The sequence below is a fragment of the Peromyscus eremicus genome, chromosome 4, assembly GCF_949786415.1.
Source record: "Peromyscus eremicus chromosome 4, PerEre_H2_v1, whole genome shotgun sequence".
NCBI lineage: Eukaryota > Metazoa > Chordata > Mammalia > Rodentia > Cricetidae > Peromyscus > Peromyscus eremicus.
The window spans coordinates 136,408,884-136,652,710 of NC_081419.1; the positions used below are offsets into that span (position 1 = coordinate 136,408,884).

At 47.7% G+C, this 243,827-nt stretch overlaps 1 protein-coding gene and 1 long non-coding RNA gene across 3 annotated transcripts; one reads left to right on the plus strand and one right to left on the minus strand.

The window, feature by feature from the left end:
* Positions 1-35,500: 35,500 nt before the first annotated feature.
* On the minus strand, positions 35,501-48,652 carry LOC131908698 (uncharacterized). The gene is made up of 3 exons (XR_009378651.1): positions 48,330-48,652; positions 41,733-41,965; positions 35,501-36,402 (listed from the first exon to the last, which is right to left on the minus strand). It is a non-coding gene; the product is annotated as an uncharacterized LOC131908698 (long non-coding RNA).
* A 52,006-nt stretch (positions 48,653-100,658) lies between these two features.
* Positions 100,659-227,961, plus strand: Tox2 (TOX high mobility group box family member 2). Of its 2 annotated transcripts, none has more exons than XM_059261855.1 (9): positions 100,659-100,781; positions 146,681-146,746; positions 178,183-178,428; positions 217,750-217,989; positions 220,952-221,179; positions 223,459-223,539; positions 224,303-224,695; positions 225,431-225,558; positions 226,849-227,961. In XM_059261855.1, the coding sequence occupies exons 1-9, from the start codon at positions 100,683-100,685 to the stop codon at positions 226,883-226,885; spliced, it is 1,518 nt and encodes a 505-aa protein (XP_059117838.1). In that variant the 5' UTR covers positions 100,659-100,682; the 3' UTR covers positions 226,886-227,961. The 2 variants fall into 2 exon arrangements, with proteins under 2 accessions (XP_059117838.1, XP_059117837.1); XM_059261854.1 differs by having other exon boundaries at positions 227,049-227,961.
* Positions 227,962-243,827: the final 15,866 nt, after the last annotated feature.

Below are 243,827 nucleotides of genomic sequence, written 5' to 3' on the forward strand. Positions count from 1 at the left end.
GTATGTAGCGGTCAGAAGACAACTTTTGAGATTCAGTTTTCTCCTTCCATCATGTAGGTTCCAGGGATCAAACTCAGGTCATCAGGCTTCGCAGCAAGTGCCTTCATCTGCTGAGCAATCTTTTTTATTTTTAAAGATTTATTGTATTTTTATTTTATGTGCATTGGTGTTTTGCCTACATGTATGTCTGTGTGAGGGCGCCAGATTCCCTGGAACAGGAGTTACAGACAGTTGCGAGCTGCCATGTGGGTGCTGGGAATTGAAATCAGGTCCTCTGGAAGAACAGCCAGTGCTCTTAACCACTGAGCCAATCTCCAGCCCCTGCTGAGCAACCAACCTTACCAGCCCAGAGAAACATAGGAGTTTTAATTTTAGATTTTTGAGACAGGTTTGGCTATGTAGCCTAGGCTAGCCTCACAAGTCTCCTGCCTCAGCCTCCTTCCTTTCTTTTCTTGTTGCTGTGATAAAATACTCTGACAATTAAGGGAGAAAGGTTAATTCTGGCTCACACTTTAAAGTTCAAGTCTGTCATGGCAATCACACCCACACCAGGAAGCAGAGAACAAAGCAAAGCATGCTTGTCACTCAGCTCCTATCTCCGTTCCTGTAGTCCAGGGTCCGAGCCAGGGAAAGGTGCTGCCCACAGTCGGCTAGTCTCCCCACCCAAATAAACACAATCAAAACAGTTCTGCACAGGCGTTCCCTAGCCCCTTCTCCAGGGTGGCTCTTGTCAAGCTGCCAGCTAACACCCGCCATTACAGTGGTACGCCCAATTCCTGCTACAGCAGCGTCTTCCGCTCTCATCCGCGTCGGAGCTTCCTCCAATCATGGGCCTGTCTTTCTGTCTCAGCAGCTGTGATTTCTCTAAACATATTCCACTTCCAGTAGTTCCATTCCACGCTTACATTCACAGGTAATGTTCTTGTCTGTTTGTTTTCTTTTGTGGAGGCTGGGCTCATGCAAACTATGTAAGGAGAATGATCTAGAATTCTGATCTTGCTGCTTACACCCCTCCAACCCTGAGTATTGGGATTATAGACATTTACCACTGTGCCAATTTACCATTTGCTGCTGGGGCTTAAACCCAAGGCTTTGTTCACGCCAAGGAAGCAACTCCAGCAACCGAGTGACGTTTCTAGCACACATTTGTGGTTAGTATGCAATGCTGTCTCCATCTCGGCAACTTTTTCTGGCTATGCGATGGTCCAGCCTCAACCCTCACCCCAGCCTCAACCCTCACCCCAGCGTGTGTGCCTTTTGAACACTTTCTTAGTGTATCTGAGACAGGTGTGGTGATAGTTTGAGAGTTCTGGACATTTTCCCTTCAGCTCAGGGTCATAGTGGGACGAAGACCATGGGGGGGGGCAGGGTGGGGGGAGCTACTGGGATCGTGTCTGCGGCTTTTCCCCTTTGCTGTGATAAAATACTCCAACAAAAGCAATCCAAGGGAAAGTGTTTATCTGAGCTCACAGTTCAAGGGTGCAGTCCATCACGGTGAGAAGTCGAAGCGACGGGAGCCTGAAGTATTCACATTTGGGAAGCAGCCAGCATGCATGCTTGTACTCAGCTAGCTTTCTCTTCGAGCCCAGGGGATGGCACACACCTTCCTCCTGCCTCAGTTAACCTAATCAAGGTAATTCCTCACAGCTGTGCCTGGAAGCTTGCTGTCCAAGTGATTGCAGCTCCCGTGGCATGGATAGCCGCACCGATCGCCACAGACCCTTCACGGTCTCCGGAGGGATTGCAGTTTCTTCCTTCTCACCTCTAAGATCTGGTAAACGTGTTACATCGGGGTTCTGTTTCCCCGGTCAGAGGAAAGCGTCTCTCTAGAGTGTGGGTCGTTAGGACCCTTTGCCCCAGCATTCTCAGGCATTGCACCCAACAAGAAAAGCCCTGCCTTACATCCCCAAACCAATCAATATAGGTGCTAGGTGTTGCCCATGGGGCGGCTGATGGCCGAGCCAGGCTGGTGTGATGGAGGAACAGGATAAGGACCAAATAGCCTGGAGCTTGCCTGGCGTCCTTAGTATTGCATGAGGGGAGCAGGAGGGGCCAGAGTGGGCAGCCTAGCCTGCAGATGGGAATGCTGGCAGTGGACAAGTGCCCCTGTGGCCGGTAACTCCCAACTCTCATCAGGATGGCTTCAAAATCTGTGTGTAGCTGAGGGTGACCTTGAACTCCTCGGTTTTCCTGCATGCTCCACCACTCTGTTGTACTAAATTCTGGTTTTGGAGATCCAGCCCAGAGTCTGGTGCATGCTAGGCAAATACTCTACCAACTGAACTACATCAGTAGTGCCCTCACATCCCCATCTGCCTTGGGGATGTGTGCCAGGATCCAAACAAAGCTTGTAGTTGAGGATGTGGAAGGGTCTGGCCAGTGGGTTAAAAGTCTGCCTCCATAAAAAGGTCATGTGGCCAGGGACCATCTCTGGATGTTTCAAGAGAGAGAGAGATGGCAAGGCATATGATTGACTAATATGATGTACATTTATTGCATCCATGCTGCCTGTCAAGGCTTGAGAGATGCTCTCTTTTGTCTAATTAGCCACTGTGGCTATGTCTCCATGGTGACTTTTATGTCAGTCCTCACAATAGACACGTGTGCATCCATTAGAGGGACATAGTCCCCAAATGTAAGCAGTGGGCCCAGGCTGAAGTGGCTCTTTACAGCACAGGCATTGAACTGCATTGGAAAGTACCAGAAAACAGCAGAAGGATGGTTGTTCTGAGCCATAATCAGGGGTGTGAAACCTGGGAAGATGGGGTGCTCACCGCCCGATGGTAGGAACTTCAGTGGGAAAGAGTCATTCATTATTTTCTGAACAGATACCAAATATATTTTTAATGAAGGAGCTGGGAAGGTGTTAAAAACTGGTTTGGAAGAAAAGCCAGGCAGCAGACCTTGAGTGTAGATATCTGAGAGTGGGGAAAACAGGGTGCAGGGGTGCACCCCTATAATCACAACACTCAGGAGATGATCAAAAATTCAAAGCCAGCCTTGGTTATATGCAAGTTCCAGGCTAGCCCAGCCTACAAGAAGCCCTTAAAAAAATACAGAAGTTGGCTAACAGAGTGAAGACTCAGCTTCTCCTGAGAGAACAGTAGAGAGCTGACAAGATTTGGCCTTTGATTTTGGTTTTCTTCAGGGTTGGGGAACGAACTCAGGAGGACATCGTGCTTGACAGAGATCAGTTCTACCTCTGAGCTGGAAGTTGTGCCCGAGGTTTTTGTCGTTCATTAAAAAACAAAGCAAGAATGTGGAGAGCAAGGGATGTCTAGTTCGTTCTGTGAATCTTCTGATGGAGAGGTGGCTGCCCAGGACTGAGGACTTGATGGGACTGGACCACCAGACCCGCGCCTCTTGGGGGACTGTGCATGGTGGGGGGCAGGGACTTCTGGGGTCTGTCTCACTCTTGCCCAGTGTTTTCGGGATCTGCAGAAGGCCCAGCTTGTGGTCAGTATGGCACATGCTGTGGGACTTGGGAGGTGAAAGGGGATTTCCCAGGAGGGTGGAGACCGACACCAAAGCTGGCCACAGGCCGCCAGCTCTGCTGTGGGCAGAGAGTCCAGCCCCTTGTGAGCGACACTTGAGCAGTCCTTTCTGCTGAAGGACAAGCTGCCAGGGCCTTTTGTGTTTCTCCTGCTCGCTTTGTCTGCTGGCCTCACAGGAACGATCAGACCCCAGCTGGCTTGCCAGACTCAGGTCTTCAACACGAGCTGGAGAAATCCTCCAAACCCGAGTTCTCGGGCCCACAGCCTGGCGGTCAGAACAGGGGGACTCTAGTTACATGACACCTACCTGGAAACGGCTCGACCCGGGCTCAGGAAGCAAGCCACAGAGGGGGCGCTGTTTTGAAACACACGAACTGACTACCCCTCACTTGTAGCCATTTTCTCTTGTTTTGCGTGTGAGGGGGAATTAAAATTAAAAGACGATCTGGGGTGGCTGTTGGCAGGAAGGCACAGCTGAGAGCCTGAGGATGAGGTTGGGAATGTAAGATAGTTAAGAGGCAAACAGCCTGCTGGGAGCATTCACTGTTGGATCTCGGAGCTCTCTATCCCCCTTCGGCCTAGTTCAGCGATTGGCTGTCTAGTGAGCCTATAGTCATCTGGGAGAGGTTCCCAACAATGGTAGGAGTTTGGGGACCCTAAGATTCTGGGTTCAATTCCCATTCAATGTCTGTAGCGCCCCAGGCAAATCACTTAGAGCAATAATTGCATTTTAGGGCACTGGCAGGGCCCTAGGAGTTTACAGGTCACATGATAATTTCTCATGAAAAACTAGCTGCCTTGGGGCTGGGGAGATGGCATGAACACCTAAGTTTGTCCCCAGGACCCACATGAGAAAGCCAAGTGCAGCAGTGGACAGCTGTAATCCTAGTGCGAGGAAACAGAGACAGGGGAAGCTTGGGGGCCCCTGGCCTTGTGTATTTTTTTTTAAAGATTTATTCATCTTTTCATTTTATGTGTATGGGTGTTTTACCTGCTTGTATGTATATGCACAAATATGCATGCAGTACCAGTAGAGGCCAGAAGAGGGCATTGGAACTGGAGCTACAGACAGTTGTCCACTGCCACGTGGATGCTGGGAGCAGAACCTGGGTCCTCCGCAAGAAAATGCAGTGCTCTTAACCCCTGAGCCATCTCAGCAGTCCCCTTCTGCATTTTAAATAACTATATCATACTTAATAAGAAGCTGAAGATGTTAATGAGGATTTTACAGTTCTGGGAAGCCCTGTCCCCAGATCTGTTACCATGACCAACCTTCGTGTCATTTAAGTTCTTTGCACCATGGGATCCTTGTCTATAATGAATGACGGCGACAGTCCCTTCTTGAAGAATGCTTGCAGCGCCCTCACCGTCCACTCAACAAGGACTGGGGGGACACAGGGTGAGAGATGAATGAGGTAGGTAGGGCATCTCTTAGAGGCAACTGCGAGACTCGGGCCACCCTCTCCTTCATAAGACAAAGTCCCGGACCTGTCTCCATCCCCCCCATGGTTATGTTCGCTCGCCGGGTTGACTTAAATCTGGCTCCTTCAGTCATTAGCTGCACTGGTTTTGAAAGCTTGCCTTGGACAGTGCCAGGCCGGTGAAGGCTGATGGATGCAAAACTGCCAAGGCCTATCTTTTCTAGAATTTCTGGGCGTAGCAAATTGTGAATTAGAGCGGACTGCTTTCCACAAGCTGCAGCATGGAGGGCCGAGGGATGGTAGGCCCTGCAAAGAAATGCTTTCTCCCTCCTGCTCTGAGAAGAGGGGATTCCAGGCCCTGAGCCCTGCAGGCAGGAAAGCGTTAAGAGAGAAATGTGCATTTCCACTGAACAAGAAAATCAACTTAGAAAAGAAATGTGTATTGGAAAATATCTATTTGCCTGCAAAATAATGTAAAAATAATGAGCTCCCATTCCCCTTTGATGTGCAGCGCACGCTTTTAAGGAAAGATTCTGCATTTCTGAGATACTGGGCCTGCAGTGTAATGAAGTGGTTGTTATGGCAACAACTTTCAAAAGCAAGTATTTTTCTGAGAGATGTGCTCCACACAGCCAGCGTGAGAGAGGAAAACATGAAAACAGAGACAGGGGGATGAGCTAAACAGAAGATATCAGCTGCAGAGAGCATCCGCTCTGGTTCAAATGTACCCACTCCAGCCCCCACCACCCTGGCCTAGCTTGCAGACCCGCGGAGAAAGCCACTCCTGCACCCGCTCCCCTGAAAGGGGCCCTGGGAGGATGGGGGAGGGAGTCCATCACTGGGCCCACTCAGTGGTCCTCTCCTTCCCTGCTGGCCCCAGCCTCAGCTTCTACCCCCTCCACCCACTCCCCAGGCTCTCTCCTGCCTGCTTTGCTCAAGAGCATTAGAGGCAGCTCCCAACCCCCATTCTCTCTGGAGCCCTGATTCCTCACATTCAGGCCTCCTGCTCCCTGGAGATCCTGAAGGTTCCGCTAAGCAGGCATGACATGGAGAGCTGGGGTCAGGCACCTCTTTTAACCTATATGACAATCCTGCCTGCCTCGCCAGTGCCTGGCCAATGGAAGCCATTGGCCCCATTTTGCAGATGCTACTGAAGTTAAGTGAGCAGCCCACATTTGTCAGCCGGCGGGAGCAAGCCCTGCTTCCCTGTTCCTGTTTATACCAAGTCTCCACCAGGGATTGTAAGGACTCATCCACAGACACCTGGACCACGATGTCACGAACATGTTCTTACTACCTTCTAGAGAGTCTGAGCTGAGCAGACCTGTCTGGGGCAGGGGACTGCCCGGAATGAAAGTGTCAGGACAGTGTCCACCTGGTTCTCTATGCTCCCTCCTATGGAGCCCAGGATAGGGATGCACTTGGGAACCCTAGGTACATGAGAGGACCTTCAGGACACAGACGGTCCTGGTGGTTCCTGGACAGGTTGCTGGAGGTACTCAAGGCCACCTAGCTAGTCCTTTCCCAAGACTGGGAAATTTTCTGGGATCAGGCATATATGACAGCAGAGGAGAGAGGTCCCGGAATGTGAGCATAGATTATGTACATATGTGTGTGATGCCTCATGGGAGGCAGTCAGGAGCCACAGAGTGAGGGGACAGGTGTGCCCACAGCTTTAGAGCACCTGCTCTCTCCCTGGGCACATGTCCGTGCGTGTGTGTGTGTGTGTGTGTGTGTGTGTGTGTGTGTGTGTGTATGTGTGTGTGTGTGTGTGTATTTCAGGAGGATGTATATGAGGGACTTTCTATGAGGGCGTGTGCATTTCGTGTGCATGTATGAGGGTATGTGTCAAAGCATGTGCACCTGGGTGCGGTGCAGAGTGTACATGTGGGGCCAAGTGAGCATGAGGGGACGTGCAGCTGTGAGCTCCTGTGAATGTGTGCATGGAATGTGCCCAGGGAATGTGGGGTGTGATCCTGCAGCAGCATCTTCAATTCAGGCTGCATGGGAAATCAGGCATGTGCTGGCTGGAGCGGGAGTCACAGAGACCACACTGTCGCCCTGGCCTCTGGATCGTAAACGTAGAGAGCTAGAAGCAGCCTTTGAAGCCTTCCTCTTACGTTATAGCTAGAACAAACAAGCATCAAGCAAATAAACAAACTAGAGTTAAGATGCTTCCCAGCCTGACACAGCAAACTCAGGGTAAAGTTGGAACTTGCCTTGAATTTAGGTCAGATGGATCCCCATTGGCTCCCACTGGCTCCCACGTACCCTGAGGAAGAGAGGGGGTTAAGCATGGACTGATGAGCACCAGGCACAAGCATCATAAAATTTAATTCTTAATGTTATTGAGGGAACTTAAAAAAAAAAAAAAAAAGAATCCTTCCCTGTGTCAATTAGTTGATTGACTATCATTGGTTTCTGGGGTAGAGAAACTTGATCTTGGGGTGAATGAACCTGTTTCTCAGGGAAAAGGAGCCGTGCAATGGAAAAAGAAATTCAATTAAGTGTCAGGCTCCTGAGTGACAGGCTGCATTTGATAGGACTTTTAGCTTAATTGCTTGTATTTCATCAAGAGATCTGTTTGTCCAGTTCATTCTTCACTCTCCGGTCCGGGGAGTGTCTGGGTGGCTGCTGGCTATTTTCTGCATTGACCAAGAACTCAGAAGGTGGTTCTTGAAGAATTGCCTGAAACCTTAGTGACAGGTGTGGTCCTGGCTCTTAGGCTCACGACCCCGCCCTCCCATTATAGCAGAAGCAGCGGAGTGTCATTTTTCTCCAGGGAGAAAACTCTGATTTTGAGTTTTATCTTCTTAAAGGGATTGGAGCCCCAGAGAAACAGTCAGCCAGGTGCATGGCTTGCTTTCGTTTTTCTTCCCCACAAGAGTGGGTTTAAATGCGTGTACGTTGGTAAAATTGGATATGATGATGCTCCAGGAGCTAACATCACTGCATTAAAAACAAAAACAAACAAACAACAATAACAACAACAACAGCTTTCAGAATGAGTGCCCTTTTAAAATAAAGCCATTCCTGTAAGATTCAAACTAATACAAGAAATGATTAGAATCTCATAGAATGTCAAAAACAGATGCGCTTGGTCTTCTAGAAGTCATTAGAAACTATATAACATGGTGTCTTGAGCTGATTGATTTCCAAAGACCTCCTGCCTACTGCCTACACAGGTGACTTAAAGATGAGCAAAATATGGTTGAGAGTGGGCAAGAGGTTTCCTAGGCATGCACAGCCAGCCTGGGACAGAACCAGGGTCAGACCCATAGCCCCCTCTCTTTTCTGAGCTCCAGGCCTGTAGGGGCAAGTGTGCAACAGCTCTTACTTTGGATATTTTAGGTTGGGGAAGCAGAGTGAAAATCACTTCCTGTGGAAGGATGCTGTAAGCCCATTGTCCAGCTGGGCATGGCGAGTGTCTGTGGAGGGGTGCTGTGAGCCCATTGTCCAGCTGGGCATGGCGAGTGTCTGTGGAGGGGTCCTGTAAGCCCATTGTCCAGCTGGGCAGGGTGGATGTCTGTGTTACAAGGTGGCTGGGAGGGTTTTAGGGTGTTCCATGCAGTTCACCTGGGTTGTGCCCAGCAGTCTAGGCTCAGAGGCGTCAGCAGACATGGTCATTGTGCTTCCAAGTGTGATTTCCTGTAAAGAAGAGGGTCTCATGCTTCAAGCTGATGGAGGATCATTGTCCAGCAGAAGGGAGCTTCTCCCAGCCCGGTCCTTAAAAGATGGTCTGCTCCAGCGGGCAGGATCTGGACAGGGTCTAGTCCACAGTGATGCTGGGGGCTCCCTGTACCCGCGGAGGACTTCATGTTCTCTGGTACTTTCATTCCCCTCTCTAGTAGACCATCGCTCATGGTGCTCCTTCCTTCTGCTTTCTTCTCTCCTCCTCTGGCTTGTTTTTCTCTTGCCTTCCTTCTGTCCCCCACCTGGTACAGAGCCTCTAGACTCTTTATGGTAGAAGTTTGAAATGAACCTCGGTGCAAATATTAACTCTTTGGAAATCGGAGGACACTACAGACCGGGGCTGCTCAGCTGTTTACTTCTGGTCATTTGCTTTCTTTCTTTCTTTTTTTTTTCTTTCTGCACATGGTTGCCTCCATCCATCTTATACCATGCAGCCATCTGCCTGAATATCCAGACATCCATCCACCCATCCATCTGTCCATCCACCCACCAATCCCATCTATGATGGCTAATCTTGATAGTCAACTTGACCCACCTGGAAAGAGGGACCCTCAAATGAAGAACTTCCTCCATCAGACTGGCCTGTGTGCACGTATGTGGGACATTTTATTGATTGTTAACTGATAGAGGAGGGCTCAGCCCACTATGGGTAATACTATCTCTAGGCTACCGGGCCTGGGCAGAGCCACTAAGCAGCACTCCTCCATGGTCCCTGCTTCAGATTCTGCTCCAGGTCTCTGCCTTAGTTTCCCTTGGCGATAGACTGTAACCTATAAGATGAAACAAACTACTTTTTTACCCCAAGTTGCTTTTGGTCATGGTGTTTATCACAGCAACAGAAAGCACACCAGGACACCAGCCATTCATTTCACCTGCTCACCCATCTATCCATCATCTATCCATTCATCCATCCATCCATCTTACCTACTCACCCATCTATCCATCATCTATCCATCTGTCCATTCATCTTTCCATCCATCCATCCACCTCTCCTATTCACCCATCTATCCATCTGTTCATCCATTTATCTATCATCTCATCTACTCACCCATCTATCCACCATCTACCCATCTGTCCATCTGTCCATTCATCCAGGCATGTATGTGTGTATTCATCCATCCAATATGTACCAATACTAAGCATTTCTTGTGTTCTAGGTCTGGTATGCAGTGCCTCCCACCCCACCCCCCAGGGACAAAACTGGTCAGAGCTTCTCCTTGCCCTTAAGGAATTGAAAGCTGAGTGGAACAGACACCTTGCACCTGTCTCATGTTCAAGGACTGTCCTGGACATCATCTCATTTGATGACTATGGTCAGTATTGTTATCGAAGGTTAACAATTGATATTAAGACTCAAAGAGGTTAAATGAATTGCCCGAGGTCACACAGCTGCCTGTCCATTCACTTGTCTATCCAAATGATAAGGGCTGATATTCAGCTTACATGCTCAAATCCAGCCAGAATGTCAAGGTGAAAATGAATTTTCAAATCTGTCCTTCAGAAATAAGCTTTCTTTAAAAAAAAAAATGAAAAGAAAGGGAAGGGAAGAATAGGGAAAGTTATTTTTCCATCTTGCTTAGATGGGGACAGTTTTGAATTTATTTTTTCAGATTGAACAATCGTTCCTCAAATGGATAGTGATAGGTGATCTAAAAAATAATCTTTAAAAACGTTGCTGGGTTGGGCATTTCCTCCAGGTGACATAACTCAGTGTGACAGACTGCATTTAAATTCACAGAATAGAAACAGCCAGGAGTGTGGGTTGCTGGCTCGGCTCCTTAACCCTCTCCACTCAGCAGCCTCACCCTTTCTAAAGGCCCACTGTGGGGGTGGCAGGGACTTCCACTCTCTTCCCCTCACCTGCCTGTGCAGGCACTGATGGAGCCTTGGGTGTTTCTGTTAGCTGGCGATGGAACCCAAAGTGTCATGCATGCTAGGCAGGTGCTCTATCTCCAGCCCATCCCCCCCCCAGTATTCTTTATTAGGCTTCAGCCTTAACAGTGGGCAGTTGGTGGGTCGGACCAGAGGACATGGACTCCTTGAAGAGCCAAAGCAAGAAGCAATGGGACCTTTCTGAAGCTGGTGCTAGCTGCTCCTCTGGGCTCCTGTCTATTCCTGTGGTCACCGGGAGTGCAGAGGGGAGGGGGCTCATCAAGGTGAGGCCAGATGAACACCAGGAGAATTATCTGCTGTGGACTCAGTGAACAATGGGTGTGTAATTTCTGTCATTTCGCTCCCTGGCTGCCCCACAGCTAGTGCAGAGTGGGGCATTTGAGGTCTTGTAGTTTCTTTTGTGGGATGTGTAGTCCTGTTTCCTATTGTGTGTACAGTTTTCTGCACTTTGTGTGCATGTGGTGTGCGTGTGTATGGTATATATGTATGTGTGCACATATGTGTGCAGGTAGAGGCCGGAGGCAGATATCGGTACCTTCCTCAGTTGCTTTATCTGCCTGTTTTCTTTCGACAGGGTCTCTCACCGAACCTGGAACTCACTGTTTTTCAGCTAGACTGGCTGGTCAGTGGGTCCCCAACAACTCCAGTGCTGGAGTTACAGGTGTGCATGGCTACGCCTGGCTTTTTTCTTTTTCTTAGTGTGAATGTGTGGGATATGAACTTGGGTCCTTGAGCCTGAGGAGCAAGTGTTCTTACCCACAGAGCCATCTCCACAATCCTTCCCAAACCACTTGATGGGAGTACTCAGGAGGCAGAGGCAGGAGCAACAGAAGTTCAACGTCATTCTCAATTATGTAGTGAATTCCAGGCCAGCCTGGGGTACATGAGAACCTCTCTTAAAAAAAAAAAAAAAAGCACTGGGTGGTAGTGGCCTTTAATCCCAGCACTCGGGAGGCAGAGCCAGGAGGATCTCTGTGAGTTCGAGGCCAGCTTGGTCTACAGAGAGAGATCCAGGACAGGAACCAAAACTACACAGAGAGACCCTGTCTTGAAAAACAAAACCAAAACCAAAACAAACAAACAAACAAACAAAAAGCTTCAGTCTTCATTCTGGACTTAAGGGCCAAGTTTGTGAGGGAAGATAGGGCGGGTGAGAGCAGGAGTGCGATGGGACCCCAGCGAGCCTTGTAGTACAGGGTTGAGGCATTGTTCCAAATGGAAGGGACCGTGGAGATGCTGGCTTGGAGTTCTTGTTCTTAGCTTTCTAGCTCCTGTAGATGTAACCAACCGTCTTATTAAATAAGAAACACAGAACCAATGCAAAGAAGAAAGCCAAGAGATCAGAGCTAAGAGCCTTACCCGTCTGCTGCAGCTAGCCTCTTCAGCCAAGAGAGAGACCTACTTCCTGTGTGTTTGTCTTTATATAGACTTTCTGTTCTGCTCATTGGTTGTAAACCCAACCACATGACCGCCTCGTCACTGCCTGTTTGTACAGAGTAGTGGGTAGCCATTCCAGCTTTGATCTGGAAGTTCCAACCCCCATTGAGACTTCGGCAACTGTCACGCCTATAAGGCGGGGCCAAGGGAGGCACCTGGAGACCCGAGATCTGGATGGGCCAGCGCTCTCTCTGGTCCAGGACCCTGGATGGTGGAGGTGGGCCAAGCAGGGCTCCAGAGAACACCGCTGGACTGCAATACACCTTCTCTAGACCCCCGCGACCTACCTATCCCTTAATTTGTAAATTACACCATTAAATAAATCTCCTTTTAACTACATGGAGTGGCCTTAATAATTTCACCAATAGTACAGACCTCCAGATCTTCTATGGTTGGTATTGAGATTAAAGGCATGTGTCTCCAATGCTGGCTGTATCCTTGACCACACAGAGATCTACCTAGCTCTGCCTACCAAGTGCTGGGATTAAAGGCATGCGCCACGAATGCCCAGCTCTGCTATGGCTTGCTATTAGGTCTGACCCCCAGGCAACTTTATTTATTAACATACAAATAAAATCACATTTCAGTACAAATAAAATCTCACCATAAGCTCCTCTTTTTTTTTCTTTAGAAAATTATTAATTTATTATTGTTATTGGTGTGTGTGTGTGTGTGTGTGTGTGTGTGTGTGTGTGTGTGTGTGTAGGGATATGTGTGTGCATGCAAAGGTATGCATATCGAGGTCAGAGGTCACTTCACAGAGGTGGTGCTCTCCTTCATCTTCATGGGGGTTCTGGGGATCGAACTCAGATCATCAGGCTTGCACCGTGTCTTTACCTACCGAGCCATCTTGCTGATTCCTGGCACCCCAATTTTCTCTGTAGGACAGGAAGTGCCTGACACATACCTCACAGGGAGTTTAAAGATGCCGTGAGCTGATGGAGAGAGGCTTGCATCAAGGAACAGCACTGAGCGTTTGCAGTCGCTGTCCAAGAGTCTTAAGGAGGACAATGTGGTGAGCCTTGTGCCTCAGGAACTCTCCCTCATGGCATGAAGGGAAGTCCAGCTGCAGGCAGGAGAGAAGGAGAGCAGATTCAGCAGCCAACAGACCACAGGCACCCAGGGGAGAGATGACAGCCCTTAGAACCAGAGGGAACAGGGCAGGGGTCAAGGGGGGCGGGGTATAAAGAGCATTTGTTTCCAGGGTGGCCATCTTAAGACAGTGTCAGGTCCTGGGTCCTCAAGGGAAAGTGATGAGTTCAATTAGGGACACGCTGAATTGCCGACCGGTGTGACACATTAAAGCACAGATATTGACCTGGGAGGTGAGACATGGCTGCAGGTAAGTGTAGCGTTCAGATGGCAGCAGAGGCACAGGAAGGGACAGGAGGCCAGGAGGAGCGCAATGAGAAGGGTCAGGAGCTTCAGAGGCCCGGGTCTGAGTGGCCAGCGCAGGCCAGTCCTGTAGACTAGGGGGAGTTAGCTGACTTCTCAGAGGCTTTGTTTCTGAACTGGAAGATGAGGTTAATTACTCCTGCACTGAGGGGTTGTTGTGGATATAAATGAGACAGTGTGTCTGGATTTAAGTACAGAATGCAATCAATACCCATTGCTTTCCTGTTATCTGGTGTCCTCACTCATCATGCATGCTTTTCCTGGTTCTGATCCCCCTCTTCCCTTCCCATCTGGAGCACACCACAGGCCTGCATGTGCCTGCTGCCCAGGTGCAGCTGAGCAGCCCAGGACCAGGTGGAGCGCAGCTGCCACACGCAGGAGTTGACTTGTGTTATGAACATGCTCCCAGAGTCTCCTGTGTTACTGGAGATGCTAGGCTCAGAGCCTGGGCCCAGACAGTCCTAAGGAATCACACTCAGTCACATGTCTCCTCAGTAGGTCAATTAAACGAATGAGTAGTGGTGAAAAGCAGGAGAGAGAGAGAGAGAGAGAGAGAGAGAGAGAGAGAGAGAGAGAGAGATTCAATATGGCCATATGGGGAAGAGGAACAGAGAGGTTCAGCTACCCCCAAGTCTATTTAAGGGTCTTAACATGAGGTTCAGGTTTAAGTAGAAGACAAGTGGTATGCCTAGCTAAGCAGTCTTGGTCAAAGCATGGTCTTGCCCGTCTCCTGTCTGTAAGGTGGTCATCCCGACAAGCTGCCAGAACCGTGTGAGATCTCTCCTGACAACAAGCTCCATGTCTGGCAGGCACCAGGCTTCAGCCTTTTCCTCTTCCGCAGAAGGAGATTCCCAGGAGGAAATCCAATGTCTTAAGGTTTGTCTCAATAATCTGGTAGCCAAAGGTAGGAGCACACCACCTCTGGAATACCTCCGTTCCTGCTGGGATGTTACATTTGATGTAACACCCCAGATGTCTCAGCTCTGCCTCCTATTTGTCTGGGATCCCTGGGGGAGTCTCTGTCCCTGCCAGGGCCCCTTTATTTCCTCTGTACAGCACAAGTGAGGTGGCTCTGGCCATGCTAGTGCACGAGAGCTGATGTCTTAAAGTGCCACCAGCTGGGTGGCTGAAGAGAACAGACGTATAAAGTCAAGTTACAGAGAGGAATGCCACCCCGGCTTCTGTTCCTTAACACGTCTCAGTCACTCCAGTCTGACTCTGTTGTCACGTGGTGTTCCACCCTGTCTACGGTCTGTTCTTCAAAGGGTGAGTTCATAGCCCACAGGACTCCACTCTGAGCCCAGCCAGACTAAGCAGCACATCGTCTCAGTGACCCTGTTTCCAGAAGACATGACATTCTCAGTTCCCACTGTGACAGCTCTTTTCTGAGGGCACTATTCAACCCAGAACACACTTCTAATAGATTTTCCTTTATAATTTGTAGAGGGCCAGGGAAAAATCTCCCCAGAGGAGGAGAGAGTGTTAATCACATTTTCGTGTGTTGTTAGCCAACAGTTCTCTGACTTTAGGAAATATGTGTTCTCTTGGTTAACTGCAATCTCCTGGGACAGGTCCTTCAGGGAGGCACCCTCCCATCGTAACAGCAGGCACAAAGAGGAGAGCAGGACCCTGCCTTAGCTGGGAAGCAGAGATGGTGCTCAGGACATTACTGGTGGTGGGGCCTTTGCCCTTGGTGGTGGGGCCGTTGTTAGTGGTGGTGGGGCTGTTGTTAGTGGTGGTGGGGCTGTTGTTAGTGGTGGTGGGGCTATTGTTAGTGGTGGTGGGGCTGTTGTTAGTGGTGGTGGGGCTTTTGTTAGTGGTGGTGGGGCTGTTGCTATTGGTGGTGGGGCTATTGTTAGTGTGGGGGGGCTGTTGCCCTTGATGGTGGGGCTGTTGCTATTGGTGGTGGGGCTGTTGCTATTGGTGGGGGGGCTGTTGCCCTTGGTGGTAGGGTTATTGTTAGTGGTGATGGGGCTGTTGCCCTTGGTGGTGGGGTTATTGTTGGTAGTTGGGGGATTTTGTTCTTGGTGGTGGGGCTATTGTTAGTGGTGGGGGGATTTTGTCCTTGGTGGTGGGGCTGTTGCTATTGGTGGCACATGCACAATTATAAACAAACACATAAATGAGGCCAACTGCAAAGGCACCCACATACTTTGGAACTCTTTTTTTTCCTCTGTGTGTGTGTGTGTGTGTGTGTGTGCGCGCGCGCGCGCGCATGTATAAACATGCATGCAGAAGCCAGAGTACAAGCTGAGGTGTCATCCTTAGGAATGCTGTCTCTCTCCTTTGAGACAGGGTCTCTCATTGACCCAGAGCTCACCTATTAGGCTGATTTGTCTGGCTAGCAAGTCTGGGATCTCTACCTGTCACCCTATTTCTGGGATTACAAGCACACATCACATACCTGGCTTTTATGTGGCTTCTGGAGATCAAACTCAGGCCCTCCTGTTTGTGAGGCAGGTACCTTATAGACCTAGCCACTTAGGAACTCACTCTTAGGTTTGGCTTTGGAGAATGGAAATGGTGGATTAGATGCAGTGGTTCTCAACTTGTGGGTCATGACCCCCACGGGGCTGAATGGCCCTTTCACAGGGGTTACCTAAGACCACCAGAAAACACAGATATTTAATTATGATTCATAATAGTAGCAAAATTACAGTTATGAAGTAGTGAAGAAAATAATTTATAGTTAAGGGTCGCCACAACACGAGGAACTGTATTAAGGCATTAGGAAGGTTGAGAACCACTGCTTTAGAGTCTCAGGGGTTCCAGAGAAGTAGTCTGTCCAGATCAGAGCTGCTGCTGAGCTCAGGTGAGAAAAGGACAAGGGCCCTAGGGTCTTGTAGGTCCTCACATGTATTTAGTTCTTCTCTAGGCAAACAGTGGCAATCTTTGGAGTCTACTACCTTGAGAAAGTTCTGGAAGGAAACAGAGGTATGGAGAGTACAGATAAGGTTGCCACAGTGGGTGGGTGAGGACTGATGGTAGTTGTGGCTAGAGTGTTAGTGGTAGAGGTGGTGGGAAAGATTGGATCCTGAGTCTGTCTTAAAGCTCAGCACCTTAGGTTTTGGTGTCAATTTTGGAAAGAAGCCAGAGGCGGCCAGGTTCTTAGTCTGAGCAGTGGAAGGGTAGAGTGAGCACCTCCTTTGATGGTAGTGTTCACCCAGCCCCACCATTGCATGTTGGAAGTGTGTAGCTGGCTCTTCGAATTTTTGCAGGGCTCACACTGAGTTGCCTTGGGTCTCAGAGGAGACTTTGGATGCGGATGTTTGAGCAATGCTTGCTCCTTTGGGAGCCAGTAGCAGAGTGTTATGGCTTGGATGTGAAGTGTCCCCCAAATGTTCACGTGTTGAAGGCTTGGTCCCTGGCTGGTGTCACTACCTGGAAGTGACTGGATCACAGGGATTCTGACTCTATCAATGAATCCATTGACCGGAGCACAGCTGACTGGGATGTTAGGGGCCGCATCCAGCTGGAGGAAGTCACTGGGGACAAGCCTTGGAAGGGTATGGCTTGTCTGTGAATCCTTCCTGTCATACTCTGTCATCTGCTTCCTTTCCGTCATAGAGTGGTGTAGCTAGAGTTTTCCTGCCTGGCCCACAGTCAGGACAAATCTCTCTCACCTGCCAGTCCCACAGCCGCTCAAACCCGACCAAGTAAACACAGAGACTTATATTGCTTACAAACTATATGGCCGTAGCAGGCTTCTTGCTAACTGTGCTTATATCTTAAATTAATCCATTTCCATTAATCTATACCTTGCCACTTGGCTCGTGGCTTACCGGCATCTTCACATGCTGTTTGTCATCATGGCGGCTGGCAGTGTCGCTCTGACTCAGCCTTCCACTTCCCAGCTTTATTCTCCTCCTTGTCCCGCCTACACTTCCTGCCTAGCCAATGGCCAATCAGTATTTTATTTATTGACTAATTAGCAACACATTTGCCATACAGAACATCCCTTGGTCCCTGGCTGGTGTCACTACCTGGAAGTGACTGGATCACAGGGATTCTGACTCTATCAATGAATCCATTGACCGGAGCACAGCTGACTGGGATGTTAGGGGCCGCATCCAGCTGGAGGAAGTCACTGGGGACAAGCCTTGGAAGGGTATGCCTTGTCTGTGAATCCTTCCTGTCATACTCCGTCATCTGCTTCCTTTCCGTCATAGAATGGCTTTACTGCATGTCCCCACCATGACATTTTTTTTTTTTTTGGCCTTTCCTTGGTCATGTGACTAACACAGGTATCATTGTAGGAAGAACAGCCTTAGGGCATTGTGGGCAGGAGGATTCAGGCGCTTACTGCAGGTGCATTGTCTGTGGTACTCACTACACCTTCAAATGGTGATCTGGGTGGGGGGTAGTTGGATATCTTGCTGTGACAAAATACTCCGACAAAGGCAGTTTAGAGATGAAAAGGTTTTGATTTTGTTGTGTGAGTTTTAGGGTAATGGAATCCATAATGGCAGGGAGGGCACGCAGCAGGAGCGGGCAGCAGAGATATCACATTTCCTTGACACACAGGAAGCCCATACAGATCATGCTGTCAGGTGACACTATACACCCTCAAATCTTGCCCTCAGTGTTCTACTTCCTCCTGCAAAACTCACCTCCTGAATGTTCCATAACGTCCCCAACAGCACCACCAACATACATTTGAGTATGGGACCCTACGGGAGATATTTCTCATTCAAACTACAACAGTGCCTTGGTCAAAAGTCAGATGGTAATTTATTCCAGGTCGTCTGTTGATCTATGTGTCTGTTTCAGTCAGTGCTGTGTTGTTTTGTTTCTATGTCTCTGTGATATAAACTGAGGTCAGGCATTAGGATATCTCCATTGCTGCTTTTTTGATCAGGATTGCTTTAGCTACTCAGAGTGTTTTGTTTTTCCATGTGGATTTTAGGATTCTTATTTCTTTTCTCTCTCTTTCTCCCCAACCCCCTTCTCTTTGAAACAGGGTTTCTCTGTGTATCCCTGGCTGTCCTGGAACTAGCTCTGTAGACCAGGCTGGCCTCAAACTCACAAAGATCTGCCTGCCTCTGCCTCCTGAGTGTTGAGATTAAAGGTGGGAGCCACCACCACTCAGCAGGATTCTTATTTCTGTTTCTGTGAGGACTATCATTGTGTATTTGATGGGGATGCACTGACTCTGTGCATCACTTTTGGCAACATTTTCACAACATTAATTCTGCTAATCCATGAGCACAGGAGGTCTCTCCACCTAATGTGTCTTCAATTTCTTATTTTGTTGGACCTCAAAGTTTAGGGTCTTAAGTGGGCACCCCAAGAACCCAGACTCCAGTCCAGTTGATGCAACAGCACGAGGATTTATTAAGCTTCTATATAGAAGGGCTCCTCCGCTCCCAAGAGCCAGAGTCGCATCTTACTGTAGTCACATAGGTGCTTTTAAAGGAAAAACCCACAAAAGCCATAAGATTACAATTCCCATACAATTTCGTTTCACAAGAACATGGTCTGGTCACAGAGTGATCACAGAGGGGGTACAGTTACGTCAGTGTGCACATTTTTCCCGAAACCTCAAGGGGGGTACCAGGGCAGGAGTGGAGTTTACACACAGGTCACAGTGGTCCTTCCTGGAACACTTGCAAATATCCCAGTCACAGTTGAGCACATCTCTTAACAGAAATCTTTTTACATTGTTATATTGTTACAGGGGTGATTAAGTAGTGGCTGAGTCAGGTGGCCCTTGGAACTAGTTTTCTTTTTAGTTCCTTATTTCCTGGGGGTTGGGGGTGTAAGCCTGAAGGGCTAGGGTCTTTCAATTTAATGTTGTAACTTTTTCACTGTAGAGCTCTTCCACTTCCTCCAGTTTGTTCCTAAGTTTTCTTTTTATGTTGTGAACTGACTTGTTTTCTTGACTTCTTTATTAACGTATTCACTTTGATATATAGGAAAGTTATTGATTTTCATGTGTTGGCTTTGTGTCTTTCTACTTTGCTGAATGTATTGATCAGATCTAAGAGCTTTTCCAGTTTTTTTTTTTAAGTATAGGATCGCACTCTCTGTAAAAAGGAATCATTTGACTTCTTCCTCTTCTATTTATGTCCTTTTTATTTCTTTCTCTTGTCTTATTTGTCTGGCTGAGACTTCTAGTACTTTTTTTTTTTTTTTTTTTTGGTTTTTCGAGACAGGGTTTCTCTGTGTAGCTTTGCGCCTTTCCTGGAACTCACTTGGTAGCCCAGTCTGGCCTCGAACTCACAGAGATCCGCCTGGCTCTGCCTCCCGAGTGCTGGGATTAAAGGCGTGCGCCACCACCGCCCAGCCTCTAGTACTGTTTTGAGTAAGAGTGGAGAGACCCTCGTCACGTTCTTGAATTCAGGGGAAATGTTTCATGCTTTCCCTTTTTAGTCGATGTTGGCCATAGGATATTGTCACATACAGCCTTCACTTTGTTGATGTGTATTCCTTCTGTTTCTAGTTTCTTCAGGGCTTTTATTTTGAAAGGATGTTGAATTTGGTCAACTGCCCCCTCTGCATCTATGGAAATGATCACATGATTCCTGTCTCCGAGTCTATTTATGTATTACATTATATTTATTGATTTATACATGTTGAATTAATCTGGTCATAGTGTATGATTTAATTTTAATTTTTTTCCTATTTTTTGAGACAGGGTTTCTCTGTGTGTAGCCCTGGCAGTTCTGGAAACTAGGCTAGCCTCAAACTCAGAGATTCACATGCCTCTGCCTCCCAAATGCTGGTATTAAAGGCGTGCACGACCACCTGGCTAATTTTTTTAATCTTGTGTGTATTGGTGTTTTTCCTGTGTGTATGTCTTTGTACCATGTATATGTCTAATGCCTGTAGAAGGCCAGAAGAGGGCATTGTGTTTCCTGGAACTGGAGTGGCAGGCAATTGTGAGCCCCTCATGTGGGTAGTGGGAATTGAACCCAGGTCCTCTGGAAGAGCAGCCAGTGCTCTTAGTTGCTGGCTCATCTCTCCATCCCCAGTGTATGATTTTTTTTTAATTTAACAAAACTGTGTTGTTGGCTTGAGTTTGCAAGAATTCTATCAGTGATTTTTGCATCTATGTTCATCAGTGAAACTGTTCTGTAATTGTCTTTTTGTTGGTGTGTCCTTATCTCATTTGGTAACAGCAACAGTGACGTCACAGAATGACTTGATAGCATTGCCTTCCCTTTTTGTCTTGTAATTTTCGGAGCATCATTATCAATTAATCTCTAAAAGTCTGATAGAGTTCAGCAGTGAATCCATCTGGTCCCAGACTCTTTGCTGTTGTTGGCAGGTTGATTTTTGCTTTTTTAATTCTCTTACTTCATATACATTTACTTAAGTTATTTACGTCTTTTTGGTTTCATCTTGGGGGTTGTATATGTCTAGAAATTTATCCATTTCCTCCAGACTTCTAACTCATTGGAATAAGTTTTCAAGGTATTCTATAATGATCCTCTGAAATCTGTTGGCATCTGTTGTAATATCTTCTCTTTTACTTTTAATGATGTTTATCCACTCATTCAGTTTGGTGCTTTGAGACAGAGTCTCATGTGGTGTCAGCTGACTTCTAACTCAGTAAAGATACTTTGGACTTGTAATACTCCCACCCCTACCTTCCAACTGCTGGGCTGTAACAGATGTACTCCAACATGTCCAGCTTCAGAGCTTATTAGTTTGGCTTTCCTCCTCTCTTTCATTTGGTTAATTTGGCCAAGAGTTTGTCAGTTTTCCTTATCTTTTCAAAAAACAACTCTCTGTTCTTTTGGTTTCCATCTCATTCATTTCTGTTCTGTATTATTTCTGTCTACTAGTTTTAGGTTTGGTTGTTTACATTTTATTTCCAAAAATATGAGTTGTATTATTAGGTTGCTTATGTGATTTCCTGCTGATTTTTAAAATCTTTTATTACCATGTATTAATTATATACAATAATGGATTTCCTTGTGGCATTCTCTTACAGGTACATAATGTATTCTATCATATCCACTCCCTGTTAGCCCCTCCAACTCCTGCTAATCCTCTTCTTCTTTGTGATTAGTCCTCTTCTATTCTCATTTCTCTCTCCCCCCTTCCCCCCCCCCCTCTCTCTCTCTCTCTCTCTCTCTCTCTCTCTGTGTACATTTGTGTGCATTCATGAGTGAGCAAGTGAGCAAGCGAGAGAGAGCCAGCATTTTTTATAAGGTTGTTTGCAGGAGCATGGATGAGGATTTGTTTACAGAAGCATGGGCATTTTGCTGGTGTCTACACCACTGAAAAAAATGTCTCTGCCATCTCCATTAGCCTGTAACTGCATATAAATCCTCAGGGAGCAGTTGGCCCCCATGAATCCTTCTTCTTTTTATGAATCCTTCTTCTTTTCATGAGAGAGTGTTGACAGGTCCACCTTCTGAAAACATTTTGCAGGTAATTTCAAATGCTAGGTTTAAGAGTGCAATAGCTGTGTCATGCCCAGAGTCACATTCCACACCACTCCCACCCTTTTCCTCTGGCCTTGCATTGTTTCTGCCCCCTTTTCTGTGTTCCTTGAGCCATGGAGGAGGGAATAGAGATGTGTCATTTGTGGCTGGGCATTCAACAGTTACTTAGTAGTTTGACCAATTATGAATTTCTTGCATTCACTACTGACCACTGCAAAAAGAAATTTTTCTGACAGAAGATGATAAAAGCTTTAACCAATGGGCATAATATAGTTGTTTAAAAGGCAATTTGACAGGTACATCATGTCTATTTATCAAAACAATAGCAGTAGCTTTCCTGCTAGTGCTTATGACTGCCTTAGATAGAGGCTTTAGACCATGTGTACAGAACCAGACAATGAATTCCTTCCTGGAGAATAGGTATTTGAACCAAACAGAAAGTGGTTGGTTGTTGTTGTTTGTTTCTGCTCTTTTGGGGAGCCCGACACCCAGCTCCCAAATAAATCATGCACAGAGGCTTATTCTTCTTATAAATGCCCAGCTTTAGCTTAGCTTGTTTCTTGCCAGCTTTCCTTAACTTTAAATTATCCTGTCTACCTTTTGCCTCTGGGATTTTCCTGTTCTCTTACTTCTATAAATCTTACTCTTACTCCGTGGCTTGCTGTGTAGCTGGGTGGCTGGCCTCTGAAGTCCTCCTCCTTCTCTTGTGCTCTTCTTCTTCTTCTTCTTCTTCTTCTTCTTCTTCTTCTTCTTCTTCTTCTTCTCCTCCTTCTTCTCAGATCTCTCCTTCTATTTCTACTCTCTACCTGCCAGCCCCACCTATCCTTTCTGTTGCTTTGCTATTGGCCATCCAGCTCTTTATTACATCATCAGGTATTTTAGACAGTCACAGTAACACAGCTTCACAGAGTTAAACAAATGCAGCATAAACAAAAGTAACACACCTTAAAATAATAGTCCACAACAGTTGGTTACGTCTGTAACAGATTTGCCACTATTGCACAAGTGTGCTCATCTTGCCTGGCCATTGTGAAGTTGTACACAAGCTTCACAGCCGAGTGAGATTGTTGATAATTCCTCCCAACAGCCTGTACAGCATCCTCAGTACCATGAGCACTAGTCATCAGGGAAGAGGCTTCCAGAACAGGTCCAGCTTGCTTTCTCTGTATCTGGTGACTCTAGTGTGTATCATCTTCAACAGTCTTGTTGACTATTTCATGTAGGTCCTCATAGATATAGACGCCCCTCTCAGAATTGCTTCTGTTATATCCTAAAGGTTCTGTGTTAATTTTCATTTGATTTGAGGGATTTTAAACTTTTCTGATTTCTTCAGTGTTCCACCAATTATTCTGGCATGTGCTGTTCATTCTCTGTATTTATGTATTTTTTTTTTTAGTTTCCCTTATTATTAAATTCTGGTTTATTATGTTATGATCTGATAAGATACAAGGAATGATCTTTATATTTATCAAGACTTACTTTATGACCTAAAATGTGATCTATTTCAGACCATGGACTGCTGGGAAGGATGTGCATTGTGCAGTTGTTGGATAGAATACTCTGTAGATGTCTTTTAACTCTATCTCATTTGCCTGTGAAACTTTTTAAGCTCTTTGAAAATGATTTTAAAAATTATTTTTCAGAGCCAGGCATATGATGCAAGCCTTTAATGTCAGCCCTTGGGAAGCAGAGGCAGGCAAATCCCTGTGAGTTTGAGGCCAGCCTGGTTACACAGAGAGTTTAAGGATAGTCAGGGATATATAGAGAGACCCTGCCTCAAAAAATTCTTTTTCAAAAACGTCTATGAATTAACACTTTCTAGAGCACTCAGAAACTCCTAAATGCTGAATATTAACTTCAAAAAAAAATCCCTGCCAATTTGATAAGCAAAAGAAGGTGTCTCCATATTTTAAATTGTATTTCTGATATTAACTTCTTAAAAATTTTATGTCATGTGCTAGTTTTATTTTTGATTTTTAATTTATTATTATTATATGTGTGTGTTTAATACATGTGGGATGTATACATGGCATGACACATGTGTGGAAACCAAAGGGCTTCATGGAATTGGTTCTCAGATTCCACCTTCACATGGGTTCCAAGTTAAGGCTCTCAGGTTTTCCCTGCAAGTGCCTTTACCCAGAGTCAGCTTGCTGGCCCCCAGTTTTTATTATCACTAACTGTTAATAACAAAATGTATTTATGAGCTACTGTGTTATGTTTCTGGTACATTCCTACCTTACACACTGATCTCTTATACATTTATTTTCCTTTGTGATGAGAACATTCAAAATCTTCTTCCCTAGCGCTTTTGAATTAATGACACAAAAAGCTCACTGTTTCTCCCCTTGTGTGGCAGAACATCAGGACTCGTACCTCCTAGCTGGCTGTGAATTTGTACTCATTGACAAATTTCTTCATGTCTGTTAGTTACTTTTATTTTCTTCCTGCAGACTGAATGTCCTGTCCTCTGTTCACTGGGCACATTGACAGTGGGATGTTGTCTTCATTCATTTTGGTAGAGAAGAAATGTTAGATATTATGTCTTTGTTACATGGCAATAATGTTTTTGAATTGAAGTGTTGCTCCCGGTGGCTCTGCTCTACAGAAGGTTGGCATAGCCGTATGGAGCGTGTTCCTTTCCCCTCCGGGAGCATCTCCCGTGCTTTCTTCTCCTCTTGCCTGTGGCGCCTTTCTCTGCCTGATCGCAGAAAAAGATTACTCTGTATTTTATTCTAGTTTCCGTGTCTTAATTAAAATAATAACTCTTTGATTCTTTGGGGGTTTATTTTGATATGTGGTGGGAGGCCTTGGATTTTTTTTCCTGCCCCAAACTGCGAATGAATTGTTCCTACATCATTAATTGAGCATCTCACAAAACTTCCCATTAATTTAAATGCCACTTTAATCGATACTAAATTCTAACATGCACTGGGGTGTGTCTGCAGGCTTTTTACTCTTTCATAGCAATGTCTCTTCTTCTATATTGTTTTCAGTAATTATTATTTTACAGCCCATTTCATATCTGGTAGATGAAATGCATTATTTATATTTGTGAAAAATTTATTATTCACTATATTTATTTCTCCATTCATTGTTTGGACTCAGATTTTTATAAGTTCCAGTAAGTTGCTAGTTGAGTTTTAATTGCGATTCCATTAAGCTCACGTATGACTTGGAGAAGAATCAATAGTTTGTAGCCTTTTCCCATCCTTGTGTAGGTGTGTGCTGTTACTGCTCAGGGCTCCCTTAAAACTTGGCAAAGTCCCACATTGTTGCAAATGTTTCTGCATGAGTCTCAGAGACTGTACTCCTAGGGAGAAAAATCAGGCAGTCTGTCTGTCTGTCTGCCCATCCATTCATTTATTTATCATCTATCTATCTATCTATCTATCTATCTATCTATCTATCTATCATCTTTTTTTTTTTGGTTTTTCAAAACAGGGTTTCTCTGTGTGCCTGACTGTCCCGAAACTAGCTGGCCTTGAACTCACAGAGATCTGCCAGCCTCTGCCTCTGCCAGGATTAAAGGCATGAGCCACCACTGCCAAGCTTCATATATCTATTTTTAATCTATCATCTACTTATGTATCAATAATCAATCATCTGTCATCAGCTCATCATCTATTGATCATGTACTTATGCATTCATCAATCTATCAATCCATTATCATTTATCTATGAAATCATCTAGCATCTATCTACTTATAATCTATCAATATCTACTATCACTGATCTATTATCTATAATTTGCATATATATCAACTATCTATCTATGTGTAGGTCAATCACCTATCTGTCATCTACCTAGCTGTTATTTATCATCTATCTATCTATCTATCCATCTATCTATCTACCTATCCATCATCTAGCAATCATCACAGCTGTTTCCAGCTGGGAGCAATTCTGTCCTGGGGATGCTTGGCAAGGAAATAACTTTATCTGTCACAGCTGGAGACCATCAACTGGTATCTGGTGGGCAGAGGCCTGTGATGTCACTGAACATGTTAAGTGACCAGGACAACAGTTACATGAGAGAATTGTCTGTCCCAGATATAAGCAGTATAGAAATGGAGACTCCCTGGTCTCCATGGTGAGTGGGTGCTTGCCTAGGACGTGTGACACCCTAGGCTCAATTCCAGTACTGCAAAACAAACAAAAAACAAACAAACCAAAGCAAAGTAAAATAAAACAAAAACAAAAATGCTGTGTATATTATCTTGCACTTTCCTTTCATCAACTTTCTTATTCTTCATTTTACCTGCTGTGTGGTGCTCTGTAATGTGTACACAATGCCGCTATCGGACACTTGGAGGGTTTCACTGTGACAGAGCTTCAGTGAGCATCCCTGCTTGGTTCTATGGATCAGTTTCTCTCTTTCTTTTATTCCTCCCCCAGACAGGGTTTTTCTGTATAACAGCCCTGACTGTCTTGGAACTTGCTTTGTAGACCAGACTGGCCTCGAACTCAGAGATCCACCTGCCTCTGCCTCCTGAGTGATGGGATTAAAGGCGTGTGCCACCACACCTGGCAAATGATTTTTGGTTTAACATTTTATTTATTATTATTATTTATTTATTTTACGGGTGTGAGTGTTTTACCTGCATGTATGCCGGGTGCCCATGGAAACCAGAATAGAGTACTGGCTCCCCTAAGACTGGAGTTAATAGTGCGAGCTGCCTGTGGGTGTGGGAATTGAACCCAGGTCCTCTGGAAGAGCAGCCAGTAGTCAACCTCTGAGCTAACTCTCCAGCTGTGGATCTATTGTTAAGTAGTCATAATTTTCGTAGCCATTTATGAGTCCTCTAGAAAAATAACTTATCAAGGACTTCAAACAATCCTTTGTTGTTTTCTCAGATTTGCAATTCCAATCTCTTTCTGGCCTTTCAGTTTGCTTAGAAATTTTAGGATGATGCATACAGCAGTGGGGACAGTGACCATCCTTGTTTTGTCCTTGACTTTGATGAGCTGGCCTCCTGCATTTCTGTTAGGGGTGGATGGTTTAGCCTTTTGGGTTGAGATAAGTGTTATTTTTCATTTTAAGGTATGGTCTCTTTGTGTTTAATTAGTTAATTAATTCATTTTATTTTATTTTATTTATTTTTTTGAGACAGGATTTCTCTGTGTAACAGCTCTGGCTGTCCTGGAACTCACAGAGGTCTACCTGCCTCTGTCTCCTGAGTGTTGGGATCAAAGGCATGCGCCATCATGACCCAGCTATTCAAATTATTTTTATAGATTAACTTCATCATATGGTTTTCTTTTTCTAAATTATTATAGTAGCAACTTTATATTATTTATTTTGGAGATGAGCGTGTTGATATCTAGCTCTGCTTAGCTTTGTCACTAGGTAGAGCCGGCTTACCTTGAACTTTTGGTGACCCTCCTGCCTTCCCTGTCAGGCTTGGGATTACAAGTATGTGCCACCCACCTGCAGAAATTAACTTTTTACTACAGTAGCAGCCTTGCAGTTTTGAATATATTCGGCTAATTAGCTGCAAAGTTACATTTACCCATGTTTTTGTTTTTGTTTTGTTTTGTTTTTTTGAGACAGGGTTTCTCTGTGTAGCTTTGGAGCCTGTCCTGGAACTCACTCTGTAGTCCAGGCTGGCCTCGAACCCACAGAGATCCGCCTGCCTCTGCCTCTTGAGTGCTGGGATTAAAGGCATGCGCCACCACCACCTGGCCTGCCTGTGTTTTGTTTAATGAGTTTTATACATGTGAGACATTAATGATGATTGACTTTTATGAGTCATCTTTGTTTAACTCAGAGTGACAAGATTTCCTCCTTTCTTATGAGGACATTACTGAGATTATTTGCATTTAGTGAAATGCACAACCTTGAGTTTATGGCTTGATGAATTTTGACAAATAGGCACACCACAGTATCTACCATTAAAATCAAGACATGGTACAGGTTTACAGCCCAGGAAGCTCCCTTCTTGTTCGTCCGTTCAACCATTTCTCTGTGGGGTGAGGAGATGGCTCAGTGGTTAAAGTACTCGAATAAGTGTGAGGTCCAGCGTTTGGATCCTCAGAAACCATGTAAAGCTGGGTGGGTGTGATGGCCCACCTGTAATCCCAGCTCTTGGGAGGCAGAGAAGGGGGATCCCTGGGAAAAGCTTGCTATCAGGACTAGCAGACACCGGGCACCCACACATTTGAACCCGTGTACACACGTGCACACATAGCATGCATGTATTCCTGAGAAAAGAAACCACTTCTCTGATTTCTATCAACAGAGATTCATTTTGCGCAAGAGCATCATGTAAATGGCATCCGTTTGTTCTGTGTGATTGGCTTCTTCCATTCCACAAGGCTTTGAGATTTATCCCGAGCATCATGTCAATAGTCGGTTTAGCTTTGTGAAATGAGCTGATAAGATTTTTCACCTTTTTTAATGCCCTGCAGGGTTTTGCCACATGGAAATGATTTGCTGTGTGGCAGGCTGAGGTAACTCATCTAAGAAAATTACAGGAGGCAGGAGCCATCAGTGAAGACATCTTTTGGCAGTCTCCTTTACATTTTCCCCTGGGACTGGTCTATCCAGGTAGACATTGTCTTTAAGACAATTTTTGGTATGTGGTGTCTTTCCGGAAAATTATCCATCCCTTTGAGGCTTGGAAAATATGAGCACACAACTATGCTGAATCCTTTCAGAGTGTTTGAATCTATGGTTTCCCGTTTGACACTGATAACAGTTTTGCTTCCATTAATGAGAGATGCAGGTTATTTTGTGAATGCTGAAATTTACTTAATTCTACCTTTTATACTGTGACTGATCAATGGCTAGTATCAGTGATGTCTGTTGCATGCCCCCATCTGGAACCTAAAGTTTATATTTTATCTTTATGTGTGCTTGTGTGTGTGTGTATGTGTGTGTGTGTGTATGAGTGTGTGTGTGCATGTTCACGTGTGAGTGTGAGCATGTGCATGCCTCATTGTACAGGTTGAAGTCACAGGTCAACCTTGGGTGTTGGTCCTTGCCTTTTACCTTGTTTGAGACAGGATTTCTTGTTATTTGCCACTGTATACTGCAAGCTAGCTGGATTCTGGGTGTCCCCCTGTCTCTGTCTCCAATCCTGCTATATAGGAGCACTGGGATTATAGATTCGTGCTAGTGTCTCCAGTTTTACATGGATTCTGGGGATCCAAATTCAGGGTCCTAATACTTCACCCACCAAATCATTTCATCAGGCCCTGATGTTACTTTTACTGATTTAAAGCAGAAATAAAGATGTCAGCAGGCTGCCACTCCTTCTGGAAGCTCTGCTGGAGAATCTTTCTGCTGTGTTTGTGCACGCTCACGTGTGTGTATCCATGTGTGAGCAGGCATGTGGAGGCCAGAGGTCCACCTCGGGTTCATTCCTCTGGAGGCTTCTCCCTTTGTTTTGAAGCAGGGCGACGCCTGTGGGACCTGAGAACACCCGACTAGGTTAAATTGGCCAGGGAGCCCCAGGGACCCTCCTCCCTTCACTCCCCCGGACTCTGGGACTACAAGGACATGCCACCACCCTCAGCTTTTTATGAGCACACTGGGGTGGAACTCAGACATCCGTGCCTCTGTGGCACTTACTGTGAGATTTCTCCCAGCCCCCACTCGCTGCATCTTGGCTCCCAGAACACTCCTCTGTGCTCTGGGCCTCAATTCAGGTCCCCAGAACCTTTCTCTTTGCTTTCAGCTGTCTTTTTCAGCTTCTTTATTCTGGATGGTTCCATTTTTTATAAACTGCTAGTTTCTTTTTACTGTTAGTTTTTAAAATTGGGATCCAAGGCAATGGGTTCCACAATTGCATTTCATTCATGTTTTGTTTCTTTGGTCCTCTTGCCCCACCCTCTTCCACCCCCCTCACTCCCCTCCCCGTCTGGATCTTTCTTCTCCTTCCTCCAGCCTCTTGCGAGCTTTCAAGTCATGTGGATTCTGTTTCCCTCCTGTCCCACCCCCTCCCTTAAGACCTATTTCCACCCACCCCTGAATAGTCTCACAATTCACACCCCCCCAATATACACATACATAAAAATTAAAGTCTAGACTCCACATACGGGAGGAAGCATGTGACATTTGCCTTTCTGGGCCCAGGGTACTTCACTGAAGACAGTAATTTCCAGGCCCATCCATTTCCCTGTAAATGTCACAGTTTCATTTTTCTTTACAGCTAAATAAAATTCTATCAAATATATGTACCATGTTTTTTTTTTTTTCCTCATCCATTTATCTGTTGATGGGCATCTAGGCTGGCTCCACTTCTTGGCTAATGTGAATACTGAAACATGCTTATTACTATTATCATATCTGGTGTATTTTGAAACAGGGTCTTGTTATGTCGCCTAGGCTGGCCTTGAACTAGAGATCTTCTAGCCTCCATTTCCAAAATGCTGGGATTAGATGTGTGTATTACCATACCTCACTACTTTGATATTTTATTTAAAAAATTATTTAAAAAAACAATTATTTAAAAATATTTAAATTATCTTATTTTTATTATAAAAGCTTATGAATTAAAAACCCATAATAATCATACTAATCAAATTAAGCCAGCCTCAGAAAGACAGATATTGCATGCTTTCTTTTGTGTGATCCCTAGACTTTACATAGCTACATAAAATCATGTGTATGTCTGTGACATGAAAGTAGAAGTGACGTCATCTAGGGGACAAAGAGACATGGTGGGAAGATGGGGGAGATATGGTCAGTGTACAGTGTATTACAGAAAAGGGTCCTGCAGCAGAACCCAGTACAGTGAATGTACACAGCAGAAAGTAGGAAAAAAAAGACAAAGTTGTATTTCTAGTTGTTTTGTCTGAGTTAGAATTCAAAGAAAGATCCCACATTGATTGGATTATATCTTGTAACTCTTTCATTGCTTTGGATCATTGGGGGAACCACACCTTCTGATCCAATGTGTCTTCTATTTAAAAATAAGTTAAATAGGGCTGCGGAGATGGCTCATTACGAAAGTTCTTACTGCACAAGAGAGAGGTCTGGGGTTTGAATCTCAAGAGCCCACGCACGTGCCGAGTGGATGTGGTAGACTGCTTAAGGTGGATTCCAGCTCTGGAAGGCTGGGACAGGTCATCTTTGGAGCAGGCTAGCTGTTGACAGTAGCCGTGTTGACAAGCTCTGGGTTTGGCTGAGTGATCCTGCTTCAAAGAACGGGGAAGAATGACTGAGGAGGATCCCTGACGTCAGTGACCCTTGGGCCTACACACACACACACACACACACACACACACACACACACACTTAGAAACAGTGAAATATACACAAAAAGGCAGAAAACAGGAGAGCAAAAGATAAGAAAATGAGTGGAACACACTGAGAGTTCCCACGTGCAGAGAAGAGGAGTTGGAGAATGAGAGGATGTGGAAAACCAAATGGGAAACACCAAGGAAATTGTTTCGGAAGAATGTGGACCCAGCAAATGTTTAGTAAACTAGAACCACACTTGTGTTACCGGTGTGTGTGTGTGTGTGTGTGTGTGTGTGTGTGTGTGTGTAATGCACGTATGTGTACATGCATATATGCATGTGTGTGCCTGTGTGTGTTCAGTGTAGGACATTGAGTATCCTGCCCTATCTCTGTCTGCCACATTTTTCCAAGACAGGGTATCTCACCAAACCTGGGGTTTGCTCCTTTTTTCTGGCAAGGCTGGCTGGTCAGCAAACCATGGAGGTCTGCATGTCTCCAGTGCTGGGATTACAGGTGCACACTGTTGTGCCTGGCTTCCTACATGGGTGCTGGGGATTTGAACTTGAGCTTTGCTTCTTATGTAGCAAGATCAGTTAGCTTAGTTAGACGAGCTGTCTCCCTCATCTCCCGTGCCTTTGAAAAGAGGTTTTGTTTGTTTGTTTGTTTGTTTGTTTTACAATGGGATCATACATCTGAGATTTCTGGCTTACTTAGAGGAAACTTGATGTCAAGGTTGTAGAACAAAAGTTAACTTGCGATTTGCATATGACAAGGCTGCAAACCAAAAGACCCCCTACCCTGTGTGCTTACAGAACAGGACAGATGTGCCCCTACTGAAAGCTTACCAGTAGAAACCCAGAAGCCTGCTTTGGAAAGTATGTAGAAGAAGGAAAGCATGTAACGTATTGTATTAGTTACTCTCTACGGCTGTGATATAACACTGTGACTAAGGCAACTTACAGAAGGAAGAGTTTATTTGGGCTCATGGTTCCAGTGGGAGAGAGTCCATCACTATCATCACAAGAAGGCATGGTGACAGGCAGGCACAGCTGTAGGAGCAGACACTGAGAGCTCACATCTGGAATGGGAAGCACAAATCAGAGGAGACAAACTGGAAATGACATGGGTTCTTAAACTCTCAAAGCCCACCTCCAGTAACATACTTCCTCCAACAAGGCCAGACTTCCTAACCTCAAAAAGCACCACCAACTGGGGCCCAATGCTCAAATGCCCAAGATTATGGGGACATTTCTCATTCAAACCACTATACTTATGAAACCAGAAAGGAGAGTAAACTATCATTTTTTTTTAAAGACATGGCTTCTCTGTGTAATAGCCATGGCTGTCCTAGAACTCACTCTGTAGACCAGGCTGGCCTTGAATTCATAGAGATCCACCTGCCTCTGCCTCCCAAGTACTGGGATTAAAGACGTGCACCACCACCACACAGCATCTTTCAGCAAACCCTACCAGCATGCACCACCATAACCAGTGCAGAGTTATTACTTACTATGTTAGTTTTTTTTTGGAGACAGGTTTCACAGTGTGGCCCAGGCTGGCTGGAACTCATTACCTTCCCATCTCAGCTTCATAATTACTGTACTAAATTGTTTTGTGAGCCATGTAATTTATAAAACACTATTCTTTAAGGTGATGAAGTCTTTCAGTTAATTTGTGTGTGTCTGTATGTGTGTGTGTGTGTGTGTACTTGTGTGTACAGGTGTTTATGCACACGTGTGCATACATGAAGGCACAGAGGTCAATGTTGAGTGTCTTTTTCAATCACTTTCCACTTTTGTTTTGTTTTGAGACAAAGTTTCTCTGTGTAACAGCTCTGGCTGTCCTAGAATTGGATTTGTAGACCAGGCTGGCCTCCAACTCACAGAGATCCACCTGTCTCTCTCTGCCTCTTGAGTGCTGGGATTAAAGACATGCACCATCACTGCCTGGCAATTCTCTACTTTTCTGAGACAAAGTCTTTTACTGAACCTGGAGTTCACCTATTCAGCTAGACTGTCTGGCCAGCAAATCCCAGAAACCCTCCTGTCTCCACCACCTCAGAGCTGGGACCACTGGAGCGCCCAGCCACATCCAACCACACTCAGCCTCTTTACACGAGTACTGGGAATTGAAGTGAGGTCCGTGTGCTCATACAGAAACCATCTCCCCAACCCCTCAGTTAATCTCCACAACACAATATGTAAGGCAGTGAGGCTCAGAGATCTTAAATGACCTGTCCAAGTTCACAGAGTTTTCCAAAGCTGGAATTTAGATGTAAGTCTCTGATTCTTTCTGCCTGTCCCTTGTGGTCACCTCAAGGTCACAGAATGGTTGAAGAATGAGATGAAGGTCATGAGGTGTTAAAAGACAAGGACAAAAGATGACCCATGCCAGCCAAGTCGTCACCACGTTGGGTGGCACTTTCCAGACAGCAGCCATCAGCAGCCTCTCCACACCAGTCACTCGCCAGACTTGGTTATGTCACCCGCCCTCTTGGCAGAGCAGCTAGGAAATGTAACATTTTAAATAGGTGTGTTGCTTCCTTGAGTGGTATCCGTGCTCTGCTGGGAAGGCAGATTGGAGTAGACACCCGGGTCTCTGCAGAAGTTGGGAACCAAGGCAGGCAGCACATGCTTTTTCCTTGGTTAACCAGACACTGTTCACATAGATGGCCAAGTCTCCTTCTTCTTGGCTTTGGATGCTGTGAATTATTTTCCTGGAATGGAATCAAGCTTTTAATACAATGTACATATTTAATATTTAAATACCATAAGTTAGCTGCCCTTTTCTCTCCCCAAGTCAAGATCATAAGGATGAGACCAAATCTTGTGAAGATCTACTCCGAGTTGTTCTGCTAATAAAAATAAGTAGGGGTCCGGGGAGATGGCTGAGCTGCTAAAGTGCTCGATGCATAAGCATGACGGCCTGAGTTTGGTTCTCTGTGAAAAGCGCGTATGGTGGTGTGCAGCTACACCAGTGCCAGGAACGTGGAGACCAGAGGATCATGGGGCTCACTGGTCAGCTGAATCAGTGAGTTCCAGGTTAGGGAAGAGACTCTGAATCAAAAAAGAAGGTGGAGGCTGGGAAGATGGCTAACTAGGTAAAGTGTTGGCTGTACAAGGGTGGGAACCTGAGTTTGGATCCACGTTATAGGTGGTAGTGCACACCTCTAATCTCTGGGAGGTGGAGACAAGAGGATGATGGGGACTTGCCCGCCAGCTAGTCTAGCCAATCAGCGAGTCATCCAGTGAAAGAATGTCTTAAAAACACAAGCAGGAGATGGAGGAAGACACTCAACATTGTCCTCTGCTGTGCACATGTATATGCATATGCACCTACACACATACAAAGGTGATGACATTTAGTATTCATTCATTCATTCATTCATTCATTCATTTATTTTCCAGACAGGGTCTCTCTGTGTAGTCCTGGCTGTCCTAGAACTTGCTCTGTAGACCAAGCTGGCTTTGAACTCAGAATCCGCCTACCTCTACCTCCAGAGTGCTGGTATTAAAGGAGTGTGCCACCAGTGCCCGGCAACATTTAGTTTTTTAAATACCCTACAAATGATTACATGTCATCTTCCAGACTTTTCTTCCCATGCTGCCTGTCCTTGCTTCTCATTCTCAGCTCATCATTTCAGCTGCTGTCACTTCTGATTCAGACTTTAGCCCATAGGATGCTAGAGAGGACCTCTAGTTGAAACAACTCAGGTTGCAGAAGGGGAAACTGAGGCCCAGGAAGTCAGGGAACTCTCTAATAAATACTGAGTCCCTCCTGGCTTTGCCAAAGCTGGGATTAGATAGAAATCTCTGATTCTTTTGGCCTATCCCTCATGGTCACCTCAAGGTCACAGGATGGTTGCAATATGAGATGAAAGTCACCAGGTGTGAAGAGTCAAAGTCAAAAGATGATGCACGCTAGCCAAGTCTGCACTGTGTTTAGTGACACTTTCCTGAAGCTCACCCAGCAGCTCTGATGTGGTCATCTCAGAAGGCCTGTGTCTCCTTAGAGTCACCACTCAAACTCAAGGAGAAACGTTAGGGAAGTCACCAGCCAGAGGACACCTTGGACATCCCCTGTAGGAGATGCTATATCAACTCTTAGCTTGTGCTTTCTGACCCCCTTGCTTCAGGGAAGAAAAAAAGAAAGAATAGGGCCTGTAATTCCAGCACTCAGGAGGCAGAGGCAGGCAGATCTCTGTGAGTTCGAGGCCAGCCTGGGTTACAGAGTGAGTTCCAGAACAGCCAGAGCTACACAGAGAAACCCTGTCTCAAAAACCAAAAGAAAGAAAGAAAGAAAGAAAGAAAGAAAGAAAGAAAGAAAGAAAGAAAGAAAGAAAGAAAAAGACCTCCCTCTTTTCCATGTTGTCAGGCATCCCTGGGGAAGGGTACCCATTGGATTGTTATTGGTCCATCATCACTAGTCACCTCTATTTGAGGCAGATGTCAAATCATCCATCTATGACTTAGGAGACCTTGGAGGATAAATCTGGAACCTGTCTTGCCCTGAGGCCTCATGGTCTAGGCAGGCTGAGGCCCTCTTGGGGAGTGCCTAGAGTTTTGGAAAAAATATAACACACCTTGTTGGAGCCAGAACTTTCTTTCTTTTAAAACCTGTTTTTAAATCAATTAATTGTATACGTGCCGATGCCACGGTGCAAGTGTGGACATGAGAGGACAGCATTTGGGAGTTGGTTCCCTCCTTCCACCACATGTTCTGGGTGTCAAACTCAAGCCACCAGATTTCTGGCCCTGGACTTAGACCCTTCAGCAGGTAGGTTCAACTGTGGAAGGAAGCGTGACAATTTTCAAGCTGTGGGGACTCCCAAACTCTCACTGAGATTCCTCTGTGTGTCAACTTGCCACAAGTCATCTGAGAGGAAGCAACCTCAACTGAGAAAATGCCACCATAAGATCCTGCTGTAGGCAAGCCTGCGGGACATTTCCTTAAATAGTGATTAATGTGACAAGACCAAGCTCGCTTTAGGTGGTGCCACCCTTGGTTGGTAGTTTCAGGTGCTGTAAGAAATCAGGCCGAGCAAGACACGAGGAGCAAGCAAATAAGCAGCATGCCTTCATGGTTTCTTTGGCTTCAGTTCCTGCCTCTAGGTTCCTGCCTTGATTTCCTGCTCTGACTTCCCTCCGTGATGGACTGTTACCTACAAGTACGAACTAAAACCAAAAATCAAAAACCAACCAACCAAAACACTCCTTGCTTCCTGAGTTGCTTTTGGTCATGGTGTTTTGTCACAGCAGGAAAAGCCTACCCAAGACAGCCAGCTTATCTGTGTCATCAGTGTTAGCCACATTTCCACATGTGCCCTGCGTTGTCTGCATTGTCAGACCGGGCCAGGGCTGGGGCCAGGCACAGTGACTGCTCTGCCTCACTCAGCAACAGCACACTGCAACAGTTTGTGGCAAAGCGTGTTGGTTGAGTTGAAACCCAGGTGATCCTCCTGCCTCAGCTCCTCAGCTCAAGCACCTGCTTCCAGAGAAAGATGGAAAAAACTCAGGTCATTTTGCAGGGCCAAGAGGTTTTGAGAAACTCAAATACCCGCCCCCCACCACCACATCCTCCACCCCTGCGCCATAGTATACAGGATTGGTTGAAGCATTCCATCAGCCAGCCTGTACTTGCTGAAGCTTGGGGGCTGGGGCGAGGGGAGAGCAATGTTGTCACTTTAATTGCATTGGCATAAATATTTGATATTCAATAAATTAGATCTGGAGCAAGGAAAACATTCTTGCAAATGGATTTTTTACCTGGAGCCCAGCCCCATTAGCAGAGGAGTGGAGGGCAGCCTGCCCCAGGGCCGGTAATTAACTCAAGTGGAGCAGAACTAAGCATTTTTGACAGCCTTCCTGGTCTAGAATTAACTGTCATCTCAGAGGGAAAAAGAAACTGTATTGTCACATTAAGGTTTTTGCAAGGCTCCGCCGCCACTGCCGGGCTGGGCTCCGTCTCCCCTTGATGCCCCAAGATGTGTTTTCATCATTAGAGACAAGTTTAAAAGCGACTAATGATGTATTTTATATCCACGTACCTGAATCACAGATTTCACCCAAAGAGAAGACATTAGCATGGTAATTCAATTTTTTTTCTCCCTTTTGGCAGATGTAATGAAACAAGATTCGGTGGATGCCGTTAGAAGTCACAACACTGTGATATTTGAAGATAGCACCGTCTGGGTTTTTTTTTCCCCACCTCTCCATATCAGGACTTGCCTATAATGAGCAATGGCTCAGCCCCTGTCTGTCTTCGCTATCTTCCTCTTACTCCTGCCCCCACCCAGCGTTTATGAAAGTAGCAATTGCTCCTGAGAAAAGGAGAACCACTGGAGCTTGAAGCTCCTTCTAGACGCTCCTGCTTGCCTTAGCTTGTGGGAACCCAATACAGTAGAAATTGGAGTTTGGCTGGGCTTTGCCTTGCCAGCTCGGGTGCAGGCAGTTTGATTTTAATAAGGTCGGAGACTCTCTGCGAGATGCTAGGTGTGTGCTGTGCAGGTGCTGGCTGGAGAGGGAAGGCTGCATGCCTCGGTGTGTGTGTGTGTGTGTGTGTGTGTGTGTGTGTGTGTGTGTGTGTGTGTGTGTGGTGTGAACTGTACAGCTGTTTACACAAGCCACACACACCTGAGTCTCTTGGGTTCTGCCTCTTTCATTACTCAGCCTTGGCACCATTTCCCTGCTGAGTCCCTGGACTTTCTTCTTTCTGGGTGGCTCTCACCCTGACCTGGATTCTGCCTTCTCTCTTCCTTACTCCCTGTGCCATGAAAAGTGTGAAGCTGTGATCCTGCCTCCCATGAGTTTTCTTCCTGGTACCCCAGAAGTGGCCCCCTGACCTTGGCTGTTCATTGCAATCTTGGGATCCTGTGCTGAATGGACCAAAACCCACATCATGAGGTCTAGTCAGCTTGGATGCTCTTTTGGGTGACTTCCCCTTTGAGTCTGAGAAAACACCAAGCTTGGCCACACTCCTTAGTTTCCCTCTCCACCCCCAGCTCTTCTTGTGGTTAACTTCCAGATATCCTCTAAGACCCACTGACATTTCACATCCTCTGTGAACCCTTTCCTAACTCCTTTAGCCTGAATTATGTATATTTACCCATCCATCCATCCATCCATCCATCCATCTATCCATCCATCTATCGATCCATCCATCTATCCATCCATCCATTCAACCATCTATCCATCCAATCAACCATCCATCCAACCAACATCCAGTCAGCCAATCATCCATCCAACCTTCTACCCATCCATCCATCCATCCATCCATCTATCCATCCATCCATCCATCCAACCCATCCTTCCCTTCAGCAAGTATTGCGTGCTTGTTGGTGTCTGATTTTGTGTTGGATCATGGAGACAACTTAGCAAGAAGAGATTTGAGGAATCCCTGCATGGCTCAGGGAGTCAAGAAAGGCTCTCTAGAAAATGTAAAATTTGGGGATGAGCTGAAGGCTGTGCAAGAGGTAGTCATTGAAGGGGTGAACTCAAGGAAATGAATGACTTGGGCATGGGGAAAGTGTTAGAGGACAGGAAGGAGTATGATTCTGCTGGCTCCTTGCAGCATGGTGTATCTGCAAACAGAAGTTACTGGGTAAGTGTTTATTGGTGCAGTGAAAGGCCAAGACTATAGTGCTGGTGTGTGTGGGGGGGTATGTAGCTAGAGTTTTCCTGCCTGGCCCACAGTCAGGGCAAATCTCTTTCACCTGCCAGTCCCACAGCCTCTCAGACCCGACCAAGTAAACACAGAGACTTATGTTGCTTTCAAACTGTATGGCCGTGGCAGGCTTCTTGCTAACTGTTCTTATAGCTTAAATTAATCCATTTCCTTTAATCTATACCTTGCCACATGGCTCGTGGCTTACCGGCATCTTCACAAGCTGTTTCTCATCGTGGCGGCTGGCAGTGTCTCTCTGACTCAGCCTTCCACTTCCCAGCTTTATTCTCCTCCTTGCCCCGCCTACACTTCCTGCCTAGCCAATGGCCAATCAGTGTTTTATTTATTGACTAATTAGCAACACATTTGCCATACATCCCACAGCAGGGGTAGGTCTGTGGAACATAGGTAAATTGGTGGCCCAAGAGAAAGTATTTCCATTTTCCAGATGCAGAAAATAGGGCTCCAAGTAGCTAACTAGTACATTCAGCAGGAGGGTAGCAGGGCTGGGATGAACCCAGGCAGGTGACTTTGGGTTGGATGGATGGATGGATGGATGGATGGATGGATGGATGGATGGGTGGGTGAGTGGATGGTTGGATGGTTGGATGATAGATGGTTGGTTGGATGGATGGTTGATTAGATGGATGTTTGGATGGTTGGATGATGGATGGTTGGTTGGATGGATGGGTAAATATACATAATTCAGGCTAAAGGAGTTAGGAAAGGGTTCACAGAGGATGTGAAATGTCAGTGGGTCTTAGAGGATATCTGGAAGTTAACCACAAGAAGAGCTGGGGGTGGAGAGGGAAACTAAGGAGTGTGGCCAAGCTTGGTGTTTTCTCAGACTCAAAGGGGAAGTCACCCAAAAGAGCATCCAAGCTGACTAGACCTCATGATGTGGGTTTTGGTCCATTCAGCACAGGATCCCAAGATTGCAATGAACAGCCAAGGTCAGGGGGCCACTTCTGGGGTACCAGGAAGAAAACTCGTGGGAAGCAGAATCACAGCTTCATACTTTTCATGGCTTTACAACTTTTTTTTTTATTTAACAATAAATATTTTACATAGCTTGGTTTGTTTGAGGGGCCCTGGCAGTGGGATCAGGATCTATCCCTGGTGCAGGAACTGGCATTCCGAAGCCCATTACCTATGGTGGGATGCCTTGCTCAGCCTTGATGCAGGGGGAGAGACTTGGTCCTGCCTCATATGAATGTACCAGGCTTTGATGACTCCCCATGGGAGGCCTTACCCTTTTGGAGGACAGTATGAGGGTTGGGTCAGGGTGGGGGAGGCTGGGGGAGAGAAGGAGGAGGAGAAGGAGGAGAGGGGGATCTGTGCTTGGTATGTAAAATGAATAAAAACATTTCTTAAATAAGAAAAAGAGAGAGAAATGTTGCAAATGTAGTCCTGAGTTCCCACGTTCTCTCCAGCTGTTTTCCCCTGATGTTAATGTCTTGCATTACCATAATACAGTTGTCAAAAGTAAGGCACCAGCATGGGTGCGTGGTGAGGAACGAGTTCCATAGTGTACTTGGATTTCACATGCATGGCTCTTTCTGTTCCAGGGTTCCAGAGTGCGTTCGGCTGTCACGACTTCTTAGGTTCATCTGCTCTGACAGTTCTCAGTCCCCTCCTATTTGTCATGATCTTGACAGCAATTTTTGCTGAGTGTCTCTCCATTGGGGGTTTGCTGGTGTTTTGTTTGAGATTAGGCTGGGGTTGCGGATTGTGGGGAGGAGACACAGACATCAGGAGCATATGATGTGCACACAGCTTCCACTGGTGATCAGTAACACTTCTTATTTTTTGTATGCATTCATGTGTGTGACAGATATACATGTATAATGGTTAGTTGTTATTATCAACTTGAAAGGAGTCACTTGGGAAGAGGTGGTCTCAGCTGAGGAGTTGCCTCCATCAGATTGGCCTATAGACATGTCTATGAGGCATTTTCTTGACTGCCAATTAATATACAATAATAAGGGTCCAGTGCAGTATGGGTGGTGCTACCCCTGGGCAGGTGGTAAAACTTATTAAGAAGACTGAGCATGCGCTGAGTGTGAGTCAGTGAGCAATGGGTTCCCGATTTAAGCTCTTGCCCTTAGTTCTTGCCCTGACTGACCTAGAAGCATAAGATGAAATAAATGCTTTACTCCCCAAGTTATATTTGGCCATGTGTTTATCCCAGCAGCAGCAACCTAACAAGCTATGCCAGGATATGTGAGCATTGTGTGTAGTGACCAGAGGACAACCTTGGGTGTTGTTCCTCAGTCACCATTCACCTTTTTTTTTTAAGTTTTTTTTGGGGGATTTTATTTTTATTTCATGTTTCGCCTGCATGAATATCTCATGCACCATGTATATGCAGTGCCTGAGGAGGCCAGAAGGAGGTGTTGGATCATCTGGAACTGGAGTTACAAATGGCTGTGAGCTGCCCTGTGGGCACTGGGAATTGAACCCGGGTCCTCTGGAAGAACAACCAGTGCTCGTAACCACTGAGCCCTCTCTCCAGCCCCTTGTTTTGCAGGGTCTCACTACACAGCATAAGCAGCACTCTCTTGCTTCTGCCTCTGAGTGCTGGGATTAAAGGTGTGCACTACCATGTCTGGCTCATCTTGTTTTTTGAGACAAGTAGGCCAGGCTGTCTGGCTAGTGAGCCCTAGGGGTCCATCTCTCTGTCTCCCCGGTGCTGACTGCAGGGGAGCGCCACCATATTCAACCTTTCACCTGTGTTTGGAGATAAAACTTGAGTCTTATGCTTGCAAGGCAAGTGCTTTACTGGTTGGAACCCTCCTTAGCCCCAGCTTTGTTTCTTCAGATGGTCTTGCTAGGTAGCCCAGCCTGCCCTCAACCCTGCCATCGTCCTGCTTCCCCCTCCCCCACTGTGCCCAGTCGGATGACATTGTTAAAACCGCATACACCTGCATACCATCACTCAAATCTAGATACAGCAGATTTCCAGCTTTATCCAGAAAGGTTATAGAATCTTCCTAGATCTCCATGTGTCCCTCCCCATCCGGTTTCTGCCCCTGCTGCAGAAAGCTGCTGTGACATTTATCCTGCTGTGAGTGGCCTTGACTGTGGATGAGCAGTGTGTGTGAGAAATCACGCACATGCCCTCTCGCTCACTGATCCTTCTGTTGTCTCACCTTTGGAACAGCAGAGTGCTTTTGAGACACACCCCAGTGCCGATGGACGTTTGGGGAGGCACAGCCCTGTCAGGGCTGTTATGGATGGAGCTGTCGGATACATTCTGGTGCCGCCTTCTCTGTAGACGTTCTGAGCTTTGGTTTGGAGAGCTCAAGAGGTGGGGGGAACTTTCACCTCCTCTCTTCAGCTCTCGCTCCTGAAGACTTTCTAAAAATACCTGCGTTCGCTCTCCCTGCAAATGGATGAGGAAAGAATAAAAGCCTTTAAGAGGAGCAGAGGAAAAAGCTCTTGCTTGGAGCTGAACATTTTGTGCATCAGCAAATCTTGGCTCAGGCCCCTGGATAGTTCTCCAAGTGCCCACTTGCCTCTGTCTAGCTCCCTGTGTCCATTTCATCCCTCCTCACCAGTCTGATGAGCCCCTCCATTCTGTACCTGTGACCACCCCCAGCCCCTTCACCATGCTGTGGCAAGAGAGGCCTTGGAGAAACAGTAGCTGAGCCCCAACTGGTCATCCACCATTAAGGCCCTGCAAATCTTGCTTCTCTCTTAGGAGAAACCTCTAAACCCTCACTGTGGATCTGCCCAACTGCCTGCCTCATCCTCCACACCCCCAAAACCCTCACTGTGGGTCTGCTCACCTGCCCACCTCATCCTCCACACCCCCAAATCCTCACTGTGGGTCTGCTCACCTCATCCTCCACACCCCTAAACCCTCACTGTGGATATGCCCACCTGCTCACCTCATCCTCAACACCCCTAAACCCTCACTGTGGATCTGCTCACCTCATCCTCCACACCCCCAAACCCTCACTGTGGGTCTGCCCACCTGCTCACCTCATCCTCCACACCCCCAAACCCTCACTGTGGATCTGCCCACCTGCTCACCTCATCCTCCACACCCCCAAACCCTCACTGTGGATCTGCCCACCTGCTCACCTCATCCTCCACAGCCCCCAAACCCTCACTGAGGGTCTGCTCACTTGCTCACCTCATTTTCTACACCCCAAACCCTCACTGCGGGTCTGCTCACCTGCTCACCTCATTCTCCACACCCTAAACCCTCACTGTGGATATGCCCACCTGCTCACCTCATCCTCCACACCCCCAAACCCTCACTGTGGGTCTGCTCACCTGCTCACCTCATTCTCCACACCCCAAACCCTCACTGCGGGTCTGCTCACCTGCTCACCTCATCCTCCACACCCCCAAACCCTCACTGTGGATATGCCCACCTGCTCACCTCATCCTCCACACCCCAGGCTCTTCCCAGCTCTAGTCTCTGAGCCAACTTTACTCTGCCAGGAAGGTCTGTGTGGCACACCCTGGTTCTTTAGGACTATTCAGTTGTCCCTCTGTGGAGGCCTTCCCCAACCACAGTCCAAGCATCAGAACCCCTCTACCTCCTCTTCTTTCTCCCTCCCCCCCAGGCTGCCTCCGTCCTTATAGGTATGGCTTTTCTGAACATTTCAGATAAGTGGTATTATAAAATATGTGGATTTGTCTCTGACTTGCTCCTCTGCCTCCTTCCATCCTTTATTTATCCTTTATTCCATCTATCTATCTATCTATCTATCTATCTATCTATCTATCTATCTATCTATCTTATGTCTGTCTGTCTATTTATCCTATCCTTTCTAGGGGGCAGGGCTAGGACTGGAACCCATGGCTTTGCACATGCTATGCAAGGGCCCCACCACCAAACTCCATCCTCGGTGCTCTGCCTGGCTACCTTCGTGTACCAAAATGCTTTCCGAGTCCACCCAAGGCACAGTACAATAGTACCCATTCCTTTCTGTGGTTGGCAGTATTCTGTCATGCAGCTGCAACACACTCCGCTCAGTAACAAACAGCCCTACTCTTTGACTCTCATGAGCTTGCTGCTTTGGGTATTTTCATGTTTGTTTTCAATCCTCTTGGCTATGTATACAGGATGAAACTACTTAGGCACACAGCAGTTCTATGTTTAGCTTTTTGAGTAACTGCCAAAGTGCCTTCCAAAGCAGCTGCACGATTCCACATTCTGACCACCGGTTTATGTGTTTCCATTGCCACGTCCTTGTCAACACTTATTATTCTCCCTGTTGTTTTTAGCCACTTCAGTAGGTGAAGCCATTTCTCACTGAGGTATTGGTTTGTGTTTCCATAGTGACTAATGGTGCTGAGAATCTTTTTAAATGTGCTTCCTGGCCATTGGAGAAATGCTCGTTCAAATCCTGTGTTCATTTTAAAATTGGACTCCTGATCTTATTATTTTTTAATTATTAAGCATTCAAGTATTCTGCATATCTGTCTCTATCAGATATAAGACTTACAGATACCGTCTCCTATTCTGCAGGGTTGTATTGTTCTGTTTCTTTTAGATGGCAGCCCTAAAGTGCAGGTTTTAAATCTTTCTGAACTCTAATTTTCATTCATATACTTATTTTAATTGACACTTTTTTCATACAATATATTCTGATCTCACCTTTCCTCTCCCCCAGCTACTCCCAGGTCTTCCCCACCTCCCTACCGTCTAACTCCACACCCTTCTCTTCTCTCTCTTTCTTAAAACAACAGGCACAAACAAAACAAAACCAGGAACCACACAGCATGTTCCCAGAAGAGAAAAACAGGAAACAAAATACACAAGAAAAAGACCAATAAGGAAAAAAAATGCCCAAACAAAGCAATAAATGAAGTCTAACTTTTTGTTTGTTTGTTTTTTTGAGACAGGGTAGTTTTGGTGCCTGTCCTGAAACTCACTCTGTAGCCCAGGCTGGCCTTGAACTCACAGAGATCCACCTGTCTCTGCCTCCCTAGTGCTGGGATTAAAGGCGTGTACCACCACCGCCCTGCTGAAGTCTAATTTTTTTTAAATTATTGCTTGTGCATTTGATGCTCTTTCTTTTTTGAAAGCTTTATTTGTTTGTTTGTTTGTTTGTTTGTTTATTTGGTTCCTTAAGACAAGGTTTCTCTGTGTAGCTCTGTCTGTGCTAGAACTCACAGAGATCCACCTGCCTCTGCCTCCTCAGTGCTGGGATTAAAGGCATGTGCCACCACTGACCCCCTAAAGATTTATTTTTTTAAAACCCTATTTCTATATATGTGTATATGACTGTATGGCATTGTATGTGCCCATAGAGGCTGGAGGAAGGCTTCGTTCCTCTATAGCTGGAGTTACAGGTGGTTGTGAACTCCTGGTGTGGAACTTAGGTCTTCTAGAAGATCAGTACCTGCTTCTAACTGCTTTGATGTTGTTTTTAAGAAACTGTTGTATAGTTCAAAGTCACACAGACTTATGCCTAACTTTCTTCTAAGAGCTTTAATCCACAGCTTGCATGTGTTTCAAATTAGTTTTGTCCACATAGAAAAGTAAGGGTGTAGCATCATCCTTTTGTTGGTGGGTACCAAATGACCCTAGCTTCTTTGGTTAGAAAAGATGATTTTCAGGCCAGTGGGATGGCTCAGGACAGGAAGGCTCTTGCTACCAAGCCTGAGGACCTGAGTTCGATACCCAGGACCCATGTGATGAAAGAATCGACTCCTACTAGTTAGTTGTCCTTTGACCTCCAAATGTGCACTGTGACCTCCCTCCTTCCCTCCCCCCTCTCATACACACATGCACACACACACACACACACACACACACACACACACACACAAATACATGCATACATACATACATACATACATACATACATACACAATACATACATACAATAAGCATCCCAGCACTGATACTGGGTGGCTCATAACCATCTATAACTACAGTTCCAGGGGATCTGATGCCCTCTTCAGGTGTATACACACAAACACACACACACACACACACACACACACACACACACACACACTTGTAAATAAACAAATGAAGACATCTTAAAGGTTGGTCTTGTGGTAACTTTCCAGGGGTCGGCAGATAGGTCAGGTCATGACAGTTCTCTAAGAACGGAACCTCATGAACATGCCAGCCTGCTCCAGCTCTTCCAGTGCCCTGCTCTCCTCGAAACTCAGCTTTTTAAAAGATAAAAAGGACTGGGGAGGTGGCTCAGTTTCAAGCAGGAGGACCTGAGTTCAAATCCCCCAGCATCCACATAAAAAGCCAGACATGGAGGCATGCACTTGGAACTCCAGCTCTCAGTGTCAGAGAGGGTGACAGAGACAGGGAATCCGTGGAGTGCCGTGGCCAGCCAAACTTGCTGAGTCAGCAAGCTTCGGGTTCAGTGAGAGACCCTGTCTCAAACAAGCGAACAAACAAACAACACAGAGGAACAATTGAGGGAGAAACTCATTGTTGACCTCTGGACTCCATATCCACATATGCATACATACCTGCACAGTCATGTACACTGTACACAAGCATGCACACATGAACATGTACACACACACAGGCTCACACATGTACACACATACCTGCACAGACATGAACATGTATACACACAGACACACACACACACACACAGACACACACACACACACACACACACACACACACACACACGTGTTGGCACATGCATGCCACAGCAAGTCTGTGGAGGTCAGAGGACAATTCTCAGGTGTTGATTGTCTCTTTTCACCATGTGGCTTCTGTAGACTGAACTCGGGTCACTCACTAGGCCAAAAAGACGGCCCCAACTCACTGTCTCTAGTTCCTTTCAAGCTGGTGTGTGTGCACAGGATTTTGGGAGCATGTCCTCTCTCCCCCTCACTGTTTCTGATGAAGAGAAAGCGCTGACCCTTCAGTGCCAACCCTCCATGTATACCCTTTATAGATGGAGTTGGGACAGTGAATAGGAGTGCAACAGGAAGTGTCCTGAGCTGTGCAGCCAGCCTCTGCCCGGCCTGTTTGGGTAAGAGCAGCGTGGGATCAATTATGGATGAGGCACTGTGGGGGAGGAGGAAGTGGGCTGTTGTCTACTTTGAAAAATTAATGGGAGCTGATTAATACGGAGCACGGACCTTCTTCTTCAGCACAGAGAAGCTGCTGTCTCTTCAGGAGCTCCGGGTGGGGAGAGCACCCCGCGTGTCTGTGTGCTGTGGGGTTCCACTCCAGACCCCTCTGGAAGAATCTGCCACATAGGATGCTGAAGCCTATCAAATCTGAGCAGTTTGCCCAAACAGGGATAAAAGGGAGAATGGCCACTTATTACTATTTTTAATTTAAAACATTTAATATGGAAAATTGAATCATTTATACAAGTTGATATATAAATGTAATGTAACATCATTGAAAATCTTTTTTTTGAGACAAAGTCTCATGCAACCCAGGCTGGCCTCAAATTTGCTATGTATCCAAGTCTAGCCTTGACTGCCTCATCCCCCCGAGTGCTGAGACTATAGGCATGCACTATCACATCCAACTTTGGATCATTTCTTTGTGTAAGAGTTGAGAACGTTCCAGTCTGGGCCCAGCCCTGGCTATGGAGATCTAGCTGAGAGGCCCAGGTGTCTGGGGATCTGCACGTTGTGACCTGAGATGAGGTGGTGACATCTCCGGTCGCTGCAGGATCATGACATTCATCCAAGAGCCAGTTCCAAGCCCATCTAGTTCTGACTTCCTGTCAAGAAACCCTCAGAAGCACTTCATCGAGTCACCTGGCCTTTCTTGTGTGTTTCCAGGGACGGAGAACTCACTACCACAGCAACAGCCGATCCACAGCGGGAGCCTCCTTGGCTTGGAAGCTCTGTTACACTGAGTAACACTGAGGAGGCTCCTGCTGGGAAGGGTTTGGGCTGCAGTGAGATCGCTGCGTCCAGGTTGCTGTGGTTAAGCCCAGTCGCTCCATCCGCAGTAGGAAGGGCTGTTCCAGCTTTCTCTGTGTATATGTGTATGTGGTGTATGTTTGTGGTTGTGTGTGCTTATGTGCAAGCAGATGCTCCCCCCCCCATGTGCCTGTGGAGGTCATAGGTCAGCATCAGGTGTCTCCTTCAGTTGCTCTCCACTTTGGTTTCTATGGTAGGGTCTCACACTGATCCCGGGACTCACTAATTTGATTAGAATGGCCAGCCCGTGATCTCCAGGGACGCTCCTGTCTCCTCTTTGTCAATGCTGGCTTTTTACACGGAGTGCTGGGGAACCAAACTCAGGTCTTCATGTTTGTGTGGCAGGCATTTTACCGCCTGAGCCGTCTCCCCAGAACTGCTTCCTTTTGACCTACCATTCTAAGTTCTTTACCCTTCTGGGTATCAAATCTATGGCCTTGCCCATGTTAGGCAAGTACTTTACTGCTGAGTCCATACTACACAAGTACTCTACTACTGAGCTCATACTATACAAGTACTCTACTACTGAGCTCATACTATACAAGTACTCTACTACTGAGCTCATACTATACAAGTACTCTACTACTGAGCTCATACTATACAAGTGCTCTACTGAGCCAATGCTCGGTAACTAACTACTACTGATCCACATGCCAATTTTCAGATTTTTTTTTTAACATGGCCCCCTCCTCTCTAGGAACATGCTTCAAGGCCTTGGAGAAACTGAGGTCTTTGCTCAAGTGTGAACATCACTATCCCTTGTGGAGCTCATTTCAGCTTCCCAGCTGGCTGGCTCCCTCTGAAGTGCCCCTTTGGGTCTGGCTTTTTCCACAGAGCCTGACCCCAGCACCCACCTCCAAAGCAGTCCTGGGTCCGCAGGCTGTTGCAGCCGGGTAATTACGCTGGATCCTCCCATTCTGTGATATCAACCTATCTGACACAGGCTGCTGTCCTCTGACTTTATGAAGAATTTGAAACTGTGCAATCCATTAGGCTTTGTCTCATGTCTCAGTCAACTTTCAAATAGTGGGACCTCAGGACAGGAAGCACATGGAAGGAAGAGGTAGGACCCTTCCCCTCAACCTCAGCTGGGTGACTGGGGGCAGCTGGGGCTCAGGCAGTCTTTTTGGTTTGGAGATGACTAATCTGGCTCTGGCCTGAGAATAATTCCAGGCTGGCTGGCTGGACGGCCTGTTTCCATGGCAACGGTTGTTATTGGTAACTGAATAAGCATCTCGGAGAACAGCTCTGGAGTTGATGGTTTTCCCTTCTCGTTGGAATTGAGTGGAGCCAGGCTTGTGCTGCCGATCCTCAGCATGGACTCGCTGCTGCAGTGTGATGTCTGGCAAGCTGAAGGCACCTCCGTTTCCCCTCTGAATTCTGCCTCCACTGAAGGAGGCACAGACTAATTGCTCTCTACTTTCTGGTGTCTTCAGAGATGCCGAGGGACACGGTCAGGGACACCCAGCTAGGGAGTCCCAGAACTTGAACCCTGACTTGTCTGATCCTGGATTGCTTGCTGTATTGCAGTCCTGCCTCTGTCCTTTCCCCCTGAGCACACACAGGAGCCTTATCAGACCCTCCCTGGTGACACTATCAGCATGCTTCATTATGTGTGGGGACAGCATCCCACAGTGACTCCCAGGATGGAGGCAATGCTAGAAACGGTCAGTCAGGGAGACTCCCCCAGATGCTGTGGCCCCATAATCATCAGGAAAGCAGGGACTCAGAGAGCTTCAGAGGTACTGTTTCAAACTCCTTGTGGTCCCTCTGCACTGCTCTCTGCCGGGGGATTGACCTGTGTGCTAGAGTGGAATCCAGACTATGCCTGCAGAATGCCTCTGGCCATGGTACTTACTTCCCTCCCTCTGTCTCCCCATCCAACCTCCCTCCCTCCCTTTCTCCCTCCCTCCCTCCCTTCCTTCCTCCCCCTCTCTCTCCCTCCCTCCCTTCCTCCCTCTTTCCCTTTCTCCCTCCTTGTCTCCCTCCCTCACTCTCTTCTTCCTTTCCTATCTCCCTACGTCCCTTTATCTCTCCCTCCCTCCCTCCCTCCCTCCCTCCCTCCCTCCCTCCCTCCCTCATCTTCCTTTTCTTCTTCCCTCTTCTCTTGCTCTTCAAAATCACCTCGGGCCATTTCCCTGGTTGCTTTCCCTGTCTCAGGCCCGTTCCCTTGTTAAGCTTTCCTTGGTTGAACTTTGCTGAATGCTGATGCTTCTCCCAAGTTCAGAAGCCATGCTGCTGGCTTTGGAGTGTCACTGCAGAAAGATGACACTTCAGCCCTTGAAGGTCCTGTGACAGAAACAAAGAAGCTGGTGTGGTGGTGGCTGGCCACCTGCATTCAACTTGTGGTGTCCTTCTTAGGATGGGCGGTCATCTAAACCTCTCTCAATGGTCTCTAGTGGGCCTGTGATGGTGAAGCTGTGGACCTCCACTGTGAAACTGCCTGTCCTGGGCTCAGGGACGCCATGGGATTCTCGTCTCTTGGCTGCTCCTTCATGTCTCCATTATGCCTCCTCCTCTCCTTGGCTGTGATTGTTGGGATGGCTCAAAGTTTGATCCCAAGTGACAGCGTCCACTGCACCTTGCTTCAGTTCCCACCTACTCTGTAGCAACTCAGGGAGCTTGTCAGCGCATGCCTCTGCTCCCAGCTGTGGACCTGTATCACCAGGGACCATGCCTTTGCTCCTAGATGACCCCAAGGTGTCTAGAGCCCATTTATAATTAAACATCGCTCTTCCTCATGACCCCACAGACTCCTGTGTTCAAGCATTGCTCCTCAGTGTAGTGCTAGTAGGTGTGAAGGGACCTTTACAAGCCTGGCCTGCTGGGAGGTCTTTAAGTCATTGGAGGCATTAACTTGAAGGGGATCATGGGACTCTGGCCCTGCTCTTTTGTCACTCATATTGGCCCTGGGTTGACTGGTTTTGTGCCACTAATGTTTTGGTGTTTTGCTTTACTGTAGACCACAGGGCAATGGGACCAACTGATCATGGCCTGGAGCTCCCAAAACTGAGAGTGGAAATTACCTGGTGTTTGGTTATAATGACAGAAAGCTGACTCACCAAACCTTCTCTCCCTGTTCTCCTCTCTCCTTTCCACCTCAGGGGCAGAGCAGCCTTCACAGTGGTCAAGGCAGAAATGAGGGCTCTTCTTCACACTTCCTCTTACTCATCCCTACATCCGATTCCTTGCCAATACCTGCCAGTTCTCTCCTGAACGGCCTTAGAATCTTCCCAAACGTGCACCTCTTCACACCCATTGCCTTAGTGTGCACACAATTAGGTGTTGGCCTGAAATGGTCATGCGCCCTTTGCGGTCTCCTTGCTTCTATTCTGCCCCTGACCGTCGCTACTGTAGTTGGAATGTCTTTAAAATCCAAATGAAACCCATCTGCTCTTCTGCTTGCCACCTCTCACATCCCCCTGCTCCCACGGGAAAGGACTGTGGTGGTTTTCAGATACATCCATTGCTTTGAATTTAGACAGTAACTATTTCAATTCAGGTAGCAGGGCAGCAGTGACCCCATGTGACACCTGGGTGACACCTGGGGCTGAGTCAGCCAAGCCTTCCCTTGGTTTCAATTCTCACAGGGCTTTCCTGACTAAACTCCCTCTTGTTCCTGCTGATCACATGTAAGGGAAGGCCCTGGCTGTGTGGGTTTCCGGTGGGGTAGTATCTAGATAGAACCAGAGTCTTTTTGGGTAAGGGGTGTGGTGTGAGGGTAGGCAAAGCCCTTGGTGGGTAGGGATCACCAGTCCTCTCTGATTTTATACAGGTGCTGAATAGGTGCCCCATTAAAGTCTGCCTACCTCTGTGGGTCTGTATGTAGCAGCAGCTGAAGGTCAGCAGGGGCCTCACAGATGTAAAACAGGGGGCTCTGTAATTCAGAGAAACACTGGAGAAAGGGATGTGATTGAAAAGTTAAAGAAAATTAACAGATGACAGCCTCCGCACATTCAATCCCTAACCCCCTTGAAAGGATCTTTAGGCATCTAATTGACACATTTCAAGAGACACACTGACTAGTTAGACATCAATTGACACCCTTATTAAATATCAATTAACACATTCCCTAACTTGATATTTAATTAGCTTGCCGGAGCTGTTCTTTTAAGAGCCAATTAAACGCCTGGAATATTCTTACATGCTGATTCCTCTGCTAAGCAGTCACCCATGAATCTTTGTCACAAGTCATTCTGAGCAGGCTTCCAAACACACGCCAGGACCGACAGAAGTTTAAGATCAATCACGACACACATAACAAAGCCATCTTCTCACCTGTGGTTACAAATAAAAGGTACAAACAGTTCTTGGACTGTGGCTAACTCTATTTTCTGACTATACAAACTGTTAAGTCAAACAATCCAGACCTCCTTCCAAGCAGAGTTGTGATTCACTAATTGTGCTAAAATGCATATAAACTGAAATTCACAGTAGAGGACACCATGGGGTCACTGGGACAGAGCCACAGAAACTGATTATGATAGCCCATGGGTCATGGCTAAATGAAGTGGGGTAATTCATCAAAGAGGAACCTTACATCAGAGTACATTGTTTTCTGCTGTCCAAGGTGTCTTGTGGACTAGCCTAGATGAACTTCAGACCATTGGTGAGGCTATTCTGTGGATATTACAGGGTTCATAATGATAAATTGTCTTGACTTCCCAAAGCCTCAGGCATGGGGAGCAGTTACTGGGGGTGGAAAGTTCCTTGTCACCAAAAGGATGAAAACTAAAAGACTGGGCCACTCCACTGGGGAGCAGACTCAGGCTCCCAGAAGATTCATGCCTAAGGGCTTGTGTTGTAGAATATTTGTACACTGTGTGAAGATATATTGCTGTGATTGGTGTAATAAAGAGCTAAAAGGCCAATAGCTAGGCATGAGAGACGGGTAGGACTTCCAGGCATAGAGAGGAAACTCGAGGTGAATCTAGGCACTAGTGAAGATGCCATTGAGATGCAGAATGAGTCAGACATGCAGAACGGGAAAGAAGTAAAAAGCCATGTGGTAAAACAGAGATTAATAAAAAATATGGGTTAATTGAAGTTATAAGAGCTAGTGGGACAAGCCTAAGCGAATGGCCAAGCTTTCATAACTAATAAATCTCCATGTTGTTATTTGTGAGCTGGCGGCTAATGAAAAAATTTGCTACAGGCTTTCACTCACTCTTCCTTCTGACTGGAAGGTTTTGCTATGTCCTCATCCACTGTAGGGTTTCACCATTGCCATCACACCTCAGAGAAGACTCCCCCAGTCACTCACTCCTCGGGGTAAGGTCCATTATACCCCACCCACTAGGCTCAGATTTGGAGAGCCAGTGAAGTCCTCCCTAGGATTAGTCTCCATGACTTGGAATTACTTAGTTACTTTTTTGATGCCTGTATTCCTCAAAAGACTGTAGACAGAGGAGGGTAGAGGGCAAGCTCCATGCTCTATGTCTGTAGCTCTAGTTCATAGCATAGTGTGTCTTGGATTAATGGATGAATGGATAGAACAGATGAATGAGAGACTAGATAGATGGATGAATGGATGGATGAGAGACTAGATTAATGGATGCAGAGATAGAAGGATGGAAACATGGGTTGATGAATCAGAGATGTTAGATGAATGGATATGTGGGTGGGTGGGTGGGTGGGTGGATGAAAGAGAAGATGGATTGATGGATAGATAATTGAATGGTGGATGAATGAGTAAATGGATGAATTGGATGGTTGAAGGACTGATGGTGTGTTAGATTCTCAGGAGAAACAGGACCAATAGAGTGAATATATGTTAAAGAGGGTTTATGAGACTGGCTGACATGCTGTGCTCTGGGTAGTCCAACAATGACTGCTTCACATTTAAGAGGCCAAGAACCACATATACACAATGGAATACTACTCAGCAGAGAAAAACAATGACAGCATGAAATTTGCAGGCAAATGGATGGAACTAAAAAAGATCATCCTGAGTGAGGTAACCCAAACCCAGAAGGACAAACATGGTATGTACTCTCTCATAAGTGGATTCTAGATATAAAGCAAAGAACAATCAGACTGCAACCCACAGAACCAGGGAGGCTACATAGCAGGGGGGACCCTAGGATGACTGTGGCTTATAATAAGTTTTGGTTTTACTCAATTACTGGGCAAGCCTCAATGAAACATTTCACTATCAGGAGAAGAATTTATACTGTATCAAGCTGATAATAGAAAAATAAATAAATTAATTAATTAAAAAAAAAGAGGCCGAGAACCAGATAAACTGCTTAGTGCACAGACTGGGTTCTAAGCTGTATGAATCTTCCCCTGAAGGCTTGGAGGATTCCTGGAGAACCCTGGTCTTCAATCCTTGTTGGAAACCTGAAGAAGCTGGGTTCTGATATCTGTGAAGTGGTCCAGCAGTGGTGGTAATGACAGGGCAGATGAATTTGCCAACAACAGTGAAGGCAAGCAGGAAAACTTCCTTCTTTTCCAGACTGTTACCTGGGCTGCCCACAACTGGTGTAGATTTTCCCACTTTTGTTTGTTTGATTTGTTTTGAGACAGGTCTCACCTTGTACCCCTGGCTGGTCTAGAACTTGCTATGTAGAATAGGCTGGCCTCAAACCCACAGAGGCCTGCCTGCCTCTACCTCTCGAGTGTTGGAATTGAAAGCATGAACCACCAGGCCTGACTCTTCCCACTTTTCAACCTGGTCAAGGAATTCCTCCCAGGTGTGTCCAGCAGATCGCCCTTCAGTCGATTCCAGATCCAGCCAAGTTGGAAACCATTAATGATTAACCATTGCAGATGGACAGACAGACAGACAGATGGAGATATGTGATGATGGATGGATGGAGAGATGACAGATGAGAGAGATGATGGGCTAGATGGCTCACATGCAGATTCTGGGCAGAGCACGGAGCTGCGTTTCTTCTCCGGTGTCTGAGGACAGGACTATGAATGCTCCTCAGGGAGTCACCGTCCTAAATGATTAGCAGCTAAACATGAGAGCAGCACTTTATGATTTAACACCAGAATCAGCTGTATAAACTCTGACGAAGAGGAAGTGAGAGAAGTTCACTTGAATGTAGTTTAATGTACCCTTTCAGCACATAATTAGCCAATGGAAAGGGACTTTTGTGTACAAATGTACTCTGAAGGGTCCTTAGTGGATGTCATAGGGTCATAGCCAGCGTTCTTTGGACGAAGGTTGAGAGGCCTCTGAGACAGACTTCCAAACTTTATTAACATGTGGATTCTGGCTCCCATACCAGACCCCCTGCTTAAGAACCTGAGAATTGGAACCCAGGATGGGACATTTCTGAATTCTCTTGTGTTGAAAACCATCTAACAGACACTAAGGGACGATAAACCGAGGCCAGGCAAATAGCAACACCACAGCAGAGCTGACTGGAGTGCAGTCTGCTTTCTGCTGGGCCAGCAGCCTAGCCCTGAGGACATGTGCTGGAGAATAGGCTTTGGGGTTAAAATACCCACAGTGCTCCCAATCCTAACCTATATTTAACAGTCCTAATTTTGTATGAATAGTGTCCATTAAATAATTAATGTTCCTGAAAATAGTAAGGGCTCTTTTATGCCTTTTTATTCCTGGAACATCAAACCCTTTCAGATCATAATTAATTAAGACTCTTGATGTCCCCAAGAGGTAAACCAGACACCTGCAGGAACTTGGTAATTGGTTCTGAATCCTGATATGGTCTGCATTTCAGAGTCTGCATGGTTCCAGGGCTGCTGAGGCCGTGGGAAGGGGGCACAGCGGGAGAGATCACAGGCATGGGTCCCCACGGTTGCTGGCACCAGCCACATGCCACCCACGTGCACACCATTCTTTCCATTGTCACACCTCTGCCACCTGACCTTGGGAGGGATGGAATTTTCTCCCTGTACATGTGGGAAACATTGGTAGCTCAGACCCCCAGCTGTCCCTTCAGACCTGAGCCAACTGTGGCAGATCCATGACATAAAATTCCTCATGTTCCCATCCACCGAGGTCAGGATGGATTCCTAGGCTTATTTTTTATTTTTATTTTATGAGAAAGAGTCTCACTATATAACCTAGGCCGCCCTGAAACTGGTGATCACCTTCCCTCACCTCCCAAGGGCTGGGGTTCTAGGTGTGTGCCACACTTATAGCTCTGGATTGCTTTAAAAACACATTTTTCTTGTGCTTTGTTCGGTCCTTAACCAGCGTGGCTGACGTGTTGGAGCCAGTTTAGCTGGGGTGTGCCAGGAAGGGAATCGGGGGTCTGCTGACCCGGCATCTGAGGTATGACTGAGGCCAAACTCCAGAGAACTTTCCTCAAGGTCTCCAATTGCTGTAGGGTTTTTTTGTTTTTGGGTTTTTATTTTTGCTGTTGTTTTTATTTTGAATTATGTTTTATTCTCTCTCTCTCTCTCTCTCTCTCTCTCTCTCTCTCTCTCTCTCTCTCTGTGTGTGTGTGTGTGTGTGTGTGTGTGCGCGCGCGCGCGCGCGCGCGCGCGCGCGCGCACGCGCGTGCACATGTAGAGGTCAGAGGACAATTTTCACAGTCCTCTCCTTCTACCACGTGGGTCCCAGAGTTCAAACTCAGGGCATCAGACTTGGTGGCAATTTCCTTTACCCATTGAGACATCTTTCTGGCTCCTATTATTCTGCTTTGTCTTGATATGGTGCCTGGCTACTCTAGTCCTGTGATCCTCCTGCCTCAGCATGCTGAGCACTGGGACTACATTGTGTGCTGTGCACCACCACACCTGGCAGTGAGCCTATTTAATGCTATTTAGAAGTAAATACCCTTCATATCCCTCAAGGCCTTCAGGACAACCCTCTCAACTACCCCTGTCATTCGTTAACTCAACAAATATTCACTGAGCACCTACTATGTGCATGTGGGGTCTAAGACACTGGAACCTTGGCAGTGACAAAGACAATCAGAAACAGGTTCCTCAGTGAGTCCTGTCACTCCTGTGATGTGACCCCAAGGTTTTTTGGGGGGACTCTTTAGGCAAGGGTGGCCAGGTAAGGCCTCTCTGGGGGTGGGGTGACATCTAGGCTGTTTGAACGTGAGAAAGGCACATACTAAGGTTTGGAGGGGAGAAAGGCTTGCTGTGCACATGGAACTGAAGTCCTGTGTTCACGGTTGAGTGTGGAGAGAGTGGGGTACTTGAGCCAAAGGGAGGCCCAGCTAGCTGGAGCTAGGAGATCATAGCCTGAGGAAAAGACATGAGTTCCACTGGCAGGGGAGAAAGGCAGGGTTGGGGGTGAGGCAGCTCCAGGGCCTGAGGTGAGTGTGTATTCATTACCAACATGTTAGCTACTTTTGTATGTCTGTGACAGAATGTCCCAATAAAACTCGGAAGGAAGGAAACGTTTCTTTTGGCTCACAGTTTCAGAGGGCTCCATCTGTCATGGGAGGGAGGGTTTGGTAGACCCGCTGACATGGTGGCAGGAAGTAGACAGGGAGACAGGAAATAGCTAGAGCTAGTTCACCCCAGCAGCCCACTCCAATTACCCCCTTTCTCAAGCTGGGCCCCACCTTCTAAGTTTACGGGGCCTCTGCACTGAGCTGGTATATGTCTTCAGATCAACAGACTCTTAAAGGTTACATTTCAAAGTTTGCAAATCACAGGGATGCTTTTTATTGTGTGCCTTAAAAAGGAGCTATGTGATTAATTTATTTTGAATTAATCATCTAACACATCAGAGAGTTTGTTGACAAACAGCAGTGAAAGACTCCGATTTGGAGAAGGAAACACATAGGGAAATGTGGATTGGCATTCAGTGTTCATCACGGAAGCCGAGAAAGCCTGCATCTGGTGCTCGACATCAGGGACTTACGTGAGTTTTATGCCTAAAATAGAGTCTTTGGTTTATTGATTAATTGTGAGGGCTTGCTCCAAGTCAACCTTAGATAGGAGCCAACTGGCTGGCGTTAGGATGAAGGATTTGTTTAAGGAGCGCACCGTGAGGCAAGTGGCCCTCGGACGTGAAATGCCAGGCTGCGTCATGCCGCTTGCCATCTCTTCTCTTGCAGTCAGGTTTTGAGGGGCTGAGGAATCTGGACTGCTTTCTAAGGACTCTGATCAGAGGGCTTCAACAAAAGGCAGGCACAGTGAGTCACCCTTTCGGCTGGGCTCATTAGCACGCGCTCCTACGTCCTGTCCCCAACCAGCACTGTGCCGTGGGTGTAAATGAAGCAGGGAACAGGTACAGATGTGAGCACTGTGAACTGTCACAGTCACTGCCTTACAAACAACGGCAGAATCACAACCGCGACAAGGGCTGTTCTGTGTTCTAGAGAGAGCCAGTGTCAGCTGTGGTGACAGTGACGATGAATGCCACGGAGAAGCGCTAGTGCTGGGTGTGTATGAGAGTTGGCCCAGGGTGAGGGCTTTGCATGTAAACTGCTGTGTGGCCACGAGCAAATTGCTTACCCTTTCTGTGCTTCCTTCTCTTCATCCTCTTCATCAGTCTCACACATCTGCTGTGGGGTTGAGCTGCAGGTGTGTCGCTCTCAAAATGTTAAGTGTGCACGCGCGCGCACGCGCGCGCGCACACACACACACACACACACACACACACACACACACACACACACACGAGTTTATCACCACCACCACCATCACTATTGTCATGGCAAGTTGTGGAAACCGAGGAAACAGCTTTGTGGTGAACTATGAGGGAAGACCATGACAGTTAGGAAGAGCAGCCATCACATGGCTTCCTCTAGGCTTGGCTGTGGCAGCTGCCCCTCTGCTGTTGAGTGCGTTGGTGGAGCGGAAAGCAGTCTTCACCCATGCACACATCTCCGCGCCTCGTTTTCCTTATCTATTAAGTAAGACCAGAACCCGCAGGCCCCAGGTTCTTGTGATCTAGCAAGATGACAAAGTAAGGAGCTTTATGGGGGATCAGGCAGACCTGAGTGTAGGGCCATTTCCTCTTCTCACTTTGTCCTGTCTGCAACATGCCCTAACATGTACATCCATGTGTGTGCAACATACATGTACACATTCCTGTCGATTTCATGCCCCAACACATATGTACTCACAAAGATTCATGGTTTTTCGATAAGCACTCTTAATTTAATGTTTACTTTTACTTCAAGTAAGCTAAGCTGTTGGGGACCTAGCCAGTTTGGCTCTTGGACTGATAGCTGTCAGATCTCTCACTAGTACCTGGCTGCCTTGAGCAAGAAGCTGTCGCCCACCTAGCCGTGCTTCTGCTGATGGCTGAGTAGGCGGTGATGCTTTGAATGAACGCTTAATGGACACATTGAGAAGATGCCTCCTCGGTACCCCGTGGGACACAGCTGCCTCAGCTGCCGGTGAAATCCTAACAGCTGCTTCAGGAGACTTGGCTCTCTTCGGTCATGACTGCTCTAGGCAACTCGCACTGGCTTTGGAAGACTCCACTCTGGGCAAGTCTAGCCTGGAGCTCTAGATAACACTGGCTGGCCCATCATGTTACGGTGGCAGTATGGAAGCAGGGAGAGAATAGGAAATAGAGCCAGGATATAAGACTTTAAAGCCTGCCTATGAGTGACATATTTCCTCTGGCAAAGCTCTGCTTTATAATTTTTAAAAGAGAGTTATTTTACTTTTAATTGTGTGTAAATATGTGGGGGGGTGTGAGTATATCCACATGTGAGTGCAGGTGCCTGACAGAGGCCAGAGGTGGGCATCAGATCCCCTGGAGCTGGAGTCCCAGGCGGTTGTGAGCAGTTCAGCATGGGTGCTGGAAACCAAACTTGGGTCCTCTGCAGGAGCAGTGCCTGCTCTTCACTGCGGAAGGCTCCTCTCTCTAAAGTTTCCACACTCTTCTGGAACAGAGCCATGGCTAGGGACTGGATGTTCACATGTGGGAGCCTCTGAGGGATACTTCACCTTTAAACCACAATGTTAAGGACTTGATGAATGCACACGTAAGGCTGGTGATTGGTAGAACCAGAAGCTGTGTGCATGTCGGCTGTGATCAGTGGGATTAGAACCTATGCCCCAGCATGCCTCATTCCTCTTCTGGCTATAGAGGTAGACTGGGGTTAGTCTGGAAGCATCTTTCCTGTGTAGAACCCCCATGCTGTAACATTAGGTCCAATAAACTTGAAGAATCTAGAATCATCAGGAGATGAATGGGTACACCTGTGAAGGTTATCTAGAATGGCCTCTGGGTACACCTGTGAAGGTTATCTGGATTAAGGTTACAGGCTGAGAATGTCTGTGAGGGATTATCTTGATTACTTTAATTGCTGTGGAAAGGCCCATCTTAATACTGGGTGGGGCCATTCCCTGGACAGGGGATCCTGGACTGTATAAAGTAGAGAAAGCAAGCTGAGCACACTTTCTTCTCTTTCTGCTTTCTGACTGTGGACACAATAAGGGCAGATGTCTCAAGCTCCCTGTGTGACCTCCTCACCATGAGGGACTACGATCTCAAAGTGTAAACCAAAATAAACCCTGCCTGCCTTCAGTCGCTTTCCTCAGGGTGTTTCATCACAGGGACAGGAAAGTTCCGGAGACAGTCTCTGCCTACTGTGGTGTGTATCTGGGTACAACAGGCTTGGCTAGTCACATAAAGACAGCTGCTGAGTGGCAGCAGTGGACAGCAGGTGCTTAAAAGTCCCAGAGAGTCACCGGAGCTACGTTAAAAAAAGACCCAATTATCTTAGTTACTTTTCTCTGGCTGTGATAAAACACCCCAACCAAGGCAACACATAAAAGAAAGTGTTGAATTTTGGACTTACAGTTTCAGAGGGTCTGAGACCAAGCCCATCAGAGGAAACACCTCCTAATCCTTCCCAAACATCTCTGTGGGCCATTCTACCTCAAACCACCACGGCAGCCCTTAGGTCTACACAAGGAGACAGCTGAAGAATCCCAAAGAGAAGACAGAACAATGGCGGAATGAGGATTGCAAGCCCTAGTCACTGGGGGAGTCTAAAGAGTCCCCATGGGCTAAAGCACCACGGGTCCTGACACCAACACTCCTAACCCTAACCCTCTGAAGCCCTAAGTGGAGCTGCCAGGGGTTGGCACTCAGCCCAGAAGAATAAACCCCTGCCTGAGCAGCCAGGGCAGAAACGTCAGCTGTGAACGCTGGAGTCACCAGTCTCTAGTTCTCAAGGCTTAGAGCCAGAAGCATCTGGGTCTGGAAGCTTAGCTTGTCAGTCACTGGAACTCAGGGCCATCAACATGAAGGGACTTCCCCTTTGCCCACCTGTGATTCCTATCTGGGCAGAATGGAAAGACCCTCCAGCTAGCCATCTGTGAGACACGAGAAACTCCAGCTCGGACAGTCTCCAGGGCAGAGCTTGGTGTTTATTGAAGCCAGATGCTAACCACAAGCAGGACTTTACAACTTCAGTAGCTCTATTAAAAAAAAATACAAGGAAATGTGAAATGAATTTTAGCACCACATTCTATTTATTGCAACACATTAAAAATATTCTCATTTCAGCATGCAATCCAAGTAGAAATTTATTAATGAGATCTTTTCTGCTCTTGTATTTTGAGCGTCTTAGAAATGTCCTGGGGGTTTTATCCTGGTGCTACCCACAGTTCAAGTGTTTAAACATGAGTGGTCATCACATTTGATGAATGTGCGGTCCAATGGGGTTTAATGGGGAACTAAGACCCAGTGACATGATCGGGGGTGTGGGGGGGTGCATCCTATTGACAATGGTTGGCCTCTCCTCCATCACTTAGATGTGTGAGATGTGTAGGTCCTTGTGAGCTGCAGAGCGGCCCCAGCTAGTCTCCTGGAAGAGGTCCAGCTCAATCAGTCAGGTAGGGATGGCTGCACAGCTTCTAACCTGGTCTAAGAGTATCCATGAGCATCACCAGGCTCATAGCAGGGAGTGTTGACAATCGGTCCCTTTTCTTCCATCCCACATAGTTGGCTGAAATCACTCAGAAGCCAGGGCAGGCTGAGATGGGGGCAACATTCCGTTTCCCTAGGGAATACAGGAGAGGCAGACATGGTAATGGGGTCAGTGAATTCTTTCTGCCTGATTCTGGCATCAGTTGCTGAGGTCGGAGTTTGCTGGCAGTGGGCAGATGACTCAGATCCCACCCCCGCCTCAGCTGTGACAGCTTCCTGCTAATCAGCTGCCACCATCTTCTCTTCAAGGCTAATGATGAGGTAATGAGTCTGCTAGAAAAATGGGTCAGAGGCCCATTATCTCGCGCTCACCTGTGGCTGAAAGCCTGCTTCACCAGAATAGGGAAGAGCTGGAAGGTGGGACCCTATGAGAAATGGGTTGGAAGACCCAGCCATACAACTCTGAGAGTCTGGGGTTTAGGGATGAATCCTGAGTGCCCCCCCCCAACTTCCTGGAGCCCTGTTTCTCGCTCTGCTGGCAGGCCCTTGGATAGGAAACCAGATGTTGCTTGTATAGTTGTTGGTGCTCTAGATATGACTTCACTTAATCTTCTCAGCATGGTGGAGGCTGTGCTGCCCCATTTTACAGATAAGGACACTGAGGCTCAGCAAGGACAAGGAGCCCACTCAGAGGGCTTCTAACATTTGCACCTTGCAGACTGTAGCCCCTTTGTAAAGGTGGTTGTCACTACCCCCCTCCAGCTTTTATCTGCATGGGTAGGAGTCAGGTTGAGGGGTTAGAGGTCAAGGTCATTTCAAATGTCATACACATTGCTAGGCAGTCACTTCTCTGATGGTGGCAAACCCCTTCCCCTCTCTTCATAGATAGACACAACTGTGGTCCAGGGCTGGACACGAGGTAAAGGATACTTAGGAGGCGTTGAGGGTTCTGTTTTGCACACAAGAATTCTGGGGCTGAAGACATACATAAAAACAGCACATCTGAGTGACAGAGTAGGTGACATTCTTTCTCACACAACCCAGCTTGGTTCCCATCCTGCTCCCTGGCCTCACTGCATCTCTAGCCAGGAGGGGACGTTCAGGTAAGACCAGTCAGTGTCCCCGTAAGTTGTTAACCTTGATCCAGGCCTGTAACATCGTTCCCATTTTACAGACAGGGGAACTAAAACTCAGGGTCGTGCCAGGATCATCTGAACTCCACAGAGGTGGACAGAGATCTGGAGGTCCATTATCTCCGAGGTCTCCTGGGGGGTGTAATTCAGGCAGGCTATGTGCTCAGAGGAGAGCAACTGGCCAGGAAGCTTGGGATTCTGGGATGCTGCTAACTGACTCCCTGGCTCCCGGCCCATCAGGCCTGTTCTGGCATCTGTGAAATCTACGTTGGTCAGAGGTTGCAAAGCAAATGCCCACAAGGGATCCAGGAAGCAAAATATAGACGTGGCCTGTTCCTAGAGACAACATGTTGTGAGCGGCAGCCCTGGCTAAGGGTCGGCTGATGTCAGGCGGAGTGGTTATGTCTGGTGTCATCGTGAGCACAGCCCTACACATAACTTCAGGGAGGAGTGTCTGTTTGGGCTCCTGTTTTCAGAGGGTGCAGTCCATCATGACAGAGCAAGTACGGTGGTGGTGAAGCTCACTTCATGGCAGCAGGAGTGTGTGCAGGAGCCAGGGGAGGGAGAGATGGGTGGAGGGAGGAGGAAGAAGAAGAAAAGGGAGGAGAGGAGGAGGGGAAGAGGGAAAAGAAAGAAAAGAGAGATCCAGAGAAAGAGGCGGAAAGATGCAGGCGTGCGATGATGTATTGTGTACCCTAATAAAGCTTGCCTGAGGACCAGAGGACAGAGCAGCCACTAGATCAAACATAGAGGCCAGGCAGTGGGGGCACACACCTTTAATCCTAGCACTTGGGAGGCAGGGATCTGTCTGGATCTCTGTAAGTTCAAGGCCACACTGAGCTACATGAGATTGACTCAGTCTAGGAGAGTAAACAGAGCCAGGCAGGGGTGGCACACACCTTTAATCCCAGCACTTGAGATCTCATGCCTTTGCTTGGGAATCATACACAATTTTAATCCCAGGAAGTAATATGGCAGGGTGGAGAAAGGTATATAAGGTGTGAGGAGATGGGAACTAAAGGCTCTTTTTGTCTGAGGCCTTTCGGGTGAGGACTCAGAGGCTTTCAGTGTAAGGATTCATGGAAACAGGATCGGCTGAGGAGTTGGCGAGATGAGGTTGGCTGTGGCTTGCTCTGCTTCTCTGATCTTTCAGCTTTTACCCCAATATCTGGGACAGGTTTGTTTTTTTTTTAATTAATAAGACCACTGAGCATTCAAAAAACACACACATGTACACACACACACACACACACACACACACACACACACACACACAGATAGACCAAGAGAGACAGAATGAGACAGACACACAGACAGACAGACACACAGACAGACAGAAGGGGCTGTGTATCACTCTCCGAGGGCCACCCCTAGTGATCTGCTTCCACCAGCCAAGGCCATGCTTTCTAAAGCCCCCAGCCCCCACAGCTAGTGCCTCCAGCTGGGAACAAGCATTCAAAACATGAGCAAGCATTCGGGCTGATCTTAGATCCAAACCCGACATCAGAGCCGGATCCCAGGAGCAGAGGCAGAGGCAGCATTAGCAGTAGTTCCCAGGAGAACGTGGACATTCAGATTTCCACGTAGAAGGTGTCAGATGGTAGAGGTTGGGGTGAAGAGTTTTTAGGCCTCCCTGGACTCTGGATCTTTTGCAGTCTTCAAGGTCAAAGATTCCTGTCTGAGCTCAGGACTTCTTTGAGAAAAATCTGTTGAATTCTTTCTCTTTTCCTTTTCTTTATTATAATTTATAATATGTGAGGTATGTGTGTGATTGTGGAAATGTGTTCAACAACACATGTGGAGGTCACAGGATAGTTTTGGGAATCGATTCTCTCCTTCCACTTTGTTTGGTACACAGACTTACATGTTGACAAAACACCCATACACATAAAACAAGCAAATAAATAAATGAAAGTTAAAAAATCTGTGCTGAGTGGCTTGTACCTGTTATCCCAGTGCTGGGAAGATCTAGACAGGAGGATCCCAGGGCATGATGGCCGTCAGCCTGGCCAATCAGTGAGCTCCAGGCTCAGTGAGACACTCTGTCCCAGAAGATAAGGTGAAGAGTGACTGAGGAAGATGAGGTAGGTCATTACTTAGGTTTACACACACACACAAACACACACATGCATGAATACACACATGCGTGAATACACACATGCATGAATACACTCTTGCATGAAAACACATATACATATACAAACATGTACATATACATATATGCATATACAAACACAAACACACAGATATTAAAAACGATTTGACTGAGTAATTGATCTTCTTGCTTATTAACATACCAAGCAACAGGCTAGGAGCAGGTCTGATTCATCTCAGAGTTCTGAGGCAGTGATGAGTGTGCGCAATCTCTTTGGAGTGCCAGGGGTGACCGTTCTGTCCTGTTCTGTGGTGTGAAAACATCTGGTCTCCTGCGGTGTTGAAATCAAGGGCATTGCTGGTGGGAACACTGCTGATATCACAGCAAAGGGTGTGATTGGCAGACAGACACTGGTGAAGGGACAGTGGCATTCTCTCCTCCTTCAAGTTCACCAGCCCCTCCTGTAAGATCTCTTGCCATGGATGAAGTTAGGGGTGAGCCAGGAAGCGGGTAACCCCTGGGGTTTTGGAGCAGAGAGAGGCACTGATGACCTGCCATCCTCCATGATTAGGACGGGGCATTCCTAGCTGATCCTTAACCCAGGCCTTGGCCATAGAACATGAAAATTGTGAGGACTGCCCTCTCTCCAACGCACTGGCGAGTCACAAAACATCCTTTCTCAGGGAGACCAAATATAAACAGTGGGGGATTATCTTGAGAACAAGATGTTTGTTTGCTTTTTAAAATTGCAGACATGGCAAAGTGCTGAGGCCCACAACAGCAATTAATAATAATTTTGGTCCATTTCTCGGGGGATGAAACTACAGCTCAGTATTAAAAACCTATCTTTTCCTTGTTTCGTGTGTTTGGGTAACATCATGTCATTATTTATTTCACCTTGAGTCATAGGAATTTGTATGACTTTATCCTCTAGGATCTAGGAGCAATATATGCTTAATGTAAAAAATTGCAAATTGTCCAGAAAGAACCGTCGGTAAGGAAAGAGGACATAGAGGCTGAGTCCGTTGTTCCCAAGTACACACTGACATGCACGGTCACCCACATTCTTGTTCTCTAAAGGACATTTGGTGAAAACCATTCTACAGGGTCTAGGCGTGTGGCTCAGTCGATAGAGCACTTGCCTAGCAGGCATGAGGTCCCGGGTTCAGTTCCCAGCACTGCAAAAACCAGGTGTGGTGGTGCATGCTGGTAATCCCAGGAGGATCCAGCATTCAAGGTCATTGTCACTATATAGCGAGTTTAAGGACAGCCTGGGAAACAGGAGACCCTGTCTCAAAAAAAGAAAATCATTCCTCTGCTTTCACCTTTCACTTAAGATGGCAAAATTATTGTGCACATGTCTGCATCATCTGCCACTAAGATTTGCATTTCAGGAGGAGCGGTGCTGGGCTACATTAATCTTCATGCACCTAATACCTTGCAATAATTTATACATAATCAGATATTGGTGATCAAATAAATGCATATCTGAATTTGTTCTCAAAACTATGCCATGAGCACCCTTGTACAGTCGCTGAACAACACACCCTGTTTCTGGGTGGCTGAGAGCAGAACTGTGACGAGGTTTTTCAATGGACATTTGGTTGTTTCCAGTGTTCCAATCTCATTTTTGTTTTAGACCAAGCAGCTTTATTTTTTTTTTGTCTCACACATTTTAAGCCCTGAATATGATGTATTTTGAATGGCAATTGTCACACTGTCCTTTATATCAAATTTAACCTCTCAGCAAAAAAGATCTTCTCCGTTCTTTCACTAACAGTGAATATTTTATTCATTCATTCGGCAGTCTTAAGCACACTTTAGTCAACAAAAATCAAATCCATTTGAAATACGTCAATGGTACTTCCACAATTCTTTCTACCAACATTTCTGACAAGATGTATACCTTTGGGATATTTTATTATTTTATTTATTTGTATGTGTTGCGTGTTTTTTGGGGGGCTAATGTATGCCTGTGAACATGCAGGTGCACCCTCCCATGCACACATGTGAACGTGCAGGTGCACCCCCCCATGCACACATGTGAACACACAGATGCACCCTCCCATGCACACATGTGAACATGCACATGCACCCTCCCATGTATATGCAGAGGCCAGAATGTGACGTCAAGTGTCTTCCTCTACCCCTCTCTGCCTTAGTGCCTTGAAGCAGGATCTCTCGCTGAACTGGAAGCTTGCCATTTTGGGTAGGCTGACTGGCCAGCGAGCTCTTGGGATCTGCCTGTCTCTGCTAATCGCCCTACTGCGTGCTCCTCAATGGGGATTTGAACTCAGGGTCTTAAGTTTGCAGAATAAGCATTTTTGTCAACCGAGCCACCTCTCCAGCCTTGTGGGGGGGATATTTTAAAAGATAGTGTGCCCTAAAATAATTTCAATCTTACAGAAAAGTTTCCAGAATAAAAAGAACCTCCATATACATCATATTTCCAATTGTTAACCTTCCTCATCCCTCCACCCCATTCTGTGATTCTCTTTCTGAATTTTTTGAGGGCCAGCTGCAGACGTAAGACACCATCCCCATCAGCTCTACACACTGCTCTGTGCATTTCCTCAAACAAAGCCCATTCTCCACAGAAACACCACACCGCCCTCCAAAGCAGACCAACATCCACACAGGCAGCACAGGCACCGGTCAACGGTCTCAACTGGGCATTTTCTCCCTTCACGTACAGAAAAGTCCTGGAGGGTGTACATGGTGTGACTTGCACGTTCTCACATCGGGAATTTCCTCCATCCTGCCTGTCTTGTGAATCCTCCACTGTCTTGACAGTGTGGGTCTCCCATTCTCAAGCGTGGCCCTCTGCCGGGTCTCTCTGATGCTTCCTTCCACCCAGCTCCAAGCTGCGCTTCCTGGATTCAATGGCCAGCTTTTACTTGTGTGTGTGTGTGTGTGTGTGTGTGTGTGTACGTACACGCAGGTGTGTATGTATGTCAGCGGGAGTTCATGCAGCATGCCTACTTTATAATCCATTCTCCTCATCTGTTTGATGCACACATATCCCAGATTTGACCGTTCCAGAACACAGTGGCCCCTGTGTCCTGACAGGACTTCGTCATTCGTCAGATATTTTCCAGGGTCATCCTCTCATCTTGTGTTTTCTGCCTTAGCCTTGGAATCAGCCGTTCCTTTGAGGAAACTTAGTTTATTTTCATAATATTTAAAACTAAGATCTGGGCACCTAGTCTGCTCATCGGAGCTGAGGGATTAGTGCATCTAGGCTTATGTGTGCCCACAGACATGTGCTTATACATAGCCATCCATAAACTAGCTCTGTGTCTCCTATACCGATCCAGAAGCTCAAACTACTAATCAGTTAACCTCATTTTTACTGGTAGATCTCTTCTCAGGCCCATGGACCTGCAAGTATGAATAGTTTACTTTTTGAATCTTCCATTTAATATTTTTGGATGATGGTAGATTGATGGAAACTAAAAGTACAGCAAATAAACCTCAGATGAGGAGAAATATTGTGAGATGAATTTGTTCATTGTTTTGGAGATATAGTCTCACTCTGTAGTTGAGGTTGTCATTGAGCTTGTGGCAATCCTCCTGCCTCAGCCCCCTAAGTGCTGAGATTACAAACGTGAGACACCACACTCCACTGAGATTCTTTAGTAATTGGTGGCAAACTTGTGTCTCTTCATGTGGGCTCTTATTTCAGTGGCCTATTCACTTATTTCATCCACTGTTTTCTAAGTAGTTTAGCCATTTCCTTATTGTATGGAAACAATCTTGGTTGTATGCTATCATGTCTTTAATTTTGGTTATAGTATTTGTTACCACTTTAGTATCTGCTTAGCATGTCCAAGGCCCTGGGTTCAACTTCCAGCGATGCCTCCCCAAACTCATACAATAAAATAAAACCTTTTTAGAGTTTTATAACTCTAACTTTTAAAAGATTTATTTTTATTTTATATGTATGAGCATTTTGTCTGCATACGTGTCTGTGCAGCACATGGGTGCCTGCCGCCTGTAGAGCTCAGAAGAGGAAGTCGGCTCCCCTGGAACTGGAGTTACAGATGGTTTGGGGCTGCTCTGTGAGTCCTGGGACTTGAACCTGGGTCCTCTGAAAGAGCACTCTGTCCTTAACTGTGTATCCATCTCTCTAATTCCATTCCAGGTAATTTAAAAAAGAAGCTCTCAGAATAATTTGCTCATTTGATTTCATATTTCAGAAGTGGCTGTAATGAATATTTGGGGTGCACTTGTGAATCGCGCCTTCCTGGGCATTGTCTCATTTAATTCCCTGACAGCTACTGAAACAGGGTTATTATGCCCACTTGCTCACGGCTGTCACTCTTCTGTGGCGGGTGAGACGCTGTGGACCAGATCTGTTGACTCTGAATTCTGTGTCCTTTCCCACTGTACCACACTCCCTTTCAACAAATGAAATAATAATCTCCTTGTATGCCAGAGAGTGTATTTGTCAAGGAAATTGGATTCTACAAGACACTTCTTGCCATATCTACTCTACCTAAGGGCATAGTTAATTGAACTTAATTGTAACAACTACCCAGGGTCTTTAAATTTTATGATTATTTTTTCTCATCTCACTGTTAAAGAACTGAAAAAAACTCACCAGCATTAAAAGCAGGTGCTATTAGAAGTGTGATTATGAACAAACAGGGCTCCCTCCCCTGCTTGCTGCAAATGGAAAAAAAAATCTAACGAAACTGTCACCTGCTTATGGTTTGAGTTTTCAGTCTGTTTTCACCCTTTCCTTTCCCACTGTGGGGCGAGACCGCTCCATTCGAGATAGACAGAGGAAATAATGCAAAGATTCTAGCTCAGCTATGTGACCAATAGCAAGGTGACCAACTTCTCTGGGCTTCCCCTCCCTTGGCAGAGAATGAAAAGAATAGAGCTGTATACTTTCCTTGCCTTTCAGCTTTCAAGTTCAGGAAATCAAGATCTGGGAACGGATCCCAGACTGTAGCTCAAGCCTAGGTTTTGTTCTATCGTTAGGTGGCAGTGGGCAAGTTACTTCCTTTCTCAGTTTATCCAAAGAACTTTGCTAAGTAAACTTAGGTTTTATCCCTATGCTGGGAACTGTGAGAGGGAAGTTGAAATGCCAAGCTGAGCCTTCCATGGTGGAACTCTGGGGAAAGGTTAGGTTTGTAGAAATTGTTTCATTGTCAATAATTTTCTGAGATATTCCTTCCCATACAGCTTCTAGGAGATTCCCAGTGAACATTGTTAGAAACAGAAATGTATGCCTTTTAGCATCTTTTAGGCTTGATATAAAATGGAAATCACACACATCAACAGCACGTCTCATTTAATGTACAGTACTGGGTAACTTTAGTCCAAAGGAGTTGTTACTATGAATACCAGTGTGACCCAGCGGTGTTGTAAGAACACTGTGGGGTGGGGACATCCATTGGCCCCTTCGCTGATAATCCCCATGTGAGCATGGCTCTTCAGGCTGAACATTTGCCTTCTGTGACCCCTTGCCATAGTTCTCATGGCCAGCGTCCTTGCTTCCCTTGCATTGAGGGCCCATACAAGACTCTGAGAAAAGTCTAAAGCACGGTGAGACTCATCTTCAGAGAGGGTCCTAATTTGCTTTCTGTCACTGTGAGAAAAGCCACGACCAAAAGCAGCTTGTGGAAGAAAGGGTTTATTCCATATCACACTTCTAGGTCACACTCCACTACTGAGGGAAGTCAGAGCAGAGAATCAAGGAGGAAAAGCAGAAATCACAAAGGAGTGATGCTTAGTAGCTCTCTCTCTCTCTCTCTCTCTCTCTCTCTCTCTCTCTCTCTCTCTCTCTCCCTCTCTCATCTATCTATCTATCTATCTATCTATCTATCTATCTATCTATCTATCTATATCTGTCTGTCTGTCTGTCTGTCTCTGTCTCTCTCTCAGCTTTCTTACACATTCCAGACAAACATACCTGGAGATGGTATTCCTTGCAGTGAGCTGGACTCTTCTTGCATCAATTAGCAATCAGGATGAGCCCCACAGACAATCTGATCTAAGCAATTCTTCAATTGAGATTTCTTCTTCTCAAGTGACTCTTGGTTGTGTCAAGTTGACAGTCACCATTAAGCAGGAAAATGTACCCTTTTCAACTTGACATACAAACACATCACTATTAAACCTGAGCCTTTCCTTTCTTGTTTGTCCCCAAGATATTACATTAATATCATGATACAAAATACAGTGCGACTTTAAAAGTTCCACACTCTTTAAAAATTCCGACATCTAAAAGCTTCAATGTATCTTTAAAAGTCCAGCTCACTCAACTATGAGTTTATGTCAGAGCAAAAACAAGCTATGGACTTCTTATTCCAAAAGGGAAGAACCAGGGCACAGGAGCAATCGCATAAAAGTAAACTCCCAAATCTAGCAGTGTATAAACCTCAATGTCTTACATCTGGGACTCACTCTTCTTGCTCCCAAAGGCTTAGCATTTCCACTTCCTCAGATCTACCATCCACACACAGTATGTCTTGTAGGCTCAGGCTAGTTCCACTCCACACCTGCTGCTGCCCTTGGTGGACATAACAGGGTCCTGGCGTCCCCAAATAACCTGAGATCCCCCCCCGGAAATGAGGCTGCACCTTCACTAATGGCCTCTCTTCAGGGACTCCAACCCTGCCACGTGATACCAAGCCTCAGGTTCTCTCCACACAGCTTTCACGCACTAAAAGAAGTGCCACATAGAAGATGCTCACACATTATCAAGTTAGGCTGTCAGCTTGAGAGGCAGCTTTGTCCAGCTCCTGGACCACAGCTTCTATGTGCTGAGAAACTATTTCCCAGACTATTTCACTTCAACGATGCTGATCTCTTTTTAATCACAGCTGGTTCTTCAGCCCCAGATGACCAGTATCCATTGCTCTAGTGATACATGGGTCTCATTTTCACAGTTCTTAACCCGAAATACCACACAAATGACCCTGACTGAGTCTTTGCTTTCTCTGAAACTTCACAAACCAAGCTTCCATTTTCTGTGTTTTTCTCTGTATTTTATCTTTCAAGCTCCTCCTAGAACAGCCCACTGAAGTGCTGAGCACCAAACTGCTTTTTCAGCCCAAAGTCTCAAGAGACTTTCATGATCCTCCCACCAAAACGACTTGGTCAGGCTCGTCCCAGCTGGGACCCCACTCCTGGGTCCAGTTTCTCCTCTAGTTTGCATACTGTCGCTGTCATCAACACCACAACCGAGAGCAAGTGGGAGTAAAAAGTGTTTCCTTCAGCTTACACTTCCAGGGCATAGTATATCACCAAAGGAAAGCAGAGAGTAAGCCTGTAAGTGGTTCCTTCATGGTTCTCCTTCAGTGCCTGCTTGAGCTCCTGCCCTGACTTCTCTTAGTGATGGACAGTGCCCCAGAAGGATAAGCTGAAATAAACCCTTTCCTTCCCCAAGCTGCTTTGGATTGTTGTGCTTATGGCAGCAACAGAAAGCAGGTGCTAACCCTCCAGCAGTAACTCCGTTTCCCATGATGCTCCTTGTCTCCACAATGGCACCCAGGACACCAACACTCCACAAATTCTGATCCACCCATCTTCCTCAGCTTCTCCATTCCATCCTGCCTGGTCCTGGCTCTACCCCACAAATGGTCCAACACACTTTAGCATGTCCCTGAATCTCTCCTGGACTCAGTTTCCCCAGGAAGGAAGAAATAGAAGGGTCAGAACGTTAAAATGAAGCAAATATTGTCTGGGCTTCTTCTCTTGGATTTAAGGACATGTCAGGATCATGAATTCCACATCAGCCACTTGGGGTTAGCTCCAATTCTGTTTCTCAACAATAATTCTCAGTGTTTTTGGTAGAGGGGCATATCCCCTTTCTGAGTGTTTCTTCATCTCTGAAATAGGTGACACTCTTCAGAGGGTGGAGGGAGTCCATAGCCTCATTCTTACAGAGCAAGTGACCCATGTTAGCCAGCGAGCTTTCCTCCCTTCCTTCCTCCTTCCCTCCTCACCTTGTGCTCCCCACCCAGCTGTATTTTTCCACCCTGGCAGCTGCTCCTCCTCCACGCATGCACATTGTTTGGGAATCCAGGCTGCGAGCTGATGGCTGCAAACCCATCAGCTCCCCCAGCTTCCCTCACTGGCCTACAAATGTCACGTTCATCCAAATAACAATTTTAGGGCAAGCTTCTTCTCTGATTTGTTGGTGCCTCTGAAAAATTAAATGGAGAGAACATTGAGGTGCCAAAGAACACAATGAACTCATCATAGAAGCAGTCAGCTCTTTCCCATCCCCCAGCTCCCTTAAATGAGATTCTGCACAATCCTGTGTTTTTTCTCCCACAGCAGAGGTGGTCCCTCCTGCTCTGAGTACTTGGGAAACCTGCAGCCACCAGATCTAGGGAAAGATTCTCAAGTGTGGCCCAGAGTCTATGGTCTCTGTCTGGTCTTCACTTCCATCTGGAACCAGGTGCCACAGGACAGGCTGAGGGCTGACCAGGCAGCGTCTTGATTGCTCTCTTTCGAGATCAACCTGAGGGCCTAAAGTGATAGCTCAGCCAGCAAAGCATCTGGTGGGCAAGTGTGAGGACCAGGGTTCATTACCCGGCCTTCATATAAAAAGCTGGGTGTGGTAGTGCACACCAGCAGTCCCAGGGCTAGGGAGACAGAGATGGGAGGATCCCTGAGGCTCACTGGCTAGCCAGTCTAGCCTAACAAATGAGAGACTCTGTTTCAAAATATAGGTGGACACCTCCAGATGGATACTCAAGGTTGACCTCAAGCCTCCACATACATATGCATGCATGCACACATACCTGCACACCCACTGTCACACATGAGCACACACTCACAATCGACTGGACTATAATTTATAAGTGGCAGTTCAACAAACCTTAACCAAGTCCACATTCGGAGAATGACCGCCACAAAAAAGATGAGAAGCATTTCCAGGTGCCTCTCCCTGGGTGATTTGTCTTTTCATTCAGAAATATTACAGCCACCCTGAAAAACAGAAAGTGACATTAGAAAATAACACTGACAAGATTGAGCAAACGTCACAATTTGGCCGTCTTTGCTTTGGTCGGTCTGCACCACTCCACTCCCGCTCACTTCTTTCTCATTCTGAGGAAGCAGAGTAAGAGTCCTTTGAAGGGATGAAACGTAATGGGTACAGTTGGAGCAGCCCTCATCCCAGTTCCCGATAGCCACCATCAGCCCCATGCATGAAAGGAAGCATGTCCCCCCCCCCCCCCGCCCCCATATTTGAAGACTTACTGCATTTGGTATGACTGGGACTAGAGTGCAGTGATGCTGGGCAGGCTCTGGACATTTGCATAAAATAATGCAAAATAGCTTTGCTCAATGTGCACTTTTAAGATTGATTCACCTTCTTACAAGTGGATACAGTTCATTTACCTTCAGATACCATCCTAAGGTAAGAATGTTTTAACATGTTCTTATCCACTCTCTTGCTGAGAAGTATTTCCATTGTTTCCTTTCCTTGCTATGGCCTGAACACAAACTGCCCCCACCCAAGTGGTGGTGCTATTTTTGGAGAGTCTGGAAACTTTAGGAAGTGAGGTCTTAACAGGTCACTAGGAGTGCTCCTTTAAAGGGGATACCAGAGACTGGAGAGATGACTCAGCAGTTAAGAGCATTTACACTCTTCAGAGGACCCTAGTTCAGTTCCCAGCATCCACATTGGTGCCTCACAACTTCCTGTAACTCCAGCTCCAGGGAGACCTGACTCTTCGCATGCCTGCATGTACATGCACATACTTGCGCGCACACACACACGCGCGCGCGCGCGCGCGCGCACACACACACACACACACACATATGTATGTAGGTAAAAATTCTAACTCTTTTTTGAAAATAATGCAAAGGTGATACATATCCCTGGTTCCTTCCTTCTTCTCTGCTTCACGTTTACTGTGAAGTGAGGAAGCTCCCTGGCCCCTGCTCCCTGCTCCCACCACCATGACGTTTTGACCGAGTGCAGGGGACAAAGCATACATAGGCTGGACCCTCTGAACCCATGAACAACACAAAGCATCCTTCCTGAAGTTCCTCTTTCTAGTAGGTCAGTCACAGTGATGAACACGCTAGCTAGTGCATGTCTAATGCTGAATAGCCTTGAATTTCCACAAAGTACAGCAGAGGACAAACTGCTCCAGGACAGTAACTGACAGCGAGGCCACAGAACCATGGGACGTGCACATCCCCATCTTCACTAGGTGGTGATATTAGTTCTAGGATTTCATCTTTTCCCGTCTTTTTGCTTATGTCTCTCTTTTTTGTTTTTACATCTTTGGATGGGATTTTTATTTGCCTCTGACTAGCATGGCACAATGTTCAGCTTTAGTTGCCAGCTTGACTCCACCTAGAATCTGCTGGAAAGAGAGCCCGAGGGACTGTCCCCACTGGGTTGGCCTGTGGGTGTGTCTGTAAGGGATTGCCTTACTTAAGTTAATTTATACGGGAAGCCCACAGTGGGTGGCACCACTCCCTACGAAGGGATGGGGTGGAGTGATGGTGTCCTGAACTGTATAAGAATAGAGAAACAGAGCTGAGCAAGTGAGCATGCAAGCATTCTTTCTGCTCTTGACTGCAGGTGTGACGTAACCAGCTACCTCAAGCTTTTGCCCCGTGCCCTCCACGAGGTGATGGATTGTAGTGTGACATTGCAGCAAAAATAGCTTCTTTCTCCTCTAAGTTGCCCTTGCCACCCCCTCAGGCTATTTTACAGCAACAGAAATGAAACCCCAACGTGTGAAGAGACCTCCTTGGGGATTCCCCACACTTCTGCCATGAGTCTTGTAGCTTTGCAACCTTCATACTAGAATTTACTAGAACCCAGAAAGTGTACACGTGTTCAGACGACTTAGAGAAGGACTTAGAAACCTACAAAACTGGTAGAACTGTTGGGCAAGAGACTTTAACTTTTTAATAAAATCCTCTTTTTAAAAATGTGCAAACATTGGGGCTGGAGAGATGATGGCTCAGTGGTTGAGAGCTCTGGCTGCTCTTCCAGAGGACTCAAGTTCAAGTCCCAGGACCCACATGGCAGCTCACAACTGTAACTATTCCAGGGCTCACACAGACATACATGCAGGCAAGACACCAATGAACACAAAATAAAAATAAATTATATATTTTTTAAAAATGGGCAAGCATGATTCATCACTTGAATTGGTTTAATAGAATACTGATTGACAAGTAGCCAGGCAGGAAGTTTAGGTGGAGCAACCAAACTAAGTGTGATGGGAAGGAGAAGGGCAGAGTCAGGAGTCACCAGCCAGATGGAGAATGAGTCGGACACACAAAATGGGATAGAGGTAATATTAATATTACAATATTAATATTGTAAGTGACTAAATTACCACATAAAAAGATACTTGACCTTGGCAAATCCAATGAATGCAAATTAAAACAACACTCAGACATTATCCTTTGTGTATCACACTAGAAAAATAATTACAATTTTATAATATCTATTAAGTAAAGGTGTCAGGAAAGATGCACTATTTCAAGAAACACTTTACAAAGAAAACTCAAAGGCATGCTTACATGCCTTAAATGCTAATTCAATGGCTATTTTCAACCCAGACTGAAATAGACTGAGTGATATTTGTTAGTCTGTGTTTTGTTTTCATAGCAGAAATAGTTTGTACACCTTTTAGAATATTTACAGGCAAATTCAAGGTCAGGGTTTGTTTTGCACTAGGATTATCTTCAGTATTTTCATACTGTTATGTATTGCCCAAAATTCTGATTTCTTTACCACTTTATCAGAAGCTAGATTCAACTGCTGTGAAACAATTCTCTTGTACACTGTAAGGATTCATCACTTGAATTGGTTTAATAAAATACTGATTGACAAGTAGCCAGGCAGGAAGTTTAGGTGGGGCAACCAAACTAAGTGTGATGGGAAGGAGAAGGGCAGAGTCAGGAGTCACCAGCCAGATGGAGAATGAGTCAGACACACAAAATGGGATAGAGGTAAAGCCATGAGCCTTGGGGCAGTACATGGATTAAAAGAAACGGGTTAAGTTGTAAGAGCTAGTTAGTAACAAGCCTGAGCTATTGGCTGAGCATTTATAATTCCTATTCAGCCTCTGTGTTGGTTATTTGGGATAGGGCAGTTGGGACAGGAAATGTCTGTTTACACCCAACCAAATATATCAACACTTTAAAATAAGTATGCAGTGCTCAAGAGCTTTAAGGTGCTGCTGAAGAGACCTTGCAGTCTGTGTTGATGGCTCTAGTCCTCAGAATCCACTCTGGAGAAACAACAGAAATGGGAGGAACTGGGGATTTCAGGGACCCAAAGCTTTTATGACCCTCTGAGGAGTCTGAGAGCAGTTGGGAGTTGGAGTGTGTGTTTGTCTATCTGTCTATGTGTCTGTCTGTGTGCACCTGTATATGAGCACTCATGTAAGCTAGGGGATAAAGGCTAGGGAAACTCAAGGCATTGGTAGGAAGATAAGAGAGATGATTTTCAACCCTGCTGTACATTAAATGTCACCTTTAGAAGTTTTAAAAAAATATTTGTAGCCAATGACATGAGGGAGAAAGTCCTCCCTTCTGGAACATTCGTGCTGAAACGCTAGGTGCTTGCAACATACTCTTTTGTTTGTTTGCTCTACTTTGAGACAGTTTCACGGTGTAGTCCAGGTTGGATGGAAACTCATTATGTAGCTCAGCCTGGCCCATTGTCCCAAACGGGGCTAGAGGTGTGTGCTGTCATACCTGGCTGCAATTTACTTTCAAATGTTTCAGTGAAAGAACACACACACACACACACACACACACACACACACACACACATCATAATTACCATTGTAATTTATAATTTACACAATGGGGTGTGTGTGTGCTAACAAATACAATTTTTGATGAATCCAGGGAGAGCTCATTGCACTATTTCAAATCGTGCTCGTGGATTCATCTCTTTCTTTTCTCCCCAAATCCATAACTGAGTAGATCAGCACCCACCCTTAGGCCTCCCAGGCAATCTGATTTATTTCAGTGATGGGAGTTTTACACATGATTGTAGCAGAATCAGGTGGAAACCCACTGGGTTGATGGGAAGGCTTTGAAAGTTTTGCCCTTACCACTTCTTCTAACATGCCTTGGTGTGGTGCGGTCTCTGGCTCCCACTTGACCACAGAACTTGGTACAGTAGCCCAGATCTCCCCTGTCACTAGGCTGTCCAAATGCTGTGATGAAATGGAAGTCAGAGACCACAGCAAGGCATTTCTAAAGGGGCAGCATGAGAGAGGAGCTGACTGTTGTTCTGTGGCATGCCAGCTCCTCTACCTCTGTGCCCATTCCTCTACTTAACTGACATCCAGCTGAAGGGGATTCAGGCAGAGCCTGGACCCTGGAGTCCTTCACCAGACCATCTGATGACATGAACTCACAGGTCAAAATGCCTAGACACCAGAACAGAATGCCACTTATGTAGAAAGACAATAAGTAGAAGACATCCCTTCAGAGGCAAAATTGTTAAGAAATGGATCTAGAATTTGAGACAGACATAAAAATAATGAGTGAAATAAGAACAATTTTAAACATATAAAGAAAAATGGGAAGTCATTGAAAAGGCCAAGTGGAAATATTAGTTATGAGAGGTGTAATAGTTAAAGTATGTAAGACATGGATTGCTAACAGAATGAAAACAGCTGAAGGACAGGTTAATTAAATGGAAGATCAGGTTAAGGAATTCTCCCGAGAGGCCACAGGAAATGATGAAAAGGAAGAAAAATTCATTAATGCTGAAATACAAAAGATAGAAATTAAAGTGGCAATATTTAAAAAATAAGATCAAGATGGACAAAGTAGTGCTCAAATGTAATCCCAGGAGACTGAGACAGGAGGATTGCTAGTCTGAGACCAATTTGGACCACACACTGAGACTGTCTCCAAATCAGAATAAAACATAAGAAACAGATAAAGAAACAGTGTGGTGGTATTATGTTCCCCAAAATATTGTGTACCTTAATAAACTTATCTGGGGTCAGAGAACAGAAAAGCTACAAGATACTTAAGCTAGAAAATGTTAGCATTCCAGAGACAGAAATCCATCTGGGTCTCTGTGAGTTCAAGGCCGCATTGGAAACAGCCAGGCATGCTGACTCACGCCTTTAATCCCAGAAAGCAGCCTTTAATCCCAGGGAGTGGTGATAGAAAGCAGAAAGGTATATAAGGCATGAGGACCAGAAACTAGAAGCATTTGGCTGGTTAAGCTTTTAGGTTTCGAGCAGCACAGTTCAGCTGAGAGAGATTGGGATGAGGACACAGAAGCTTCCAGTCTGAGGAAACAAGATCAGCTGAGAAATTGGCCAGGTGAGGTTAGCTGTGGCTTGTTCTGTCTCTCTGACCTTCCAGTGTTCACCCCATTACCTGGCTCGGGTTTGATTTTATTAATAAGAACTTTTAAGATTCATGCTACAAAACAGTGAAGATTTAACTTTCAACAGTTAAAGGCTGGAGTCCCTGCTTTGAAAAGGAATGCCACCTACAAGTTAAGGGAGACCTACGCCAACATTAAGGGCAAAAAAGACAAATTCTAAGTGGTTTTTGGATAGGAAGTAGGTTGCCAACAACAATAACCACAGTATTAAGATGTCTCTACAAGTAACATGGAAAATAGAGGAGACCTATATGGATATTGTCAAGTAATATAGGTAAATAAAGGTAAATAAACTTGAGTATGGATCAGTTTAAAACATTATTATTATTGTTGTTGTTGTTGTTGTTATGTGTGCCCACTTGCCACAGTGCATGTGTAGAGGTCAGAGGACAACTTTGCAGAGTCAGTTCTCTCCTATTTTTTATAGGTTCTGAAGGGCAAACTGTTATAAGTATAAAAGATGAGACATATTCTAAATCAACATTAATTACAACATATACAAATGAGTTGAAGTCACTAGTAAAAGACACAAATGTCTCAGTTTAAAATTTTTGTTTGCCTTGCTTTTAGTTTGAGATAACCCCTCACAACAGTAAATTGCTTTGTGGCCTTGGCCATCTTCAAATTCTTGATCTTCCTGCCTCAGTTTGCTGGACGTTGGTAGTACAGGTATGTGCCTCCATGCCTAGCTTCAGATTAAATTTTTAGAGGCAGACAGTATCACAGTTTTAAGGTAAGATACAGAAAGGCAGAGGACCTTGTAAAAATCAAAGACTAGATTCCAGGCAAATATCAAAAGAGATCTAAGCTGGGTAGTTGTGGTGATACATTGTGTATCAAATAAAGCTTGCCTGAAGATCAGAGAACAGAACAAGACACTAGATTAAACATAGAGGCCAGGCATTCCTGATCTTGTCACCCCTTATCTCTGTCACAAAGGCCAACGGTGCATCTCTGTCTCTTCTCTGGTTGTTCTAAAGGTGTGGCGGCACACACCTTTAATCCTAGCACTCAGGAGGCAGAGATCTGTCTGGATCTCTGTGAATTCAAAGCCACCCTGGACTATATGAGATTGACTCAGTCTAGGAGAGAAACAGAGCCAGGCAGTGGTGGCACACACCTTTAATCCCAGTACTTGGGAATCACACACCTTTAATCCCAGCATTTGAGATCTCATGCCTTTGCTTGGTAAGCACACACGCCTTTAATCCCAGGAAGTGATGCCTGGGTGAAGAAAGGTATATAAGGTGTGAGGACACAGGAACTAAAAGCGTTAAGGCTTTTTCAGCTAAAGGCCTATCGGCTGGAGCTCTTTCAGGCTGAGGAGTTGGTGAGGTCAGAGGTGGTGGCTGTGGTTTGCTCTGCTTCTCTGATCTTTCAGCTCTCACAACAATGTCAGGCTCCAGGCTTTTTTACTAAGGACTGGTTAGCAATTCGTGTTACATCATACAGCAAGGTGACATTTAGTGTGAAACTCAGCAAACACATTAGTACAGTGACAAAAGGGACAGTCGGAGAAAATTTCATCAACATAGACACGTGTGCATTTAAAAACACACTAAATACATATGAAGCAGTAATAGGGATACAGAGGGAGCGTCATAATTCCTCAGTTGTGCTTGAATCTTGGTTACATTCCTCTGTTATTATATCGATGAGGTAGTCTAAAAAGATCCGAAATATTTTTAAACATATTATTGCTCCAATGTCCTCAAATTTTATACTTCAGCCTGGGCCTGTGTGTATCACGGGTACCTGCTTTGTTGGTTCCTGTCCTTTGGTACAGGTTTTAGCATTGTTTTATGGCTGGTAGACTATTCTCTCTGGAACTCCTTTTCTTTGGGTAGCTTCTAATGGATGGTTTTTCTGCTTATCTTCTCGTGCCTGGCTTCTAGATCCTTGTCTTTTTAATCCACTTTCTGGGAGATTTCCTCTTCTATATTTTCCAAGCCAGCTGCCAACTTTTAAAAAATTCCTCCTATCATATTTTTAACTTGAAGAGTACTTTCTTTTCAGATCTCAGAATATTGCTTTTCTTAAAATAGAACCCTGTTCTTATTCAGTGTTTGCAATACTTCATCCCTCTGAGGAAACTAATACGTTAAAAAAAGAGAGCTCCTTCTCTAAGCATATCTGTTCTCTGAACATGCCTGGGTCAGCCCAAAATGCCAGTGTAAAACATTAACACTGCACAGATGTATCACTCCACAGTTGTATAGATTAGAAATTCAGTGATTACAGTTACGGATGAACTGTAATCGCTGAGTTGGAAGGACATTTGCTTCTGGAATTTCTAGAGATTTCATTTCTTACTTTTTCTAGCTTTTAGAGGCTGCCCACATTCCTGATCTCGTCACCCCTTATCTCTGTCACAAAGGCCAACGGTGCATCTCTGTCTCTTCTCTGGTTGTCCCACCTCTCCAGAGCATAGCAAAGGGAGGGGTCACAGGTAGATTGGGTCATATTGTGCAATTCATCTCAAAGTCAACTCATGAATGACTTGTGTTTGTAGGGATAAGTCCATGAAAGTGCCGCGTGTCATTACACACTGGATTTTGGGGTTAGGGCACAGACAGTTGTGAAGGGGCACTGTTCCGTCTGCCATACACACCTTTGTTTTGTTCTGCTGTTCTCTAGTCTTCATGTGAGAGGTTTTCCTCAAATCCCAGGTCGTTTTGAGTCAGCTGCATGTATCAGAGAAGGATCTCGGAAGCCCTGCACACAAGTGGGAAGGCAGTCACCCGTGTTATTGGAGGGGCAAGGACTGACCTTTTTTTTTCCGTTCACCCCACCCCACATCTGAAGCTTAGGATTTTGCCTGGGAATGAGAGATCCCCTGAAGACTTTCATAACCTTTTCTGCCCAGAGGAAGAAGATCTGACTGCTAAAGAGGTACAAACTGGATGGGAAAGAAATAGGGACATCTCAAGACCCAATATGTTTACCCAGCATTCTCAGGTCTATCGACTATGCTTGCTGTCCTTTGTGCAGAGACCAAACATTCTGTCTTCTACCAGGATGTGAAGACTTGGAGTGGAAGTGAGGGGACAACTGTTTCTTAAACAGTCAATCCTTGAATGTTTAGTCAAATCTTCACGATTCCCAGAGATACTGGACTGCAATGAGCTGAGGATCTTCAGTGCAAAGTATCCTCCTTTGGGTTAAAACTCAACTCCCTTAGTTCTCCCTAATCCTTACTTGTCTCCATTTCCGTTTGAGGAACTTGAGATGTGCTCCTGTTTGAATCTATATTTTGACTCTCAGACATTTTAATCTCAATAAGCCATTATGTCAGGCCATGTTTTTGGTTGTTTAATTTGTCCTGATAGTGAATGTGCTCGGTTTCCACAGACAACCATTTCCTGTATTGATTTTAAAGTGAGCTTTAACAGGCTTGTTTACAAAGGCACCTGACACTTGCAATTGAGAAGTGATACCTTCAGCAATAATTACTAAATCTATGTCAAATGTCTTCGCCTTCCTCCTTCACTGGCTCTGTCAGCTGGCATCTCTAATCACCGCAAACCAGCATCGATTGAGGCCACTTTGGGCTGATGTTTATTTGTCAAAGAAGACTTTTGTTTGAAATAAAGAAACTGAGTGTATTTCCATAATATGAAAGATTATTTCAAGGATATTCTTTCTGAAATTTTTGGAAATATGTAATGTTTGGAGTGAATTCCATAATAGTTAATTTTAATTGTCCATTTTGTCCATTTTCTCTGTGATCATCTGAACTCTGGATACCACACTTAAGTCTGACAGCCATGTAAGTGCTATGATTTATTTATTTATTATTTATTATTTTTGCATATGTGTATGGTGTGTACGTTTGTATGAGTGTGTTTTTGCATGTGTGAAGGTGCACATGCATGTGTTTATACGTGTGGATCTGAAGATGACTCGGGAGTTTTTCTTGATCACTCCCCACTTTGTTTATTGAGGCAGGGTCTCTCTCTGGACCCAGAGCTAGCCAACTCCAGTCAATCTAGCTAGCCCACTTGCCCTGAGGATCTTCAGCCTCTGCCTTCTGAGCCCTAGGATTGCACACCTGCCCAGTTTTTACATGGCTCTGGGGATATGAACCCCAGTTCTCTTGTTTTCGTGGCAAGCACTCTATCAAACAAGCCATCTTGTTGTGGAATAATCTTTTGTACACAGTGAAGATTTGTCACTCGATTGGTTTAATAAGCTGAGCAGCCAATAGCTAGGCAGGATTTTGGGGGCAGAGAAGATGCTGGGAAGAAGAATGGTGGAGACGACAGGAGTTACCAGCAAGACAGAGAGGAAGCTGCATAGCAGTAGAGTAATGGTAACCAAGCAATGTAAAAGAACGTAGATTAAAGATACGGGTTAATTTAAGTTGTAAGAGCTAGCTAGTGACAAGCCTAAGCCACTGGCTGAGCTTTCATAAATAATAAGTCTCCTGTGGTTATTTGAGAGCTGACTGGTGGGACAAAAAGATCCTTCTACACCATCTCTCCAGCCCAGCTGAAGTTTTAAACAACAATTATATGGATGCCTGTCTGTGTTCTGCCTCCAGTATTGATATTCCCCACGATCTTTATACATTCACCTGGTAAATCAGCACCACCCACTGATATGTAATGGGAACCCCAAACTTAATGCTATCCCACACAGAGTGCACTGTGCTGGCTGGCACCTTCCTCTTCCCAGAAGAGATTCCTTCTGCTGTCTTCCCCACCTCAATTACTGGTTTGGTCAGCCACCTTGCTGCTCAGGTCCAAACATCTAGGTATTATTCTGATTACTCTCTCTCTCTCTCCCTTGGCAACTTCTTACCTCATCATCCCCCATTCTGTCAGTCTCTCTTCAAAATTCTCTGTCGACTTGGCCACTCTAACTTCTTCTACCACTCTTACCATGAATAAGGTACTAACCTACTAATCTCTCTCTCTCTCTCTCTCTCTCTCTCTCTCTCTCTCTCTCTCTCTCTCTCTCTCCATCCCTCTCCCCCCTCTTGCTCTGTTGCTCTGTTGCTCTCTCAAAAGCCTTAAAACTAATCTCCCTTCCTTCACCCTTGATCCTATACAGCCCATTCTCTTCACAACTTTAGCTATAACGATCCTTTTAAAACCTAAATTCTACACTCAAATCCTTCCAACGGTTCTCTTCCCATGTAGGATAAAATCTGAAGTCCTCATGTGGCCTGCCTGCAACATTGTCCTTCAGTCTTTAGTGGGTATTCCAGTCATCAAGGGATTTGTTAAACATGTATCCCAAACCCACAAGTGTAGGTGGAGTTTTCCTGTCCTGACTACCTGCTCCCAAATAACCAGCAGCCACTTCCCAAATAACTGTCTCAGAACTTAATATGAATTATAAATGCTTGGTCAATAGTTCAGGCTTACTACTACCTAATTTTTATATTTAAATTAACCCATACTTCTTATCTATGCTTTGCCACATGGCTCATGGCTTGTTACCTCATTTTCTACACGTCCTGCTTCCTGGGCAGCTGGCTGGCGTCTCCAGACTCTGCCTTTCTTCCTCCCAGCATTCTCCTAGTCTGGGTCTCCTGCCTAACCTTATTCTGTTCAGCCATTGGCCAGTCAGCTTGTTTATTAAACCAATCATAGAGACAAATCTTCACAGTGTACAGAGGGATTATTCCACAGCACACAAGTCAGGCCAGGTGACTCCCAATGCTGCTGGCCCCAACTGACTTCCAGTAGCAGCGACATTAGAACTAGTCACCATCTGACGCTGCCTCTTGCCTCTGTGCCTCTTGCCCAGCTCATGCCACCCATTCTGGCTTCTCTTTCCTTGGAAAGGCTGAGCACACTCTCTTCACAGAGCACTGCCATGTGTGACTTTCTTTCCCTTTGGCTGTCCTCAGGACTGTCTCCATCATTTCATTTACATGTCTCCTCAGATATCATAGTTCCAACCTTAATCTCCCACCACGCACAGCCATCTCATGAGGGTGTGTTTGGTGTAACTTACACATTTTATTTTTATCTTATTCTTGCTTTTCTGTTTGTACTCCCACTGGAATATAGGCTTCATGAAGGCCGAAACCCTTCTGTCCACACTTCCTCCTCAGCACTCTATGATCCATCATACTTTGTTAAATGAATGGATGAACATGTGCTCTTTTGGAATCCCCCATTCCCCGTAGGGTGGACGGTGTTTGACTCTCTGCCTCTTCTCTTGTAATCCTCGTTTCTTTTCCCACTGCCTCCTTGACATCTTCTCAACACTGACATTTGGATGTACTCGTACTTCACTTCAGTGCTTTGTTAATTCCGCTCAGTTGAAAATTCTGCAACTACTTTGTTCTTTTTTTTTTTTTTTTTTTTTTCTCTCTCGAGACAGGGTTTCTCTGTGTGGCTTTGGTGCCTGTCCTGGATCTCGCTCTGTAGACCAGGCCAGCCTGGTCCTCACAGAGATCCACCTGGCTCTGCCTCCCGAGTGCTGGGATTAAAGGCATGCACCACCACCGACCAGCTACTTTATTCATTTTTAATATTAGTTTTTTGCAATAAAATTTCAGTAATTATCATTTCTTCTTTAATCTCATGTTTCATAGGTTTCAAATTTTTTTTCAGATTTAAAACTTAAAGTATTCTTTCAGTAAATTGGGTTTTTTTCCAGATGATGATGATGATGATGATGATGATGATGATGATGATGTTGTGGGAGTGGGGTGGGGGGTGAGGCAGAAGTGTTGAAATTGTGCCAATAGCTACACAGGGCCCCAAGGCAAAGGATGGGAGGATTATTGGTCAGGAGCAATATTATTATTCTTTTAATAGGAAATCTCTGCCCAGTCATTACTGGCTAAGGTAACCAAGCAGAGATTTCAGAGATGACACGGAACAAAGATTACAAACCCTATGACATACTGTGGCTCCCATGTGCCATCCACATGTCACGTGTGGGGAACTTAATCCCCAAGTTTATGTGCTAATGGCATTTAAAGGAATTGATTAGAGTCAGATGAGACCATGATGGAGCCCTGGTAGAATCAGAAAAGGGGCAGGGACCTGGACTATCATGAGGACACAGCATGAAGCTGTCCCCAGATGCCACAATGTGCTCATGGTGTCCAACTCCAGAACTGGAAGAGAGAAACCTTTGTTTTTTATAAACTACCCAATTTCCCTTCTGTTGCCGTGATAAACACTTTGACCAAAAGCAATTAAGTGAGAAAAGGCTTTGTTTGGCTTCGGCTTCCAGTACACAGTCTTTCATCAAAGGACAAGAAGCATGACCCAAGTTCATTTCCTGGGACCATATGGAAGAAGAAGAGAACAGTCACCTGCAAGTTGACCACTGACCTCCACACATGCTCTGTGGCATCCATTCCCCCAGTAAATAAATGCAAGAAGAATAATTTAAAACTGAAACGTTCATGTTCAGGTCACAGATGCCACCATGAGGGTGGACCGTAGGAGCGAGAGGACCGGATCAGCTGATACAGCGCTTTCTAGGCCAGCAGGAGACCTGAGTTCAGAACCCTAGCAACCATGTAAAAACGCAGTGCACCTTTGTCACCCAAGTGCTGAGGGTGGAGGGGGACAGGTGACCCAGGGGTCTCCTGGCTGACCCAACCGGCTGATACAGGCAGCGAGTTCCAGGTCCAGTAAGAGAAAAAAGATGAATGCGACAAAAGAAGAGATCAACGTTGACCTCTGGCCTTGTATGTGCATGCATGGGGGCACATATGCATACACACACACACACACACACACACAAATACAGCTAAAAGATAAGGTGGAAATGTATAGAGTGGGAGAAAATATATCTGATAAGGAACTTGTAACTAGAATATATAACGAGGCCTCAGTCCAGCTTCAGGTGATGGATATTGATACTCATTTTAATACGGAGGTAGGTGTTGATATAGGTTTACAGAGAGGTAGAAATGTCAGCCCCCAACCCTCCCTGTCACTCTGTGTGTCCTTTGAGAGTTCAGATTTTACCCTTTCCACTCCAGATTTCTCTTCCTGCTTTCTCGTTTCCCATCAGATCTGAGACTTGGTGTGGCCAGGGATGTGCTCCTGCAGGTGAATGGCTATGGGGTCAAGTTAATGTCAGAGGATGTACTGATTAACCTGCAAGGTTCAGGCAACATGAGCAGGGCATTGAGAACCTTCCGAACAGAGTGAGGACTTAGGAAATGTCCCTTGCAGCTGCTGGACTTCGCTGGCTTCCACGCGGCAGTCTCTGACTCAACAGCTAAACACAGCTTCATTGTTTTCACACACACTGGCCAAATAAATCCAAGAGCCCAGATTTACATTTTTCAAGCATCTGGGTAATTCCAGTGTGACCCACACACAAATCTCTGGGCTGCCTTTTATGAGTTAACAGTTTTTCCTCCTCACACTCTCCAGCAGTTCAGCCTGGGGAAAGTTAGAACCAAAACAGGCAGATGAACCCTGTAGGTTCTCATGCTAACAGTCACAAAGACCTCACAATCAGAGAAGACACAGTGTCCTATAATTAGAGTCCCCGGCCTGTTCCTCGGACTCACTTGTTCTGTAACAATGGCCTTGCTCAGCCCTGGACCACCAGCCCAACTCAGCTCAGCCCCTCCACATTCCAATCTCCTGAGAGAAGACTCTCCAGTTCTCAGGGCTTTAACCCTTTCCTGCCAAGACCCCAAGGGCTGGTGCTGAGGCTAGGAGGTTCCCTCTCAGGGGCTGGGGAGCCAGAAAGAAGTGGGAACAGACTCTGGGAGTGACTGGCTATTTGGGGCAGCCGGCACTTTGCACTTGAGCTACGTTCCTTCAATTTGCTAGGACCTAACGAAGCATAATTGATGGGGTGGGGGCACAGCCATCCCCCAGGGGATCCTGGGTGGACCAAGGTTTGAGAGGCACTGACAATCCTTCCTTCCTTCACAGAGTTGGCTGGAAGGGCAGAGGGCTTCTTCCTGAGCATTCCTATCCCTCAGCCCACCCACCACAGTAGCTTCCTGCCTCATGAGTGATCCAGTCCCAGGAGGTGGTGACAAGAACTTACCTGGTGTTCTAAAGCTCGTGTCAGATCCCTGCTGACCACCCCACCCCCCTTTCTAAATCTCAATGGCAGCTTCCTCAATGGGAACTCAGTTCTGAATATTCCTAGGGTTCTTTGGAGATACCCTTCTCCTGCTCTCACACTCGGTGACTACCTTTGTCACTGTGACCTGCCACCCTGATACCTGCCGCAGCACCTGAGTGAGGCACCTGGGCCTGGGGCTGGCCTGCTACAGCCAAATGTCACTGTAACAGAATCTTTCTTGGCCCACTCCTCATGGACTATTCCATTTCCTGCCTTATTTTCCTAAGCAGTTTTCCTCAGCACTTGTAATGTTGCTCACATGTAAAGCATGGTTTCTGTTTTGTCAGTGCTGGGCCTTCTGTCTAAAATAGTGCTAAATGTGGGAACACACCATACACACACACACATACACACACACACACACACACACACACACACAAGCACATGCAAGCACATGAACAGACACACCTGTGCACACACATTCACACACTTTCACATTACTGCCTGAGTGAAGGAAATCTCCCCAACATCTGAGCATTATTTTTGCATTTTGCAGACCTGGAAATGAAGACCCCAAGGTCACAATTCAAGAGAAGAGAGAAAGTGAGTGTTGAACCCAGGACTGAAATGCTTCTGGGATCGCTCTGCCAAGGGTAGGAGAGGCCACTTTCTGAAGTCTACCGAGTTCCTGCTGCTTTTGTGTTACAGATTGTCACAGGTCGACATGGAGGCTCCACTTTTCCACTTGCTTTTTGAAACAGAGTCTTACTGTGCTACCCAAGCTGGCTTCAAATTTCCAGGCTTAAGTGATCCCCCTGTTTCTGTCTCCTGAGTAACTGCAGATGTGTTCAGCCTGATTTTAAGGCCAGAGGTCATCTTAACCAAGAAGTCAGGAGGAGGAAATGGGAAATTGGTGCAGGAGTGGCCTGAGGAGAGAGAAGAAACAGGAATGCATGGTGTCCTGAGGGTCAAGAGCTCTTCAATGACATTTCCAGAAATAAGACCACAGAATGGTCTTTATGAAGAAATAAGGAATCTCCACACAAAATGTCTTAGTCAGGGTTTCTATTGTTGTGATAAAATGCTGTGACCAAAAGCAACTTGGGGAGGAAAAGGTTTATTTGAGCTTACACTTTCATGTCAGAGTCCATCATTGAAGGAAGTCAGGGCAGGAACTTGGAGGATGAAATTAAAACATACATACTACTTTGGAAGAAAAAAAGATTTCAAATATATATGAGCAAGTTAAATTGAAGCAGAGACCATGGAGGGGTGCTGCTTGCTAGCTTGCTCCACATTGCTTGCTCAGCCTGCTTTCTTATACAACTCAGGACCGCTTGCCAAGAGGTGGCCCCACCTACCTCCCACATCAATCATTAATCAAGAAAATGGCAGACAGGTTTACCTATAGGCCAGTCTTAGGGAGACATTTTCTTAGTTGAGAGCTCCTCTTCCCAAATAACTCTAGCTTGTGTCAAGCTGAAAACACACACACACACACACACACACACACACAAAGAGAGAGAGAGAGAGAGAGAGAGAGAGAGAGAGAGAGAGAGAGAGAGATAAAGTCGGATTTTGCCAAACAGCCACATCTTAAATGGGAAGATGTAGTGTAGTGGGGGTACACAGTCCCCCTAGTCTTGAGATCAAATCCTCCCATGCCGGGGCCTCTGTCCATGCTAAGCAATGCTCTCCCACTGAGCTACAGCACGGCCCGAAGTGAGAACAGTCTGTGTGGATCTGTGGGAACTGAACAACCTGATTATGAATCTGAAAGAATGGGGAAGAAAGAACAGAACAGAGTTGCCTGAAACATGACCTTGAGTGACATTTGCCTGACCTACTTAGACAGTTATGTGGTGTAGGAAGAGTAAACAAAAGAAAGGGGGAGGGGGAGGGGCGCTAGGCGTGGTCTGTCCTGGGTCCTGACTCAGCACTGGTGAAAGTGGGCCGCACATCTGGGGAGGAGACAAAAGTTGTTCACTAATCTGTATTCAGAATTTAAATTGGCTCTCCATTTGAATTTTTTAAAAAAAGGGGGAGCTACTTTATCTCCCCCCCCCCAAATAAACTTCAAATAGATCAAAGATGAAAAGAAAACAGAAGCAATCCATACGGTGTAGAAGAAACAAAGGAGAATATTTCAACAATCTCCAGAAAAACAAAAGAAAAAGATTGACAGATCAAATTGCATAAAAAGGAAAACTTCTATAGGGAAAAGAAGCCATGGAGTTAAAAGATCCATACTACTTTGGAAGAAAAAAGGATTTCAAATACATATGAGCGGGCTAATGGCACTGACATTAATTTTGGATTTGGAGGTTGGAATAAAAGTCGAGGGCTAAGTAAAAGACACAGATGTCCTTTGACCTCCACATGCATGCCATGACAACCCCTGACACACAAAATAAATCAATGTGGTATAATTAAAAAAAAAGGAAAAGAAAGAACCTAGATTCTGTCCTCCTCTCCAGCCATCCACCCTGCAGGTGTTAGCCTCCTTCTAACCCTCCCCTGACTAGGTCAGTCTTGCTTCCTAAGTACTAAGCATGGAGCCCCCCATATATGCCCCCCACACTCACACCCCCCAACACACACACACACCACAATACCCATCTATTCAGATGGTCTTCCTTGGACAGCAGCACACACACACACACACACACACACACACACACACACACACACCCCACAATACCCATCTATTCAGATGGTCTTCCTTGGATAGCAGCAGCGAACACACACACACACACACACACACACACACACACACACACACACGCACATCACAATATCGGTCTATTCAGATAGTCGTCCTTGGACTCGCTTTCCCGTTCTGGCACAAGCAGGAATAACCAGACAGAAGCCACTGGAACCCCTCCCTTCCACCCACACTGGGCTTCTGATCTGGAAGGAAGGGCCAGGACTAGTGAAGGGGAGGAGGAAGTGGGGAGTCCAGTCAGGGGGTGCAGTTGAGAGCAGCAACAGGTGTGTAGGGACTGGAGGAAATGGCGGTGGCAGCCACAGAGAGTTAGAGTACAGAGTGGGAGGGGCAGCTAAGCAGAGCTGGGGTACCCAGAGGGCTACTTCCTTCCAGATGCTCCCAATTGCCAATGCGGGATGAGTTCTCTTTGCTACAAGGAAGTATGCCTCAGGCCGTGGAGACAGCTCAGTGGATAAAGGTCCTTGCTACCAAACCTGATGACCTTACTCCAACCCCAGCACGCAGATTAGAGAACTGGCCTCAGCAAGTTATCCTCGGGTCTCCATACGTTGACACACACACACGCTTATGTGTATTCACAATGGAAAACGTGCCAGAAAAAGGAAGTGCCCCTCATGTCTTTATTTTCAAGATATCATGTGACACACAAAGCCCATCTTGAGACATCATTTCTTGTCCATTTCGTTCATTTATTAATAACAGTGACTTTCTTGCAATTCATTCTGAGCCTCACCACTTGCTCTCGGCACCGGGGATCCTGTCCTAGCCACGTGTGTTCGTGGGTTTTACCACAATGGGAGAAAAGCTTGGATTTAGAACAGAAAACCACAAATAACAGGCTTCTCTGCCAACTCTAATCTGCTGCCTTTCAAAGAGGTCACAGAAACCCAGGGTGTGGGTTTCTTAGATTTATGGAGCCCCATGTGGGCCAGGCACTGTGCCAGACATCAGTAACAGGAGCCTGATCACGGCCATGCCTTTATTAATTTAATATAAGACCCAAACATGGGGCCACACAGCATCCAAAATGAAACTGCCTTTGGATCAACCTAGCCTATTTCAAAGCTGTTGAAATCTACTGCCGTTTTGGAATTTTATTTTTGGTACTCAGCAAAACAACAACAAAAAACCACAAAGGGGGCAGGGTAGAATCTTATTATAAATGCAGCTATTTAATCTAGTGTGTGTGTGTGTGTGTGTGTGTGTGTGTGTGTGTGTGTGTGTGTGTGTGTGTGTGTATGTGTAGAGGGTGGGGGGAGGGAGGGAGATAGAGAGTTTTTCTGGTCCTAGCTTCTGGACAAATGAAAATGTAAGCAGCAGAGATGATAAACATTTAAAACAATGTTAACAAATCTACACTTAGTTACAGAATTGCTGAGCAATAAACCAAGCATTCTTGACCCAGCCTGGCCAACTTGGTCGAGCCCCAAGCCTAGAGAATAATGGTCCCTCCTCCAAGAAGTCATTGAAAGAAATCCAAAAGTCTAGCCTGATGCCCACATCATGTGCTCTCTCTGTGTACTTGAGAACAAGCTTGTGCTGTGCCACGCTGTCGGTCTTCACAGAGGGTACAGAAGTCTCCGTGCGTTCTGGAGAACTAGTTTCCACGTCCAGGACTAGACGAGCTAGCTCTGGACTAAGGAACAAACATGCCTTGAGGGCTAGGCCTGAGTGCACCCTTTGAAGGAAATTAGACGAAATGAAGAGAATGGTTTCAGTCAGAGTGCTTGATAAGATAAACTGAATCCATTCCTGGAGACTCATTCATTCATGATGCCAAGGCTCAACAGACAGATTCTGAGTACTCAGGTGTGCCAGGCGCTGGGCTGGCCCTTAGCTGCGGTGCATGGGTTCAGCATTATTTCTGAAGATGGCCGGAGATGGCCGTCCTAGCTTCTGCTACCTCACTAGATCCAAGAGGGAAATTTGCAGTAACTCTGATGAGCGTGATGATGGAGCAAAGGGCAAAGGGCTCCTCTTGCCTTATTCTGCAAGCAGTAGGCACGAAAACCCATGGTTCTGGGAGTGGAACAGAGGGTGCAGGCTGTAGCTAAGACCTGGGGCTATTCTTCACCTGTTAACTTAAAGAACCTAAGACCAGAAGTCGATGCTGGTCTCCCAAACTTGTGTTCATGGGGCTATATATACCTGCTTGCCCTGGGTTTCGACCGTGAAGATGGGGGTGGGGACTGGTCCAAGGCTAGATGAAACATGAGCTCTCAGATCTTGTTTGGGAAGCCTGTCTTTAGCAGAATCCCTTTGCTGTTGGGTCCTGAGGCTACCGAGATCCAGTGGCAGCCGAGACCCATTTCCACAGTAGGGCCAGTCTGCTTGTTAAAACTGAAACTGTTTTCTCACTCATGACTGCTAGACCGTCCATTTTTAATAAGAACCTTTAGGAGATTTGATTAAGATTGGGATCCTCATGCCTCTTACAGGGAGACCCCACAATGGGTGTTTTTCTTTGCAAAAGCACGAGTGGGCCCTTTGAGGGGGCGGGGAGTTGTACGGCAAGTAACACAAAGAGAAAGAGAGAGGGGAAAAAAAGAAAGAAAAAGAAAACCAACTTTGGTTCAAAGAGGCCAATCATAGGGGAAAGTCTCCCCACGGAAGGCTGTCAACAGCTGAGGCACCACCAGGCCAGTGGCCGGCCTGTTCAGACAGGGGGGACGTGAGCTCCTTTGTTAGAATGGGCTGAATAGGATGTCCCTGCACCCAGACCTGGCCTCCCGGCTAACAAAGGGCCTCTTTGTCACCCTGGGCAAAGAGTGCGGCTGAGGTTGCCACAGCAACTCAGGGACACAGACTTAATGTGTGAGTGACATTTCAGATGGGAAGTGGGCATTCAAAAATTCAAATTTCTTTATGTGGAGTGGCCTCCTTCTCCGGGTGTTTTAAAGGGGCTACTGAGCAAACAAGAGCAGAAATAAGGCAACACATAATACACCAGCCAAGACGAAAACAGAACATTGCATTTTCTTGCTGTGTCCTCCTTTCTGAACAAGCTGAGTGAATGTTTTGTTGCAGACATCGTTGGGGGCCTCGGTGACCTGTTGGTTTCCTTATCCAGAGGGTAACCGGACACCATTAAAGTGAGTTTGAAAAGCACATCGTGTAGAGTTCCAGCCTGTGCACAGAGGATATGCTCTCACTGTCTCACTGCCAGACTACCAGTTAGGATCCTCCTCAATGGCTAAGAGGTGGAATGTAAGATGGTGTGTTCATCCAAGCAGCGACTAGACAAGGGTACCCGATGTTACTAGCTCTAGTTAACTAGACTCTAGAGGTGCTGGACAATGCAATAAGAAAAGATAAAGACTAATAACAACGTGTGGCTTGCTTGGAAGTTGCTAAGATTAGATCTGAAATGTTCTCACTGAAAAAAATGTGCTCCAAAGGTAAGATAGATATAACATATATATCCTGTTCATTACAAATATGTACAAACATATATGTATATATCTGTTTTAGAGGGGGAAGAAACAAAGACAAAGGGAAGAAATAATCAGAAAAGAGAGAAGAGCCTCTATCTTCTTCCTTTCTTCTTTCTTTCTGGGGTTACCATGATATTCCATATAGAAAATAAGAGAGAAATGGCAGGAAAGAAGGACTAGAATGCATAGAGCTTGGAAAGTTTCCTGGATACGAGGCAATCACCCAACACTTCAATAATGTTCTTCTATATTAATATAGATAGACAAATTAAAAGATATTTGTGTTTTGAACATTTCAAGCCCCGAGTTCATTTAATAATGAGACATAGTTTTGTCTGAAACACGGACAATTTTCTTTCTCTCTTGAGCTGAAATGTATAAGATTAGATACACAGTGAGTCCTAAGGCTCCATGAGGAAGCCTCAAAGTCAACTCAACTAGTTGCATTTCCTAGGACACCATGAACTAGATAAGTTGGAGAGTCTGTGCTTCAGTTCTGCGTTTAAAGATGTAACAGAAATAGCACTTACTTCCTGGAGTGATTGACAAGATTGACAGAGGAAGTGGGCCCACAGTGCTCCTCAGAGTGCCTGGCACAGTACTTCTTAGCTGTTAATACTGCCTTGTATTTCCCTATACTATGTGATTTTTTCTTTAGTGTGATTCATTTACATTTAGCTTTGCTGATTTCTCTCCCACATGCAAACACATAGTCAGGTATTAACACCTGATGTTGCAGGACTGAAAGCCGAGGCTCCCAGAGGCTCAGAGGCTTGGCCAAAGTCCAACAGGAAGCTGAGATGACATAAGGATTTGAACCCAGCACTCCAGTGTCTTTGTCTTGTGGTCATCGGCGTTCTGAGCCAAGGAAGTGACCTTGTGCTGAAGTCTCTGCCAATCATTCGATCTTTTGCCTAGTAGACATAGTTGGCAGGAGCTGCGGGCTGGCTTGGCCACTTGTCAGAAATAAGGAACAGACTGAAGTGTTATTGGCCCACAGAGGAGAGTACAGCAGCCAGGGCTCTAGCAATGCTCAACTGCTGTCCTCAGACAATAAGTACCCGCTTCTAGTAAGTTCCTGAGGGGATGTGTTTTTGTGCACAGGCACAGAGTGAAGTGTGGAAGGAAGGCAGAGTTCCACTTCCTGGTTGCACAGACCCAAGCTCTGTGGTAGACCCTGCTGATCCTAACCCTGTCTCCATGACCACTACCTCAGCATTCCAGTGTGCCACCCAACCTCTGCCTGTTGAGTCCTGCATCCATTTACCCACAGGATATCTCTGCTGCAGGTTCTTCACATCTAATTGCCAGGACAAACTGCCTGGGAAGGAATTTTGTCTCAGCATGGCTTAATCCTAGCTGTTAGGACTTGCTAAGTGAAGACCCCAGCTCCTTGACCCTTGGATGGGATAACTCTGTGGTATATTTGTGCCGCCCTGTATTCCAGAATCCCTGGATGGGGCTCAGTCCCAATTACCCACAGTAATGCACCTTCTCTTGACAGTTACTCTTTCCTGGCTCGCCTCTTCGTTCCTCCCCCAGTGTGCCCTGGGATCACTACAGTCAACTCCTGGCACTGGAATCTGTGGCTCAGATGATTCTTATCTCTTAGCCTTTGGAAGACTTCCCATAGGACAGGTGAACCTTTCTGACGGATCCCCATTTTCTGATGCCCAGGTCGGTATATGTCCCACCATACTTACGTCGGGGTTAGACTTTATGTATGTTATGTTTGCTCCTGGGAAGAAAGATGGAGACAAGTGCTCACATGTGACTCCTTTCACTGCTCTCTGTCTCCTGGAATTTGTACAAAGCAGGAGCTGTGTGCGTGTGCGTGTGCGTGTGTGTGTGTGTGTGTGTGTGTGTGTGTGTGTGTGTGTCCTCAAAGGCTCTATCCCAAGGTAGGAACCAAGCATCTCTGCTATATCAGCCCCTGTATTAATCACAATTACCAAAATGGGGGAACCATTGTCTCTTTGCCAGAGAAACTCATAAGGCACAAGGCTTGTCATGTTTTGGCAAAGTGGGCACTGTTGGCTCTGTGTGAAAACAGTTCCTAGAACAGTTGAAGCCTTGAGTTAGCGCCTCCGAGTCTTCACCCAGCAAGCAAGTTAAACTGGGTCGTAAAAAATGAGTGAAGTTTTGCTACTGTTTTTATGGACGAAGGAAGAGAGAACAGGGTTAAATATACACCCCCTCCCACCTCCACCACATGCCGCCTTTTTAAGATAGGCTCTCAATATGCAGCTCTGGCTGTCCTAGAACTCACTGTGTAGACCAGGCTGGTTTCAAATCCACAGAGATCCATCTGCCTGCCTCTGTCTCCTGAGTGCTGGGATTAAAGGTGTGTGCCACCAAGTCCAGCTAAGTAACCAGTCTCTTCAAGCTCCCAGAAGTAACACATATCACTTTGGTTTATGTCCCCTTAGGTATAGTGAGTTGCATGGTCATACTCAAATTCAAAAGGGAAGGAGGGTGCAATCCTACCACGTGCCTGAAAGGAGGAAGGTTCTGTGGCGTACCTTAAGCCTTCCACAGTTGAGTGACTGGTTCTCCTGCCACTGTTGCGTTTTCAGATGCCGGCCGTTTTGAGGGAAAGTCCTAACATCCCCTGGGTGAAGGAGCTGCAGGTGGAGTAGGACTCATTGCCGTCTGGGATCCCGTGGCTGTTAGCCATGTCTGTTGTTTTCTGTAATCTGATGCTTTGACAACTGGGTTCTCGCAAACCCTGAAGGGATAGTCTCTTTCTAGGATTAGCCAATCCCTACCCCCAACAGAATGGGATTTGCCCGTGAGCATACTTTTCAAAAGAAAACTGACAATCTGGAATCTTTGCTTCCAACCTTCCCTTTTACTGGATACCTGCACTCTGGGTCATTACTTACCTGCTCAAGTTACCCAGGGGCCAGGTACCAGCCAACTAGGAACCATCCCTTTTCCCAGATCCACTGACAGTACTCGAACCAGCCAACCTTTAGAAACTATGGTAGAAGTCCTCATGTAAAGCTCTACTCTCTTCTTCTGCCCCAACTGACACTCCTGCTTCCCTGAAGGTCCGCCATGTATCCCCCAACACAGTGTGCCCCCTCCTCTCAGGAACTACTTTAGGCTCTCCTTTTTTAATAACAGTCCCCTCCTATTGTCACAACCATGTCTAAATCGTAATAAAAACATACTCAAGCACATCTGCATGTTGACTGTTAGCTACTTATGGCAAAAGAAGCCAAACGCTGGAAGATTCATAAGCAGACTCCCCCAGCCCGGAGCTGTTGCAGGCGAGGAAGAGCCAAGCAGCTCTGCTCTGAACCAGCAGGCCCGTTCTCTCTCAGCTTCCCATTGAGGAAGAGAGGAGGGCTCAAGGCCCACTTCTGTCCTGAAGCCAACAGACATGGCTGTGGTGTTCCTTCAGGGGAGTGTCCTATCTGATGAGGCAACAGAATAAGACAAAGCCAAGCTCTGGGATCTGTATGTCTTCCCTGGTGGCCATCACAGCAGACTTCTATACGTGCTCCTGGTGTCCTTCTTCTCAGGGAAGGGCTGACAGGTGGCAGCGGCTGCAGGCAGGTTCCAGAGAACCCCATGGCAGTTTTGCTCACGTGAGTCTGCAAACTGTGGTGGGCTTTGTTGACAGTTTTGGCTGGAGTTGGTGAGACCAAGACTGCAGAAGTATGGGCAGTGGGAAATGCGACAGGAGGGACTTGGACTCTATGATCAGCACTGGGGTGTTACGCATTCCTTGATGACCTCATGTAGTGCTTTTCACTCCTGAACTCAAAGGGCTTTGTCAAGATTCTCTCTCTCTCTCTCTCTCTCTCTCTCTCTCTCTCTCTCTCTCTCTCTCTCTCTCTCTCTCTCTCCCCTCTCTTCTCTCTGTGTCTGTCTGTCTGTCTCTCTCTTCTCTCTTTCTGTCTCTCTGGCTCTGGCTCTGGCTCTGTCTCTGTCTCTGTCTCTCTCTCTCTCACACACACACACACACACACTCACTCACTCACTCTAGAGGTATCCATAAAACACAAAGCAAAGAAAAATGAGAAGACACAAGCCCAGCAGGCACACAGTTCATGAGTATTGACATTCCTTCTGTGCTCAGAAGGGAGGCAAGGCTGGCTGCTGGCGGCTCCTCTCAAATGTTCTGTTACTGATACTGGCCAGTAAGACAAGGCAAGAAAAAGCAACAAAATGTACGGGGGTTGAAAGTTAAGAGCAAACTTTCATTTTTACAGATGAGACAGGAAATAGCTCTATGGTTTTTAAAAGCCAAAGAATCTGTGAACAAATGATTAGAAAATAAATGAGTTTAGCAATGTTGGGTATAAGGACATTATGTAAAACTTTATTTCTAGTATATTCCAGGTCTGTATGGTTGAGAAACAACCTCAAAGTTTTGTAGCTTAAAACAATAACAAGCATTTATTACCTGTCATGGCAACTGAACATTTTATTTATTTATTTTTGAGACAAGGTCTTCCAATATAGCCTTGGTGGGCCTAGAACTCACCATGTAGATGAGGCTGGCCTTGAACTCACGAAGATCCCACCTGTCTCTTTGTCCCAAGTAGCTGACATTTTAGATTAGAGGAAAACTCAACCGTGACTTCTCTTGTGGTTCCAGACTTCTTACTCAATGGCTTACAGCTCCAGGCACTGAAGCCCCCTAAGAAGCCACGCCGGAGGGGCTGGGTCAGCTTTTATGCACTAGCCTCAGAAGGCACTCTCTTTACTAAGAACCATTCAATAAGACCAGGCTTTTTCAAGAGGGAGGGTATTAGACTACTCCTCCTCCTTGGGAGGAGTGTCAAAGGATTTATGGAGTTGTTAGAAAGCCTTGACCATCCTATTAGCAACAAACAAAATAAATAATAATAGCATAAAACAACAACAACAACAAAAACCCAGTTGTAAATATAATAAAAGATGCACCAGGTTTTTACATACAAGATGTTGCTGAGAGAACTTTAAAGAAACCTTCAATAAGTGGATATACCATGTTCATGGATAAAAATAATTCACATAGAAAATACCCACTTCATCCAAATTGACATAAAGATTCAATGTGGGAACAATGAAAATCCCAGCTGATTTTGTATTAAATTCCAAAGGTCGATAGCCAAGGAAGTCTTAAAGAACATGAAGAGTGAGTGGGCTTATTCTGTGGGATATTAAGATGTGTTACAGAGTTGGAATAATCCAGTGAGCTATTGGCACAAGGAGAGAAAAGTAAGCAGAACAGAGACCACAGAAGCAAAACATGTGCATGTGAAATACTTGTTTATAATAAAGTAACGCAGAGAAGTGGAGTGTGTGTGTGTGTGTGTGTGTGTGTGTGTGTGTTTCAGTGAATATTGCCAGGCTAGTTGGGTATCCAGATCTGGGGGAGGAAAGAAAAAAAAAAAAAAAAGAGGGAAAGAGGCCTGTGGGAAATTCCTTTTTGATAAGACTGAGCCTGGTATTTTGGGAAACAATGACTGCAGTTTGTTTAGAAGCGCCTTCCTTTCTGGGCTGTGATTTCCTCCTTTGTTCTCGCACCTTCACTGAGAGACCAGTTCCCACACTCATCTCGCCATGTCTGGATTCCGTGGTTACAGAGGTTCTTGCTCCTGGCCAGGACCAGCCGAGTCCACGCCGCGGTTGAGAGCTGTTAGTTCCAAGCCATCCTCTGTGTGGGCAAGAGGCTCAAGCCGTTTTCTCCAGTTGTCCTTCCCGGACAGACCCAGGAACTGGATGGGGGTTGGGGGCGAATGGAAGTAAATGAGAACACCCTGACCGTTCTGGGAGCCAGCAAGTGTCTGAGGAATTTTGGTGCTTTGACAGAGAGCAAAGGAGGCAGATACACACTGCTTCTCTGGTGTCCAGAAGGCCTTGGATGATGGCCAACTGTACTAGGCTTTTGAGCCTTCCGGTCCTTACACTAAAGGGGGTGGGACTTTCCAGAGTCTCTATCCAAGTGCTTTCAATTCTGGATGCTCTCGTTTACTGATGCTGCAAGTCCCTGCCTCGGTTTCCCCCATATATAAAATTAACATTTATGCACTTTGGTCCCCTGTCTCTTTCTGAGTAACTCAGATCAGCTTGAGGTGTGTGTGTGTGTGTGTGTGTGTGTGTGTGTGTGTGTGTGTGTGTTGGGGGCGGGCAGGGAGACTATTCCAAGATCCGTGTGAGTCAAGGGGCCCAGTTCCTCAGGTAAGACAGCATCCATCTCCAGTTGAGTGTTGCTACCACCACTTCCTACGGCCAGCCTTGCCGGGTAGGGAACTGACACTGCCCCCAATATTTAGGGCGGGGGAATGTCCCGTTTCTGGACAGGTGTGGCCTAGGGGCTTTTCTCTTTCCTCTCGCTCTTGGTGACAAAAGGCGGGACAGGAAAGGTCCACTCGGAACGGCAAGTCACATTAGGGGCGGAGGGCTGGGCGGGGATCCGGGCGACTGCCCAACTCAGACGAGTTCCAGGGCCCCCTTGCCCTCGGCGGCGCCCGAGGCCGGAACAATAGCGCTCGCGGGCGGGGCGGGGGAGGGCGTGGCGGGAGGGCGTAGCTCCCCTCCGGGCGCCGCCCCCGGCCCGCCCCCCGCGCTTGCACACCGGCTCGCCTAGTGCTCCCACCGCCGCCCGCCCAGGCACTGCCCGCGGGAGCCGCCGCCGCCGCCGCCGCGCCCGCCATGGACGTCCGCCTGTATCCCTCGGCGCCCGCGGTAGGTGCGCGGCCCGGGGCCGAGCCGGCCGGCCTGGCGCACCTGGACTACTACCACTGCGGCAAGGTAGGCGGCAAGGTAGGCAGGGGCCGAGTGTCCCGGGCTCGAGTGTGGGGCAGGAGTCACCTCGCGGCTGCGGACGCGGCCACTTTGGGGGCCTCACACGGGGGACACGCACACCACAGCCCCGTCGACGGGCACGTGCCGCTCACACCGCTACCCTCGCGGTCACACACACGCCCCGAGTTGTAGATCACAGGCAGAAGTCAGCCCGACAGCCACCCGCACGACGACACGGTGACACACTCACCCACACTTCGCATTCATTCACAAGCCGACGCGCAGCGACGCTCTGTCACCCAGCCAGGCGGCACCACACACAGCCTTCACCGTCCCACATAAGTCACCGTGCCAGTCATCTGTCGTCAACCACACTCAGCCTCTCGCCCACGTACACGGCTACACTAACACACACACAAGTCACTTCACCTATCCGCACACACAACGCTGCTTGCACATGTTCCTATCCGCTGTCACAGCCAGTGACAACCGGGGACAGTCACACAAAGAAGTAGCTCCGACAGTTCCAGCTCACACTCACAATGACCCACGAGTGCACACGGTCGGTCACACAGATCCATCCCCTGGACGAGAAGCCTCAGCTACAAATCGCCCTGACGGGCACGCAGTCGTACCCGGGCACACCCAGGGACAGTCACAGGCTCCAGTACCCTGCACTCCCCGCCCCCACCCTTCGGTCGTCCATACTCGCGCGTCGGGGTTTTAACTTGTCGGTGCAGTGCACTAATTGGGCCGTTTACTAATTGGCCGTCACTGCCCCACGGCGCCTCGGATTCTATGATGGTGGCGTCCAATCAAGACCTGTCCCTTCCCCGATCGGGGAGCTAGCGTCCCTTCAGGCTTGGGCTGCAGCAAGGAGGCACCTCTAGTCCCCCATTTTTCCGGGATCTCTGTCCCCAACGCCAGGCAAGTCCCCGTACCGCGGCGCCGTCCGGAGGCTGTGCGGGGATCCTGGGACCTAAGGCGTCGGACCCCAGCTCCTCTTCGAGCCCAGCGGACAGGGGCAGGGGCAGGGTCAGCAGAGTTGCCCGAGTCCTCTTCCCTCGCAGGGAAGGGAACTTTAAAACTTAGTTGGAAAGCCAGACGGTCGGTCGGTGCGTCCCCAGGTCTGTGCGTCGGTCCGGGTCAGGTTGGAGCCGAGCGCGGCTTTTCGTCACTCGGAGCCCGGATTGAGCAGCGCGCGTGGGTCTCCGGGCGGTCGGGGCGCAGACGCGCGGACTCTGCGGTGCTGCGTGGTGAGTGCGCGTCGGATGGCTCGATCCGCGACCCTCTGGGGGCTGTCCCCTTCCCCACAGGCTATCCGCCCAGCTCCTGGCTGAGGGGGTGCTCCCGGGATACTAGGGGAGCAGAGCGTCCGGCCCGATCGCTGGGCCTCCCGGGCTGGGCCTCTGCAAGTGCGTCCTCAGGCCCTAAGGGAGCGGCTGCCGCCAGGAGCCCACTGCAGTTCACCCTGGCCCGGGCGGCGCGGGCCGCGCAGGCGGGGGGGGGGGGGGGGGGGGCGTCCCGGGGCGGAGGTGGGCGGCACGCATCTCTCGGAGGGGAGAGCAGATTATCTTTTGTGCGCTGATCCGCAAAGTTGGAAGCCTGAGAGGGGGGATGGTGCCTCAGAGAGAAGGCGGGTTCTGGAGCCGCTTCCACTGTGGTGGTGGGAAAATAGATTAAAAACAGCAAGTGGAGTTTTACAAGGAGCTGAAGGATGGGCAGAGGGTCATCTGCCCTTGGCTTTGTTACGTTTAAAATACCAAATGGGCAAGACAGGGTTCGCCTTCTGGTTTGGAGGCCGTGGTGGAGACTAGGCATTTGTGTCTTAAAGTCCCGGTACCCAGGCTGGGGAGGAGGTAGAGATTAGCTGGAAGAGGTCTTTTGGAGGTGAGGTATCTGCAAACCCCACCAAAGTGGGGCCAGACTCTCCCACTGCCGCCTTTGGGAAGCAGGACTCTGCTGAGCCCCCCATCCTACCCCACCCCCACCCCGCATATTTTTTTTTTTTTTTTTTTAAATTTGGAAGCTCTAGAAACCTCTGACTCAGCACCAGAACCTCCGAGGTCGCAACCCGCAGGGGAGGACTCAGAAGTGGAGGGTGGAGATTTTGGTTTCTATCTGTGCTCTAGGACCCTGACCCATAGCTGGAGAAGTTTTGAGCTTATTGGCGTGGGACGAGGCACCAGAATGCTTGAAAGGAAGGTGTGCCCATGTGCTTAGATGTGAGATCTGCTGTTCAGTCCTTCATGCTGGGGTGATGGAGCACCTGGCTCAGCTTGAACCAGAGCCTTGTTGGCAGATTCCCCAGTGGGCTGTGGCCTTCTGTGGTGGTTCAATGGGGCCAGGAACCCCATTTTTTTCAGACTCCAGAAACTGATGGTGAAAGGTTGTGGAAAAGAAAATGTCCAAGCTTCAGGCTTCCTCACAGCGGCTCACTATCAGAGTGGAAGGGTAAACTGAGACTTAAGGTGTGGTAATAGCCACACTGGGGCGGTGTGTCTGTGTTACGAGGTGGTGTAAAATGGGTTACGGAGCCAGGACACAGCCCACACTCTGGGGCTCTGTTGTTGGGGCCAGGACAAGAGGCTTGTCTCTCAAGCATTTGCCCAAACGATGTCAGACAACCGTGGGGCAGTTGACCTGGAAGGGCCCTTGGCGACGGTCCCCTTGGCGACCATCCCCTTGGTGACTGTCCCCTTAGCAATCCTCTGCATAGAGATTCCAAGCCCCTTTAAATTTAAAGTCATGAGCACTAGCTGTTCTTTTGGTGGTTTTTGTTTGAGAAAATACACAATAATGAAAAGCCGCGGTGGCTTCATTTTAGCTTCGAAATACTTGTGCAATTTATTAATCATGGTAATATTAGCATGTATTAGAAAAATCACTTACCAGATATAAAGCAAGCGTGTTACTTTTTAAAATGTAGTAACAGTGCTTGGTAAGCACAGGGACTCCTGGCCTCTGGCATGGAGGATCTGGGATCTCATAAAGGGAAGTATTGATCTCCTCTTTGCTTCATATAGGAGAAACTGAGTCATGGAGCAGTATACCCTTGGGTTACTGAGCAGGTGAAAGGCACAATTGATGTTGAATCTAAGTTTCTTAATTCACAACAGGACAGTTATCTGGCCTCCGTGTGAGACTCTATCATGGTTTGGGGGCTAGGGACCTGTGATTTCCATTCACAGAGAATTGAATCCCTTCCATTCAGATTTGGGAAGGCATTAACCAGGCAGGGAGCTCCTCGCTCAGCCAGGCAGACTAGTGTCAATTAGCCACTGGGACAGGGTAAGCCTAGCTTTGTAGCTCCATATGTGGCTTTGTGAACTAGAGGAAATGATTTCTAGCTCCTTAAAAAAGTTTAAAATACATGTATTTATGTATGTGAGTGGGTATGCGTGGGAGTCAGAGGAGACTCTCTCCTTCCACTGTGTGTGTCCCAGCAGTCAAAGTTAAGTTATTAGGTATGGCAACAGGTGCCTTTACCAACTAAGCCACCTATGGGCTCTCTAGATCTTTGTTGTTACTGAGTATGACTTAATTTAATAAAATGTAAATGAGATTGACAGATATAAACACCCAGGTACCCGCTAATCGGGTCTAGGTAGAGACTATTTCCATCACCCTAGAAAGCCTCGTTTGTGCCCTTCCCAGTCACCACCCCACCCACGGTCCCAGTGATGGCTTCTTTCCTGGTTTCTAGTCCACACAGTTTGTTTCAGTTCAATTTAGGTATGCAAAGAGGAATTCTGAGTATGGCTTCTTTTTTGCTCAGCTTGTCATTCAGATTCTTTGTTGAGTGTGTGTGTGTGTGTGTGTGTGTGTGTGTGTGTGTGTGTGTGTGTGGTTTGTTCCACTTTGTTGTTGAGTGGTATTGCTTTCTGTAAATACAGCACACTTGATTACTTCATGGGGAAATTGTAAATAAAGCTGCCACAAATGTTCTTTTACAAGTCTTTTTGTGGGGAGAGCAAATTACTTAATATCACTGAGCCTAGGTACCCTCTTTAAAGTTTTTTCTTTGAGATTTATTTATTTTTGTTTTATGTGCATGGCTAATTTGCCTACCTATATGTATATGTAGGATGAGCGTGCAATGCCCCTGGAGGCCAGAAGAGGGCCTCAGATCCCCTTGGAACGGGTGTCACAGATGGTTCTGAGTCACCATGTGGGTGTTAGGAATCAAACCTGGGTCCTTGAGAAGAGCAGTCATGCTCCAGCCCCACCCTCTGGATGACATTGCCTACTTATGAGATTCAGGATACAGGAGTGAGGGATGCAGGCTAGGATAGTTCTTGGCACAAACCAGGTATTGATTAGTTGATGGTGTTATCAACCCCCTGCCACCTATTCCAGTAAAAGGTTTAACCTCTCTGTTCCGAGCATCCTTTATCTCTGTTTGATACCCCCCTAAAGGCTGACCTGGGTGCCACTATCATGGAGCACTCTGTGACCAGCAACCTTGTCTCTTTCTCCAGGCTCTCTCAATGACTAGTACTGCGTGGGATGTGGCATGTTCTATCGTCCGTCATTTAATCAATAAATATTTATTGATCACTGCTTTGTGCTAGAACTTTGCTAGGTAACCAATGCTATGGCAATGAACAAAACAAGCCCAAATTGTTGCTCTCAAAGCTTAGCTATCTATGGATAAAATATAAAGTAATATGATCAATAGATCTCTGGATATGAGGTAAGGAAGAGGGTTAAGGTGAGCGAAGGCCTGGGGCTGCTTTGTGTGTGTGTGGAGGCAGAGGTTGACACTGGGAGTTGTTATAGAGTTAGTTTTTATCAACGTTACACAAACCTAACCTAAGAAGAAGGAATCTCAGTTGAGGAATGGAGTCTACAAGATTGGCCTGTGGGCATGTCTACTGGGCATTTTTTTGATTGCTGATTGACTTGGGAGGGCCCAGCCCACTGTGGGCGGTGCCATCCCTGAGCAGGTGAGTCTGGGTTGTGTATAACAAGCTGAGCAAGTCAGTTCCTGACTCCAGATTCCTGCCTCGACTTTCCTCAGTGATGGACTGCAACCTGTAAGCTAAATAAACCCTTCCCTCCTCAAGTTGGTTTTGATCATGGTGTTTACCATAGCAACAGAAAGCAAACCAGAACAGATGTCTTCCTTTATATATATATATATATATATATTTTTTTTTTTTTTTTTTTTTTTTTTTTTTTTTTTTTTTTTTTTGGTTTTTCGAGACAGGGTTTCTCTGTGTAGCTTTGCGCCTTTTCCTGGAACTCACTTGGTAGCCCAGGCTGGCCTCGAACTCACAGAGATCCGCCTGGCTCTGCCTCCCGAGTGCTGGGATTAAAGGCGTGCGCCACCACCGCCCGGCTTCCTTTATATATTTTTAAGACCAGTATCTCACTGAACCTGGAACTCAACATTTTGACTAGAGTCTTGTAGGGTCTACCTGTCTCCACCCCGACAGCACAGGATTATAAAAGTGTGCCTCCACGCCTGGCTTTCACTGGGTTCTGGGGATCCAAACCTGGGCCATCACCTCAGCCCCTGTTTTGTGATTTTAAGGTGGGAGATTGTTGACAGATTCTTGAAATTTTGAAAATGTATGTATATAGTGAGAGTCACTTGGTAAGTTTTTTCAGAGTTTTATTTATTTTTATTTATGTGTATGACTGGATGTGTGTATGCACACATATGTACAAATGCCTGTGGAGGCCAAAAGAAGGTGCTGGATCTTTTGGAGCTAGAGTTACAGGCCGCTGTGAGCGTGTGGGTGGTGGGAAGTGAATTCTGGCTCTCTGCAAGAGCAGCTAGATCCTAACCACAGAGACAGACTCCGGCCTCTGATGGATAAGTTTTAAAAAGCAGATTCTGGGGCCACACTTCCAGGGATTTCGATTCATTTGGTCCTGGGGGATGGACCCTTGGAATCTGCACATCTAATGAGGCCCCATGTGATGCTACAGCCGGTGACATGTTACAGCCACAGTTTGGGTAGTGGCGGCTTGGTGGTTTGTGTAGTTTTGTGTGGGCTCCTGGAAGGCAGGAACCATGCCCAGGACTTGGCACAGTGCCTTCTTATAATGGCTCAGTAAGTAAGTGGTGGTGGGTGAGTTATTTTGCTTCCCACCCACACAATTCTGGGCACAGCATCGTGTAAGGATGGGAACGAGGAAAGCGTGGTTACTGAATGACTGGAGGCCCCGTTTGGCAAAATCCATGAAGTGGAGGTTGCTCTTACTGCCTGTCTTGGACTTGGGGTATCTGAGGACTTTACAACATCTGTGGGGGTGAGATTTGCACAGCTTCCATCTGAAGGGGCCAGGGGATGGTCCTGTGGGAGGAGCCCTGGGCTGGCTGGAATTAAGGGGCTCTGCCAGGAGGCCAGCATCTCTGCAGAAAGCTCTTTACTTTCATCTAGTCCTGCATCCTCCTGCCCAGAGGGTCCTCCCAGGATCACACTTTTGTATGTGAGTAACAGCCGCCCAGGCCCACCACCGCTCTCTCCAGTCTCCTCAGAGACTTTGAACGTGTCATTAGCTTTCCCTGGCTTTCTGCTTCCCTGTGTACTAAGGAGAATCAATCAGTGACCATCACCCCTTCAGGACAGTGTGGTGTGCAGATACAATGAAATGAAAGGCTGGGATGTCTTCTATAATTGTGGTGCATGGAGGGATCCTCCACCAGGGTGTGTGTGTGTGTGTGTGTGTGTGTGTGTGTGTGTGTGTGTGGTGCTTTTTGAAGAGTGTATAAGCCTACTTTTCATTGCTATAACAAAATACGTGAGGCAGGCTGACTTTATAAGAGAGAGTTTATCATGGGTTTCAGGCTAGCCTCAGCTACATAAAGAAACTGTCTCACTGGGCAATGGTGGCACACACCTTTAATCCCAGCACTTGGTAGTCAGAGGCAGGCGGATCTCTGTGAGTTTGAGGCCAGCCTGGTCTACAGAGAGAGATCCAGGAAAGGCACAAAACTACACAGAGAAACCCTGTCTCAAAAAAACAAACAAACAAAAAACAAAAAAAAAAAAGAAAAGAAAAAGAGAGAGAGAGAGAGAGAGAGAGAGAGAGAGAGAGAGAGGAAGGAAGGAAGGAAGGAAGGAAGGAAGGAAGGAAGGAAGGAAAGAAGGAAGGAAAGAAGGAAGGAAAGAAGGAAGGAAGAAAAAGGAAAGAAAGGAGGTGATTTAGCCTGTAGCTTGGAGGCCGAATCCAGAGAGCACAGCCTGGGCCTCCTGAATGCTGTCCCTTGGCTGCCTCACCTAGTGGCAAAGACACGAATGGCAGGAGCAGGTGTGGAAGCCAATGACTGAATCTATTTCAAACCAGAACCATCGAGTTGGGAGAGGCAGGGTTTGCTGCTGTGAAAATGTCCCTGTCCTAGAGACCAGCTTCTCAGCTAGTGAGCAACTCCCACTGGCCTTTTGAAGGGGTCTTGAGATGTTGTCCCTGTGTCAAGGGAGGACTCTTGTGTTCCCAGAGTGGGCCTGGTAGATAAGTGCTCAGAAGACATCTGCTCATGGCCTGAGTGAACGAAGGGCCTGCCTGGTTGTCGCTATGCTGGAGGAGCTCAGCCTCTGCTTGCCTCAAAGTCTGAAGACTGTGGGAGTGCCTGGAGTCTAGGGCAGGGCGGGGGCCAAGAGTCTTTGGGTGATGGGGTCCAGAGCTGTCCCTGAGCCAGCCCAGAGGGCAGTGCCTAGTGGGCAGAGCAGCCAGCAGTGATGGAGCACCCATGTCTGGGCACACTGCACAGGTTCTCACAGACGCTCTGGCGTGTGGCTGCCTGTATTTCCTTTGGGTCATCTCTTTGCTTCCTTGGTTTCTTAGAGTCCCAGGATTGATGTTCAGTGTGGGTTGGCTGTGGAATGCAGCAGACCCGGGATAACATATTGCCTCAAGCATCAGGAACACAGAGGTCCAGTCTCTTCTCTATCTAACGGCAAATCAGCAACTAACGTCAGAAGGCTGGAGATCACAGTACTCACTACAGCAAGACATGATTTCATTTCCATGCACTAAGAACAGAGCACTGGAGTTCAAACATTAAGAGTCAGCTCTTGTGCCCTGTGAAGGGCAGGCTCTGGCTTTCCTAACAGCACTCATGATCTTCTTTAGGTGGTAGGGAAAACAAGGGGATGCTTAGAACATTTATTGGCTTGGGCTGGTGACCTGGGCACACAGTTATCACCTTGAAACAGACACTGATCCCCCCCCCCCCCCCGAGACGAAGTGTCAAGTCTGGGTTCACATGCTGCTTCACCAGGAAGAACTCTCCAGTAGGGACAGCCATAGCTCCAGATTCATTCCCATCTCTGGCCACCTTCTTCTTCTGCCCAAGCATGTGTCCCTCTCCTTCTGGGTGTCCTCTATGTCCCCAATCTTCCCTCAACATAAATCCTCCCTGGGTATCTCTCCAGTTCTGATTATGTTTTCACGAAACCCAAGTAAACCTAAGGTGAAGGGAACCCCCTCAGAACCTGTTGAGGAGGCCCCCTGACTGTCCAGGTCCAAGCTATGTACCCCAGGCCTATGAGACACCCCCATATCCAGAGCAGAAAGATCTTCTCCTCCCAAGGCTCTAGGCTAGAACTGAGTGGTCCAGTTCCCTGAACAGCAAGATTGGTGCCACCCTCTTGTCAAAAATGCTAGCTGCCAGGTTGCCTCTTAGGTTTACTAACTCAGAAATTTGAGATAGAACCCGGTGGCCTGGATACCTGTACCCTCCTGCCACTGAGCCAGGCCAGCGTTTGAGACACAGAGTGCTCCTGGCAAGTGTGGGGAGCCACACACAGGCTGTTGAACTTTACCTTCAGCAGAAGACCAAGAAACCATCATGGAGACCAGTCTGAATTTGGGAAAGTGAAGCCTCTGTCCCTCTATGCCTACCCCCACTCCAAACCAAGCAGGCTGAATTGTAGCATGTGGGTGTCCTTGCTTCCCTGCAGGCAGACCTTACCACCATGGTGGACAGATCTCCCAAGGTGCTTTTCCCTCCTCCTGGAACACCCTCCCACCTCTGTGTGTGCCCCCACACAGCTCCCCTCCCTTTTAAGACTCAGCTATGTGACATCTTCCCTAAGGTCAAGCACGGTCACTGCCCCTGGCGATTTTTTTTTTTTTTTTTTTTTTTTTTTGGTTTTTCAAGACAGGGTTTCTCTGTGTAGCTTTGCGCCTTTCCTGGAACTCACTTGGTAGCCCAGGCTGGCCTCGAACTCACAGAGATCTGCCTGGCTCTGCCTCCCGAGTGCTGGGATTAAAGGCGTGCGCCACCACCGCCCGGCAACCCCTGGTGATTTTATATGTGCTTGTTAGTCTACATTTTGAGTTAGTAGATCGCAGATCCACAGCCTTTCATCTGGTAAATACAAACTTTCTTGTTGAGTGGCTGAGGATCAAGGATTGGGCTGAATTCTCAACCCCAAGCACACAGTAGACACTCTATGAAAACCTATCATGTAGCTGAGAAACCCAGCAATAGACACCATAAAACTACGGATCTTCCCGCTCACTCCAGAAGGCACCAGAAATCCCAATTGCACCGTAGCAAGTTTTAAGCATCAAGGTAATTGATCAAAATTTATCACCCTGTGTTACACAACATCTTCTCTCTACGATATAAAATTACCATTTACCATGACTCATTAAGTTAATAATTACCGACCATATGTTTTTATTGCTTCTCCCAAGCTGAGGTGATAAATCACCCTGTAGGTTTGGGTCTGTGTAAATACAATGACTGCCAACTGTGCAGATACGGGATTTACCGACAGGAACACACGGGACTGAAGTACTGGGCTGAAAACAGCCCCATGATCCTGCCAGGCCCTGCAATGATGTCTTTGCGTCCCCAGGTCAGAGCTTCTCTACCAGGGCACAGTTTGTCATAGCTTGTGGGGAGGGGGTTCTTCTGCCATCTAGCAGGTGGGGGCCAGGGATACACAGGAAAACCTCCATCACAGTATATGATTGGGTCCAAAGTATTTGCTGGGCTGGGGCAGGGAAACGATGTTCTAGACCAGCAGTGACTTCCACCATGTCTGTTATTTTCATCTGTGGTGACTCCTACCATGTTGCTATTTCCAGCTTCACAGCAAAAACCTAAGATAGTGCTGTTCTTCAGCTGTAGGTTGGGGCCACGCCAGTGATCAAAGCCTTTGGGCTGATGCATGGTTCTCTTCATTTGCTCTGTTCCCAGCCTTAGCTGACTCTCTTGGGACTTTACAGGGTTTGGTTAGGAGAGCTTTTCCAGTGACTGTGGGTTGGGGTGCACGTTCTTTAGGGCTCCCAGACTGTGTTGTCAGTCTGTCCTTCAGCTTCTTTATTTCCAGTGGTGTCTCAGAGTTTCTGATTGCCCTCTGGGCTCTTATGGACAGATTGCATTCTCCCTTATACAGATCTGTATCTGAATTGTGAATATATATGCATTAGAAGGTATATATACAGTTATCTCCACTGTATCTATGATAGACTGAGGTAGGTAGCTTTTTATTTTTGTCATTCTGTTGGGAGTTAGAAGCAAAGGGAGAAGGTGAAAGTATGTTTGCCAGCTGCCTGAAGCACCTAGTTCCTTCTTAGTGAGTTTTCTTTGAAAATTTGTGGTATTTTTGTGGGTAGAAATAAGCACAAATCATTTACCGACACATTACCATTTGTAGGCGGGGAACTGACCCAAATAGCTGAAGTACCACAGGTGGCCGAGAAACTGGGGTTTGGCCTTGTCTCTGTAGGTGGCCTCCACATGAAGCTCCCTCCTGAGAGGTGTGTGCATGTGTGTTCCTGTTCGTGTATGTATGTCTGTGCATGCAAGTGTGTGTGCAGCCACACTATGTGCATGCATCTGTGTGCACACATGCAGGGACCTGTGTGCTGCTTGCTTTTCCTGTTGTAGAACTTTCTCTTTTAGGGGTCTGGTAGCTCCAGATGGGCCTCTTGCCTTAGGTCTCAACTTCAGGCCTCATTTGCCAATAGGTCGCTTCCACATTACAGCTAATTAAAGCGTGCTTATCTCGAAGTTGGGCCTCATTTTCAGAATGATTTAGAACCTTGTTGGAAATGATTCTGATTCCATAGTTAACCCCAGGTCAATCTCATGCATAAATTTTATTGTTGCACTGTGCTGTGTTTGGGATGGACCTGGACTTTCCTGAGAGGAAGGTAGACCCTGGGCTTCAGGGCTTGCTTGTTTATTCTGCAAATATTTGCTGATAGCTCCATGGGTGATTCAGGAGGCCCCCTGCTTTCTCTGTTCACTGTACCCACCTGACAGTTAAGTTAACTTTTAATGTGAAGCCAGGTGGTGGATCACACGTGACTGTGAGTCTGATGAAGTACTTGGGTTTGTATTCTGGAGCTTAGATGCTGGGTAACCTTGAACCTGCTTCTCAGCCTCCTGAACCCCATTTTCCTAATACTATACTCTCACCTCATGTTGGTATCCAGATCTCTGGGAGATCAGAGCAGTTGTTTTCTAGCTCATTCCTGCTACTTGGGGCTGCTCAGGTCGCATGCCCCTTGGGAGAGCAGCGAGTATCACCTCCGTCCAGGAGTTTACATCTTCAATAGAGAATATGAGAAGCCTGCTTTTCACTGCAGCTCCCCCAGGAAGCCTCTTGGAGTCAATGACACATTCAGACCTAACTCACAAGACTAACCCAGGTGAGGCACTTGGCACTAGTGTCCTGGAGGCATTTGTAACGGGGGCCACAGCTTGCTCCTCTCCGCGGGAGGCATTCTTGTAGCTGTCTGTCCCTTTGGGGTTCCAGAGACAGCTGGACCAGAATACCTTCTCTGTACTGTCCCCTCCCTCTGGATTTTAGTCCGGGCAGAACAGAGGGACAAGTGCATCGTGGCAGGTGGTTTGGGAGCCACCTTGCCCTCACAGCCTGTTCTCCACAGCAGCCACATGTCTCCTTAGCTGCCAGGGTCCCCACAGGGGGCATTGCACTACAAATGTCGCCGTGCTCAGGAAATCCCACAGTACGGCTATCTATTAGATGTTCATCATCTGTAGGTAGTTTCTCCCCGACTGGGTGCAAGTCAGCAGCCAGGGGCATTGTTTACTGTAGCGTACACTGACTGAGCATGTGCCAGTAACATTTGCCTCCAGCGGGTTTGCACCCAGTTCACAGGATGGGATTTTCTTGCAGCAAGGGGGTGGATGGAGTGGTTGATCTTAAACTGTGTTTACTGTCTCATTCATCCAAGGGTGGTGTGTGTGTGTGTGTGTGTGTGTGTGTGTGTGTGTGTGTGTAGGAGCATGTGCACTCAAGAGCACATATATATGCACAAGTATGCATATATGTATGTAGTTTATAGACACATGTGGGTGTGTGGAAGCCAGAGTGGCATTGGGTGTCTTCCTCAATTGTTCTCCACCTCATCTTTTGAGACAGGGTCTCTCATTGAACCTGGGTCTAGACAAGCTGTCCGAAAAGTCTCGGGGATCCCCCACCCTGTCTCCCGCTCCCCTGTGCTGGGATTACAGGCACACCCGGCTCTTTACATGGGTGCTGGGGATCGAACTCAGGTCCTCCTGCATGGCGGGTGCTTTAACTACTGAATCTCAGTCTCCTTTGGAGGGATAAGTGAAAGTCCTCAGGATGCGCTGCACATTTTCTGGTTGAGCTCTGTAAGACATAGATACATGCACAAAAACACATACTCATGAACATACCATACACATGAATAACACATACACATGAACAAACATATGCACAAATATACTACACTCATGAGAACCCAGAATACATGAATACATATGTGAACAGCACATATACATGAACACACATACATGAACACATACCACACACATATACACATGTATTCACATATGCATGTACATACATTGACCAAGAAATATGCTTTATCCTCCTCACCTGGAGTCGTGCCTGGATGCCACACTCTGTAAGAGCTGGTGCACTTCTTATCTTTTCCCCATCCATTCACTCCACCGTCCAAACACCACATCCAGTCCACTGTGTCCACGGCTTTGTGGCAGGTGACAGGTACAGACGGGTGAGTCACGTGTGGCCCCTACCCTGTAGGAGCTTCTGTCTTATTAGAACTCACTATGTAGACCAGGCTGGTCTTGAACTCACAGAGGTCTGCCTGCCTTGATGTTAACAATAAGCCACCACTGTATGGGTCCAGGTGTCCCCAGGACAGTTTTCTCTCTGGCGCTCTGCTTGGTCATTCACCCCATCTCTGTTCCGTTTTAGTGGCTGCCTCCTGCTTTCTAGCCTGGAACCTGCAGCTCTCAAAGCAGTTTAGAGACATTTTCTGTCCAGTGACTGAGTGTTGCATGCTGGGAAGGCTATGGAGCCTTTGTGGAAATCTTTCCTCTGCAGAATGAGAGCTATCTATTCTGTGTGCAGAAATGAGTTACAGCTCAGAGCCACATGATCCGAAACTGTCTTCTCAGAGCTCTGTTGAAACCTCCCTGTGTAGCGTCCTCATGGGGTCTAGACAGGACCTGCTTTTCCAACCTAACCCCCAGCTATTTTGCATTAAGGCCCAGGCTCCAGGCTCCACTCTGGGGACACAGTCAGCTCTGCTATTGCCTTCATTTCATCCCTGCGGAGTGCCTGGCTGTTCTCACACCACTGTGCCTGCTGACCTTGCCTGACATGTTCCAACCTGCATCCTCACATGGAGACTGGCACTGTGCCCACCCTTCAGTCTCAGCTCTAGCCTCTTGTCATACTCTGGTTCCTGACATGGTCACCCTCTTCTCCATCCTGGCCTCTAGTACTTTCCTTTGGGGGCATATCATATCTGTGGAATTGCTTGACTGTTTCCCCTCTGGAGAGTAAATCGTAAGGACCAGTGCTTTGGCTCATGTGCACAGTAACATCTAGCACCTGCATTGCTGTTTGCTACGTAATCAGTGCTCAACGATACGTTGTGGAAGGAAGAAAGGAGGGAACGAGGCAGATGTTTTCTAGAAATATCCCCATAATGCATCCAGGCTGTGTTTCACCCTCTCTGGACCTTCCTTACCTCATTGCCAGGAGAAGCTATGCCTAGGACTCACCGTATCGACAAGTACTGATCTCCTGGTCGCATCCCACCAGGGACATCTCCAGCTGAGCCAGGGAGGAAAGTAGGAATGCCAGTCGGATGGATTTAGGGTGGAAATCCTCGGGTTTAAGGTGGAAATCCTTGGCCTCTGGCTTTGAATTTATGCTTGACCTCTAAGGCAAGAACCATCAGACCCAGACCCATCTCCCTGCCAAGGTGACCTTGGCTTTGCCAGGAGGGACACGCCCCTCCCCATTGCTTGGACTAGAGAATCTGGGGCACAGTCAGCCTGGCCTTCGGAGATAAGGGTATTTCTCTCTGGTGTGGGAACATTTCTGGTGAGCAAGCAAGACTTGTGGGTGGTCTCCGTCCTGAAAAGATGGTTCCCCCTCTTTATTAAGCTGTGAATCACGAACATGATATTTTCTACCTAAAATCCTAGCCCACTGAAGATTCCAGAACACTGTTGATGTTGGCCCTTTGCCTTTTCAGGATTCAGTGCTGCCCCATCCTGGTCTATCAGAGATGTCCTATTCTTGTTTTTCTCTCTGGAAACAGTGTGTCATTTACCTTGTCACTGTATCAATGGCCTCTGTCCCTCCCTTCCTACCCCTCTAGAGTAACAGCTTCAGAGAGGACTCTGAAGGAGCTGTTGTGTCAGTTGGTAGAACGTCTAGCACGTATGTATAAAGTCTTAGGCTCCATGCCCAGCACCATATAAACCAGCTGAGGTGGTGCATAGTTCGAGTCCCAGCACTTGGGATGTGGAAGCAGGAGGGTCAAAAGTTCATGGTCATCCTAGACTAAACAGTGAGCTTGATGCCAGCCTGGGCTACATGAGATTGTGTCTTTAAAAAAAAAAAAAATAGAAGAGCGTATGGCATATTTACGGCTCCTGTTTTTTGTTGGCATGTTATTTTTCTGTGTGTATGATGTATATGCATGTGTGTGGGCATGTGGATTGTCCGTCCTCACCTTCCACTTTGTTTGGTACAGGATCTTTGTGTTGCTTGCTTCTGCTGCCCCACAAACTTCTAGGGATTCTCCTATCTGTCTTCCATCTCACACCCTAGGAGCACAGGAGTTGCAAACACACACTACTGTGCCCAACTTTACATGGGTTCTGGGGACTCAAACTCAGGTCTTTTGGCTTGCTCAGCAAGCATCTATATATATGGAGCCATCTCCCCAGCCCCTGGCACACTGTTTCCAAAAGGGTTGACTATATTCACCCGCAGCAGGGGGAAGTGCCCATTTTATTGTGCCCTCTGCACACAGCTCATTATCTTCCGACAAACCTTCAATTGTGCAGACGCCTCCTGCCTGGTCTGCCTAACATGCAGACCCCAGGTCTTTGTGATGTGGAATTATACACCCATCGGTGCAGATTTCAGCAAAAGAGCTATGTTTTCCATTGTGGTCTGATCTGTTGTTTTTTAAATGCCTAGGGTAATATCCTCAATCAGAGGGCAAACAGAAGCAGGGAAAATCGGTAATAAAAAATGAATTAGGGTGATTAGCAAAGGTGAGTGCTTCCCTCCTCAGGCGACAGGCAGAGTTGACGGAGCTTTGCAAGGTGGCTCCTGTCCAAACACGCAGCTGGATTACTGCAACCTCCAGGCTGGCCCTGGGGTCTGCTCCGCACATAGGAGTATGGTATTGCATTTAGTTCTGCAAAGGTCATGGGTACCCCTCGGAGGGGGATCAACCCCTGGTGGGTTGGATTGGGGTCTCCAAAGAGGGGTTACTTTCCCCTCCCCCCATTTCCATCTCGAGCCAAGGTGAGGACCTCTTCCCTTGGAGCAGAGACTCCTGTGGGCCTGGTCTCTTCGAGAAGGAATCAAAGGCTTTAATTGACTAATGCAAACATCCCGTCTGCATAGCACTGTGGGTTTCCTGAGAGCCAGGGTGCTCAGTGTCCTCAAATGGGGCTTTGGTGGGCCTATCTAGGTTGGACCGTGCCTTGAGGATTATGCATTGCATTTTAGAAGATACCAGCACTAGCTGGCCTGGTTCCTCTATGGCTGAAAAGAAGCAGAGTTCTGGGGAGTGAGGAAGGTGTACAAGAAAGACATGAAACTTTCATCTGGGCAGTGGTGGGATTTGCACCCACACAGGATAAGAGGAATCATGAACACCACACAGCAGGCTGATCTTATGTCAGATCACGGTTCCCCACAGTGGGATGATGATGGTGAGTCCCACGGTGGAGAGCGTATTAAAATGCAGATTCTGAGGCAGTAGGTGGGGTGGGGCAGCTTAGGATTCTGCATTGCTAAAGTCTGGAGCAGCAGTCCTCAACCTCACTGACACCTCAACCCTTTAACACGGTTCCTCACGTTGTGGTGACCCCCAACGATAAGATTACTTCTGTTGCTACTTCATAACTCTAATTTTGCTGCTGTTATGAATTGTAATGTAAACGTCTGATGTGCAAGATACCTGATATGTGACTCCAAAGGGATCTCAACCCACCGGCTGAGAACTGCTGGCCTGCAGGCTGCTGGAGGTGTATGTGAAATGTTTAAATACCTAGAATCAGAGTCCAACCCGAGAGTTCTGGGAGATGAGGAGAGCTCTCAGGAGAAGGGGGGTGGCCTCAGCTTGAGCCATACTTTGGCTTGATCCTCCCATGCTCTGGATCGGCCAGTGTCCACATCATTAGTGCTGAGATTACAGGTATATACCACCCTGTGCTCAGTGTGGGTGCTTAGGTTTGAACTCAGGTTTTCATGGCTGCACACGCTTGACATTCACTGACCACGAGATTCCCCAAGCCCCTCTACTAATGGGTTTTGCTCAGATATGCAGAGCTTTTCGTCCATGTAAAGGATCAGTGGAACCAATAGGAAATGAGGCTGGAGAACCTGTTTACCTGGACAGTACAAGCCAGGGCTGCAAGGGGCTGGAGCCCTGGGTCTGAGTTGCAAGGCAGTGGGGCTGAGTGTGGTTAGGGTTCCATCTGGAGACAGGATAGGCTCTGGCCCTGAGGACAAGTGGGACTCATCCATGCTTTTAAATGGGAACGCTGGGTGTTGAATCCCCTTTTTGTTATTTCCTTTGCAAGAGAACTGATTGACACGGTATATCAAGAGGGTCTTTTGAGGATGCACACCAGCATGAGGAGGACCAGATGCAGGACAAGGATGAGGGGGCCAGCGAAGGGTGATGGTGAGTGCCTGGAAGGGTGATGGTGAGTGCCTGTGGTGTGTGGTGCACCTGAGGTATAGGCTTTGCGAGGAGAGTCATCCAGGACTCAGCAGCCACAGTATCCCCGTGGGCCTGGGCTCTAGACAGAGCCCCAGAAGCACACAGCAGCTTCAGTCACTTCCCCCACGTGTACTCCGTTCAATGGAAGCTCACAGCTTCTCAGCTCTTACAGGTGCTGACAGAGACATCACAATATTGTGAAATTAGACGCCCGAAGCTGACTTCATTACCAGCTTACCTGGCGACGTAGCAGCCGCCTTAGCACGACAGTTGGGTGTGACAGAGCTAAAATTGAACTTGGCAATTACCGCTCCTGCGAGGTTCTCAGTGCTGTGAAAAGAAGGTTCCATGGAAATCAACCTTAGTAATCACAGGGTTTAAAATTAGTTCGTTACTATTAAGGCTGCACCGTCAGCAGAGGCTTCGTGTGGCAGGGGACAGGGGCGGGGACAGGTTTGGGCAGCGTGAGGTACCGTGGGCACACCTGCTCTGATGTTTTCCTTCTCAGTCAGTTCCAGTGTTGATGCTCAGGGCCGCTGTAGTTGCCGGAAATGCCCCTTCTCCTGCCCCTGCTTCCTCAGCCCTGGTGTTCTCTTTAGACCTTCAAGGGACTTTCCTGAGTCTCTCCACGGGACATGATCCAGGGAGAGCTCCACTCTGGATTCCTGATCAGAGGAAAAAGCCATGAGACATGGCTGAAGGTTCCTTACTCTTCTCTGGGATTTCTTTTCTGAAGCTCCGCCCCCCCCCCCCCCCCCGTGTGTGTGTGTGTGTGTGTGTGTGTGTGTGTGTGTGTGTGTGTGTGTGTGTGTGTATGTTCTGGGGAATCCGGTCACACTCAGGTCCTCATGTTTACAAAGTAAACGATTTAGTGACTGAGCCACCTCCCCAGTGCCTTTCCTGAAGTTTTTGTGGATTGTCTCATCGTGTCCCGACTCTGTAGATGAAGACAGTGCAGGGCCCATGTGTGCTCAGGACTGGTTCATAGTGGGTCATGGGAAATCTCTGCAGAGTGGCCTGGCTGCATGCTGGGTCCTTGTGAAAGGGGAGACAGAAATTCAAATCTGCACTGGGCCTCAGCTTCCTCACCTGTGTAAGACAGAGACTTGTGCGGTGGCGGCGGCGGCCGCAGGCGTCAGGGAGAGCCTTGTGGGGCTGTCATTCTTAAGTGATATTTACAAACCACCTATTTTGTCCCAGGCACCAGACCAGACTCTTCCCATGGGTAGTGCCTGCTCTGCACACTGACCCCAGGAAGGGGTTATTATTCCTGTCTTCACATCAGAGGGGTTTCTGAACAAGGAAGTGTAGGGCCAAGAATTCGCACCCAGGAGAACTGGCCCCAGCACCAGGCCATGGTCCCTTCCCCTTACTGTGGAAATGAACCGCACCCCCCACACTCCCCCACACACTTACACATCATAAGATGTAGCTAGGTTCTAGAGAGGAAGGCAGATATGGAAATGTCTTCCCAGCAGGCCACAGCCCCTCCACAGGAAGCTGAGTCATCTCTCTCTGTGACTCTGTTTTGAACCATAACCATCCAGCAGCCGAGTAATCTGAAAACCAAGTGTCTAAAACAAAAACGCTGGGGGCCTCCAGGTGTAAGACACCTCCTGGTTCCATGCCAGCTGCCGCTCCTCCAGCCTGCCCTGGGTGCCATGGCCATGTATGTGTTCAATGCTATGAGAGCAATGGGCCTGGAATGGAGTTGACCCCCACGGACAAGGTGAACCTTGTCAGGGAATCCTCAGCATCCAGCCTGCTGTGGTGGGGGATACCCACCCCAGCCATGTCCAGCCCTGTTGCTGGCACATTTGAGGTGTGTAAATCATGGCAGGGAAGCTCACTGTCATCTTTGCATGTGTGTGGGACTGTACCCAGAATCCTGCCTCCCAGCAAGTGTGGTAGAACCCAGTCCAGAGACCTCATTATGGCCTCAGCCCTGCAGAGCAATGCCATTCCCTGCAGATGGAGTGTCAGGAGGGGATTTCAAGACTAGGAGAAGAGTGTAGTAAGAACTTCCCAGAATTATCCCAGGTCAACCCACCTTAGCCTCTTCAAATACATCCACTTTCTGTAACCGTATTGTCCCGGGCAGTTAGATCTAAGATTTCTTTCGTTTACAATCCTGTAAAAGTGACCAGGATTGGTGGCCCCTGTCTATAATCCCAACACTTGGGAAGGGAGGCAGGTAGGAGAATTGTGAGTCTGAGGCCAGCCTGGGCTACAGAGTGAGACTCTATCTCAATACAAACAAATACCTAAACCGAAACAAAACGGAGCAAGGTGATGTAAAAGCAGTCTGTGCTGAGAGGCTGGGGACCCATCCTGGTGACTACTTTCAGCATAGCAGCCAATCTGTCACCTGAGATACTCGACTCTAGTGCCTGGAAGTGTGCTGAACCTGTTTAAGGCAGCCTGGGCTAAGCTGTGGCACCTGTGGTAGGGTTTTGATTTAGGATATTTCCAGCTTACCGTGGACTTACCAAGACATATTTCTGTAAGTCAAGGAGTGCCTGTGTACCCCGGCTCTGCTCCTTGTTCAAATCCCTCCAAGTGTGCAGGCATGTATGTGCATGTGTGTACATCAAGGACAACTTGAGCGTTGTTCTCAGGTGCTATCCACCTTGGTTTTTTTAGACAGGATCTCTCATTGGCCTGAAGCTCACTGATTAGACTAATCTGGCTGGCCAATGAGCCCCAGGGATCTGCCTGTCTCTGCCTCTCCAGTGAGGGGGGTGGAGCCTTTTACCATGTAGGCCTTGCACCCAGTTGTGACAGGCTGTTTCTAGGGATTGAATTAACATACTCATGCTTTCTCGGCACACCTGTCACCAGCTAAGCTGTCTCCAGAGCCCTGTGTCCCATCTTGAATGACAGCTGAAGCCCTCACTCCCTGGATTACCCTAAGGCCTTAGTCTGAGGAGTCGAGACTTTGCACCTACTTGTGTGAGCAAGGATGCCTTGGAGGGTGGAGACAGTATGCTGTTCACTTTCTGCCTCAGCCTGGGAATGCTGATCTTCACAGCATGGTGGGTGGACAGAGAGAGCAGAAGATGTATTGAGTGACCCAGTGAATGACTGCTGAAGAACGATGATTGGACTTTCCCCTTCACCCTAGCTCTGTGACAGGCACACATCAAACTTAGCAGAGCCTGGCTGCTGAAGAGCAAGTTTACTGCTATTTGGTAAGAAACATGTGCTCTTTCCCACTTCAACAAATGCTGTTTATTTTTTCCTGACTGCATAACATTTTACTGAACGGAAAGTCATGCTTTAAAAAACCCATCCTGTATCTGAGGACCATAAGATCATTTCCATTTTATTATAAATAATGGTACAATGACTATCCTAATTCACATGAACTTGGGCCTGGGCAGTCCTTTGCCACCTCAAGTTTATGTAAATGTTTGTGGATGGCTTCTTTTTTATTTTTCATATGTATGGGTGTTTTGGCTGTATGTATGTCTGCACCATGTGTGTGCAGTGCCCATGGAGGCCAGAAGAGGGCACCAGATTGCCTGGAACTAGAGTTAAAGATGGTTGTGAGCTACTGTGGGGGTGCTGGAAATAGAACCTGGGTCCTCTGGAAGAGCAGCCAGTGCTCTTAACCACTGAGCCATCTCTCCAGCCCCAACAAATAGTTTCTTGTACCCTTAAGCCTTAATATGCTTTAACACCCTCAGTGCACCTATGCAATTTTTATTGGTCTTCATATCATAGTACAAAATTCTCAGCTCCTTTTCCTTCAGATGGGCCCCATGTGCTTGGCTTTGACCTTACAGCGATGGTTGTGTGCTCTCTGTTTCGAGTGCCTGCTAGGTATTAGGCCTTGTCTAGGAGTCGGACCTAGAGATGACTAAGACAGATGGTCCCAAGCGTCTTGGAGATCAGAGTCTCATGGGGGAAGACACTCAGTAAATACAGAAACATAACTGGCAGAACTAAGGAAATGTGCTACGGGAGTGTGGCTCCGTGCTGGAGAGAGCAGAGCGGTTCCCTCAGGAAGGAGGTTCTTGGAGTGGATTTGGAAGGGTGGCCAGGGCTGGGGAAGAACGTGGCCGGCCAAGGAAACAGCAGGAGAGAGGTGCAAAGTCACAGAAGCTGGACCCTGCCCATCCCTACTCCTCCACCGCAGCTCCCTCCTGCTCACTCTGGACGCTGGCCCTGTATCATCTGCTGTGCCCTGGCCCTTGTCTCTCATTTAGCTGATCGTTGTTACGGTGTTGACTAGTGGGACCTCCATTGCTCTTCTTTCTCGGGCCTGGGATCATGGTTAGCTCTGACATCACTGTTGCTGTTGCACAGCTATGCCCCCCAAAACATCCCACCGGTACTCTCCCCATTCTACAGGTAGAGAAACTGAGGCCCAGGGAAGTCAGCTGTCCCAGCCAGCAGAGCTAGAATTCAAACCCAGTTCCCTTCTTCTAGAGTCCATATTCTTCATGGAGCCCTAATTGAGCTGTGTTTACGTGAAAGCTAATGAGATTACTAGGCAGTCCAGAGGGCCTACCCTGATCCAAGCCTCATTTCCGTGTAATGGGTAACACTGGACCCTTGGCCTCACTTCAGCAAGGATGATTAACCAGGGAGATTTTCATGTTTGTATTTTGTTACATATGTAACGATTGCCTGTGCAAAAGAAAAAAAAAAAAAAGACAGAAGCAGCAGCTGAGTCCCTTCCTCCCGCTCTGTGGGTAACCACAGCTAACAGCTTGGGGCTCTGACAATGTAAATTCAAGTGCAAGTTCTTCCACCCTGACGAGTGCGTGTACACATGTACACATGCCACACACATAAACATGCACACACACCCACACACATGCCCATACAGAGTTCATATTTTTATAAAAACAGGACCATGCCCTTCACTCTCTCTCACAACCAGTTCCAAATTGGCACCCGCAGACGAGCCCCATCCACCCTGGTCCATAGAAGGATGTGTCTCATGTATTCAGTCAGCTCTGGCTTCAGACGTTCATCCTGTCTCAGGTTTGCGTAATGAGCATCCTCGGCATGCCTGTGTGCGGGACGCAGGTATTGCCACATCGTGGGTGCTCAGGAGTCTAATTGCTGAATGAAAGGTGTGCAGATTTTGCACCTTGACAGGTGCTGCCAATTTGCCTTCTGAAGGGCCTTCCCGTGCAGCAACTTCTCCCAAGCAGCACGCCTCTGAAGCCAGGGCTGCCTGGCTTCTTCTGCTCCCAGAGCCCTGGCGTGGTGCTCCACACATGTGGGCCCAAATTGGGATAGAAGATGGATCTGGATCAAAGAGGTTAAATAATAGGTTTTTCCGTTTCACCTTGTAGGACCGGGATGGGGGGCGGGGGTGCCGGGCCTCCAGCCAATAGAGGACCAAGAGTCGTCGGGAGGGCTTATAAAGCTGCTATTTCTGGCATTTTTTTTCTCTTTCTCTGCTGATTATGCAGCAGCATCTCGCAGAGGCTGTCGCAGGCGCGTTCTCTCGCTGCCTGGGCTTCTGTGGAATGAGGCTCAGGCTCCTTCTCTCAAGACCCTGGTGCATTGCAGGTGCGTCTCTGCAGAAGGTAAGCAGCGCTGTCCGCTGCTTCAGGGTGGAGGTGCTCAGGCAGGCTCTGTAGGGCCAAGATGGGTGATGCTGGATCCTGGGTGGGGCCAGGCAGGAACTGGTGCCTGCCACATTCTGCAGTGAGGTTGCTGTGCAGGGTCCAGGGGCCTGGTGATGGCTCTTCCTCTCTGATAAGAAATTCTGCGTGCAGCTGGCCTTGGCTCTGCTGAATAGGATTAGCCACCAGTCTTGATGCCCAGGACACTCAGGGAGCATTCACTCCTTCATGTATTCCTTCATGTATTCATACATATATTTATGTATTTATTCGTCTTGCATTCAGCTCACATACAGCAGGCCTAGCCAGATGTAGGTGTTTGTGGGGGTGGGAGTGGGTTGGGAAGGGGTCTTGCTGACTTAGACAAGAAACAGTGAGAACAGTGGGGGTGACATCCCCATGCCATGTAAGGACCCAGAAGACACTGGGCTGGGGGTTGGAGGGGGTCTTCTGAGAAAGGGATGTGGTGCAGCGAAAGATGGCCCCTGGAATCAGATTTTGGAGATGGAGACGCAATCAAAATTCTCCCTTCATTTAGTAAAGGCCACCTTTCCTCTTGTGAAGAAAGGGTCCAGGAAACCAGCAGCTGGGATCTCCGTGGCCACCCTTTTGGAGAAGAGAAGCCGTGACAAGGGAAGGAATACCTCACGGCCCCCAGGGTGAATGCACAATATAGCAGTGAAAGAGGCTCCTGTCAGTGGCATTTCCCAGCAACCCCTAGGGAGGAGGCTGTGCAGTGGGGGTGCTCATTGCTATTAACAGGGCTATACCTAGATCAGAAGGCCTGATCCTTCTGGCGCTCTCATTTCCACGGTCATTGTTGGGGATCTGGTTTCATGCATGTGCATCCTAGAAATGGAACGTGACAGCTTTGGCCCGTGTCCCCTCATGTGGAACATTAGGGGAGCATAGAAAGACCAGGAACCGGCATCCCTCATGCCTCCCGAGAGCATCCTTCCTAATCCCCATAGAGTCACGAAGAATTTTCTGAGACACTGGGCCCCGCACTGCCCGGGGAAGGTCTCACAGCCAGCTGGCCAGGGCGGGAATAACCATGGGTGCCTGCCAAGCAATAGGGCCTGGGTTAGTGACCACATTCAAATCCTAGCCCCACCTTAAGTAGTCTGTGACATGGCACGGGCTCCTCAAGCAGCCTGGGTCTCAGTGCCCGCCCCTGCAGAGTGGGCATTGTCATTTTCCCTGTGATGGTGTGTACATACATGTGTACACGCATACAGCCATGCACACATTGTTCATACTTGGCCTAGCAGCTAGAAGGGCCTCCATCCATGTTGGATGGATGGATGGTCCGGGATGACTCAGCTGGGGAGGAGGCCAGGATGCCTGGTCAGGCACGTGCTCTGGTGAGTGAGGCCAGAGAGCCTCTCTGTGTGTCTAGAGTGGGAGGCACTGTGTTCTGTGTGGGGCTGGCTGAGAGAAATTGCTCTGGTCACCCCCATGGCTTCCCCTATGGGGAAGGGAGGGCACTATGGGACTTGTTGCCCCCCGGAACCAGCATTGACCCTTAGCTGAACTCTTCTTACACAGCTTTCTGAAGACTGGTAGGCAACCTAATGTTGGGATCTTATAGGGATAGGCAAACAAGTCACCAGCTGCTGATTGTCACCTGTGTATTGGGAGTCTGGGCTGGATACAGGGAAGCATAGGAAGCGAGGGTGTTCAGTCCATGCAGACTTCCTGTCAGGAACAGAAACTGAGCATAGATCTAGGACCTGGCTTGGAACAGGTCTCCTTTCCATGGGATCACTGTGTGACCTCAGGCAGGTCACTTTACCTCTCTGATCCTGCAGAATGTCAGGTTAAGAGGATGACAAGGGACAAGAGATGCAGAGCCTAGTGTTGTGCTTTATGAATAAAAATGCCACCCCTTCCTAGGGAAGGGACCCAGGGAGCTTTGCATGGAGTTCAGCTCAGTGTCTGCTACAGGCTGGCGTGAGGCAGGCTCCCACTGAAGGCTTCTATGAAGAAGGAAGGTGGCCGGAGCGTGGACTCCAGCCTTTATGTCATCCCCAGGAGAGCTCCTCAGAGAAATAATTCCAGCTGGTCCCACCAACTGCCCCTGTTTGCCACATTGGCAGTCGCTAGTGTGAGGGGTATTGTTAGGGTGGACTTCCGGCTAGAGATTAACTTCCTGTCTGACACCCATAGGGTCCCCAATGCCCTTCTCAGCTGTCTTCTTCAGGGACCGACCTATCATTACTGAGATCAGGTACTGAGGTGGGGTACCCAGCTGTGGCTGCCTCTGTGACCCCACAGGGGCCTGAAAAAAAAAATCACAGGTGGATGGATTCTTGCCTCTCTTGGGCTCTGGGAGGAGGCATTTTCCAGGGAGGCCACCACACCACACTCCCACCTGTGGAGAGTAGTATCTTTTGAATTCATCACCAGAGTGGCAATTAGGGGGTGAAGGCTTTCATTTTTCTAGCTAGGAGATCCGTGCCGCTCCCTTACCTCTGAGGAGCCCCTGAGGCCCTGAGGCCGCTCATGACGGGTGTGAGCATGGTCTGTGAACCAACACCCTATAGGGCTCGTCCTGGAGGAGGCGAGGCTAGGGGCAGCCCTCTCTTGCCTCACCCCCACCATGCCCTCCATCTCACCCATTGTAGTGACTAGTACTGCCCGCTGGAAACTTGGGCACAGACCTGGACGCAGCATGACCCCTTTTCTGCCCTGCTGTAGCCCACCTGTCCATGTTGCTGGCTGTCCCTTCAAAGCGCCATCATCTGCTACCTGGGTGACTTCAGGATCTCCTGTCCTGAACTTTCTCATTAGAATCTGCCCTCCCTGCAGCCAGCTCAGTGAACTGCTTAATGTGTCCGTCCCTCCCATGGACGCTTGGCAGCTGCCGGCTGCCCCTCCACGCCACGGTGTCCACCTCAAAACCTCACCTGCCTGCCGGGGGCTCATCCGCTTCCACACTCATGGGTTTCTGCTTCCTCCAGGGTCCTGTCTGATGTTCCCTGAAACTCCTTCCCCAGTCAGGCTGCCCTGCCTCCGACTTCTTAAATCTTTAGGCCTCTGTGTCCATGGTAGGTTTCCTTTAGACCTCCAACTCCTGCTAATCTGCAGAGCTGACCAGGACATCAAGGCTTTGCCAGAGCCCTCTCTGATTGTCCCTCTGTGCATGCTGTGGTCCCCCAAGGGTCACTGCGGGGCTCTGGAGGACCTCACCCATGGCTGATGCACCTTTATTTTCCTATCTGCTGGACGTTTCTGCTTAGGATGCACTCACATAGGCAGGGCATGCAAAGAAGGCCCCATAGACAGACCCCTTGAGAATCCCCAGTCTGTGGTTAGATGTGGCTGTGTGGCCTCACCTCTCTGAGCTTACAGTATCATGAGGATCGACAAGATGTCATGTCTCTTCTGCTTGCTGGGCCTAATTATTCCCCTAGGACACTTGGAACATTCCAATGACCCCTTCCATTTGCTCCAAGCAGAGAAAACTTGAAGAGGGGTCAGGCACATTGGCCCTCAGTGTCCCACACAGAAGCATAGGACCCTAAACAGGGGCAAAAATAGCAGCCACCAGGGCACCCTGTGATACGGAAGCCACAGAGGAAGCCGCAGGCCAGGCGGATGCCAGCTGCCTCGAGGGGATGAGGTTCCTCAGATGTGCTAGTGAAGCAGCCCTCACGCCTGCCCTTGCCTGCTCCTTCAACCACAGCATCAGATAAGCCTGTGGACAGCTGTTGGCTTCCTCTCTGGGGAGGGTAAGCGCAGTGCCATCCGTGGGCGAGCTTTGCCTCCTGTCATCTTTCTGGCCTCTACCCCCTCCCCCTGCCTTCTCGGCCCACCTTGACGTCCCTTCGCTGACCAAAGCGACACTTGCCCACTCCCATGGGAAGGCCTTGTACTGGCTGCTGAGCAGCGTGGATGCCCCAAGCTGGTACCATCTTGGCTCCCTCCCACCCCTCCAACCACTGTCCGTCTTTCTGTAACTGCGTCCTAAAAGTCCAGTTTGACTGACTTAAGTGGAATTCCCTCCTGATCCCCTCACCTGCTCACTGCCTTCCTTCCGTGTGTGTACAGCCTTCCAATGTGCTGTGTGAGCCACTTGTCATTTCTGAGGATGATTGATGGTTTCTCCAGCCCAGGACAGTAAGCCCCAGTGGCCTTTGTTCACTGCTAATCCCTAGATGCTCATAACAGGGCCTGGCACAAAGTAGATTCTCAACACATGTTCTTTCAGTTCATGGACACACATGGGTATGAAGAACCATCGGAAGAGGCCCAAGCTGGGTCTAGTGTGTTTTCAGGGGCTTTAGGACTGAGGGCTGGACTCATTGTCTTAGGGGACTCTGGCATCAGGCTTTCATTAGCCTTGGGCAGAAGTCCCTGCTGACCCCGAAGTGATAGCTGTGTGGGTCCGGAGAGGGCTCTGGAATCCCACATGGTACCTTGCAAGAGTTGTGACCCTTAGAGTTGTTCTGAGTTTGGCTTTGTCCATTTGCTTCTGAGAGAGGGTCTTGCTATGTAGTCCAGGTTGACTTCAAACTCTCCATTCTCCTGCCTCAGCCCTCCATGGGCTGAGATCACAGAAGTGACACTGTGCCTGGCCCATGGGTTTGGCTTTGGGACCACACTACTCTGGTTTGAATCCCAGCTCTCCCACTTCTCAGCTGTGTGGCCATCACCTCTACCTCTGCATGTCAGTTTCCTTGCCTGTTCAGTGAGCAATGATTCTGACCTTGATTAATTTGCAGGATTCTGTATCAGCTCTGTGAAGTCCTTGCCTTGTAGTAGATGGTCAGTAAGAGGCGGTTTGTTAAACCCACTCAGAGTGTGTTAGGCTGGGTTATGCCTCAGTAACAGAGCCTCCAAACCTTAGTCATTTATCACAAGGATAATTTATTGATTTTTTTGTGTTTTCTTCACCCCCATTTCCTCTTTTATCACACCCACTCCTTCGTCTCAATGAGTAGTGTGGTGTATTTTTGTGCCTCCCACATGGCAATCAGCAGAGAAGTAGGTCTTGGGTTCTGCTCCACCGTCACTCAGAGTGGAGGTTAGCCTCATCTCCCTCGAGAGTCCCGCGGCTCCTGCAGAGCCAGCCTGGAGTTCCCATGTTTGCTGTTCTGCACTTCCACAAGAAGAGACCACTTGTTTCTGCTTCTAGCCCGTTGGTCTAAACCAGCACCATCATAAGGGGAACCTAAACCCGGGGTCCCCATGCCGAAGGGAGAGGAAAGAAAGACACTGAAGCACCATGGGGAAATCTGTCATGGTGGGCACATCCTGCCTGGCTGTCTACGGGCAGAGGCACAGTTAACCCACAGCCCGAGGGAACTTACCCAGTGCTACTGGCTGAAAATGTACACCCTTGCTACATCCATGTCCTAATCTCCAAAACCTGTCACCTTTTGGCAAAGGGGTCTTTGCAGATATAATAACGATAATGGTCTTCAGTTGAGGGGATTGTCCTGGTTTTCCTGGTGGCCCACGGTCATTTTTAGGTAGCTCCTAAGAGGGATGCAGCAGGAGTCTGAGGCAGTAGGTGATGCTAGGTGAGCCAATGTTCTTTGAAGGCAAAGAAAGGGGTCACAGGCCAGGGGACATCAAAAGCTGAGGGTGCAAGAAATGTGTTTTCCCCTGGACCCTCTGGAGCTACCTGCCCTGCCCTGGTCTGAAGTCCTAAGAGACAAACTTGGGACTTTTGGCATCCCGAACTATGAGAGAATAGTTTGTATGTTGCCACTTTGTTTTGCTTTGGTCCGTTTGTGGTTTGGCTGGGGATAGAGCTCAGGCCTCATACATGCCAGGCGAGCACTCCACCTCTGAGCCCCAGCCAGTCTGTGTGGTTTTGCACTGCTCGGTTTATCGTGATTTGCCTGGGCAGCTATGAAAGTACTAGCAAAACCCAATGCCCAGAAGCCTCCATCAGCTCTGATGGAACAGATCCACCCTTGTGCTCTCATAGTGTGCTATGTCCCCTGCTTTGCCTGGCATTTCAGCCCCTTGGGGAATACATGAGGGTATGGGGAAAGATGGCAGCCAGATCACAGTCAGAGCCCAGGTCAGTCACTTAGAGACTGTGAACAGGTTTTTCTGTATCTCAGTCCCCAGCTGTACAGTGAACATTCGGGCGCATGGTCCCCTACAAGGGGCTGGGAACAGCAAGGGACAAATGCAAATATGATGGTACTTGGTTCAGCTCAAAACTCCTTTATGGGAAACCTCAGATGGGCAGAGGGAGCAACGAGCCTCTGTGCTCAAACCTTATTTTGTAAATATGCTGCCAGCTCCTTTGGCCCTCAAACCCGGCCTGGCTGCTTCACGGCTCTGCGAACGTAATACCAACCCGCTTGTGTAAATACTCACCTCCCGATTTGTGAATGCAAATGCATTTGGCTGCGTGTGTCACCCTCTTGCCATAGCTCTTCTGGAAGCCAAGCAAGCAAATTCTGAATTCTGGAATGGCATGAGTTCTGGCTGGCACAGGGCCCTGTGTCCTGCTCCTCTCCAGCCCTGCAGGGCCTGGAGCCTCACCTTTTTCTCAGCTTCCCCGTGGCCCACATCCTCTCTGTCACTTGGGGCTAAGTCGGGTTCTGCTGGTTCAGGGCAGAGGTTAAAACCTAGGGCAGGAAGAGCCCACACATGCAAACATTACTGCTATGAAATGAAAAGGAAAATATCCTCTTCTTTTGAATTGTCAGAAAAAGAAATGAAAAGGAAGTGTGTGACCAAGGAAAGGAAATTAGGGTTTGCCACCAGCATGAGTCACCCCCTTTCTGCCTCCTGAGTGGGCCTTTGCCCTGATTCATTCACCCCGAGCCTCTCAGCTCTGTGAAATACTGGGGCCGTGGTGATTTTATTCTGGCTACAGACTTCCTGTTCTAGGCATCAGTGTGTGCTTTTCCTTCAGAGTCAGGGTTCTACTGTTCTATTTGCTGCTGCTGCTGCTGCTGATGATGATGATGATGATGGTGGTGTGCGTGTGTGCGCGTGTGTGTGAGTGTGTGTGCGTGTGTGTGGTCAGTCAGTGGTCCAGACTTCAGGTGTCCTCTTCAAATGCTCCTTCAGCTCTTTCATAGGCAGGCTCATCTCCCCCCCCAGACCATTCACAGCTGCTGTTTGAACCATGGCTCAAATCCCGGCCCTCTATGTCCATTCCCTAGTTGTAACCCTGCTGCCCTTCTCTCCCAGCTTTTCTGTCTCCATGTCTCTTCTGCTCTCCTGCTGCTGCTCTCCAATCCTGAATGGGCCCTTCCTTCTTTCCAGCTCCCAGACCTGGGGACAGCTTATCCCCCATCATCCCTCAGCCCCTCTCTCGTCTTATGCCCTCACCCCCCTCACCTGGCTCATTCTGCTTACAGCTACCTCCTCTCCAGTCTTTCTGCATGGCCCTGTCAAGGCTCCAGGGGGCCTGCCACTTACCCTGATTTGAACTTCCGCTCCTGCCCCCATCATTGGACCATAAGCTTCAGGAGGACAAAGATTGCCCTGTACCTCACAGACACTGGCTGTCCTTGAGGCAGTTAGGCGGTGTGAGGAGGGAATGGCTTCGGATATAGGCAAGGGACTCTCCCTCATCACCTAAAGGTATTTGTGTGTAGTGTAAAATATGCTAGTTCCACAGTGGCTGGTTTGGGTCATGTGCGCTTCTCCATTGCCGTGGAATCAAGCATACATTCCCCCCTGCATTTATTTCTTGGAATGTTGCCTCTCAGTGACTTTCCTGTTTAAATCTCATGTCTTTTTGTCTCACAGCATCTTGCTTTCTGTCGAAGTTGACGGAGCCATTTCTACATCGTATATATTAACTGTCTCGTCGTTGGTGCTGATATTTTCTTAGTCTGATGTCCTTTTCATTTCAGTTTTATTACGTTTCCTTCCACAGAAGATATTAATGCGTGTATATTTGAACCTGTCAATCTCTTCCTCCATGATTGCTTCAAGGGCTGAGGAAGTCGCCGCGCCTCTGCGGATCTGATAAACACTGTGTTCTCTCCTCTGATTGTTTCCCTCCAGCGCGGCTTCGTGTACTTAACTCTTACCCCTTCTGCAGTGCTTGAGGCTGGGGACTTGCTGTGGTTATCTACTTCAACGTTCCCAAACAGGACCAGCCTGATGTCTTGTGTTTATTAAATAATTGGTCTTGATCTCTTTGTTTCCAAATGGGAAGACTAAATAACGTAGCTGTTATGAGCGTGACTTTTGGCAGAGTTATGAGTTGGCGTGTGACCCTGCAGCCTGGAGATGACATTCCACTTGTCTTCTCCTCTGTAGAGTGTGATGTTGCCATCTCCCTCCTAAGGCTGTCGCAAAGGTCAAATGATACTGTTGTGCAAAGGCTGTCCCATGGATCCTGGTGCAGAGGGTTTGGCGTTTCCTCACCCGATTGGGCCTAACTTTCCAAATTTGCTCTTCTGTTTTATTGTTCCAAAGTCCTTATTTTGGGGCTGGGAAATGGCTCAGTTGACAAAGTGCTTAAGTGCTTGCCCCGAAATCGTGAGGACCTGAGTTCAGATCCCTATCACCCATGTTAAAAAAAAAAATTAGATGTGTGGTACACACCTGTAACCCCAGCACTGAGGAGACTGGGACATGGGTCCCTGGGGCTTGCTGGCTACCTAGCTGAGACATGGCTTCAGTGAGAGTCTCTGTCTCAAAGTCAAGGTAGAAAGCAATTAAGAAAGGTACCCACCATTAACATTCACCCTTACCGCCCCCCCCACGTATTCTTTTTTCAATCTTTCAAGATTTATTTTATGTGTATGAGTGTTTTGCCTATGTGAACATATATGCATCACATGTGTGCCGGTGTCTGAAGAGGTCAGAAAATGGCATTGGATCCACACATGTTCTTATTTTGGGTCACGGCCACCTTGCTTTGCTAGCTACTCTGCAGAATGTCTCGCCCTCTCACCAAAGCAAGCTCCCTGTCACTGCTCTGTGAACATTGTTGTAAGCTTTCCTCATGCTTTTCTTTGGTGCTTGTCCATCCCATCTCTGCCATTCTGCACTGGAAACAACCTCAGTGACTTGGAGACAGTTATCATCCCCTGACACACACACACACACACACACACACACATACACACACACCCCAAGTTTCTCAACCCACCCCCAAGTGGTCTGCCTTTGGCTCACTCTGTCTCTCTGTGTGACAGGTGTATGTCGCTTGCATTTGTGTGGCCAGTCACCTTCATAATGCCTCCTTGTTTCTGAAGGTCAGGATGTCCTGTGAGCCCTGGGCTTCCCTGAAAATCTGTTCCATATTTCAGGTCCCGCCTTAGAGTGGCACCTGGCTTACAATGTCACAAGTGCTCAAGTCAAGGCTTGGGAAAGGCCTTTGAGTTCTGATAGCAACTGGGCCATATCTAGAACATTCTGGAGGCACACACGGGTTCAGGGGGTTCAACATCGTGATGGTGGTAACTCCTGATATGATATTGCCAGTAGCTGAGGGACCATCTGCCGCCTTGTCCTTGGTTTCCCTAGTGGAATGCAGAGAAGTCTGGAGTGTGACTAGCCTTGACACCTTGTGATTTCACTTCAGCAGGGTGGCACAGCTGTGGAGATAGATTAGAGTAGCTCCCAGGTATAGGCTGGGCTGTAGAGGACAGTTTACATCTCTGTGTTCTGATGGAGAAAAAGCCCATTAAGACTACTTCTACCCCCACTGCTTCCTTGGGCTCCAGGAGAGAGCTGAGATCTGGGGCATAGGGTTCAGTGGGCAAAAACAGAGGGGTGCCCCTCAGCCTGGAAAGTTGCCTGCATGAAAGGAGGAAACTAGCCTCTTCAGGGCTTTGTGTTAAGCTGCTCACTGCCAGGTGTATTTCCCTCCCGCTTTGTTTCCATTGGTTTGTTTGTGGCTGGATCTCACTACGTAGCCCTGGCCGTCCTTGAACTCAGCGTCCTCTTGCCTCAGGCTTCCCAGTGCCAGGACTGCAGCTGCATGCTGCCCTACCTGCTCCCATCCCTACTCTGCCGAGGAGGAATTTGAGGTTGAGAGAGTTCAGATCCTTGCTCGTAGCTACACAGCAGCTGAGGGCAGAGCCTGGACTTGAACCCAGGTCTGCAGGCTTCGAGAGATGCAGCCAGTGCCCTCCCCACCCACTGGCAGTCCAAAGGCAGACTGTAACACAGCGCTTAAATATCCACCAGCAATGTTTACAAACATGCTCTCTGTGGGTGCTGGATGGAGGGGAGTAAGCCTGGCATCTTGTCTTTGTTGGCTTTGGGGTTAGATGCACAAGCGGCAAGTTCAGGTGACCTAGAAAAGCCTTTCTAGGTCAAATTACAGTTTCAAAGGACTTTCTCTCTCCCTCTCTCCTTTTAAAGCCAACCCACGATCCAACACTGAGCACTGTCATTGACATATTTCCCATCCGAAAATGCCAGCCCTTTGTGGCATGATTGAGGGGCTTGTTTCGCAGCACTGGGTAGAAAATATCTTCCAGATCATCTGCCGCTCATTGTCTGAGCCCTCCCCTTCCATGCCCCCATCCCCCCGTCCCCACCGTGTCCCACCCTACACAGGGCTCTTGCGGCTTTTAGTTAATTGTCTCTGGCAAGAGTCTGTTCTGGGACTTGTTCCCAACCGCACAGAAGATAGATCATTGTCAGGCACAAATATTGGCAGTTCTTGGCAGCCGAGGGCTGTAGGCTGCTAACCACAGCCTGTCTCCAGGGAAGGATGGGCAAGAGCGCAAAAGGGGCTTAGCCTGGTCATTGGCGCACGGGCTCCCAGTTCAAACCATGTATCTCCTGTTTTTTAGCTGTGTGGTCTTGGGCAAGCTGCTTCACCTCATTGGACCTCAGTTCCTCCCCTGTGGAACAGCAGCCTGGATCATGGTACCTTACCATATGGGTTTCAGAGGATCACATGAGTTAATGTGAGCGTGTCAATGCAGGAAGCTCTGTGTCGTTGTTGTGCACGTTACTTAAGGTGAGGGTGTGATCCATCCAGTTCTCCAGGCCTCAGACACTCTGCCTACCTGCTCCAGGTGCCTAACAGTCCAGCATCACCCTGGTGATGGCTTCGGGTGAAGGAGGAAGCCTAGATCTGATAGCTCGCCCATTTGTGAACACAGCATTTGGCTCCCTGCTCTGATTTGGGACATTTCCTGAGGGCCATCTTGCCTCCAGAGTTCCCTTGGGACAGGCTGCACATGCCCCACTATTCGTCCTTCTTACTGGCTTCCCTGCAGCTCTCCCTAGTGAGCCTTTCCAGACACAGATAAAGACAACGAGAGAGCAAAAGACTTGTCTATAGCCACTCACTGAGCTGGTGACTCCCTTTCTTCCTTGGAGGAAGTTACCCAATATCTTGCCTTATAAATGTCCCCAGCATGTGGGGAGTCGGTGGGGGCCAGCCAGTCTGGCCTAGGCATGGCTTCTAGAGGTGACATCGTAGAAGTTGCCTAGGGACCAGCTGTGTGGAAAGGGATGAGAAGGGAGCTGCTGCAGAGATACAGTCCCAGTGTGCAGAGAGCTGGGTGCATGCTGGAGCCTGAGCAGCCCTATAGCAGAAGAGAGCTATGGACGTGTTTGTTCATAGTGTGAGCCCAGGCTAGATGGTTGGTTTCATCAGGGTAGATTGTCAAGTGCTTTGAGTACTACTTCAAGGATGTTGCTTCTTAGTGGACATGGTGGTGGGTAGTGCGTGCCTATAGTCCCAGCACTTGGAATGTTGAGGCAGAAGGATTGCTGTGAGTTCAAGGCCAGCATGGGCTGTATCACAAGACCCTGTCTAGAAACCAAGAAACAAGAAAAACTTGGAGTCTTCCTCGGTGGAAGGTGGGATTTGGCTGAAAGTGGTGTGAGTAGTCATCTGGGGGTCTGGAGTGAAGGGTAGGGATGCTGCCGAAGAACAAGGGGACCAGCTGCACTGTGGGGGTTGGGAGCCCCTAGCTTCCCTTCTCCCCATCCTCAGAGAGACTCACGGGCATTGCTTGGATGATATGGATCCAGCTGGGAGCAGCTGAGCACACATATGTTAGGATTCCCCTGAGGAACCAGGTGGAAGGCCACCAAGCCACCAGCCTAATCTGATGGGTTCCCAGGCCTGCCCCTTGGGCAACCTCATCTGGCCACACCCTGACCTACTTCCCAACCTTGGCCCCCTGCAGCCACAGCCAGGCCTGCAGCCCCCTTGGCACCATTCCCCCTCACAGCGGCCAAATGAAAATGTTTGTTGAAAACAACATGTGCATAATTAAAGCTTAATGAGCGCTTGTCTGTTTGGAATGTGCAATTAGATTTATAATCGGGGACGGGAGCGAGCTCCAAATGGCTTTAAATGGAGCTGAGAGAGAGGATAATTTTTGCCATAAATCTGCGGTAATGTACTCGATATGTGAGTTACCAGAGGCGGCACCAGGCCACCATGCTGTACCCGTTGGGCAGCTGCAGTTGAATAAGGTGCTGCGGTAGGACCCACCAGTGGCTTTGAAGGAGGGGGCTTCCCTGGGTTAGATTTGGAGCACCCACCTGCAGGCTGAGATATCTGGAACTGAGCCAACTGTGGGAGGCGGGAGCCTCTGCACAGTACTGGCCCCAGGATGACCTGGCCAGGCAAGACTCTGCAGGCAAAATCACCCCATCCTTTAAAATGGCAGCAAGGCAGAGCCAGGGATTGCAGCGTGGTCCTTGACTTTGTTTCCTACTGTATCCTAGAACTCAGAGCATATCATAAGCTTCACTTCATGTTCGTTGAATGAATGAGTGACACTTTGTTAGCCTCTTGCCTTCTATAAGTCTCTCTCTGTGAGCCTCAGTTTCCCCGTATTGGCACAGTGAATTGGATTCGGTTACTGCTGATCCTAAGTCTCCTCTGTCAGTAACTCTGGGTCTGGAGCAGATGGTGGATGGGCATGGTCAAGTAGAAAATGAATGCAAGTGAACTGGGTTGTTAACTAAGTGGCAAAGCATCCGGGCAGTATTGGGAGGCCCTGGGTTCCATTCCCAATGCTAGGAAAACAGAAACAAATCAGATATAAGACAAACCACAGAATGTGATCTTGAGTATTTTCGTAGCCACATACAAAGGAAGTAAAAAGAGATGGGCAAAGTTAACTTTAATGGTATGTTCTGGTTGACCCACATTGCTAAAGGATCATTTCTATGTGTAATCAATATAACAATATTGACGAAGTATTTGATAGTCTTTCTTTCCTTATGTCTTTGAGCTCCAGTGTACATTTAATACTCAAACACGTTGGTGTGGACAAACCACATTTCTAGGATGCTGGTGAACAGTGCCAGGTAGGAGGGCCAGGTATCCCCATCTATGAGGTGGAGGTGGGGTCCACCTTCCAGAGGAGCCTGGCACCTGGCAGCACTCATCTGCATCACACTACTTCTTGATGGTTTTTATTGACTAAAACAAATGTTACCAACTTCTGTTGGCAGTGGGAAGAAGGGTCCTCCAGTGGCCCAGAGCTGTGGACTTGCCCACGAGGCCATTCCCAGACCCTTGTTCCCAGGCTATGGACAAGACTTTGCCTCTCCTTATAAATCAAGAAAACCCTAGGTGGAGGGTGATGAGGTCCACCTGCTTTGGTCCACACAGCTTGCATAAAGTTGAGGTGGGAAACCAGTGCGACTTTTTTTTTTTTTAGTTTTTTTAATAGCATGTATTAATGATACGTAATAATGAGTTACAGTATGACATTTTCATAAACATACATGTTCGCTCCCCATTACTCTTTCACAGCCTCCTTGCACACCTGCAAACCCCTTCCTCTTCTCCTCTACTTCCATGCCTTTTTTCCCTTCTGGTGAACTGATCAGTTTAATTAGAGTCACTTACAGGAATGTGGGAACTTACCAGGGGCCACACCACTGAAGAATGTGAGCTTTTGGGGGTCCTGCACAGCCTAGACTTCAGACTCAGCCTGGGTATCATGGCTGTGTGATGTTAGGCAAAACCTCTGACCTCTCTGGGCCTCAGACAGAGTGTTGGATTTCCAGGGTGGGTACCATAAGAACAAACACCCAGCACTGTGCCCCCAGAGCAGGGACACCCATCAGGAAGCAGATATCATTGGAGGGGAGTCAATTATTGTATTTAAGAAGCAAAACATAACAAGTTATCATGGAGGGAAAAAAAAGTCACCTCATAGCCAGACTTTCTTATAGGTTTTATGTCAGGTTGTATGCTTGAAGGCAGACATGCTTAAGACCTCAGAACTTGGTGGGAGGCCCCTCTACAGAGTTCAACCATGCTGCTTAGCTAGAGGTGGCCAATAGCTCTCTCTGAACTGCAAGACAAGGTTCGAAACACTTTTCATGATTTTCCTTGTTTAATCCCAGTGGTCGTCATACCCATTTTTCCGATGGGGAACACGAGACAAAGTCATCAGTTAGAAGTAAACATCACATGTGGGTGGAGAACGCAGCCTGCCCAGCATGTGAACTCCGGCAGCCTGGCAGCTGTGCCTGCCTGGATAAACTGTCACTGCACTTCTCCATGTGGTGGTGGGCCTGGATTTGCTCAAGCCTCACGGTTCCCTTAGTTAGGCCCATTCTGATCCTCGTCTGTCTGCAGAGGTCTTTCTCCCTGTGTGTCTCCTGAGACTTCCGTGTGAAACCACGCTGTCAGCAGAGCCCAGATCACAGCTGCCACACTCTTGTCACTGTCTATTGAGCTCAGCCTCGGCTGTGCAGACTGAGCGTTGTCACAGGCTGCATCAGGCCTGGCGGGAGCAGAAAGCGGCTTTGATCATTTCCCTTCAGATCGCCACAGGCACATCGCCTGGTGCCTTGCGACTGGTTGGGCAGAGGGCTGTGCATCCTTTATCTTTGACCTGTGTCTCTGTGCAGAGCAGAGGATCAGCAGTTTCTTCACAGTTGCTGCTTTGGTACCCGGGGTCAAGGCCAGGTTTAAAAGCACTGGCTGGTTCTGGGCAAGCTCCCAACTACCCTGAATCTCATCTTGTTCATCTCTACAGCGGGACTGGTCATGGCAGCTTTGAGATTTCTAGGGGGTTCTAACGAGATGCCCAGGCATAACTCTGGGTCTGGAAATGTGGTCACTGGCACACACTCACTCAACCTAGATGTCATGTTCCTGCTCTTTGCCTTGTCAGTTCCTATGCATGATCCCTGCCCCAGCACCTCTATTGAAAAGCCCTCCTCCCTTCTTCTCTTCCCCTGCTAACCCAGTCCTGGCCCCTGTCACAGGTGTCAAAGAATACACCATTGCTTAAGTGTGCAATGAGAAGTAATGTTCACTGCCTTGCTTTCAGAGCTACAAGCCAAGCTGAGGCTGGTATTTGTATGGCTTGGGGAAGCACGGGGGCCTAGACTAAGATACTCAGGAAGAGGACGTGTTTGGTCTGGCAACATGGCCCTGTTGTGTCCATGAGGCTGTTGAAGTAGGACTGATATTGGCCATTTGGCTTTCAGAGGCTAGCCAATGCAGGTTGGGATGGGCTGTCAACTGGTCTGTGGTCATCTGTTATGGCTTAGAGCTGGGGCTAGAAAACAGCCCATCTGCAAAGCTGGTGGGGGCTGGGCCGTGCCTGATCACCACCAGCCGCTTGATATCAAGAGCACTGTCTGCACATGGCAGGCAAACAGTCACCCCTCTGCACCCCCTGAACCCCTGTGATTTCCAGTTTCTTGTGCCGGGGGGGGGGGGGGGGGGTTGTCAGCTCCTAGCACTCAGGGGCTGTTCAGAAGCACACAGTAGGGACTCATTGTTAGGACCTGATACAACAATGGCCTGGCTGGGCTCACTTGGCTTAAATCAGATCTTACACCAGGAGGAAGAGCAGGGGGAGGGTGGTTGTAGGAGTATGGGGTCAAAGAGAAGGGGATGACCACAAACTGGAGGGAAGTGCTGAGCGTCTCCAGACGGAAGGAAAGGAACCAGAATGGGGGAGATGTAAATATGTAGGGAAGGTTGGGAGAGTCAGGGACATGCCTGACGGCCTCAGTTTTTCAGTGACATGGGAGACAAGGTCATCAGTGAGATGAGAGGATTGGGACTGATAAAAGGATATGAGTGAGCATATAATTACAAAGATAAGTAATTAAGCAACTGTCAGAAATAATTAACATTTTAAAACACTGTATTACTGTATTACAGATATCAACTGCTATTGGATATCTGATCACAGATATCATAATTGTCATGAGGTAGGAATCATAGCTTTTTTTAGTGTGTGCATATGCTCATGCATGCTTAAATACATGTGGGCACACATATTTGTATGGGTGCACAGGCACATATGTGTGTGTGTATGTGCATATGGAGTCTTCCTCTATCACTCTCCATCTTATTATTTGAGGCAGGGTCTTTTGAGCCCAGAGCTCACCAACTTGGCCAGTCTCACTAGCCAGCTTTCTCTGGAGATCCCTTGCCTCCACCTTCCAAACACTGGAATTACAGGTGGGCCTCCTCACCAGCTCAGCATTTACGGCATTTACATTGGTCCTGTGGATCTGACCTCTGGTCCTTACACTCGCACGAAAAGTGCCTCATCTGCTGGGATCTCTCCAGTCCCTCGATGCTGTTTTATAGGTTAGGGAAATGAGAACAAGTGACATGAAGTCCAAGGTCACCCAGCTGGTACACAGAGGGAGCGGCACTCAGATTCCAACATCCATACTGTTACCAAAGCTTTCACAGCCCAACACTGATCTTACTGGGATGGAGGCTTTCAGGTTAGACTCAATAGTGTGAACTTTTAATGCAACACCATAGGATGAAGTACGTAGCCAGATCCTCTTAAAAAAAAAAAAAACAGAACTCAGAAAGAGTTGGGATTCAGGGAGCAGAGAAATGACAAAGAGGGTGTTCTGGGCTTGTGTGAGGTAAGAGCAAGGAGACAGACAGCAGAGGTCCCACAGCATCCAGGACAGTGTGTTACGAGGCTCAGGGCTGATGTAGAGACCAAGCAGGGCTTGGTCTGAGGCATGAAGGGATTGCCTGATGAGGCCACGGCAGTGGAGGAGCCAAGCAGAAAGCTTTTGTGGGTGATCAGACTCGGGAGAGAAGTTCAGAGTCACCCAGGGATATTGAGTCCGGCCTGTGTGGCGGTGACATCTGTCATGATTAGAGAGTGCTGCAGAAAGAGTCAGCCCGGGCCCATGATGTCAGCGGTGGAGGTGTTTTTATCGGAAGTAAGTATGGACCAAATGGGAAAATGGCCAGGGAGAAACTGTCAGTTGGAATTTGGGGTGACTTGGCTAGAGATGAGTACCTGAGAGGTGGTGACGTGTTGTAACTGTGAACACATAGTCTTGTTCAGGGAAAGTATGGAGTGGGGCAGAAATGCCAGCCTCACTTGCCAACACTCTGCTGATTTCCTCATGCAATTTAGCCTGTTTCCTCCCAGGCACCCGCCCGCCTACCCATGCATCCCAGACTCTCACCCCCACCACCCAGTGGTTGATCTTACCTGCCATTCCAATCATTTTCTCATCCACCTGTCTTTTCACACTCAGCCATTTTATCTCATCCACTTGTTCATCCATGCCTCCCTCTTTTTTTTTTACATAATTTTTTATTGATTCTTTGGGAATTTCACATCATGCACCCCAATCCCACTCATTTCCCAGTCCTTTCATATCTGCCCTCCACCCTTGTAACCTCCCCAACAAAAGAAAATTTAAAAAAAATTAAATGTAAATGTAAAAAGAAAGAAAGAAAAATCTTGCCAACGCCTCTGGGCAATGACTTGCTCCTCTGTCAATCACAGCCTTCTCTCGTAGGAGTCACAGCTATTGCGTCTCCAGTTCCCTTGTGCGTGTACCACTCCACTCCTCTGTCCTCCTCTCTTCTCCATCACATATCTATTCGTCATAGTGGTATTGGAAACTGTGGTGTGTCACACAGTATACCCTTTGCACAAAGAGCATTATCTGCAAATGTTCACTGCAATGACTCATTGGTCTGGTTCAAGGCCTCTGGCTTCTGCTACACCATTGATTCTGGACCGTCCCTGAAAGTCCTTTTGGATATCCTGCTGTTGCCCAGAGTCATGGAGATCCTGAGGCTGTGGTTCTGTAGGGCCAGCCCCTTCATATGCTCTAACAGCGCATAGATGGAGTAGATGTTGGGTTGGGTGGACCAACTCAAGACCCTGGATCTAGGCTCTGCCAGGCCTTCCCACCCCAGAGGGGTGAGGCCAGCTCTCCCGTGTCCACATCACTGCTGATACTTCAGATCAACAAAGGATAGGGCCAGCTCTCCTGCAGCCAGTGAGGGGCAGGGCCAGCTCAGGCTGGGGTAGGACATCAACAGAGCCTCAGATGGCATCCCAGACCACAGACATCTACATAGCCTTTGGTGGTAACATGGGCCACAGACATCAACACAGACCCTGGGCTGTAGTAGGACCACAGACCCAGACATGGCCCTTGGCCACAGTGTAGGCAGGCCCAGACATCACCATGGACTCAGGTGGCTGTGCAGACTCCTCATACTGGCCTGTTCCTCACCACTGTGTCTCCAGTTTCACCTCTCTCCACAGCATGTGGAATGCTCTGCTTCTCTTTCTCTCCCATCTCTCCACCACATTCACCTCACTAATGAACCATCTCATCAACAATTAATAGGTTAATATTAATTGTACGTTGAAATCATATTATAAATATACAAGGATAAATAGAACGCATCATTAAAATGAGTTTCCCCTGTTCTTAAATTGCAACTACTAGAAAAATGTAAATTATACACGTGGCTCACATTTATGACTTGTATTTTATTTCTATTGGACAGTGAGAATTTATACTATCCATCATCCATCTACGTATCCTCCATCTAGCCACTTATCTACCCATAATTCATCTATCTACCTATCTAGCTATCAACCCATCATTCATCCATCTATTCTCCTGTCCATCATTCATTCATTGGTCTTTGTATTAACTGATCAATTAATTGATGCATCTATTATCCATCTATCCATACATCCATGTATTAATCCATTCATCCATCTACCCATCATTCTTTGGTTTCTGCCTCTATCTGTCTATGTATTCACAATCCATCCATCCATATATACATATGTAATCATTCATTCATTTATCCCTTTTCTATCTAGTCATCCATCCATCCATCCATCCATTAATCTATCATCCATCAGTCCCTGCTTCAATCGATCCATCATTTATCAGCCCTGCATCTACTGACCCATCTGCCCATCCCTCATCCATTCCTCATTCATTGGTACCTGCATCAATCTGCCCGTTATTTTTCTCCTTCTTTCCCACTTACTGTGTGTCTCCATCTCATAACACGTATTTGTTGAGAGATAGATATTTTTATCTCTCATGAATCAGAGACTGTAGGTCAGAAGAATGGGGAAACCAAGGCTTTTATGTAAAGAACTTGCCTAAGGTGGGGCAGATGGAGCTAGGCTCTGTCTCTGTCAGATCAGGGCTCCTCATTATTCACTTAGGCTGCTTATTTGTTAGGTATCTTTTAAGATAAAAACAATCCTTGGAGGGAACATGACGAACTTAGGTTGGGCAGTGGCTGTTGGAATAGAGGCCTTGGAGCTCCTATCCCTGAGGCGACCACACAGTGTGGAGAGAGCCAGGCCCTTTAGAAGCCTCTGTGAGCCTATCCCTGGTGGCTGACATGAAAGGGTTATCCCTGCACAGTCGCTATTTGCAAAAAAAAAATGTGAGTTCTTTCAGATTCCAAAACTCATTTCCATGACAAAACTCTTGGGGAGAGAAGATGAAGGCCTGGCTTTTGCAGAACAATCTTCCAGCTGTAATGAGGGCTGAAGATGGCAGTGGGAAAGGAATTATAATTAGAATATGAAATGGGGAAAATTAATCTATTCCAGGCAATGGGAAGAGGATGTCCTGACGTTTCATGGCAATTCTTAGGCTGTTGACCCCCTGTGTTTCTTCTGCACGTTTTAAAGCACACAGAAGGTTGTGTAGTGTGAAAAATGACTTTTGGAGAGGGACGGATAAATTGTGAGATGTACACAGGATTTCTGCCCATATGTCGTCATTTAATCTGTCTCTCTGGGAACACGAAATGCGTGTTTGCGTTCTCACTTAACGTGAGTTCCAGCAAACAGTTGCAGGTGTGTGTGTCTTTCTACATCTGCCCCCTCCTTTCCTGTGCGTGTTCTGGGATTGTGTGCCAGTTTTCACAGTCTGATAATGTGCCCTGTACTTGTGCTCTGTGCACATTGGTTGTGTCATTTATGGATACAAGGCTCGTGGGACTAAGTTGTGCATGACGTGGATCCACACAAACCTGAGTTTCTGTTTATCTCAGCATGTCCTGGGTAGTGGTGGACATGTGAGTGTTTTCCATAGGGTCTGAGCACATGTGGGGGAAGGTGGCCCTGCTCTGTCTAGGGAAGGGTAGCTCTATGACCCTTTCCTTAGCCTACTTGTCCTTTTACCAGGAAGAGTCCTCCATGAGGAGGGGAGCAAGGGAGAAACCTCAGGCCTTTGTTCCTGGAGGCCAATGAGGTGGAAGCTCCCAAGCCCTTAGGGACCATCTACCTCACTTCATAGATCCAAGTTCTCTGCCTAATATGGCTTTGACAAAGTGGGCAGACAGCTGATCTCCCTCTGCCCTAGCCTCAGTTCATAGCTGTTAGGCCCAGCATACTTCAGGACACTGTGAGGGGCGCCCAAGACTCTCCAAATTGAGGTAGACCAAGGTTCTACAGCAACAGTCTGCCAACAAAGTCCTTCCTCTAAGCCAAAGCAAGTTTCACTCTAGCTTCATGTGACGGCTCTTTCTTAGACATTGCTTGAACTGATGGATGTGTGAATGAACGAGTGAGCCCATTTGTGAGACTCTCTGATGACCTCACAGGAGTCCACTGCCCCACCCCTTATCTGCCCCCAAACCTCTTGCAAAACTCCAAGAGGGCTTCCTGTCCAAATCCATAGTCCACTCCTCACTCTGGGTGACTCTTCTCTCTCTTGAGTCTCCAACACACTTATCGAGCATCTGTTGAACGTTGATGACATGGAAGGATCTATAAAAGCCTTGGTCTCTGCTTACAGGGAGCTTGCAGCACGATTGGGAAGAAACCTGGCAAAACAAACAAAGGCACTTAGGTAGTCTCTTTCCCATTGAGCGGCTCCCCGCTCTGTGTTCCCTTGGTTTTTAATGGGGGAAAAGAATGCTGTCTTTGGTGGACCATTGGAATCCTCCATAGAAAGCATGTCACTCAGAGTCAGGTAGAGTCCATTCATTCACCACATTTTTTTTTTTTTGGTCACTTGCCCACTGTATATGAAAAAGATGGACCTTTTTCTTCCTGCTAACTGTCTTCCAGCCAGAGTTTAACAATTGCTGGCCATCACACAGGGTTTAGGGGGACATCTTCCAGTCTGTTTTCTTGTTAGATATTGTTATGTTACTAACTTACACCACCCTGTCTAGTTGTTATTGTTTTAGAAAATGTCTCAGCTCCCTGGTTAAGCTTCTCCTCCACGCATAGCATGAAGTCCTGGATCCCTGGGAACATGGGGTGTGGTAGGAGAATGCGGTTTGAGCAGTGAACACAGTCCATGTTGGAGAGCAATTGAAGTGATAGAGAGATGATAGGCTATGGCACCGAGAGGAGGTGGGAGCAGGGGAGACTGGCTCTCTGGGCCCACAGGGGTGGGGCTGGCCTCCTGGCAGGTTGATATACACATTTCTAAGGGAAGGGCTTGGACAGACATCTACATGGCCGAGGGAGTGTAGAGCTCTACATCCTGAGTCTGCACAATTGTACTCATGCAAATTAGTCATAGGGAAACTCATACCCTTGTGCAATGACTAATGCAGCCATGGTGAAATGCAAAAGAGAGAAAGTTCATTGGGCCACAAGTTCAGCTAGTTGTCTATGCTGCCTTCTTACTGTGGAAATCTGGGGACCGGCAAAAGCAATTATGTTTTGATATAGATCACATTCCAAGATGTGTTTCCATCAGAAAGATGAGTCACAAAACAGTATACAGAGTGTTATCATTTGGAGGATGAAGTAACTATAAACATGTAGCCTTTGGCAGATATAACCCTTCAGATTCTTGTCTCTGGCCCAGTGGAGACCATCTTGCTCAGAAGGTTATGCCTCCTTGTGTCCCCTCTAAGGGCAGGCCACAGCAATGGTTGGTTGTTGTAGACTGTGAAAGGCCATCGTCCCTTGCCTCATGCTGAGACTGACCCTATGTGTGTGAGTATAGTTCATGCCTCAGAGCCACCATGGAATGAAGTGAGTGTCCTCATTTAGCTCCAGCCAATCAGTGTCCATACTGGTTAACCTCCCACCACCCGCCCGCCCACCAGCCCGCCCGCCAATCATTTGCTCAAAAGTGCATGCCTCAGCCTCGATCTCTGCCTCTTGGAGACTCTAAAATGATGCCACTCTCCAGGAAAAGGGGGCTACCTGGAATTGAGTGAAACCTGATAGGTAGTGGCATGTGGCAAAGCTGCTCTAAACTGTCCTGTGAAGAGAGGACCACCGTCCTATCCCCATTTGGCAGATGAGGAACTTCAGAGGTTGGGACAGCAGCTGAAGCTCATACATCAGTAGCTGCTGACGGGGTCCGTGTTTCTTCCCCTGCACCTGTTCCCCCGTGATGGGCAGTTCTTCCCAAATCCAGGAGTGGCAGGTTCTCTAACACATGGTGTTTCCTCATCAGTTTCCACCACAGTCCTCACACCTGTGGCCATGTGGCTAAAAGCAGACAGAGGTGGGGACAAAGGTAGAAAGATGGAGTGGGCGTCTCTAGGGCAGGCTGTCAGTGACTCCAAGGCAATGAACTTCGAATCTCTTCCCTGGCCCATGGAAGAGATTCTGGCTTTAGCTGTCATTTTGGCCAGAAGAGTCATTTGTATACTTGCAAAGGCACATAGCTCAGGGCCTGACAAGGCAGCCCACTGTGTCAATAGACAAAGTCCTGACAGCAGAAGGCACTCACTACCTGTCTTTGTCCTCTGTGTGATTGATGGTCCTGACCGGGGCCTTCAAGGGCCATAGAACAGGACAGGGGCCAGTGGACCTGCTGGAATGGGGCCCTGGGCATCCTGGGCTCCCGTGCCTGCTTCTGCAGCCCTTACACCGCTTTCTCTCAGCACAATCCCTTACCTCCTCGGGGCACAAGTCCTGTCTCCCTCTAGGGACGTTTTAATGAGAGACACTTTTGTCTTTGTTCTAGTCTGATGGTGACAGTGCCTACGTGGGGATGAGTGACGGAAATCCAGAGCTCCTGCCAACCAGCCAGGTGAGTGCCCCTCCTCCCCGGGGGGGTCTGAGCCTTGGGCTGGTGGAGCCAAGCTGCTGCTGGTGTTGAGGTAGGAGGGCTACAGTTGCCAGAGCTGTAGGACATGGCCTGGTGCTCTTCTCCCGGTGTTCAAATTATCAGTTGAGTCCTTCTGAGGGACAAAGCAGGACTGCAGTGTTGGCTCTGAATGACGTCCTTGAGTACCGTTGGCATACAGTGGGCATCACCGACACCTTAACACTCCAAGTGTTTTGCCCACATTTCCTGAGTGAGGGACAGATTTCACAATAGTGATTTTAGGTGGCCCATGCTCTCTGCCACTGCCTTCCTCCTACATAACATCGTTAGGGACATCTGGAGTGTGTGTGTACACACAGGTGAACAGCTTCTACCCATCACACAGAATCAGTTGTCTGAAGCCACTGAGGAGGTTTGTGGACATGGCATAAGGGGCAGAGGGCAGGTTTCCTGAAAAGTCTTCCCTGATGATCCAGACCTCTGGAGCCATAGATGGAATCAGATTCTCCACAGAGAATAGAAAGTTAGCATTTCTCAGCTGTGAGCATCCGCGCTACGGACTGTGACCAGGGAGGGGGTCCTTGCTGCTGTCTGTGACAATATGGAGAATGGCATCCTGAGGCAGGAGAGTCTGTAAGGTGGCAGCAGCTAAAAATGCTGGATGGAGCTAAGGAGCTTCCCAGCTACTAAGAACCTCGGGGAGCTGAAGGACAAGCCTGGCCCTGCTCCTGATGTCTACCTCTGTCTTGGCAACTGAAGTTGGCTGGCCCCTCAGTCATCATGATTGGTTCACATTCTCTGGCTGGGGAAACCAAAAGCCTATTAATTCACAGGCATAATGTACCTTATTCTGTGACAGGTCCCATGGGGCCATAAATAAGATGTGAGCCCATGGTCCACGAAAAGCTCTCCTAATGAAGAACATAACACAGTTCAAGTGGTATGCATGCTGATCCTGGGGTGCCACACCCCACCCCTTCTCTGGCCTGCCCCATGTGAGCACTGTGTTGCCAAAGCTGCCTTTATGTTGCTATCCCATGTGCCAGCCTGCAGGAATGGTGAGCAATAATTCCAGGGCCTGGGGATGTCACACTGCAAGGCCTGGTTGTCCAGAATCGGCTTAGAAATGTGGTCATCCCAGATGATCAGGGCTTACTCTGAGTCACTCCCAAGTTCCCAAGAGCATGCTGTACTCTGACTTCAAAACCTACCTATCACCTCCTCAGTGAGCTGTTTTTGGACTCAAATTCTGATCTGGGACCAGGATTGTCCATCATGACACCAGTTTGTTTTAATTTCTGGCTTTTGCTACTGTCTGTGGTCATCCACCATATGTGTGTGATGACTTAGCTTTTGTCTGTTTCAAGACTGAGACCTCCATGGCAGAAAGATATAATCCCTTAACTGCTATGTACTCCATGAGGTTGTGGCTCTCAGGCAGAAAGTGCTCCAGGAACATTGGTGTAATGTGTGAAGGTGACCTTTTTAATCTATCTTTTGAATCCCACCTTCCCTAACAGGAGAACAGGATAGTTGGACTTCTTAAAAATTCTTCCAGCTTGGAAGTGGTGGCGCATGGCTTTAATCCCAGCACTCGGGAGGCAGAGCCAGGCGGATCTCTGTGAGTTCAAGGCCAGCCTGGGCTACAGAATGAGTTCCAGGAAAGGCTCTAAAGCTACACAGAGAAACCCTGTCTAGAAAAAAAAAAAAGAAAAGAAAAGAATTCTTCTAGATCTTTTTGTTGTCTTCAAAGAGTCGGTCTAATTTAAAAGAATACGTTAGGAGCTGGGTATAGTGATGCATACCTGGATTCCCAGTGCTTGGGAGGTTGAGGCAGGAAGATAGTAAGTCTGAGACCTGTCTTGGCTACCTGTATATACCTAGTATAGCAATACTCATCTAATAATAACAATCACAGTAATAATAATAATAATTAGAATTCTGTAAGATTAAGTCCAGCCAGTTGCACAAGTCAAATTTAATAGCAGCAGCTTTGCAAAGGCAGCCTAGACTTCTCATAGTTTACCATTTTTTGCTGCAAAACAAGTACTTCACAATACAGTGGCTAAAACTGCAAATGTGTAGGTAGTCTGTGGTTGTACTGGTTGGCAGCTTGGCTGGGCTCAGCTGAGAGGCTCTTCCGGAGCGGCAGCCGTAAGATCTGGAAAAGCCTCCTGCTAGTTGATGTGGCAGTCGCTTCTGCTCCACCAGAGCTCTCATCCCCCAGACAGTTAGTCTGAGGCTGTTCACAAGGTGGGGGCAGGTTTCCCAGAGCAGCAAGTCCGGAAACTGCCAGACCTCTTGAGGCCTAGACACGGACCTGTCATTGCTTCCAGCTCCATCCATTGGCCAAAGCCAGACACAGGGCGAGTGCAGATTTGAGCAGCGGGAAATAGTTGCTGGCTCCTGAACAGAACTATAAAATACTGGAGACTTTTTTCAAATGGCCACATGAGAAACAGAGGATATGAAGTTCATACTGGCCTTGCTGATGAATTAACTCAGGCTCTTCTAGGACACGATGGCTCAGAGGGATTCTACTGGCCTCTGGTCTTTAATGGCAAAAAATAGTCAGGTTATTCTCTGTTTTCCCGAGTCTGTATTTGAAAACACACACGCACACGCACACGCACACGCACACACACACACACACACACTTATATATGCAACATACATGCACACACATGCACGGCCATTTCACGGAGTGTTGTCTTATCAACTGCAGGAATTGTACTGTCCCAGTTACTATAGGACCCATATGAGCACGGAGAAAATGAAGGTCTCAGAGGCCAGAAGATGTTATATTTCTTGTAGGTCCATTTACATCCCAGGTTCACCCAAGCAGCAAGGTTCACTGGGCACCTTATGATTCAAAGGCCTTGGATCTGAGCAGGAAGCAATTTCTAGCAAGCACTAGCTTCTAGGATGTTCCAAGCAGCCGCTTTAGGAGTCAATATGATAGAGATCAGTTCTCTCCTGGCTGAGAGCAGACTCAGAGCTGCTGGGATCTGTATGTCCAGGTTGCATGATCCAGGAAGAAGGGAGTCTACCTGGGAAGGGCTTGAGCTCCCACAGACCTGGACTCACATTCCTAGCTCTTCTATGCCCTGTATGGGCCAAATGTCTTTAGGCAAAGGATGGCAACTTCCTACTAACAGGAGAAGTGACACCCGCCTCTTGGGGTCCTGGGAGAAGTAAATGAGGCAGGACTGAGGGGTCTGTTGGCACTACATCAGAGTCTCTTCAACCATCTAAGGCACCCAGGTCCAGCTTCTGTGACTTTTGACTGCTAACTTACCTAGAGAATGGCCTCTGATGAATGGGAACCAGGTCCTGGGAGAAGTGAGACATTCAGAAAGCCAAACTCATTTTTTCCCAAAGGATCATTTGCTCTACAGATCCTCCATGTAGCCCCCATGGAGGATGCATCCTGCCCTCTTTTCTTATTCCAGGCATTCCTTGTTCCTTCCTACAGTGAGTCTCCTCGGAGGAAGTCTCATCTCAAGCTTACTTTGAGTGAATCTAAACTAAGCCTGTGTAAAACACCAGTGTTCAGAGAAACCATTGATGACTTATTTCTATTGTTTTATTCCCATAAATAATGTTCTGGTTACACAAGATGAGCATCTGGTCATCTCCGTGTCTGTACAAACACTGCTTCCTCTATGGGAATCCCCTAGACATTTTTCCCAACAAACGTCTGTCCCTCCCAGGTACCGCAAATGTTAGTGTCTCTCGACGCCTTCCTGGCTGTGGGTAGTTTTCCAATTTTATGGCTGTAAATAAGATTTATATGAAAGTTCTCAGGATTTTTCCTAAGAACGTGTGTGTGTGTGTGTGTGTGAGAGAGAGAGAGAGAGAGAGAGAGCGACAGAGAGACAGAGAGAGAGACAGAGAGAGAGACAGAGAGAGAGAGAGACAGAGAGACAGAGACAGAGAGACAGAGAGAGAGACAGAGACAGAGAGAGAGACAGAGAGACAGAGAGAGAGACAGAGACAGAGAGACAGAGAGAGACAGAGAGAGAGAGAGACAGAGAGAGAGAGAGACAGGGAGAGAGAGAGAGAGAGAGAGAGAGAGAGAGAGAGAGAGAGAGAGAGAGAGAGAGATGGGGAGGAGGAAGGGGAGAATGGATTGAGATGGATGACGTGAGGTTTGCCAAATCTCCCAATAGCATGAGCGGACACAGGGAGACCCAAGGAAGGGTCTGCTTAGGCAGGTGAAGGATCCTAGACTATAGTAGAGACAGAGGAGATGGGGGACAAGTAGATGAGCTGAGACGTGATTTTGGAAATCAAGGTAGCAGATTTTGAGGATGACAGATGTAGAGAAAGAAGGGAGGAAGAGAGACATGGGACTGCTCTCTGTCACTTCCAGCTCCATCCACTGGTCAAAGGCTCCAGCAAGGCCGTGCCATCTTCCACCTTGGGGAAGAGCAGCTCATGGGATCAGACATGGACATTTGACATTTGAGAGGTCTCGTAGTCTGTGTCTGGAGCCATCACATAAACTGTGAATTCTCAGCCCATGGATCAAAGCCCTGGGGGTAAATGAAACATGAAAAGCAAGATAAATAGGGAGAGCAGACTACTGAATGATGACCCTGTCCCTTTTTAAAAATGGAGTCTTTCTGTGTCCTTCCATGGAGCCTTAAAAGCCACAGGCAGAGTATTTCAAGGAGGAAGGGAGAGTTAGAGAAAGGTGGTGTCGGATCCACAGCCCGTTTCCTGTCCAGAATGATAAAATTAAAACCAGGCATAGCAGCACAGAACTTTGGAGGTAGAGGCAAGAGGATCACAAGTTCAAGGACACCTTCAGCAGCATAGAAAGTTCAAGGTCAGCCTAGGCTACACAAAACTGTCTCAAAAATTTAAAGGCAAATTTTAAATCAATTAAAGATTTAAATGGATTGAGTAGAATGTGCTCTGCTGTTTGGAGCAGGAAGACACTTCTACTGGAAGCTTCAGAAGTAAAAGATTTAAAAACTAGGACCATACACTAACACAAAATGACTTTTGTAATACAAGAACACCAGAGTGAAGATGCAGGTGGGGAACTGGGCAAGAATACTTGCAGCTCACAACATAGATGAAGGACCAGCTTCCTTAATGTATAAAGACTTACAAGAAACCAATTCAAAACCTCAGTGGAGAGAAGGGAAGGAGATCCCAGCCAGGAGTTTACCGAAAGGAAACGCAGAAAGGAAACATTGAAGTTATCATTTTCACCTATCAGGCTGACAACAAATCCCAAGGCTTGATGGATGACACATTCCCTCAGTGTTCTTGTAGGAAAACATTTTACACATTGTTGCAGGGCGGATACACCAGTCCTTGTGGCTGTGTATTGGAAGCCTCCTTCCAGTAGGGGGCAGTGTAGGATGACCAGAAAGGGAAACAAGAAGAAACGCTATCTTGAGTTTTGGCCTCATTTAGTTCCTTTTGCCTATATTGTTGTCCTGCTGAGCCTCAGTTTCCCCATTAATAATCAGGAAAAGGTGTTGAGTTTGCACCCCCCCCAACACACACACAAATGGACTAGAGAAATGGCGCAGCAGTTATGAGGACTTGTTGCTCTTGCAGAAGACCGCTGGTTCAAGTCCCAGCACCCACAGGGTGGCTCACAATCATCTGTAACTCCAGCTCCAGGCTCTGAGGTCCTTGCCGTCTTATGACAAGGGCAACAAGCATGCACGTAGTGTAAAGACATGCATAAAGGCAAAATATTCACATACACAAAATCATTTTTAAAAAATTGATGGTGATAATATTTAACATTTGCTATGCACTTCCCTGGGCTTAGACATTGGAGTCAAAGATCTCCTCTACTCCACACACAACCTTTGTTCCTTAGGCACAGTTCTTCTCCATCTAACAGGTGAAGAAGAGCCTAGGTGGTTGAGGTTTCATGAAGCAAAACCCTTTCCCGGTAAACGCATGGATAAACAGGAGACCCTCCCACCAGGGTTGAAAGCCAGGGCTCTCCACTTAGTCACTCTGGCTTCCACGTCTGTGTACATTGTAAAGGGCAAAGATGACATGGCTTTTATTGCTTTAATTAAAACTGGGGTGAAGACTTGCAATTCAGATTCAAATAAAATTGTGTTTCGCCTGCTGTGGCGCAAAGAAGGCTATGGCAGCGATTACGCCCGAGATTACGAACAATCAAAGAGAAAAGGCCTTTTGCAACCATTTCCTGTCGAAGCCACAGACATCACACTTTAAAAATAATTACGGCTATGTTATTGGAACATGATTCATGAATTCTGAATAAATATGAGGGGCTTGGAAGGAAAAGGCTTCCAGACTATAGATTTGCTTCGGATCTGATGAAATGTAATGTCATTTCCCAGCTGGAGAGTAAAATGCAGGGAAGGAATAAAGCCCCGCCCTATGTACAGGGAGAAAATGGAGTGTATGTCACGGGGAGCTGATGTGCACACATCTTTCTGAAGCACAGGCTCAGAAAAATGCGCAACTTTCTGGGATTCATTGGAGAAAACTGCTGAGAGGGAGCTGCTACTCTCCCGTCTTAATTTTGCATTCCGATGGCTAAAAATACATTTCTTTTAAAGCTCGAGGTCCCTGCCTGTGAGACATTTAGGTAGAAGACACCAGAGGATGGGTTTAGGGCAGGAACTTGTGCTGTATTCACCGTGGCTCCCCGTCATAAAGATATTTCTCACACGCTGCAGTCAGTGTTTACAGTCTATGGCTTGTTTCCTTCCAACTATTATGAGCGAAATTGAACCCAGGCAACATTCACTCTTTCAAAATGTGATGGAAACATGGAGGATGGGGGGAGTGTGGGGTTAGGGAGGGGCTGGCAGTGGGTTAGAAATGTAATTTCAAGGGTTTTCATAAAAATGGAGCCCTCCTCTTCTCCCAGCCCGTCTCAAAATTACCATTCCCTCGAGGGCCTAGCTTTTTCCTGGGGGAGAGTCAAAGAGCCCCTGGTTTGACACATCTGTTCATTGCTGTGTGTGAGCTTACCCCATGAGCAAGAGAAACATGGCTGCATGTAGGGACCACCTAGAATAGCATTGGGCTCTCAGCTTCTGGAGGGTCAGGAGCCTGACTCTGGCCTCCGTGTGGCCTCTCTCACTCTGTTCCCTAGGGCAGGTCGTTAGCCCTCTCTGGGCCCTAATCTTCAACATCTGGGCTTGGGTACTGATAGACATCTCTGAGGAACCTTCCAGGTTATCTCTCGTCACCTGGAGATTTTCCTCCTCTACCACTTGCCCAGAAATGCTCAGGAGGGACAGTGTCTGTCCACAAGGCTAGTGAGTGTCCTTCTCTACTTGACCAAATCAGAAGGGACCTGGAGATGAGGTCAGTCAGTTTGAGACTATTGTCAATCAACTGAGGCTCCAATAAGGACATTTTGTTGGTGAGATGGGCTTATCACGGCACCAACATGAAAACTGTGGTTTTGGACAAATTAACCAGCTTTCCCAAGATGCCACTGCATCTTTGGAAGTCCCTCAGAGGGGTGTGGGAAGAGCCAATAAGATGCACTGATACCCAGAGAGTATATTCCAGCATCTGGCATACGGCAAGCAGTGATTGGTGGAAAGTGTTAGTAAAGGTTCCTGTGCCTGTGGATGGAAAACTGAGGTTGCACCTGCCTCTGCCCCAAATGTGGCCAGCTCAGGAGTGAGATGCAGCATCAGAAAGATGAGCCGAGGGAATCTAATCAGCTTGCTTAGTCAGTAAAAATCAGATTAGCGGAGGCATTGAAATTAGAAGGATTCTAGTGAAACTATCTTGTTTGCAAATGCGCCAAGAAAGTCCCTAGGAAAATCACAAAACTAGTAAAAGATCTTTTCTAGTCCCTTGGAGAGAAGCAGTCTTTCCCCATGCAGCAACCCCTGCCATGTGAGTGCCTGGTCTGCCCGGGTCTCTGGCTCACAAGTCACAAGGGCCTTTGATGGCTGTTCTGCCTTTCCCACACTCTAAGCCTGCGTCTCGAACGGGAAGAAAGGTCCAGGAGTGAACTTGTGCCTCAGCTAGGCCTGGTGTCTGCCCCCTGGCAATTCCTCCAGAAGGTGGAGTCCGATGTGCAGTCTAGCCCTTGTTCCCCGTGGCTTCCCTGCTCGGCCCTTGTGATATTGACCAGATTCCTGACTTCCCTTAGTCTCACTTTCCACCTCTATAAAACGGGAGTGTCAATACCCAGCTTTTAGAGGAGTTAAGAGACACACGAAGCAATGCGGGGTAACGGACTTGCGTGTGCCGGTCTGAGCCCTCTCCTTGGAAAAGCTGATTTGTAACTTAGAAGCGAGAAGCAGTGGAGGAGGTAGGAGAAAGTTTGTTCCATTTTCTGCAGATATTTTCGCTAGGACTGGGGCACAGCGACAAAGAGGTTGAAGCTTATGTTTGGGGTAAACAGAAGCTCGGCTCAGAGACCCTCAAGCCAGGATAGTGCCTTGGGCTGCAGAAACGAATATTTTTGATTCATGTCAGAGTCTATGTTTAGAAACACCTAGGGGCATCTGGATTGAAGAAGAGAATGTGGCTCATAGGACTGGAGAATTGGGGACCTAGGGAGCTAGGGAAATGGGGTGTGGGTCCTACAGAGAAGGTTAGACCAAGCTGGGAAGGATGGGGGTGCCCCCTAAACAGGGAAGTGTGAAGCAGGAAGCCTGAGAGGTGGGTCTACTTTGCACCATGAGATGGGCTTGTCCCATAAGAAAATATATCATGAAGTACCTGGAGAGGCTCGGGGGTTTAGACTTGATTCTGTGTTACTCTCAACTCTCCACTGTGTGGAAACCAAGGTAGGCTGTGGCTAGTGGTTACATTTGTGTCACGAGTGATCACTGAGTAGTTTTATCTTGCTGACACCCCATTAAACAGTTACCAGAGGGGGCAATGGAAGCATAGCCAGGAACGGCTGAGGGGCCATTTTAAGGTTGATAAAATATTGCTCCCCAAACAGAGAAAGAACAGAAAGCACCGTATTAACAGGAATCTGGAGGACCTGGCATGCTCATCCGGTGCTGTGTCAATTGGTACACCCACTTTAGAAAACCACTTCTCAGTATCAGCAACTGATGCACAGTTCAGCTGTGCATCCATAAGTTCACCAAAAGATGCATCAAAGATGTCCATAGCAGCATTTTTTAAATAAATGCACAAAGTTGGTTAGACTTAGTGGCATAGGCCTGAAATCCCAGCTACTTAAGTGGCTGAGGCAGGAGGATTGAAAGTTCAAGGCCAGCCTGGGCAATTTAAAGAGGCGATGGGGCTGGACTGAGAAGGACAAAGGTGTCGTTGTGAGTGGCTGCCACTCAGGAAGTGGGAGAAGCAAGGGACAGTGAGGAAGTTGCTTTGTGCCATGAAGTGGCTCTTCCAAAATACCCTCCAAGAAAATGTAACTGAATGTCCTGTCCTCTCAAAACCAAAAGCTAAGAAAGGGCGGAGGAATACTGCATAGAGACAGAACGAACTCATCTAGCATGCAGGAGACCCTGGGCTCAGTCCCAAGCGATGCAAAGAAACAAACAAACAAAACTTAAAAAGAACAAAGCTGGCAACAATCCAAACATCCATCAAGGGTAGACTGGATGAAAGACAGGATTAGTCTTGCCCGGGGCATACTATACAGCAACGACAATGAATGATTATGGTAATATGCAATAATTCGGATGACTCACAAACACATTGAGCAAAAGGAGCCAGGCAGCAAACTAGATCATCCTGTCTGATGGCATTGACACAGATCACATGAACTTATCCAGGGTGATAGAAAGGTGAACTCAGGTTCCCCTGAGAGCAGTGATTCTCAGCCTTCCTAATGCTGCCACCCTTTAATACGGTTCCTCATGTTGTGGTAACCCCAAGCATAAAATTATTCCATTGCTACTTCATAACTGATTTTGTTACTGTTATGAGTAGTAATGTAAAAGTTTTTGGAGATAGAGGTTTGCCAAAGGGGTTGAAACCCACAGGCTAAGAACTCCTGCCTTCGAGGTAAGGACAGAGGGGCTTTGCAGGTCTGAGGCAGGGGTGGCTAGGAGGTTTTCTTTCTTTCTTTGAGCAGGTTGTACATATACATGCACTCTGTGAAGTTTTCTTGAGCTTTTTGCTGGTGATTTATTCACTTTTCTGTTGGTCTCCTGCGTGTCAATAAAAAGGAAATACACGATCAAGACATTGTATTTGTACAGGTGTCTCTTTTAGATGAGGGACATTGATATGATTTTGCTAGATCATATGTTAGTAAATACACCAAACTACATTTTCTTGATTAGCAAGTGAAACATGGGGTAGCATTCTTCTTGGGTTCTCCTGAGAGCCTCATTTTCAATCATTTCTCTTTTGGATGCTCCCGTGGTCCTGTCCACGAGGATGTCAGTGACAGCTGGTGATAAAGATGTGTTGTCCTGTCATGGGTCTTTGTTCAAAGTGTTTGCCTTTGTCGTGTGTGTGTGTGTGTGTGTGTGTGTTTGTGTGTGTGTGTGTGTATACATGTGATGTGTTTATGCTTACCTGTGTGTGAGAGGGGCATGTGAGTGTCCCGGTGCATTTGTGGAGATCAGAGGACATCTCTCAGCTGTTTTTCCTTGTCCTTTCACCTTGTGTGAGACAGACAGGGTCTCTTTGCCACTGTGTAAACCAGCTCACTGGCCTTCAAGCCTCTGCAGTTTCTGCTTCCCATCTCCCTCAGAGCTCTGCTGGAATGACAGGTAGACACATGTGCATTCACATGGGGTCTAGGGGTCCGAACCCAAGTAGTCAGGCTTGTGTGGCAGGAGCTGTCACCCACAGAGCCATTTCCACAGCTTTGGCCATCGGATCTGGTTTTCCACACTTGGTCACACATCCACGGGATTAGGCACAGAATCAGCTTGTGATGTACGTTTTGGGGGGGCACATTCCTATGGAATGTCCACAGAGGGGATCACACACTGCTTTCCTACCGTCAGGTGTCAATGAAGTCCACTTTGCAATCATGGTCATCCGAAAGAGAGGAACATGTGGGTTTAAGACAAGGTGAAGCTGTTTGTGGTAGGAAATGAAAGATTTGGTGTAGCTGTCTTCGGTAGCTCCCACCTCACGGCCACGCCACCGTGGTGCTTCAGGGTCCTTATCAAGAGGTGTGGAAAGAGATGCTTCGAAGAGAAAGTGCCCTTCAAGACGAGTTTCATTCAGGTGTCTCTGTGTATAGAGCATGACCATGACTGGGAAGGGAAAGGCCGGGCTTGGTCATTTATGTCTTGGATAGTATGTTCCCAGCAGGAGCCAGGCTGGACTCGCCTTGTACAGTTGACTTAACTTCCTGGGAGGGGAAATTTCCTTTAGCCACTGACGGACTGTGAGGTCTGACCTGGCTCCAGCAATGGCTTGCCCCAGGGAACCAGACACATGGGCTGTGGCTTGTCTATCTTCACGAACAGAGTTTTAGGGAGTGTTCAGATCACAGATGTCTCCAAGTTTGTACACGCGCGTGTGTGATGGGGTTTGGTGATGATATGATACTATAGACCTGGGAGATCTGGCTGATAGGATATTTGAAATTGTCTGTGGAAGTTTCTCCAGGCCAGGTGCGCTCACACACACACACATGCACACACCTGTATACAGACTGATTCAACTGCTTCCACCTCCCAAGTGCTAAGATTACAGGTATGCACTGCCACACCCAACTTGGTTCTAAGCAGCTGCGATTTATTCTGTGACTCCAAGAAAGTGTCTCTTTCTTTGTGGCATCAAGGACTCTCCAGCCAGATTGTGACAGAACTAGACTTTGAACCATTGTCTGACTATGGCAAAGTCAATGCTGTGGATGCCTCTGGCCATGGTGCCCAAAGTGTCCTGGGCCAGCAGCATCCTGGAGCTTGACAGCTCCCCCACCTCTGGAGTCAGGGTGCATTGCAAGTCCTCTATTGTGTGTGCAGTACAGACCAAAAAGCATGGTGTGGGGAGCAGTGCCTGCCTAATGTGTTAGGCAGGCAGAGCGCCTGTGCTTAGGGGCATCTAGGCTGGGTTGGAACAGGCCCACACTACGGAGCAGTTAAAAATAGAAGAGAAGGAGCTGCCTGTGAAGACACAGCATAGAAACACAGGAGCAGAACTGGAGAGATGGCTCAGGGGTTAAGAGCACAGGTTGCTCTTCCAGAGGACCTGGGTTCAATTCCCAGCACTCACATGGCAGCTCACAACTGTCTGTAACTCCAGTTCTAGGGGATCCAACACACTCACATAGACATGCAGGCAAAAACACCAATGCACATAAAAATAAATAAATCTTAAAACACACACACACACACACACACACACACACACACACACACATACACACACACAGGAGCATACACAAGGAAGCCCAAGTCCTCTGTTTATAAAGAGGCAGAACTATGTGGTCAAGGAGAATACAAACTCTAGGCTACTGTGGGCAGTTAAGTGAGACCTTGTCTCGAGACACAGAAGGAAAAAGGGGGCTGCAGCTATGGCCGGCTGGTGGAGCACTTGCCAAGTGTCAGGTGTAAGCCCCTGGGTTCAACAGCCAGCACCCACCCACACTCTCATCTCACAAACAGGCCTGGGGAGATGGCTCAGTGGTTGACATGCAAGTGAGAAGACCGGAGTTTAGGTCCCTAGAACCCACATAAAGGCTGCGTGGGCATGGTGTCCCATCTATAATTACAGCCCCAAAAGGTGGAGACTAGGGATCCCCAAAGCAAGCTGCCTAGTGAGACAAGCCATATCGGTGAGCTCTGGTTTTGATTGAGAGACCCTGGCTCACTGAATAAGGTGAAAGATGGATTAAGGATGATTCGCTGGCACCACACAGGGATGCTCCCATGCACATATGAACGCGAATACATGTGTGTGTGCACAGCACACACAGAGATGCATGCAAAAGAAAAAATATATTAATAAGAATTTAGAAGAGGATGCAAGTTCACAAGCCAGACTCTTATTTTTAAAGCTAACACATCCCTGGCAGATGAGGATTTGGGAGTGGCTTAGCTGGGTGCCTCGGACTCAAGGTCTCTCGAGAAGTTTACTATGGCAGTTGGGACTGTGGGCTAGTGAGGGGGTGCTGCTGAAGGAAGAATCATCTCCAAATCCCTTTGATGGCCATTCCCACAGCCGGTTCCCCTGGCCTAGACTGTCAGGTGGGTCCCTGGCTCCGTTTTGTCTGTCTGTCTTTGGATCCAGTTTCTCAGCTCAGGGTAGCTCTGCCTATGCAATGGCTAAGACAGTAACACTCACTACATGGTCGAGAACATTCACATATGAAACTCACACAGAGCAAGGTCCCCGCACACACGGTAAATGCTGTATAAATTCTTACTGTGACCATCATATTTTGAATGATGATGTAGAAAAGTGGGGTGAGCCGGTCAGTGGCAGTGCATGCCTTTAATCCCAGAACTCGGGAGGCAGAGGCAGGTGGATCTCTGAGTTCGAGGCCAGCCTGGTCTACAGAGAGAGTTCCAGGATAGCCAGGGTTACACAGAGAGAAATACTGTCTAGAAAAAAGCAAACAAAAAGAAAAGAAAAGTAGGCCAAACCTGAGGGCTGAGTCACCTCTTCAGTAGTAACTCTACAAGTCCCAGCCCCAGCCTCAGGGTGGATACTCAGTAAATCTCAAGGGAGTGGATGAGCTTCAAACTACAGGCCCACAGAGAGGACCACGTAGCAGGAGCATGGGGTCCAGACTACGGGAGGAACAGGCCTTTGTTCTTTCTGTTCAGAGTAGACCTGGTGTGCTGGCCACACTCTGGCAAAGCAGAGGAGTGCTGTGATAGCTCTGTCAATGAGCAAGCGTCACTTGGGCAGGAGTGGGGAGAGGGGACGGGCTAGTGGCCTGAGCAGAGGAGCCAGCACATCCAGAGGTATGTACTGTCTGGGGGCCCTGTGTGTGGCTGGTGTCAGGGGAGGTGATGTTATCTGGTCCAAGCACCCTCAATGCTAAGACAGTGCTGGGGTCTTGATCTGAAGGTAGCCCACCTTGTAGAGTCTAAGCAGTCCTGAGATAAACTGGAGTTTGCGTCTGCCCTGCTCAGCCTCTCTCAGGCATATGCAAGGGCTATGCTCTGAGAACTCCTACAGCTTTGTTCCGCTGCTGGCTCCGCACATTTTTTTTTTTTTTTTTTTTTTTTTTTTTTTAGGATAAAGCTACTTCTGTGGTTTCCAAAAGGCAGTGAAGGAAAAGGGAAAAAAAAATTGCGAAGAGACATAATAGGCATTTTTCCAGAAGCTATTTAGCACAGAAAGGACTAGAAAGCACACTCATCAGTTTAAAAATGCTTTCCAAAGCAGCTCTGCCCAGGTCTGCCTGCATACCTGCAAACCAGGCCGAGGGGTAGGAATGAAGTCTGTGTTTAAAACCCCAGGCCAGTTCCCTCTTTTTACATGAGTGTTTGAGGCCCAGAAAGAGACAGTGACTTGGCCAAGGTCATACAGCCTGTTGGGACCACAGTTGGGACTCAATACTTCATGAAAAAATGATTTCTAAGATGACCAAGAGGACTCCCACCCCCACCTCACCCCCAGGGTCCATTCCCTGCAGCTACTCTCGGGGCAAAGCTGTTTCTGAGCTTGGCTGGCTTCTGAGAACCTGTTGAGAAGGGAGCACAGAGCTGGGCCCGCAAGTGCGGGCCACTAGTCCTCATTCATACATGCCTCCATTCAAAGACATGCTGATGCTGGGCAGGCTGGCACACACCTTTAATCTTACCTGGCACTCAGGAGGCAGAGGCAGGCAGATCTCTGTGAGTTCAAGGCCAACCTGATCTACATAATGAGTTCAGGCCAGCTGGAGCTACGTAGTGAGACCCTGTCTCAACAAACCCAAAGCAGGCTAAGTGCCTACTGTGTGGTGGGGCAGTGGAGCAGTTGCTGAGATGTAGCCCTGAGCAAAGCCCTTGGGCACTCTTCCCTCATTCAGTCAGTCAACCACAGCCAGCCTGGAGCACAAAGCGGCAAACGAGAGACTTCTCTTTAAAAAGGTGGAAGACAGAGGCTGTCCTCTGATCTACACACAGCACACACAAGACTTTCCGCGCAGTGAAGGCTTTTGTAGGAGGTGGAGCTAGGAGACCAGTTCACTTGGGGTCTTGCTGGCCCAGAAGATTTCATCCTGTATCCTAAATGCAAAAGGGATGTCAACTGATTGGGAGTAGCATGGTTGGATTTGTAGGTAATCTATTGTCTGGGCTGCTAGATGGGGAATAGACAGAAAGGAACAAGGGTAGAAGGTGGAAGGCCATTGAGGAGGTGATTAGAGATGTCCTGGGAAAATGGTGAGCCCAGGGGGTCACCCGGCAGATGGATCATAGTGGGAGGGCTTGAGATATAATGACACGTAGAGCCAGCGGGACTTTGAAGCTCATTGGAGTAGGTGGAGGGGAAGGAGAGGGAGGGAGGGATTGAGCTTCATCCTCGGGTTTCTGCGGTAAGCCATCAAGTGGAGAAACAGTGAGAGAGGAACACACGGTGCAAAAGGGGACGAGAAGGACCTCAGTTGTGAATCTGTTGGCTTTCCTGATTGCTTAGGACACAGGTCGGTAAAGCATGGCCCGTGGGCCAGATCTAGCCCTCCGTTTGCCTTCTGTAAACAAAGCTCTATTGGAACACAGCCCCACTCATTACTTTCAGTATCATCTATGGCTGTTTCCATGCTACAATACCAACGGTGAATAGTTGTTTCAAATATTTATTAGCGGGACCTTTGCAGAGGAAGTTTACTGAGCCTTCATCTAGTACACCCAAGGAAAAGTGCCAAGAGACAGGTGAATATGTGATTATAAAAAACGTTATAAAAAACGTTATTCAAACAGATAGGAGCTGGAGCCTCAGCAGTGAGGATCACTGGCCGCTCTACAGAGGACCCAGGTTCAGTTCCCAGCTCCCAATATTGTCTGTAATTCTAGTTCCAGAGAATCTAATGCCCTCTTCTGATCTCCACAGGCCACCAAACACATGTGGTGCATGTAAGTACACACAAGAAAACAGTTGTTCACAAATCTCAAGTATTATTCAAACAACAAATGAACAAAGGAATTCTCTCCCTATCCATGGCAGTGAGAGTCCTTCTCTGCAGAATGGTGGCTTCCTCTTCAGACTGCGATGTCTCATTCCCATGCCTCGGCCCCTAGATTACCCAAGCCATCTGAGTTCTCCTAAGGACTAGGTCTTTCTAACAAAGGAAGCTCTAAACCTAACCAGCAGCCACCCATCTTTCCAGAGCCCTTGGTCAATCACCCAGGAGCCCTGTGAACCTTTGAGTCTGATAATTTCTCGAGCCAGAACCCAAGGTATTATCACACTCCTTCCCATATACAGCATCACTAAACAAAGCTCATGTCTCACCTCTGTCTGTGCCGACCCAAGTACGTCAGGGCCAGGGACAGCCTTGAAGCAGCTGAGGCTGGCAGTATCTGAGAGTGTTGGATATACTCCTCTGAGCGAGGTCTTGCCAGTGAACAAAGGGTTAACGGATGCCATGTCCCTCCCCCACATCATACAGAGTCCATATTTGATTTGCATAGTACAGCTTTCCTGCTCTCATTTGGTTAATGTATAATACAGGCTTTGCTTTTTATTTATTTTATCAAGAAGCATTTTGAGTGCAGGAAGGCAGCAGGCCAGCCACCAGGCGTAATCGCCCCAACTCTGTATCTGATGTGCTTGTAAGACGTGGATCAGAAAGATTCTATTAAGCATCTCTGAGGTGGATGACACAGGGGTATTATCTTGACTTGGGCATTATGGACATAGACAAGCTTGACAAAACCACGTTTCATTCCTGCAGAATTTTAAAAGCCCTGCAGGCACGGTAAGATGGTTAAGGGTTGGGACATCTACTCTAGTTGATGGAGTTTGGGTAAGCTAACATTTTCCTTGTTGGGAAAACAGATCTGGGCAATGGTGAATTGTGCTACAGTCCTTCAGCTGAGATGCACCCACAGGGTGCAGGGTTTTCTTGGTAAAGTGGTGGGTGGCAAGTGGTCCACATACCTAATGTCCCATCCAGGACACATTTAGAGAGAAAGAGAACAGCAATTAAAGGTTACTCTGTTGCCTGGATTAGCTTTACCTGTCAACTTGACACAGCCTAGAGCTGCCTGAGAAGGAAGTCTCAATTAAGGGATGGTCCAGATCAGATTGGTCCATGGACAAGTCTGTGGAGAACTACCTTCATTGTTAATTGATGTCGGAAGGTCCAGCTCACTGTAGGTGGTGCCATCCCCTGAACAGGTGGTCCTGGGCTGTTTAAGAAAGTTAAGCTGAGCCGGGCGGTGGTGGCGCACACCTTTAATCCCAGCACTAGGGAGGCAGAGGCAGGCAGAGCTCTGTGAGTTTGAGGCCAGCCTGGTCTACAAAGCGAGTTCCAGGAAAGGAGCAAAGCTACACAGAGAAACCCTGTCTCGAAAAACCAGAAAAAAAAAAAGAAAGGAAGGAAGGAAGGAAGGAAGGAAGGAAGGAAGGAAGAAAGAAAGAAAGAAAGAAAGAAAGAAAGAAAGAAAGAAAGAAAGAAAGAAAAGAAGAAAGAAAGAAAGAAAAGAAAAGAAAGAAAAGAAAAGAAAAGAAAGTTAGCTGAACCTGACCTGAGTGAGCAGCAAGCAATATCCCTACATGGTTTCTGCTTCAAGTTCCTGCATGAGTTCTTGTCTTGACCTCCCTCCACGATGGGCTGTAACTTGTAAGCTGAAATAAACTCTTCTTCTCCCTAAAGATGCTTTTGTTTGATGTATTTCACACAGCAACAGAAAAGAAACTAGAAGATATATATATATATATATATGTGTACTGAAGTCAGCATCCCACAGAGATCCCCGCATGTCTGTGTCACCGGGACCCAGTTTGCAATAGCCAAGATGTTGATTCAGTCTAGGTGTCCAGCAGCCGACGAATGGGTACACAGTGTTTTGTCCAGCAATCCTGTCTTCACTGACCCCAGCGCAGGGGCTACAGACGCACATAGTCATGCCCAGCATTTTACACGGGGGCTGTGGGTCCGAACTCAGGTCCTCGTGTTTTTTGCAGTAACCACCTCAGACCACTGAGCCGTATCTCCAGCCCCTTGTTGATTTTTTTGTTAGTTTCTCTCAAGAAACTAACTCTAATCTTTTATTTCTTATCTAAGATGTGTTTTCTATTCATTTTTTCATCTATTGACTGTTGCTTTATTTATTTTTTTCTGTTTTTCCCTTCTTCAACTGAGTGTTAAATCCATTTGTTTTGCCTTTTTTATCTTCTAATAAAGTGGTTAAGTAAATGGTATCAATTTCCCATGGCTCACATCTCAGGTTTCACTAAGGTAATAGTTTTATAATTTCAGTCAGAAGAGGGGGTTGGATCACCAGAAACCAATGGTTAGAGATGTTTGTGACCTAGAAACCTAACCTGAGTCTTCTGTAAGATCAGCAAGTACTCTTAACCACTGAGCCATCTTTTCATTCCCTCTAACTCATTTCTTTCTGGTTGACTTGTCCAAGAGACGTGTTAAAGTGTCTCATTTTGTTCATGGTTTTAGCCTGGGTTTTTGTTGTTGTTATTTTATTTGTGTTGTTGTTTTAAATGGGGTCTTACATAGCCCACGCTAGCCTGGAATTCACAATGCTCCTTGCCTCAGCCTTCTGAGTGCGAGGATTTCAAATGTGTGTCACCAGTGCCGGTTTGGCTTTATACATTTAATGGCTTTTCACATTTTTCACTCCTGTCGTTTATCAATGTTCATAAAGTTTATGTCCGTCACTTCTTCATAGATTATATCATTTGTCAGCAGAAGTATTCCTCCAAGTCTCTTCAATACATTCCGCTCTGAATTTGTCCTTAATTTGCTATTAATTTTGTCACATTACTTTTTATTTGCCTGATAACATCTGTTTATTTTTAACTATTCCTGTCGTTTTATTCCTTGTCTGTTATAAATGTTATCTGCTAGACTCATTTGTTTGAAAGCAGAATACCGAGTTTTATCTCTCAGGAAGTCAGTTGGGTTTCTGGGGACTCCTTGTGGCTGCTCTTCATCGCCCAGCCGCCATTCCTAAGAAGGTTCTTTCTGAGCACCATTGTAGTTAGTCCTTGGACCTTTTCAGACGTAGTTGAAGCAAGTTCTTTCCTTCCTTCCTTCCTTCCTTCCTTCCTTCCTTCCTTCCTTCCTTCCTTCCTTCATTCATTCTTTCCTCCCTCCCTCCCTTCCTTTCTCTCTCTGTCTCTGTCTCTCTCTGTGTGTCTCTGTCTCTGTCTCTCTCTCTCTCTCTCTCACCTTCTTTCTTTTTGTTCCTTCAGGGGTATGAACTTTCTGCTTTCTCTTAAAATTATAAAAGATAGTTAATAAATGAACTTGGCAAAGTGTCAGGGTATAAAAGGAGCGTGGGAATATCAATTATGTTTCTATAAACCAACAATAAACAGCTCAAAAAAGAGACTAAGAAGAACTCTCCTCCGGCAACAGCACCAGAATAAGAAGATGAGAAGAAATAACTTTAACCAAGGAAGTGAAAGAGCCATAAATGGAAAGCTATAAAACACTGCTGAAAGGCGCTGAAGACCTGTACAGCGAAGGGGACGCTGCCCTGTGTGTGGCCACTAGAAGATATCATGGATGCCCAAGACACCTACCTGTTCAATGCAGGTCCTGTCGGATTTCCACTGACCCTTTGTTCTAGCTTGTTTTTCTGTCATTGTGATAAACACCAGGACCAAAAGCAACTTTGGGGAGAAAGGAGTTATTTGGCTTACCCTTTCAGGTTACAATTTATAGCTGAGGAAAACCAGGGTGGGATTCCAGCAGGAACTGAAGCAGAAAATGTGGAGTGCTGCTTACCAGCTTGCTCCCTCTGGCTCACGCTTACCTTGCTTTCTCATACAACCCAGGATCACCTGCCTAGGGGTGATACCGCTCACAGTGGGCTGGTTCTTTCCACGTCAGTCACCAAGACAACCCCACCACCTAGGGGTGACACCACTCACAGTGGGCTGTTTCTTTCCACGTCAGACACCAAGACAATCCCACCACAGACATCTGGGTAATCCCTCAGTTGAGACCCCTCTTCCTGAGTGACTGCTGATTGTGTCAAGGTGATAATAAAATGAACCAGGACACTTTTATTTCAGAAATGAAAAAAATCTGAAAATTCATGTGACATTTCAAAGACTCACAGATACAAATTTCTCTAAGCACAAGTAACATGATCTTTGGATGAGAACATGTAGATCAATGGAATAAACTTCACAGTCCAAGGTTCAACTCATATATCCATGGGCCATTGAGTTTTGGCAGAGGTGCCTGGACCATTTATAAGGAAAGAACAGTCTCTTCACCAAATGATGTTGGAACAAGTGAACAGTCACATGCAAAATAACGAAGTTGGACTTTATCTCATGCCACGTTCAATGATGCAACTATCAGGGCTGTGGATTACTGAATATAACATCAGAACTATGGACAACAAGAAAGGGATAGGTTTTACATCATCAAAAATTAAATTGGAACGACTCTATGTCAGTGCTTTGTCCCAACCTAAAACGGGGACAAAAGGCTGGAATAGACATTTCTTTAAAGATTCAGATGGCCAAGAAACACGTGCAAAGATTAATGTCATCAGTCTTTAGGAAAACACAAATCAAAGCCACAAGAAGTTGTTACTTCATACCACTAAGATGGTTATCACAAAACTATTAAAAATCTTGGTGCTGTAGATGTGGGGACATTGAAACCATCACATAATGTTAGCAGAACTATAAAAATACTCGGGCACTGTGGAAAAGTCCCAGGACCATTTCTCAAAAGTCAAACAGAATTACCACATGACCTAGCAATTCCACTCCTACATATGTACATGTGAAAAATCTGAAAAATATACTCAGAGTTATGTATACATTTATTCATGGCTACCTGTTGTTTGAATCTTAGATAGGCTTTTAATAAAAAAAAAAAAAAACAGAGCCAGATATCAAAGTGAAAGCTGAAAGATCAGAGAAGCAGAACAGCCAGCCACTAGTTCTTACCTCTATGAAATCCTCAGGCTAAAGAGAGTGAGTTCCAGCTGGGCGGTGGTGGTGCATGCCTTTAATCCCAGCATTTGGGAGACAAAGCTAGATGGATCTCTGTAAGTTCAAGGCCAGCCTGGTCTACAGAGCGAGATCCAGGACAGGCACCAAAACTACATGGAGAAACCCTGTCTCGAAGAAAAAAGAGAGAGAGAGAATGAGTTCCTGTTTCCTCATGCCTTATATACCTTTCTCTGCCCTGCCATAGTACTTCCTGGGATTAAAGGAGTGTATGCTTCCCAAGCAAAGGCATGTGATCTCAAGTGCTGGTATTAAAGGTGTGTGCCACCACTACCTAACCTCTATGTCTAATCTAGTGGCTGGCTCTGTCCTCTGATCCTCTGGCAAGCTTTATTAGGGTACACAATATATCACCACAGCTACCCAACTCACAGTAGCCAAAGATAGAAGGAGATTTAATGCCTATCAGTGGATTAATAAACAAATTGTGGCAAATCCATGTAGCTTAAGTTTTCCTGCCTGGCCCACAGTCAGGATATATCTCTTTCACCTGCCAGTCCCACAGCCTCTCAGACCTGACCAAGTAAACACAGAGACTTATGTTGCTTTCAAACTGTATGGCCGTGGCAGGCTTCTTGCTAACTGTTCTTATAGCTTAAATTAATCCATTTCCTTTAATCTATACCTTGCCACATGGCTCGTGGCTTACCGGCATCTTCACAAGCTGTTTCTCATCGTGGCGGCTGGCAATGTCTCTCTGACTCAGCCTTCCACTTCCCAGCTTTATTCTCCTCCTTGCCCCGCCTATACTTCCTGCCTAGCCAACGGCTAATCAGTGTTTTATTGATTAATTAGCAACACATTTGCCATACATCCCACAGCACTTCCCCTTTTTTTTTTTTTTTTCAAAAAGGAAGGTTTTAACCTTAACAAAGTAAAATTACATATAATTTGGGAATTTGGGCGTAGCTTCTCTTACTACTTCCTGCTGGAAGGGGGGCGCTGTATCTTATGGGGAAACAAAGAAAATTTTAGAATTATGGAATAGTCCATGAGGCTGTATCATCTGAGCCAGATGCCTTCAAACCATTCTGGATGTTGGATCATCTGGGCCATGGTGTCATCGGAGACCTTCAGGGGGTCTTGGCTGGTCAAACCTGATGTATCTTAATCTGGAACAATTCCATAGCCTTTGGCTTTCTGTGGGAACAAAAGCAGAGACTCCTTTCCAAAGCAACATATCCTTATATCCAAATTTTGAAGTCAAGGTACTTTTAAAATATACATTTTGGCATAACTCAACAGCTTTTACAATCAAATGTTTTTCTGCAGTTAAAAATTCCAAAGACAACACAATCCAGATTCTCTGTGTAATAGTCATCTTCACATGGCTTATTTTTTATATTAATTTTACTGTCTCTTTAAAGACTTTATTTTTTAAAACTATGTATTTTTTTCTATAACTGTATATATCACCTTTTTTGTCTTTTTCAAGCCTACGTATCTTTTACACACATTGTATACTATTACATCTGAATCTGTCTTATTGTGAATCTATTGCTTTAACCTGCAGCAGCTGTGGCTGCTGGCTCCGCCCACAGCTTCTCAACATGGCTACGTTTACCACCAGCTCTGGGAGCTATCATGGGTCTATGCTTTTATCCAAGCAGCATGTAGTCCAGAAACTTCTTTTTTTGTTTTATACTAGCAATGTCTAAATCCACCATGCAGCTTAATGTGCCACTTGCAGAGGCCTCATTTCCGCCCTACTGCAGATCAAGCACACGCGCTAGGAACACGCCAATAGCTCAAACCAGCAGCTGCCGCTCATTTGAGAGAGACAATTAGGAAGCTGTTTTTAGCTCCGTTTTAGAATCTTTTTTCAGGTTTTAGGTGGAAACTCTTGCCACCACATTGGACGCCATTTGTAGCTTAAGTTTTCCTGCCTGGCCCACAGTCAGGATATATCTCTTTCACCTGCCAGTCCCACAGCCTCTCAGACCTGACCAAGTAAACACAGAGACTTATGTTGCTTTCAAACTGTATGGCCGTGGCAGGCTTCTTGCTAACTGTTCTTATAGCTTAAATTAATCCATTTCCTTTAATCTATACCTTGCCACATGGCTCGTGGCTTACCGGCATCTTCACAAGCTGTTTCTCATCGTGGCGGCTGGCAATGTCTCTCTGACTCAGCCTTCCACTTCCCAGCTTTATTCTCCTCCTTGCCCCGCCTATACTTCCTGCCTAGCCAACGGCCAATCAGTGTTTTATTGATTAATTAGCAACACATTTGCCATACATCCCACAGCAAATCCATATAGTGGAATATTTTATAATCATGAAAAGAAATTTTTCAGATTAATGAGATGGATGAGTGTATTTATTTTTACATGAAGAATTGGATCCTGACTGAATGGTTGATACTGCAGGACACAGACCATCTTCAGTGTCTGTTGGAGTGGATGGTTGTTTTGAGGCGCATACACTTCACATAAACGCATAGTACACAACAGCCGAAATGTGTTTAGGGCTATTTCAGAAATTGTTGGGAACTAATACATGGAAGATGTCCTTGAAGAGGATGTTGGGACCTCACCCCTTTCCTTGTTCTCAGTTTCTTGGCCACCATGATGTTAGAAATGTCCCTTTACCGAGCATTCTCCACCATGAGGTCCTACCTCACCACTAGCCCAAAGCAACAAGGCCCAGTGAACATGGACTGAAATCATAACCAAAATATAATCTTGCCTCCTTAAAAGAAAAAAAAGGAAGAAAAGAAGAGAAATTGTTGGAAATTCTTCCCTAATTCCAAGCCAAATTCATTGAACATTTTTTTTAAAATTCAAGTCAGTAACTCAAATAGTAAATTTTAAAAATCAAACTTTCCTACACAATATAATCCAGAGTATACTAGTTTGATGCTTACATGCCGAGGAACTAGGGTGGAAAAACACTAACATCCTTGTTTTCCAGAAACTGTCATGTTTCTGTAGGAGCAGAAGACTGTAGAATAAGAAAGTCATAATTCAGAGCACACAGTAGTCCTGGGTTTGGTCTGAGGTGTTTTAAGCAGACTTCATTGGTGTTGCTGGTTTGCAAACAGTACGAAGTGCACGGGTTGTGTGCTCAGAACTAAGGCTGCAGTGAAGTCGTGCAGTGCAACACGGGTACCAGCTGCTGGGAACATCCAAGATCTGTCATGCGTCTGATTCCGAGCTCAGTTCTGGTTTTGCGTGGTCAGAGTCTTTTTACTGTTGTCAAGTGTTTTACAGATAAGCCTTTGTGACCCACAATTTAAGAATCTAGGCTTTGGGGCTGGGGGTCTAGCTCAGTTGATAGAGTGTTTGCTTGGTATGCCTGAATCTCTGGATTCCACTCACAGTCCTACAGAAACATGACCTGTTTATGTAGGAGCACATCTATAATCCCAGCACACTGGGAAATGGAGGTAGGAGGACCAGAAATCCAATGTCACCCTCAGCTATATGGTAAAGTCAAGAATACATGAGATCCTTATAAAATAAAACAAAATATATAATATGCTAGGCTTCAAGATCCCTCATCCCAGAGATTCCAGGGGTGATCTGCTCTCCTCTGACCCTATAGCCAGCCCCAGGCCATTCAAATGGGCCCACACTCTTCCTTTCCTTGATCCGGGACATGAAAAATACATCTGACGCTGTTTTTCTGTGTGTACCAGATCTCTTGGGACTCTTCGGCATCTTGATGCCACTCTCTGGATTTTTGTGAGGCCCCCATGGTGAGGAGCAGAGTAGGCATGGTGAGGGGCAGATCTCTTGCACAGCAGGGCCTGGAATTGGGTCTGCAAGAGGTGTCTGACCCAGTGTGGGGAATGAGTCAGACTCACCAGGCCTGAGTCAGACTCTGGCTACAAGATACCTTCTTTAAGCTCTATGCTCTGCCCTCCCTGTCTGAAAAACAAAGGCTCTAGTCACGTCTTTTCAGAGCAGGCATGTTTAAAGGGAGAGTGTATGGAAATGCCAGGACCTGAGGCAGGCACACAGTGGGGACTTGGTGTAGATCAGCCCCAGGATAGGCAGGTTTGTGCTCAGGATCTGACTACACCCCGAAGAGACAAATGTGTGTTTGCATGCTTATTTTTAAGTGTGCTATTTTCTCCTTTAGAGGAATTGTCATGATTGTGTTATTTCAATATTTTGATACAACACATGCTTAGTTTTCTAAAAGACTTCTGGTTGATTGGGTGTGTTCCAGAGCCTTGGGATTTTGGCTTGGATTTAAAAGAATGAACTCTTGTGATCATTTGGCATTCTTTGGCATCCTGCCCTGTGTCTGTACCTGTTCTGGATCCTGGAGGACAGGAAGGAAGTAGCATTCAGTAGCACGAGACACGGATAGCCAAGGGACAGTAGTCTGCTGGGAGAGACAGATATGGAAACACCTGGGTGAGGCTTGAACCTAGAGTCTGAGGCAGACCATTCTGTGAGCTCATTCACTGCATCGTAACTAAGTTTTTTCTAGGTGCCAATCACTGTACTAGGTACTGAGAACAAAACAGTACTAGGTACTGGGGCTTTGGGGGGGGATATACAAGCTGAAGGTAAAGATGAGCCACAAAAAGCTATAGGAGGTATTGAGTACTATGGGAGACTTGCAAAAGTGCCATGGTGTGGGCCTTGGAGGTGTCTTTCCAGAGGATGGGCTGGACAGTTGAGAAGGAGTCTAGGAGGAGGTGAGTCTGAGCAGAAAGGCAGGCAGAGGGACTTTGCATTCTGGAGTGATGTGATACCCGTACTTGGTTCTATCTAGACACTTGGCCCTCAAACCATCTTGGTGGTGAGGCCAAAGACAAGCACCACCTCACCGGACATGGACCTGTGGCACAGACGTTAAGGATGATACACCAGTGAGACTGCTGAGCCAGTGGTCAGTTGACACCTGTTCTGTGTCCTTGGAAAGGTCCCTTAAGGCACTGGATTCTGCCAAGAGCAGCAAGGGTGGCAGCCCTAAGCCGGCAACAGCCAGGCCATGGGAGGACTTACATGGTCATGTTTGAGACTAAGGTCTTGAACCCAAAGACAGTGGGGTTCCTGGATGTACACCTGAAGGAATCTAAGCCAGCATAGCCATGCATTCAGGGAGCATTACTAACAATGGAAAAGACACTGAACCAGCCTAGATGGTGGATAAGGAAAACGTGGCACAGGCAGAGTTACTCAGCCATGAAGAATGAAGTGACGTCATTCACAGGGAAAAGATAGGAACTGGAGCGCCTTGTGTTAAATATCCAGACTCAGACAGATATCACCTATTTTCTCTCATATATGAAATTTAAATTTAATTATATACATATACATCTATATGTAACATGGAAGGAGAAGCAGGGGCTAAGCTGGGAGAGGAAAGGAACCAGAAAGGTCCAATGACAGAGACAGCTGACCCGAGCTAGTGGGAGCTCATGGACTCTGGACTGACAGCTGGGGAGCCTGTATGGGACTGAACTAGGCCCTCTGAATGTGGGTGACAGTTGTGTGGCTTGGTCTGTTTGTGGGGCCCCTGGCAGTGGTACCAGGACTTATCTCTGGGGCATGAACTGGCTTTTTTGGAGCCCATTCCCTATGGAGGGACACCTTGCTCAGTCTTGATGCAGGAGGGAGGGGCTTGGTTCTGCCTCACTTGATATGCCAGCCTGTGTTGACTCCCCAAGGGAGGCCTTACCCTCTCTGAGAAGTGGATGGGGGGTGGGGGGAAGATGGGGGAGGGGAGCGGGAGGAGGGGAAGGAACTGTGATTGGTATGTAAAATAAAAAAAATTAAAATTAAAAAAAAGAAATGTGCAATGATACATCTCTGTGAAAATGTCATAACTGAACCGTGGCTTTGGGCAGTAAAATGTTAGCAGTAGTGACAGAGACAGGACGGCTGTCAGAACATCTGCAGTGTGAATGGCCCAGTGGGATGATTCTCTCGCTCTCTTTTTTATTTATTCTTTGTGTCTTTCACATCATGCCTGCCGATCTCACCCATCTCCCACCCCACCCCAAAATAAAATAAAATTTAAGAGAAAAAGAGGGGGGAAAAGAAGGAAGGAAGGAAGGAAGGAAGGAAGGAAGGAAGGAAGGAAGGGAAAATCTCGTGTGACACAGTAAACCCCTTTATCCATGCACTTTTGCATGCAGCCATTTATTGGAAAGAATCATTGGTCTGGTTCAAGGCCCCTGGTCTCTGCTGCACTATCGGCACTGGGCCTTCACTGGACTCCTCCTGGGCATCCCACTGGGCCCTGTGTCTTGGAGATCCTGTAGCCCTAGGTCCACAGGACTGCCCCTCCCCTGTGCTCCAGCAGATCTTAGATGGGGCAGATGTAGCCCTGGGTCCACAGGAATGCCCCCTCTCCTATGCTCCAGCAGATTTAGGATGGGGCGGATGCTGGGGTGGGCCAACAGAAAACCCTGGTTCTGGGTAGTTAGTTGCAGGGTTGGTCAGCTCACCAGCTCTCCCTTGCCTTGGCCACCAGGATGGGCTCTCCAGTATTGCCCCGGCTAATTCACCCTTTACAGTGATGAGCAAGGGGCGGGGTCAGTTCTCCTGCTTTCACATCCTCAGGGTTGGTTCTCCCACATCTACACCTTCAGGGGCACCTCTACTGTGTTGCCCAGGTGAAGTGTAGGGGCCACTCTCCCGAGCGCTGCAGTTGAGGGGGGCCAAGGACGTCTCTCCCACCTGCCTCAGGCATTGATGGGGGGCATCTCTTCCCCACCCATGCCGTAAGACTGATGAGTGATGGGGACAGCTCTCCCATGGTCACAGCATTGGGGCTGGCTCATCCACACCTCCACCAACAAGGTCAGCTCTACCTTGCTGCCCAGGTGAGGTACAGGGCCTGCTCTCCTGAGTGTTACAGCTGGTGGGCAGCAGGGACAGCTCTCCTGCTCTCATGACCTCAGGGCCAGCTGTCCCATCTGCCTCAGGTGTTGATAGGCAGGATGGGGGGAGGGCATCTCTCCCTTGCCCAAGCTGCCACAAGGCAGATGAGTAATGGGGACAGCTCTCCCATGGCCACAACTTTGGGGCTGATTCACCCACACCTCCACCAACAGGGTTGGCTCTATTGTGCTGCCCAGGTGAGGTGCAGGGCCTGTTCTCCCAAGTGCTGCAGATGGTGAGGGGTTGGGTCAGGCCCTCCACCTGCTGAAGGTGGTGAGGAGTGAGGGGAGGAGGGAATCTTTCCCTCACCTATGCCACCCATGGCATACGAGAGGGATTATAACCTGCTCTCCCATTCTCATGCCCTCAGGGCCAGTTTGCCCATGCTCATGTGAACAGGGTCAGCTATATTGTGCAGCCCAAGAGAGGCATAGGATCCTCTCCCCTGAGTGCAGCTGGTGAGGACCAGTTCTCCCTAGTGTTAGTCAGTGAGGAGCGGGGCCAACTCTGTACAGCCCTATCCTCTCTGCCTTTGGTGGTATCAGCAGCGTGGACATCAACAGAGATTGCAGCTGCATCAGAGTCTTAACCCAGCCATGGGCCCCGGCAGAAGCCCAGGCCCAGATGTCACCATAGCCCTGGGTGGCAGTGAAGCCACCCACCTCAGCCCGCTCCTCACATCTCTTTCACCTCTTCAGAAATGCCTCTGTCCACAGGACACGAACCATTTTGTCTCTCTCTCTCCCTTATCACTCTATACACTTGCCCACCATAGTAGTGTCTGTCTGCCTGTCACCACAAGGTGCCGCCAAGTGGGCCAGTGTTTTCTTCTTGGAGCCTGGGGCAAACCTCCCCAGGCCTGAATGAGAGTCTCCTTGTCCCACTTCGACTGTCATGGCCCTGGGCTGGACCACGTTTCCTCATCACAAAGAGATCATAATAGTGCCCAATGATGCCAGGTAGGCTCCTGGTTGGTGTGAGGTGTTGCTGGAGACCTCTGAACCTGGGCTAGAAAGCCCGGGATGCACAATCCGTTGAGTTCTGTCGCCCTACCACAGGGCGTGGGGAAGGGGTAGGATGATTCTCTTTAGAGATCATTCTGGTTACAGGAGGGAGTAGAGGGATAAGAGAAGGCTGTGGGGGACCAGGAGGAGGTTGTCATCATTGTCCACTGGTGGGGTGAGAGGTGGTAGTGGGCTATGTAGAGTTTGAAGGTATTTTGGAGTAGTTTTGTTGGAGTTGAGGGGTGAGTGAACGGGGGTGTCAGGTTTGTGGATGGAGAGTGGCATCATCTAGTGCAGTCAGAGAACACGTGCAAGGTAGAGGAAGGGAATGTTGAGTGGGTGTTGGGATGTCGAGCTGTGGTGTTCGGCAACCAGAAATGAAGGATGAATGTGACATCTAGAGGACTTTGCACACCTGATTCTTGAGGCCATCTGGAAGGGAGTGTAAGGGAGAAGGAGAGGAGACCCAGGGCTAACCAGGACAAACTCTAACTGGAGAAGAAAGCCTAGGGAAGCCAGCAGGTAGGCGCTTGCCACCTCTTCCAGACTAGTTAGTCCATCTGTGTGGTAACTCCACAATAGCCCTACAGAGGGAGCCAATGAGCAAGAGGCGATGTTGGAATCTGGCTGTAAAAGGCAATTTTCACTCTTCCAGAGAATCGTAAGTTTCCTATATGGTGTCTGAGGAAAATGACATGTGTCCCTGCTCTGTCATAGCTCTACCCAGACCTCCCTAAACTCATGGCTTCATCATCAGCCCATGAGAGTAGCACAGCACTAGACTTCAGGGGATGGCTAGCTAATGAATCTGTATGCTGGATTCACAGAGCAATACAAAACAACAAACCATGTCCTTCCTCCCTCTGGGTATAGAGCCCAGGACCTCCCAAGTGCTAAGCAAGCACTCTGCCTCTGAGCCACCTCTTCAGTCTCATGTGCTCCTGTGGCCCAGGCCTTTCTTTCCTTCGCTGCACATACACATTAATGAAGGTTTTCTCCTACCCACTGCTTCTGGAATACCCTCAACTATCACTTCTTCTGGTATTCCTCTGGCCCACTTAAACAGAATCCAAGAGACATCTGCCTTTGTGTCCGTGACTTCTCTTTGTCTATCTCTGGTGGATCATGGATAGTTTCTTCAGCTCTGTCTTCTAGTTCACATAGCTGTCGTCTGTTGGGTCTAATATCCAGAGAATGAAGAGGGAAGACTGACTCCCCAGGCTGATAACGACACCAGGCATGGGCAGTAGCAGACAGGAAGATTGAAGCTAATCCCACACGTGAACCTGATTTGAAGGTCCTAACCAACCAAGTCCAATACTGCAAAAATGAGTGACAGATCAGGGCCAAGCAGGGTTTGTTCTAGGGATGCAGGATGTTCAACATGCCTATGACCCCAGCACTCAGTGGAGTTCAAGGCCAGCATGGGCTACAGAGTAAACCGTTTCTCCATTAAAAAAAAAAAAAAAGAAAGAAAAGAAAAAAAAAGAAAGGATGGAGGAAGGACGTGAAATAAAAAAAAAAAGACAAATTTGTTATGATATTAACTAGATGAAAATGAGCCCTTTAGCAGATTAGGGGGGAAATAATTTGATAAAATTAAAATAAAAAATCTGAGGCCACCAAGATGGCTCAGGGGTTAAAGGCATTTGCCACCAAGTCTGACTTGAGACTGATATCCAGAACCCACACAGTGGAAAGACCCCAACAAAGTTGTCTTCTGACCTCCACATGTACACCATGGCACACACACACACACACACACACACACACACACACACACTCACATTCAAATAAATAAATTAAAAATTTAAAACCCATGCACAATTTTTAAAAGTTCACTCACGCTGACAAATGGGAGTCCCTCCACCTGCTGAAGCATACCCAGAACCTATGTCACAAAGTCAGGGCCCAAAGTATGTGCTCATCATGATCTACGGTAAAACCTGCGACAGTTATGACAAGGAGAAAGCTAAATTTAGTGCTCACTGTGTCTACTAGCCTTGTCTTGGGGCCTGTTCATTAGGGTGTGAAAATGACCCCATGAGACTGACCTAGAGGGGGCCACTAACTGCTAGTCTGCACTGACATATGTACCCCTCACCAAGATAAGGACCAAGAGAGGGCTGGGGATGCCTAGGAGACTCTTACTGCCTGAAGCTCCAGTCCCCAGCTCCTCTGCTAACTTACATGACCATTCCCCTTTGGACCAAGTCCTCCGCTGTAAAGTGGGTGGCTGGGGGAGGGTGGTTCTCAGGTGGCCGTGGGCTGGATCTGCTGGGCAATCAGGAGCAGGTTCAGGGGAACCCTCTCCCTAGGAGTCCAGGCTCTTGTTTGCAGACTCTCAGTGGAAGATTCATGGAGCAGTGGAGCAGGAGTCTGAGTCAGGAGGTCACTAAGCCTTCTGCCTTGTACTGGGGTCATCTCTTTGCAAGGACATTGTTCTCATTGCTGCTGTTACTGATGCTATGGAATATGTTCTGTGGTTTTGAGACACTGACCCCGCCCCCTGCCCCTCTGATGTTTTCAGACCTACAACAGCCAGAGTGAGAGCAATGAAGACTATGAGATTCCTCCTATAACGCCTCCCAACCTCCCTGAGCCATCCCTCCTGCACCTGGGGGACCACGAAGCCGGCTACCACTCGCTCTGTCACGGCCTTGCGCCCAACGGCCTGCTCCCTGCCTACTCATACCAAGCTATGGATCTCCCAGCCATCATGGTGTCCAACATGCTGGCCCAGGATAGCCACCTGCTGTCTGGCCAGCTGCCGACGGTGAGTCCATCTCCCACGTGGGCCCCATGGCTCCAGCAAAGGAGGGCTTGAGGGGAGCAAGTGGCAGGGCTGAGCTGAGGAGCCCTGGTCCTGTGCATGATCTGAGTTCCGCTGGCTGATTTGGGGGGACTCTGCAGAGTATGGGGGTGGCATGGAGGAAAATGTTATTTCTGCAGCTCTGTTTGTGGCAACTTGGGACTGATTTTTATTGGTTGTTGATAGTGTAACCTCAGTTTTATTTGTAGCAGATTTATTGAGATATATACATGCCATCAAGTCACACACACTGAGTGGGTAACTGTACAATCCATTTGAAAATGTTTTCATCCCCCTCACTGGAAGAGGCTTCAGTCTTGTTAGTAGTGTCAGTAGTCACCTTTAGGCACCACTCCCAAGACGACCGCCCTTACGTTCCCTTGTTTTGCTTTGTTTTGTTTTGAGACTCTCTATAGTCCTAGCTAGCTGGCAACTCACTATGTATCCCAGGCTGGCCCACTGGCTCTGTTTCCTGAGTCCTGGGATTGCAGGTGTGTACCACCACACCCACTTATCACAGGTTACCTTCTGCCTTGGTCTGTTTGCCTGCTGTGGGTGTTTCATATGACAAGCCAGGGAGGAGGGTTACCGAGGGTAGGTGAACCACAGCAGGCAGACAGAGGCAGGGAAGGATGCTTCAGGATACAGACAGCAAAGGGAAGGGTGGAGGGGCTAGTGAGCTGGTGGAGTCAGCAAGGGATTCCTTTTGCTATGGGGCTGGAGAGTGAGAACTTGCTGCCAGGGAGGTGAAAGAGCTCAGGGGAGCCTGCAGCGTGAGGTCCTGAATCCCATGCTGAGCGGGGTTCTGTGTTTTTAGCATGAGGGCTTGTCTGAACTATCAAGTCCTACAGGAAGTTGGTAGAATAGGCACTTTAGGGGACTTCCAGCACATTCTTAAACAACTTTGCTTCACATTTCTCTTTCCTCCCATCGCTTCACAGTTAATATTAGAGTTACAACTCTTACAGTCATGTTTAGGGTAATGGTGACATAAGCAATAAAGACTGATGGAGCCGTGGATAGACAAAGGCTTCAGGGTGCTTCTTCACAGGAGCTGCACCGGTGGGTGTCGTTGTGGCCCCACCCCACTCCCCATTTCCACATAGCAGGCCTAGGGCTACTGGCAGCCAACACACTTGTGGCAGAGTGTTAAAGTCTTCCAAGGAAAACCATGGCAGAGCACTGACTGGCTGGACCAACCATGAATCCAAGATGAAGTAGCCCCGCCCCCAGGGTGTCTGACTGGGTCACAAGCACTCCTGAGGCTGAAGGACAGGGTGCAAAACTGACTTCCCTGTCAGAGTCACATGGTTTGGGCTGGATAGCATTTGCTACCACAACAGCTGCTCAGAAACCAAAGTTCAGTTTGTAGCCCGATATAAGCAGAGGCAAGAAGATCGTGAGTTCAAGGCCAGACTGAACTGCATAGTGAGATATTATAAATAATTAACTAATAAGTCAGTGGAAATGTATGTTCCGCTCTCCAGTTACCCCGCTCAACAAGGCAGTAGACCCGTTTCCTCTTCCAAGTGGTTGACCGGTTCAGACTCCACAGTCACATGACCTCAATCCCACCTTGGCCGGTCTTTTCTGACCATGCCATATTCTCAGCTCATTTCCTAACAAATCCTCAGGACACTGGGTGCCTTTGCTGGGGATTTCCCATAACGTACAGCAAGGCAGAGCCAGGTGGCTGCCTTGGGGAGTCTAAGACAGGTGGACAGCCCAGCCTACGAGGAAAGTTCCAGGCTCGTGAGAGACCCTGTCAAAAAACCAAAGTACCTGTGGTTGTCTCCTGGCCTTTACACATACATACTGTCGCCAGTCTCCCAGCGCCCTTCCCAAGCTTCCTGATCACAACAGCTCTAATCATTACAAGGGCTGCTGTCCGCTGATCACAGACCACCCCTCGCTCCCCTGGGAAATAAATGATGGCTTACACAAGCTCTATGCAAACCAGTCCTTTGCAGATTCCTTTACAACTGGTGCGTATCTAGGATGCTTCTCACATTCACAGTTTTAGCTCTCCATTAGTCTAGAATTGCAGGGGCTCATTCAATTTTATGTTCCCTCCTTACTTAATGAAAGATAAGCCTGACCCCTTGTTACCCAGTGCAGAGGCCCCCACCAAATGGGAAAGCCAGATTAAGAACGATGTGCTGGATGATTAGGAGTCCAGGGGCCTTGAGCTTTGGAATTCATGGGAACTGCAAGGAGAAAGTGTGCGTGGGTGTGCAATGCTTGCTGTGTGTGTGAAGCAGGGATTGTGGAAACACCTGCTGGGTGTCAAGCAGCATGCAGAGGGATTTGTAAACGCTTTCTCACACCGTGCTCCTCTCAACTGAGAGGGGCAGGGAGGTGATGTGCAGAGGCTGGAGGCTTCCTTTCCGTGGCTGCTCCAGCAAATGGCCACAAACCTGTGGCTCAAAAGCGGTAGAGATCCATCCATTCACAACCCCAAAGGTCCAAAATCAGTACCTCACGTTGAAATCAAGGTTCTGGGAAGCCTTGCTTCCCCAGGATGCTCTGGGGTGTCCATCCTTACCTCTTCTAGCTTCTAGAGCGGTGGTTCTCAGCCTTCTTAATGCTGTGACCCTTTAATACAGTTCCTCATGTTGTGGTGACCCCCCCCCCAGCCATAAAATTACTTCATTGCTACTTCATGACTGTAATTTTGCTACTGTTGTGAACTGTAATTTAAGTATCTGATATGCGACTGGGGTCATGACCCACAGGTTGAGAACCACTGTTCTAGATGCTTCCCTGGCTTGTGGCTGTGTCTCTCTCTGTTCTCTGGCTTCTTTTTTATTAGTGGTAGCTCCCCTGCCCTTCTTATCATAGGGACATTTATGATGGACTTTAAGGCTAATTTAGAATAATCTCCCAATGTTGTGGTCCTGAGCTTGAATTGTGTCTGTAAAGACCACTTCCTCCTGTTACATTTACAGTTTCCAAGGATTATGGCTTAGTCTTTTTTTTAAGTGTGTGATACGTGTGCATGCATGTGTCATGGCACACCTGTAAAGACCAGAGGACTCTCCTTCCTCCATGTGGGTCCCAGGGATCAAACTCTAGTTGTCAGACTTAGCAGCAAGTGGCTTTACCCTCTGAGCCCTCTCGCTGGCCCGTGACTTGATACCTTTAGCGGAGTGTGGCATTTCCCCACCTGCCCTGCCATGCTTATCTTCAGCTTGGACACCTTCTAGGTGCCAGTCATTGCTACAGGCTTTGTGATCTCTGAGACTCCTTGATATTCTCCAGATGCAAACAGAGAGAAGATCAAGAGTCTGTGATATCATTCAGATGTCATAATGTCCCCCAAAGCTGATATGAAAAACTCAGACCCCAGAGTGGTGACACTGTGAGGTGCTGTGGGCCTTTAAAAGGTGGAGCCTAGTGAAAGGCCCTTAGGGACAAAGGGATCATAGTATCCTGGTCTCTTTTCTCTCTGGCTCCAGATATGGCCCTTCACTCTTATGTTCCCATCATGCTGTGCTACCCTCAACAAAGGCCCAAAGCCATGTGTGCCCTCAATTGAGGCAAAATAATCCTTGGTTAACTGTGAGCAGACTCGGGGACATTGTCACAGTGCCGTAAAGCCGACAGATGCAGCCTATTTCTTAAAAAATGCTGTAGATATACAGCTAGAGGGTGAGGGGTCTGTGTGCCTGGAAGAGACCTCTGACTGGGATAGAGGGGGCAATAGCTTCATATCTGGGCGCATTGGTCTTTGTGGGGTGGGAATATGATAAAAATAAACACAATTTCTACAGAGTCCAAAGACACCAGTGCCTCAGTGATCTCATCTGCCCAAGGGCTTCGCTAGCCATACTGACTGGGGCTTGGCCAGTGTTGGTGGAGACTTGGCATAGCACCGGATAGCAGATGATCTTGAAAACTGCCTTACCTCTCCTGTGAGAAGTGACAATAGATATGAGCAGGAGGCAGACATGTATGCTATTCTTTGTGAGTGAAAATGCCGCCTAGTTCTCAAGCTGAACGCCCAGAACTCACACCCTACCAAGTCCCTCCATTTTACCTCCTAGTTAGACCAGGGGGTGAAGGATTGCACAGCCAGGCTCAGGGAGCACAGAGGATGCCTGGATGCCAGGTGTTGTCCCCACAGACCCAGATGCCCCCGAGATGCCATCATGGCAGGAGTAGGTGAGACTTTGATCTTTGGCGGCCATTCCGTCAATGCCAAGGCCCCCATAGCTCTGACCCCAGAGGCCACCGATCCCTTCTGGTCCCCTGCTTGATTCCTAAGTCTCTCTTAGACTGCTCCTCTCCTGATGCTGCCGGTGGGGATTACATCCGATACTGGAACCAGACCCCCTTACAGAATTAAATACACTCACGGCTTTCCCCACAACGTCCGTGTCTTAACTGATTAAACATTCATTTCCAAGACAAAAAGAGTCAATTTGGTATGAAAGATATATTTTGTCGGTTTAATTTAAAGCACTGCACCTCCATCTGACCTCTGTTTTCATAACTCAATAATTTTATCCTATGTTGATTGTTTCATTTTGAGAGAGATATTGTATTTATAAATCAGCCTCTAAAATGCTCAAAGAAACTTGGAGAGTGGAATTTATTGAGCTGCTTGTGGAGGCCAAGATCACTTCTGGAACCCTCTGGGAAAGAGAGTTTAGAGTCGCTGAGTACTGGGGGGGGGGCATGCCAGGAAGGGGTGATGCTTGATCTTCTACCACAAGGGAAACCCTACCTTCAGGGAACCAGAGATACCCCAAGGGGGAGAGAGAAGACTTGGGCAGGTGGAAGCAGAATCATAATGGCTTCTGGTGGTCAGGAACCTGGGATTCTGAGCGCTTTGGTCACTGGAATGGTATGGTCCCATCCCAGTCCTCAATGCAAGAGCAGGACATAGGTCACTCAAACATTCTTCTTCCATCTTTGAGGTCTCTGTGTGTGTGCTTGGTTGTACGGAGGCCAAAGGTTGATGTTTGGTGTCTTTTCAATCACTCTCCATCTAGACTTTAAATTACTTGTTTGTTTGTTTGTCTGTGTGTATGAATGTTTGTTTGCATATATGTCTGCACACACATATGTGCAGTGCTCTCAGAGGCCAGAAAAGGATGTCAAACCCCCTGGGACTAGAGTTAGAGATGGTTGTGAGTTGCCATGTAGGGCTGAGAATCAAACTAAGGTCCTGTGGAAGGGCAGCCAGTGCTCTTAACTGCTGGGCCATCTCTCCAGCCCCTCCACCTTGTATGTTGAGACAAGGTCTCTCCTGAACCTGATTGGATGATGGTCTGGTCAGAGTACCCAGCATCCTCTCATCCCTGCCTTCTAACCCTGAGATTACAGGGACAGAGATCCCCAGCTTTTTATGCTGGTGTTGGGAATCCAAATTCAGATCTTCATCCTTGTGCAGAAAGCACTTTGCCCCCTGAGCCATCTTCCCAGCCCCCACTTTGAGTCTCGTTGGATTTCTTGGGACTTTAGGCAAGCCCATCCTTTCTCAGCCTCAGTTTTCCTATCAGTGAACTGGGTTAGGATCCCAGCTTTGGTGAAATATCACAATTGCAAGGATGTGGTTGGAGGTGGGTAGACTCCCCAGTGCCACCACTGCATATGACAGCTCGCTGGGGACCTACAAACACTAAGCTCAAAGTCCCCAGTGCTGAGTTTTAGACCCTTTGTGCTCTAGTCCCTATTCCAAAGTGCTCACAGAGAAGGGTTTGCTGCAGGCCGCAGGAATGTATCATAAGAACTCAGCTGGTTATGGCAAAGTCACTACCCGGAGGGATCAGGGAATTCCTTCAGAGGAAGCCAAATCCCAACGAGTTTTTGGTGTTACTTGGCTTGTTATATATCAGCTGTATTCTGTTATGAAAATCATGTGTGCCTTCATAGTTTTCCCAATTGACTTTTCCCTAAGAAGGGCTAACAGTGTGGACTGATCACTCTCTGGACATACACATTCCAGGTATTTGGAGAACAACCTCAGGAAAGGCTTTCTCTGGAATCAGATATCTCCCTTAGCCACCTTCAAGGGCTACAGGAAACACGGCCCAGGTGGGCCCCAACTTCCCAGGATAACAGTGATAACAGCCCACCTGCAAGTTTCCTGACAAGGTAAATTCCACAAGGAGACACTGCCTAGGTGGGCGCCCAACTAGGACTAACAGTGATAACAGTCCATGTGCAAGTCTCCTGACTTAAATTCCACAAGGAGACACCGCCCAGGTGGGTGCCCAACTTTCAAAGACTAACAATGATAGCAGCCCACAGGCGAGTCTCCTGCCTTAAGGTAAATTCCACAAGGGGACACCGCCTAGGTCAGGTAGACATTAAGTAATAGCTTTATACAATTTAGCTCAGACCCTTCCTTCTTACAGCCTTACTAACTTTAAGACCTCTAATTCCCTAACTAACCACTTCTAGGAATATTTAGATAACCTTCTGCACTAACAGCTATCCTCAGCCAGAACCCCAGTTCAAGCCTCCCTGTAATTATCATCATTGGCAGCATCCGGCCAGATCCATCCCTAAATGGAGGAAAGTACCTTATCAGAGATACCTCTGTACTCTCTAAGAACAGACTTAAGCATCCAGGCTACCCGTTTGAGAAGGCCTGGCGGATGTGCCAATTAAGCTTAACTTCCTCCTTTCCCAAATCTTACCTCCAGTTCCAGATCTCCCTTTAACTATCACCAGAGACATCTACCTGTACACAGGTTGCCTAGCGACTGAGCACACTTTCCCCCACCCTGCAGAAAAAAACGGCAGACAGCTTGGACAGATGGGAGCCACAGGAAAAAAGAAGACAGTTTTATTTTCTCCCATTGACCTATCAACTTATAGATTTTTAACGTCTTTTACCAAACACATTTAAGATTATAGTTGAGCACATAAGATCACTCTTCTTAGATATTACCCGAATCTAGCCTTTAGTTAATTCATTAGTCACTTCCCCTTTGAGTTGCAAATGGTAATTAACAACTATTGCCCCTCTTTGTGATTCTTATCACCCCTCCATTTGATCCTGATAGCGGACAATCACTGCCTGAGGAAATTCAAACTGGGTGTCCTAGGTGGAGGGGAGGATTGTGATTTTGGGGGGATATATAACTGTAAAGCAAGAGACGATGCGCTGAATTAAAGTGAATGGACTAAGAGCTCGGGGTGCTGAGATTCATTTTTCCGAAAATAGTCCTCGCCGTTAGTAGTTCTCTCTCCTGAGCACCTGGGATGTATAATATTGAGGCTGGTTCCTCTAATATTATACATGAAGGGTTGTTCTCCTAGCCCACAGGGGCTAGGGGCCAGACCTGGGGACTCATAACCCAAGTGAAGGGCCTTTGCAGTCTAGTATCTTGGGGTAGTTGTTAAAGGCAGAACTGCAATCTGCTTGCACTTGACCAGCTTGCTTTAGAGATAGTTCTCATGGGAGAACACACAGCCTTGGGTTGGGCCCAGAGCCTGGGAGTGGAGAGTCCACCCTGTGAATTACCTCTGCAGGTCTTTAATAGACCTCCTAACATTCTTCTGCACTTATTGCTCCATGCTGTTCCCTTCCAGTGTTCCTTCCTGCTCATTGCTCCCCCATCCTCCCAGGCTCAGTCTACCCTGTTTGACAAGCATGGGTTGAGACACAAGAAATCTCCAAAGTCTGAGGCACAAAGACAAAAGACCTCCAAGTCAAACCTTTGTCCGCCAGACTTCTTAATGACCTGGGCAGTACACAACCCCCCACCCCCAACACCACAAGGCCAACCAATTGTTTTTATTATTCTTAATGTGTGAATGTTTTTGTCTTGTGATTGTTATAGTTAGCTTTGCCTTGTAACAAATCACTACAACCCTTAATAGCATAAAACAATTCATTTTCATTATCTCTCATGATTCTTAAGTCAGCTGAACTACCTCTTGTGATTTCTGGGGTCGGGTGGCCATCGCCTGGGCTCAGTGTCTAGGAGAGTCTATCTCAGCATCTGGCTCGTGTCTGCTGGAACCAGTTGAGGTATCTTAGCTATGAGTCTCTCATCACCAGGAGCCTAGAGGAAGGCTGGGCCCTAGGATGTAAATTTCCAAACTTCTTATTGATTGCTAATCCTTTGGCCAAAGTCCAACCCAGAGAGCCAAGCAGCAGAGCGCCAAACCCACCTCACGGAGGTAGAAATGGCAGAGTCATGCAGAAGGAAAGGACTCAAGAGACAGGATGGTGGCCATTTCTATAACCTGATATGATGATTAGCTTTAACTGTTAACTTGGCCCAACCTGGAAGAGTTTCGATTGGAAAACTGTCTCAATCAGACCGGACTGTGCATGGCTATAGGGGTTGTCTTTATGGTTAATTGATGTAAGAAGACCCAACCCATTGTAGATGGCACCATCCCCTGGTGAGCAAGCAGGCAGCATGTGTGCATTCATTTCTCCCTGGTTTTGGCTGTGGATGTGGTGGGAGTAGCTGCTTGAGGCCCTGCCTTAACTTCCCCAAAATGATAGACTGCAGCCCAGAATAATAAGCCAAATAAGCTCCTTTCTTCTCTAACTTATTTTTTTAAAAGCATTGTCCTGGTTAGTTTTTTGTTACCTTGATGCAAGATTGAGTCATTTGGGAAGAGGGAACCTCCACTGAGAAAAAGGCACTACCTGATTGGCCCGTGGGGAAGCCAGTGGGTCTTTTTTTTTTCTTTTTGACTAATGATTGATGTAGGAGGACCCAGCCCACTGTGGGTGGTGCCATCCCTAAGCAGATGGTCCTGGACATTATAAAAAAGCAGGTTATTGAGCTATAAGGAGCAAGCCAGCAAGCAGCACCCCTCCATGGCCTCTGCTTCAGTTCCTGCCTCCAAATTCCTGCCTTGAGTTCCTGCCCCTGACTTTTCTAGATGACGGACTATAAGCTGTAAGATGAAACAAACCCTTTCCTCACCAATTTGGTTTGGTCATGAAGTTTTATCACAGCAGTAGAAACTCTAAGACAAATTATCTACATATCTATCTATCTACCTTTCTTTCTTCCTTCCTTCCTTCCTTCCTTCCTTCCTCCCTTTCTTTCTTTCTTTCTTTCTTTCTTTCTTTCTTTCTTTCTTTCTTTCTTTCTTTCTTTCTTTCTAGTTTGGTGTGTATGTGTGTCTGTCTGTCTGTCCGTCTGTCTGTCTATCTGTCCCTCGGAGGACAACCTGAGGGAATCAGTTCCCTGTCCTTCCACCATGTAGAACCTGGGAATCAAATTCAGGCCATAAAGCTTGGCAGCAAGCTCCTGTAGCCACTGAGCCATTTTGCCGGCCCCACCCCAGAGGTGCTTTTTGTTGGGATATTTTTATCCCAGCAGCAGGAACGAAAGTAGCACACTTACTGTTTTGCTTCTCTGGATGGTTTGTGTTTGTTTGTTTTGTTTTCTTGACTTTCAGCACCTTCCAAAAGTCACAGTCATAGGCCCTGTGATCAGGCTGACCTCTTCAAAACCCAGCTTCCACACTTGTTTCCAGCACTGTGTAACCCAGAGCAAGGGGTTCACAGTCCTGTGCCTCAGTTTCTTCATTTGTACTATGGAGGTCAGGCACTTGCCCTGTAGGAAGAAAGTCTGTAATTGGAGGGAATCTAAGTGGCACACAGTAGGTCCAACCAGTGTAAGCTACTGTGCTTAGTAAAGCATTCTACTCATTGACTGGGTTTGAATAGTCCCTGTCTGCTGTTTAGTTCAGCCAGCCTGACCTACTGGGTGTAGGTTTTGCTGTGGCATGTTTCCTGTCTGTTTACCAATGCAAGTGTGCAAGATGGGTGGTTGGAAGAGCAAGTGGGAAGCCCTGAGGCTGGAGATGGGGTGGGAGTAGCAGGGGTTGTGGGAGTGAGCACATCTATTATGGCAGGATGTCATGATGTCATTTGGGCTGTGGCATTTAAAACCAACATCAGTGACAGCTCTACTTCTAGTTAGAAGAACAAGGGCCCAAGAAACAGTCTGTCTTAGCTCCATGACCAAGGGGGCACCCACCACAGGAAAAACAGAGGTAGTCATGTTTTTGTCTCCTGTAGGGCAGGAGTTGGAGAAAGACAAATTTCCAAAACGGACCCTGGAAGGACAGAAAAGGGAGTGCTCAGAGGCCCTGAGTTTTCTTGGTATGCACTGGAGTCCGGGTGCGACTCTTTCCTCCATTTTTCAGAAGCTGTAAGCCAAAGAAATGTGTCTTTTTATATTTTATAAAACTCAGGGAAAAAATGGCTTTAAACAGCTTTTACTCCCCTGCTATAATTATTTATTTTCAAACACTCCTGCAGGGGACTGCTCCGTCTTCTTATCCCGGACTCCTTTTGCTCATAAATGAACCATCACTTCAATAAATCATTATGAAAACAGAGACTAACACCGGCTCTGAGAGGTTGAAAGATTTATGTAACACATTTATGTCTCCCATTTTCTCATTCTGGTACTCCGCTGCAAAAGCTAAGCTAATAAAAGCTGCTATTAATATTTCTTGTTGCCTAGCAACCCTAGAGCGGGAGTAATAGCTTGGGCTAGAAAAATAGATGACCGATAAGGAAAAATTCAATTCTTTTATTATCTCAGGGGAAATGCCCTTTTACTGGAACATTATGATGTACGAGTGTGAAGTTGAACACAAAAGATTGGTGTGTGAGTGTGTGTGAGTGTGTGTTTCTATTTTTAATGAACATCATTTTACACCCCCCCCACTAACTCTTTCTGAGTACTTCTGTTTTCTTTTGCATCCTCCACCATCCCATCCCTCATGCTTAATTTAGCAACTAGAGTAGTTAAGAATCTGTCAGCGTTTCTTTTTTTAGTTTAAAAATGGTTTCTGCAAAGGTTTACAACTCGGTCATAAAAATTCACTCCCTGTTAGGACTCAGGGCAGTGATAAGCCAGCACGCAGCTGAGTTCTCCACGAATGGATCACATTTGTTGAGAGATAAGATTCATGGATTTCCCCCCCCCCCCAGAAGGAAGGTCGGAGCAGAATAAAGCGTGTTCATTTCTGTGTTGAAGTTTTCTTTGGAATCCCAGGACGCTGTCTCTTCTAAGATCGGTTTTCTCTGAAGTTTGGGGGTGTGTTAAATGAGGGCAAGATTGGGGGCCAGTCATTTATTGAACCCCTGCTGTGTGAAGTTTGGGCCCATTGCCTCCCCCCAGCATTTGTCTGTTGTAGAAAGGGAGACTTAGAAAGGTTGAGGGCCGTGTAAAGTAAGAATGTGTGCCATGAGGTCCTCATACATGTCCTAAGTGTAGGATTTCTCAACCTTGATCCCGCTGACATGTTGGGCAAGACATTTCTCCACTGTGGAGGGCTGTCCTGTGTACTGCCTGATGCCTTCAGCTGCCCTGGCTGCCACTCACTATTCACAGCATCCAGTACCTCCCTCCTCCTCAAAAGTGAAAGCGGGCAGTCTCTCAGGACCAGGGAGATAGCTCAGTTAGAAAAACTGCAAAGCACTTGCCACAAGTGTGAGAATGTGGCCCCCAATCTTGCCCTCATTTAACACACCCCCAAACTTCAGAGAACTCACATTTTGAAAAGTCAGGTGTGGTGGCATGCACTTGTAATCCCAGTGCTGGGGCAGCAGAGACAGGCAGGTCCCTGGGGCACTCTAGTCTGCTTGATGAGCTTCAGGTTAGGGGGAGACCCTGTCTCAAAAATCAGAGGTGGGGGGCACTTGAAGAATGCTTCATGAGATTATCCTCCAACCTCCATTCATACATGTTTGTATATCAATGAATGCATATCTGTTGAGACATGCACACACACACACACACACACACACACACACACACACACACACACACACATTGTTTCTTCACATTGCCAAATGCCCCTTGAGGGACAAAGATCATTTCTAACTGAGAACCATTATGCACAGTTCCTTCTGCTCAGAAGGCTTCCCTATGGTCTGTGAGTGGGAAAGTGTATCAATCATGCAATATAAGGGAGTGCCTAAAAGCTCAGAAGTCGGGACAAGTAATATTTTGATGCAATCTTTTTTTAAATTTGTATTCTATTTATTTAGTGGGAGTGAGGGTCATGCACATATGTCATGGCATGCAGGTGGCAGTCAGAGCATAACTCACAGGGACTGGCTGTTATTGCCCACCATGTGGATCTCAGATGTCAAACTTAGGTTGTCAGACATGGGACAGGCATCATTGCTCCACTCCAGTAATTTTAAAGCTCGGAGTCCACACAACAACATTGACAGTGTATCAGGCATCCTCATAAAGGTGGGAGCAGGCTGAACTCCTGCATGGAAAGATCCACGGTCTGTTTCTAGGCTACATGGGACAGCCGAAGCCTGTGTTGTGCCTTATCCAACAACTGGAAGGGGCCAGCTAGCCGTTGGGGTCTGGTTAGCACTGGGTGAATGGGAAAGGAGAATTAATTGCCCGATGTTGCCTAGCTAGAAAAAGTACAGAGCCAGAACCTAAGGCCAGGCTTGAGACTCCAAGCCCAGTGCTTTGGTACCCTTTAAACTGGGTGGACTGGCTTGTCAGTACTTAGAGTTGTACTCAAGCTGTGAAAGGTGTAAAGACACTGTGGGATGCTCCAGGTCTGGGGCCGGGGCACAAAAGCAATCCCTGACTTCAGCTGGTATCCAACTGGCCCTCACTGCGTCTGGCTCACTTTACCCTCACAACCTCCATGCCAGGCAAGAGCTAGCGAGGACCAGCCACCCAACCATCCTCAGGAATAGAACCACCATAGCTAGCCTTCAAACTCGGATTACTTGGGAGAGCAGCAGGTGTTCTTAACAATGGAGGTATCTCTCCAGCCCCTTAGCTCCTCCCCCATCCAGTTCTTCTTCATTCTAGGACACAAAAACCTGGAGTTCTCAGCACATTCCTCTAGACTCCCATCCATGCCTATCACACCATTGCTAGTCTCAGAGTACCAGGGAACCTCTAGCTTTGAGGACTTCACACTTTATGGAATGTGCAAGAGCCTGAAAGCCTCCTATCAGAGCTAAACACACAAAGCAGCTCTCAGTCTTGACTCACTCACTCTCCAGCCGCTCACCAAGAGGTTGCACGGACCCGAGGCTAGGGAGTCAGCCTTCTCGCATTCAGACTTTGACATCACACAGCTGTGTGACCCAGTCATTTCTGTCTTCATGCTTTGTCATCTCAGAAAACAAAACAAGCCGGGCGGCGGTGACGCACGCCTTTAATCCCAGCAGTCAGGAGGCAGAGCCAGGCGGATCTCTGTGAGTTCGAGGCCAGCCTGGTCTACAGAGTGAAATCCAGGACAGGTACCAAAACTACACAGAGAAACCCTGTTTCAAAAACAAAACAAAACAAACAAACAAAAAACAACAAAACAAAACCCCCAGCACGTCCTCCTCAGAGTGGAAGATTAAAGGAAATATCAAATATGAAAGGATAAGAGTGTCATGCACATAGTAAGGGGTAAACAAAGTTAGCACTTGGGGAAGGTTCACAAGAAGATACACCGTCAAACAAAGTGTGCTCTGTGTGCCCCAAATACCAGGATACACATGACCACATGTTCATGAGCAGTGCCCCAAGGGCTAGCATGTAATTCCATCTGGGGGAGAGGGGTATCCAACTTCCTCTGCTTGCCTCCACCATCGCCCATCACCCTCCACACATGGCATACACTTACAAGACACATACATACACACAAGTAATAAAATAAAAGTATATATATATACATATATATGTATATATATATATATATGTATGTATGTATAAAGAACCAAGTGTGGTGATCCATACCTTTAACCCTGCCACTGGGGAGGCAGAGGCATGTGGGTCTCTGTGAGTTCAAGGCCCATCTAGTCTATGTAGCAAGTTCCAGGACAGCCAGAGCTATATAATGAGACCCTGTCTCAAAACAAAACAAAAATCAAAAATTCTGGACCAGGGACACAGGGATTGTGGCAGAATCAGAGAATATTCCTGATTGTGGAAGAGGGCCAGAAGCCAGGAAAGGTTAGGAGCTCCAACGGCATTGGCATGAGAATCTCAACCTTTTATGGGTCTTGTCCACAGCCAGCCCCTCACCTTCTCCTACATTAGTGTGCTTCCTATTTTTCTCGGGCCTGCTCTGTCCCTTCTGTGTAGCCCTAGTGGGGAGGTTTCTAGCCATTTTACCCACTGCTCTCCTTGTTAATCTCGGTGCCTCTTTCTCTCCACCCTCTTCTGCCACAGTGGCGGGGAGGGCTTCTTGGATGTGGTCACTTTAGGACAGACAAGAAGACAGCAGCAAAAGCCAGAGAAAAAACTTGACACTGTTGCAATCTCCCTGTTCAGTCCCAATCGCCATCCTTCTTGCTGTGACTCGGCAAACAGTTTGTGATGTTTTATGGTTGCTTAGGCGCACTCTGGAACCGACCCCTCCACCCCCTGCCAGGCTGCTAATCGGAGCGGTGACCCCCTGGCCTTGGAGTGCACAGGGGCCAGGTGTTTAACAGTCTTCCAGGCAAGATGCCAAGCTCAGCAGCAGAGTGTGAGCTGAGAGAATTCGGGGGAAACCGCAGTGACATCCGTCAGCCGCAGCTCCGATATTACTGTGTATAATGGCTCTCTCTCCTCCGAGTGCATATTCAGTACCATGTTCGGGAAAATGAGGTTTTAATGTACCATCGGCATAGCTGAGAAACCATCGAGGGCTCCGCAGAGTGTCAGGAGCGCATAAAACTTGAGATTTATGGGAGTCGTTCCCCGCCCCTCCCTCCCTCCGGCTGGATAATAAAAAGTCTGTCTCCTGTGTTGTTTCTCTCAGCTGTGGCTTTGACCATACAGAACTTCGAGGGTCTTTATAAAAGACAGCTAGACAGGCACCACTCATCTAAATATTAAAGCTCTAGGAGGGCACATGTGCTCCCCGGAAGACTCCGGATACACGTTTCTAGGAAATTCTTCTTGTTGGAGACTGAGGCATACCACAGAGGTGCTGTGGCCAGGCTGTGGTGGTGGCAGTGCCATGCCCTTCCCTGGAAGCCCAGAGCTTTGCAGTCCTTGTTTTTCCTGGAGAGTGATCTTGGGCATGTCTTCTCCAACCCCCCAGCCTTGAGTGAGATGGAACTGATGGGTCTGAAACTGTATCACGTGGGAGGATCCAGGGTAGAAACCTGGACCACGTGAGACCCTGTTTAAAAAAATAAATAAATAAGGACAAGAGATGTGTCTCCATTGGTAGAGTGCTGGCCTAACATCCCTGAAATCTTGGGTTCAATCTCTAACACCACATAAACTAGGCACGGTGGTACATACCTGTAACCGTGGCACTTTGGAGGTGGAGACAGGAATATCAGAAGTTCAAGGTCATCCTTGGCTACATAGTGAATTCAAGACCAACCTGGGCTACATGAGACCTATGTTAAAACAAACAAGATGGAGCTGCTGTTGCACACTCCATGGGTGGCAGTGAGAATCCAGGGTGCTGAAGAATAATGTCACTGACGCCTGCCTAGTTTGGAGGGTGGAGTGTTGCAGGTGTCTCAGGAAGGTTTGTTGGATGAGTGGATGGATAGATGGATGGATGGATGAATGGGTGGGTGGGTGGGTGGGTGGATGGATGGATGGATGGATGGATGGATGGATGGATGGATGGGTGGATGGGTGGATGGGTGGATGGGTGGATGGATGGGTGGATGGATGGATGGATGGATGGATGGATGGATGGATGGATGGATGGATGGGTGGATGGGTGGATGGGTGGATGGGTGGGTGGGTGGATGGGTGGATGGATGGATGGATGGATGGATGGATGGATGGATGGATGGATGGATGGATGGGTGGATGGAATGTGCAAACATCTCTGAAACTGTAGTGCTGCCTACATCAGTGCTTTGGAGTAAGCCAGATGATGATCCTGGTACCTGTGATCTGTAATAGGGAAATCCCTCACGTCAGCCTAGAGGGAGAGAAAATGATCCCCCTTTTTTCAGATGTGCACCTGAGATTCAGAATGGTGGGTAGCTGGTCTAAAGGCACAGTCAAGAAGTGATGGGTACACGATGGGACCTTCATCCCCTTGACCCCAAAAGTTTTGTGCCCTCTATGCCATCCTTGGGCCCAGGCCCTGAAGTGGGGGTGAGACTCTTGCCCGAACTGTCCTGTCCTGTGTGGGGGTAACTGACACTTGCAGCTGATGCAGACAAGAAGGATGAAAACTGACCTGTGATGACCCCACACAACCAGTAACCAGGAAGGGAAGGGATGTTGGGTGGCCAGTGAGAGTCCATTGCTACTGGGAGACTGCATCTGGGATGCTGGACCCCTCAGTAGGTCCTCTCCTAGGAGGGGTCATTAGTTCTGTCTGCATGCTAGAAATAGGTACCAAGGCCAGGGTTCAGGGAACCTGTGCCTGCTGACACTAAGGGACACTATGAGGCATGTCACTTCCCCACTGGCCACACTTTACTCTTGTGCTGAATGAACACAAACTATGTGACTTTAGACAGGCGTGAAGTAGCTCAAAGGATTTTGTAGACGCTGTTGTCCCTGGGGTTGTGGCCCCGAGCCATGGGTCAGGAGAGTCCCAAAGAGCTAGAGTAGATGGTGTCAGGAGCTTGTGTCACCCAACTATGTGACCTCAGCCAGTGTTTAACCTCTCTGAGCCGGTTTCCGCATAGGTTATGAGATGTTCTAGGTGGTGTCTAGGTCCAGACTGAAGGATTCTGCCTGGTCCCTCAGTGAATTCTGGGGTATGAACTAGACTATGTCTGGCTTCTACACTCCCGTGGGAAGTGTGAGTCAGTCTTGATGACAGGCTGGTAGGAGGTGAGCTCATGTGGATTGCCTAGCGATCCCCCAGGTGAGAGTTGATTGCAATTTCATTATATCTACAAATTAAGACAGAGGAGACTTTGTGCCATCATACTGAGTGGCACCGTTCAGACACACAATCTAAATGTCCATCGATTTAAATGCCTTGGTCCCTCCTTGCAGCTTTGTGTGTGTGCTGGTGTGCCTGTGTGCATGCACAGAGGAAGCCAAGTCTTCACACTTGTCCATTGTGTTTCTAGGATAAGGATTTTCCAGTCCTCTTCTAAGTGTTTCACCTGCCACTAGGAAATCAGTATGGTGGGAAAAGCAAGACCTGGACACCTGGCCTGGTCTTTTCCTGTCCCCCTAAGGATACCACAAAAGTGACAGGAATCTGAGTCTTCAAATGCTCTGTGTTATATTCACGTCTGTCGGGGTGTCTCAGATTCAAGCTTCCTAAAACCTGTGGTTTGGAGGCTCCGAGATAAGCTCCTGTTATTGACAGGGAAGACTCCAAGGTTGAAGCTGCACCCTTTCTGTCTCATTGCAGCAGATGTAAGTTCACTCCACAGGGACGATGCCAATGGTGGGGGGTTTGACTTCCTGCTTGACAACTCTGTGATTTGCCCTTGGCGTGAGGCTGACTGGCATATTTTTAGAAACACTTCATTTTTCATCCTACTCGTGATTTTTGTGGAGATCAATCCAGAGCATATTCACTGTGCCTTGAGATGATCAGAGGGAGTTCTTTCCTTGGTGTAGGGAGTTGATGGACTTGTAGATTTCCAGTATTTACACATTCTACTTTGTTACGGTGTGCTATGTACATGTGTAAACATATTTACAAACACACATGTGCTTTTGAGTATGGGCTGGATTTTATTTAGGATCGTTAACATTTTATGGTAAAAATGGACATGTAGACAAGAGGAGCAGAGTTGTGTGTGTGTGTGTGTGTGTGTGTGTGTGTGTGTGTGTGTGTACATGTGCAGAGAGGCCATAGGTCAACATTGGCTCTTTTAAATTGCTCTTCAACTTTTTTAAACGTTTATTATATTTTTGTTTATTTATTTTGTGTGCAGGAAAGGGACATGGGGGATGCCTGCATGTCACAGCATACCTGTGCAGGTTAGAGGACAGCTTGCAGGAGTATGTTCTCTTAATTCCCAGAAACCATGTTAAAAATGGGGTCAGGGGCCAGGTGGTGGTGGCGCACACCTTTTTTTCCCAGCACTTGGGAGGCAGAGGCAGGCAGATCACTAAGTTTGAGGCCAGCCTGGTCTACAGCTCAAGTTCTAGGACAGCCAGGTCTACACAGAGAAACTCTCTCAAAAAAAGGAAAAAAAAAACTGGGGTTGGGGGCTGGAGAGAGGGATCAATGGCTAGAGCACATATTGATCTTGTAGAGGGCCCGGGTTCGATTCCCAATACCCACATGGTAGCTCACAATCACCTGTAACTCCAAAAAGAAAAAAAAAAGAATATGTTCTCTTCTTCTGCCTTGTGGGTCTTGAGGATTGAACTTGGGTCATCACGCTTGGTGGGGAGTGCCTTTACCTGCTGAGCCGTCTCACTGGCCCCTCACCTTATTTTTTGAGGCAGGGGTCTCTCACTGAGCCTGGAGCTCACTGATTCAGCGAGAACGTCTCCTGTCTCCACCTCCGCAACATTGGGATTAAGGCATGCCTGGCTTTTCCTGGGCATGCTGGGGACTGAGCTCAGCACCTCCATCTAGCAAGTTCTTTACCAACGAAGCCATCTCCACAGTCCCTGTTGTCAGTGTTGAACAGACAGCTCTCTCCTACTTCTGTAGCAGGCTTATACCAACTTCACGAAACAGATGTTTATGGCGCTGGCTCCCCAGCTGTCAGCACTGGCTGTGGGTGGCGTTATTTTATCCTTTGCAGTTCTCGTGACTCTTCTACCCCAGCCACGTCCCTCAGATGGTATGTTTCCGATTTCTTCTCTGCCAGAGAGCTCCTCATTATGAGTTCTCCTTTGTTTCATCTATCTATCTATTTCTTTCTTTACTGGAGTTGGCCATCAGAGTTATGTTTGACTTCTATTATTTTTCTTTCTCTTAATTTATTCATTTCCCCCTTTGTGTTTATTAATCTCACCCTCCTTCTGTAGCGGTTTAAATTTTTCATTTTTGAACCTCATGTCCCTTTGTTCATTTACTTTTATTGTTTATTGTTTAATAATAAAGGTTACGGCAGTCCATATTTTTTCCGAGTATGGCATTGGCTGTACCCTATAAATTCTGCAATGAAGTGTTCTTTTTCTTTTTTCTTCTTTCTTCCCCAGACATAGCTTTGTGGATTTTATTAAAATGCTGTGTTTTCATTGTTTTAAATATTAAAGAAGAAAGAAAATCTATTAAAACCATGCCACTACCCACAAATAATTTTTCAACCTGGCCACTTGCTAAGTATCTTTTTAGTCACTTTCACATTTTAGATTCAGAGGGGACCAACAAATGGCACCTTTTCTGTAATTTCTGGTCTGTCCTGTCAGAGCTGTTCTGTGGCCTGCATGATGGACGTGTCTCCATGTGTATGGTTACAGATGCTGCCTGTCTCAGTCTCTGTTCTATGGCTGTGAAGAGACACCATGATGGCGTCAACTCTTATTTAAAAAAAAAAATCATCTAACTGGGGCTTGCTTACAGTTTCAGAGGGTTAGCTCATGATCATCTTGGTGAGAAACAGACAGGCATGGCACTGGAGCTGGAGCTAAGAGCTTTACATCTGATCCATAGACAGCAGGGGGGAAAGAGAGACAGAGACAGAGACAGAGACAGAGACAGAGAGAAGAGAAGAGAGGAAGGGAGCTCTACTCTACCTTATACTTTTTATTTTGAGACAGGATCTGGTCGAGTTTCCCAGGCTGGCTTTGAACTTACTAAACTCCTACCTCATCTTCCTGAGTGGCTGGAGTTCTAGGTCTGCACCACGAGGCCCAACATAGAGATATATATATGTATGTATTTTTTTTTTATTTGCTGTAACTGGAGTTGGTAGAGGCCATGGGTGATGCTAACCATCTTACGTCTTACCCACACTAAGCAAGTGCTCCGCCATTGAACTATGTGGCCAGCCCAGCTTACCAGTTCGTATCTGTGTGTGTGTGCGCGCGCGCGCGTGTGTGTGTGTGTGTGTGTGTGTGTGTGTGTGTGTGTGTGTGTGTGTGAAGGGGTGGGAGGCTTGGAACTTCAAAGTGCCTTGCAATAACTGTCTGGCTTTTCTCAAATTCTTTCCCCCCTCCCTTGGTTTTCATTCAAGTTCCTCCTGAAACTGCCCTCGTCTGGTTTTTAGTGGCTCCATGTTACTAGGCTCTGCAATAAGTTCTTAGCCTTCATCCCACGTGCCCGGTCATCAACCTTTGACACAATTAATTACTTTCTCATCCTTGTTCAAACACGTCATTAGCTCCCAGGACATACTCTTCTGTTTGGCTCTGCTTCTCCTGTCATGGTCTGTGGGGTCCATGGTAGATACAGGGGGCCCCCAGGCTCAGACCTTAGGCTCCTCACCTCTTATCTACATGTGGGCACAGCATCATCTCTTCTGGGTTTATGGTTCTGAATGTCCTGCATGTGCCAATCACTTGTTTTATCCCTGAATATCTCTCTGAGTGTCTAAAATGTTCATGGCTGAAAACCTGGCAGTTCCCTTGCCCTACTTGTCCATTTCCCCTGCCCACCGCCATCTTCCCCAAGGCTTCCTTCCCATGCCAGTGTGTGCTGATGGCAGGCTCTTCGCTCATCTGTTCCCTCTGTCTGCAGCCTCTTCCTCACTGTCTGCATGCCTATTATTCCCACACATCTTAGAGGGAACCCAAATCTCCCTTTCTACACAAGGCCTTGTCTGGCCACCCTTTCTAAATTTGCCCCCCACCCCCACCTGGTACTTACCATTCATGTCTCCTGCCTTATTTTCTTCTGTGGCATTTAGCACTATCTAAAATACAGTACACTTGCAGGTGGGTCTTGGGTGGCTTTGGTCTTCCTCATGGGAATGCAGGTACCCTGAGAGCAAGAAGAGATATCTCCTGTTCACTGCCACAGTGCACAGTTCAGGACAGGCACACCATATCTGTTTGTAACAAATCTGAGTGGGTAGCAGGCTAGAAGGCTTTTTGTAATTACACCTTTTGTAATCATTGCCAAGTAACTAGTTAGGAGGGCTAGTGGGGATGACCAGGAAAGCTAAAGTATCTAAGGATTTCTTTACATGTTGTTTACCACATACTACATTATCTGCACTGTTTGATTCTTACACAACCATCTGAGATTATCCCATTTTATAGGGAAGGCAACTGAGGGTTTGGGAAGCCTTGAGGAAGTGCCCCCTTCAAACCTGCTCTACTGCATTGAGTTCCCAAGACCAGGGTGTATCAGTTATACCATAACTCTACTAACGGTGCCGGGATGCCACTGTTCCCCCTCCTGTCACTGGGATTTGTAGATTAATATTCTTTTCAGATTAATATGATGATTGAAATGTTTTTGTTTTGTCCCATTTCTGAGTGCTAAGAGGAGTGAGGGGCCCTCACTGGACCCCGAGGCATAACATCTATCCTCAGTGGAAGAACAGGTTAATGCAGTGAGAAGAGGGGGGACTGTAGGGCTAGCAGGCCCCAAGCCAGGCCAGCACATCAGAGACAACTTCGTGATGCTCTGCACCTTCACCTGCCCCTGGGAAAGACTTGGGAATAAGTGAGGAGCCTCCTGGGGAGGCATCCAAGGTGTTCATGCTTGGGAGGCCCTGAAGCATGTGATGGGGGAAGGGACATGGCAGTGGAGGAGTGGGAACTCAGATTTTGAAGGACTGAAGGTAGCCTGTTGCCTTGAGTTGTAGCACATGACCTGGCAACATCTGTCCACTGACCATGGAGGCCTGAGCAGGTAATGTCCTCCATCTGCCTTCTGGGCATTGTCCCAAGGGCCAGGTCTCCCCAGATCTCCTTTGCTGATTAATTTGTGGCCAATTAGACAGCAGGAATCTCCCCAGAACATGGAGTCCTGCCTGTGCCTGGGACCCACTATGTGCCTCCAGGACAGACTTAACCCTCTGTGGGCCTGGGCCTCCCTCCATCCTCTTTGGGGGTGAAGCCACTGAGCCCCATCCCTGAACCTCTCTTCTGAGAGAGGCTTTCAGGGACTCCCCTCTCTCCTGCCTCTCCCACTCCCAGCTCTTCAGGCGCAGCTTAACCAGGCAGTGCGCTCCTCTTTCCTCGAGAGTTCATAAAAACATGTAAACATAGGCGAGGATACAAAATATTGAGCGGCAAGGCAGTAAAACACGGCAGTGTTTGTTGTGTTGATTGAATATTCATGAGCTGACTGTTTAAATTACAGTTCACAACTGTTGCCGGGGCCTGATGAATAATTTAAACAAGGGTGGCCAAAGAGATTTCAACACTGCATTAGCAGACTGCTCAGGATCAGCCACAGAGAATTTATAATTAGCTCAGAATACCCAGTAATAAATTCTTTGGAAAGATGGTTTTAATTAGCACATATGCTAATTTAGAATATAGACTGTTCAGTGTGAAGGTGGAAGGGATGGATCACTCTAGCCTTCCCTTCGGCTTCCCTCTCACATAAGGGTCTCACCCCTGCCAGGGAGCGCTACGTAGGGCAGAGCCCACCCTGAACCCACCACCCAGCTCTAATGACCCACTCCTCCATTCCTGCCCTGTTCCACTATCCTGCATTCCAGATCAGACATCTCTGTGAGGGACCAGCAGGTGCAGTGGCCTTTATGCTGGGTTTCTGACTCAGTATCCTTTGCTCCCATTCATGCCCTTGGAGCAGCAGTGGAACCTTCCTAAGGACAGATCTGGTCCCATCTCTGCCCTTAATTGAGGGAGCCCAGAGAGGTGAAGTCAGAGGACACTGCTGGCTGATGTGGGTCAATGGCTAGGTATACTGGGGTGAGTGAGGTATCCCTGGCGGAGTGAACCACATAGGCAATGGTGAGGAGGTACATGTGTTCACTGAGGAGCTACCGGGGAGAAGGAAGTCGAGGACAGAATCCGGCTGTGATATCCCTTCAAGACAGGTCTTACTTAGGAGCTGGGGCAAGCTGCCACACTGAGCTCAGAGTTCCCAGCCTACCAGGCTCACCCTGCCACCTTCGCTGAGTGTCTGTTGTATGCCAGGCCTGGGCTAAGCCCAAAGTAAAGCAGCGGCCGTTCCTCATTTGCAGCTGAGCATGCATGCACACACTCAAATGAAGGTCTAATGGCAGCTGGGACAAACTGCCTGCAAAGCTTGATCGTGTACATGAGGGGGATCGCGGAGCCCGGGTTTAGGTGGTAGAGTTGGGGGGCTTCCTGGAGGCAAGAGCATTTGAGCAGAGCCTTAAAAACTAAGGAGGAAGCTGGAAGGATGGCTCAGCTGTTAAGAGCACTGGCTGCTCTTCCAGAGGACTTGGGTTCAAATCCCAGCACCCACATGGTGGCTCATAGCCATCTATAACTCCAGTCTGGAGATCCAGTGCCCTATTCTGTACCCTCATCTGGCCTCTGTGGGTACTCTTTGCATATGGTGCACAGACGTACATGACATACACACAGACAGACAGACATGCAGACAAAAAACCCACATGCACAAAATAATATACTTTAAAAGATGTTTTTTCAGTTTTCCAAGACAGGGATTCTCTGTGTAGCTCTGGCTGTCCTACAACTCATTCTATAGACCAGGCTGGCCTTGAACTCAGAGATCCACCTGCCTCTGCCTTCCAAGTGCTGGGATTAAAAATATGTGCCATCATGCCTGGCATTTAATTTTTTCACATGAGAATGGGTTAGAAAGGTAAACTGAGTCTGTGGGGAAGAGGCTGGCCTGCGCTGGCACTGCCCATTCCATAGGGAAGTGCTGGAGATGGGGTGCGGATGGGATGTGGTTAGAGGAACCTCCTGGAGAAACCTAACTGGGTAAGGAAAAGGGAGAGCTTAGCTCCAGGTGGAGAGCTGGTCCTCTGCTTCCTGGTGTCAGCCCTGAGTAGAGTACTTGCAGCAGTACAACCCTGGCCGAGACCTGTGGGGTTCCTGCGCCCTGCTGCATTAGGCTTTACTCCGGCATTTGTTCTCCCATTCTACAGATGCATACTGAGTCCCTGCTATGTCCCGGGCACTCTCCCAAACCCCAGGCAGTGAACAAAGCAAGCAACTCTCCCTGACCTGTGGGACTCATGTTCTAGTGGGACAGGCTGACAGACAAGGTAAAGGAGTAAGATGGGAAAGCAAAAGGTCCCTGCCTTTTTGTACCTGTACACGGGTACATCCTTCCAGAAGTCCTCCGTCCTTACAGCCCCAGGTTGAAAGTGGAGGTACAAGCTCTCAGGTTTAGAAACATGGAAGAGTCCTAGCATAGACAGGCCATTTTCGATTATCAACCCCCACCACCACCACCACCACACGTGGCCAAGGCCAGCTGATTCCACTTCCTCGGCTCATCCCTGTCCATCAAGTCTGCCCCTAGAGCCTCTTGACCCCACCTCTCACTTATGAAGCTGAGCACAGGAGGCCCCTGGACCATTCTTGGCTCACATACCTCCCAGGGTTCCCTGTGCCCACAGGACGGAGTTCTGTTCCTTAGTGATTTATCCCTTCTGCTCCCCCAGCTTCATTCCTGCTGTAACCCCAGAGAGCAACAGAGTCCTCACAGCTCCTGTGCCTCTTGCAATGCCTCTGAACATCACATACACACACACACACACACACACACACACACACACACACACACACACGCTCATACATCTTCTGTGATCATAGAAGTTCTGAGGCAGTTAGTCACTGACGGCTCAACAGTTCCCTCCCATTTCTTCAAAGACACAGAAAGATAAGTCACAAAGATTAATCAAAGCAAGACAGGTAACTGGGCTGGCTGCTCCCTGTAGTGTGAGGAGAAGACCCAGACTCTTGGGGACAACACTGTAACCACAGGCGAGGAGACACGGTCAAGCCAGCCAACCCACGCCAGCCCCTCTGCTCTCAGTAGTGAGGAAGCTGATGTAAGGCTCAGCATCACCCAGGTTCAGAGGCTGGTTCTGCCCCATACAGGCTACACAGGGAGCAGCGGACTTCACATGCCCGAGCGAAGTGCCCTTGCCCATCTGCCATTCCTAAGCCACAGCAGCATTGGCTCTGGGGTCATTAAAAGGGCTGCCTGAGAACGCAGATGGCCCAGAGAGTCAAGGCCACAGTGCCACCTCCCCACTTCCCTTTAGCAAAGTCAGTCAGCCTTTGAGAACTTCCAGAAGCCCCAGCCCAGCCTCATAGACCATGCTGGACCTTCACTCCAAGTCACTTGGGCTCTGTCTTCCCGTGGCTGTAAAGCTGCCTGATTAGGGACCCTGGTGGCCTCTGCTTTGTCAAATCCACTGGAAGGTGCCATCTTTCTCATGCTTGACAGACAGGCTGGCTTCTCCCTTCTTCCAGAAACTCCCTCTTCTGCTCTTCTGTGGGACACACTGGTGATGTCCTTCCCGCCACCACCCAGGCCCCCTTTGCGTGTCTCCACCCTGCTTCCCTCCCTCTGGCTCTCAGACACCCCTTCTAACTGAGTCTCAGATCAGCATCACTCACCTCACTGTTGTCACCTGCTCCTGGCAGCCAAGCTGGCCTACAGCCCACGTGCAGGTCCTCAGGACTCAGGCATGACAGGCAGGTCCCACCAGTCCTGTCCTGCCTGACCCTCTGGCTCTTCCTTCCCCATCCCTGCTCCTCCCTCCCAGCATCCACCACTCAGTGCAGGACCCTGCTGATGCCTGGTTTTGACATTCCACCTTACCACCTCTTGGCGTGTACCCGCAGGGGGTGGAGTTAACTGCAGGAGGCAGGTGTCACCCGTGCTTGTCACCGTAACTCCCCAATGGCTCCACACAGTGCCTGGTACAGAGCAAATGATACATATAGACGTGACGACTGTCGTGTGCGCAACCGCTCACTGCCAAAGAGCTGCCAAACCCCGAAAAGAACAGTTCATAGCAATGATAAGGCTGGAGCAAGCCCTCTGGGTGTGAGCAGACAGAGAAAAGCAGGGCTGTCCTCGGGCACATACCTCTAGAAAACATGCTTGGTCCTCACTGGTCCTCACACCCTGCTGGGTGCTGGCCAGTAGTCAGGGAGCAAAGCAAAGGTCTTTACCATGTGCAGATTATATGGGGGCAACAAGGAACTAATAAACAGGTCACACACTGTTAGCAGGTACTTTAAAAGACAACAGCAGCCCAAGGAGCTGGGATTTCTGCCCACTCTCCAGTGTGTGTTGGGAGGCAGGTTGCAGCACTATGTTTCTTGGTCAGGAAAAGGCTCCTGGGGAAGTTGAGGCTTGCACCAAGTCTCCCAGGAGTAAGGGAGTATATGCAGGGGGGTGAGCGCTCCCCGTCATGGGAAAGAACAGTTCATTCGCAGGGCTGTCCACGGCAGCATGAATGACTTTGGAGGTGGGCTGTTCTGTATTCTAAGTCTTCCTGTTATTAGAGCTGCTGTCTTCCAGATACAACCACCAAAAATGTCAATGTCCCAGGGGGCAAAACTGCGCCCAGTCTAAACCGGTCCAGAAGCAAGGGCCTACTTGAATATTTAAGGAGCAGTAATGGAGGTGGGGGTGGGGGAGGGGGGAGAGCAGTGAGGGAGGAGACCAGAGAGGTGCCAGGCATTGGGGTTTAAGGCTGTGGTGGGGGGGTGTCGCTTAGGAAGGACTCTGGCTGTGATCAAGTAGAGAGCTCGAGCAGGCTCTGTAAGGAGGGCCTGCATCCCAGAGGAGGAAGCTCGAGGACCAGGCAGGCCCTCATTTCCAAGCACAACGGAAACCTCCCCTCCTCGGTGGAGCCTGCCAAGCGGCTCAGCTGCCTGTTTGCAAACCTTTCTTCAAAGACAAAAATAGCCCTGAAGGGGACAAATGGCTTTCGATTCACACCCTCCCTGCTGGGTCCCTTCATATTCATAACAAGATGATCAGTCTAACTGGGAATGGGCTGTTGCTTTAAAGGATAAATTAGTGAGACTCTTAACTCAATAATTAAAACTAGGATGGCGCTTGGCCTGCAGGGATAATGTCCTATTATTATAGTCGTTTGTTTCAATTAAATGCTTGCTGGTTTTACAATAGCAGCTGGGCACCTGTGCACTGGGGTAATAACTCTGAACAAGACGTCTACATTTCAGGAGGAATTTGTCAGCCTGCAAAGGATCTCCCGCCAAGCATGAAAGTTTATTAGAAATACTTGCCAACGAATCTTGCGGGCGGCGAGGGGCAGGCACTGGAGAAGGTTTACTATTGGCTTTCTTTCCTTCTGCTGCTAGGGGTGTGTGTGTGTGTGTGTGTGTGTGTGTGTGTGTGTGTGAGAGAGAGAGAGAGAGAGAGAGAGAGAGAGAGAGAGAGAGAGAGAGAGAGAGAGAGAGTCAGAGAGTTAAAGGGGACTAATTTTCAAACATTTGTCTCCTCAACCCTCCAGATATTTCAGAGTGGAATGCACATGAGAAATGTGATATGGGTGACTTGTGGGTTTAGTTGTGACATCCCATAGCCCTGATTCCACGGGATGGTAGACTAAGACTTTCCTACCCCTTTATGTCAACATCTAAAAACACTAGGTACCGTGAGTATGTCACTTTACACAGCTCAAATGTCCTCATAGATGCAGTTAAGCTGAGGAGATCTTGGCTAGCAGGGGACTGTGGGCAGTAAGGCCCTCCCGGAAATGGACTCATCAAGGAGACAGGACCTTTGAACACCACTTGACTTCGAACCCCCTTGGGAAGGAATGTAGCCATGGGATGGGGCAGTTCTAGAGATGAATACAGTAAGCTGTGAGAAGCCAGCAAGCCTGGGAACAGAGTCCCAAGGTCCCAAAGTAGCTTTGGCCACGTGCCAAAGCATTCCCACCAAGAGCCACAGTGGTTGTGTCAGAGAGACTGTAGCTTGAGGTCAGACTTAGACCCCAGCAGTGGCCAGGGCAAGGGTTAGCACAGGGAGCCTCTATAACAGGTGCTTGCTCCGCTGTGAGGAGCAGGAGGATGCACTTTGGGTTACAGCTAAAGACATGGGCCTGAAGCCACCCAGACTTAGAAGTGACTCTCAGCACTAAGTGACCTTGAACAATGACCTTCCGTTCTGTGACTGTACTGCCACATCGGTAAAGTCCAAGATAAAACAAACTCTCTTTCCAGGACCCGATGAAAACTCAATGTGGCAAGCAGGTGGCTGCCTGCCAGTGGGGGCTGCGAGTGAAGGGTGGGTAAAGGTACCACCTTTATTTTTGTCAATGGCATCCAATTAATAAGGAAGTTGATAGTATATAGCCAGGGGGTTAAAGGCCCTTTCGGTCTTCTTGTGAATAAAGCTTTATTGGCACATGGCCCCCCAGGCATGCATTAGCCTGTCGCCTGTAGCTGCCTTTCTGCCACAGCAGCTGAGTTAGGCAGTTACAACAGGCCCCATCTGAAGCCTAAAATATTTAATATTTGACCATTCACAGGAGCTCACCAGCTCCCGGTAAAAACCAATGTGATCAATCTATTTGTCAAGTGCCATCCCTGAGCCAGGCTTCGTACTGTTACGTATATCATCAAGGATGTCTCCCTCCTGGCTATTTGTCCCTATTTCCAGAACCTCATCTTAGTTCGGGTAACATCCTGTTCAAACTCACACTCTGAGCAAGTTCGTGGGAGAGGAAGAGGGGAACCTCAGGGTTGGATACTCTATGATTTGCTCTGTAGAACAGTACCTCTTTTTGATCCACACAGCTCCCTACCCCAAGGGCAGGCTCATGGGTCCCCCTGTTCCCCTGTCAAAGCTGCTGGGATTTCTGTGGGCACAGAGGATTCCCAAGCCGCAGACAGATGGAATTCTGAATTCCCCTTTTCCTAGACGTGGGATTCTGAGACAGTCATTTGATTACAGTGCTCCTCCACCCCGAGTTTCAGGAGCTTCATCGAAAGTTGGAAGGAGAGTGTGTTTGCACCAAAGAGTTATTCACAAGCTCCCAACACATAGTTCCTGCTCATAGATGGTGTGCATATGCCCACACTTGCACAATGGGCCACACACATAGTGAGTGCACGCTAATGTAGCAGTAAATGTGGCAAAGTACCTATTGTTACTGCTCTCTCTAGACAAAGGGGCTAATGTCTGTTGCTACAAGCTCCCCGGGACTGTCAAAGGTTTATAAAATAAAATGCTGGCCAGTGGCTTCTAGCCTCATTTTGTTTCTGATGATATTCAGAATTTAAGGAACTTTTGGACTCGGTGCTTTACATGACAGAATATAACAGAAAGGGAACGTCTGTAGCTTACATGGAAAAAATAAAAATATTCCAATTTCCCAGTCTGTTGCGGACAGCTCAGTCCCTTGGTCTCCTCTGAGGAGGCAGGATGGGATTCAGTTCTGTGGATTGGCAGAAGCTAAGGAGAGGTGTGATTTCTCACTGTCCCTTGTGGGGCTGCTCAGAGCACCGAGCATACTCCATGGAGACTACAACTGGCCATGTGTGAAAAGCTCCTGGCATGCTACAACCCTGAGAATCTATTAAGTCTAATTATGTTTGCAAGGCTGCCACCTCCCTCTTGCTCCTCTGCCTGGGCCTGAAGGAGAGGGTGCAGGTGTGGCTCCCGCCGGGCCGTGTGTTTGCCTGTGGGAGCAGAAGAGTACTTCATGCCGTTTCTAGGCATCTCTTGAGCGAGGTTGTGAGAGCCAGGCCCTCACCCTGATAAAGGTCTCTGCACATGGAGCCACCGAGGACCCAGGGTAGGATCTTGGAAAGGGGCAACAGAGGAGGGGTGGGGATTGCTTTGGGGGAGGGGCGATAGTTGACGGAGGCTGGTGACAGTTGAAAGTTCATGTGTAGAACCTAAGAAGCCCTCAGGACCCCAGAGAGTTCTGCCATCAGCCAAGCCACAATTGGGGTCTGCTGCTGGGCAGGCATGGGGATTGGTGGGCAGTTTCCATCTGGCCAGTAACACCTTTCTGGTTAAGGAGACAGGTGCCAGTGTCCCCAGCACATGAGAGATGAGGATGTCAGCATGAGATGGGGCTCAGGTCTGACCACTACAGAGCCCTTGGAATCAGACAGCCTCAAGTGACAGGCCTCTAACTGAGGCCATCTTTTTCATTTTGGGGAGTTAGGACAGAGTTCATGAGGTGCCCTAGGAAGTCTGGGACGCTTGGTGGCCACACCCACATCTTAGTGGTTTGTAGCTGCATATTGTCCCTGTGGAAAGGCCTGTGGCCTGACTGGCTGCAAGGCCTTCGGGACTCCATCTCTAGGGTTTAGCACTGGGTCCATGCCAAAGCAGAAGTCCTGAATGGCCTTCCAGTGTTTGTGGAGAACATTTCTGTGAGCACAGCTGGATCGAGCTCCACAGTGAGCTTGAAATCGTCCCAGAAGGCATCCAGATGTGCTGTTTGACTTTCTTTTTTTTTTTTTTAAATCAAGTGCTCCACCAAGTCTTTACTGGAGGAATTAGGAATGTGAGGAAAACCCCTGAACGACTGTAGAAATCTCTAGGTCTAAAGAGGATGCCTCCTGAGGACCACACTTGGGAAAATGGAAGGCAGGGGGATTCTTCCTAACAAACCGTCCAGGCGACAGAAAATTCAGAATCAGGAGAGAATGTGTTTAGGTAAACTGAGTGACGCTTCGATTTTAAAATCTAGTGAAATCACTGCACAACACAGCAATGACCACTTATGAAAAGGCCAACAGCTCAGGGTTTTCCTCCAGACTCCAACCTCAACACGCAGGGAAGGATGAAAGAACCTAATGATTCAGCCTGTGTGTAATGGAAGGGTCAGAGAAAAATAAAGCGACCGTCAGATAAACTGTGACAGAAATGTCACTCATCTGAAGAAGCAGAAAGTGCTCTGCTCAAAGGAATCTATGAAGTACCAGTAAAATTAAGAATATTGCCTCCATAAATATAGATCATAGGGAATTTTTTTTAAATCTCAAAGAACCTTTCAAGTTTAAAAAGTCATTATTGGAGCTGGGGCGATGGTTCAATTGGTGCAGAGCTTGTCTTGCAAACAAGCATGAGGACCTGAGTTCCATCCCCAGGACCCATATTTTAAAAAAAAAAAAAAAAAAGCTGAGATGTGGTAGTGACTCACTCATGCTTATAGTCCCAGAGCTGGAGAGGTGGAGATAGGTGAGTCTCGGCCACCCTAGCCTCACTAGCCAGTGAGAGACCCTATATCTACCCACAATGGACAGCATCTGAGAAGTGACCCCTAAAGTTATCCTCTAGTCTCTCTACCTCCTCCCAACATGCACATACACACGCATGCACATGGATCTGTATACCCATGCACATGTATGTACACCAAGCCACTATTTACTATCAGATTATTTGAAGAGGGCAATGGGAGTATACAGCAGGTGACAACTAGTATTCAACATGTCAACCTACCAGATAAATAACTCTCTGTAGGGGAGCCCCACTTGGCAAAGTCCATGGGGTCACGTTTTCTGTCTGTAACTTTCTCATGTGCTACCACTTACCTCCCTAAAAAGAGCAGCTGTGGGGTTCTTTCCATAGCCCACTGGTAGTGTGTCTTATATCTTTAGGCACACTGCTGTGGATGGCCAGGAAGATGATTTCTGTTTAAGCTGTATAATTCTTATGAATAGAAAATATACTAGGATATGTTTCATAACTAACACAGGAAAAATAACAGTATCTCAGTCTCAAAGACAGCTATTTTCAGACTTCAGAACAAATTCAAAATAGACTAAGCTGCTCCTGCAGAAAATACACAAAGACTAGTTCCCAGGTGTTATTTATTGCTAAATCAAAGTCAAAACTGAAACAACTTTGGTAGACATAATTCCCTGCAGTAATTCTCTTTCTACATGTACTCCAATCACTCAAGTTTCAGCCAACTGTTTACTTTCTGTCTGAGAACTCTCACAAACTTAGAGCTACATGCATGGCCAAGTGTTACACATGGCCAAGCATTACTTACTCACTGGCCAGTCAACGCTACCTTCCTAGTCTGAGAAAAACTGTGACTTATCATGTGTTATGAGAAAGGGTCAGACCCTAAAAATGTAGCGTATAACTGTACAGAGTTTGGATGTGAGAGGGTCAGCAGTGTAGAGAGGGGCTGTGCAGAGCAATGTGAAGGAACTGTGAAAAGAGCCGAGCAGAGGTAAGAGTGTGTGTGTGCTGACTGAGAGATGTAGCTGTGTGGAGACAGAGAATTGGGAGAAAAGAGGGAGGGAGAGAGGGAGGGAGGGAGGGAGGGAGTAAATGAATAAAGAGTGAATGAATGATGCAGTAGTGTGTGAAGGAATGTAACAGAGTAGAGAAATATATACTGTATGTAAAGAGATGTAGCTGTGTGGAGACAGAGATTTTCAGAGAAAGAGATTTTTGTAAGATGAAGTAAAAGAGAAGGTTACCATCAGAAATCTTGTGTGTTTCCTTATTTTTCCCCCAGATAGAAAAAAGTCTAGCCCTCAGATAAGAATTTTTCCTAATCCCTCGCTACTCTGAGGTCTTCTATTCACAACCCTGGATCAGTTCTGGGGAGCTGGCCTCCCCCAGACTGCGTTAATTATTAGACAATTTAGATCAACCTAAGGAGGCAAATGAAAATTTGTTTCTTTGTTTTGAGGTGAGGGTCTCACTGTGTAGCCCTGGCTGGCCTGGAACTCTCTAGATGACCAGACTGGCTTGAACTCAGAGATCAGCCTGCTTCTGCTTCCCAAGTGCTGAAAGGCAGGGAGCAGTTTTAAAGTGAGAGTAAAGGGTAGAAGGACCTGGCTTTCATGTCCTAGGAGGGTAAAATGTCCCTGTTCTGGGAAGGTCAAGTGTGTGAGAGACTTCGGACTCACTGTGGAAGAAGGTCTAACAGTGCTCAGTGCATCAGGGCCAGGCCAGGGGTATTTGGGAAGGAGGAGATGGATCTAGTTCCCATGACTGTGGCCTGGGTAACTGCAGAAATGATGATGGCATGTGATGTGTTGGTAGAACTAGGGAAAAATTTAGGGAGAAACAAGGCTTTCCTTCCTTCGTACTCAATCTGATGCATCTCTAGGAAAAGGGTCCAGTCAGGCAGCTGAAATGTAGAGCCTGGAGCTAGCCTGGAGATTCGGGCCCCAGTCTTTGACATCACCTTATGTGAAATGTTTCATGATATGTAATGTGGCCAATTAAGCCATGGGGATGCCAGCCACTTCTGCATGTCAGACTTCCCAGAGCCCATCACCCTTGAGTTGGACACTCTGCTTTGACAAGCCTCTGTGATCGCCCTTCTGCATCAACTCTGCTTTTGACAGAATAAATGCTGCTGTAGGAACCAGTTCAGCTCTCTCTCACTGCCTCCAATCTGCTGCCTTTACTCTCCCACTGGAAACACATCACAGCCATGCTGCACATCTTACATGTGGATTTAAAGGTCTGGGCTGCCTGTGTCCTCTGAGCCCTCTCTTATTCCTTGCTTACTCTTCTTCATTCACCCACACTGGTGAGTGTGGCTCTAGTCACTCACTTTGAGAAGAATTCTGTTATGTGAATAAGCCATTTTCACATTCTTCAGCTGGAAAGCCTTTACAATAGCTCCAGATTTTTCCAGAATTTAATATTCTGTATTATCTCTATTGTGGAATTTTCTAAGGGTAAAACTATGACTCTCACACTAGTAAAACATGTAAACATATCAAAACTGTATTTAACTGATTATTAATGAGGAAGTCAGTAAAATATTACAATGGTTAGAATTATCTTTTCTATAGTGTAGTAGGATCAATTAAATCTCTACCAGAAAAAAATCATTTGTGTTTTTATGGACAAGAATTAGTTACCTTCTACCTGATACTTATTCACTGTTGATAAAGTTCAGAGGTGACATTCAGATCAAATCAGATAACCCCTGAGGTCCAGTAGAACATCAAAAGAACATTTATCTGTCCATGTCAAAGTCTATCACAAATTTTCCTACACATTGTATATTTCGTGCGTGTGGCAGAATGAGAATCTCTAGGTTACACAATGTGTAAAATTGTTTTTATGCTGGATATCGTGAACTCATTTAGTAAGGATTGAGTTTTGTTGATTTTGTTTTAGGTTGGGTTTGTTTCTGAGAGTTTCTAGCCCAGTCTGGCATTAAACTCCCTATATAGCAGAGGATGACCTTGAACTTCTGATCCTTCTGCCACCATCTCCAGGTGCTGGGGTTACAGGCAAGCATCACTAAAACCAGTTTGTGGAGGTACTGGGGATCGAACCCAGGACTTGGTGTGACATCCCAGCCTTCCTAAGAGCTTGAGCTCTGCTACTGTCCACACCCACTAGTTCAGACCCAAGTGGCCTAACTGACTTATGAACGGCATTCTGTCTCACCAGTGATCAGACTTAGAATGTTTCCCATGTGGGGTATTTGCAAAACATAAAAATAATAATAATAAATTTAAATGCCTTTAAATTTATCAAATATCAGCGAGATACTACATCACAAAGTCAAAAATATGGGGTTGAAGAATTCTGCCGCAGGTAGCTGGGAAGAAAAATATAGCGTGCCCTAACAAGCTATAGCCAGTTTGCCCTGGAGGAAATCACATCAATTTCTTGTTTAACATTTAAAAACTAGGCACAGTGGTGCACACTTATAATTCCAGCACTTGAGAGATTGAGGAGGGAGGAAAGAGAATTTAGAGCCTCCTAGACTGTATAGTAAGACCCTGCCTAAGAGAAACAGAGAGAGAGAGAGAGAGAGAGAGAGAGAGAGAGAGAGAGAGAGAGAGAGAGAAGAGAGCATGTACAAATTGGTGGTAGAAGAGGGGTGTTTAGATACTCGATCATAAAACCTTCTACACGTTAAGGAAGTTCGCTTGCTAAGCCTACTTTTCAAGTTTTTGCAATGAATGTACTAACACGGATCACAATATATTGAGAGCTGGGTTGCAGATCGGCATTCACCCATATGCTGTTTGCACGAAGCACATCTGAAACGATGCAGGATGAGAAGAAAACAGCAAGGAAACCATGACAACAGCTGATAGAGTAGGGTGGAAGGCAGAAACATTCGTTTTCATTAGAGCGAAAGATGCTTCTGTGAATAAGAAGCCCTCATGAAGGCAGAGCATTCTGGGACATCTGGATGACTTCACATCAGCACACCTGAAGAAAATTCGTTCATACCAAATGCTCTGGAGAACCTGTGGGGCACAGGACGGGTGGTAGGCTTCAGCTCAGTTTTCTCATTTTCACAGCTGATGTCAAAACAGTACTTTAATAGACATTGAGAGATTTTTTTTTAATGTGGCAGATTGAACATGATTTCAATTATTTTTTTTTTTAATTTCACAGTGATAGGAACTGAATCCTGGGCCTCACACATGCAGGGCAAGCACTGTACCACCACCACCCCCCAGAGCTAAACTCTCAATCCTGAGTCTACCTTATTTTAATTTTACATGAAAATTTTGCAAGGCATGGTCCTGTCCTCAGGCACAATGGAAGCCTCGGTACAGTCAAAAATCAAAATTCTAGGGTTCGTGTCCCCCGATCACAATGATAACAAAACACTCTTCCAAACAGCCTGAGAGTAAAAGAGAAAGTAAAGTCTTCAGGTTTGAGAAACATGCACAGAGCATGGCTGAGATTTTCCTCGGGGAAAACATGCCCTGTGGAGAGTAGAGCTGCTCAACCTCAACACATGTGCATTTGGGGACACAGAAGTCTTTGTTTGGGGGCAAGGGTAGAGGACAGCCATCCTACATGCTGTAGAGAGTTTAACAGCATCCTTTGCCACTACCCACCAGGTATCAGGAGCAGGCCCCCAGTTGTGAGAGTGGAAAATGTCTTTAGAAACCTTCAGATGTTTCCTCCTGGTGAATTTGCTCCTGCCTGAACCCTTGACATAGATCTAGGCGGTCCTATACCAAAGAAAGAAAGCATGTCATAAATTGCTTAATTTGAAAAGTCTGTATCAAAAATAACCTGTGACACATACAGTGAATGTGAAGGGACAGGAGGTCAGGGTTCAGTAAGGATCAGGGAAGATGCTGAATTGAATTTCTAACAAAGAACTGCTTCTTCTGAAGTCCTTCTGGGTCTCCACAGGCATTGAACACACATGGTAAACAGACACACGTGAAGGCAGAACACCCATACACATAAACATGTAAAATCTCAAAATAGTAACAGTAGATAAAAGGCCTTTCCTTCAAGCTTGATAACCCAGGACCAGAGTTGTCCTCTGACCTCTGTCAGTGCATAAATACATAGCACAGAAAGGCAAAAGGATGTAAAAAGAAATCATGGTTTTATTGTGGAAAACAAAGATTTAATATTTTCCCACCATCTTCCTCATCATTTAAGTATAAATTAGTACATCTTTGGATTCTACTTTTATAGAATGTTTGATTTTTTTTTAATTGCTATTTGAGTTGCTGACATGTTTCATAAGAAGTTGTTTGGTGATTTTTGGCTTAGGGTTAGGGCAGGATCTCCAACTGTGTCTGAAATGGTACTAAACATACTTTTGCCTTTCTGTGCTATGTATTTATGCAAAGCAGTTTAAGTATTGATGATTATAAAAATCAAAATATTAATCAACTCTGAAAAATGTTGAAGGTGTCCTCCATCTGAAGTACCAGCGCTCAGCCAAGATTCAATTCTTCATGTGAAAGTAAATAAACACATGCAGATCATTAGTATGCAGGTTTGTCTCCATCTTTAAATGTGTACCAAAGACATGTTTCAAATAAATCCCTTCACAATTTCTCAGCAGTTAAGTGTTTGATTTGTAGGCCTGTTTCATTCTGTTGTATACCCAGGGTCATGTAAATGTTTCTTGGATGAATAAGGGGTCACAAGTGGGGAAAAAAGTTTTAAAAGCCCTGACCTAGACAAGCTCATGTGAGATTAGAGACACAAATTTAAGAATAGAAGCTAAGCAATACAATTGATGCTAGTCAATAGGTGGTACCCTACTGCATCATGGCCACAGCCCACCATTTGCCTGGAAGTACTTTGGAACAGGCAATAATTTAATTGCATTTGTGTTCCAAAGAAAACCTTAACAAATTCTCAGAAGGACAAATGGTACACTGTGCAAACATTCACCACTTCTGTGATTAGAAACTCAAGACCAAGTGACAAGAAGCAAAATGAACCACTTAGGAATTGCTGGAGTAGTCTTTAGAACTCCAGGACAAAGAAAAAATTGAGGAATGAAATACCTATATAAAAGAGATCAATCACGAAAGTCTTACACAGTATTCTTTGGGTCTGGAGAGATGGCTCAGCAGTTGAGAGCACTTATTGCTCTTTGCAATGGGCCCAAGTTCAGTTCCCAGCACTCACATGGCAGCTCATCCACAACTCCAGTCCCAGGAAATCTGACACCGTCTTCCAGCCTCCGAGGGCACCAGGCCCACGAGTGGTGCACAGACATGAAAGCAGGCAAAACACCCACACACATAAAATAGATCAAAAACATTCTTATAGGGTAAAGTCTATGAGAAACACTCGAGGACATTTTTAGCATTAGAATACTATTTTTAATTACAGGGAGAGTAGGTTGAAGGCACCCTACAGTGCACAGTGAGTATGGGGAAGCCAGAGGTCAGCATCGGGGTTTTCTACTGCTCTCATGTGTTTCTTTTTCCATTTTCGTGCATGTGTGTGTGTGTGTGTGTGTGTGCATGTTTACATGTATGTGGGCACTTGTGTGTGACTGTGAGTGTGCGTGCATGTTTGAGTGTTCATATTGAAGTCTAAATTTGACGGCAGGAATTACCCTCCATTATCCTTCTACTTCATTCACTGAGGAAAGGTCTCTCCGTCACACCCATTGCTCAGTGACACGGCTAATCTTGCTAGCCAGCTTGCTCTGAAGATTCTGTCTCCGCCCTCAAGGCTGGAATTACAGGTGGGCCACCATGTCCACCTGTCATTTACAGGAGGTCTTCACCCTCAAGCTTAACCACCAAGCCCTCTCCCTAGCTCTCATTTTCTTTTTTTTTTTTTTTGGTTTTGTTTGTTTGTTTGTTTGTTTGTTTTTCGAGACAGGCTTTCTCTGTGTAGCTTTGCACCTTTTCCTGGAACTCACTTGGTAGCCCAGGCTGGCCTCGAACTCACAGAGATCCGAGTGCTGGGATTAAAGGCGTGCGCCACCAACGCCTGGCTCCTAGCTCTCATTTTCAAGATGGGGTCTCTCACTGAACCTGGACCTTGCAATTTTAGCCAAGACCCCAGGATTGATTCAACTGCCTCCACTTCCTCTCTCCCACTAGACTTCCCCTTCCCCCACCTCCCAGCTCTGATGCCAAGGTTACAGAGGATCCCCTGGATGCTCCCTTTTGACATCCATGCTGAGCAGGGTCCTAATGCTCTCACAACATGCATGTCACCCAATGAGCAGTTTCTTGGGTCCCTAAACACTATTAACAATAAAACAAAGGGAAATAAATGAATTTTGAAATATAATTCAAAATTGGGGGAGGATTCAACAATAATCTTTATAAGCCAGAAGGAAAGGTTAACAAAGATGAAATTAGATACTAAATAGAGAACAGAGAAGGAGGAGGGATCAATTTGAGATCTTGTTTGTCTGTGACAGGATCTCACTATGTGATTCAGGCTATTCTGGCATGGCAAGCATGTGCCACCATGCCTACAAAGATCTGATTCTTTTGTTGTTGTTTTATTGTTATTGTTGTTTTCTAGACAGGGTTTCTCTGTGCAGCTCTGGTTGCCCTAGAACTCACTCTGTAAACTAGGCTGGCCTTGAACTCACAGAGATCCTCCTGCCTCTGCTCCCCCACCCAACCCCCCCAGCGCTGGGATTAAAATGCACCACCACCACTCAGCGAGATCTGATTCTTTTAAAGAGAAGCTTTAAAACCCCACATAAAATAGAAAGCCTATTCGCTTGCTTAATGAAGAAAAAGTTGAGAACATGCGGGCAATTACCATTAGAAATCAGAGTAAATAACAAATGCAGAGGAAATAAAAATAATTCTAAGAATGTTCACATAAGCCTCAATGAACCATGCATTTATACTGTGTTTATTTGGGTCAAGAGTTCACACTGTTCTAAATCCTGGAAAGTAGTCTGATTATACATCTTACAGATGAAGAAACTGAGTCCCAGTGAGGTCACACTTGGCCAGTGTCACCCACCTGGCAAGGGATTGGGCCAGGATTCAGAAGTGGGCTTCCAGCATCTGTATTCTTGGCTGCTCATTGCGGCACAGGGAACAAGGCTGAGTCGTCCCCAGCACGGAACTTGTGTCATGAGATGATCCATTCACAGCTGGACTGACCTCCTGTATGGACGGCATGCTGACCATCTATCTGCCCAGGGCGGATGCCAACAGAGTGGCAAAATGCAGGTGCTCTGCATCATGCAGAGGTTGGGGAGAACGGAACTCCACCTTGAGATTCTCCTGTGGAGATCCCTATGGGAAGCACAGCCCAGCATGAAAATGGCCTCTTGCCACCTCTCATCCACAAGCTCCTCCTCTGAGCCTGAGAGGCAGGTGCAGCGTTTGGCAAGGCAGAGCCGGCTAACACAATCATGTTGTCCTCTCTCAGATCCAGGAGATGGTCCACTCGGAGGTAGCTGCCTATGACTCAGGCCGGCCAGGGCCCCTGCTGGGCCGCCCAGCGATGCTGGCCAGCCACATGAGTGCCCTCAGCCAGTCCCAGCTCATCTCCCAGATGGGCATCCGGAGTGGCATCGCCCACAGCTCCCCATCACCCCCAGGGAGCAAGTCAGCGACTCCCTCTCCATCCAGTTCCACACAGGAGGAAGAGTCAGATGCCCATTTCAAGGTGCGTGAGGTGGAAGGATGTAGCTACAAGGTACCTTCCCAGTGAAGAAGGGGCTCTGCCAGGTCATGCCATCATGTCTCTCTGGAAAAGACCAGAAAGGCTTAGTCCTTTGTTGGAAACCGAGAGTCAGCATGGACCCCTGGTCAGAGGGATGGCACTAGGCCTTGGGGCATCAGGCTGTGGCTGCTGAATCTACTGGAGACCCTCTCCTTCAGGCACGTGCTGGCCCTGAAGAGGCCCAGTGCCCAGCCACAGTGTCCATGACAGGAGGCCCTGAACTGACCAGGTTCTGTGTACTTCTCATCCTGGTCCAGCATCATTCTCAGGATAACTTGGCCTACATCACAGGCCGGCTGGGGGTATTTTCTTCTTCCTCACCCCTCTCCCTCATGTCTTCCTTCCTCCCCCCCCCCCCATTTTACCTCCCTTTGTTTCTGCACATTCCTGGGGACTTGACTTAAACCCTTGCCTGTGCTAGGCAAGTGCTCTATTGCCAGGCTCCATCTCCAGCCTCAGGGGTGGTTTCTGTTTTGTTTTTTTAGTTAACGAACACTTCTAGTGTCTAGATAGAGCTCAACTGGTGAAGTGTTTTCCTAGCAGGCACCAAGCTCTGGATGCAACCCCCCACATCACATAAACTAGATGTGGTGGTACAGGCCCGGAATCTCAGCACTCAGGAAGTAGAGGCAAGGGATCAGAAGCTCAAGGTCACCTTCAAGTCCAATGTTGTTCTTAACTACACAGAAAAGCTAGCTTGGGCCATGTAAGATCTTGTCTCACAAAAAAACAAGCAAATAACAGCAACAAAAACCCTCTGTAACCCACAGATCAGACATTTTTATAAGCACACAATAAACACCCTTCCTCTAGTTCTCATAACAATCCTACATGGTAGGTAATATTTATTCACTATCCCCATTTGGCAGATGGAGAAACTGAGGCATGGAGTAGTTAATTAACACATCGGTGCTGTACAGCCAGAATTCATACCCAGATGGCTGCAATGTGGCCTGGCATATGTACCCTTAACCACTGCCATGTCATATCCAATGGCCTCTGTCAATCAAGGGACCTGCCTTCAGAACCGGGGCAACGGGAAAGTTCTTGCTGTGCAAGCAAGAGGACGTGAGTCCTAGCACTGGGGACTCAGAGATGACAGGATCCCTGGGGTTGCTGGTCAGCCAGCCTAGCTGAATGGGACACTTCAGGCAAATAGGAGACCTTGTCTCAAAAAAAAAAAAAAGAGGTAGACAGTACTACCTTAGTAACTACACTTGAGATGAACTGCTGTCTTCCACACCCACACGTATGCACATGCATGTGCACTCGCACACATACATATAAACACACACGCACACACACAAAGAGCAAAGAGACTTGTTTTCAGTCCTCACCTTGCCAAGGCCTCACCAAGGGCTGAAGGTCTGAAAGCCTGGAGAGTCTCCCAGGGACACTTGGAACAGCACCAGCATTGCCACAGGCCCTGCCAGATTCCCGGCCTCTCCGGCATGAGGTCTGAGTCTAGCCACTGGCCCAGAACCTGCCATCTGTTGATCTTGCTGCCTTCATCTTGCTGGCATGCAGAAGCACAGACCTCACTTAGGATCCAGGGCTTGGTTCAAAGGCCCCAGTACCTCCTTAGCCTAAGAGTCCCCAGAGAGAACAACTGGAGTCTATGAAGGAAATCCCAATGCCTCCTCATCCTGGAAACCCTAAGTCAATTGTGTTTGAGACCATGGCCCTAGAGTCTGTTCAGGCGAGTCTTCTGACTGGGCGGCAGCCATGTTACCCTCGCCCTTACCAACACCAGAGTCCTAGGGGGAAACCATTGTCTAGAATCACAACTGAAGTGAAGTGAAGGTGGCCTACCCTTTATAATCAGAGGCACTAGTTGGATATTACTTATGATCATGATGGGGAGGGGCAGAATAACTGAGAAGAACATGGAGTTAGACCCTAGAAACAGGCCCCCAGAGGCTGGACCTTATTCTTGCAGATACAAGGGTCTAACAGGTACACAGAAGACCACTTCATTGTCTAGGAGAATGGACCCTTGGTTTCTTATTTTCACTTTGTGAGATGGGGGTCTCTTTATGCTGCCCTTACTGGCCTTAATCTCTCAATCCTCCTGCCTCAGCCTCCTGAATACAAGGATTACAGGCATACACCACCATGCCTGGCTTGGGGCCTCTTCATTCTTCAGTGTTGGTCAGGAGACTTTGTAAGTCTGCAAAGACAGATGTTAACACGGCAGGGACCAGAGTGCTAGAAAAACAGGAAAGGCTTTTGTTTAGATTTTGAAGTGACAGAATGATAAATGGCATCTGTCCATAGGGAGGAGTAGAAAGTCCCAGAGTGCTGATTTTATGGCAGTCTAGGGCATTGGCCAGCCTCGCCACCAAGTTAGTGTTCTTGGCTCGATGGTCTCTGGGGACTTTCAAGGTTCTCTGAATGAACACACATGCTGCTTCTCCCTAAAAAGTTAAACCTACATCTCAGGCTGCTACCCAGGGTGCATGGGCATCTGTCTGTCTCTACATGCCTGTGGGTCCCTCTGTCGCTGAGATCTGTGTCTGTATGTGTAGTTGTGTATTGTTCTGTTTGTCTGTGTCTGTCTCCCTGTATCTCTACATCTATGTGCATGTGTCTATTTCCATCTACATGTATGTGTGTATGTGTGTGTGTGTGCACCCATCTATCTGTTGTCTGGTCCATGTGTTCATGTATGCCTACCTGTGTGTATGCGTCTGTTGCCACCCTCCTCCAATGCATGACAGTGTTGGCCAATCTGCCTGGGTATAAACCTCTGGTGGGGAAGCCCTTTCACTGCTTGAGAGAGAACAAGGCTGGGTGGGTCTGAGGTAAGCTGCTAAGAAAGCCTAGCTTGACCCGAGGTTAGCTCGAGTCGCTTGGACTAGGAACCCTTGACTTCTTCAATTTACTGACTCCTCTCCTCTGGCAGATCTCGGGCGAGAAGAGACCCTCAGCAGACCCAGGTAAAAAGGCCAAGAACCCAAAGAAGAAGAAGAAGAAAGACCCCAATGAGCCACAGAAGCCTGTATCGGCTTACGCTCTCTTCTTCAGAGACACCCAAGCCGCCATCAAGGGGCAAAATCCCAGTGCCACCTTTGGGGATGTCTCCAAAATAGTGGCCTCCATGTGGGATAGCCTGGGAGAAGAGCAGAAACAGGTGAGCCTCCACCCCTTTCCAAACTGTCCCTGAGACCTTGGGCACTGGACCAAGATATCAGGCTTGGCCTCTGGGACTAGAGGTTCCCACAAGAGGCTCGTCTGTAAGCTGGGAAGCAATGTCCCTTCCATCCCCGATGACCTCCAGTACTGTGCACTACTGCCTTCGCCGGGCTCCTGCCTCCCCATCCGTAAACCAGGGCACATCTCCATCCACATCTAGCAGTCCCCTCAACTCAGACCTTACATCTCCACTGCCCATGTGGTCTCTCCGAAGGCCTCCAGGTAGAAGGGATCAGAGCTGGCTCATGCAATTGGAAATGCTTTACCAGCTAGTCACCTCAGACTGACTACCTAACCTCTTTGAGCCCAGACTTCCCTACCTACTGACTACCATGCTTGGAGTATGCCTAGGCTAAGCCCCACAGGGATCCCCCCTCCATCACCTCATTACATCTTTACAACACCCGGGAGTCACCATCCATTGGCTCTTTTGAAAGTGGAGGGTGTGGGGGGAACTCATTAGGACCCTGTCTCGCATGTCGAGGAGTGGAGATGCTGTCTGTGGGCACGTGGGAAGCACAGAACTGTAGCAAGCTGAGGGTAGAGACCTGGATCATGGGTGTGAGTTAGGTGTGTCCTTTGTCCTGTTTGGCAATGTAGAGACTTTGTGGAATAGTCTAGTGCCGGGAGTTTAAGAGATGGTCTAAGACCTGCTGGAAAGAAGTAGAGACAAGAGACAGGGGAAGGCAGAGGACATGGCCAGGGAATTCCCACTGTGGGCAAGAGGAGCTCTGGAGCCAACATAGACCCCTCGTCTTTGTTGACCCACCTGAGCTGCGAGGGTGCTGGGTGAACCCCAGCTTTGCTAGCCGTTGGTTGAGAGCTGCTCCAGGAGAGAGTAATCCTCCCACATTTCTGATCTCACTCATGTGGCAGGCCGGGGTCTTGCTCCTAGGAAGAGGTCTCTGATGGTGATTTTGCTGTTGGCCTTGGATGCTGTGTGTGCTGCTGCTGCTGTTGCTGCTGCTGCTGCTGCAGGAAGAGCCAGGGAGGCTGCCAGCTTCCAGTCTGAGACCTTTGTCATTTTCTCATGTTGTGGGTCGTGCTGGCTTGGTAGGGTGGTTCATCTGCTGCCTTTGAAGAGAGCTGACTATGCTCCTGCAACCAGCTGAGACACACAAGGCAACTCTTCCTCAAGAAGGTAGATGGCTGGGTCTTGTGGATCTCATGGTCCCAGAGGCTAGCCAGGTGTCTTAGTCATGTTCTGTTGCCATGAAGAGACTCCATGACCAAGGTAACTCTTGTAGAAGAAAGCATCTAATTGAGGGCTTGCTTATGGTTTCAGAGGCTTAGTCCACTATCATCATGGCAGTGATCATGGTGGCAGGCAGGCATGGTGCTGAAGAAGTTATCAAGAGTGACACTCTGATTTGCAAGCAGAGAGAGAGAGAGAAGAAGGGGAGAGAGAGAGAGAGAGAAGAAGGAGAGAAAGAGAGAGAGAGAGAGAGAGAGAGAGAGAGAGAGAGAGAGAGAGAGAGAGATGAGAGATCCTGGGCTTGGCATGGGCTTTAGAAACTTCAAAGCCTACCCCTAGTGACACACTTCCTCCAACAAGGCCACACCTCCTGATCCTTCTCAAGTAGTACCACTCCCTGGTGACTATGCATTCAAGAATATGAGCCTACAGGGGCCAGTTTTATTCAAATCACCACACCAGGCTGGTTCCCAGGGCAGCCAAGGGCCATCCCAGAGTCTAAGCACTTTTCAAGTCTTCCACATCAGTTTATTCTTATGCCACTGGCCAAATCGTCTCAAGGCTGAGCCCCAAGTCGTTATGGAAAAGTTCTACTTAAAGGCCATGGCCAGAGTGAATGTGAAACACACTAGGGCCGTTCCCACAGTGACCTCTAAACCTAGGTCTAAGGCTAATAGTGGCAACTGTAGCAAATATGAATAGGAGCAGGTTTCCTGGATACAAAGGTAGCGCAGTCTTAGGATTTGGTATTATCCTGGGTCAAAAGAGAGGCTTCTGGGTGACTTGCCCTTCTGGAGTCACTTGTGCCAACACCATGGCCGAGGAACGGGCGTGTAGCCTGGCCTCTACACTCCCGGTGCGATACTCTACCAGAGAGGGACCAGTGGGCGACTGACCCAGCTTATGACCCCACAACCTTCGTCCATGCACGGCCCTGGAATCGCCACTTGGCATCCCAGCCTCTGCACTGTGGCTCCTCTGTGACGTTTTCTCCAGAGTTGCCCATGTCTCGAATCTTTCAGGCGTATAAGAGGAAGACCGAAGCGGCCAAGAAGGAGTACCTGAAAGCCTTGGCGGCCTACAGAGCGAGCCTCGTCTCCAAGGTAACTTCATCCCTAGGCGATGATGTCCTGAGGAGAGTGCACCACGGGAGGGATAGAGCGAAGGCCGGGGCTCCTAGGGACAGCGGGTACCACAGGCCTCGGAGAGGATGAGTGGCACCTGTGTGTCACACCTTGGGAGCTCCTCCAGTGTGGCCGGCTTCACGTGAAGCCGCCATTTCATTGACTTCCTTCAGCAAGAAGGGCTAGCACTCAGGGGGCCCAGCAATGAGCCTGGGATTGACCATTTGAGTGGCTGTTGTAGGTTCAAACCCAGCTTTGCTGTCTTAACTCCTTCCTGGCCATGCCCTCTACCTCTCTGTCCACACCAGAAGTACAGAGGCCAGGTGTGGGTCTGGGGCCCAAAAGGAGGCGGAGTATTGTCCTGGAGGCTGGTGCAAAGGAAATGCCGCCCGGGTTGGGCTGTAAAGGGCCAAGCAAAGGGTGCTTACAAAGTTGAGAGGCCTGCATGAGCAAAGGGGGAGGCTGAGGGTGGCAGAAACAGAGCATGGCTCATTGCTGGCATTGGTGAGAATAGCAGGACCATGCTGGCAGGGGAGCCCACCTGAGGGTAAAGGTGGGGCTGACTGGCTGATCAAAGCCGTGTACTCGAAGGCCCCTGAACACTTATGGCTTATTCGTTCACACCCCACCACTTAGCACAACACAAAGCTACCCAGAGGCCTTGCAGGCTGCAGACCTACCTGGTCGACAGTCCAGGTTCTGCCTTATCCTTGGTTTATCCCTGGCTTCCATCTTCCTCCAGAGCCCTCCGGACCAAGGCGAGGTCAAGAACGCTCAGGCAAACCCACCAGCCAAAATGCTCCCACCCAAGCAGCCCATGTACGCCATGCCCGGCCTGGCTTCCTTCCTGACGCCCTCCGACCTGCAAGCCTTCCGCAGTGGAGCTTCCCCTGCCAGCCTTGCCAGAACGCTGGGCTCCAAGGCCCTGCTGCCCGGCCTCAGCACGTCCCCTCCCCCACCCTCCTTCCCTCTCAGCCCCTCACTGCACCAGCAGCTGCCACTGCCCCCCCACGCGCAGGGCGCCCTTCTCAGCCCACCTCTCAGCATGTCCCCAGCCCCTCAGCCTCCTGTTCTACCTGCCTCCATGGCACTCCAGGTGCAGCTGGCGATGAGCCCCTCGCCTCCAGGGCCACAGGTAAGCAGGACCAAGCAACAGCCTCCTGTGACTCTCACTAAAAGGGAAGGCAGCTGAGGGGGGAGGTCAGATCCTGGCCGGGCCACTCACCAGCTGTACAACCTCAGCCATGGCATTGTACCTTTCTGAGCCTCAGTTTCCAGTTCTCTGAAATCGGTCCAGAACACCTACCCTGAGAGACACTGGCTACCTCAGGCAGTGGACTAGTTGCTGGCTAAGCCTTGTTCCAGATCCTTTTCTTAGACAGTTGTGACCTCTGCCAGATTGTCCCAGCTCCTAGTGATCTCCAAAGCCCTAGTCTCCAGTGATGGTTCCACCAATGGTTCCAAAATATGCATGCAGCACAGTAACCCCATTTTACAGATTGGGAAACTGAAGCCCGGTAAAGGAAATACTCAAAAGCAAAATCACCACACCGACTCAGCTGGGATAGGGGTTGGATTTTCTTTTTCACTCTTTCTTTTCTGTTTTTCTTTGTCATGCTGGGGGTGGAAGCCAGAGTCTCTCACACACTAGGCGGGTGCTGTATCACTGAGCCACACAATCACCTCAGGTTGAATTTTCCCAACGATCTTCCACTAGGCAGAAGGGGGAAGAGGCAGAGTAGTCATTCTGTGTAGACCCAGGACATGTCTCTGGAGTGCAGACACCCTCAAACACACAAAGATGACGCTAGCTGCCAGAGAGGCCCCGCTTCCTCTCTCCTCTGCTCACCGCCCCCTCCCTCCCCTGTAGGACTTCCCACACATCTCTGAATTTCCCAGTGGCTCTGGCTCCCGCTCACCTGGCCCATCCAACCCTTCCAGCAGCGGGGACTGGGATGGGAGTTACCCCAGCGGGGAACGCGGCCTCGGCACCTGCAGGTCAGTCCTCCCCAGACCCCTTCACTGTCCATTCCTGATAGGGGCAGGGGTGGCCAGGAGGACAGGGAGACATTTGGGGGAATGTGAAGTAGGCACTGTCACCCCAGGTGGTGGATGCTTAGAGTACTGGGAACAACACAGAGCAGAGCAAAGCTCTAGGGGGCGCAGCTGAATGGATGCCAAGGTCATTTGGGAAACTGAGGCTGGCCCTGGTTCATGCCTTTTCTCCTTTCATCCCACGTTTTCACAAATAGAGAGTGAGGTATGAGTATCTAGTGGACAGTGGCCATCGCCATCACCAGGCAGTGTGTCCCCCATCCCTGGCCACCAGCCCTTCAGCATGGGCTTCTTACTTTGCCCAGCCTAGGAGTGCTCCCAGCACGTCATGAACCTCGCTCACCCTGGCTTCCACTTCTAACCTTCTAGGGAGAGCCTCTGCAGGTGTGCAGACTCAGGCGGGCAGGGATTCCCTTCATAGCCCCAGCAGGCATGGACTCTCCCCCAGCCCTTTTCCTTCTGTTTCCCTTCCCAAAGTCAGGGCCGAGGAGGAGTAAGTACTTTGTGTCTGAACTTCCTAAGGCTGTCTCTTCTCCCCTGAGTGAGAATGTCTGATCCACAGCAGCACATTCTTATTAAATGTGGAGTCTTTCTATGTAGCCCAGGCTAGCTCTGAACTCGTGAGCCTCCTGCCTCATCCTCACACAGGCATAGGACACTGTATCTGGCTTGCCCTGTGTTGTATTCTAAAGACAGAAAGGTGTCTACCTTCCTGTAATTCTGTTTGAAGTAAACAAATGATGTTGTGACTAAAAGCAGACATGGTGGGGGTGTTTGAGGCATATCTCAGTTGGCAGAGTGTTTGCCTAGAATGCATGAAGCCCTGGGTTTGGTCCCCAGTCCAGCCTAAACCTGGTGTGGTGATGCATACCTCAAATTCCCAGGACTCAGGATGGAGGTTGGGATGGAAGCCTGAGAATCAAAAGTTCTATCTCATCCTCAACTGGACCGAGAGTTCAAGGCCAGCCTGGAATACATAAGATCCTAAGATCCTGTCTCAAAAAAAATAAAAACAAACAAACAAAACCACAACAGACATGAAGAGTAAATTTTAAAAAACAAAACAAAACAAAAAACTAGATAGTCCCTGGTAGGACACCAGGATGGATGCTTGGTTCTGTTTGATGGGCAGCCCCTTCTTCAACCTTAGGGACAGCTGATCAGAGTGAGGGACACAGGGCCAGGACACCAGGGTGGGCTCCAGTAGCTGACGGCCCCTACTCTCTCCTGCAGCTTGCTCCCCAGGGATAAATCGCTCTACCTCACCTAATCCCGCCTCCCCTCCCTCCCTGAGGCTCTCCGGAGGGCACTGCTCCGAGCCAGAAGGGCTGACCACAAGAGAGAGGCCATGGCAGCAGGCAGGGTGACCGGCCAGCGAGAGCAGTGATACACCCATGCCCCAGGGCTGAGTCTCTCCCTCGACCTCCCACCAGACTCTGCAGAGGCAGTCCACCGCCCACCACCAGCCCAAAGAACCTACAGGAACCTTCTGCCCGCTGACCTGCTTGCTCCAGGGTAGCCGTGGACCCCACTCCTTGGCCTGCACACAGTCCCCTGCGTCTGGACTTCTGGCCCCAGCCCAAGCTCACCGGGCTGCCCACCTCCAGGTTGCTTAGCAACAGACACCCACCCCAGATGCTGGGCCAGCCACAGGTGTACTCTCGGTGTACACAAAAGATGCTGAAACCCACACGCTGTGGGTTCCGTGTAAGTAGTTCACTGTTTTAGAAACGTGCTGAAGACACCTGTGAGATTATTTTGTGGGGAGACAGAAAGTTTCCTTTAAGGTTAAAAAAAAGAAAAAAGAAAAAGAAAAAGAAAAAAAACATTTTATAAGACCTTTAGCACATTTTTTTTTTTAAGTTTTATCTTAAGGGAGACATGTGCACAGAAGCTGTCAAACTGATTCTTATCTGCACACAGAGAACGGGAGCTTTTAAGCCACACCCAGGGGCATTCTCCTCCTCCTTCTTCCTCTTCTCCTTCTCCTTCTCCTTCTCCTTCTTCTTCTCCTCCTTCTACTTCCTCTTCTCCTTCTCCTCTTCCTCCTCCTCCTATTCCTCCTCTTCTTTCTCGTCTTCATGTTCTTTTTCCTCCTCCTCTTTTTCTTTTTTTTATATATCACATATCCACCTATTTAAAAATGCCAGCAACAATTTTGGTCATCTATTTATGAAGAAAAGTTGAGAACAACGCTGTGGTTCCTCCTTACATGTGTGTGGTTTGGGGTCTGGCTTTGGTTTGTGTTGTTTGCAGCTGTCTCCTGGCCCTTGCAATGTCCGTCCCGGTACCCCAGTGCTTCGCTCAGACCTCTTTGTAATAAAACTTCTGAAAAGTGGCAAGCAACCCTGTGTCTTCCCACACTTTTTCACCCCGGCCTGGTTAGCCTATCCCCAAAGCCGGATAAAGAAACAACAAATAAAGGAATGGTACACCAGTGTCCCTGATGACATAGATACAAAAACTCACAATAACGTTTTTGCAAATAGAATTCGAGAACACATTAAGGGCCAGCAAGATGGCTCAGCTGGTAAAGGTGCCTGCCGCCAATGTGACAATCTGAGTTTGAGTCCCAGGCAGATGGAAGGAACTGATTCCTAGAAGTTGTCCTCTGACTTCTACACACAAATAAATAATGTAACTATAACTTTTTAAGGAGATTTAAGAACACATTAAGAAGATCATACATCATGACCAAGTTGTGTTCATTCCATGGCTGTAAGACTGGTCCTGCATCTGAGCCAGGCCTGGACTCCTGAAGTGGCATGTGGTGGTGGATTCCCTAGGTCAGAGTCTCTTCTGAGGGCAGACTCGGAGCAGAGTCCTGCCTGCCACTCACCAGCATGAGGGCCTGTGTATGGGCAAAACACATCCCTGACCTCAGCTATGGTGTGGACAGAGGAGATACAAAACTCTCTCAGTTTTGTGGCACAGAGTAAATGCTCTGTGTGTGAAGGTACATGAGAGGGTCAACTTTGGGCTTTCCAGATGAGACCTAGCTCTCCAGCCACTGAAAAGCATTGGTAAAATCCCAGGTGCTAAAGAGTGTCCCCAGATGTCAGCACATTCTGGAAACATTAGTGTTTTAACATGCGTAGTCAGATTTTGTATGATTTCACTGTGGGGCTGGGATGTATCTCTGTTTTCCTAGCATTCCAAACACCCAAGTTTCCATTGTTAGTACCACATAAAGAGAAATAACTTTTTAAAAAGATGTCAGTGTGAAATAGAGCTGACTGCACAATGTAGACATGAACATAACGTCTGAGGAGAAAACAGTAATGGGACAGAGCCACAGGCTCCTGGCAGTGATGAGTGGGGTTCTGTGCATGGAGTCCCCCCTCATAAACACAGGTAAGCTAGTGACGGTCGGAGCCCAAGGGACAGGAGTGTTTCCTTCAAACCTTCCTTCAGGAAGCATCCTAGACCAGAGATGCCTTAACCCAGGCTCCCCAGCAGCTATTAGGTGGTAACACTTCAAGGTAATAATTGTCACAAGCTGAACTCTGAAGAATAACAGTGGCCTGGCAGGGAGGGTTTGGGAGGCTGCTGTCACACCCTGTGACACAGACCTTGGTTTGGTTTCCCAGTGTTTGACCCAGCTCTTTGAGACAGGGGCAGGTGTCCTGCTCTAGACAGAGCAGCCCCACATTTACATCATCTCGGAACCTCTCATTCTCCCCGCGGGCCACACCCTTCATTCAGAGGATGCCTAGATGTAAGTGCAGACTTGCTGAGAGCAGTTTCCTCTCAAGGGCATGTTGTAATCCTCCTGGGAAAAAGACAGAAGAAAATCCCAAGCAAAGTCAGTCACCTCTCATCAGCCCAGCCCAGCAATGTGGAACACAAACCTTCAATGAAGCTACAGTTTCCTTTCTCTGTGGAACTCGTTAGTGCCGTGGTGATGGCTTCCACAGTTGAAGAGCCATCTCTCGCTTTTACAAGACACCATTAGACCAACAAAGGTAGTCCCAGTCAGCAGAACCTGAGGCCACGAGGGTCCAGCAAGGTGTGCCCCACTTCATTGTCCTGCCAGGCTGTTGGGGTCATTTGCAAGCACTTTGCATACCTGGGCTGGCCTCATGGGTGCTGAAATGAATGCCAACTGTCTTCTTCCATTTGAGCCACCATAACAGAGTACGTAGGTGGGCTCACACCAAAGACATCTTTGCTCACAGCTCTGGAGGCTGGTAAGGCCAAGATGGTGGTGAGGGCCGAATTTCCAGTCATAGACACCTGCCTTGCGCCCTCACATGGCAGAGGTCCAGGCAAATGTTTTGGGTCTATTAGGGCACAAATCCCAATAATGAGGGCTTCATCCCTAGAACTAATGGTCTTCCACAACCCCCTCCTCCACATCCTATGACATTGAAGGCTAAGGTTCCAACATATGACTCTGGGAGGCAGAGAGGTGAGGGGCAGACATGCGGCATGTAGCACCAAATGTAGTGGGTGTTGTTGACGTCCCCCAGGTCCCTTTTACTGGCAGCTGTTCCCACTCATAGTGACACCTTTGTCCCAGAAGGGAGGGGAGGGGACAAAGAACCTCCAGAGCTGCCCTCAGCCAATGCCTCAGCAATGGAGAAGCCTCACTGTGGAGGCAGCTTGCGCAGGGTCCAGGAGCCTGGTCCTCCCTTAGCTGCCAGCCTGCTGCCCCAATGCCTCCCTCCGCTCTGAGAGCCCCGCTCAATCAGACTCTGCATCTAAGGTCCTGTGTGTTTCTACAGATGAAGACTCCAGATGCCAGCTGAGTTCACGGCCACAGTAGGGCCACATCCATGATGCCCACAACTGTCGTTTCTGCACATACAAATTTCAGCCTGTGAACACCGGCCCAAACCTAACCCCTGGGAGGTGGAGTCCACTCCTGTCCACTCCATTCTACAGTGATCACAGCCACACCCCGTGGGGCACCCAGTCCAGCATTGTGGGTTGTTCCTGCGTTCTGCATCCCACAGCTGTGGCATGGGCCGGGAACTCCCACAGCGGTAGCGCCCTCCACTGCCAGGGCCAGTCTGCGGTCTGGACCTAAGAGCCATAGCCTGTCATTGAGAAAACCTTGAAGTGCCACAGCAGCCTAGCTCCACTGTCCCAGGGGCCTCCCCTCCTTTCCTAAAGTCGGGCTCCTGCTTGAGCCCATCTGTCCATCCTTCCCCACAGCCAGGAGGAGACCCCAGCAGGAGACAATTATTCCTACTGTCTTCCTTCCCCACAGGAAGGCATGGCTGGCCCTGCAATGGTCCAGTGACATCTTCCTTCGGGAGGGACCCAGAAGATTATCCGTATTAGAGTGTGGGCAACACGCATGAGAATTTTCAGTGTTCTCGACACTCAAACACACTCTGCTTGTTCATCAAGAATGAAACTCAGAGCTACCCCGCCTGTCCCCACTGGACCCCAGGGACACCAGTCAAAAAGGGGCACAGATTTTGCCTCTAGTGGCTTCAGGAACACTAATGTTAGCTAATAATAAAGTTGTATCCTTGTATACTAAGTCACATACACAGAAAATTAAAAATACCAACCATGTGCCTGGTGCCAACAGGGAAGCCAGGAGAGGGCCATTCAGTCCATCTGAGATCTTGATGATTTCCTTGGGGAGGTGGCATCTGAGGTGTGCCTGAACCAGAGATTAGGGTGTAGGTGGCAATGGGATGTGCTTAGGGTTGGGTTTGGACTGGGATTAGAGTTGGAGTTGGAGTAGGATTTGGGGTTGGGCTAGGGTTAAAAGTTGAAGTTGAGGTTCGATTGGAGTTATAGCTGGGATTTTGATTGGATTAGGGTTGGGGGCGGGATGCATTGGGGTTGGTATTGGGCTAGAAGCGCGGTTGTGGGGTTGGTGTCAGAGTTAGTGCTTGGGCTTAATTAGCTTAGGACCGTCCTTGGGGCCAAGGTTAAGGTTCCATCTAAGGTACCATTAAGACTGACACTTGGCTCCAGTATGTTGAACTTCCCATTCTCAGAACCCCCAGCCTGCCTGGCTCCACGACAAAGGGTCTCATCAAGGGTTGTGGAGACCACATTGTTGTGAGAGGCCCTTTCATGTGGAGCAGGTCAGTAACCCTCTGTTGAGATATGTACTTATACTCCGTCCTGCACCTCTGCACGTCTGTTCTGGGGCCCAAGCCTTCACTAACTGCACAGTGATGATGGTGGACTGTGGCGTCTGTGTATGGTGTGAGAACAGAGGTGGTAGGAGGTGAGTAACGTCCCTATGGATTTCCCATGTGAGGTAAGATGCACGCAGCTGGCATGTGTGCATTTGTATGTAACACTGTATTTGTGATGTCCATATGCACTTGGGGGTGCACATTAGTATATGCGTGCTGTGCATAGTTGTATGTGGTGTAGTCAGAGTGACCTTTGGGCCATCAGCTTACAAATAACAACACAGAGACTTCTTACTAATTATGAAAGCTCGGCCTTAGCATAGACTTGTTCTCAACTAGCTCTTATAACTTAAATTAACCCATTTATATTAATCTATGTTCTGCCACGTGGTGTTACCTTTCTCCACACTGCCCATCCTGCTTCCTCCTCATCTAGCTGGTGACTCCGCCTTTTTTCTCCCAGAGTTCTCTGCCCAGAAGCTTCCTACCTAGCTATTACCATTCAGCTTTTTATTACAGCAATTATAGTAATACATCCTCACACAGTGTACAAATATCCCACAACAATGTGGTGAGTGCAGGACATATGTGTATATGGTATTCATAATAGTACATATGTATGGCTAGTGTTCATGTGTGATAACATGCACAGCACTCAAATACTACAAAAGTACATACACCCACATGCATATCAAACCCACACATGGATGTATCAGACACACTACACAGAGTTCATGAGTGTATAACACATACCAAATGCACACATAGCACACATACATATTTTCCACATGCACAGACACCATGTGAAAGCAAATACTCTTAAACATGTATACATACACAGTATATATACACATACTGCATACATAAACATACTGCCCACAAATAGCTCCTACACACAAACACACATACACACCCCAGACACAGAAGTATATCTTGTACACATTTTTCCATCACATTCATACAACACACACCACACAGCCATGCATCCTGGGTAACATGTTAACTCATTCATTAGCTAGCATGCAAATGATCTGTTTTTGGATACTGGAAAAAACTTACGTGCAAAAAAGACCAGACAGTGCTCTTACCTGCTTGGCCATCTCTCTAGCCGCACATTAGCGATCAATCAGTTCTGTTGTCCAAAATCAATTAGCTCAAGCCTACATGCTGGAGGTCAACCATCATGTGCCCATCATGACTGAGAGCTATGGATGTGGCCTTCCAGAGGGAATTTTGAGACTGTTCCAGAAAACCATGAGGAGAGGTGCTAGGCAGTGGGGGGGGGGGGACAGGAAGATGGTGAGAAGGTGATTGGGGGAAAGATGGTAGCCTAGGGACACCTTGTACACTGCCAGCATGTCCTACACACAGTAGAACACACACACAGGCTTCCACATACTTACTTTGGCTCCATGGACGTTTGTATTGGTTGGTATTGGTGGAATTCAGATGGCGTTGGGGAAGGAATCCAGAAAAAATACACATTAAACTAGGATTCCCAGAGATACTCTGAAGTCTTGAGTTGTGATGATGGGCAGAAGAGCCAAACACACAAGAATAGCAAGCAGGCCTGCTGTCCATCTGGAGATGAGGAAAGGCCCCTTAAAAAATTAAACAGAGGCTGGTGTGGTGGCACACACCTTTAATCCCAGCACCCCAGAGGCAAAGGCAGGAGGATCTCTGTGAGTTCAAGACCAGTTTGGTCTACATAGCATGTTCCAGCCTAGCCAAAACTTTTTTTTAAAACTTATGTGTAGATTGAATGAGTACAGATTTGTGAACATAGCAGTCTGGGTGCTTGGAATCATACTTTTTTTTTTTTTTTTTTTTTTTTTTTTTGGTTTTTCGAGACAGGGTTTCTCTGTGTAGCTTTGCGCCTTTCCTGGAACTCACTTGGTAGTCCAGGCTGGCCTCGAACTCACAGAGATCCGCCTGGCTCTGCCTCCCGAGTGCTGGGATTAAAGGCGTGCGCCATGCGCGCCCTGCAAGAACAGTGAGAGCACCATGCCCTCCACCCCGAGCCGTTTCTCCAGTCCCTTTCTTTTCTTCGCCTTGCCCGTGATTTTTGACTTCTTACAGTGAACATGTACACATACAGCAGAGAATTTTGCTGGTTTAGGGGTGTTTTTGTTTTACATTTTTTAGTTTTTTTATTTTTATATGTTTGTGTAGCATGAATCTTAAAAGGTCTTATTAATAAAAACAAACCTGGGGCTGGGTATTGGGGTGAACGCTGGAAGATCAGAGAAGCAGAACAAGCCACAGACAGCTACCTCACCTTGCCAGTTCCTCAGCTGATCCTGTTTCCTCAGACTGGAAGCCTCTGTGTCCTCATCCAGCTGGATCTCAGCTGAACTGCTGCTCAAAAGCCTAAAAGCTTATCAGACTCTAGTTCCTGTTTTTCATATCTTTTATACCTTTCTGCTTCCTGCCATCACTTCCTGGGATTAAAGGCGTGTGTCACCATGCCTGGCTGTTTTCAGTGTGGCTTTGAACTCACAGAGAACTGACAGAGATCCGGATCTCCAGAATGCTAGGATTAAAGGTGTGTGTGCCACTATTTTCTAGCCTCTATGTCTATCTAGAGGCTGTTCTGTTCTCTGACCCCAGATAAGTTTATTAAGGTGCACAATATATTGGGAGACACAATATCACCACATGTTTGAGTATTTTGCCTTCACGTATGTCTGTGCACCACGTGCATGCTTGGTGCCCTCAGAGGTCAGAAGAGGGCATTGGATCCCCTGGAACTGGAGTTACAGGCAGTTGTGAGCCTCCATGGGTCCTTTGTAAGAACAACAAGTGCTCCTAACCTCTGGGCCATCTCTCCAGCCCCAGTTTTGGGGTTGTTGTTTGAGACAGGGTCTCACTATGTAGCCATTGCTGGTCTAGAACTCAGTGTGCAGACTAGGCTGTCATCAAACTCACAGAGATCCACCTGCCTCTGCCTCCCTAGCACCAGGATTATAGTGTGCCCCACCATACCCAGTGGGTCTGTGTTTTAATCAATTAATTTGTATTTACAGACACAGATATGTTGAGCTTGTTCCTCCTTGATCCTCCTCCCTCCCTCCCCTTCCCTTCCCTCTTCTCTCCTCTCCCTCCCATCAGGCCCCTCTGTCTCCCTAAAGAGTTTCACTTCCACTTTCACATCCTGTGTCATACATGAGTTTATGTAGCCATATGAACCATAGGAGCCGCAGAGGAGAGAAAACATCTATTTGTCATCCTGAGATTGGCTTCATTCACTTAACACGATTGTCTCCACCCTCCCAGCCCCCTGCACCTCCACCCTCCCAGGCCCCTGCACCTCCACCCTCCCAGCCCCCTGCACCTCCACCCTCCCAGCCCCCTGCACCTCCACCCTCCCAGCCCCCTGCACCTCCACCCTCCCAGCCCTCTACCTCTGTCCTCGCATCTTGCCCCTGGAGTCTCTCTGTATGTACAAGTCTCATCTCATGAGGAAATCAGATGGACTGAGTCCAGGCCCACACTAACAGCCTCGTCTAACTTAACCACTCTTTAAAGCCCCATCCCTAAGGCTCCACATTCTGAGGCTTTGGGCACCAGGACTCCAGCGTGTAAATTTGGGGACATTCAATCCCTTCCATGACAGTGTAAGGCTTAACAATGACAGACGTGAACACTGCTCAAGGCCACCTCCCCACATCTCCAGCATGACAGTTAGCCATAGTTATCTTTTCTACTTGCCTCCCAAACTCCACCCTCACGTTCTGATGCTGGTCCACAAAATGTCGGGATAACTGTGCCAGTAAACTGTGTGATCACAACTGGAATTATGAATTCAAGTGCCCCGGGATTGGGAACAGAAAGAAAGCAGGGTACCATGCAAGAGAGCTTAGCGAAGAGTGTGGTTAAGTGGAAACGGTGCTCCGCCAAAGAGGGGTTTCCATCTGCTAGCCACACGCAAAAAGACGGCTCCCGGGCTTGCCATCCCCGTGCAGCCATGAGCTTCTACCTCCCCTCCATCGAGGCTGAGGCTAAAGGTGGGTTTTGAAGTCAGATGCACAGACCTGATTTTGAATCTTGGACTGAAAACAAACAAACAAACAAACACTTAGTTATTTTAATTTTATGTGCATTGACGTTTTGTGTACATGTATGTCTGTGTGAGGGTGTCAGATCCTCTGGAACTGGATTTACAGACAGTTCTGGGTTCTGGGACTTGAACCTGCATCCTCTGGAAGAGCAGCCAATGCTCTTAACCTCTGAGCCATCTCTCCAGCTTCTTTTTAATTGCTAGTTTATTTTATGTGTTTGGGTATTTTGCCTGTGTATGTATCTGTGCACCATGTGTGTGCCTGGTGACCTTAGAGGCTAGGGAGAGGGTATGGAACTGTGGCTACAGGCAGTTGCGAGCTACCATGTGGGTACCAGGAATTGAACCTGTGTCCTCTGGAAGAGCAAATCTTGGATTCTTATCTGCATAACACAGTACTGGCTTAAATTTCAGAACTGATATGAAGGATATATAGAATAAAGCAAGTAATAACTATGTCAATGTTATTTTTAAATTCGTAGCTTTTAGCGTGAGTTTGTGCTCGTATGTGGAGCAGTTGCGCCTCTTGGTGGTAAAAATTGAGAACTGCACCTTAAACAAATAACCCTAAAGCTAAATTGCACTCTTCTGGTGAAACAAAGTATTGGAGTCCAGTTCTGACGAAAGCAAAGTTACATAGGTCATTGCCCTTCATGCTAAGCCTCCATATCCAAGTCCCCAACAGTTACAGCCACCCTGAAGTGACTGTGACAACAATATAATACCACTTGGTGTTCAGCGACCCTTACGAGACAGTCTGCCAAGACAAATTTAGCCAGACTCCGGCACCTTCTGGGCCCACACAGGATACCCTTCCATCTGGTGCAGGTGAGACAGAGGGGTGCCCAGCTGGTATTGTTTGGTTGGCTGGTTGGTTGGTTTGGGGGTCTTTGGTTTGGGGGTTTCTTGCCTCGTTTTTGTTTTCCTTTCACTGGGTAGCAGGAGGAGGGAGCCTGGCCTGGTGACCCTAACCAAAAGAAGAGTAGATCTTTGCAGACTCCCGAGATTTCACAGGAGTAAAATGTCCTTTGGATTGTATGAAGTGCCACCCAGATTTCTCTCTTAAGCAGAAAGTGCCCCCTGAAAATATGACTGTGGAGTAGCCGCACTCCCTGGTGGTCAGGGTTTAAAATGTCATCCCAGAAATCAGACCAAGAAAGGCTGAATTTACCGTAGATTTTCCTCCCAGAAAGGAGTTGTTTTGGGTCACTGGGTGTGTGTGTGAGGGGGGGAGGGGGACCCGATCCTTTCCTCTCCTCCACTGCCTCCTACTGCGGCTGCCTACAGAATTCACTTCCCAAGGGACAGAGGAAGAACCCACATATAAGGCCTGCTCTGGAGGTGGCCAGCCCTCCCAGGAGATGAAGTGCCAGAGGCCAGGTCTCTAACTGCAGACTTCAGGGGCCCTAGAGAAGCCTCCCTCACCAGCCCCGCCCAGCTCCGCCCCTCCTTCCTCCCTCACCAGCCCCGCCCAGCTCCGCCCCTCCTTCCTCCCTCACCAGCCCCGCCCAGCTCCGCCCCTCCTTCCTCCCTCACCAGCCCCGCCCAGCTCCGCCCCTCCTTCCTCCCTCACCAGCCCCGCCCAGCTCCGCCTCTCCTTCCACTCTCTTCACAAGAGTCAAGGCTGCTGTTTTAACTTGCACAATGATGTTTGGTGGAGCACTATTCACAATCGCTACCTTATGGAAACAACCTGTTTTTTTTTTTTGTTTTTTTCGGTTTTTCGAGACAAGGTTTCTCTGTGTAGCTTTGCGCCTTTCCTGGAACTCACTTGGTAGCCCAGGCTGGCCTCGAACTCACAGAGATCCGCCTGGCTCTGCCTCCCGAGTGCTGGGATTAAAGGCATGCGCCACCACCGCCCGGCTGGAAACAACCTGTGAAGTCACGGTTTGTGCAGGAAAACGGAGGCAGCCAGAGACAACGCTAAGTGAATCGATCCAGTTTCAGAAAGACAGATATCACATCTTCTCTCATTTTTGAATCCTAGAATTTTTTAAATTTTTCTTTGACAATTTGTGTGTGTGTGTGTGTGTGTGTGTGTGTGTGTGTCCCTGCATCTCTTACTCCTGCTTATCTCCTTCCCACCCCTGTCAACTCTTGTCCCTCCCTACAAATCTTTTTCTCTTACACGCCTTTCTGTCTTGTTTTATGGCCCACCGAGTTTAACCAGGGCTGTCTGTACGACCATGGGTTCAGAACTGTTCAATGGAGCCTAGTATGTGTGTCTCACCAGCGTGGACACATTTGAAGATATGATTCCTTCCCTCCCAGGATCCATCAGTAGCCAATAGCTCAGCACAGAAGAGTGGAGCCCCATGTGCCTGGTTGTTTTAGACAGGTCTTCCGGTGTAGTCCAGGCTGGCCTTGTAATCTTCCTGCCTTAGTCTCACAAATCCAGGAAATCACCAGTGTGCTCCCATGCCCAAATTTCTCCAGGCTCTTTTTCCAGCCAACAGAAACATAATCTGTGTGGAAGGCTGAGGAGAGGGGCCTCTGCTTGTTCCTAGAGCAGCCTTTCCTGGTGCCCAATGGAAAAGAGATTGACGGCAGGCCCTGTTGACCGATGGGCTGGGGTTCCCACTGAATACCAATCATTGTCTTCCATCAACCTGTGCCGTAGCTGAGAGCCTGAACTTCACAAATAAAAGTGACTGTGCCCAGAGGCATCAGAGACTGGCCCAGGGTCACAGAGCTAGAAGACAGTGGTGCCTCAGTGAGCATCAGTCAGTGTGGTACCTGATTCTTCTCCCCAGTTTGGTGTCTGCTCCATAAAAGGCCACTCTTTCCACCTGAAAGCCAGGGACCCACAGCTATCTTTCCATTGTTCCTAGGAACTAAGAGGGAGTCCATGAACCCCATTCCTGGACTGATCATGAATGAAAACAGCAAGCCATCCCGCTGACACTCTAACCCATCCTAATGAACGGAACTAGTGGATGTGGGACTGACCATGACTGGCGTGGGCCAGACCAGCTCACCTTTGCTTTTAATGTCTTAATTTTCTGAGCTGAGGAGATAGCTCCCCAAAGCGCTTTCATGCAAGTGTGAAGACCTGTATTCAGATCCCCAGAACCCATGTAAAGCTGGACAGGGTAGCCTATCTGCTCTCCCTGCACTCTGTGAACACAGTAGGACCGTCAGCAATCCCAGCACCCTGTGGACACAGGAGGCCCATCAGCAATCCCAGCACCCTGTGGACACAGGAGGCCCATCAGCAATCCCAGCACCCTGTGGACACAGGAGGCCCATCAGCAATCCCAGCACTCTGTGGACACAGGAGGCCCATCAGCAATCCCAGCACCCTGTGGACACAGGAGGCCCACCTGCTATCCCAGCACTCTGTGGACACAAGAGGCCCAGCTACAATCTTGCACTCTATGGCAAGATAGAAAGTAGAAACAGAACCCTGAGAAGCTTGTGAGCTGGCTAGCCTGGGCCTTCAGCGGCTAACAAGCCCTGACTTACAAGAAACAGAAGCTAAGGACCGTCATTCTAAGTTGTCTTCCGATCTCCACACATGTGCATGGCACAAGACACACATATCCCTGCATTCATCTACAATGTAGATTCTACATGAACATGAACACGCGCGCACGCGCACACACACACACACACACACATAAATTTGAAGGTTCTTAATTTCTATTTCAAACTTGTTCAAGAAATTAAAAACAAACCTGTGGTCTAAATTATCTACTCTAATATGTTTAGATTTTAGGTACACAAATTGGTAGATTTGGGCCAATGCACATGTCATCACCATTCCAGACCAGATGCATGACTTCCCATCCCCCCAGAAACTCACTCACACCTCTTCCTAGCCAACCTCTACCTGCTCAACCACCACCACCATCACCAGCAGCAGCACCACACACACCACCACCACCACCAGCACTAGCACCAGCACCACCACCAGCCCCTTCCAGGCAACCTTTGTGCTGACTCTGTCACTCCAGCCTGGCTTTGCCTTTCAGAGAATTTCATGTCACCATCTGCGCTGTTTACGTGTCTGCTTCTCTCACCTAGCACAGCGGCTTTTAATGGGACCCCGTCATCTGTCACTGCTCCTCTGTTCCGGAACGGTCCCCTGGTGATGGACAGAGCCATTTGTTTGACGCTTCGCCTGCTGACAGTCACATGTGTTTCTAGTTTTTGGCAGTGATACCAGAGCCACCGTGAACATTCTTGTTCACGTCTTCTTGGACATATGTTTCCATTTATTTTGGGTAAATACGTGGGAGTGAGAATCCTGGATCATAGGGTAGATGCATGTTTAACTTCAGCGGAAGCTGCCAAACTGTCTTCCCAGGCAGGCAGACAATCTGGCCAACTGATTTCAACAACCCATCTCACCAGCCAGCGTGAGCCACCAACTGCCTCCTTCAGGAGCCACGCAGGCGCTGGCCAGAAGCAGATGAGGAGATGTGGAAAGATGCCCACGTGACTTGTCGCCTGGCATCTTCCCAGCTTCCCCCACAGACCTCCCAGGGCCTGTGTGCAGAGACATTCTGAGATGTCCCAAATGTCTTTATGGAAGCTGGAGTGCAGAGTGGGACAGAAGGGGAGGTCCTTAGTAACCGTTGAGGAAGGAAGCCAACAGAAAACCCCGTTCCCGTTCCTGAACACCAGTGCCTTGGAGGTGGATTAGTGGGCCACCACTGACTTCATAAGACTTTTCCTATGGCTAACACCCTGGAGCCAGAAGTGACCGTTTTCTTATGGTCAGCGCTCTATCTCAGTCAGGGCTTTCCCTGTCTGAATTTCCTTCCCTTCATCTACAGCCAGTGCGGGTTCAATGTCAACTGCTACAGTTCCCCAAAGTTGTAGAAAACTGTCTTTAATGTAAAAGGATGTAGAGGCCACTTTCACCCAAGGCACTGACTCTTCACTTGGGCCTGCAAACTTCCAATGGGCAGCTAGAGGGGGGTGAAAACCTGGCCTCTCACATGGGGGTGTCTTTCAATTGGTAGAGTGCTTGCCTAACATGCACAAAACCCCGGTCCAGTCCCCAGCACTACAAACACCGAGTGTGGCGGCTCGTGCCTGTAACCACAGCACTGAGGAAGTGGAAGCTAGAGGATCAGAAGTTCCAAATCATTGGTGGCTACAAAGCCCTCCTAAGACACCTGAGATCCCAGCTTAAAACAAACAAACAAACAAAAACCAAGGAGAGGAATCCGTAGGTAACGGTGCTTGCCATGAAGCCTGATGACCTGGGTCGGGTCCTGGGCTCCATATGGTAGGGGGAGAAAAAAATGGACTCCCAAAGGTTGTGTTCTGGCCTCAGGGTGCACACCACAGCATACATGTCAAGTACACAGAGAGAGACAGAGACAGACAGACACACACACACACACACACACACACACACACACACACGAGAGAGACAGACAGACAGACACACACACACATACACACACATGAGAGAGAGACACACACAAGAGAGACAGACACACACACATACACATGAGAGAGACAGACAGACAGACACACACACACACATACACATGAGAGAGACAGACAGACAGACACACACACACATACACACGAGAGACAGACAGAGACAGACAAACACACACATACACACGAGAGAGAGAGAGAGAGAGAGAGAGAGAGAGAGAGAGAGAGAGAGAAGAGAGAGACTAATTTCTAACCCCATTTTGCATCTGTCTGTCATTCTGTTCTGCAGCCCCCTGGGGCTGACTGTGTGGCAATGGTCTTGCCACATCTGAACCCCAGGTAACGGGTTCTGGCCAGGGCTGGGCTGCTGTGGACCATCTTGTCTACATCTGACAGGCTGGAGAACTTGTCTGCAACATGGCTGCTTCCTGGTGTTGTCCAGTTCCTCACCTGAGCCAGACCAACTAGTCTGAGGTGAGAGTAGCCCCAGGACCTCCAGACTTGTGACCCGTGTCTGATTGGAAGGCAACCTGGGGCTTTGTCCTCTCGGTCTTTACCGAACCCACAGCCTCAGGACACAAAAAGCTTGTTTACTTTTCTGTCCTTTTCTCTCCTTTACTCATTTTTTTGTTTTATTAAAAAAAATTTTTATTCATTTTGCATACCAATCGCAGATCTCCATCTTCCCTCCTCCCGCCCCTCCAGCCTCCCCTCCCCCAACCCAGTCAGGATTTAACCCCGGAAAACAAGACCATGTCAGCATGCATTCAAGGGCTGTGTTTTACCATTCAGATGTTGTTGTTTTTTATTTACACAGGTACAAGGCAGGTTTCCATATAAGTCTGTCAAGCCTGGTGCCTCCAACGGTATCACTGGGCTGGGGTCTCTCAATACGGCCAGCTTCTCTGTCAGTCCCTCAGGAGTGATGAAATTGCTTGCTACAAATCCCAAATGTGGCTTGCAGAGTTCCCAGTCCCTCCCTTCTTTGCCCCCAAGGCCATGGTCAATTATCACATTATTATCCATTATTATCCGTTAGTCTCCACCTTATAATAGACCTTAAATGACTCCAGGGCCACGGATCAGGGGATGGGCCAGGAACTAAGACTGTAAAGACACCAGGCTGTGCTCTGCACATGAGCCACCAGGGGGCGCCCTTCTGGCCTACCTACCTGACTCAGTCTCCAAGATTCCAGCAATCTTCCAGCATCCCAGAAACCCCAGCCAGTCTGCAGACCAGATGGCCACCGGCTGGGTACCCATCTCTTCCCCTCTGTGGATTTTATCAAAGCCTTTGCAGGTTAAACCAATTTTGTCCCTATTCTCGCTTGCCCTGACCCTCCTGGGGTACCTACCCCACAGCCACCCTTCTTCCCGGGGGCACAGAGTTTTCACATCCTCTTCACCATCCAGAGTCTACCTATGTGGTTCAAAGCAGCTCTCCTGGGATGAAGGCTGCAGGGCAGGAACCACTCCCAGTGAAGCAGAACCAAGACAGAGGAACGAAGGCAGCCTGGGGCACACATTGCCAGTCGGCAGCAGTCCTGGACAATCAGAACTCCTGATGACATATGGCACAGCTTGGGTGGTGCCAGACTGTCCTCTTGAGGTCTCCCCCCTGGCCACGAGCTGTGAGGGAACCTTAATGGACATTGCTTGTTCCCAACCAGAGCACCTTGTCCCTCAAGAACCTGCTGTGGGCAAGCCAGTGTAAGCCCACCTCTCTTCCCTCAGCCTCTGTGGAGGCTAAGACGGCCCTGGGTCCTCCCAATGAGACAGTCTGTGACTGCTTAGCTGATGCTCAAGTCATCTCCACTGCCTTTGGGCTCCTGGGGTCCCTACATCAAAATGCAAGGGGGTGTTACCACATATAACACTGTGAGAGCAATCTCTCCGCTGCTTTCTATAGCTGGACTCTACATAAACTTTGGCTGATGTGTGTGTGTGTGTGTGTGTGTGTGTGTGTGTGTGTGTGTGTGTGTGAGAGAGAGAGAGAGAGACAGAGACAGAGACAGACAGAGAGACAGAGAGAGAGACAGAGAGACAGAGACAGACAGAGACAGAAACAGAGACACACACAGAGAGAATTTGTGTATGTGGTGCACTTGCCTTGTGGGGACACATGGGTGCCAGGGGTTGACATCAAGATGTCTACCTCAATTGCCTCTCCACCATATTTTTTGAGAGAGGCGCTCGTTCAGCCTGGAGTGTACCATTTCAGCTAAGCTGGCTGACCAGCAACCCCAAGAGATGGAGTAACAGGCATACATTGCTGTCCTCTGCTTCTGTGTAGATTCTGTTGCTCCAAACTCAGGTACTCATGCTTGCACAGCACTTTACTCACGGAGCCAACCCTCCGGACCCTTTCAGTCCTTAATGTGATGCTCATGGTAACTCCAGGAGGCAGGCAGGGTTACCCTCACTTTACAGATGGGGCAATACAAATGGAGGCTCCTGACATAACGTGTCGAAGCCAGGCCTGGAGCCCAGAGAGCCTCTGTCTCAAAGGGCAGGCTCTTGCTGCTGCCGTAGGCTAACCAGAGCAGCTTTTGGAAAAAGATTACAAGAGATGCATGGTCCTGGGCCTCTTCTCCTGACTGGAGGCCCCTCGGCTACCCTTCAATGCTTTGTAGGAGCATCTT

Excerpts from the sequence above, each read along its gene's own strand:
- Tox2 (XM_059261854.1), top strand. The coding sequence starts at position 100,683 with ATGGACGTCCGCCTGTATCCCTCGGCGCCCGCGGTAGGTGCGCGGCCC. Across the intron at positions 100,782-146,680 it reads ACTACTACCACTGCGGCAAG|TCTGATGGTGACAGTGCCTA; the intron begins GTAGGCGGCAAG and ends TCTTTGTTCTAG. Across the intron at positions 146,747-178,182 it reads AGCTCCTGCCAACCAGCCAG|ACCTACAACAGCCAGAGTGA; the intron begins GTGAGTGCCCCT and ends TGATGTTTTCAG.